The sequence below is a fragment of the Cavia porcellus genome, unplaced genomic scaffold, assembly GCF_034190915.1.
Source record: "Cavia porcellus strain 051 isolate PalLab524CR breed Dunkin Hartley unplaced genomic scaffold, mCavPor4.1 scaffold_2, whole genome shotgun sequence".
NCBI lineage: Eukaryota > Metazoa > Chordata > Mammalia > Rodentia > Caviidae > Cavia > Cavia porcellus.
In genome coordinates, this window is record NW_026947485.1 from 145,907,790 (window position 1) to 146,196,147 (window position 288,358).

The following is a 288,358-nucleotide window of genomic DNA, read 5'->3' on the forward strand; positions in this document are numbered from 1 at the left end:
CCGGTTTGTGTACTGTGGACATCATGATTTGGATTTCAATCTTCACCACCAAGAATTCATTCAGGAAATGGTTAAAAATGAGCAATTAGTATCTCATTTTTTATGTGCCAAGAAAGTAAGCATGAGCAACTTCCAACAATACCTTAGACACATTTGCATTCACAGATACCTTGGGAACTCCTTACTCTGGATTTTAGCCAGGAAACACATGGTATGAAAAATAAAAGATTAATGAACCAAGTGGCAAAATTCCTGGCTCCAGTATATCCCAGTCAAGACTCAGCTTCTGGTTTGTTTCTGTGTAGAGAAAACCACTTAACTTCTCCAATTTCCCGGTGTACAGAGTGGTCAGGTTGTATCAGATGATTTCTCATATCCCGTGCTTTTCCTTAGAGGTTGGGATTAAACAGTTACAATGACCTGGTCTTAATGCGGCACTGACACTTGTCTGCAATGCCTCCACTTTTCTGTCCTGATTTTAAGCATCCTCACTTGGCAAAATGGAAGAATAAAAAGGTGTTTACTACTACAAGCATTCATAGGAGTCAGAGCTAGTGAAAATAATAGAGTCATAAGAAGAAAACTTTGCAGTATTATAGACATACATTTATATTCTCAGTTTTATTGAACCATTAACTAATAAGTATGTTAATTTTACTCTTGTGTAATTGGATGCAATAACTGCAATAGGCCTCTAGAGTTCTCTTGGACCAATCACTTCTTTCACTGCACAAAGCTGAGATTCACAGAAGACCAGCAGACCTCAGCTTATAATGCTGTTATGCAAGAGTGCTTTCCTCACGTTAGCTGAATTTTATCTGTGAGATATAAAATAAAACATAAAGAAACAAGAAAAGATGTTTCTTGAAAATTGCTTTAGAATGATTTTTCTGGCAACTGCTACCATAGTGAAATTCCAGTGAAATTCCATGACAAAAGTGAGAATCCCATATGTAGATAGGAGTAATAAAGGGACTTAGAAAACAAAAACGAACATCTGGCCCTCTCCTCAGTGAACCATCAGCCATCTTGGCGTCAACGCAATTGGCTAGTTTAGAGTAAGTATTGGAAAGATTGACATAACAGGAAATTAGGAGGCGTGATTTGGGAGGACACCTGAAAAATATTCTGCCATCAAAAATGCTATCTGCAAGTCTACCACAGGCTTTAAAATTCCACAATAGAGCTCTGTCTTTGAGTTAAAGAATTTTATTTCCAGTGAAATTTCAGTTTGATAACATTTAAATAGGAATTAAAGGAAGACATCTTAGGTATAAATATGGCAGCATAAATGATTGTAACAAAACAGATTCATTCACTTAGCAAAACTCCCATTTAGGATACTGAACAATGAAGTTTTAAAAGAGAGAAATGGAGAGAAATAGTTCCAGAATTGATTTGCCTACTAACAAGGAATATGAAGGTTTAATTACATGTGCAGGCAAATAAAAAGTAAAATATAATGGATACTGAAGGGGGGGAAAGTCTACTTTATAAGTTTAATGTTTAAACAATTATTCCTGGCTTTAATGTCACATTCAGTGTATTCATTCATTTGTCAAATTATTAAGTATTGGTATCACATACTAGTCACTTAGAAACTAGCCTGAATAAGATATTGTTAATGGAGAGACAACGTAAATAAAATGAGAAATGTGCAGAAGCACATACAAACTAGTTATCCCTAAAGACATTCTAGCAAAATCTTTTATGAGCTTGTGAGAGGCTGCAAAGAAAAGGTTTTGACACATAATCTGGATAATTTTTTAAACAAACCCAGACATGTGACCAGAAAGAACCCTCCAGGACTTGTTGTAAGAGAGCACTGCATTGCAACTCATTTTCACACCTCACATATGCATCAGAAACTTACTGCCTAGGGAGATGAAAAGACCTCTTTAGATGGGCAGGGAAGACCCTAGAATTTCCAAATGATCTGAGATCTCCGATGCCTTTCAGAAGACAAAAATAGAAAAAAAAATGATAGTCACAATTCCCTAATATCTTTCTTCTATTTCAGAACTCCCAATCTATACCAATCCCACCCTGACCATCAGATATTTATGAGCTCACAAGTATGTTCTCTGTGTGTCTGTTATTAATATATTTGGAAAACATAATCAGACAACATGCCTCAATTCTGTGGTTGTCACCAGTGTCAGCCTCATGTAATAAATTTCTGAAGGTTCGGCTTTGTACAACTCAAGAAAGACTCACAATGCAGTGCTCCTGGGGCTTTAACATTTCACAGAGATTTCGGGGAAACTGTGGTTGATGCCTTGTTTCACAGCCCCTCTCCTGGATAATTCTCCATACAATTCAGACACAAGACTAACAGGGATTTAAGCAAATGACATGCAACATGTTGAGCTGCAGGCTGCTTGCACCTTTCTCTAGCTGGTACACTTATTACAACTCACCCATCCTTCTTTTTCTCTCAAGACAAGTTCTTTCAAAAGATTTCCCAGTACACACAAAAAAAGGCATTCGTCCCTCTAGTTTTCCAGATAAATTACATTATGTTTGCATCCCACCTAGGATACTCTCCATTCTTTCAAAATTGCACAGAGATATAGGATAGCATGATATAATAATTTAGCATATTTCTGCTTATAAAATATCAAATTGCGTAAAGAGAGGTGAGTCTGTAGAGGAGGTAAAATCAGTTGACTAAAAAAGACTTCTTCAGGAATATTAAAGCTCTTACACTTATACTGAGAACCATGAGAAGAAATTTAGGTCTTTTATAAATAAAATGAAACTCAGAAGATAGCTTGGAATAGAGGACTGGGGATATTAATCTTTGACTAGAAAACTCTTAGTCTGCCACATGTATTGCTAAGAGACAAAGGTCACCAACAGACTCTGGGTCAATATATCAATAAAGTTCATTGAATTTCTCTTAGAAAAAAAATGTTCTCTATCATAAAACAAGAGGAAGAAGGCATGTTTTCTCACTTAGTATGATTTGTAAGCATAAAATTGAACTTAATCTCTATTCTTATGAAGAACAATGAATCCTATTTTCAATGTATATAATTTATAAATTCCTCATGAATTTTGAAGAAAAACAATTATTCTGTTCAAAGATGAGATATGAGAATTTGATCTACAGAAACAGTAAAATGGAAAGTCATTATTAAACTTAAATAGGTGAATCGTTTTTTGGATGCCACTTAAAAAAAAAAAAAAATATATATATATATATATATATATATATATATATATATATATACACACACCAGGTCAGCATACTTCATAGGATATCTTTAGATGATTAATATCTTACTTTCTAATAGTCATATCACTTTAATTCCTAAGTGATCAATGTCCCTATTGAAATATAGAAAATTCTGTTATCTTGATTATTTATGTCTTATGTATATTCACATCTCTTGTGATTATTTACATCTCATATATATTCCCATTAAAATATTTCTACAACTAAATAATAAAACATAAATACGTTTACTTGATTATTTTAAACACATTGTAAAAATTTTACACAGTGTTTCTATATGTTCAAAATAAGATAACATTAAAGATCATGGCTAGGACAAATAAGTATTCATAATTTGTATGAATGTAATAATATACTTCGAGACTATAAAGACAGAAAATATAGATTTTAGAGGATTGTAAATAGGTTAGGTCTAACCATATGTCTTGGTTACTTGTCTCATTTCTGAGACAAAATACCTGATGCCCAAAATTAAGGAAGGTAAGGCTTATTCAGCTCACAGTTTGTGGAGTTTTCAGTGTATAACTATCTGGCTCTGAGACATGGTGGCATTGTCAATAGGCAGCAGTTCAAGGTGACAGAAGACAGCAAAAGCAACAAGAACAAAAAAGGGTAAAAGGGAGGAACAAGCCTCTTTCCCTTCTTGAGACTGTATGCAGGCTCCCTGCCCTAGTGCAGGTGTAACACTCATACTGCCAGTCCCCGCACTAGACAACGAACCAGTCACAAACTCTAGATTCAGCCACTTGTGAAAATCCCACTCCCTTGAGGCTTTGGGGGGACATCTAGACACAAACCGTAGCACCATATAACCATACACCTATTTGTAGAATTGAAATCTTCAAAAGATTTGTAACTACAGTTTCTTAATTTTTGTGGCTTTAGTCCCATAACTGCCTTAATTGATCTGTTTTCTGATACACCACCAATGGCTCAAAACTGGGTCTATTCTTAAAGCAGTCCTTTCATACCAACAGAAAATATTGAATTGTGATAGTAGAAAGAATGCAATAAGAAAAGATAAAACATTTGCAACTGAATCTTTTGTTTACAATGAAATTTAGGATTTTGTTCTGTCTTTACAGTGTTTTTGTCCATTTCTGTCACTCAGTACCCATTACTACCTCCTCCTTTATGTATTTTTGGACATTTATTTTCACTACAATGTAATATGCATCAATAAGGATGACATTAAAATGATAAAATGGGTCATAAAATTATAGAAGTATTAGTTTTCTGTAGTTGCTGTAACTGATTACTACAAACTGGGTCGCACAATATAGCTTAAAGATTTTCTCACATACTTTTAAAAGTCAAGCCCAAATTTGAGGTACCTCAGGTGTGTACTCCCCCTGGAGGCTCTAGGGAGAGTGCATTCTCTTCCTCTCAGCTCCGTGGAGTTCCCTGCATCCCCTGACTTGTGTATACTTCACTGCAATCTCTAAGAGCTTACTTACATTGCTTCCTTTTTTGTCTGTCCTGTGGGCTTCTTGTTATTTAATTTAGTGTCTATCTGGAAAAGCAAGGATGGCCAATTTATCGCAAAATCTTTAATTAAAGAGCTTTTTTCCAAATAACATCCACATATTCCATGGACAAGAATAAGAACATTTCTTTTGGAGACAATCATTTAACTTATCACAAATGGCAGGATAAGCAGGAAAAATAATAATAATAATAAATTGATAGAAACTACAAATGATAGTAGGCATAATCCTCATTACTTCTCTAGTAATAGGATAGAAGTTTAATGGTTTGGGGAAGAATAAAACAAACAGTTACTAAGTGCCACACAGAGGCAGAATCCAGATTTTGTACAGCCAGCATCCGTTCTTTTAAAATACTATGAAATTATGAATATAAAAGTAGCTATGAAGTGTCTGTTTACTTTTGTCTTTTGATAACGGGTCTCATTCTGCAATTCAGCTTGATCTTGACCTCACTGTTTAGCCCAGGCTGGTCTCCAATTTGTAATGATGCTCCTGCCTCAGCCTCCTGTGTGCTAGGATTACAGGCATGTGCCACCACTCCCCTATGAGTGTCTGTTTAGTATAAGCAAAGTACTCATGTCAAATTACACATTTTTAAAACCAGGAAAAAACCTTCAACACTGACAATATCCAGGAATATAACCTATTACTTTTATCATTATTATTAATGATAGTTCTTCTATCATCTTCTATCATCTTCTCTCCTGTCTTAGTTACTTTCTCTTTGTTGAGACAATATCCAGCACCCGCAAATTAAAGGAAGAGAGATTTATTTTGGCTCACATTTTGTACAGGTTTCATTCCATAGTTCACTAGCTCCAAGGCAGCATCAGGATAGAGGGGCATGGCATGGGAGAAACAGCTATAGACATGATAGCTGGAGCATCCAGAGAAGGTCAAGGGACAGAGGAGACACACACTTCCAGGACACACCCCAGGAATCACCTCCTCTGACTAGGCTTCACCTCCCAATAGTACAGTTAGGTATAAACTCATCGGTAAACTAATCCACTGATGAGTACCATGCACCTATGACCCAATTATCTTCCTAAAGCCCCACTTACGAGTGCATGAGGTTTTAGGGTGACATCTAGATATAAACCATAACACATCTGCAATATTTTTGGCTGTAAAGTTTTGTATTCATTGTCCTGAACTCACTCTATGTAGTTATTTGAATAGCATTTTCACCAAAAGATAACACATTCTTTCCTCAAACATGGTTGATAACAATTCATTTGGTATTACTGATAACTTAGAAGACTATTTTCCAGTTTTAACACAAAAGTTTTATAGTTTTTATACTTTTTAACATTTACTTAGATTTACTGTACTGTTTTATGTTTAGTATAAAACCATATTCCTACAGTATCTAAAACTAATGATTAACAAGCTCTTGAAGAATCTCTGTATTTTGATCTCACAAGATAAGCCCTTTCCCATAGACTCAGTTTGACCAATTCTCTACTCCTACCGAGTTGGTCCTTGTAGGAAGAAAGAACAAACATCCACAAAGCCAGGCCTTTCAAGCTCTGCATGCCAATCAGGGAGATGATAGTATTTCTTCAGGACTTTGCCTCTGGGAGTGAAAGGTATGGTCTGGTTGATCAATGTGATCTGCCAGGGTCAGATTTGCATTGAAAACTTGGGTAGATGTGAAGATACTAGTTACCCCAAACTACATAGCACCATCGCCTACTGCATGGGCCTCTGGTTACCACTCTGCATCCTTTCAGAAGAATACATTAGCTTTAGAAGGGGACTAAGCCAGTGAGGGAATTTGAATCTTGAACATGTGCAATTTACTTTTCAAATCCCCTTCTAGAGTTAGGTAATATACTTTCCACAGATAGATGGATTGATGCATGAATAGACAGATATATACACAGATATATAGATATAAAATTTTAATATTAAGAATTGTTACAGGTTTAAAATCATAATTTGTATCATTGGTATATAAGATTATAAACTTCAATATATTATTAATATGTTTGTATGAAATTTGAATCACACATGTCAAGAGGATACAGCTAGACTTAGTATTAGCCCTTTGACATAATTAAGATCAGTTACTCTACAAATAAATGATCAGTACTAATATTCATTCTTGAATTTATTTATGCATATTTAAATATAGCACTAATTTAACACTGAAAAAAATGCTGTATCAGCTGGGCGTGGTGACATGCTTGTATTCCTAGCACTTGAGAGGTTGAAGCAGGAGGATCATTGTAAGTTTGAGACCAGCCTGGGCTACAAAGTGAGCTCAAGACCAGCCTGAATTGCATAATGAGACTGTCTCAAGCACACACACACACACACACACACACACACACACACACACACCAAAGAAATGCTGTATCACCTAAGAGAAATGCTCACCTTTGTGTAATCTTTTGTCCACTTCTAAAAAACTTACGTAACCTCTGTAGCATAAATTTGATCGCACAGTGAGAAAAAATTATTAGAATAGCAAAATAACCATTTAAAATGCTATTTTTCAATAGCTTACTCTGGCAGTAAGGTACGCAATATAATTCCTAAGAATAAACCAGTAGAATAATCTTCTTTATGATCTTAAAAAAAGGAAACAGCATTCTAAGATACAGCTGCACAGACTATACGATGAATATTCAACATATGAGAAACTGAAAAATTTATCTTTACACCATCATTAAGCATTTTTGTGACAAGCTGGGTATTCATCCCATTAGGGGTCTTTTTGTGTGTGTTCTTTTTGTCTAATGCTTGCTCATGCCCTTTCCTGACATCCTCCAAGACTAGCCTTTTCTTTTCTTCTCCAAATTTCTGATTACCCATATTGTTAGAAACTCCATTTAGAGAACTCTTTACAAAGATAGAAAGACAAGCTTTCAGTCGAAACTTGCATTTCATAATCAAAAGCTTGATCTAATATCATCACCCTTTGCCCACCTGAAAAAATTTTTCATTGACATATATATTTAATCACTTTTGCCTCCTTTATATTTTAACATTATTATATGCTTCTCATTCAAGAAAAGATGAGTCTTTCTTGTACAAGTCTACAACCTCAAAGATTTCATCTTCTGAAATTAAATTATTCTTTGCATATATCTTTCTTTGCTATATACAGAACTAAACACTGATGAGCTTTCATGCAGTTTTTGATAACTATATTCATCTGTCTCTAAAATAGATTCTAGGTGTCAAGGTCTAACAATAACCAGCTTTAGTTTCCAAAATCTCTAAAACACCACTCACCTAGGATGTTTACCAGGAAATGATAATCGTAAATTGTTGAATTTTGGCAAACCAGTGTACCACACTTTTCCAAATACTTGAAAATAAAACATATTTCCCATGTGAAAAAAAATCCATATGAGCCTACTTCATCAGTATTGGCTCCATCATTTATTAAGTATTCAGTGCCTTCTTTATGTATCTCTCTGCCCCAGAGTTCATGACCAAATATCAATACAAGTTAACACATCTTCAATATTTATAAGATACAGAATTAGATCCAAGTGCTATCCATAATTGTCCTGTTATTCCATTTATATGCCCCATTTAATTATTGTCCTGTTATTCCAAAATGTGACTACAATATAATACTTAGCAAGAAGCATGATCAGGAATATTACAATTCAAGCGTTTTTCAAACTCTAGCTTAAATCAACTTTAGGAATGTTTGCCAAATGTTTCATTTACATTTTTACTTCTATCTTTTCAAATAATTTGTCTAGAAAGGGTTTTGTTTATTACACGACAATGTACAAACAACTGAGCTCAAAATTACACTTGCATTGTGGGTATAACAAAGTTAAACAAGAAATGGCATCACCTACTAATATAAATATCTGTAACTCATAAGATAGATAAATATCAAAAAATCATGCTTGTTTAAATAAAGGTGAATGAGAAATAATACATATTTACCATAAATATTTAGCAATAACACTTTGCCTATTTCATTCAATACCAAACAGAATCTACTTACTTTGTTAAAAATCAATGCAGTGTCTAAGCAAAATAGTTTTTCAGATTACACTGATTTTCTTTTACTGCTGAACGCATACAAAAAGGACTTATATGAAAATTTTATTTGTATAAGAAATGCATACCAGATGCATTTTTGTATGTCTAATAATTTGATTTTTAAGACAATTCTATGAGATTCAAACAGACCACTTTCCTGAAATAGGAAAGGTAACTTCTTCAAAGATACTGTTTAAATAAAACTTTAATTTATGATGAGTTTCCTAGAAAACATGTTTATTTTTAATTTTAACATGTTACTGATGAATCTGTTAAAAGTACTAGCCTGCTTTATCATTTTAGAGTAAAAGCCATGTTATTGTTGAGATTTATTTGATGTATATTCCTCATATGATAATCTGTGATTAATTAAAATTTCACTGACTAGAAATTGAAATGGCACCTGAATCCTGATGCATAGTCACACTCAAATTGGGACAGTGATGGCTATCTGAATGTGAGATTTTAATTATTCAATAATAAGATACAGCCATGATGAAGGTTATCATTAATAAGCATCTGCCAAAGGAATACTCCTTTTTCAAGTATTCTAGAAATTTATTTCACTGCTAGAATTTTTAAAATTGCACCTCTAAGTAGACAATTCTATGTTCCACTTCACTTAATAGTCATCTACACACATTCTTAATTCAGTCTACAAACTAACTGTATTCTCTAAATAAAGAAATTTGTAAAACGTGTCCTTAACAAAGATGAAGGTGGGATTGTGGCTTCAAAGACAAGGAAAAAATTGAAAATAAGAAAATTCTGATTCACATGAGTGAGATACACTGAACATAGCTTTTAAATGAGTTGTAGACTACCTGGTTTTAGTCGGTTCTTCACTGAAGCATCTCCGTCTTTCTCCAGCTTCTTCTCCCCCTCCTCTCCTTCTCTTCCCTGTGTTCATCCTCCATCCTTCCCTCTCTCATCTATACCCCTTCCCTTCTGGATAATAATACATATCAAATATTGACATACAGGCTCATGGCACCTTGATACATCGTTCCTTTTTATTAAGGACATTGGTTGGAAATAGTCAAATATTTCAACATCAAACTTGCCCTACCTAGCTTGAATTCCTAAAACAGTTTTAATCAATATTGCATTAAAGATCTCAAAAGAGTGAAAATAAAAGTAAAAAATGCATTTAAGCTCACCTTCTTAAGCTACAAATGTTTGTTTTTAAATATCATTCACTATTTATTCCTACTTAGAATTCTAATACATTTAGGTATTATTTTTTAGTTTCTATTAAACTAAAAACAAAAAAAATAGAACAGGAAGAAAATAAACATTGAAGCTAGAAAAGCAAGCTGTTTTTAAGGATGAAAGGATAGATACACACATATCTGCATACATTCACAGACAGGTGTAGTGTCTCAGTTACTTTTCTCATTGCAGAGATAAAATCTCTGACACCCACAATTTAAAGGAGGAAATGTTCACTTCAGCTCACAGTTCATAGAGATTTCAATTTGTGGTCAGCTAGATCCAACGCAGAGAGGTTCGGCAGAGGGGCCGTACAGAGGAGAAACAGCTCATGGTGTGGCGGGCAGAAGGCAGCAGCAGCAAAACAGTAGCAACAGCCCTCTCTCTACCTTTTATACCACGTAGGCTACAAACTTCTGCATAGTGTCACCCAGAACCTAGGGTGGGGCTTGCCATTACTCACACCCAGTTCCCTGGATTAACCCAGTACTACACACCCTTAATCCCAATATTACACACTCAATCTGCATTCACACACCCTAGGTTCCCCACTGCTGAAAAGCCCCACCTATCACTGCATCTGGCTTCATGGAACATCTATATATAAACAATAACATAGATAGATAACAAAGAATCACAGTGGTTATTATGCTAAGGAAATAATAACTCACTATTTCAAAAATTCATGACCCTAAAAAATGACAAATGTCTGAGGCAATAGATATAGCTAATCTGATTAAAACATAACACTACACATTTCAAAACATTACATTGTTCCCACTAATATGTAAATTTTTGTTTTCAATTTTCAGTTAAAAATAAATTTTTAAAAGTTCTTAAGAGTACTTGTTATATAGTCTTTCCAAATTATGTTTTATGATTTATAAGTGGTTTGATTTGGCTTATACATGACAGAGGCAGAAAAATTGGTGCTTTTAGACAAAAATTTACCTATAAAATGGCTAAAAATCCATTGTCTGACAGCAGCCACTTCATTGTTAAAATTTTTATGAATAATATTCATTGACATGTGACAATTATATATTAGTGTGTGTTTAATGCATTTGTATATCATTTATTTAAATATATGAGCATTTATATTCATAATACATTTTACATCATGGTTATTTTTAAACCCTAAAGTAGAAAAAGAGATAGATTAGTGTCTATCTATTGATGCCTATCTAGGACAACAGAAAAAGAATCCTAACAAGTAAATAGTCTGTTTATAAACCTCAAATTGATGAAGTTAGGTTGTGTCTAGTGTTACAAAATAAAGAAGGAGTAAATGACATAAAAAAGAAAATGGAACAAAGATGGAAGAAAAAAAAAGTGCTGGCTATACTAAAGAACTATAAGATCCTTGTTACATGAAATTCTTGCTACAGAGAAGATGATAACAGAAGACAGTATGACGAGAAGGAGGTACGATTCCAATACAGTATGTTAGGATGGAAGGAAAGAACCAGAAATGAGGCCCTTCTTAACTGCAAGACCGCATGACTCCTAGAAATCTAATCTAAAGAGAATGGATTACTGATCATTCTGACCCAAACATCAGCCTTCAGAAATGGTCTACAAAAGAGAAGATACTATAAATGAATATTATAGCAAATAAAAGTTTTAAAAAACTGCATTTCTCTTGAAAACAACAGAACCACTGGTCTATGTTTCCTTTAAGAATAATAAACACAAAATTCAACTACTGTGCTTTGATGGACTTGTAAACAACTTTGTTCTAAATATTAGAAACTGGATTTTAAAATCGGAAAGTGATTAAATATTTTCCTTAATCTTTCTCTTAACTCTAACAATTTCTTTCCTTTCCTTTTGTCCTTTGTGTGGAGGACAAAGCCTATCAAGATTCATGCTGGCAACACAAATTCAACCATTGGCTTCCTGTGGGTCCCAACCCTACCACAGATCCATCATTTCAAGCGACAATTCCATAGGAAATCAATATTTTGCAAGGAAGATTGCTTCAGCTAGTGCAGTATGGACAATGGGTGCAGCTAGAGAATTCAAGAAAGCAGATCCATTTGTATCTGCTGCCCATTCTAGCAGGATTGATTGCAGGTAACTTCCTCAGAGATGAGGTAGAAAAGCTATTCATTTCTTCTTTGTTGTTCAACTTGTTCCTCTATTCTGGGCAAATAACAATAGTCCTAAATTAGAAATAGAAGCAGGAAAAAAGCAAACATCATCCCCTACTCAAATACTAAATCCTATCGTTTAAAGATTGATATTCTTGCTATTCATAACTTTTGTCATATTTTGTATTACTAGCAGAATCTGTGATTCTGTGTTGTTACTACACAGGATACTCCACCACAGATTTACTAATGCCCCCAACTCATGAAGCTCCTTTGAACGTTGTATGCAAACACAAACTAAAAATCTTAAAATACTTGAAACCTGAGACATTTTCCTGTGTTCAATATTGTAACTCAATATTGCATATTTTAAATGCTTCATTTATTTTACTTTTCTGGTTATATACAATACATGATAACTGAAAAAAATTAAGATTCAGAAGGTAAGAAGATAATGTGTGACCACCATAAATTTATCTTCCAAAGTCAGTCATAACTGTATCTTAATTAATTTCTGCTAATGCTTTTATATGCAATTGCTTTCACCTAGTATACTGAGGATACAATTTTATATATCATTTATAAAACATTTAAAGAATAATATTCTACATTATTCATGGATACTAATTATTAATATCATATTTTGCAAAACTTATTTTTCATAAATGCTACAATATAATTATCTTACTACTGCTGAAAAATGTTGTCTAAGTATTTTATTAAATATAACAGAGATAAACAGTGGTATTTCAAAGTTTCTGACACATGTTGGCAAGTCACTAAGAGTTAAATATTTTTCATGAATATATACATTTTTTCAAACAAATATCTTTTTGCCTGATCCTGATATAGATTATCAGAATGATCCAGATATCTTCATGTCAATCTATGAAATACATTTTTGTTGAGAAGAGTTGAAACAGAGAATGGTCCCATATCACTGAGTAGTTTATCCAAAGAGCAAAGTGGCAATCTGTTTAATTCTCAAATGTTTGTTTTATAGCACATTAAGTATCAGACTTCCTAGAAGCAAGGTCTAACAATGACTTCACTGAGGTATAGCAGGTTTCTTCACAAAAGTAGGCCTAAAAGAAGGTAAGTGGAAAGAGAGAATATGGGAAATTAGGAATTACATCTGTCATAATGAATACTTCAACCTCAGACTTTAAAGAGGAAAACAAAGAGCTGATAATCATTAAGGATATTGTATGAATCAGCCCAATCCCATTTTAGCACATCATATATAATTTGATTGGACCAATTTTCTACTTTTAAGAAGAGGCTACACAATGTTACATGCAATGATTAGTGAGATGACAGCTAAGAGCTAACAGGTTGGGGTTTGGCTCTAACAAACGCCATGGCTTCGGACAAGTCAGATAACCTTTTTGAGTATTAGTATCCTCTGTAAACTGTTCAGCTGGGAAAATTAATTCCTCTAAGTTTCTGTGGCATTTTAAAATTCTGCGCTGCTCAGTTCTGATTTATATGTAGCAGGATAAAAATCTGTAGATTCTTTGTCTCATTTTTCTTACTGTTCTCTGCTCATATACACAGAGATATTCATTACTGAAGGTGAAGAGTGGGGTACAGAATAAAAAATTTAAATTGGTTTTTTAATATATTTTAAGCACATAGCACAGAAATGGTAGTGAAGGTCAAAGTCTTTTCCATCTGTGAGACTCAGCTTCTAAGAAGGAAAATAGCTTCTAAGTTCCTAAAATCCTAGTGCTGCTCATCAGAAGCAGGGGGCAGGAGTGGAGGGCTGAGAATAACTGGGTTCAGTTAGCACTGCTCTCCAAACCCCTGGTCAGGGTTCATAAGCAGACGAGGAAATCAGTTCACTGCAAATAGACCAACATTTGTCAATGAAATTGAACAGTGTTCATTGTAATTAGCAAAAGAGAGTTAAAAATGACATTTCAGAGAAAAAACATGATCATATAGTTCTCACCAAGAGTTTCTGCAAGAGAATTTTGAAAAATAGCAGCTAACATTATAAATCATAGGGAGATAGAGAATAAGAAATAAGCTTACATAGGTCCAGTTGCTCATAAATTTGTATGTATTTGTACGAGGTAAAAGAAACAGCTTGGAAAAGGCAGGAGGAAGGAAGGTGCAGGTAATCATTGTCCCTGGTTCCCGGCTTCTTCCACGGAAGGAGCAATACACAGAGAAGTGTAGTCCATAGACACCCAAAACATTGACAATATGAAGGCAGAAAAGCTCCATTCCTTATCTGCATTTCTGGAAAGAGGCTGCGTAGCAGCGAGCTGCTGGCCCACAGGGAGCACATACAGCAATGTCTTGCCACTCATGCTGATATTGCCATCTTTCTTGGAATCCTATAAGATAGGGGAAGAACTCAAAAAGACTTTCTTGTTCAGTGAGACCCAGAGGTTAGGTGAAAATTAAGATGCAGCATCCCTAAGGGTCAGTGGATGAGCACTCTGGGAGCATTTGACATAGCATGAATTTCCCGGGGAAACCACTTTGCCAATGCTGAGAAGATACGTGGTGTATGATTCTAGTGTGAAATCAGCAGACAGAAGTGACAGACCACCCTCTCTCCACCCATCCCAGGGAAGCAGACAAGAAGCCCCAAGTTGACAGAGTTTACAGAGCTGGAAGATACCTGACCTGGAAGTTTCCTTGATCTGGCAATATTGTTTTTCATCATAGGAGAAATTGGGACTTAGAATATTTGATAAATTTATTTAAACAGAAATTATAAACCTGTTTGATGCTGTTTATTCATTATGTTTCTATTGCATTTACACTTTAAATAATTTTAAAAGCATAAAATGCTGTGTCATTTTAAAGCCACTTTTAGTCTATAGGTCAAGATACGCTACATAATCATTGTCCAGTGCATGTTGCTTTCAGTGTTTCCAAACTTTCATTGAAATGGCATGCACAGAGATAAAAATGCATATTGTGTTATATACGTAAAATAAATAAGGCCAACCTGTCCAAGTCCTAGGCCACCCCACGTCTCACTGATGAATTTGAGGACTGAGGGTATCAATCAATGATGACGCGCTGACAATCCTTTCCATGGCATGTGCACTATTGCATTAGCAAATACGATTTCAAATAGTGAATCAATTTTAATCCACTGATACCTCACATATGTAAGAATAAATTTACTAAAGCACACATGAATGCTCTCACAAAATGGCTTTAGCTTCTCAGTTATGAAGGCAATGCTTGGGATGTGAGAGTGTACTGTAAATTTTTCAACAAGCTGTAATCATTTAAAAAATTCTGGTCACAAGTTTCTAAACAGTATCTTATCTTTGTGGGTCAGGAAAGCAGGCTGATAACGCTACACACAAGTTCTTAAAAGATTAATTCAAAATTTATGACAAGTATGGAGCACTATTTCTTAAATGTTTCATAAATAATCAGACACATTTGTCTACTTAGGAATGGCTTGATGAACAACGCCTTAGCACACAGAAATGTCAGAGGTCCTGCTGCAATCAGTTATAAATAGCCTATATATTATTTTTCTACTGCATCTAAATTCCTTGATTGTTTTTCCTCTTTCAAAATATTCTCATATTGCACTCGAGATTGTTTTATTAGTCTAAAAAAATCATTTGAATCATTTTTAAGTCTAAAAGCATATTTTACTGAGTGGCCACATTGATACTTTGACCTCTGGTGAGTAAATAATGTTCATTTTTAATGACCTACTATTTTTTTCCAAGAGATCATTAAAATTTTAAGACAGCTCTCTTTCTGGAGCTTATGCCAGTCAACTACAAATAAAAATAATATATACAATCATGGCAAAACACAATAAAATATTCCATAATGAATTACATACGAGAATTCTTTTAAAAGTTGCCTTCTATCAAAAGGGCAGGAAGAACAAAGAATGATTTTTTAGTAACAGCCAACGACCCAGGCAGGTGAATTTTTGATTTCTACTGGACATTCAAACTACTATGAAAAAGAAATTATTAACTTTTTCATTGTGAATCTTTTATAGCTACCCAGTCTTAGTATGTTACACACATCACTTAACTTAATAAAGTTATTCCTACTATCGTTAGTGTCATGGTTTATATCTAAAATGCTCTCCCCCCCCAAAAGCTCCTCAGGTGTGTGCAAGGTAAATGGATCATGGAGATGCTATGCTCATCGGTGGATTCACCCACTGATGATGTCATAGTTGAATGTGCTGTTAGGATTTAGGGCTTGGTTGGAGGTGGGTCACTGACAGAATGACCCAGAAAAGCGTATCTTGACCCAGGCTCCTCCCTTCTCTCTCTGTGCCATAGCTGCCGAGGAAAGTAGAGCTGTCCTCTATCCGGGTCCTTCACAATGCTTTTGCTGCCTTGGAGCATCTGATCATGGACTGAAACTTTTGAAACTGTAAGCCAAAATAAACCTCTCCTCCTTTAAGTCCTGGGCATTGGGTACTCTGTCTTAATAAGGAGGACATTGCAGTCGATCATCCAATAGTTTACAAGACCTGTGACCAACATCACCTTCTCCATGAAGCCCCCCAGATCTTTCTGCCCAGCAACTGTCTTGGTTTTTCTGAACCCCAGAAGCACATATCATTTGGACTGCCTGTATTGTACCTATAATACACTTCCTTTTTTCAGACTTAAGAAACATTCATCCTAAAATGGAAGAAATATCAAAAATATCTTAATTATTCAATAAAGATTAGGGCTATATTTGGGGGACTTTAATCTCATTTATGTTTTAAAATTCTGCTTCCAAGAGAACCACAAAGCTCAACACTGCTAGAACTAATGGAAATAGCAAAGTGCTTTAGCCATCATGATGTTAAATCTTTCATTTTAAGGCCTCGGTTCATGAATATTTTATTTGTTAATAAATACACAAAAGAAGTAATCTACATATGTATGTGTGAATTCACAGCAATGTAGCTTGCTCTTTTGTGCGAAGTAGACTTGTACCTTATTTATCAATGTTAAAATGCCTGTATTAAATAATAAAGTCATTTGTAATGAAAAGTGTATTTCTCAAAAACAAGAAATGGACAGGTAGTTCCTGACAGCATGTTTAGTAAACACATCAATCCCATATCAGGTTATTTATTTTTCATTTTTCCTCCTCACTCTTTTTCTTAATAATGAGTTAAATTTTCATTGCCACCAATAGACAAAGCTGGATAAACTTAATTCACCAAACATGTTAAGTGTCCAGAACAGTGGTTAGTTCCTCCCTCTCAAGGCTTCATAAAAGGCTACCATAACACAAGCCTTATTTTGATGGCAGGAGATAAAAATGCATTTACAACTATGAAGAGGAAAAAGAAATTGAAGTCTAATTTTCCACAAAAATAAACTAGTATTTGGTTTCTTGGAGAAAAGCTGGTTCTAGAATGAGATACAAGTAATCCTGGACCATCTTGTCCCACCACATAGAAAATAAGCAATCAGAAATTTCTGGGGTAAGGAAAAACAACCTGAGTCACACCAAATGGGAAAGGTTCTCACTGGTTAAATAAAAAGGGTGGAAAAAAAAAGAAAAAAAGGGTAGGAGGATAATTTGAGCTTCCTATGAATAAAAGCACACCAGTGTGTTCTTAATAAAGAAAAGGCTACCAGGTTTTCAGGAGGATGGCTGAAATCAGTATCTTGGAAACTAGTAACCTAAGAAAATATGGCATTTAAGTACCTGTACTTCTTTCCTTCTGTACTGGGTAACCGTAGATCAAGAGAAGCAGCTCTTCATACATTTTTTCTAACTGACAAATGAAAGTAAAACACTAAAATTAAAATACCATGTTTGTTACCTTTAATCCATTGATTAATCAAGATAATAAGAATCAATGGTTGCTAATACAGAAAACAGACTGTTTTTCCAACCAAAAAAAAATCAGGTTTGCCAAAAAGATGAAACCTTAGCTCCATCATGCCTCTGGTTTCAGCTGCCATCTACAGGAAATCACAATACAAAGGACGATGTTAAATTAACACTGTGAGTATGAAATTACTGGAATACAGAATGGTATATCTATAGGTTAATCTATCTAGATTAACCTAAATAAATAATAGGAATATTATTCCTATTATTCCTAAATAAATAAATTCAAAAGAAAAATAAGATAATCTTTATGTTAAAAGATATACAAGGAACAGGCAATATGAAGACAATGCTTAAAACTAGTTTAGAAATGTATTCTTGGGTGATAACCTGTAAAGAAACTGACTGAACTAATTAACACAAAAATTAAGATATTGATTTCAGGGTATGTGGATGAATTCTATGATAGCAGGAAAAATTATGTTTCTTAACTCAGGTAGTAGCCACAAGGATGTTCACATTATATTTGTTCATTAATCTTTGTATGATGTGTTTGTGGTTGGATGCATGTGTTTTATTTTAAACAAAAGCCATGATTCATCTAGAAGTTGATAAACAGATATAAAAGTTTTCCATACACACACACACACACACACACACACACACACACACACACATTTAGAAAAATGTATCTTTAACAATTATAAACTTAAAACTTTGGTAATCAAAACATTTATGATGCTAGAAAAGAAATTAGCAAACAGATCAATAAACCAAAAATAGAACACATACTTTTGCATTCATTACCACACATATACATTCGTACATACCACTAATATGGAAAAACATAAATACGTAATTAATTATATGGCAGCAAAATGTAAATTTTCAAATTAATTTAAGATCTAAAACAAAAAGGAAACTCTCAATATTTTAAAAATATAGAGTAGGTTGGAAATTAAGCAAAGGAGAACATTGTATCTTGAGAAATTTTTAAGACTCAAGAAATATATGACACAGTATCAACATATTTGAAAAAAATGAGAAAAATGTCTTCTGGAAAGAAAAAACTACAATATCATGTTATAGTTTGGTGCTTAATGCCCTGGAATGGCCAGGAGTTATAGACCTGGTTCCTAGGCAAGTATCATCAGATAGTGACAGAAAATTTAAGAAAAGTTTCTGCCTCCTAGTGGGAGATATTTAGGACTCTGAGTAATCCTGAAAGAGGATTGTGGGATCCAGTCCCTTCCTCTTCCTCTGCCTTTTCTCTGTAATCATGAGGTAAGCAGTTTTGCTCCACCAGATTCTTCTATCACGATATGTTTCTCACCAAAACAACTGATCATGAACTGAACCCTCCAAAACTATAAGGTAAAATAAACCCTTTTTGTTTACAAGTTGATTATCTCTGGTTCTTGTTATAGTGACAGCTAAATCACCACATAACTACTTTTCAATGATAAATTAATACATACATGGAAAGTTTATGTGACTGGAAAAGGTTTATTAGGCCTAACTCACAAAGAATATGCATGATAATATATCAAGGGCAAAAGCAATAATTTAGAGTAAAAAAGTCAAAGATCATAGTAATACAGAGAAAAATACATGTGCATATATGTGTCCATATAGGAAAAATACTCAGCCTTACTAATTTTCATATGAATGAAAGTCAAAAATCATTCATAAGCCAGATTTGGGGAATGCACATGTAATCTCAGCACTTGGAAGAATAAAGCAGAAGGATCACAAGCTAAAGACCAGCCTGGATGACAATTTGAACTTATTGGATTTGTAACAATAATTAATAATAACTAATGTTAATAATTATGTAGGAAAACAGGTACTGTACTATCATGTAATATTTGCTTTTCATGGAAATCTGTAGATGAACATAGCAATTGTTGAAGGTACAAGAATTTTTCTTTTATATCTTCCATCTTTTTTGTCCTTTGTGCTGTTCTAGGTGAATTTCTTTGTTCAGTCTAACAAATAATTAAACGCTAATCTATTGTTATTCTACTTGGCAGTCCATTTCTAAAGATTTTTGATTTGATAATATCAGATAATTTTTTCTAACTACCTTTTATTATTTCACCGATTAATTAATTTACCTCTTTAAGAACATCAGCGATACTTCCTTAAAATACTATTTGTTCTTTCATCTTGTGTATTCTACTGTTATCCATGAACTTGTGTGGATTTACTAAGCTTTAAATATTTGGAAATATTTGATTACCTGCTCATCTTTTGATTTTTGTTTCCACATATTACATTATATCCATGTGTATAATACATTTTAAAAATATATATCACTTCACGTGCTCAGGGAGGGCCATGGAGGGAGATGTTGAGTGTAGTGTCAAGAGCTTACCCTTTGGATATGGGTACATTCACCCTACCCAAGGTGCTATCCGTCATCCAGTCACTGCCCTGCATGTTCAGTAGATGCAAAACCCACTATACAATTTGCAGCTAGCAGTGAATAAATACATTTGCTCCTGGGATAGAGCAGGATCAAGCACTTGGGTTAAGGAAGAGCATGAGCAAAAATTGCAGAGCAGTCTTTAGATAGCTCTATATAAAGAGTAAGTGCCACACCCCCAAAATGAGCTCTTGACCATGCACTCAGCAGCAAGTACCACTGACCTGGGGGCAGTCTCAGAGACCCTTCTCCTCCACAGCTGCAGAACAAGGACAACGAGCCCACCCAGACCAATTTTCCCCCTCTGTACTTATCTCAAGTGCCTTTTTTTGATGTACATTTTCCTATTGATAAAAGAGTATCAGAAATGTCTCAAATTTTCTGTTCCTTTTATGGTCTCATTTCTTGTGTTTCAGAGCAAACAGATTTATTCACTGTTAAACTATATTTTCTACAGTCTAAAGCTAGAAAGAGGCAAAGCTTATGCACCTAGTCACAGCACATCTGACTGTAATTCTTTTAAATTGTCTTAAGTTTTACAAAAGAAATGCATTATTATAATGTCAAGTAAAAAATCCAATTGTGTATAAATTCCTCTTTATTCCTTTCTCCTGCTAGCCACGGAAGTGTGCCACACAGACTTTATCTCTAGAAAATGAGCTGCAGGGAGCATGACTGATGGACAGTTTCCAGCTGCCACCGCTCTGCTCTGCCACAGCAGCCCAAACCATGCTTCACTCTGGCTTAGCCCGAAAAAAGAAAAACTGACCCCAACCAAAGAAGAGACCCAGGTCTTGGTCTTTCTGCATCAGACAGGACTCCTCTGACAGGAAATTTTAGGTCTAAGACTCCTAATTAGCCTGACCAAGACCTCAGAATTTCACTGTGGTCTGAAGCTTTTGCTATTCACCCCTTCTTATTATAGTCTATTTTTTATAGATGTCACAACTGCATAAGGTTCCATAGTTTCTCCCGATTTCCTCGCACACTTTGTTACCTATGTATATATTCTTACTGGACACATTCTTCACTAAACTCTTTGCACTGTCATTGTTATTGTTATTGTTCTTCTTGTTGTTGTTGAAGTTCTAACCTCAAGTCCAGCACATTGAGCTATAGGTCCAGCCTTTTAATTCTCATTTTGAGACATGGTCTCTCTAATTTATTAAATTTCCCAGGCTGGACTTAAACTCAAGATCCTCCATCTCATTCTTCCTTAATGCTCAAATTAAAGGCATGTGCCACCAAGCCCAGCATCTTGATGTCTGCCTTTTGGGGGACCTGAACTAAAATAAACAGTAAGAATAGTGGTCTCAGAAAACTGACAGAAGGAAAGAATTTGGAGACAGATTTTCTCCCTCCCAGCTGGCAAGGAAGTCTTCATCCTGAACAGATCTGGCACAGATAAGTCTCTGGCACAAAACAGAGGCCCAACTTTTGAAGACTTGGATGATGTTGATATAGGAAAATATGCCCATGGAGGGCAATGCTTCCTTCAGTGCAAATATTCAGACATTCATGAGACTGGGGGAGGTGACAAGAGGTGCCAACGCCTACAACCAAAGCAAAATTGGCTGGTACTTACTAAGCTACTGAGTCCATGCAAAAGAAAACTGGAGGGTAGTAGCAATCAGTTAAAGGCTAAGCAAGGAACCCGAAGCTTGCTTTGGTCACCTACAAGGAGATCCTCATCTTCTGCAGTGAGAACACTGGGTGATGTGAGAAGCAGTATCAAGACTCGAAAGGGTCAAGAGCTCCAAAGATATTCCAAAGTTAAACCAAGGGATTGGGCACAGCTGCCAGTTAAGGCAGCTCCCACACGGTCCTTGGCCTGTGAAATAAGTGGTATCATACAAGCCTATCTCTGAAAAGTCAGCCACCCAAGACAAGGTGATAAACAGCAACAGGAAAAGTCTGATCTCCGAGTGCCAGCCTAGTCAAATTTAAAAATGCTGGAGAATGGTCACTAACGTATCAGTTTAATCCACCATTCTGCTCCTTAGAGAAACTGACCCTTGGAAAATGACAAAAGATCACCTCAGATCTAGCAGATGAACCTGATTAGTTTCATCAGTAATGCAGATTAGTAAGGCGTTCAGAGCAGAGTATGCAGTCGCTGTGCTGGCAAGTGAATTCTCTTCTGTTGTAGACATAAAAGAGGATCAGAAGCAGCTTGCTATTCATGGGGAATAAACAATGATATTCGTTTACAGTTTTGCCCTGAGCTATACTAGTTCTATTACCCTGTGTCAGAACAGAAAGACTTTGAGACTTCTTACTCAGATTTCATCAGTTTTTCAAGCCCAAATGCTTCTCATACTGTTGCCTTCTGTTCCTTAATATTCAGAATGCTAAAAGGGTTTTGCTTGTTTTGTTTTGTTTTTTGGTGGCTGCCTTTTTTTCTGTCAAGTTCATCCAGATTTATAGTTACATTTTAAGACTATTTGTCAATATTTTCATTTAGCCACAGTAAGAAGTCTCACATAAAAATTTTAGCATTTTTAATCATTGAAAGCACCCACCGTAGAAGAAGCACTAACTACCTAAATAAACAGAATAGCTCCATCAATTTAAGTTAGGTAAACTTCATCACTGATTATGGTTAAAATAGCACAATATAGACATGAGAGTGTGGCCACACTGGAGAGACACAGGCCACATTCTAGCCCAACAGCTTGGAAACTCACTTACCAGTTACTACCTTGAATGTTACTACCTTGAAATATCCAATGTATCAATGACAAAAACTAGTGCTGATACCCTGATGTGCCATCAGCCTTTGAAGAAAATCACTAGTCACTCTTGGCAAGGTGACAATATTTGTCCTCTTCCAACCTAAAATGACCAACAGTTGTTCCTTAGGCAGAAGTACAGGAGGCGTGAGGGACAGACACAGCGGATGTATACAATTTTAAAAATGCAATACAGTGACAGACATGTTCTCATTAATCCAGCTGGAAGATACCAACTTCTTGCCTTGAAAACACTTGTTACATAGTCCTTGCCACTTTCTGAAGCACTTCTGGAAGTTTTCTTCTGCCTCAATATCCTGAATCAACTCAAAAGGTTTAACAATCATTGTTATTTGATTTAGAGGAGGAGCTAGAAGGCACACCACACCAGATCTAGCATGGAAGGTGGACAGGGACACACTATAATGTTTTATGAGCCTTCCTTCCCATTGAATTGCACTTGGCAGCAGCATTCACCATGTTTTTATCGCATCTCGTAAAAACACCAAAAAGGAATTCGAGAACAGCTTCAAAAAATGTCAAGAATGGAGGGATCAGTGTATTCTGAGGGGGATTAATGGCAAAGTGTTTTTTACTTTATTTTTTTTTCTTACTGAAGCATCCACATTATATTTTGATTGCTCCTTGTATATATTCCAGATAAAGTTTCCCTTTGTTTACAAGGCATCAGCCAGCATTTCTTCCCACAGATCTTCATCCAGTAGGCCTACTGGAGACTGATAAATTGTTGGAGCCACAATCATGGAATTCCACACAAAATGCATCTGATTAGTTTACCAATGGAGAAGCAAAGAGGCATACTGTCAGAAAGGATCATGCCTCAAAGGATAGACATCCTTCTGAAGACAGAGTTGAAGAACCACCCAGAAGAAATATTCTACAGAGACAAGTCACCATCTTTCAAGATGTGCGCGTATATTAAATCAGAGACCTCTACATGATTATCCCTGAAGGAGAAATCCGTGAAGTTGGGAATCAATGGAGGAACCCAGAGTCACCCAAATTGCAGTGATCTGTTTATTAAAGGATGATGTGAAACATTCATATAGTTACGAGTTAGGACTTTCAAAATACTTTCACTTTTTTGCAAAGTATTTATTATGAAGATATTCTGCTCCCTTCAATAAAAATTCCTAATGTATACCTTACAAGCTCTCTTACAGAAATGGTTACCAATAAGAAATCATGATTCCTTCTGGGAAGCAGTTCAGGAAGCTAACAGCAGAAATACATGAAAACTTTTCTCCTTGATGATAGGCTTCTGAGTACCATCCTAGAGGCAGGCTTCAATTTAGTCATAATGAATTTATCATACGTATTAGTCATTCTGAAGTAACAATACCAGAATAACATTAACTTGGGTAAATTAAATATTGTGTACAATTTTAAGGCACCAAGCATCAAATAATATAATTTTAAAGGAAGCTGATTTAATATATACCAATAAGATGACCTCTATTTTCATGATTATCTAAGTACCACATACGATTCCTTTAAGCTTCAAAACAACCCTAGGAGCTAGGTAAGATAAATTTTATTATATTTATTTTAATGATCAGGAAATAGAAACTAAGAAAAGCTGCCTGACTCATAGCAAGGAATAAAGCCATTAGCACTTGAATATACATCTTTGGACCCATTTCTTTCTGAAGAAAAAATGTGTAAAAATGTTGGGACTCAGAAACAATCTTTTATTCCTACTCTGAAGCTATGAGCAATGGAAATATTAGCCACTGTATTGACTACTGTATGCTTCAATTCAACATATTGTTATTTGCCACTATGCAGAAAATGATTTTTAAAATATACATACATTGAATGATGATATTGTCCATTCATCTGTATATTAAAATACACTAAGTAGTATTCTCTGAATTGTTTATCCATGGAGTGTCTCTGAAACAAGACGTGCTCTCCATTTTCTTTCTCTAAGCAAGATGACTCTAAGTCTCCTGAGAATACACTATGTGGTATAATTCATTCTTCCACCAAAATCTACTGCTGAAGTTGGACTGGCTACAAAGCACCATGCTGTAAAATTTTTAAAACAAAAAGCCTCTTTTTCTACCCATTTAATCCTTTTTTTCTTCTAAAGCATCCATGACCAATGGCAGCACTGCCAATCAACCTTATTCCACCCAATCCTATTATCAGCCTCTAAACTCTCATTTTGGGAGTTGCATTGATTATAATAACACATCTGATTTAGTCACAAAATCCTTTTCTTCCTTGGCTTCTTTGCTCTTCCCTTTGTAACTAGTAGACTCAACAATCTGTCATTCCCTATGGAAAATTGATCAACTTAACAAATATTTAGAATGACTGCTATGCTGGCAGTACTACAGCTAAGAATACAAAGACAGATGAAAACACAATACCTATCCTTAAGATGATTACAGTTTATTCAGGGAGAGATAATTAAAGGAGTCATATTCCTACAATTCAATACATACAGTGTTTAAAGATAAGCTCAAGGTGTTATGGAAACAGAAGGGGAACAATTAACAACTCTGACAGTGGGAATTCTGTTAATGAAAAGATATAACAAAAAAATGAAATCTGATCTTGCAGCATGAGTAGGAATTAGCAGGTGAAAGGGTATTACAGGTGCAAAAATAATACAAGTAATTGCATAGAAGCATCAATCCACAGGTGTTGTTCAGGTTTCAAGCAGTAGAGTATTACAGGCACATAAAAAGAACTCAGCTTTGGACATGCACATGCAAGTAACCTGTGGGATGACTAAGTGTAAATGTGTGTCAGGAAGCTTAGAAAAATTGTAAAGGCTAAATATTTAGCAGTCATCAATAGTGTAAAAGGATGAACACAAATCAGATGTGGTAAAGTGGTAACAGAACGTTGTTAATTAAAACAGAGTGGTTTGGAATTTCTGTAATTTTAAGCTGATTTTTGAACATCATAAATGAGAAAATGCGTCAAGAGAATACCTTTAAAACGAACTTTTCCTGGAAGAAAAGAGAAGAAGTAAGTGCTATCAGAGAAATAACCAGGGCTAGTACAAGGAAGGCCTTTGGAGCTATGGTACGAATTTCAGCTTTTACCCTGAATAAAGCTAGAAGCTCTAAAAGTTTAGATTAGAAAACTAATATGACTTATGTTCTAATAGCTCTGCTCTGTCTACTGTCTACAGATCTTATTCATGGGGCAAAGGAAAAAAAAAAAAGATGTGATTTGTACTCCTGCAGCAACAGTGTTATTTAAGAGAAAATTGTGATAGTTTAGAGTGCTAATAAATGGAGCTCATAGGATTTTCTGTTTTTTGAGAATATGAGAACAGATGAAATTGGAGTTCAAAAGATAGTGAAATATCTCAAATAAGAAGCACTAGTCAGGGAGAAAGACAAAAACAAAAGGTAACAATGATACATAACAATGATACAAAAGACAAAAACAAAAGGTAACAATGATATACATAGTGGCAATACATATATATATATATATATATATATATATATATATAGAGAGAGAGAGAGAGAGAGAGAGACAGAGAGAGAGACAGAGAGAGAGACAGAGAGAGAGAGAGACAGACACAGAGACAGACAGAGACAGAGAGACAGAGAGAACACTAATGCAATGACAATATCAAAATGTTGGAAACATCTGTTGGGTTTAACCACTTTTGTAATGTTTATTCCCTGCCAAAGCAGCAGTAGGGAAGGAAGAGATCAGACAGGAGGGGTTGAAGAACGGAAGCAGAGGGCCGGAACTGGGAGAAACAGCACTCAATGTCACCTGTCGCAACTCAACAGAGGTGACATTGAGTATTTAGAGGAATGTGATGTGATGTGATGTGACTCAGAGCCAAGAAGGAGCCACTGTAATCTTTCCTCCCTCAGATTTTTAAGACAACCCAGTGAAATGGGTCAATCCCACTTCCCAGTTACAAAGACTTAAATCTCAGCTTTTATTGGAACCTGTGTAACGGAGAGAATTCTAGAATCATAAGTTAAATAGCCATCAATATATCAAAAGCTTTACGGATTCAAAGTCATTAAATACATTCAAAGACCTAAACTTTCTCTGGGATGATGATACATGATTGAAACTTGTGTAGAAACTTATTCAGTTGTAACAATATGTGGCTTAATAACTTCACTTAATAAGCCGTCTTTTCAACATGAAGCAGATAGAAAAATGTTCCATAAAATGAGTATGGATCTTAGGTTCACTTATTTAAATGACATACGTCCCCATCAAAATACTCTTCAATTTTAGTGGTCTTAATAATACATTAATTTTTTTAGACTATGCAATACAACATATATTAAATATGAGATTTCCTCCTAGAGATTAACAAATGCTTTAAAACCACTTTTCCACTGACAGAAAAAGTAATGGTGCTATAACTGTTAAAGTATGAAAAATTTGAGAGCTATCAAGTCCAAACAACTTCATTTATAAGTGAGGAAACCGGAGTACAGGAAATCTTTCTGGTCAGGCTAAGTTTACATAAATCCAACAGAAAGGAGATGAAAATCTCCAACACTGGATTCCAATGGTGTTCTTTCCATTGGTGCAATCAGTAACTCTTTTAAGTACTTCCTAAAAAAGTACTAGGAAACTACCACCAAAATAAAGTAACCAAAATTTATTAGCCCCTTTCCATATGGCTTTCAGCATTGTTTAAAGTCGGTTATATACCTTGTTTAACACACTCCTTCATTATTCATAGGAATTCTAACAGACAGGTACTGCTATTATCTCACTTTGCAGCTAAAGAAAACATATAGAGATATCAAGTAACTTTTCCAAAAAAATAAAACCTGGGAAATGCTGGAATGGTATCCTAGGCTTAAGGCAATCTAGCTACTTCTTTATGGAGGATTAGCATTTCTCAATATCCAACTGAAAGAAGAAACAAAAAACTGGAAAGCTACTACAAATAAGACATTTTCTTGGGCATTGAATAAGATATATACCATACAAACTCTGAAACTGAGATTTGTTTTGGACCTATCCATTATCAGCACAGCCCAGTAGATACAGAAATAACTCATATTTATATTCTTACATAGCTTTTATCAAGTAAGTTTTTATTTGATATCATAATGAGCGTTCAGTCATTTCTAGATTTAGCTGGCACTCAAGTAATTATTGACGTGCACGGTGCAGAGGGCAAAGAGCAATACAAAGGAGAAGACAGTCTTACACTCCCCAGCGACTTGAGTTCTTAGCCAAAGAGAGTATACTGTAGACATTCTGGTATGTGAAGCTGACCAAGTTTCCCCCACACTCTTTCATAAATAAAAGAAAGTTTGAAACATCTCTTTAGATCAATATTCAATAAACTCCCTTTTTTGCATATTGCTGTCAGGACTTACATCTTACCTCTATGAGATCTAGACACTTTTTACTTAAACAAGTTCTCTTTAAAAACATCTATCACTCCTATAAATAAAAAACCAATGCCACATGTCATTTAAAAAATGTCATAAACATCTATCTAGATTAGCTGCTTGCCAATACCTGCTCGATGGACATATTAACACCTCAAGGTTTTTTTTTTTTCCTTAATTAGGGAAAAAGTCAATTTACAAAGTAGGTAATTCTCTTTCTATGTGTTTTGTTATTTAATGTTATGCCCATATACAGTTTCTTATATCACCTCACATACTCCCAAAACTATACTGAGAAACACTGTTCTGAATGATCTAAAATTTCCTAAATCCTAACTGTGTCCCGTCGAGTTGAGAATAACAGTTCAATGACACTATTATTATCTATCTGAGCTTTTGCAGCCCCCATCCAACTCACATTAAGTTTCTACTGTTCTTTCTCAGAACATTACTATACTAGTCTAGCTGTCTGAAAACGTTTGTTTCCCAGGTCTGACATGGACTTCATAAGCTGGCAGCCACCATAACCTCATACATTTCTGATCTAATTCATATCATAACAGCCAGCAATGTTGGAAGCGTATTCACATCTCCCTTGGATTTTTTGAAAACATAACGCTCTACTTTCAATATTCAGTCACATCTACAAATAATGAGATGACTAAAACAATTTGCTTCTTTGAGTTTTTGCTATCCTGGGCTTTAACAATCATTTTAACATGAAATATTTTCCTTCATTCTCTGTGTTAATAACTCTACAATACTTGGAAACAAGATTCACGAGTTTGGTTCTGGAGTAAATTACTTGTACTCTGCACAAATTCTAACTTCGGATATGATCATTTTCTTATCTACAATATCATTAAATTGTAAGCTTCTCACATGATATATTTTCTACTAGAAAATAAACACTAAATGGTAAACTTCCCATGATATATTTTCTATTAGAAAATGAACAATACCAGCATAATTCATTTGAAACTGTAGAAAAAGCTGTGTGACCTTATAAAGATATTTCTGCAGTCAATTTAAGACATTTTATACAATCTTTGTTATCTACTCCCCAATTATCACGTTTTTAAAAACCAAATTTAACATTTTTGAAAACTAGTGACTCAGCAACAATATAAAATAAGAGTCGATGGCCAGGATTCATCATAGTACACATCATACTTATCATTTTTCACACAACTAAAATTCTACCAGGATATTTCCTAAGCATTATATGTAACTAAGAAGTTTTTCAGCCATTTGATTGGCTTTACAAGGCTCACCAAGCTTTTACTCACAGCTTTTTACTTACTAATGGTCAGGCTCTGATATCCCACCAAATCATCCAGGATATGAAACTAAGACACATACTGGTCATTGAGTACTTGGCAAGTTCCTGATTGATCAAGCCATGAGTAACCAACAAGCATGCAAGGAGTGCACACAAAAACTCACGGGGAAAAAGAACATTTTCAACTAATGCCACAGTGAAATTAGCTGTTCTTAACTCATATCTCAGCCTGATAGGCATAGAACTCAACCCAGGTGCAAGCCATCTTCAGAGAATTTAGTCCTTAATTAACAAATAGTGCTTACATTTAACAGAGTCAGAGACCTGAACTGAAAATAAAATATTCATTGTCTCAAGATGAGCCAAATATCAACAATTCTGTAAAACAGTCTCAAGTTGAGGTTTTTTTATGTAAAGAAAAAGTCGCAAGAGCAATGCAATTAGATTATAAATAAGGTATTCTCGTGGTGAACTATTCCACAGCTCATCATATTTACTCAGGTATCTCTTTAAGGTCTTATTTGTGAAAGGATGTGATAGCACTGAAACGAACTTTAAATTCATTTGGCTTTTGAGATTATCACTCTATTTAACCTTGAAAGCCTTTTGCATTTTCTCATGCCTTTGTTTGCTTTCAGGAATTTATCTTCATTTTAACTTTAATCCGTTTTATATCGCTTGCCTCATCTTTGATCCAGAAGGTTCAATCTTTTATTTATTTTTTTAATCTGTAGTGTATCAGGGTGGGGGTAGGAGAGCCTCTTGTATATGAAAAGGGTTATATAATACGGCCATCTTTAAGAAGTTGTATATCTAGTATGTATGTTGTATGATAACCAATGATCATTTTATGTGTTAGATTGAAAAACTGATACTCATATTAAGCAGTTATTTTACCTGTGATTTTAACACTAATTTTGTCAATTACACTATACTAAAGTTGACAGAATTTTTGTCTCAATAGGCCCAAACACTTCAATATCATACCTTACTAAAAATAGAAGTAAATATTTATACTCTTTGAATAAGAACCATGAAACTAGCACTGTAACGGCAGTATTACAAGTTTGTGTTGACTAGTAATAGTTTGTATCAGCTCTGCACACTCAAGGATATATTTTACATTAGACACTACAAATGCAAAAGCAACAATTTGTGAGATTTTCAAAGGCTGAAAATAATTACATACCATTGGCTCTAAAAATTTTAAAAATGAACAAGAAATATTCAAATAATACCTGTAAAATATTAACTATTTTGTTTTCATATATTAATGTAATAAAATTGAATTTCAAGAGAAAAAGAAATAGTTATTTCCATTAAATAAATTATCTTAAATTGTTACATGAACAGCAAATTCAATATGATGATTTAAATAGTATTATTAGAAACAGAATTTATTTGATACAATAAGAAGTGGAATCTACCAGTAATAAACATGACTTGGGAATATATTGTGATTGCTATAGATCTTTATTCATGTATCAGCAAAACAGTAATTACAGTTTGCAAAACCCTGAAAATTTTGTACGGTAACAAAAATATCTGTAGAAGAACTAGTTATAGGATGAAAATTACTTTCTCATGGACCTTAAATCAGATAAATTGGTATCTTCTAGGAATCTTACCCAAAGAAAAGAAATCCCAGGAGCCTTGAGCCTTATTATAATTAGTCTTATTCCTATCTCATTTCTGAAAACAACATGAACAGCTGTACTCCAAGGTAATTAAAGATGGTTTATATATCTATGATCTTTTTTCACCAATTTAAACTTGCCAAAGATAAACCATAGCAGAGATCCTCAGGAAATATGCCCATGCAATAGTAATTGGTTTATATTTGTTTAACAACTTGTTGTGTGTAATAATGGCATTCACATATTTCTTACCTGAGAAAAATCAGCAGAGAATTCTCAATAGAAAGTCATGGGTTTTTAAGGATCAGATTTATAAACTACCTTATATCAAGCCACCACATCCTATTACAGTTCCACACCTTGTTGAAGACCCAATATAAATGTGGATTTGAAATCAAGCACCTCGGTGTTACAAGCTGGCCTGTTTTTTCACAGTCACAATTCCATGGAGAGAAACTGCTCTCACTTCCTAACAGCTTTGAGACACTGAAATGTGGCTGCTTCTCTTCAATAATTTTCCATCAAATGTGCAAGATACATCTTGACAGTGAAGCATGGCTTCTCATTTACGTCTTCAACAAGACTGAAATATTCTTTCCCTATAACAAGACATTCATTTATTTAAATAAAGCCAGGGTTGCTCTCTGGATTCTTTTCCTTTTCCAAATACTTCCTCGTTTAAAAAAAAAAAAAATACTTACCTAATAGAATCTGAGAAGGAAATTTCTTTTTAATGTGATACCTGTATATGAAAATGGCAGGCTATTTGAATTGCCCTGGGTAAGCCACATTTATAGCTAACTTTCCTGATGATCCCCTGTCTGGCCACAGACAATAATACAACCTGAAATAATAGAATTTAAAACCATGTGCCTAGTATCTGAATTACTGAATCAGTGCTCGTGAGGCCTTCTGAGACTGAAAGTTTTTAATTAAAGTAAACCAATCCTTACAGTAGAAATGGAAATAATCTGAGAAGTTGAAATTACAAGTGATTAATAGACACAAAGTTTCACAACTCCATACTGGAGGAGTTTTCCACTTCAGTGTGAATAAAAAGGAATCAATCAGAAGTGGTGTTAGACATGAAATTCATTCTGACCTGTAAGTCCATGTCTAAAAACTTGTTTTTGTCAAAGAAAGAATGGTTCAGCTCTGGGGATTTGGCTCAGTGGCGTAAGCACCTGCCTGAGGAGTGTGAGGTTGTGAGTTCAATCCCTGGTATCAAAAAAAAAAAAAAAAAAATGAAAGCGTGGTTCCATTTTCCCTAACTGCTAATACAGTACTTTGCTCCAGTAAAATAATAACCAGGTATAAATAATAAGAAAGGTATTTAATCTTTAAGACTTCCACATAATAAGGTTACCTATAAATTATCTCAAGGGCCTTCAATATTTCAAAATTTCCTAAGGATAAAAAGGACCTATAAGGTTTATCAAGGTCACATACATAAAGCAATATAGATTTCATTATACGCAGGATAAATTTCACTTCTCTAAGTAAGATACAACCTCATGTAAAAGAATGAAGATCATAATTATCCTGTTTATTTATAAAGAATGTTAATACTTTCCACTACAATCTGGATCTAAGATGTCTCCAAACTTCTGACGCACATGGAGGATGAATGGACCTCAGGGGTGCTAGACTCATCAGTGACCTTGTCTACTGAAGAGCCCAGCACACGGTTGAATGTGCTGTTCCACGGTGGGGCCTGGTTGTGAATAGACCACGCGGGTCCGAGGGTCGTGGCCTGGAAGGGTCTATCCTATCTCCCCAGCTCCTCCCTTCTCTCCTGCTTCCTTTATAAATTATATTTCTCCAAAAGAACACAAATGTGACATAGTACTCTCTTTGTTCTAACCCATCTCAACTCATAAATGAAAACTGGGATCATCATATCTAAAGGTATAAAAACAAAATGAGCTTTCCATTGGGATTGAAACCACGTGTACCTTCATAAGTCAAAGTCCAAAGCAACGGCAGACAGAAAATCTGTCTTAGCAAAGCTGACAGTCTTTCACTAAAATAAACTGTGTGTTCAGTGGTAAAAGTAGAGACTATCATCATGACAGTAATCTAGTATAATGTGTTACTGTCGAATATCTGCCTCCTCGGTTCATTACCGTTTACATTCAGGAGTTTCTTTCCAGAGTTAGAATAGCTCAGGGGTGCAGCAACTGCTTAGCATGTACAAGGTACTTCGGAGGGCTGGGGGGAGGGGGTGCAATGTCTATATAAAATAAATTTAATAATGTCTAATAACTATTTTGGGCTTTATTAATCTTTTTGAACTGTAGACATTAACAAGATTCGTTGTGTTATTTCAACATGCAGCATATAGTGACCAATTCCCTTCTCCCACCTTTAACTCTGCTCAAAAGGCGACCATGTTTACCTTAGCTTTATAAATCTGTTTTGCTAGCCAGGGGTTTAGCTCAGTGGCTTAAGTGTCTGCCTGGCAAGTGCAAGGTGGTGAGTTTGATCCTTGGTACCAAAAATAAATAAATAAATCTGTTTTGTTTTCCTTAGGATGAAGTCCTTCTGATCCAGCTTTTTGATAAAAATCACAGCATTGTATTCTTCTTAATGGCTAAATTACATGTAATATCAGACTGGACTTACATTTGGTTTTCTGAGGAATATGCACTCTCTTCTCCATAATGATTGTACTAATTAATATTCCCATCAATAGTGTAAAGAAATTCTCTTTTACTCACCAGAGATTATTCATTTATTTTTGGTGTTTTGACAATAGCTATTCTAGTTGGAGGAAAATGATGTCTCAGCATAGTTGTGATTTGCGTTTCTGTGATAGTTAATGATACTAAACATGTTTTAATATATTTTTTGACTACATTTCTCCTTTCAGATAATTTTTCCATTTTGTAATTGGATTACTTTTTTATATTCTGGAAATTAATCCTTTGTCAGATGAATATTTAGCCCATATTTTCTGCCATTCTGTAGACCATTTCTTTGTTGTTTCTTTTGCTGTTCAGAAGTTTTAGTTTTAATGTAAGCCCTATTTTTTAATTTTATTTCTTGTGCTTTGTGGGCTCATAGCCAAAAAATAAAAATAGTTACCTATCTTAACACCCTTAAAGCACCCCCCCATTTCTCCTAGTACTTTTATAGTTTCAGTTCTTATGGATAGATCTTTGATCAACTTTGAGCTGATTTTATAAAGGGTGAGATGTAAGAGTCAGATCTCAACATTTTGAAGGAAGACATCTAGGAAAAAACTAATATTCATCCAACTTATTATATACTTCAATTGTTTGAAGAGTTCTTGTTTGTTTGTTTGTTCACTGATTGGTTGGTTATTTTTGTTGTTACTGTTCTTTGTACTTCTGAGTCATCCATCTTTTACAATTCTTTTATATGCAATGACTACTATATGCAAACATTTCCAAAAAACACATATATACCTGGAAAAGGCTATAAAACTCCAAGATCCAGAATCTGCTCCTAATTTTTTTCCAGTTTTCTACAAATTTAATTTTTCACTCATTTCCCCCAGTTGTCTACTTAACTCGCCTCAGGCCCTACCTTTACTTGTAATCTATACTTTTCTTGAGTTCTATTTTATTTTCTCATTTTTCATATGTCTGGCTCTCTTGTATAAAACATGTAGACTCTTTTATTTTTCCATTGTTTTAGAGGATAGGGCAAGTTCACCCTTCTTTGTTAGGTTCCAAAAGAGTATTATAAATCACAGAGTGGATTTTGAATAATAAGTGGGTTATGCTGTATTCATATTTCTTTGACCTTCTATAATCTCATGATAGTAAGTATAACAATTCTGATTTAACCTGCAAATAACTTTTGAAATGATATTCTGCTTTGTTACATCTCATTTCCCACATCACAAGTTCTTTGAGGGCACAGACCATATTTTATTTAACCTCGGTCTGTAGCACAACGCTATTTACCTAGCACTTTTAAAACAGTTATTAAATTAACTGAATTAAATCAAATTCTGGAGAAATCTGGGTTGTTTATAACATTTTAATATCAAATTTTCATTTTTAACAGGTGTCTCTCTACCTGTGTAGTGAACTAAAGTACACCTATCTTACACATCTGTTTTGTTTGGTTTAAGATTATAATGTATTTAATAGTTGCTACCCAGATGGGAAAACTAAAATTAAATACAAATATATACAAGAAAGCAAATAAAATTTTCATATAAACTGATCCTGATAGTAAGTTTTCAAACTACCTCAAAGGACTAGAAAACGGAAGAAGCCCAACCCCAGATGCACTTGCTGAGCTGAAATCCCAGCTAATTCAGACTCAGACTCCTGCTAAAGCAACACTGATAGAAACACTGGCAACTATAAACAAGAGTTCAAGAAATCAAGCTGCCTTACGCAGACATTGGTTAATCAACTTTATTATGACCAAGTGCATTCTAGGCTGCAAAGTGCTATAAAATGTTAGTGGCCATTCTGTTAGTATCATCCCTTCTAAAAAGAGGACTTTTCAGGTAGCTGCTTAAGGAAAAGACCTTGAGTCCCACCTTCAGGATAGTATACTGTGTAGCCCACAGAAGATGTTTTATAAAGAGTCTATGAATCTATACTTCCTCAAAAGTTCAATTATTCACTCAGTAGTTTTTTCAAATAAATTCAACTTTTACAAATTATTTTGCTTGTTTCATAAAATCCTCCTTTTTAAATCTCATTTAAACTTCAAGTCTATTCAATTGGATCTATTTTAGTAAGTATTTCTTCTCAATTTAAAAAAAAATCATAAAAGGGAAAATATTCTTCTGTTAGCCCTTCCAAACTGTAAAACAGTACATGAGGTTTGACCAAAATATAGTGAATGTTTAAATGTTTAAAAAATTGTATTACAATGAAGACACATTGCCATTATTTCCCTCAAAATACTCCCTTCACTTTAAACACACGTACACTACTGTGCACGCTACTCTCTGAAGCAGTTCCCGAAGTCCTCTTTCCTAAGTGCCTGGCATTGTTGTGACTACCATGTTGTCCCGGACTGATTCCAAATATTTACCTTCCATGGTATTTTGATTTGGGGGAAAATCTAGAAGTGGCATGGAGCCAGATTCAGTGACTAAGGTGGGTAAGGAATCCTGTAATTTCATTATGTGTCTGCTTTCTATTTCATGGCACTTAGCACAATACTCATGGTATTTTAAATTATATTTCATAAGACACTCACGGAAGATTTCCAGAACTGCTACTGAAAGAAGTAAGAACAGTGGGATAAACATATGTGAAGTAGAGGGAGTAGTTGATGGGCGATTAATGGCAATATGTCTTTTATTGAAATAAAATTTAAATATGCACTATAATTTTGATCATGCCTTATATGGTGTTGGTATGATTTAAGATCTAGACATTAAACAATATCACTCACAACTTGCTCTGAGAGTATCTTTTTCTTAAAAAAAAAAAAAACTGGTTGTTTTGTTGCAACATGAAATTTAACCAGATTCTGTTTGGCCTTATGCCATGATTCTTATTATAATAGTCATAGCTTCCGCAACATGGTTCAAAGTTAACAGTAAATCATTACACTCTAGACAGGGATTTCTGAATTAATTACCAGAACTGAACTAAGTACTAGAAGTAATTCTGCTATTACAAGCTGCATTTAGATCATAAATTATTGTGGAGCCCTTGTTGGCTGTGCTCAACAAATGTCAAGTTACTAATACATATAAAGATGGCAATGTGACAAAATATTTACAGCACAAAGGGCAAAATGATTACCTCCTCTTGGTCAGAACTCACTTATAACTAAACACTATGATTTGAAAAAAAAAAAAAAAAAAAAAAACTAGCCAAAACGTCCCTGAAACACATTTACTGAAATCCTGCTTCATCGTCGGCAGACACCTGAGAACAAACTAGTTAACAGCTTGACAGATTCCAGACAGGGACAAGCATCTTTCCTTGGCACCATTTTAAATTGCTACAAGGGAGGGTGAGTCGATGAAACTGGGGTCAGAGAAAAAAAATCAAAAACATAAAAATTGCTTGTTAGAAAAAACAAGAGAGGTTTACCATAGAAAACAGTAAAAGAAAGTGTGACCCTTTCAAACTATTCACTGAAACAAACCACAATTATATTCATAAACCTAAAAAATTGTTTTGAATTTTTACTTCTAAGAAATAAAGGATATAGGCCTAGAAATCATAATTTAACAGTTTTGACATATTTAAACATGATATTAAATAGCATGAGTCTATGATAGAATAAATGTTCAAGAAAAATGCTTGCGTATAAGCATCTGTAATGTTGAAAAAATAAAACGTTTCTTTGAATTTCCTGAAATTGGCAAGTTGATAAAAATCTCCACATATTAGTACACATTATTGCAATAGTTAATGATCTTTAAAGTGTGTGATCTTTACTGAAACTGTGAAGAGTTGTCAACTGTCAACACTGGATATTTCAGCCGTGAGACTGATGAATTCAGTAAAACAGCAAAGATAGAAAAGTGCTCCAAGATCTGAGTTGTCAGCCAAAGCAATATGAAGAAGTAAAGATAAATAAGAACAAATATCAAAGCTCTAACTCTAAGTGAAGAGAGGAGACTCCAAGTATCACACAAAGAAATCCAGAAGAGCATGGAATCCTGGGAGTTAATGGAGAGTTTTCAGGAGATAGGAACTGTGGACTGTGTGAACTGCTGTCCATAGGTCAAGGACTATGAATGGGATTTAGCGCCTGAGGGTCTTTGTTGACCTTGATAAAAGCAACTTTGTTGGGATGTGGAGTGAAGCCTGTGAACAGTGAATATAAGAGACACAGAGAGGAGATTCCAAGGGCAGAAAACTTTTTTGGGAACTTCTGCTGTAAAAAGAAGCAGAGAAACCAAGCTAGTGTTGTTTGGTAAAAGGTACTTTATTTTTAAGATGAGCTAATACCAGCTTGTCTCCAGTATGTATTAACAGAAAGCCAATTGAGACTCTAACATAATCACAGACTTACTCCAGTTCACACATTTCCTTAGATGTTAGTGGTAATGGCACAATTCTCAATTCTATTCTTCATCATTTTGGTCTCCCTTCAGCGATTAACATAGAAAAATGCTTATTTGACCCACAAACAATTTATTGCTTTTAAACCATATCCTATCAGCTTCTGCTTTCCTTAGTTCACCTTCAAATTAGCACAATCACTGGCTTGGAAAAATGTGAAGGAAATGTGAAAGGTGTATTTATTTCTCTTCCTTCCTGTGAAATATGACACACACTTGTGCCTCTCCCTTTTGAATGTGAATCATCAAATTGTTTTTCTCCTCCAGCCTTTTTGCTTAAAATAAGCGTATCTTCCAAAATTAAAAAAAAAAAAAATGAACAGCCAAATCTTCCACAATTTAAAAAAATGCACATCTTCAGGAAATGAATCTGTATCTAAATATCTCGATTCACTCTGCACCCATGACATCACTCCCACCATCAGCATCTCTGCAGTTGTTTTTTAGAATCAGACACTTTAAAAAAAAAAAAAACAAACCTACTTTTTCCTCTGCCTTCCACTCTTTAAAAGAGTTCACATGGCAACATTGCAATAAACTTGACAAGTTTCTGTCCAGCAGCATACAGCTGAGGCTTTTAAGAATATTAATAGGTCCAGGGGGAAAAAAGCCAGAGGTCAATTAATATTCATCTGTTTTCCCACAGTAAACACATAAAGTTTAACTTTTTTATCCATCTTGTTGTTCTAGCAAAGCAAAGAATTCGGTGAATGGCAAAACACAATGTAAAAAGAACATTAAACTCACAAAATAACTTTTCATAAAGATGGCATTTAAATGCTATTCAATGATATTTTGATTACTAAGTTATCAAATAAAAAAATTCAAATATAACAGGAATTAATACAGTTCCTTTAATGTTTTGAATAGGCATTTCATCAGCTTCTACAATATGCCAGGATCTGTGCTACAGATACAAAAACCACGACGGACTCTTTCCCTACCTTAGAATAGTTTTTATTCTACGGGAAAGAAAAAAGTTTAAGTGATAAACATTTAATGTGTCAGATGCTCTCCTAAAATATTAGATATAGGGGCTGGGGATTTAGCTCAGCAGCATAAGCGCCTACCTTGCAAGCAGGCAGTCGTGAGTTCGATCCCTGATACGGATAAAAAGGAAAAAGACAAAAAAAAATATTAGATATAGACATAAAAATGGTTATAGAGGCACAGCCATTAATTCTGTGGTGACAATAGAGAAAACTAAAACAAGGAGTTAATATTTCCAGGATGAAACCATCTTTTGAGAGCTGAGAGAGGCTTTGAGAAGGCAAGAAAAAAATATCAAACCATTTAGGGCAGATGTAACAGCCAGAACATAGGCAGGTAAATGCACTGGGTGCTATCAGGGTACAAAGATACAGTTCCCGGGATTCTCAAAGGCCTGCCTCTCAAACAGAAAGAGGCTGAGCAAGAGATGGACACAGAATGTCGTGCCACAGAGTGTCTCTGAAGACAGTACCTTCAACAGTCATTATTAATATGACCTAAAGGAGACCAAAGAGGATCCCAGCGCGTCCTGAGGAGACCACTTGAAGGAAGGAAGAATTGGAAATGAGCCTCACTATGACCTTCCCTATCCTGATTGTCAATGTTACTCAATCTTGTATCTCCAAAACATATCTTAATTCTACCCCTTCTCATCATCTGTTTTTTGAACAATCTATAAATCCAAACTGACATCACCACTTTCCTTGGTTACAATAGCTAACTTGTCTTTCTATCATTTCTCTTCTATTCTGAAAACCTTTGTATCCCCCAAATCCAAACTGCTCATTTTAAATGAATTGGATTACATTATTTCCTTACTAAAACATTTCCATTAGAGTTGCAAAATGAAAATGAAATGTCTTATTTTTGTCTACGACACCACTGATGATTTAGCTGCTACCCACTCCTCTACCCTCATTTCCTGTGTATTTTTTTCTTGTGCCTCAATTCTCCCTAAGACACTGATAGAGCCAACTCCCTCCCATGTGTCCCATCAAGGCCATTTCTAATCACACTACCTGAAGTGGCTACCCCTTTCCGTTCTCTATCCACCTCCATGGTATATTTTCCACATAGCATTCATTACTGTTCAAAATGATCTCACTGGTGTATTTACTGTCTCTTCTCTCATACAGGTCTCATAAATTCCAAATATTCAAAGAATGTTGTCTTGCTCCAGTTTCTTCTGTACCTATCGTACTATCTGTAGCTGAATATCCACTCAATGCATGATAATTGAGTGTATTAGAAAGTTGGGGTAGAAGGGTAAATAAGCTCAAAAATATATAAAAGTTTACCCTGTGATGCACTATAAAAGATTTCTACGTGTCTACCTAAACCTGTTACCTCCTCTTCTACACATTATTCAGAGACAAATGGGATTGCAGTCAAGTTAATTGAAAACAGATCCACTTTAAGGATAAACCCTATCTGGAGACTTTCCACGCTGCAAATAGTCAGTCTGAGTTCAGTCCAGTGAACACATGCATGCCTTCATCTGTGCATCTCGTGAGACATTGTAACTGTATTTATAATAGTCAAATGCAAGAAAAGCTTTGTGGAAACTACAGCTCATACAAATTTTGATAAGGGTCTTCCAGAAGAGCTAGGAAATAAGGAATATTAAATTTTATTTTGATAAAGTTATGCTGAATAAGGGGTACTGGAAAATTGGAACTTTGGGGATAGACAAGGTGAGTCTAATACATTCTGTGGGAAATAGACCTTACATCTCAGAGGTCAGAAAACATCACTAGGGGAAAATCCCTCCATGGTGCAAGATTCCTAACAATTAGTATTTAAAGAAAAAGCCTCTACCTACCTATTTTTGTTTCATATTTCTTGTGCAAATTTCCAATAATCTCATTTTCTTGGTCCTTTCATACTAGTTAGCTAGATCCAGGCAAAGGCATTCTTACCAAAAAGAAAGAGGTTGTCTGTGGTTCTTGCTGAAGCTGCACCACAGCCCAGCTTCCCTTTCTGCCCAGTTCAGCTCCCGCCGCTCCTCACTCCTCACAACGCATTTCCTGCCTGCTACTCTCCGGCTCACAGTTTGTCTCCCGGAGAACCCAATTTGCAAACTCTATCTTTAAGCACAGCAGGATCCAGGTGTTCAAATGAGGTTGTCAGCAATCTATATCTTTCAATTCTACATTAAATTCATTCTTCGCAAGTCTCTCCTCCTGGTTGAAAGAAGATTATAGGAAATTTCAACAAAATTCTCTTTACTACAACCAATTCCATGAATATAAATTTGTATAATGACAATTTCTTTTTGGAAACTTTGGTAAATGATTACTAGAGATAAAATAGACTGGTGTGCCCCTTGAGGAATTAGCAAGATGAAACTAAAGATATTTAAAAACAAAGAAAACATAACATAAAAAATTCTTTCAGAACAAGTGAAGTGTTATTCCAGCTCCTCAGAATAAATAATTGGATCTTGGAAATTATTTACTCTGAGATCTGACTCTAAAAAGAAAAAGTATTCAAAAGCCTAAAGCAGTGTTTTAAATATCTAGAATGGTCAGGAGTAATTACTATTAATACTATAATGTACTACATGATTATTATGTCAGATAGGACATAAGTGAAATGAGAATATAAGAATTTGAGGATATAAAAGCTGGCTGAAATCCTAAAACGCTATGTCTAAACTATTAATTAACTAGAAAGCAAGAGGAAAAGTCACACTAAATATTAAATATTGCTACTGTGTTTCAGAAATAAATTAAGGTTAAGTGCTATATGAATTTGCAGAGGAATCTTGGCAATGCTAAAATACTTGAGACAAAAAGACTTGAGCTAAATAGTAACTGAAAAAAGTTATCACATGAAATGCTATTGGGTATTGATGATAAAGTTCTATTTTCTCTGTGTGCGCATGTGTGTGTGTGTGTGTGTGTGTGTGTGTGTGTGCACGTCTATAACCCTTACAATTCACCAGTTAGCACATGATTTTAAACATTCATATATAGAAAAATAAAAACCAGGACCCTTCAAATGCTTTTAAAAGCTTCCTATTCAGTATAAACTGTGGTAACCTTCATAAGTTATTAGAAGAAATGAGATTTTAGGAAATTGGTAGCTTTATCAAAGCGACTTTTTACTTGAGAAATTTAATTTTAGAAAATTGCTTTTTAGAGAACTGCTTTGCAATGGGTTGGCCTAGTAAAGTGGCCACCGGCAGGTATAGTTTTATATGCTAGAGTAGATAAACTCCCACTAAAATCCACACTTTGCTCCCAAGAGCACTGACAGAGTTCTTAGCACTTACGCTGATCAGTAGTCTGGGGATCTTAAGTTCATCCTTCATCAGTGTCTGAGGCCAAGGACGTGACATGTGATCATTGCATCTGACTCTCTCAGAAGCTAAGAGAGCAGTTAGACCCTTGTGAGTCCAAGCTAAAATGAAAGATTTGTTATACTTTTTCCGTAGTTTTAAGATTTAAAGAAACAATCTCTCTGATTTTATGCTCAGATTCCAATATTCAAATTATTTTATACTTGTTATTGACAAGAAGAATGTTCTCAGATTGAAGGGGACATGATTTGATATGTTAGGTATTACAAACTTCAATCAAAACTAGTCTCCAGTATGCAGCATGTTATGATTTGTAGTGATTTTAACTTTCAATATAGGATTTGTCTATTATTACTTTTTAGTATGTTTCACCTTCAAGTAAGCTAAGTTTAGCCTTGATAACTGAGACCTGACATGTTTGTAATAAAACGCCGTAAAACCACAAGAGTCTAAATTGAACCTTCAAATGATACAGAAATTTTTCTCACATTCTGTGCTCCAACAATTGTCTCACAAATACTATGAGCCTAGAATTATACCAAGTACCAGAAGTAGAGCTAAAACAGATTGCAGCTTATATTTGCTACAACTTATATTTAGCAAAGAAAACTGGTAGTAACCTGCTAATGTATTAGCTCAAGTGTTGATGGATATTATGAAGAAAAATAAGTCAAAACGAGTGATAGAGAATGAAAGGTGTCTATTTTGGTTAGGATGCTGAAAGTTTTGGGGAAATGGACTCACAAAATAATACACTCGAGTTTTATTTTACTTACGAAAAAAGAAAATGAACATAGAAAACAAAATATTACTTTCATTATTCATAATACCTAGACAACACTTCTGATATCTGTGTGTAGCTTGCATGCTCATTATGCAAGTCCATGCAAGGAGGTACACACTAACTAGTTTATTTTCAATGCTAGAAAACTGCAGACTCCCCACAGAAGTTTAGACTAGTGTCGAAGAAGCAAAGCATAAAAATGGGGAGCTCACACTTCCTGCAGGCAGACAGATCCCAAGGACAAAGAGGAATACACTCTCAAATCCCCCTATAAATATTCAAAGTACACAAAGTCAATTCACCAATTAGAACATTGCTTCTCTGGCTCACTGAAAAAGGATAGAACTAAAACAAGTAGGTTCTAAAGATCACTCTACAGCAAAGGAAGCAGGAAGATGGTGTACAAAGATTACTAATAAACCTGTGGTCTGCTTATTTCTTTGTTCTTTCTCTCAAACACCTTCTAGTGTTGAAGTGCAATGTGTACAGGCAGAGAGTCAACTAGGTTTTACCAGGGTCACAGTCTGTTGAGTCAAAAGGCAGGAGCAGGGAGGGGATTAGGGAGAGAAGTGTTGGAATGTCTGCCAGAGAATCACTGTAGTAAAGGAATATTGAATACAAATTGGATACGGAGAAAAATGAGTCCATCAAGACAACAAATAAATGGTACAGCAAATGGATTCTATCCAAATGTAATCAAATAATCACTGAAAATAAGAAATCAATTACTGACCTCAAGAATAAGGTTATTCAGCCACATGTGGTGCTGTTTGCCTGTAATCTGAGTTCTTGGGAGGCTGAGGAAGAAAGATCACCATGAATTCAAGGCTGGTCTGGACTACATTAGTGAATTCAAGCCCAGCCTGAACTACGTAACTACATATTGAGGCTCTGTTTCAATAAACTAAAAAGAAAAAAAAGTAATAATAATATACATTTTATAAATAATTATATCTATACACACACAAATATATATATATATATATATTAGTTTAACTGATAGAACAAAATAATGGCTTACCCTGACGCTGACGCTGGACACTATAAATATGTTAACTCACAGAACGAAAGGGACATTGTACATATGATAAATCATCTCAAAATAGAGAGATTTTCCTCGGTCAACCACGAGCCAAATAAAATCACAAAAGCCCTTTAAAGATGAAGACAATGGAATTATTAAAAAAAAAAAAAGTGAGACACTAGAAAGAGAGGGTCAAAGTTGGGAACAGTTCGAGATGCTATGCTCCTGATTTTGAAGCGCAATAAGTCAAGGAAAGCAGGTGGCTTCTAGAAATTAGATAAGCTGAAGAAATAGTTCTCCCCTAGAAAAAGATCTACTTATGCCTTGAGAGTGTCATTCTGAATGTCTTTTGCACAGGACTAAAAATGGTTTAAATGGTGCTAATTCACTGTTTGTTACCGCTACAGTACAAAACTAACAGTTGATTAAAGAAAGAAATTTTGAAGCTAGTATTTTGAAAAAAAAAGGTCAAGGCATAAAAACAGATTAAAGTAGAGTCAAGAAAAGTAAGGTTCAGGAGCTCAGTGACCTGGATACTGAAGTTTCTAAGAATGAAAATGGCAGTATAGATGGTCAGATCTTCAATTATTGAGAAAGATGATGATAGACTCCCAAGAAGGATACACTTTAGACATTCTCGGGTGTTTGTTTCTTTATTTCTTTCTTTCTTTCTTTCTTTGTTTTGGAACAAAGATACATTGTTATGGAAGGAATAATAAAACATAAAGAAGATACATAAATAAAGGCAAAAGTCAAGAAAACCAAAAAGTAATTACTATCCTCAAGGATGGCCCAGTTTTAGTTAAAAGATGAAGGCAACAATGAGAAGAGAATTGAAGGTAGCAGCTCATTTGAATTTTGATGACAGATTCAAAGGTGACAGTAAAAGAGCTGGGGGTACAGTATGGGGAAAAAGTAAGTGAGGTAGTTCTTTTGGACCCATATAAGCTTATGGATCATGAGTCTGGGTCGTAATTTATGATTTAAGATTCCTGCATTTCTGAAGGTGATTTAGACAAACATGGGTATAAAGTATGGCGGTATTTGTCCTGATACTTTTTATGAAGAGAAAGCAGTTTCCTGAGGATTTCCTGAGGATTGCTCTCTTAGATAATTGTAGTCATGAGGTAACTGAAGAGTCATTGTCTTACCAGCAAGGACCAAGAACTCTCTGGGCTCCCCTCAAATACAACTTAGACAAACACAGAAAAAACAGAGGTAGAAGATATTGGGAAATCCAAGTCCATGGACACCTGAAGTCTTGTTTGCAGACTTCAGAATGGGTTGTGATGGTAGTGGTGGAACGAACGGGGACAGAAAGGAATTTACTAAGTGCTATCTCATCTGTTGGGGTCATTGTGGTTAGAAGGGCAAACAGAAATTAATGTTATCATGTAAGGGTTTTCTTAGGTCTATTTCTTATTCTCAAAATCTCAGATATCATGGCAGAAAATATTCTTTTTTAAGGTGGGCTCATATTTGGAGGAGGAATAATGTGTAAGAAAATACAGTTGAAGGAAATTGGTATAGTAAACGTGTAAACAGAAACAACGGAAATGAGAAACAGCCCAGAAGGAAACAGCTTTTGCTGACACAAATGTGAACAGTTTTTTAAGACCTGTGAGTGTTTGGGCAATCTTAAAGCCTCAAACCTCTGAGAGAAAGTTCCAACACTCGGGAAAAAAGATATATTCATCAAATTTGTTCTAAAAGTTCATTCTTTTCTTTAAAAAAAAAGTGAAGTTACTTTTCTACTATTTTTGTTTCCTTTACACAGGAGAGCAAAAGCTCTTTGTCTTTCCAGAAAAATTCAGTTCAAATTTAAATAAATTTTAGTTAGTCTTCTGTGCCATACAAAGAACTACAGAGAAACAAGTTTTTTTGCATGAAGCAAAATTACATGTGAAACATGCGATAAGGTAGGCATCGGTCATTACGGGGTCAATACGCTTAGTTTCCTTCAAATGCTCAAAGTGCTTTCATCTTAAAAAATAAGAACACTTTTCCAGAAGTTTAAAAGCAAAACATTCTTGTAATATATATATATATATATAATATGTGAAACACAAACTGAAATATTTTACTCTAAAATCAGGAACAAGACCAGGATGCCCCCTGTGTCTACTCTTACTCAGTACGGTTCTGGAAACTTTAGCTGGAGCACTTAGAAAAAAGAAAGAAAGAAAATAACAAAGGCACTTTACACTTTTACTATACCAATTGCTTGTTGAACTGAACTCAAAAGGACAGGGCTTGGAGCACTTCTGGACAGTGCAGATGTGGGGGTACTGGAGGACAGAGCAGCTGTGGACCTACATCTGTATCCTTATATACATTATATACCCTTTATGAGAAATGAACAAGCATCAGTATACTGTTTCTTGGAGTTCTGTGATCTGTTCTAACAAATCAGTTCAACTCAAGGAGGAGGGTGATGGAAACTGATTTATGGATGATAAGACAGAAAAACAAGTCATAATATGGGACTTAAAATTGATGTCCTAAGTGGGACATAATTCTGGAATTGAGCCCTTAACTGATGAGATCTCATGCCAGGTAGAATTTGTCAGAAATGAGTCTACCCAGCTGGAGTGTCATAGAATTGCTTGTTGGGTGGAGGAAAATCACTGCATATCTGGTATTTAATATGTTTTTCTGAGTATTTAATGAAAGCAAGGGGGGAAAGGTGGAGTGTTTTGTTTCCACTTTGGGGGTTTTTTTTGGTTTGTTTGTTTTGTGTTGTGTTATTTTGTTTTTTACTAGAGGAGTTTTCTAGTAGGAGAAAGCAGGATCTTTGTCAACAGTAAGAAAATCATCAGTCTTAAGTAGAAACGTAGCATGATCTGAATGAAGACACTAAAGGATAATGTTATTAATTAAAAACCACTCAAAATATAAAGTACTAGGCAAAGAGGTTCACTAGTAAATTCTATCAAACATTTAAGAAACAAACTATATTGATTCTTTATAAACTCTTCCAGAAAATAAAAATAGAAGAATACATGCTACCTCATTCTAGGAGACTAGCATTTTTACCCTAATAACAAACTTAGAAAATATATTAAATGGAAGAAAACCAATAAGCCAATAAAATCTATATTTGCAAAAAAAAAAAAAAACAAATACCTTGAATAATCCTTAAAAAAATATGCACAAAAATAATGTGAGGAAAGCATCTAAATACATGAGGTACATTCCATATTCATGAATAGGAAAACTCAATATTGTTAAGATGCAGCTCATAGCAAACCGAATGATAGATTCAATGCAATATCTGTCACAATCTTAGCAATTTGTTTTGCATTTACAAACATTCTAAAATTTACATAGAAGGGAGGATATTCAGAATACAATACTGCAAAAAAAAAAAAATAGAGATGGACACTCCTGATTTCAATACTTGTGATAAAATTACAGTAATTAAGACAACATGGTACTGATGGAAGAACAGACAAACAGAAAAATAGAACAGAATGGGGAGCCCAAAAATAAACAAGCATAAATATTATCAACAGACCTTTAACTAAAGCGCCACAGACCATTCGAAAGAGACAGCATAGTGTTGTCTACAGATGACAGAACTACTAGGCATGCATATGCAAATTTGAAAAAAAAGATTGATTCAACACACAGACTTTATACCTTTTTCAAAACTTAACACCAAATAGATTTAAAGACCTACATAAAATACAAAACAATATGATTCCTAAAAGGTAATGAACAAGAATATTTAGGTGAGCTTCGATTTGATAATGACTTCTTGGATATGACACAAAACCATGATCCGTATAAAAAATTAAGAAACTAGACTTCCTGCCAAAAGAAAACTTAGGCAAGTGATATTACTAAGAGGATAGGAAGTTAAGCCACGCATTAAGAGAAAATCTTTGTAAAATACATATTTGAGAAAAGATTGGTAGCCAAAACACAAAGAACTCTCAAAAACAAAAAAATCCAATGCACAAAAATATAAAATACAAAGAATTTTTAAAACTCTTTAAAAAGATTCCTTTTTCTCCATAGCCCCTCCACCATTCAGTATTGGTTGATTTCTTAATGATAACCATTCTTTCCAGGATTAGATGGAATCTCAGTGTTGTTTTAATTTGCATTTCTTGAAAGACCAGTGATGTTGAACATCTTTTCATATATGTATTTACTGTTTGTATTTTTTTATCTGAGAAATGTGTATTGATCTCAGATGTTAATTTTTAGACTGGGTTTTTTAATTTGAGGAAGCTTGATTCTTTACATATCCCAGACAAAAGTCATTTAAGGGACAATTTTTTCAATTTTGTGGGTTGTCTCTTCACTCTCTCGGTGATTGCTTTTGATGAGCAAAAGCCTTCTCCATTGTTGATGGTTCAGACTGGTACAACCACTATGAAAATCAGTATGGAGATTCCTCAAAAAGCTAGGATTAGAGATTCCATTTAGCTCAGTTATTCCCCTTATGGGTATCTTTCCAGAAGAATTAAAAACATCATACCACAGCAATATATGTGCACGTATGTTTATAGCAACACAGTTTATAATAGCTAAATCTTAGAAACAACCCAAATCTTCCATCAACCAAAGAATGAATAAAAAAGATGTGATCTTTTTATACAATGGAGTGCTACTCAACCACAAAGAAGAATAAATGGGAGACTTTTATAGGTAAATGGATGCAACTTGATATCATATTCATAAGTGAAATAAATCAGACTCACATGTGTAAACTTCATATTGTCTCCCTAATGTGAGAAACTGAGCAAGTATAAACAGAATCCAAAATGAACCACATATATTGTGAAATGGGAAGAAATTGTTGAAAAAGAAGAATAATCTGAGGTGAGGGAAATGGGAAAGGATAGATGAGAAAAAGAAAACATGCAAGGTGGGTACACTGTTATTGCCTTTTAGCTCATTGAAAAGGAAGGTTTGTGTTAATATCAGTCATAGAAATTTTATGCCCATATCTTGTACTCTGAATAACTACTTTAAGATAGTATAATGTATTAACTATTGTTATTCTATTACTTTGTTATGAAATTGCAACTTTTTCCATTAAAAAATCTCAATTTTGAAATTGGCCAAAGGTCTGAATACATATCTCACTCAATGAGACATTCTGTTGATAAAAAACCATGAAATGATGTTTAAAGTCATATGTAATTAGGGACTAATACATTAAATTAATAGGATGCTAATCCCTGCACTCAAGGGCTGAGGCAGTAGGTCTGCCATCAGTTTAAGGCCATCCTGGACTATATAGTGAGACCCTGTCTCAAAAGAAAAAAGAAAAAAAAAAATACCCGACCAGATCAACAATGGGATGCTACTATACTTCTTCTGGAGTAGCTGAAATTCAAAATATGCACAGCAGTAAGTGTTGGCCTCAATGTGAAAGAAGAACCCTCATTCTTATTCATGAGAATGAAAAATTGTACAGCTACATGGGGAGACAGTTTGACTTTTTATATAAAATAAAGACTTTTTCCCAAAGGAAGCAGAAAGCATTCCTTAATATTTACCTTCAGAAGTTGAAAACGTATATTCACACAAAAATGTACACACAAATGTTGATAGTGTTTTTATTCATAACTGCCAAAATTTGGAACCATTCAAGATTTTATATCCAATATATGGAAGGATCAAGAAATTAATGGACTACACATAAAATGGAACATTAATCAACAACATACATAAGTCACACAAAAGACACAGAAGAAACTCATATTCATCGTGGCAAATTAAAAAAAATGAAAAGACTGTCTACTGAATGATTCAAATGCATGACTTTTTGTAAGATGTAAAATTAGCAAAAATATAAACAAAAAATCATTACAAGTATTTAGAAGAAGGTAACAAGGGATGAATAGTAAAATATGGGCAATTTGGGGGCGTTAAAATTATGCTGCAATGGTGGGTATACGTCATTATAAATTTATCAAAAATCATAGGATGTGCAACACAGAGTGAACTCTGATGTCACCATGGATTTCAGGATTAGTAGCAACTTATTAATTATACAAATGTACCATACTAATGCAGGCGATTACTCAGACAGGAAACTGGGCTTGGGGAGGTAAATGAGAACTTTGTATTTTCTCCTCAATTTTTCTATATATCTAAAACTGCTCTAAAAATAAACCTTTTAATTTATAAAAATGGGCAGTGTGAATAAGAAGAATTGGAAGCTAGCAAGAGTAGATACATGGTTCACTGAGGAGACCTGCAGTCACTTGCAGGGCATGAAGACGGGTTGGACTGAGGCAGACATTAGCTGAAAGAGCAGAACACAAATACATTTTGCAGTTGGTCTGAGAATTGCTAATTATTTGGACAAGGCTAAGGAGGGAGGGGAAGTGTCTATAAATGGTTTCTAAACTTTTGGCCACATAATAATAGGAAACAAGCCAAACTCCTGCTATAGATTCTGACAGATTGATATTTTCTGAAGCCACCAACTTGGGTCAGTGTCAGCAGGGGTTTATCAAAATACCCAGAGAATATATTTCCCCAGAAGGATGTAATAGAGTAATATTTTACTTTTACATTTTAGGTTCATTTTTATCCACATTCCATGCCATGTGTCAGAAATACATTACTGTAACATAAGCACATACAACCTAAGAGGTAAAAAGTTATACTTGCAAAACAATATTTGCAATTTAAAGACACACAGAGTTACTTTGACTAACTTAAATATTTCAAATTTTAGAATAAAGTTCTTGCTTTCAAAGGAAATCCAGTATTAAGATACTGCTCACATAGAGGATGTTTCTCCCCTCCCCCACCTTTGAAAAAATGCTCTAAAACAAGTCTCATTCCCCAATTATCTTCAATGTAATCTGAAAGTAGCATGAATGCTTCAAAAGTTTAAATTTAAAATGCATCACATTAGAAGAGAATATAGTAACTAAAATCCAAATAATTTTAGACTTTGTAGTCAACACCTTAAGTTTCATCTGGAGTCAGAGCACATGAGAGAACACTGACGTAATACACAATGGAAACATTATCACAGCTTGATAATGTAGTAATAGGGCGCACTTCTCGTGCTGGTTTCATTAAAATAACATCATAGCCATACAACTCTTGAAAACACCATCTCCAGAGAGATTTCTCCAAACTTATCATCGTATTCAAATAGAATTCCTGTTTTGGTTGGGTTGTACATCTGATTTTCTTCGAGTTTCCAAAAGGTGGTTTTTGAGACCAGAAGACCATAGATCATCCTAGCCTCCTGTTAAAAAAAAAAAAAAATCAAATCCTTTTCCTCAACCAACTGTCCATCTTTACATGTAACAAGCAAATCTCAGGATCTAAATTTCTTTAAAACTGTGGTGGACTTTAAAATGTTCTGGGTGTTTCAACAGTAGCAACCTATAAAGGCTGAGTTACATGGCTGAAATTTGTGTAATCTTGTTTTTCAGTTCTAGCAATCAGAACAGAACCTTGCTATTAAACAGAGAGTCACAGTTTGTAAATCTCCTTCCCCACTTGCCATCCCCACAACTCTGGTGCATCAAGAGCTCCTACTACGGTTGAGGTAAATTTCCAGAACTGAGGTCTGCATAGTCTTGCTTTATGCCAATACTACATCATCACCTCCTCCCCCTCCCCTATTTCTCCTCCTCCTCCTCCTTTAATAGTCTCCTGTCACTGAAGGGAGCACTCAGCATCTGAGCCATGACTTGTCAGGACCAAAGCTTGTGCTCACTGACAGCTATCTGGGAGGAAATGAGCTGGGAGAAATAGATGTGACCAGAGAAAACTTGGAAAGTGAACTGGGAAATTTTAAAGGAAGTGAGGATATTCAAGAGTATTCCTCAATCTCTCATTTTCCCAAAACTATATATGCTGCTTGAAAGCTATCCTTTATCTCTTTTAAATTAACATTAACAAGATCATGACTGTTTCTGCAGGACACAAGGGAACAGTTAAGGCCGTGAGAGGCCATTCATCCTTTTGGTAAAGGGACAGAAGAAATGTACAATTGCCCATCATTCTCTCAGGGTGACTCATCACACGTGACTACTTTTATGTCAAATTGGAGTTTTCTGCATTTCTTCTTGTATAAAAGTACGAGGAATGGTCCACACTAAGATGGGTCACTAAGGTAGCTTACAGATTTTTCTTCCCTTGCGACCTTTAAAGATGATATAAGCATCCATCAGAGTTTGGAGTATTTAGGACATGTGGTAGAATAAATTAAATGAATTAAATAACCCTTGGCTGTCTCTACTGGCTTATGAGTAAGGAAGACAATGGTTGGTACACTCACAATTCAGCTCCTTTTAAACAGAAATAGTATTTCCAGTGTGGCATTTTTTTCTTATTTAAATATAAAAATATTTAAATAACAGTATATAGTGAAAGGTAGAAGTAGTCATTTTAAAAAGGCCAGAAAATATGCTGTGCCACCCTGATACTAGATGTCAAAACAGTACAAACTGCAGTTGAGGTATAAAATTACTTCACTACTACTGTGGAAAAGGTAATGTAGTATAATGAGCCATAGCTCCAAATTAGAAATCATAACTAACGTTAAAATTTCAACTATATGTGATCTATACAGAAATTACTTCAAGTCAAAGTCAACGCCTTGAAATGGAAATATTAGAGTCTTCTGAGTAGACGTGGAAGCAAAGAAAGAGGTAAGTTCACTTCCTTAAAATTTGATGCACTAAGAATTTATTGATCTTAAAATAACAAGTTGATCAAAGCCTGAATATAATAACTGAATGCTGAGTAAAAAGACCACAGCTAAAATGTTTCTTTCTTCTGGCCTTTTAAAAAAGACTACTTACTACATTTCGCCATATACTCAAGCTTTTTGCTCCTTCAAGTGTGAAATCTGAATAGATCTTTATTTTTTATTGCAAAATAGAATTGTCTGTATCTATAATCCCAGTACATTTTATATAGCTGAGATTTATGCTTTTCTTAATTCTAGGGATAGTATCAGTCTTAGAACTTCCCAATCATTGCCAAAATGTATTATTTGAGAGCTCAGCAAGAACCCTCATTTTCTTCGCTAAGTTAACCAACTTTGCCTAACTCAACTGCACCCTGGAAGGTTGGAATGTGGGCACAAACTTTCTGATAACTTCTAACATACACGGATAAATCTATGGTTTATTTTTGTACCCTATGATTCTATATATGAATTTGCCTACAATAAAAATCTGCAGAGGTGTAAACAAATATATACTATCATCAGAATTCTAAGACTGTAATCTAAATATCTACTTAGCTGAACAAGCTCCATGAAATTGATCCCCATGTCCTTGTCAATGTAAAGAATCTGGTTATAGATCTTCCCGTAATTCAGCTCTTTGGGAGACTGGTCAACAGAAAGGCAGGAGGGTGTTAACTTTTAAAGGACTCTCATGGTTCAAGGATCATGATAGTGAAAAATTAAGGAATGCAATGAGCTTTGGGATCTTAGTAGATCCCATCTTAGTAGATGACAACTACTTAGATCTTAACAACAAAAAATTTTGTTTCAACTGACATAACACCTCCTGTGAGATTTCACTTCAAACATTCATTTTATTTTAAAGGCTAACATAAAATTGCCAAAAAAAGAGTATTTCTAAAATGTTCTTTCAGATACGGCCTTAAAATTAAATGTCTAATGATCATTTATTTCCTCTTACATATAATTAATAAGAAACGTAGTTCTCAATTTTCTGTTAACTTTATCACAAAAAACATTGTTTAGAAAAAAATTAATCTCATCTAATTGCCCAACTAAGGCTATAAATGAACTTATAAAGATTGCATGCTCTATTACAGGTAATCAGGTTTCATTCTGTCAATTAACTTATTAATATGTACAGTTAATTTTAGTTATTTTTCTTGGGTTGAGCTTGTTTTTTAAAATTTGCCAAGCAGCAAGTTAAGCCATAGAGTCAGCCTACAGATCTGTTCCACAAAACTACCTCATCCAAAATGGAAAATAATTTCCTGGCCAAAATTTACAAATAAATAAAAATCGTGTGCTTTTTGGTCTGTCCTTCTCAAACTTTCCCCCAAACTCTTTTTCAGTCCTCTTCCAAATTAATGTCCATCTTCACAGATAAAGAACAAGCCAGAAGATTTAAATTTCCTTCAAATGGCATTTCATGACTTTGAAAACCCCACTCGTTTCAACAACAGCAACAGTAGTGGCACAACCCCTCCTCCCGAACGCTGTCGCCGATTTTATCCTTTGCAAGCTTCTCAGAAGCCAGCGCAGTGACACTTGTTCATTCAGAAGAAATCAAGTAAGAAAAGCAGGATTATACTCTGATGAGCATGTACTCATCTCATGTTCAAAGAAATGCTCTGGAAGATTTGAATGTTTTCTGAAATATTAAGCATTTTATGGTCGAAAAAATGTACTTCTCTGTTAGTTCTCATTCTAGGAACAGCTGGATCACTTCTGCAGTGCCTTTGCACCCTCTAATGGCCACTTTAGGACGTTTTTCACTGGGAGCAATTCATTCAAGGGATTCAAAGGTTTCACTTTGTAAATTTGAATTTTTGTTAGAATAATGATATTTACATAATTTACACCTATAACTCTGTGATTTCATAATCCCAAATATTAATTGTGGCTCACACTTCTTCACACTCCTGAGAAACTCTAATTATATAAAGTTAATATGATAATAATTCGGAGACTCCATATTTTCCAATTATGCTGACATTGAAACAAGCTGATAAGAATTTAAGATTCTGCCTCCTAAGTACAAAACAATCCAACAGGAAGGCCATCATCAGGTACTGCGGATCTGATTTCCTGGTGCTGGTATGAGAAAGTGACCATAGAATGCTTGGAACTAGTTTGTGTAAGACACAAAAAGGAATGTTAGCCTAACAACAATGGCAAAAATAAGAAGTCCTGTTAATTATCAATAGCAAGATTAAACACAGATGCACATAGTTTTATTTTAACTGGCTCACATGTTCACAGAACCATTAAACTCATTCGACCCAAAGCATTTTTAAATAAACTAATGATCAATGGTTACTCTTCTATTTAGTTTGACACCCTAATAAAAATATCACTTATTTCCTTTTCTGATAGAAAAATCTCCTTCTATCACTTGGGACTTTACAAGAAGTTTGAATGGCAAGCTTTGTGTCTCAGTTTATGTTGCTGATAATGAAAAGGACACCTGCCTTGTGATGAAGAGAAACAACTGATCAAACTGAAACAGATGTCAGAGAAACTGCTGTGTAAACTATCACATTTCCAAGCTAATTTTTTCATTTCAAGGTGATGCTATATCTCTTAAGATACTTTTAATTTGATGAGAAATGTAACTTGAGCCCTCTCTGGATTTTACATTCCTAAATTTCATTCATATTATATCAAAAACTACTTCAGAACCTGCCCATGTATCTACACATGAATAATTTTGGTTTCAAAGGGCAGCCTATCATTAAGATCACGGAGCCTTAACCAACCGTGTTAGAAATCCCATACAGCCAAATAAAATATGAGAACATAGAAAATACAGTAACACTAAGCTGAAATAAGATATTGCACAGGATGATGCTCCAAGAATTTAAGGTTGCCATCAATTCCCAAAGTAAAAGTGAAATTTAAATGTAAAATTTTAGGTAGCCTGCCTGTAAATGTAGTTAACTCTAAAACAAATAAAATGGCGCTTACAAAGATCACCTTAGGTTCACAGACATAAGGACATTAAGGACATTACCAATTCATCCAATCCAGAACTTCATTGTAAATAAGCATGTTAAACTATATCTCGTCCACATTAAACACATTATCAGATCTAAAAATATTCTTTATCAACAGCTATACTTTTGAAAACTGAAATCCTAAAAGTCATCTCTCTTACAGTACAACATATATATTACATAATATGAAGTTGCTAACTAAACACTATCAGAATCTCATTTTGAATACATGCTTTCATAATAATATTGTTGCCAACCAAAACCTACCATGTAATTATGTGTATGGTTTTTAAGTAATTATGTATATGCTCTGCTAGTGGGCACTGTAAATAACCACTGTTAAACTATATCCTGTTAAATATATCTTACAAAAGACTGGCATTCAAGAACTTGACAGAGTAAAACCCTCACTAATTTTAATTTGGAATTTTAAATCATTCAAATGTATTGTCAAAGATAAAAACTATTACATCCACTCCCATCAACAGAGTCACCCAGGAGTCGTAGTTTGCTTACTGTAAAATGCTAGATCATTTGAGCTGAGCTGTACAACTCTAATTCTAATTTCTTCAGCACTTTACCTTTGCACATGTCTGCGACTATACATTCAGCTCCCCTTATGAAGTAATTCTCTAATTGTAGTGCATGCATTGGGACTTATGAAATGGTATCGAATTATTTGTTTAAATGACTCTCAGTCCTAATAGACAACCATACAAATTCCCTCAAGGCAGAAACTTGATTTGATTCACTTTTTATGTCCCTAGAACTTGACAACTAGTAGGTAGTAGAGAAAAATGATGCTTTTGAAACTTGAAATATCATTATGGAAACCTGCGCTTTAATCCTAGATTCAATAGTTTAACTTTCAACTTCCTTATACGTAATTAATGAATAAAACTGAAATATATTTAAAAAGTAACTAACACAGTGTCTGATATACAGAGGGTACTATATCCACTCAATAAATATCTGTTGTGTTTATTTTTCATGATAACTCTTTCCATTGCTATGTTGTCAAAAGACTTTCGGAATTCTCAAAATTCAGATTAATATCTTATTCTTTTTTTACTCTTTATTGTATGTTGTAATTTAAATATAACCATAGCTATAAAAATAATGAGCATAACTATGTTCAGGAAATCTAGGCATTTGAAAATATTAAACTCAAGTTTTTCCCAGAAATGAAACAGTAAAATATCTTCCAAAAGGGACACTGAAGTTCAGAATTCAGGTTTTTTTCTCTTCTCTTTCCCATCAAAATTTCCTTTTTCCTACTCCTTCAATATTTATAAGACTACGAATAAATGATGTCCACAATGTTGCTTTCATGTGTGTTTCTGCATTTTAAACCCAGTTTAAACTTAGAGAAAGGCCAAGAAGGTAGACTTAATTATGCAGAAAAAAGATGCTTTACCTGCAGTGCACATTCAGTAGACAAAATCCAAAGAAGGTAGGCTGCCTGAAACATTTACAAATCAATTCATTATATTGATTTGGAATGCGCTGCACTGTAATTTAAAACACTGATTACTACAGGACAAACCTGATGAAATTCTATCTCCAAGGCACTTTCACTGGCCTGTATACTTGAGCTGAGAATTTTTCAGAAACAGTGATTTGCCTAACTTTAATACACAGCACCATATGTAAATATTGGGTTGTAACAGAATAATGATAAAAATGTATGAAATTCATTTTGACCTAACCAACAGCTTCCATAAACCATTAATATCTTATTAACAACAGGCAACGTGCCTCTATTTCAAAAAGGATTCATCCCCCATACAATGTATGACCTGTTCCCACATCATTCCCTGCATCTAATGTAACCCTTGAAGAAAATACAAGATTTTATTCTGTACTGTTTGTTTTTCATGGATAAAGCTGCCCCTTGGGGAATCTTTAATTATGCTTAAGAGTCCTTTTAACCTACTCTAATCTCCTGATGATTTGCTATTTTATCTTAATGTAATTTAGAAATGTTTAGCATTTTTCTGCTTATAATTTTAAACTGTAGAGACAATAATATCTGCATACAGTATTTTCTGCAAAATTACATCTGATCACACTCACTAAAATTTAATCACTCATCAAAACAAATCTAGGCATCATGTCAACCAGTTAGAGAAATGGCCAAAATATACTATTTATGGAAAAGACAAATTATTTATCCATCATTTTCTTCATAAAAAAACACAGAACCTAGACAATCCAGGAATCCTGAGAGTGCAGACACATAAAATAATAATTTGCAGCTGACTCATTCCTCAGTCAGTGTGAGAATTAAACCTGAATCCATTAAGTCTCTCTTTTAGTGAAATCTCTCTTGGACTTCAATTTGTTCATTTTCAATGATTCCATTAAATTGCACAATCTCTCAATTTTCTTCTAATTTTAATTACTCTGTGTTCTTAATAAGTAAAACAATTACATTGATAACAGAAATCAACTAATCTGCTGTTACCTGCTATCTAGATGAACTCATAAATCATACATGTTACTCAAAAACACACATGGAACCGTTCTAATCCAAGCAATATTAAACAGTTTTTGATGCATAATACTTCTCATCATTCTTTCTAGTACAATGACACAAAAATTGTGACTATCAAATAGAACACCTCCATGAAGAGAAAAACTCGTTTTCCTCCAGGTTGCTTTTCCTTAAAATGAAAGAAGGATCACAGCAAAAGTATGGCCTACAGCACAAATTATAACTAAAGCACATTTTAAAAATTAGTTTAATAAATGTCAACAATTTAAACTTTCTAAACTTTATTACCCCACTGAATAAGAGTAGTTTTGTTTTAAAGAGCATTCTTAGAGTTTGCTACAAAATTTCAAAATAAGTGCTTTTCATCAATAGAAACAAATATAATCATAATATTTCCCTGAAATTTTAATGGGATCTAAACTATTTAATCTTTCCAGTTGAAACTATTTCGACTTTTTAGTTTATCAAATGTACAAGAAAAAAAGGCAAAACAAATAGACTATTCTCAGTTACTGTACTTGATTCCACAGTTACAAAAAATTCAGAGACTAAATCAATATTTTAAAATATGTCTGTTTTATAACTTTCAACTGTTTACTAAAATAATTCTTGAAGTATAATGAATTAGAGACATTTAAGTCTTTATTTAAAGACTCTACTGATAGCTCTACTCACTCAGCTTGGTAAGATGTTCCTTTCCAGTCTAATCAGATCCCAAAAGCACAACCTTTGCTAACACTGCCACCTGCTGTTGACTCTAAATCATTTTGCAGTTGCAGAACTAGAAATAAAAATAAATGGAATTGTATGAGCAAACTGGCCTGAGAAACATCAGCACAGATGTTAATGACAGTTTGTGCAGAGGCCACAAATTGTTGTTTCTGACAACAGATAAAATTTTATCTCTTCTGTCCTAAGTGATTGAAATGGCGAGAGTCTTTTTGGTCAGATACATGTGATTTAGGTTTTTACACAAACATTTTTTAATGTGATAACAAAGAGGAAAGTTCAGGGCCAAAAAGTGTAAGCAATAAAGGAATGAAGTGATTTTCTTTTAACTGAGTGAACAATGTTGATGTACAACGACAAAAGCATTTATGGAAAGACAAATAAATGTAGAAAAAGGGAGGGGGGCAGATCCAGTTGATGGGTAGATGTGTACATGAGAAATCATTGTTTTCACCTTTCTTTTTGTTGGCACCAAAGATTGAACTCATGACCTCCCGGTTGCTGGAAAGGCATTTATACCACTGAGCTAGACTTCTGGCCCTATTTTCACCTTTCTTTAGTTCTTAGGCTTCCAAAAATCTTTCTGAATAAGAAACTGCAACAACAACAACAACAAAAAAAAAAATAACACACTAATATTTTCAGTTTGCTTCAGCAGAGCATCTAAATTTCATAGAGTCTGAAAGAACACTAACATTGTATTAGATTTAATGGGCACTTTAAAGCCTGAGGATTGAAACACTTTTTCATAGAACATCAAGAATCTCACTCTTCTCCAACCCTCCAGTTTCGAGAACCACTGTTTCCAGCAGGCTTGGGTGTCCTTGAATGCCCAGCTATGCAACTGGAGAGCTGAGCCACACTGCTTAAGGAGAGAATAGAGTGCATGGCAGAACGGTGAGCGCACCCAGCACTTTCTTCGTGTCTCATCCTGTTGCCTGCAAAGCTGAATCCATTGTTCTAATTTCCACATCAAACAGCAAAACAGTTAACTGAGAACTTTTAAAAAACATATTCAAGAGGACAAAATCATAAAAAATAAGGAAAATTCACTTTTAATTTCCTTATTTTTAATAAGAAATCTAACCTGTGTACAGTAGACAGCTTTGGATTGTCTGTCCAAGCCTCATTCTGTGAATTTCTCCTGTGCCTTCCTGATCCATAGAAATCTACATTCTGTATTCCTAGCTGGCACAGCCTAGTTCTCTCTTTGGAGAATTGAGATCTGATAACAGAAAGACTGGTTCAGTTTGATGCAATTTTATGTGATGACATGGAAACTTGGAAGCAATTGGGGCTTTCACTAGCACAAAATACATGAAAATACAGTGAGAATTGCTCCTATGTAAAAAATAAAGAAGGAAACGCACAGGTTATTTGAAAAGGAGAAAAGAAACTGGGTATGGTGGTGCACAAAAACCTGTAATCCCAGCACTTACGAGGCTGTGGCAGGAGGAGGGCTGTGACTTCGAGGCCAGTGTAAGCAACAAAAGCAAGGTCAAGGCCAGCCTGCTCTTCATAGTTAGACCCTGTCTCAAAAAACAAAACAAAGACAGACAATTCATGGCAGCGTTCTAATCCTACATGAGCACAGAAGGCTTTCCGCCCACAGGCTCCATGACACTCCCCTGCAGTCCACATAACTCTCCCTTGCATTACAGCAACACTAGTTTAATGTAGGATTCTATGTTATTAAAGACAAAGCCTTGACTTTAGCAATTAGACGATTCAAAAAAAAATAGTGCACGGAAAATTTTGATACATCACCAAACTACAACTCCAGGCAACAAGTGAAAGACTAAAAATGTAGAAAATTGATCATGAGATAAAATTTTAGAGATAATCCTGTCACAGACAGCTGCCATGTTTTCCTCGAGCTGAATCCAACCCTAGGAATTGCAATGATGCCCATAGCAGACTGCATTATTAGTCCAAATTATTCACCTCTCTTCCTTCTAAACGTCTTTGGGATTCCTGCTTAGGGGAGAAACTTAATTCCCACCCCATAATCTCAGGCTTGACTATGTGTCTTACTTTGCCTAATCCAAAGTAAACTGTAGTGACTTTTGGTGTTACCAAGCAGAACTTAAACTTTGTCTTGCAGTTCCATCATGGTTTTCTTTTGTCTTTGATCACCCAAGAAAGAACAATGTGAGATATCACAGCAACCTTCAATAGACAAGGACAGAAACAAGAAATGTCTGTATTATTATCACTGAAATGTAAAGTTGATTAGTCTACAGTATAACCCGACAAAAATGTCAGTGCATATCTCAAACAGATTTTTGTTATAAAAATGCTAATGCATAAAATGTAAATATTTCAGAATGAAGTTCATTTGCTTATTGCTAATAAGCTTATATTTTAAATAAATGCTTTTAGTTTTTAAGCAATCATGCTGTTAATGACTTTAAGGATGTTTACACATAATAATTACCAAAGCATAGATTTATACTTTCATTCACTCATCTAAGAATTGCCAACATGTTTATCAAAAAGCATATTTCTTGCTAAAAGATATTTCTAAGATATTCTAGTGTTAGTGTGCATATTTTACTAAAATCTGTGGATACAAAACAACAATAGATAGAAAAGTTCTTACAAATTCCATATTTGCCTTGTATTTTATGCAAACAACTTAATATCAAGGATCCTAAGTCTTTCAAATAGTACAAACTCAAAGGCAAATGTTGACATTGGTCTCACTTTCTTTGTTGCTTTATACTCAGTGGCCTTAAATTTTATACAAATTTCATACTAATTCTGCTATTGTCTAAGTATTTTTTCTTAAAACAATATATCATATTTAATAAGGCAATTTTAGTAACTAGAAATAGTTATCAGAAAGATAAATCAAAGATGAAGACAATTCCATACATTCTGTCACTGTAATTAGCTACGCAGTCTCAGATGAATCATTCTACCTTTCTAAGCCATTGAGTTTGCATCAGAAAATTGAGGATGATTATCTATCCCCATTGCATAAAATAGGAACCAAATAACACAGTTTTAAACTCTTTAAAGTATTACAGTTATAGTTATTTACATTTGTATTAACTCTAGATTCCTTGGGTTGATCACAGTACACATACAAAAGGCCCAAATCCAGGTCTATAACATATTGCTTTGACTCCTGACCTAAAAAGAGCACAGAGGGTCACACAGAAGCAGCAGACTGAAGGGAGCAGGTAGTTGCTCTAAAACTTAGACTACAGGCTAAACTATTGATGAACTCCGTCATTTTGAAAACTACCACTACTACTTCGACCCTAGTTATAACCAATCCTATTACTTCTCCACCATTTTAACCACAATAAAATCCATTCATGCAAGAATTTACTCATGCAGTTCACTTAAGGATTCTAAGTAATCATTGGATAAAAACCTCATTTTATTAACAAAACCACTTTAATTTCCACAATAATAAAGAGATTAAAAATAACTCAAAAATTTAAAGTACTTATGCTAGCATTGCTGTAAACATCACACATGCATTTACTCATGGACTCCTTATAACAATTGCATGAAGTGATTATTATTAATTATTATTCAGATAAGAAACAGGGTGTGGATTAAGTTATTGGCCCTAAATCACAGCTCATATGTAGCACAATCAAGTTGCAAACCCCAGAAAGTAGCACTGAAACTATTTTAACCAAATATTATCAGACCTATATGATCAAAGCAAAAGCAACTGTGGAAAGAAATGAAATTCATTTGTATGAAAAAAATGAAAAACATTATTTCATTAACACCTACCAAGTAATCTTTTAAATAATCCCATTTACTTGAATTATTATTAAGTCCCTTATTGGTAAAAACCACATAAATTCATCAAATAACATAAATGTTCGTCTAAATTCATTACAGCCTTTGCTACCTTTTTTCTTTCATTGACATTTCAATATTAAAAATTCATATTCTCCAAATTTGAATTGCATTTGAAACCCTCAAGAATCACAAGGTACAGTTCAATTTAAATAATTTACATTTGATATATTCAAGTAACCTCAACCTTTTAAATAAAAGAAAATATCTTATCCCCAATATCAGAGAAAGGTGACAGAGGTCCATTACTTGCAGGAGAAAAGAGTCAACCATTTCTAAGGAGACTGACTCCTAAGAAGAACAAATTTGACAAAAGTGAGCCAGAATTTTGTGATCTGTCCATTATATTAAAAAGTACGTTTTTCATTCTAATTTGCCAACTGAAAAAACTCTGATAAATTCCAAAAGAAAAGCCTGTATATTTTTATACTTACATTTGTTCAAAAAAAGTTATCAACAGAAAAAATGGGAATTATATTACACGTGTCAATATGTCACAAAATAACAATTACTAAGGGAATAAAAGCTTCTGTAAATTTTCAAAATGACCTTCCTTGCTACTGTAAAATGTAAAAAATGAAGACAACAATTGGAAAATGTCTGCATTTTAACTTTTAAGAGGCTTGGGAAGGATCCGCTCTCCCTCTAGACTGTATCTGTTGCTTTTCTTATATCAATAAGCCCACGGGGGCATCTATGCACATTTCCAAATTTCAATAATAACTAAAGTATTAAATAACTAATCCAGCATAATGCACTACTGCAAAGCGGAGTGTCTGGCCAATATACCTCTTCAGAGAGATACTGTAATTGCCTCACTCCACTTTCAATGACGATCTATAATGAAAGTTGCTTTTTAGGCTTAACCTAGAGCTATCCCCTGTGGGAAAAGATTGAGTCTTTGTAAAATGTGTTACCGTTTACTAATAAGAATGCAGAAGCTGCACAACTGATGAACCAGCAAATCTGCTCTGACTTATTTAGTCTTTGCTGAATGAATTTGAATATCATCAAAATACATTATCCTTATCCATAACCTGCTTCCTCTGATTTCCTCTATCCTCACATTCACTTCAAAAGGAACTTTTTAAGCACTTCAATATTTTATGTACTTGTGCTAGTCCTACGACAGTGTATAAAACAGCAAAAAAATTTTCTAAAGGACAAAAATGAATCTTTCAGTAAGAAAAGGTTACAGGTGAGATTTCAAAACCTGGAGGAAAACAGAGAACATTTACACAGAAGTATTTATTTACATTTGATATGGATACATCATAAACACAATTTCTTACCTAAAGTAATTGCAAAATTATATTCCTTGAATATTTATCATGGACCATCAGAGAAGCACGGTGAGCAGATGCAAACCCCCACCATGACTAGCTATCTTAACTCGAACGCACCGCACATACTAATAATTCTCTCTCCTTCCTTCTCTCCCTCCTTGCTTCCCTTCTTTCTTGACATATTCACGGATTCATTTAACTTCTGTTGAAGGCAGAACACATACTGTGCATGCCTCTTGCATGCAAAGGGGAGCAAGATAACTGTTCTGCCAAAGAAACTCCTAATGTTTCAGGTGACAGAAAAAAATAACTATATATACTCTAAAACTGTAGGGGCAAGGTTAAATTACAGTGCCTTGGGGGCAGACAAAGAGTGAAGTTCAGTTTCCCTAAGACCGAACATTAAATAGTAAATGCACAAGGAAAGGTTGTATGGGTGAGCAAGCAGGGTGAAGTAGGGAGACTCAACAGAAGAACAACAGGAGCTCACGTGGCTTAGCCACTTTAATTATGCAGCTGTGCTTGCTGGGTAGGAAACAGAAAAGTGACAGAGTTCTCCCATACCCAAGGGTCCACAAGAGTTACCAGGATAGAGGGAAAAAAATATTAGAACTTCGTTTCAAAATTATTCCTACCATTTTCTTGTAAAATTCTATTTTTGTACAATGTATAAAATATATTTAATGTTTTAGCATTTAAACATTTTATATGTGTGTAACTTATAAGTAAATAAACAAATATAAATAGCACATGTCCTCAGAAAAACTTAAAAGCACAAATGAAGAACTATCAGATTTTTAAAGATCACCCTGGCTATAACCTGGGAGGAAAATTAAAAGAAAACCCGAGACGAAAAAAGCAGTTATGAAGCCACTACAGTAACCCTGCTGAAAAGACCTTACAGGATGACTGTGGCTCTGTGAGAATGCCAAGGACAAAGCAGAGACTTCGTATGAGAAAAAAAGATTATCAACTATAAATCAGTTTGCTTACATTATTCATTACATTTTGGTCCTATACAGTTCCACAAAGATAATTTATACATCATTCAAAAGCAGGCTTACAAACCAAGTTATAATGTACTATTATCTTATTTAAGATCATTAATATTCATTGATTAAATTACATTCTGATTTCATGACACTGATTTTAAAAAAGAAATGTAATCACTATCCTGGCCACATCACTCTCATTTTAGTCATGTAAGTGAAATTAAAGTCTTGATCGTAGAAGATGGGGAGGAAAGAGAAAGAACATAGGAATAGGGGTGGGGACTGCTACTGGCTACCATAATACTAAAACCGGCATCCAGAAGGTACATATAAAAAGGCCAAAACCAGTTCTATACCATGTGGCTTTGCCTCCTAACCTAAAAAGGGTACAAGAGGGTTACAACAGCCCATTCTGTCACTCTGGGGATGGCATAAAGATAGAATGTCTTCTCTTCTTTTTATCCGATTTTATAGGCCAAGGATTTTAAAATAAACCTGTACCCAAATATATCAATTTCCCTTGTTAAGAAAAGAGAATGGCAATCTTTAATTCAGTTTGAGTTACGCTTTATTGTCTGGAGTTTAGCTGGATTTAACAAACTAGAGAAATTTTGAATAACTGATCACCATTACACTTTAGTTCTGGAAAAAATAAATTTTCAGTAATAGGATTTGATTAGGTTGTATCTTCAACTACTATTACCCAAGCGTTTTAAGAGCGTCTCATACATTTTTGAAAGAATTAATAAGTGAATTGCTGTTCAAATTTTATTTTAGGTCAAAAACCTGGGTCTATATAAGAAGTTTCATATTGGTAGTGCTGTTACCAGAAAAGTTTCATGTGATTTAAACTGGAAATATTTTCTTTAACTAGGACAAAATGAAATATTATAAGAGATACCCCTATTGGCATTTTCTAGCAGATAGTAGCTCCTTATCCTGACTTTCCATGTATTTCCAATAGACTTTGCTAACTGAGCTCTTCTTTTAAGCCATCTTAATTTTCCCACAATTCTGTCCACTGTTTTTATTGGAAGTGACAAAACAGTATAAATGGGAAGGAAGTGTGTTCTCAAGGATTTCACTCATCAGAGTTTATAATACATATACATTTAGCATTTTAATGTCAATGTTAAAATTCATTGTCCAATGTTGAAAACCAGTATTTTAGCTTTAAAAAGCTAGAACAGCTTTGGAATGACAACAGTCCTCATAAAAGGTACAATATTCATATAATTTTTCAAAACTCTAGAAATTTACTGAATTCAGTCTGACAGTTGTGTTCAGAAAATAAAACCAGAATATCATCTTACAGATTCAAGAAGTGTTAATCATTCTAAATTTCATCCCACTTCTTAATGTATTCCGAAAATATCATAGCAATCAGCAATGTATCATTGTTTCAGTGATAGCTGAGGAGGCAATAGAAATCCTCTCTGGGACACTGAAATCAGACAAGTTAGGACAGGTAAAAGAATACTGACTGGCTCTTTATTTAGAAACAACAGAGAAGGTGCCCTCTAATCACAGTAAACTCATTTCAGTTTTTTAGCCCAAATTTTCAGATTTCCTTCAGAACTAACCTTACATCAGGCTCAAAAACAGAATATATTCACCTCCAACAGTAAATTAACTGACATGTGAGCACATAACATGTGGCTTTAAATACAGCACTAAATTACCCGTCCTCCACATAGCAAGAATGGGCTCTGATTCATAGAGCAGGTAACAAACCTAAGGCTCTCAATCATGGCTGAAGGAATTTACGTGCTCTGCAGACATTCACTCTCCACAGAAGGTCATCGCTTCACAGCCTGGGAAATAATCCCTGCCAGCCGACTTGGAAAGTGCCTGAGGCATCGCTCCTAAGAGGCATAACTCGTCTTCTTTCAAGGCTAGAGGTCAGAGCCATGATCACAGCTCCGTCAAATTTAAAGCAAAAAGTATCTAGGGTCAAAAATATCCTAAGGAAAAAAATTGAAGACTAAAACTCAAAAATATATTGCGCTCCTCTGGGCTTTGGCACTGTGATGGAAAAACTTGTTGCAGAATATTAAATTTAGATTTTTTTTTCATCTGAAAGCTTCAAAATAACTAAACTAAAACTGCATACAAAATCTGATGGATGTCACACTGCAATCAGTCTTGAGGACATTTTTAAATGCTACAAATCCATTTAAATGCTCATCAACTGAGACATTCTAAAAAAGAAAAAAAAAATCAAGGTTTAAGTGACTTAAACCTGAAATGTGAACAGGGGCTCCGTGATTAAATTACTGCATCAGTTAACTTGAGTATACAGAAAGAATGCTGCTCTCCCAAGCAATGTTAATTCTGCTCTGATCAGGCAGGTACCTCCTCCCATCAGCACAACTCACAGGGTAAAGGGAAGAGATGATTTGTAAAAAAGAATAAACTGCTGTTTGGGAACGAAATTGATGTTTGCGTGAAAAACACAGTCATTTTCATATACTTCCAAGAGTAAAAACTCTGAAAATTGTTTTTGAAAATTGGAAGACAGGTGGAATTACCATTAAAGTCAACAAAAGTGGCTCGGTACTCATAAAAATCACAAATGAGTGCATTTAAAGATGAATGGCATTTCTGGATGGAAATCACAAAGGCTATAATGTTTTATTTCGGTCATCTCTACCAACTGCTGCTACACGCTGTCATTTTCAGAAAGGGAAAATGTTTTGGGAACAGCGGAATGAGCACGACATGCCTAAATCAGGAAGTCGGTGGCTACCGACAGCAGTGTCAGGATTGAGTCTACCAGGGTTCCTGGCTATCAGGGTTTTATGGTGTGCTTTTCTGACATACCTAACACTTCCTAAACTCTGCTGCTACTTTAGTATCTGCATATTAACCTGTTTTTACCTCTAAATTTGTTCTTACTGTCTTAAAAGGTGAAAAAGAAAAATTCTCCATCAAATCTATTTTGTTCCATCACTGTTCCTCAACCTTCAAAACTCAGTCCCGAGGGCACCTCCTTATTGTATCCTGTATCCCTCAGCTTACAGCACAAGGTTCATTTTCAAATATAAGATCTACTGAATAACTCATAGCTCTCTACCAAAGGTAAATGTCAGTTCTGCTGTGTACCTTGAAGTGCTTCTAAATTGCCAAAAAAGGGAATAAAAATCTGGAGAAGGCTATATCCTGCCTTTTACATGCCTTAAACAGAAGACCACCACTTTCGTCAACAGTACAGTAGTGAGAAATAGTCACAAGGCCAAGTCTAGCTGCAAGGAACCAGGGCGAATTCTTCTCAGAATATCTGGGAAAGAAGAAAAAAGACATTGGTAAGTATTTTAAGTCTCCATTATACCTTTTCTGATCCTTCCCTATAAATCTATACTGAGTGCCTCTTAGTATTTATGTTTAACATGTTACAGTTGACCCTCAAATAACAAGAAAGTGATTATAATTAGAAGAAATACAGAAAAGACATTTCAAAAGGGGAAAACAGCTAGACCAAAGGTCCAAAGACCAGGGCAATCTTGGTATATTCAAGAATGCAAAATATGCATGTAATGTATATAAGTTAGAAACTCCTCTGAGAACTGCATGCAGTGTTCAAGATATCCTTGTATTGAATTTACCTCTAAATTTTACAGATTTAAAGCACATTTCCTGCCACATTGTATTGGTGTCAGATACTATTTTTAGCTACCTTACATGTGAATGGAAATTAACCATTACTGTAAAAGATTTTTTTAAAAAATTAAGCTGTCAAAAACAAAACATAGCTTAGAGAAAAAGGTGAGGCTATCTGAAGTGTTAATGCAAAAAAATAAAAAGAAATGTCTCCAGACAGTATATCTCCAGGTTGGATATGTTTCATTCCAATTAAAACTATCTAAATATACTTCGCATGTTATTCATAAAATCAGTTTTCTATCTGATTGAGAGAAAACTGATATATTTTCACTAAATGTGCAGGACACAGTTGGCATATTTCTGCCGTAAAAAAACATTCTGTGCATGGTAGACAACATTCTGTTTTCAGGGCACCCTTAAAGAGACAGGAAGTGACTTTCTAGATCAGTTAACACTAAAGTACAATAAGTTCAAGCAGCCTTAGAGAGCTGATAATAGCAAATGACAAGTCATTTTGTAGACCTATTCTATGGCCAGAGAAAAAGAAACACAGCAATTTAAGGTTTGAACTCCCAATTATTTGTCTCAAGGGCAATCAATCCAAATTTCATGCATTGATTGGCAATTACACTGCCCTCATAAAGGCAAGTGACTATAATGTGTTGCAATATGACTGATAATAGGGACTTATTTATTTAATGGTATTAATGATTCTCTCAAACTATGTAGAGAAAGAAAACTATTACATAATAAATGTTATGAATTGCAAGAAGAGGAAAAAATCTTTGTCTCACTTTAGGTTTCCCCAGAAATGTTAGGTTATGGCTTAACTCTAACCAGTGCACCTCCATCTTGTTCTGTACGTGCCATCTCGATAGGGTTAAGTTTCTAATCCTTGTAAAAGCTTAAGTTTCAGTTTCTTGTAACTTCCCTACCCTCTTTCCGAACATTATTGGAGGTATACTATTCAGAGATAATGTTTAACCGCAGGGTCGGAGTAGTAGATTGCACCAAGAGCTCCAGATGTTATCAGAACTAAGTCTACAGTTTTATAGCTCTGTGGTTTTTAGCTTTAAATATCCCTCCCTTAGTCTGTTAGGCGCACAGTCTCTGGGTTGATCCAAAGGGGATCCATCGCCAGGGCTGGAATAAAGCCTTTGCTCTGAATTTTCTTTATTTCTTGCATCCTTGGATTTTATTTCCGGGTCCGAGCTATCTCAGAAGCACATCCTGAGACAAGGATTCCTAGTAATTAGTAATCTATAGGGGAAATAAAAATAATGGTAGAGGAGTAAAGAAGGAAAGAAATGGTAGAGAAACTGGAAAGCAAAGACAGCCAACAAAGAGATAGTTATTAAATATATCATTAATCTTCAACAAAAAATTTCTGGGAAAATGGGAGTAAAAACATTTAAACAGAACATGAAGACCTGGGTTAGTCTTGAGTTCAGTGATTCAACTGGAAACAAAACAAATTTACTTGGTGCCTGAATGATTTTATACTGGATACGTCACTACTATAGCATTTGTTAAAAAGTTCATTATATTAGTGTTTTAGTTACATTCTTTTTAAATGTGCTTGTATGTTAGCTATTTATTCATAATTTTAAAAATGTTAGCCTTAAATATGTGTTAGCTATATGTCGGGAACATGGCAGAGGAGAATTGTGCCTCACATGGCAGCAGGAAGGAGGGAAGGAAATAAAGCCTTCCAGGCCATGCTTCCAGGGATCCACCTCCTCCTTCCAGGCTCTGCCATGTTGCTGTGCTTTGGGGCCAGCCACTATGGACAGAAACCTCTACAAACTGTGACCCAAAATAAACCTTTCTTCCTTTCACTTGTGGGAGTTGTGTATTGTGTCTCAGCAACAGGAAAGTAACTAGGACAGTCAATGTGTAGGCCATACTGGCTAAATCAGGGAGACTGTTCATATAAGAAATTTTTTGGTTTTTTGGTAGAGGGAATTGAACTCATGACCTTGCGCTCACCAGGTAGACACTTACATCACTGAGCTAAATCCCCAGTCCCTATATAAGAAATTCTTTAAAAAAAAAAATGGCCTTAAATGGATGGCTAAAAATGTATGTCATCCATTTGAGGACAGTATCTAATAATACTAGAGAATTTTAATGTTTATGTTAAAAACTTTGTGTCTCAATGGGAAAATCATGAAAAGAATACAGTACTTCACTCTATCCATACAAATGTTGGCACCTATATTGCCCTTGGAATGTAAACTTCTTTTTTTTTTTTTTTTCTTTTTGCCTTTTTCCTTTTTATCAGTACCAGGGATTGAGCTCACGACTGCCTGCTTGCAAGACAGGCACTTATGCCGCTGAGCTAAATCCCCAGCCTCTCAAAATCCCATATTTATCCTACTTTTCTTTACCAGTACACCATAAACTGTATAGAGCAAATGACCATTAATCTTCAACCAAAAAATTTCTGGGAAAATGGGAGTAAAAACATTAAAATGTAACATGGAGACCTGGGTTGGTCTTGAGTTCAGTAATTCAACTGGAAACAAAACTTACTTAGCAACTAATAATTTTATATTGGATATGTCATTATTATAGAAATTTGTTAAAATTTCGTTATATTAGTGTAGTTACATTCTTTTTAAAAGTGCTTGTATGTTAGATATTTGTTCATAATTTTAAAAATTTTAGCCTTAAATATGTATTAGTTATATGTCTGCCATTTATTTCAAAAATCTTAAGGGTTAGGAGATCTATACTTGCTGATGCTGGAGGTTTAATGCATGGAATTCATTATACTAATTTATGTACTCAAATATACGTTTGAATATAAAGATGGGCTATTTGAGTGAGGTAACTTAAATAGTATTCTGATCTCCTGTCTGATTCCTGAAAGTTTTAATGTCTTAAAACAACTACTCATAGAAATAAGTATAGGATATCTTTGGAAAAGGTAGTTACAAAAGTACAGTGCTAACCAACGTATGCAATATTACCGTGAGAGGCTTCCAAGGCATTATATCCCGTAGGAAGCAAGAAATCAATCTTAAAAGACTCTTATATCTGTTGTTGATTGGCAAGGAAAGATCTCTGGTCTGGGAATTACAAAACTGCCAGACATCTAGCTTTGTGATCTCATACATAATTTTTATAGGTCCTGATCACGAGAGCACAGGAAAGCACGAAATGAGTAAGAGCAACAATAACTGTTTTGCAGGTGTCAGCCTTGGCACACTTTGCATTATTTTATTTAAAACTCACAACCCAACGTGTTATATGAGATTTGAAGAGCCTCCTACTTCAGCCTCCCAGAGTGCTAAATTTACAAGTGTGCACCACCATGCCCAGATGATACATACTTATTAAAAGATTACTAAATGCAGTAGACATCAATACATTGTACCATTTTGGACTTGAGGCGAAACGGTTTTGCAGAAACCTTAACTTACTTAAAGCCACGCACAGAACTGATTGGGCCCACTGCTTATTCCTGGTTTACGTAACACAATAGCATACTTGGAAAATTCAATCGCAGGGGATTGTATTGGCTGAGGGAAGGTTGTGGGGCCAGATCACAATTACTGGAAAACTGAAAATGGTCCCCACAGGCCTACATTCTTTCCCTACTTCGCACTTGCCTCTACACAGCTCTGCCTGGCGCACCATAACCAGCGGACCTACAGCGCCAAAGCCGCCCCCGCTCGGACTATCACAGACTGTGATCTTTAAACTACACCTCCCAAGAAGCCTTGCGAGGACACCCGACATATGCCGGAAGTCACGACGGCTGCATCCGGTGCTGGGGAAAGTGCGGGTGACTTTCCCGCCTGTATCCTGATCGCGGTACTCTAGTCACTTTGGGTTAGTAGCACCCGTGGAGAGTTAGTGGGCCCCACGATCCCCTCAGAGGGCGCTGACCTGCGTCGCGGCCTCGGCCGCTGGGTCCCACGTGGCGCATCCTTGTGCGGGGTTGGCGGGCGCCTTGGCCGGGTCTGTGGGGCTCTCGGGACCTGGCTGGGCCTCCAGCGGAACTGCGGCCGCTTGTGGAGTTTCAGCCCAAGTTTCGAAATGGAGTATTTAAAAAAAAAAAAAAAAAAAAATGCGCTACTCATTATAGTGAGGAAATGAGCCCTAATGCGTTTGACCCTTCGGAGAGCCCGTAGAGGGTGTGCAGTGACGGTGGCATTGGCCGCCCTCTGCTCAGTGGAGTTTGTTTATTGAATAGTGATTTAAGGGACGGAGCATTCTGTGCGGTCCCGTTCTCTCGCATTCCGACCATCTGAGCTTGGGCAAGTTACGGGCCCCAGCTTACTGCGTGTCAGTAAAAGTGGATGTTGGTTTAGTTAAATGTAAGTCCTTTTAAACCTAAGATTGTTTTAATGACCTGTCAGTAGTTCATCCTCTTCTGGGAAAGCAAGTGTAGCGCTTCACTTTGCTTTCAATTCCTTTTTATGGGACCTGTCAGTGATTAGGTAACAGGCAAGGGAGCTAAATGGCAGATCTCCTGTACTTCTCTGAAATGAATAATGCGTTATTTCTAGATGACTTTTCTGTTGGGAAAGTAAAGGGGAAACGTAGTTCTTTTTGTTTTTCTTCTGTTTTTTAAATTTTTCTTCAGAGAATGCTGTGTACATAAGCGTTGCATGGGAGATAGTGAATGACACTGTTTTTTTAGAACACTTTGCAATCACCTGGAGTGACCATGACCAAGAGAGAACTCTGGATAGTGAAATATTGTTAAAAGAAAACCTGTGTGAAGAAATTGTAATACAAGTTTGTGAAAAATAAATTTAAAGACCGCATAGCAGTGCTTCAAAGTAAAGTCATAAAAAGTTACAGCTTTTGTTATTCACACATTTTTAAAGAAACGTAATGAAAGGAATGATAACGCACATCTAGAGTAAATTGAAAGAAACAAAGTTGTTTTTCAATGTAGAGATCACCCTAATTTAATTTGTAAACAGATTTTAAGGATTAAGTTTTTTCCATTTCTGTGTATAGGTTTTAATCTCTTAAGTAACAAACCCAAACAAGAAATATGTACAGATACAAAATAAAGTTATTCATTAGTCCATTTTTGCCCAAATTTTGTTCATACTGCACTACAAAATTGATCAACTAGATTGCTATTTCAAAACCTGAGACCACAAATGTCAAAAATTACGAGTTAATAGCTTTTCATGTTAGTCTAAGTACCTAATTTCTTAGAAATGGTAGAATAGTTAAAATCCCAAATCTTTTCTTAATTTCATAGAATGAAGTACTGCCTTAAAAGGACCACTTTGAAAGGGTCATAAGACAATTGAAACATGAACAATTTTCATACACACAGCTCCCTGTGTGTCCTAGGACATGTAATCTGTGATTACATAACATTTATTAAATGTGGTACAAAAGCTTCTTTTTCTTTTTCCTTTTTCTAAAACACCAGAGTGACAAAGCAGATAGGGTTAATGATTTACAAAGCTCTCAAAACAACACTGACCAACAGAACTATAGGTCAAAAATAGCTGGTCATGCAATTTGTGACAAGGCTAATACTGCTGTGCTGTGAGACAAAGAGTAATTTCAAGAATAGTGCTGAGTCATAGGAAGTATCCATGGGAATAAAACATATCTTGACCTAGCCTGCGTCACACCATGAACAAAAATCAGTACCATATGGATTGCAGAATTAACTGCAAGGTAGAGCAATAAATTATTTTTATGTGAAATTTAGAAAGCAATTAAATATAGGGTCATAATTTCTTTGAGTGCAGGGACCTAAACCTGGAAGCATAGAATCACAGAATACTACAAAAACCCTCTGCTGTTATTTTAATCTGCCCTGCCCTTTCCCTTTCATGTCCCTGCTCCATCATGAAGTCCCCTCTGTTCCAATCTCTGCCTTTGTAGTGTTATTGCTTCTCCCCCCATCTCAAGCCTCTTTTTGTAAAAGCCTTGATGCATTATTTTAATACCCTCCCATGGGCATATAAATTGAATTATAATTCTCAACTGATAACAGTTTTGAAATGAATATTGTGATGACAAGTGACTGTGTGTTTAAGACTATAGTTTTGGAAACTTACTCTAACATCAGTGTTCAAATAACATTTATCCATTGCAAAAAGCAGCTGCAAATGTGGATTTTTTTCCCCCTATTTCCTTTTTTTAAGGAAGACATGTCTTCTGGTAAAGGAAGTCCAAAACAAGAAATGATTTCTGAGTTTCACAGTGCAGCTGCTGAGGGAGATATTGCCAAGATAATAGGAATACTCAGTCATTCTCCAGCGCTTCTCAACGAAACATCTGAAAATGGCTGGACTGCTTTAATGTATGCTGCAAGGAACGGACACCCCGAAGTCGTCCAGTTTCTGCTTGAGAAAGGGTAAACATTTCAGGTTCTGCTGCTTGAAAGGGTTTGTGGTTTAATTTCTATGTTACAGATGACCTTTCAGATTTTACTTCTGTTATTGTTGGGCCAGTAATTAACTCATTGATTGATTTATTGTATAAAATGGAGCATTATTTCTAAGTAAAAACTGTAACTTTTTTTACTGGTCCTGAGAATGAAACCCAGAGTCTCGTGCATGGCAGGCAAGCACTGTACCTCTGAGCTACATCCGTAGCATTACTATTATCGTTGTTACTAAGAAAACCTGTCATACTTAATAGTATGTATGCTGCCAAAGCGAGCACAACCTGTCCTACTTAATAGGAAAGCAAAATTATGGGTAGTCTAATCTTTTTCTACCAGATTAAAAAATACAGACTTTGTTATTGATTACCAAGGACTCTTTGTAAAATTTTGCTGCATGAAACTACTAATTTTTATGAGTAATTACCCAGAAATTGTATCCCCTATCTGACCTTTCCTCACTGTGATTATTGATTCTTTTAATCTTCCCAGTAGTAAACTGTACCAAAATAGGAATGTAATGTATAAAACCAGTAAATGGAGGAAGTATAAAGTGTACCTAGAAATATTATATTGAAATAAATATAGAAGAAAATGTTTAGTTCCAATTTTATTTTTCCTGCCCAATTTTTTCTTCCATCTGTAGGTGTGATAGATCAGTTGTCAATAAATCAAAGCAAACTGCACTGGATATTGCTGTATTTTGGGGTTATAAGCATATAGCTAACTTACTAGCTAATGCTCAAGGTGGGAAGAAGCCTTGGTTCCTAACCAGTGACGTGGAAGAATGTGACAATTATTTTAGCAAAACACTACTGGATCGAAAAAGTGAAAAAAGAAATAATTCTGACTGGCTGCTAGCTAAAGAAAGCCATCCATCCACAGTTTATATCCTTTTCTCAGATTTAAATCCCTTGGTCACTTTAGGTGGCAATAAAGAAAGTTTCCAACAGCCAGAAGTCAGGCTTTGTCGGCTGAGCTACACAGATATAAAGGATTACTTGGCTCATCCTGAGAAGATCACCTTGGTTTTCCTTGGAGTAGAGCTTGAAACGAAAAAACAGTTAAATAATCATGCTGCAGAAGTCCCAAGAGAAGAGGAAGATGGGTTGGTTGCCTGGTTTGCTCTCGGTATAGATCCTGTGGCTGCTGAAGAGTTTAAGCAAAGACATGAAAATTGTTACTTTCTTCATCCTCCCATGCCAGCTCTTCTACAGTTGAAAGAAAGAGAAGCTGGTAAGATAGGAACACTGCTTACTTACTTTGGTAGTAATCTGACTTTTGAGCCGAATTGAACTTACACATATTTATAATTTTCAGAAAGCACATTTTTTCCAGTAAGCAGTAAAATTATGTTGTCTTCATTAGAAACTCTAACATGTTCAGTCAGTTACACTGCTGTCTTGGAGGGTTACAATGTTTTAATCACCCAAGTTAGCTTCCTAAAATTAACTTTAACATATGATGATTTCATTTAATTCTTTAGCCACTGCTAGCACTCAAAACCCTCAACGGTTCTATCTCCTGTTGCTGAGTCTTTTTTATCCCATAGCAAAAACGAGAGTTTTAATCTAAGTGCCATGTAAATGTGGCCACCTGGCCTATGTTTATTGTCTTCATGCACTTTTTAAAGAAAAACCTCACATTAGATACTTTTATAGTATGAATTATAGGAGGGATGACAGTAAGATATGGAAGTCAATTATGAGGGAGTTGGATGTTTTAATAACCCAGGTAAGAAGTTCCAATGGCTTGGATTAGAATGGTGGTGAGGACGGTGCTGAGCTGGAGGCTCTGGATGTAGAACTGGTAGATTCTGATCTATAATTGAGACTTTAGAAGTGAGAGGTAGATGGTGGTAACCTTGACTCAGCACATGTTGAAGTGCCAGTAGTAGACATGGCAAAAATGGGGTACATTTGTGAAATACAAGTGGAGGTAAAAGCCAATGATGCTGATTAAGCAAAGGATATAGTAAAGAAAACAAGAGTGACTGCTAGGCGTTTTTAGTAATTCAGTAATGATACTAATTCTTGATAATAAAAGGCAGTGGATACAGCATGACAGCAGGACAGACCGAGTAAATCAAGAATTTTCTCTCAGATAAATTCAATGTTTGAGAGGCATCTTAGAATCTAGAACTCAGGGAAGAGGGCTGAATAAGGAAACTCACAGCAGCCATCAACCCAGTGGTGTTTAAATCCCAAGAAATTATCGAAATGACTTAGAGCATTGAAAACAAGAAACGACATAATGGAAACTTACAGGCCAGCTATAAGCAGAAGGGCGGGAGAAGGTGACAGTGTAATGTGTCAGCCTAATGTCAGAGGAAACCAAGGCAGCAGAGTATTTCAAGAAGAGGCGGTTAGATGTGCCGATGCGCTTAGGTGTGTGAGTACATTTGGTCTTGTTGAAGAACTGTGTGGTGTGATGAAGCGGCTGGTGAGGGACGTTTGGAACGGCAGTGGCCTGGAAGGAACAGGAGTGAGGAGGTGCGGCGGGGAGGAAGGGTTCTGTCCTTCATCGGCCTCTACTGTCCCATCCTGAGTGGGGCTTCAGAGCCCGCGCACAGCGCCTGCCGTGACGCACTGTGTCCTTACACCTGCGAAAAACCGCTGGCCTTTTTTTGAGGTTTTAAAAATTCTTTTCTGTGAATAGACACAGAGCTTTTCATTTTGGAATTACAAAATTTTACATATATTTTTATGTTTTGAATGTGCATATGGTCACAGTATTTTAAGATGAAAATGATCTTATAAATGAGCTAATTGCTTTATTTTTATTTTTATTTTTTTCTTTTATTAGTAGGAAAACTGAGGGACCTAAACTCACTTGCTGCCTAATCTTACATGGTTAAGATTTTCTGTACCTGTTTCCTCTTGTACAAGATAAGGATAATTACAGTACCTTCTTCTCTCAGGGAATTTCTCTAAACATTAGTAATTTCATATAAGTTCTTTCATGGTAGTTGCACATAGTAAATACTTGAGCATTATTGTTTCCTATTGTAATGCTCCTGAAATAATGTAGATACTCTATGTAAATTACATGTTATTAAAGACAATTGTTTTATCTGTTTTACTTAACATTTTCTCAGTTTAAATGTTGTTTATTATTGTTTTGTTTCAAAATTTATTTTAGTGTCATCATGGACCAACCTGAAGTGACTACCATTCCCTGAGTCTCCTTTCCAGCTTAAGACTATTAGGAACCAATTTTGTAGTATATATTGGTGTTTTGTTTTAGTTATGTTTTTGCAGTACTGGGAGTCTAACCTAGAGCTTCACACATGCTAGCCAAGCACTGTATCACCGACTTACATCCCCAGCACAACTGTAGTATCGTCATTGTAGTCATATTTGTAAATTCACTACATACTACAGTCATGTACAGCCAAGATTTGAAAATCTGTGTTAAAAACCTGAGGCAATAGTGTGCAGGATGGATTATTAGTGTATCTGTCTTATAGGAAAATTATGTTTTATTCAAATTCATGTTAAATCTGATTTTCATTTGCCATCTAAAAGATTAAATCTTTTACTTTAAGCGGAGAATACATCCCCTAAAAACAAGTACTAAAGCCACTGATCACAGGTATTCAGAAAACAGTGTATGTGTTTATCATTTACTTGAGCACATTATACCTACATACTAACTTTTTGTTTTACAAATTATCAGCATGAAACATTTCTGTGCTTTTTTAAAAAGGGGTCGTAGCTCAAGCAAGATCTGTTCTTGCCTGGCACAGTCGATACAAGTTCTGTCCAACCTGTGGAAGCACGACTAAAATTGAAGAAGGTGGCTATAAAAGAGTGTGTTTGAAGCAAGACTGCCCCAGTCTCCATGGTGTTCATAACACATCATATCCCAGAGTCGGTAAGCCTTTTCCCTTCAGCTACCTGGACTCCTGGGGAACGAAATATTTCTAGAGAGAAAAATTTTAAAGGAGCTGAAAGGTTTAACTTTTTATTAAGAACACATTTATTAAAGCTGTATGTATGAAAGTATTATGTACTCTCATGGTTTTTAATCAAAGATATTGGGCATAATTAGTGATCTCTTAACTGTAGGAAATTCAGTATGAGTTTATTGTAGGTGATTTTAACAACCAGCCAGTCTGACTCCTCTTTTGGGGAGATAAGGCCCCCAGCAATGCAGTGCCTGCTTAAAGCATTCCCGGAGCCGTACAGTAGGGAGCTAGACTCAGTAGTACTGCTAGTGTCTGCTTCTTCCCTTCTAATTGCTGCTTTGTGTCTGCTGTGGGTTTGGAAATCTGATAACCTAGGCCTTAAACTGTAAAACACGACAGACTCAGCAGCACCTGAGGAGCTCTCTATGGAGTAAAAGCATAACAGCTTAGTGACATCTGATTTTGTTGTTCAAGAGCTTTTTGCATTTAATTCCTAGTTCTTAATCATGATCTATAAGGAGGACTGACTACATTAATGACTTCTAGAGAGAGGAGCTCTTCTTTTAAATTTTTTAATGACTGTAGCAAAACTAAACATAGAGCCACATGGCCTTTTAAAATTATTTTGCTGGAATGGAAAAGAGAAAATTCTACTGTATTTACTATAAAAATTCAATTTTTTTTCCATGACTCTATCTTGCAGGGCCAGACTTTTTTCTCATTAAAAAATAATACACATACTATACCCTAACTACAGAATAAATGTTGCTAAGATTGTGGGAAGGAAGGGCTGGGGATTTAGCTCAGCGGCATAAGCACCTGTCTTGCGAGCAGGCGGTCATGAGTTCGATCCCTGGTACTGGTAAAAATGAAAAAGACAAAAAAAAAAAAAAAAAAAAAAACTAAGATTGTGGGAAGGAAAGTAAAACCGGTCTTCCTTTAGCTTACTGATAGTGTTCTATGGGATTTCTCTGAAATTTTCCATCACCAGCCACATTACAGCAGAAAGAAACAATTTCTTATAAACAGAAAAGAATCTTGTTCCTAGAGGAAATATACCTTTAATCTCATCCTACTAGACAATGACTTTGCACAATAAGTCTAAATTATTTTTCTTGCCATTCAGGTATCTGATTTCTTTTAACAGATCCAGTAGTAATCATGCAAGTTATTCATCCAGATGGGACCAAATGTCTTTTAGGCAGGCAGAAAAGATTTCCCCCGGGCATGTTTACTTGTCTTGCTGGATTTGTGGAACCTGGTAAGCCTTGTCTGAATACATTTTATAATTTCATTTAACATAATTTTGAAATAAAATTTTCAGGTATAAGTTATAATTATATCTTGAGTTATAATTGCTAATAAATTATCATGTTATAAAACTGAATCATTGTTTAGAATGTTTTTTAAATGTGGTATCATTTTAAAACATGACTTAGCATGATACAATTTTCATATTTTACCAATAACTTCATTTATTAAAAATTCAGTACTTGCTCTTTCGTGCATTGTTTTGGCCAGGGTCCCTAGATGTTTCACACCTTTCTTCTGTGCGTGCTGTAACTGTCACCTTCCGACAGGGCCTTAGTGATGGCTCAGTACGTCCGTTAGCCCCATGCCCTGCGTTCACATTTGGTCTTTTCCCAGTGGCCTGCAGCGTAACCTAATATATACATGTGTCCACTGTCTGTGCTTACTGCTTGCCAGTCCCATAAAGGCAGGATCTTTGGATTCCTCATTTCTGTCTCCCAAACCATAAAACCAGGCATCTCACATGTGTTAGGAACTCAGTGAATATCTGTGGAATAGATGAATGCATACAATGAATTAGTATTTAATTTCAACTTCCAACCTTAATCTATATCACCAGATAGCAAGTGTAAGCCTGTGTGGTATGCGGCTCATTTCTGGAGGTTTTATGTATTTAACTCACTCTTCACACAGCATCAAACAGTAGGCACCATCACAGCAGTTTACACACGAGGCGCTAAGGCCCAGAGAATGCTCAAGACCATTCAAGGCCGGCCACTTTGGCTCCTGAGGCCTTCTTCTCAATTCCTGTGCAGCCTCTCAGAGTTCGTGGTTAGCTTTTAACTGCCGGGCATATGTGAATATTCTGTAATGTAGTCCTCCTTCCTGCTGTGGGCATTTAGTTTGTTTTGAGGTTTTTTCTTACTGCAGATAGTGAGTATTTTATTCTTCTTGCTTGTACTTCCGCACACGCACAAGTGCTGTCTAGGGTATATTCCCAGAGTGGAAAGGCTAGCTCGCTGATGTGAGCATCTCAACCTTTTCTCGATGTCGCTAAATAGCACAAGCAAGTGTTCTTGCCTGTTTACACTCCCACCAGCCTTTCATGAAATGTTCTATTATTCCATTCCCACCCCACGTTAGGATTTTCAGATTCTTTATCATTCTGAGGCATATGAAATACTAAGTTATTGTTTTCATTTTCATTTTTCTGCTGATAGCATATTTTTCAGATTTTCATTATGCATCCAATTTTCTTTATTTTTGAATTCTGCTTATATATTTTGTCTATTTTTGTTTTGATTATTTATCCTTTTTTGTTTTGGACTAAGGGTTTTTGAATATATATGTTAATCTCTTGTTTTTATGCCATTGCACTAGCTTGTGACCTATTTTTGCTATGTAGTAAGACCCAGACTTACAAGCTCCATTCCTGGAGAATGTTCCTAAATCATAGTTGGTCAGCAGTCCCCACAGAGTGAGTCTTCCACACCTTTGACACGTGTTTGCAGCATGTATTCCTTTGCACTTCCCAGCATCCCCTGCACATCCCCACTGCTGTTCCTCTTGCCTCCAGACCTCCTGAGGTCTGAATGGGCACAGCGTCCCGGGCACTATGGCACCGCACGGTAAGCACAGCTGTGACAGTGTCCAGCAGACATGTGAGCTCCTCCGCATTTGTTCGCATCTCCCAGTGTTCCTAAAGCAAGGTCCATTCTATTGGTGTAAGTTTTCAACTTCATTGTTCATAAGTTAGGGACTTACTGAATATTTTGTTTTGGTGAAGGTAAGTTCTTAAGTTTTGTATAGGAAATTTATCAGAATTTGAAATTGGAATCTGCATTTAAAAATATATTTTGCTAGGTAAGGCTATATGTTGCTAAATATTTATAAACTTTCAGATAAATTTGCTTAAATTTTTTTTCCTGTATTCAGATTCTTAATTCTGTGAAAATCAGAAATATAGAGGATATTTATAGGGATTACATTATTTTCTCATGGCTGAATCAACAGTCATTTAGCAGAAAACAACTGCTTAAAAAGAAAAAAATACTTGGGGGCTGGCGATTTAGCTCAGTGGCATAAGCACCTGCCTTGCAAGCAGGCAGTCGTTAGTTCGATCCCCGGACCCGATAAAAAGGAAAAAAGACCAAAAAAAAAAAAAAAAAAAACTGAATTTCATTATATGATTTTTATAAGCTTTTTTAGTCTCCTGTAAAGCTATCTACAGTAACTATTTGACAGTGTAAAAAGAGTTGTAGCTTTTAATAGGGAAAGAGCCAGCCATTTATAAAAGTCATGTAATGATAACTTACAACTGTTTGGTGGTAATGTATAAGTGAGACAGTATATAGAATATTTGTATAATGTTTAGCCGGTAGTACATTGCAAATCATTGTAGATTTTATAATTATTATTTGTAAAATGTACCTGAAAAGTTTGGAACTTTAAGAAACAAAAGTTTTCTTGTTGGCATTTTGATGCCCTATATATAGCTATATCCTTTTAAAAATAATGGTTTTTCGCTTTGTCTTACATTTGTAGTCTTTGAATTGTGTGTTCTTTCCAAAGTGATTCTCAAACGTTTGTACCATTTGAAGCACAAAATGTCCAGGGTATGTTCATCAACAGCTTGTTCTTTTGCCCCATTTGATTAGGGGAGACAATAGAGGATGCTGTTCGGAGAGAAGTAGAAGAGGAGAGTGGAGTCAGAGTGGGCCATGTTCAGTATGTCTCTTGTCAACCATGGCCAATGCCCTCCTCCTTAATGATTGGTTGTTTAGCTGTGGCAGTGTCTACAGAAATTAAAGTTGACAAGAATGAAATAGAGGATGCCCGCTGGTTCACCAGAGAACAGGTAAAGTTCAATTTAATTTCCTTCTTCTATTGATTGTTCCCTGACAGTATTGGTTTGGGCACACAGCAAGGAAGCATATTTTCCGCAGGTTGAATGAAAACCCATAGCCCTCTTGTTATGCATGGATTACGGTGTAACTGATAACTCCATGTGAGGAGAGTATATATATGTTCACTGTTCACTGACGTGTCCCATTTTAACTCATTCTAGTAATGATCGATCCTGTGTCATTTCAAATTTCAGATACCATTCCTTCAAATTAGTGATAGTAGTTTTCAGTGGACTTAAACTACGTAAACATTAGTTCAGAGATAAAAAATAAGAGTATGTTCTTACACTTGTTTTATATTTTAGTTCATAGCATTTAAACAAGAAGCTCTCAAAAAAATCATTTAAAAATACTGAAATCTTTGACGTTTTTATTGAGAAATGTGCCAAAGTCCAAGAGTGTCATAACTGTATACCAAACATCCACTCAAAAGAACTTCTTAAAAGAGCGTTGTGAAGTAATAGAATGGGAGATAAATTACTTTTCTGTATTTTCCATGACCTGAAACATTTATACAGATAACAAATTACATTACATTACAGTAGTGAAGACCTCAAATCCTAACTACCTGCATAAGGTTAATTTTATTTTATATTCAGTCCCAAGAGATAGAAATTAGATTATTGTTTTGGAATTTTAGAAAAGAGAACCCTGTCCCCAAGTAGGCTTTTCTTTGAAATTAAGCATGAAACATGTATTTTGTTTTTTCATGACCTCATTTTCATGAGGAAATATATTTCTGGAGCATCTTAAAACTTAAAACACTAATTCAGGGAAGCAGTTAAAAATGCTATACTAATCTTCTGCACTTTGATTGTGGGTATTGTCACTTTCTATTATTGTTATTCACTGTAAAAGCCATCATGTGTTAGCTGAATTGTATAATCGTGGAAGTAGTGTTCAAACAGCAATGTTGAAACCTTGATGTGTCTTCTTACGTATTTTCAGGTTGTGGATGTTCTAACCAGAGGGAAGCAGCAAGCATTCTTTGTGCCACCAAGCCGAGCTATTGCACATCAGTTAATCAAATACTGGATTGGAATGAACCCCAATCTCTAACTCAAAATACTAGGCTTTGAGTATTATTTCTAAAGCCACTTTTCAGTTGAGATTAGAAATATGTAGTGCTCTTTAGAGTCTCATAACACAAAATATCATGTTGGGCTGTCAAAATATTTCTAAAGTGTTCTCTCCATTAACCATAGAATTCACATTTTTATAAATTTCAACACTGTGTCAGATTTCATTAAATTTGAATGAGACTTTGAGATTTTTTGATTGCACATCACAGTTTTATCTCACAAACCATATTTCTAATAAGAAACATCATGTTGTAGAGAAATATATTCTAGAAATGTGAATAAGCCTAAATTCCGGGTCTCAAATAGGTATTGGTCTGCTCATTAAAATTGTTTATGTAAGAAATGAAACGAAATTTTAAATTGAGTTTATATTGATTTTTAGTCACTTCATTACCATGAAGATCCTTTAAGTTACCAGGATCTGATTTTTCTCATTTTGCTGTTGCAATGTTGCTCCTAGGCTACCTAGCATTGACCAGTGCTGAGAATTTCTTATTCTACTGGTTCTATCAGTGATCTCAAAATGCCCCATTCCGAGGAGGAGAGCTAACATGAGAGCATAGTATACACTGTGTCTGGAACTTGTTTCTTACACCTGAAATTAATGTTTGTTTATATGTTACTTAGGCCCCAAGTTGTTCTTCAGATAAATCAAGATCTGAAACCTGAAATTATGCATTTTGAAAGGAATTATCCTCAAAGGTTAGATATTAAATAAATCCTGGATACATTCACATGTTCAATTAAAAGCAGATTTGTTTCGTTTTGTGATGAAGAATCTATCTGTGTTAACAAAACAAATTAAATAATCATTACCATCAGTACTTAAAATATTTAACATCTGATTTTGACTTTAACACCTTCTAAAAAGACAATAAAATGAGTGCATTTCACAGCTGAATCAGTGAGATTCTAGAGAAAGTAAATTCTGGTACAATAGTTCACAGTTTTGCAGCATAAAAACATTTTATAAGGCTGTTTTGAAATTGTTTTAAAAGATAGTTATATAAAGATACAAATTTATGCAATTAGCTTTTTACTATTGTATGTTAGAATTGAAAGAGACTTTGAGATAATATATGAAATTTGTTGCCTTTATTTATAGTTAGGTAAAAGGAAACCCTGGAAGATACATTTCGTTCATTGGGGAAAATCACACTAATAATTATATCAGCCCGTACCATGTAACCCAGGGCAAGAATCTCTCCCTATCAGTAATAAAAAGCTTTTACCAAAAATGTATGTGGGCTAGATTAAGAAAAAGGTTGAAAAGAAGAATAAATTTAGCTTGCCAAATGTTGCTAAACTTTTAGGTATAATAATTACTTTAGAAAGAAAACTGTTGGATAAAGTCTTTAGTAATGAACAGTTTTTAGTAGTTAATGAATGCTTATTGATAGCAGTTTTAAACTAAATTAAGACTTACACAGAACATTTATAGATATAGTAACTATGTAATTACATGGAAAATAAGATGCCTTGGTTATTATGAAATATAATGATTTAAGGTTCTGTTTTATTCCAAATGGACTTTTAAGGCTTGCAAATTCTAATATTACACTGTAAAATTCCAGGTTTTACTAATGTTAGGGTTGGAAGGTAAAATATAAAGTGTCAACAAATAAAGCTATAAATTTAGTTTCAGATATTTAATCCTGTACTTGAAGAAAATCAGTATCTAAGTAAATTATTCATTTAATAATTGTTACTAAATTGCTAACCTCTAAGAGTTAATAGGTACAAGTAAATAGGAATAACCAATTCAAAAAGTGATAAGTGATAAAGGTGTGTCAGGAATGTATTCTAATGGAAATGAATGTTAAATTAAAATACTTGTTTTCTATTTTGTGTGTTTTGCATTTTTTAATATTTTGATACATTTCTTTTGACTAGTGGAAAAAAACAAATTTTAGTCATTATCCCTTGTTGAGAAGTATGCTGAGTGTTAAAAAAAATGTACAAGCCTTCTTTAAAATTTCCATTGTATGGAATAAAATTTTGACTTGCAGGCTGGGGATTCAGCTTGTTCATAAACTACTTCCCTACAATGCACAAGATCTTAAGTCTGATTTCCAAGATTAGAGAAAAATTGGAATCTTAAATTTCATTCTTTGTGTTAAATGCACACATGCACACATGGACTTTCAGACCCACATAGATAGTAAATAATTTTTAATCTCCAGGTTTACAACTAGTATTACTTACATACCTAGTATTACATGTATTTTTATTAGTCTAATACTGCCTGTCTTGGCATTTTGAAATTGTTGCTCTTTTACCATTCATGGAGAATTAAAAGCAACATGTATTTTATTTTTAAAAAATGAATAATCTCAAAGATTCAGGTAGGGGTTTGAACGAAGATAGAAAAAGACTATCACAGAAGGGAAACCAGGTGATAGAAGAAGGAAGTATAAATTTTTGATCCTAATAAACCAGATTAAACCACATGAGACAGTAGCCGTGGCAACTGATCATGGAAGTGTGCTGCTAATAAGAATTTGTAAAATACTGGGTGAAAGTATTCAGTGAAAAAGATTAGTAATTACTTAGAAATTTCTTCATTGCAAATTTTGTTAGAACTTACAACCAGATATTAGGTTCTGAATAAATATGTAAGAGGTAGGTAGGTAGGTGGTGGGTGTTGAGTCAAATTTTTGTGTTTGGTAAAGGGAGGTTTTCTCTAGTGGGAAAAAAAAAAAAGAAGGTGTAGGACAAAATTCTTTGTGCAAAATTAGTATTTCTGTCTTCAAAAACAAAATCTAGGTCTAGAGGCAAACCAGAAGTTAGGAAGGAAGGCAAAGGAATTTGGTGTTCCAGGTTGCTGAGAGTGATTGGTGAGGGCCAAATGCTTGGGATCTTTGAGGCCACAGGGCTGGGCTGTGCCCTGAGGAGGCAGGGCTGGGCACACGCTGCCAGACACCCACATCTTCAGAAGGTGGGAAGAGCTAACGAGAGCAAAACATACTGAAAATGAGTTTTAATTTTCTTCACTGAACCTTCTTTTCTCCCTAACCAGATACTCAGGTAGACTTCAGAACAGCTTCGAAAAAATTATATTGTTTCAAGCTGTACAATAGATCATTATGTACAATAGATGCTCAAATAACTCAAGCTTCTTAAAGCAGAAATGGTCAAAAGAAGAACCATTTGAATCATAAAAGTGGTATGGGGAAAATAGAAAATCAGTAGCCTGAAATGATTTGGGAAACATTTTTTTCAACTGATAAAGTATTTGGGCTAATGAGCGTATTCCTCACGTTCTTGAAGGATGTCCACATACAACTGTATGTTTGGCAAAAGTAGCACTTTAGTCTTTATACCTTCCAGCATACTATCCTGTCTTTCCTGCAAAGCAGGAAAATTTCTAACACCAGACAATGCATATATTCTTTAGCGACTCCCATTGTAATATGCTTTCCAGAGTAGAAAGGGAGGGAGAGAAGTTAGAAAAAATAAAGCCTTCTGCCAATGGAAGCATTTTTCTTTGTAACTGGAAATCCGATAAACGACAAACCGCAGCACAAAGAATGAGGAAATGTTCTAGGGTTTCCATTCCTGGGCCCAAGGGAACTATACTAAACCAAATCCTTGTCTCATTTCAAGAGATTAAGAACATTCTTGTACCCATTTAACATGTGAGGTGACTTTATGTTTAATAATGAGGAAGTTGCACCCAGGAGTAGAAATTGGAAATGATACCCTTAACCTGCTGTAGAATAAATGGACAAGTGGTAAAGTCTGAAGCTAATTTTTGTTTACTTTTTAACCTGCCCATTGTACACTAGCAAAATTACAGTGTACTGGAGCTGTGATCTGAACATGACAGTAGAGTGCCTTATTAATATTCATTACTGCTCTCAGGTGGCCGTGAGCTGAAATCATCTCTATCAGTAAGAGTAATTTTAAATGCCATTTGTCTAACAGCTTTAGTGCAGGGTTATTTTGCATACTTTTTTGCCAGGCTTACTTGTGTTTATGGAACAAGTTTGAATACTTTAGCACCAAACCGTTTAGGAAATTTGGAGCTCCATAGAAAAAATGCCCTCATGATGTGATGTGTGTAAATTGAAACCTCAGGGGTCTCCTTGGTCATGACCACCATAGTGGGGTTTCAGTAGTAGTAAATAAATGAGCAGCCAGTAGGGATTCCATGTGTTGTGGGATGATAGACATAAGCATATATCTACATGGACCTCAAAACCATTTCCAAAATACATCCTTAATTTACTTCGTAGAGATTGTCACACGTGCCATACCAATCTTTTTCGTAAATTCCCAGTTATTTAATCTGTCTCATGAAGAATAAGTACACTTTTATTTCATTTGGATGATACATCTATAACAAATAGCACTGAAAACAGTATGTATGTTCTCCTTGTTCTGTGTATCTAACATCAGTACTAACAAATTGTACACCTTCAGATGACTACTAGACTTCATTAAGCCTATTCTTTTCAAAGTATTTCTAAAAATTACTTATTAATACCTTTTTACAACAGTCTAAGAAGCAACTCTGGTTAGTTCATTCTGTGAATAAAAGTATTTACACAAACTTTATAGAGATATTGGTAATTATTTCATTTTATCACTTATAAAATATGATTGTTTTTTTTTTTCTTTTTGATACAGGGTCTTACTATGCCATTCAGGCTGGCCTTAAGCTCACTTTGTAGCCCAGGCTGGTCTAGAACTCCCAATAATCCTCCTGCTTTAGCCTCCAGAGTGCTGGGATTATGGGCGTGCACCACCATGCCTAGCTTAAAATATGATTTTTAACCGGCTAGGAGGGAATACTTTTTCAAAGGCACATTGTTTATTAAGAGTTGGTGAGCCAAATATGAAGTATTTCACTCTAAATGGTTTTGCATACAAGAGCTAGCAAAGAAAAATAATCACACTGCATAAACTGAAGCACTCTCAGTCTTGTCAAATTCTTTAGATTTTTCAAGTTTGGTGTTTCATTTGTTACTCTACATATTTTTAGGCAATCAACTCTACTCACTTGATTCCCAAATTTCTATTTCCAGTAATCAACTAAACATCCTGTCTTAGTTACTTTTTACTCCTCGCTGAGACAAAATACCTAAGGACCAAAGTAGGGAAAGGAAAGCTTTATTTCTTACAGTTTTTGGAGGTTTCAGTCCATACTCAGTTGGCTCCAAGGCAGGGTGGCATGGCTGGCCGCAGTACATGGCAGCTGCAAACATTAAGGCAGAAACCTGCAAGAGAGTGAGACACACCTTCTTCCTGCTATTAAGTTACATCCTGAGGCCAGTGTAGCACTCACACCCCCAATCCTAGCGCTAGACAATGGACCAATCACAAATGCACAATGCAAATGCATGAGGCCTGAGGGCCACCACATAAACCATGACACATTCCTATTTAGATGTTCCTGGATCTCCAAATAGTATGCACTTTATCCTCTCTCCTGTGCCCAACATGTAAGTTTGGGTATTCTTCTTGTTGGTTCATCTCTTTATTTCTTACTCATTTGCATCCCATAGCCATAGCCAGTCTCTGGATCTTGTGCCCTATATTTCCAAATACTTCTTGAATTACACTATTTCTTGCCTGATCTCCAATCATTCATAATTCATATTTATTGTCTCTCTCTGTCTCTGTCTCTCTCTCTGTGCCCTTTGTCTCTGTCTCTCCTCTCTGTCTCTTTCTTTGTCTCCATTTCCATTTTTTCTCCCTTTCCATGTCTCTGTCTGTCTCTGTCTCTTTCTCTCTCTCTCTCTCTCTTTTTTTTTTATTTTTTTTTTATCAGTACTGGGGATCAAACTCATGACCATGCGCTTGAGAGGCAGGGGATTATGCCACTGAGCTAAATCCTCAGCCCACTCTCTCCCTTCTTCATACCGTTCACTATTACTAACCTACTTCAAATCACTCACCTGGTTTCTAATTCTGAAATTTGTCTCCTCCCATCCAGATTTATTCCAATCTACTTTTCACACCCTAGTCAAGTATATCTCACTAATAAATGATTTTAGCTTATCTTTACCTTACTTAAAACTTTAAAAGACCCACTCTTTGGATAGAGGGAAAGTTTGATTTCCTTAGTATGCCATTTATCTCTCCAATTTCAGCTCTTAACATTTCCTTTTGTTCCAAATTCTTGTATATGCACCATAATTTATGTTCTTACAGAGAACAGCAGAAGAAACTAAATTGTTATTATGCACTAGTAACATTCACTAAATACAATCTGAATAATTGTGACAAATACTATTAGTATAAATAGAAATAATATTTCATTCATCCTAAGATTCTAACCTGTGTTTTTATTCTATTGCTATGCTTGCAGTACATAATGAGCATATTCATCATGGGCAGTCGGTACATCTCCATGACACATCTTACTCTTTTTTGGTCCACTTCCCCTCCTTTCTCTCTCCTTCCCTCCATCTCTTAGTCCCCTTTCCTTTGCAAAAGATCTGTCTCACTACACTTCTGTATTTCCTTCTATACTTTTTGAGTTAAGAAAATTTTAAATCAGGGCCCGTGCCGCTTATCCCAGTTAATAAATGAACACATAGAATCTAATGAAAACAAAATGACTTTCCCAAGATCAGCATAGGATATGGAAATGGGACTGAAATTTAAGTCTTCTGAGTCAGAACCTATAAACTGTACCATATCCTATGCTTCTGTCCATTTCCACATATGGTCAATGAACTACCTAACAAGTAACCTGATTCATGTAAATAGCCAATTACATCCTTTGTTTTCATTTTTGGCTTGCTTTTTTTCCTACTTGGTCTCTACCACTAGAACATCATGTCTGCATTTCGTATATACCCCTTAAAAAAGCTCCTAAGCCACAAAATCACACAGTGTATCATTGTGCACTTCAAGTATATTTAAAAATAAGTGATTAAGGACGATTAATATGGATAATAATAGACTGATTACAGGATAATGGACTATTCCTGACACTGCATAAGATTAACAATGCTAATCAGATTTTGGATTTAGAGCACTGGTCATTCCAAAGTAGAACAATACAAGACACTCAAATGTTTGCTTCATTCTCTTGCCTTTCAAAATGTATCCTTTATTTTATTCATGTTTCCTTCAGAGTTCAGTGACTTATGAAGGCTCTACTCAGGTGAGCTGACTATATATTTATATCTATAGCTATAAAGTATTCTGTATTTTAATCTTTGATGTCCTAAATTAGTTGCTTGGCAAAGGACAATAGTAAAGAGAAATTATTTGAAGGTTATATACTTGAAGACAATTTAGCACCATATTTCCTTCCAATCACAAAATACACAGCAGCTGTTTGTAACTAACTCTGTTAACAAATAGAGGATAGAGACATTCAAAAAAATTCTAAATAATCAATGGGTTTAAGCCTCTTTTATTTATGCTAAGAAAGACATCATACACACATTTGAATAGCCATTATCCATATCCTAATTTGGTTATTTCAAGTAAATTGTGAATTTGGAAAGCAAAGAAAATGCAATTGACAAGCTAGGCTTCCAAGCATAATTGAAATTCATTTTGAATGCAAGAAAGGTCAGTTTCATTTCTAAGCAGAAGACCTTGTTTTGAATTCCTGTGTTCTGCTTTGTTTCCTTCACAGCATTAAAGCCACTCATCACCAAAATGATTTCTTCATCTGCTTGTGTTAGTAAAGTTTTTCTTCATTAATTTTATACTTAATTTTGCTTAAACAAACTTTATAATTAACTCTTAACTATGTTCATTATCCAAAACGTGATCTAAGGTCAAAAAGGAAGGTAATGGGGGTTTTAGTATTTTTCTATAACAATAGTAATTACTCTGCGCTCTGGGTCAATTTTTCAAGAAAATTATTCTGGCCAATATCTTTTATATCCGTAGTCCCCCATCAAACTTTGTAAAATAACCTATCTACAGTCTTGCTGTCAGTTTATCTTTAAATCATTGTGCCAACATTTTTCGGGCATCGTATGTTTGCTGCGGGAAATTCTCTCCACCATTAAGGGTTCAGCCAGGTCTTCTTATCTTCCTTACTCAGGATTTAATCTCCTTTTCTCAGAATTTAATTTTTATAAGTGTTTATAAGTATCCTAAAATCCTTTCCTTGGAAAGAAAACTAAAAAACCCCAGCATCTACTTTTGTTTTAAAACAGTCTCTCAGGTGATAGCAAATGATCTTTTTAAAATTTTTATGTGAGTCATTTAACTCGTCAAATAAATTTGTAGTGACCATGTGATGAAATTATTAGAATGTTCATTAAATGGTCTTGGTGTCTTCTCTCCAGAGAAAAATATTATCCAATTTCCATGTTTTCAAATAAGTCTTTAATTCACACATCAAGAATTTAACTGTGATGGATCAGATTCTGAACTCCTTCAACAAATACGATGCTTCTTTCATAGAGAGGTGCCTGGTTAGTTTTGCAAATGTAGAACACAAACTTTGAATGTGATCTGATTTGTGAGGCTCAACATACACCACACAAAATGCACTAACACATCATTCTTCTGAGACTTTCCAGACCTCAGTAAATTTGAGATAGAATGAAATGCTACCCTTCATTATCTGTCCAATATCAGCCCAATCAGAAAGTGATTAAATTAGCCTAGCATATTAATCCTAAGCATAGTTTTTGGACAGACTGCAGTTTGCAAACGTTTTTATGACAGTGTACAAAAATACTACACTGAGTCAGTAGCTCCAGCTATACAAAATGGAAGGTCATAACAAGATATCAAGCATACATTTTAAAATAAATGCTTTTTTATTGCCTTCATAAATAACTATTAGTTTGGATGAAGATACAGAAATCCATTTAGTGAATAAAGTAAACACAAAATGTTTTAAATAGTGATTCTAAACTTAATGAAAATTTCTTTTTTAAATCTTTTGATTGGAACTTCTTTGAGACCCTGAAATGTTATTTATATTAATATTCTCATCAAATTACTTTTCCAGAGGTAACTTAAGGTCATGGTTATTCAAGTTACCTTGACTTATGAATTTTAAACAAGTAATGAGATGTGACATTGCCCAAAATACCCTACATATGGCTAAAAATAGTTGGCTCGCTAGCTGGTGATACCATTGCCACTAAAATGTTTTAAAGAGCATGTTTATTGTATCCTCCTATATAAATTGAAGATGTAGCCTACAGCCATTTCCTAGGCTATACTGATGAAACCACAGCTTTGTTTAGGTAATAGTATTTGAATGTTTATTAACACTAATTTCAAGTTTTTCTTACTCTAGACTTTAGCAGTGTGGTTATATATGGTTCTCCTTAATTCTAGGCTGAAGATATTAAGGGGGTTTCATTTTTAACAGCCCCAAACTCTCTAATGTCTGCAGAATTCATGAGATCTACCCCTAGGAAATGACACAACCCCACTGAGCCACAGCAATTTCATGTTTTGGAGGAATTACACACAGAGATTTCTAAGGAAGACAGAGACTCTGTATATTTAAATTCTATTTCAAACTGAGGTTAAGATTGAATATTTCAAAAATTAAGAGGAAATTATATAAATTTGGCAGGTGTTAATTCCACAGTTATTAATCCAGGAGAGGAGAAGTAGTGTAACTCCATGAAGAAAGAGACAGCATCCCTCTTTAGAAAACTTAAATGACAAACCCAAAGTCTCAGTCAGAAAAGCAGTCATGAAATGTGTTTGGTTAGACTTTTGTTTCAGTTCTTTTGGAACTTTTACAAGGTATCGAAGATACATTAAGTGCACATATGTGCTTCATTTTTTTAATCTTTCTTAGTGGAAACGTGCCTTTCCAGCAAACTTTTTATTATTTGAAATACATGTGTTGAAATGAAATTATCTTATTTTACATGGTATAGTCAAAGAGAGTAATATAAAACGTAACATGGAACTGAGTGAATTTTGGTTACGTGTTTCTTAAGATAGATTCTGAAGTCCTTGTTCTGGTCTGGGTCAAGAAGGGAAAGGCACACTTACAGACTGTGTATATTTAGCAGTTAAAAAAAAATCTTACAGTTCCAGGATTCCAGTTGGAATTGAATAGAGTGATTCCTCCTTCATCCTGTAATATTTAGTTCATGCACCATTCTCCAAATTTGATTAGCTAAACTTGCACTGTAACAGTCATTCTAAAGCCAATAAGGAAACGCATAGCAAAATTTAGTTCTTAAGGGATTCCTAGTCTAATGATACCATGATCACAGTACATGGAGTATGACTGTATCTTCCAAACCTGGGGACATTGCTCACTGCTAGTATGTAAAATGTTTTGATATAAAATGAAGATATTTCCTTTGTATTACTTGTTATTAAATGTTTTAGATATACACTAAGATCTCATTTATATTGTAGCCTACCATGAAACAAACAAAAAAATTAATGAATCAAAAATCTATTGAGGAAATGAAAGCACCAGTGTATCACGGATATATCATGAAGTACACAACTACAGTGGGAAAATAATGGAGCAGGTCATGTTCATTCATTAATACAGCAAATATGTGTTAACTGCTGTGTTCCTTGCACACATTAAGAATGGAAACATTTCTCAATATAAGGCAGAGAAGGTCTTCACTTTTATGGGTCTTACATTTTGGCCCATACTTCTATTGATTCCTCTGAAGGCTGAAATAAAGTAAGGCTGTATTCACTGGGGGTAATTTGTCTATTTTTGCTGGATCCCCAAAGTAAATTTCCTCTGCAGCAAAGTGGGTTCGGTTCAGCTGTGGACCCCTGAAGGAGCTAGGTGTGCTCTAGGAAGATATTCCCCAGAAAGGTGCTTCTTCAAGTACATGCTGCGCAAATGTTGGAACATTGTAGATGGAAACTTCATTGTAAATAAGCCTCTGGATGCCTCCTTCACCTCAACAACCACTTCCTGCCAAACTCTTCCACTGTTCCCCGAGTGCTTACTAAACATTTCAGTTCTTACAGGCAAAATCAAACCCAAAGCATAAAAACCTTTTAAAGATACAATGTCAGTGTAGGAGACACAAGCAATGAAAAAGACAGCATTACCTGTCCTAAACTTCTTGCCTGCAAATTTGTTTTGTGAAATTCTTATCACAAAGCGCGGCTGGCATGACTTGAAAAGATACTAGGAAGCTAACACCTAAAAGCAATTTAGAGCAGTTTTGGTAAAGCTTCTTTTATTGGTTGGGCTGTGAAAAAATAAAAAGTGATCTCTTACTGAGATTTTTTCCTAGAAGCATATAATATAGAAAAAAAATATGTTCTTAAACCAAAATGATATTTTTTTTACAACTGAAGTCTAAATTTGCAACAATTAGGAGAGAAAGAAAACAAGGTGACTGAAACAAAACAAATCACTGCAGGATTCCTCTCCTCTGCCCAGACAAAATCTTAAATTTTTCAAAAATGTTCTGAATAAATTCCATTCTATTTATATTTTCATTTATGTCACTTTTTGTGTTGCTGGAACAACTATTAGACACTTGCAACTCAAAGGAGGAGAGATTTATGTTGGCTTGTGGTTGTAGTTTACTGTCCCCTAGCTCCACGGCAGGAAAGCATGTCAGAAGGGCATCGCATAGGACAGTGCTTGAGCTATGACAGCCAGGAAGCAGCAAAGGGAGGAGCCAGGAGAGAGGTGCACTCTTCCAGGTCACACCCCAGTGACCCGTGTGTTCTGATCAGACTCCATTTCCTAGCAGTGAGTCGGCTGTAGCAACTCCTTAGCCTAACTACTTTCCAAACACTAGGCCCTGAGGCTTTGGGGGACATTCTCAATCCAAACCATGATGCCAACTATATCCACTTCGCTTGAGTTTTTGAATTCAAATCATTTGGTGTAAGGAGGAAAGAAGATTAGGGAGAAAGATTAGACAGTTTGTACATAGAAGAGATTTTCACTTTTAGTTCACATTTCTCCTGCCTTGTATTTATGTAACATATCATACTTAATTCAATACTGAACTCACAGCCAGGTCCAGCGGCATGCCTGTATTCTCAGCTATTTGGGAGTCTGAGGCAGGCAGTTCTCAATTTAAATTTAGTCCAGGAAATTTAGGGAGACATTGTCTAAAAATAAAAAGAGCTGAGTTAGTGGTAAGGAACCCTTAAATTCAATCCCCAGTACCATAAAAAAAAATTTTAGTTCACTTCTCTTTGGTTTACCAATATACTTTTCTAGTTGCTTAAAACATTAATAATAAATAATACTAATAAATTCCAGTTGCAAAATCCTCTAATCTATGTAAATTTATTTCCTCAGAGATGTGGATCAAATTTGTGAAGGTAGATGGGCTTCTTTTCTTCTCCAAAAATTAGCTTCACCCATTAAGTTATATTTGATCAATTATGCATCAGATAGGATGATGGCATGGCATTCAAATTAATATTTTAGCGTAGAGAATTTTTTATACCTATTCCTTTGAATTCAAGACCCTAACAGAATCATGTTCCAATAAAGACCCTGAATAATTTTTGAGAGTGAACATAAATATTCCTTGTGTACTTCAGGATCTTACTCCAGGGTGTACAGTTTAGATCTGGGGTGTCCCCCCAAAGCCACATGTGTTTGGAAGGTGACTGAATCATGGGATATATTATAGTCATCAGTGAATTTGTCCGCTGATGACTCTATAGCTGACTTGATGTTAGGAAGGAGTGGATCTGGATAGAGGCAGGTCAGATAGGGGCATGGCCTATAAATGTGTGCATCTCCCTTCCCAGGTCCTGTCTCTCACTGCTTCCTGACCCCACGATATTAGCAGGTTTCTCCAGAGTGGTCCCTCCCACCATGCCATTTCTGCATTTAAACCTGACATAGCCTGAACCTTCTAAATTACTGACCCAAAATAAGCTTCTTCTCCTTTAAATTGTGCTGGTGGGTATTTTGTGCCAGGACCAAGAAAGTAAGGCAGGATGCCCCAGAAAAGGAAAAATTGGTTCTGCTGGATATGAGATTTGTTGTTTGTTCGTAGCATTAAAGGTGAACTTGGCCTGGGCCTTAATCATGCTAGTCAAATGCCTTCCCACTAAGCTGTATCACTCCCCGTAGATGAGATCCTTGGGTGTTCTATTTAAAAAATTTAACCTAATGAAATAAAGTTTTTTTCCATATATATGGATGCAAGTACTGATATAAATGTATTTGCTCTTTCATGTTTTTCAACAGTAGGAAGTAAAGATATATAGACTTTCAGTAAGCATAGAAACACCCCTAAGTGATCATAACTAAGGCTGCTTAGTTTATGACATTAACAATCTATTCCCTAAGAATTTACTTCCTAAGTCCCAGATTTGAAGTTTTATCCTTTTGTCCCCATGTAATCTGAGTACAGGGCTAAATTGGTATGTGGAAATTACTGACACAGCTAGCATAACTCTTTTTCATGCACACTTTTTTAAGTTTTAGAAAAAAAATATACCTTAAATTCCATGCTATTCAAATTTAGGAATAATAATAAAAGATAAGTTTTTATACTTTAAACACGCTTCCAAAGGAATTTTTTTAGATTTTATCCACAAATGCTTTTAAATTTGAACTTTTCAGAACTTGCCTTACATGTATGAATTTTCATTCAAAATTTAGTAGAGACAGAGGCTTTGTGTTAAAAATCAAGAAAATTAAGTCATAAGAAAAACTAAGATTTTTTTTTAAACTTTAGAAAAATGAAGCCAATGGATATTGCAAAGAAAACTAGATGATGTGCTTACCTTGGAAATTGAGCATTTAGGAATCTGAATTTATTTCATATTTAATCTACTCCTAGCATTTTAATAGTGATCATTATCCACTCTTTTGTGAATCGTTCTCCTTTTAATAGTAATAGAGCATTATCTTTGTGTTTCAAGGAATACGTTTCAGCTTAACAATACAATAGATAAATTTTAAGTAATTTGTCAAAAAAATGACACCAGTAAAATTTTCTAACAATACCTTTCAAAATACCTTTAACTTCCAACAATTTTCTCAGAAAAATGGTACTACTATGTAATTCCACAGTAGAAAGATATTGTATTTCCTGTTTACATTTTTCCTTGTTCTTTCGTGAATTATAGTAATGAGTCAAAGCCTAGTTGGAAACAAGATCTATAAAATTCAATATAAAGGCATCACAATTCAGTTGATATATAATAGCAATCATAGTAACTTTCCTAGCCTTTATTGCAATTTTGCACAGAACAACTAAACATTTATGAAAAATATAAATCCAGGAAATCTGTAGTAGAATGGATTCTTTAATGTATTTCCAGGGTGTAGTGGTGATATACTTTACTTGTGGATAGAGTTAAATCGTATGCATTTGTGTTAAAAGAAAAAAAAATGCTTACAATTTTTTTCAAAGTGAAATGAGAAGTCTTCAAGAGAATATACAGGAAAATCACAGGACTTCATTTATATGTATTTTAAAGAATCAATCTGGCTACTTTGTAAACAATCGAAGTATATAATATAGAAGTAACAAAACAAATCAAAAGTTATTTTAATAATACATATTATAGATATAGATAGATAGATAGATAGATAGATAGATAGATAGATAGACAGATAATACCTTGGATTGGGGAAGTAACAGTATAGAAACAAGATTTCCTAGGAAGACAGTAAGAGAAGAAGTAAAAGGAATCATTAAGATGTCCAATATTAAAGACTGAATGGAGAAGATCCAGCAAAACTGGCAAAAAGACAAAGGCTACAAGAGCAGGACAGAACCAGGAGAAGGTGGCTCCATGGAGGTAAAAGGAAGGAAGGGTACAAGAGCACTGCATGGGAAATGCTGCTGAGATTTTGAATAAAATGAAAACAGAGAACCGGCTCTTGAGTTTATCAGTCAGAAAGGTAGCAGTGACACAGACAAGCGTGCTGGACTAGCAGCTTATTTGGAGAGCTCTTGGGGAAAACTGGGAGGAGAGAATGGAGTAAGAAAATGTGGACAGAGCCTGTAAGGTGTGTTGCTGTCACCATGAACAGAGACATGTAATAGTAAATGGAGTGATACAATAGAGCACAAATTGATATTGCAGTAAAAGAGACATTAATTGTAGGAAAATGGTCCAGGGATACTTACATCATGCACAAAGTAAGATTTGATAGATCACAATACAAATCCAAAGAAATTGATAAATTTTTATATTAGAAAACTTTCGTTTCCTAGGACATGTCTCAAACTCCTCCTCCAGAATGTGGGAAGAGGAGAGGGGAGACTGGGAACAGAGAGTAGCCCACACTTGTCTTAGAGATAGGAAATATACAAATTTTATGTAATTGTTATAGAGAAGCTTTGGAATGATTATGTTGGCTCTGTATGAAATTAAAAATTGAAGACTCTAAGCCAACTGTAAGGAAATCCAAAAACGTTCTGATTTTTCCAAAAGATTCCTACTTTACAGTATTTTGGAAAATCAAATTCCTTCATGTTTCAAAAACTATCTTTAGTGTTTGTGTTTTGCTCATGCTGGAAGGACACTATGAAAAGAAGGAAGAGACCGGGGGGAGCATAAATGATTTATGTTGGAGAAAGAGGATGCCAAGGGACAAAAGAGGGTAGAGAAACACTGCATACCTACTGCCACCCCGCATTTTGCTGAAGATCAGCTCAGAGAATGTGGTTGAAGCTGTACTATATTTAAAAGTGAAATAAGAAGACATGTTTGTTAACACTGAGTTGAAGTAGAATTGATATTACCCCCCCAGGCTACTCATGGAACTTATGGTATTGATTCCAAGTACAGCCAGCAGCCGATTTCGGCAGTCCTTATGAAAGTACAGAGGAGGAGAAATAGCTAGTGGGGAAAAGTGTGTATGACTGAGTTGCTAAAAGCAAAATCTTCTGGATTAAAAATAAATATGTAGTGTGCATGTATATGTAATATTAGCAAAAGTAAAGAATACATTTAGAAACATTTTATGAAAAACATAATTAGCAACATATTGGTATTACCAATCTAAGGCATTTAGCCATGCATAATTATTAGGTCCTTGCTATGTATCAGGCCTTGTGCTAGATGTGATGTACATATGCAACAGTACATTTGAATTTATGGAACAAAATTTGCTCTGTAAGAGTTAAAATGCAAACTGCCTATAAAGTTTTCTCATTATAGTTGAAAGAGTCCCAGGGCATTTATATATAAGAGGTGTGTCTGCTCACAAAGGGCCAAACTTTTAATAGGCTGGGTTCCAGCCCTGATTTGCAAATATTCATGAGATACAGGAAACAAGGGCAGTCTAGGTCTAAGTTTCTCCCCTGTAAAAGGAGATCTTTGGATGAGGTGACCTTGAAAACTTCTTTTAGCTCAAAAGAGAATTTATGGTTTTGTTAGCCTTACCTTAGTACTCACTGGCAGATGTGATGTGATAATCAGTCTCCCCAAAGTGGGTGGTTCTGAGTGCTATTTATGTGTGTATTTTAGTAGACGTGTGTATAGAGTCTATGAGAGGTTAAGATTTATGGGAACCAAAACCCCAGCACTATTAAAAAACAAAGAAAAAAAGGAAAAAAAAAAAAAAAAGAATACTGGGAACCACGTATATCTCAAGAATTCTGTCAGCTAGATCTTACCATTCTGTCTTAGAGTTGAAAGACACTCAGCCTCTGTTTATCACTTTTCCCATGGCTGAGGCATAACATCTGACACCCGCTACTGGAGAAGAAGTTCATTTGGCTCACAGTTCCAGGCAATTGTGTCCATGGTTGGTTTGCTCCATGCTGCAACCATCAAGGCAGAAGGCTGTGGAAGAGGAAAGCTGCTCACCTCATGGCAAACAGGAAGCAAATCAGGGCAACAGTGGCTGGAGGCAAAGGTGAAAGGGACCAAATATATTTACACCTCTATGACCCATGCAAATAAACCCGGAAGTGGCGCTCCACCAAGTCCCCGGATAGCTCCCAAGCCAATCAAGGTTTAACGGGATCAAATTTAACCATCAAATAAAGTGTGACATCTCAGAGACTACTGGACCTGCTAACTAAGCACTGATCCAGGTCTTCCAAGAGGAAGTGCAAAGTGCTCCCCACTGAACACAGTGAAGCAGGAAATGTTTTCTGTTCAGTGTCTGAAATCACACAGAAGTAATTTATAACCTAGTCAAGTGCCTCTGAAGCATTTTTTAAATTCAAAAACCTATTACATGGAAGACATGGATAAAAGTGATATTAAATTACGTGTTTGTAATCCTCCAACTAACCCAATCCCCACACTGACCTAAGAAGAAAGAATTATTGCTTTCCACTTCAGCCATAAGGACTTAGTTGTGCAATAAGAGAGTAAAAAGGATGGAAAGTGCCAAGACAGCATCAATTGTCCTATGTCAGAAACATGGCCAAAGTTTCAAAAAAGACTGAGAGTTTATGAAATACAAAGGATTTGAAATCAATAGATACTGTGATGGGAGGGGCTTAACAAGAGAAATGAACTAGTTAAGAAGGATTCAAGAATTTTTTTTTACCCAAACTGACTACAAATATGCCCCTTTTTAAATTTCTCATAAAACAAGTATAAGTTAAGCTTTTCACCTCCAAGATATCCAAAAGTACCATTTGCCCAAATATCGTCCAAAGAAAATGCTTCTGTGGAAAGCTGTTTCCCTTGCATATTTAGAGATAGAGCAATCTTTTTAATATAGCAAAGCAAGTAGAATAAGAATATGACATAGCTCTAAGCATGGGCAGGTGCCTATTCAGGGTGATACCTAGCAAGTAAGAGGACTGCCTTCTGCCAATTGTCTTTCCTTTCGCTTCCCATTACCTGAGACAGCGATAGGGAATACAGCCCCTCGCATTACAATTTGTAAAAAGATTCATCTTTTAGAGAGAGTTGCCAACTCTGCCACTGAGTGAAGTCAATCTTATAATGTTTAAGTGAATTATGATAGTGTAATGAAGAAAACCCATCTCCTTACCACACTTAATTTAGCAAGACTACTTAGGTCAACTTCACAGAAAATTACAGGTTTATATTGGGATAAGAAAAATACAACATACAATATCAACACAAGTTTACAGTTTGCATCCTAAGAGGCTACAGATTTGTGTGTTAATACATATATATGAATACCTATGTATAACATTTGAATGTTCATAAGGTATGTAGCAATGCACCAAATAGAATGGAAATCAAGAGAAAAAGAAAATATAATTATGACAATAAAATGTGTGAATACCGTGGAGAAACCAGGTCAGTATGTTATGCTAAAATGTTACCAAATGAGTTGAAGAGGTAATTTGTTTGAATATAAACAATGAGTAGAAAATAACTTCAAATTTGATGCTTTGAAAGGGCAGTAAATTCTGAAGACCCACAGCTTCCCAAAATGAGGAAAAAAAGAAGAAAAGCTTATAAAAGATGGAAAATCTTGAATACTACAGAATGTAAGTCCAATTTAATACTTTTTAAAGTATCTATAAAATAAAATACCACCAAGTCTACTTCATTCTTTATCATAGGGATGGTTCTAAAAGTAGAAAGATAAATATATACAAATACATACCATGATTTTGAAATTTGACCTATTTTGTTATTATATTTAGGCTTTGTATTGTAAAAGATATGTAGCATAAATAGTGAAATTTAAATTAAAAAAATTATTGAGTCCCATTCTCAAAATCTGTAATCAGTGCATTACAATTGTCTTGTCCCTTGCAGATATTACAATACAGTCAATTGAAAGGGACTATAAAATATAAAATTGTGAAATTAGAAGAGGCTATGAACTGAACTGCTCTTGGCACGAAAGTGTTATTTTAGGAATAAATTGTAATCTGTTCCAGAAGGCAGTCCATCAGTCCAACAGTCTATAGACTGTTATCAAGTCCACACTCTATTATAAATGGACTTTAGAGAGATAGGCCTCCATATCTTTTCTCCATGACTCCTGCATTACAGCCCTCAGATTGTAACCAAGCCTACTGGAAATTATTTCCACTCCTGTTAAGAAAGATGCTCTTCCTTCAAGCTAGAAAAGAGATAAATCTGAATAGTCAGATTCTGTGAGACACCTCAATATACTTGTTTTTCTTTTTTCTGTTAAGTAAAATTTATTTACTCTTTATATTTATACAATTATAAATACTTATATAAAGTATGTAAGTACATATAAAGTCATGTCAAATCAATAGCATGTTTATGTAGCATTTATAATCATTTTCATTTTAACATTATCGTATTTAAAATACTTTTGGACTTCTGGTTCATCAGTTTCCATGACATTATTAGTTACTTTTTGTTCATTCTTCTTTTTCCTTATTAAACAATTTCTTTCAGATGTTGTTTAAAACAGAATATGAGTTTTGCCTGTTTGCCACAGGATCTGATGTCTCATGGTCAGGCTCAACTTTGTCACAACAAAATATTTAAAATTTATAAAGCAAAGGACAGGTTACAAAGTGACAGTCCTTGGGCCAAAACTGACCCTGACATATACAGCCACTTCACCACAACAGGGCTTTATAAACTTTGGCAAACCCTTAGAAAGTAGCAGACTTCAGACTCTAATTCCAGACTTTAGTTCTAGAGCCAAATACTGGCTCTGTCTTGCAAAATGAAAGGATTTGGCGATACTGTATTTCCTTCTTGTGGGACAATTTGGTTGGAGTTGAGTGGCAGAGCCGCTGTAAACCGGCTGCATCCCTGACTGATGTCACTTGTCTGGATGCCCCAGGCATTTACATTCCTGAAGCTGTCCTGTGAGAAGCCTGAGCCAAAGGATACTATCAGACCTGCTTAAAAGGCTGTCCAGAAGCCATCTTAGTTCTCTCCCATCCTGCTTATTCTCTTCTTTCTGGGGGCTACCATCTCAAATGATATGGGGTTCCACATAGCGTGTAGTATGACACCATGTTCAAATACCTGATCAGGATAATAACTTGATCTTTATTATGAGGTCACACTTAAAATTTACTTGCATATATGTCTTTTGAAATTCTCATTTCACTTACTTTTCAAAGTTGTTGCTTTAACTAAAGCTGAATTAAATCCTTGTTTCCTAAAATATGTTAGTCTTCATTTAAGAGAATTAATAATTTTAAATAAGACACTTATTAGAAGTGAATATTGGGGAGAAATACCTCAACATGCTAGAAATGAATGAAAAATTATTGCCTAAAATACTTACAGAGACTAGTACATTTTGTTTTAGAATTTGGAACATCTGCTCTCTAAGAGTTACAGATTTTTTTTTTTGGTTTTGTTTTGTTTTGTTTTGGTTTTTTGCTTCCTCTCTACCTCTTCCTCTAGGTACATCTCAGGCTTCTGGTCATGCAATCCAACAAAATATAAAAGATGTTGAAAAGGAAGTCAAAGGAGACACCTCAGAGGCTGTGTTTTACCAGACTGTTTTACCATTAGGGAAATCTAAGGAAAATGGAAGTGAACAGATGTCCGATTCTGTGAACGGAAAGCAGAATTCCTCTTTTCTTCCAAAAGCTGAGAAACAGTCTCCATCTGACAGCAAAACACATAGACACAAAGAAAATGATGATCCTCCTTTGGCCATCTCTCATCAACTAAAGAAAGTCTTACCCGTGGTCATATTTAATGACTGTGGAGAATCATTATCAGGAAAAACTACACTACCAGATTTCCCAAGCACAGCAGAAGGTTTTAAACCAGAAAAAGGTAGATTTATTACAGAAGTAAAATGTGGAGCTTTCAAAGTACAAGTAGAAATTAAGAAAAACATTTTCTGTAAAACAGGTACACGGTTCTCAACAAAGAGATGTCCAGCGTGTCACCAGTTGTTTCCTATCAGACACATCTGGAAATGCTGCCCAGCTAAAAGATGTTTTCCTAAACATAGTAATAAATTGGCAGAAGAATTAAAATCTGGAGTTTCATCTAAATACAGAGAAGTTGCCAGAACTGAGAGCCCCTCCCTGAAAGTAAGCATTGTAGGAAAAGAAATTAAAATTAAATTCATGAGTAAGAAACAGAATATCTTAGTTAACATAACTCATCCTAAGAGAAGAGGAAGGATAAACAAATACAGAAACATTTCCTCCAACCACGCCACTGAAGAGCCTTCCAGGTCTCCTTCTCATTCTAGTGCTAAGCACTCTGGAAAGCAGATCTGGGAAAATAAGCACCAAAACGCAGATTGTCTGCATGACTCCCCTCCTAATGTGTTCACTGCCCAGAAGGAGAACTCTGACATAGCTGTGGTTTCTCTCACCTCAACTCTTAAGAAAGACAAACGCAAGCCCGACTCATTGTCTTCAGGCTCAGGTGGTTCTGAAGGAGAATCTACCATCTTGAAGCAAAAGGTCTCTAAAATTAGTCAGCACTCTTCCCAAAAGTTACACTTCTCTGCAGCTGACACTCTTCACATAAATGTTTGTCCTACTTCATGTGACACCCAACAGACGACAAGTTTAAGTAGGACAGATGTAAGCAAAATGTCTTCTGAAGAACCTAAGGATGGGGATACAGGGAGAAAGTCCAAGTTTGATGTCTCTGGAACTATCACAGCAGACTCAAATACACAGCAAAGCACAGAAGGAAATCATTTGCTAAGTTCCACTACTGACATCGTTCCCATTCAAGAAGGCTCAGAGTCTGACTTCGGTCCTTTGTCTTCTCTAAGCACACAGCTCTTAGGAGAAAAGTCAGCCAATGTCAACTGCAAATTCAGCAAAAGTCCACCTACAGAAGACTGTGAGAACTCAGATGTTTCATTCCCTCCCAGCCAAAATGATCTGAAGCCTTCTACCTTGTTTAGTCCATCTCACTGGGCCACCAAAGAGATACTAGAAAACACATTTTCTTTTACCCACTGTGCTGAGCTAGTGACAGGCCATGAGAAAGACCATGGTGATATGACTGACAGAGTCGTTTTATATGGTGACACTTATGAAAACACAGAGCAATTAGTGGAAAGGAAGAGTACACAAAGTCCAACACTCAGAACTGTATCTTGCAGCATCCTAGATGCTGGGAATCTGCTCCATAGCATTAGCCACAGAACTGTAAAAATGGACCAACAGGAGATACAGGCAAATCAACCAGAGATGGCAACCCCCAGCCAAACAAAAGGGCCAGTCATGGCTTCCGTAACAGATGAACTAGAAAGAAAATTAATTACTCAAAATGATAAAGAAGGTACAGTTGATTCTAACTGTCCTCTGGGAACGAGAAACCCTAATGAGTCACCCAATTCTGTGGGAAATGATGAAAAAGGTAAGTGTCAGATAACATCAGTGGTAATAAATGCATTCCACAGAGATTCTGAAGACCTCTCCAGCGAGACTCATGATGAAGTCTGTTTTCAAATAGACCTTCCATTAACTACTGCTGAGTCCAACTCTACCATGTCTGCTACGGATGAGCTGTTTCTTATTGAGAAAATGCTACCCGGGGATGAAGATCAATATGGTAACCACAATGAAAGGAACCTTGGACCAAACAGTTCTTCACAGGAGCCAGCAGAATACCAAAAGATCACAGCAAGAAGACCAAATTCTGAAGAAGGTGAGGACAAATATGACTCAAAGGATAATAACTGTCACCAAATAGATATTTTGCTGTCGCCTGAGAAGTAGAAGCGCTTTGAAAGGGATGGTAGGCTATCCAGAATGTTTGACTTTCAGTATTATCACATGTTTGAGCCTTGGAAAATCTTACGGTAAGGACTTTTTTATTGCCTGGGATTTTTTTTTTATTGTTGAAGATATAGTGAGTATTTTAGAATTAGATGAATATGAGCAAGAATATTTCAGTCTGCTTCTTTACATTATCAACCACTCCACTCATAAATAGTGCATAGCAAAATCACTAAGACTGCAGTTTAATATAAAGTAAAAAAATCAATTTCTCTTTAAAAGGTTGATGTATTGCCAAATCAATTTTATAGGAAATGTTAGACTTTTACCACTCTTAAATAATCCACCATTTTTTCCTTCTTGCAAGCAAAGTGTGTTTCAAAGAATGGGAAGAGTATGTTTGTAATAAAATGTGTTTTTAAACCTTGCTGTGGTGTTGCAGAAACATGCTTTTGCATGTCCCAGGAGGCTGTGTGGAATAGTAATTGTAGCAAAGGACAAAAAACAGAAACAACCATGGCTTATCCTGACTGAGCCGTCTATAGGGCCTTCAACCTCTAGCAGACCTCTAATCCCCCTTGTGCATTGGTTGGCCCTGCTCAAACCATTGATAGAACCCAGAAGCTCTCCAGAGTGAAGAACATTAGGATAGAAACTCTTTTCTAAGTGCAAAATAATACTGTCTGTTTTTCAGTCTTGGATTACCACAGTATCATTCCATTCACTTCATACAAGGCCAACATTTTTCTCAATGAGTCCCAATTACTTTAGATTTAAGGTTAGCATTGTCTCATGCTGTAAATTAAAATACATCTTGAATGAGTAAGAATGCCTGCTCTCGTGCCTGTAACTTTCCCAACATGCTCAGAAATGAAATTTGGAATGATGAAACTTAACAGAAAACTATCTCTTCTTTGGTGTTTCAGCTCTATATCTTTAATGAAAAAATGTATAAGTAAGAGCAAAAATCAATTGCTTAACATTTATTTAAAATTTAAAAGAAATGAAATACAAGCAACCAAATCTATTATATAAATATTGAAATAAAATGGAAAGCGCTGTCTAAAAAGAAATGCCCTAAAATAGTACAAAAACCATAGTCACCTGCTCCGTATGAACACACTAATGTGAAGACCATTCACCAGCGTGAACTCTTCCCAGTGCCTACGTACCATAAACATCAGCATAAGTGACTTTCATCCTAACTTTTGCTACAGTCTATGGTTACTTACCTGGTTCAATGTCTTTCTTAGGATGGCTCTACTACCAGCATTCTATAAGGAAATGTATCTCCTTTCCTAACAGGATGCATTTCCTTATAAAATTGGTAATTCAAACCAGAATCCAACAACAGCTGAGATTACACTTCAGTGAACTTTGAAATTGTCCTGTTTGTTAAACAGTTCCACTCACTTGTTCCCTATGTTTCTCTGGTTCATTAAAAGACTATTCCTACAGCTGTCCCCCGTGCCCCTATAGTCCTCTTCCCCTCCATCTGTATGTTCCGGCCACATTGCTCCATGGATTTCTTATAAACTTTCAGCCAACATCCTGTCTCAGACCTTTTTCATGGGCTCCACTGTCTGGGTCAGTTATTCCCTAAATGTCCACACGTTCATGCCTTTTTAAATTTTGATCGTGTAGCACACTCAGTAGTGCCTTCTCAAGCTAAAAAGAAAAACTGAATCTGAGCTTTCTGTGTTGCAGCCCAGATAAACTATCCATTTTCCATTTTTTCCCTTTTATATATGCTATGATTATTGTTTTTCTTTTCTCGTGTTGTCTCCTGTCATTATGATGTAGGCTTCCTGAGGGCATGAAGTGTTTCTGTTTTTATCATTTTTACATCCACACACTGGCAATCCTGTCCTGTAATGGAGATGCTTAATAAATATTTGTGAATAGCAATGTAGGGAAGGCATGTGAGGTTTGTGTTTTGCCCTATTCATATACCAACACACATGAAAACAGTTCAGGAATTATAATAGTTGTAGAACAGACATTTAAATGCATAGATCTATAAATCCACACAAATCTGACTCTTTAGGAGCTGTGAGTATTTACATGCGTTATTCAGCACTATCGCCATTACGGTACCAATACTTCACGTCTAGATGATGCAAACTTTTAAGAACATAGATTACTCTGAAGAACTCCAACATCTTTGGGCCATTTGACCAGCAATTATAAATCTGATATAGGTGCAAAGTTATGCTTACCTTTTTCAAAGGGTCCTGCTAGTCTTCATAATCTATCCAAGTGTTTTAGATTAAGAATCTCAGACATGACTGCTGAATCTCATAAATACATAGAGCCTTCCATCATGTGCATACATTTTTATTTAACTAGATTAGAAGTCACAATATGGACTGTCTACTGTCCATGAAGTCCAGCAGGCTGCATGTGGGAACATACGTAGTGCTCGTGAGCCAGAGAAAGCCAATAGAAAGGCAGGGGCAGACCGTCTGGCTCAGTCAGGCCTTCTGATTCTTCATGGTAGCTGGATACCTGGATTTTTAAAAATGTATGAATTTCCAGATTATAAAATTTAAAAGACATAGTGTATTCTAAACTAGATGGTAAGAAGAGGTGGGTGTGACGTGTGGCAGGTGGCAAGAGCCAGTGTGGTGTAGTGGATGCCAGTCTGACTCCTGAAAATCTCAATATTGAGTTCTTCCTCTCCCAGTAAAGCCTGTGTGTGGGGTGGGGGTTGCTCAGGGATTGATGCCTTCAGCTACAAATAGACTGAAATATATCTGTAAGATCTATGCCAAAGAGTTAGAAATTGTATATCATAAAAAAAATTTAATGAGGAAACCAAAAGCAGGCCACCCTGAGAAAATGACAGATAATGAGAAGGATTAGGTGATATTTTATATGGCACAGATTTACATATAATAAACTTTCATAGGTAATATGACACAAAATTTCCATGCAGTGTATAAGGTATTTTATTTCCCTAAATCCCTTAAAAAAAAAAAAAAAGCAAGACTAAGAAATATTCCATGGCAGAAAGGGATAGAAATATGGAGAAGTTTGCGCTCACAAGTATTGCACCCAGCACTAGTAATAAAAACATGAGTATAACATTGTCCTTTTTCTTGTAGGGGAATATGACTTTTAGATTATTTCTAATGAGCTGATGTATGGTAAAAGAGAACTTTCTGTTCACTTGTACTTCTTGGTACATGCACAAGATCAGAGCGCAGGGCCCAACTGTGACCGCTTTTTCTCCCGCGAGGTCCTTCCAGATCTGTGTTTTTTTCTAGGTCTTCCCACTCCCTTTTCTACATCCTGTGGCTTTGAATGTGGCAGCCTTCCACTCTCACACTCATGTCCGGTGTCTTGGTCACTCATGCAGCTGTGTAACAAAATATCAATGACCAGCTAATTTTCTGAAGAGAACAAACTTGTTTTTTTTTTTTTACATTTCTGGAGACTGAGAAATTTAAAATTAAGGTTCCTGGTGTGTCTCCTTGCTGCTACCAAGACGGCAGTTTGTGGCTGTGTTCTCCCATGACAGAAGGCAGAGAAATAGAATGAACTTTTCTGGTCCTCTCCAGTACTTTCAAAAGTTGTTAGCCTCCTGCATGAGGTCAAGGCACTCAAGACTAATTTACTTTCTAAAAGCATCTTAAAAGCATTACATTTCACCTTAGGTCACAACTTACGAATTTTGGAAGGACACATATATTAAAAGCATCGCTCTTGTTATTTATTTATATTTTAATTAATTAACACATTGTCTCAATGAAATGACAATGTACATTTTAAGAGTCCTTCAAGAGACTGGAATGCTTGCATTCAGCCCCAGAAAATTCCCTAATTCCACAAACAGCTCAATAAACATCTCCTGAAAGGCTGATATGTATATGAACATTGTTGTGATATAGATTCAGTGAATCACACAAAAACTTTTGTCAAACTGAGGTTTAAGAATAAAGCTAACTCATCAGTAGTAAGTTTGAGTTTAGGAAATTTTCAAGCTTAGATTGAATCACTACTTGGTAGAAATTTTATAGAAGTATTTAAAGCTTACAGAGAGTAGTTAGACCAAAGCATGTCTATATGCTTTGCAAGTTCAAGACATCACAAATTCCAAGCAAAACAATAATGGTGAAGATTTGTACCTGGGTGGGAAGTTCAGCAATTCTCAAATTACAATTAAAGGCATATCATAAGCCTTATATTTAGTTTTAACTTGAGTATATAAGAAAATTCCAGAGTAAATATTTCCCCACTATACCTCATGACCAGGTTTTATGTGACACAATTCCCTGGGCTGATAGGACAGCTTCACTCCATTAGTTTCTAAAGATAATTGTCATTTAATGTGAAATGAGACTGCAAAAGTCCACTCTTACATGTGTGTATACCTTCATGGTCAACCTAGACTCTCTCTCAAAAGATGAGGAAAGTAAAACAGACTTTGGAAAAAATAGCCAGTGGTCAGTGCCATGGCATTTTTGAAGTTTCACTACTCGGTAAAATTTCATAGAGCAAAAGTTACCTTATTCATCACCATAGCACTGATCACTAGCACCGTGGAAATCTGAATGAAGAAAGTGAGCGCTAAATATTATAGGATGGGTGCTGTTTTGCTGCTATCCTTTTATTTCTTAGGAAATAGGAATGAATGAAAGACAGTTACAGAAAACTGGGAAGAGCTGAGTAACAATTCTCCCCTTCACTGCTCCTTTAACACTGACAAGTGACTTCAATTGTTATACAAGTGGTTTATTAATAATTACATATAAAAATGAAGAATGTAATTTATCAAAGATACATCCATTTAAATAGTTCTCGGAATAAATCTTGATATAAATGAATTAGATTTTTACAAAAATCAAATTGTAAAAGTTCATTTGATATTAGAAATAGAATAAAACTAAAGGTCAAGAGTTGATCTCTTTTTAAATCTATTTACTTATAAAATCAAGTAAAGTCTTACCAATTCTGGTCCATCAAACTACATGTTAAGTATTGCACGTTCTCCTATTGAGATTTTCTTTCTATTTTACTTGTTTCAGCCAGTTTTAAGGTTTGTTCACATTGCAGTCATTTATTTCTAATTTTCTTTCTTATAGAAATACACTATACTAGCCCTTATGATGACAGAACAAGCAGTTCAGAACTATGTAGTGTTTCAAGTCATTATTTATTCAAATATTAGCAAAGCTTTCGTGTATTTTTGCAGTTTTCTTTTCATTGTTTTGAATCAACACATGCAACAGAAAATGTGTCATACAGTTTATATACCTACAGTAGATACAGTCATTAGAATTGAAACTATAAGTACTAGAGTTCAATAGAAAACTCACTATCCTGGGTAGTAATTGAATTCATTTAAGTAATAATCTCTTCTTATTTGGAATTCAGCATATATATTTAACAATTTAAGGGTACTCTGTACCTTTCCAGTAACTAATGTAGTAACAGACCTACTACTGATACCCAAGGAATACTATTTTACGAGCCCACTTTGGTAATCCCCACTTTTCTTATATAAATCTATTTTAACTGCACCTTATTCATTTACTCTCTCTCCCTCTTAACAATGTAAATTTAATCTTTCTCTAGATAAATGCAAGTTTCACAAGTAAATCATGAATACATAGAACACAATCTTCTTCTGATCTGTGATTTCTATGTTTGAGTGAATATGCCCTACTCTATCTTCATATACTTAATGTGATTTAATCTAGATCAGAATCTAGAAATCATTAGCCTTCGAAAGCTGTCCCAGGAATTGGCTCTGAGAGGAGGAAGAACCAGCGACAGTTCCCAGGAAGATGCAGTTGACCAATGGGCCAGGAGGAGGCAGCAACTTAAGGACCAGAAGAGGTGCAGCTCGGCCGGAGGGAGCTCCTTCGCCAGCAGCATCACCGAAGGGTCCAGTGAGTAGACCAGCAGCTTTCCCCTAAACTACAACACAGGCAGTAACTTACTGAATCCTCCCCCAACACCGGCTCTGTTGACTGAGAATGGCAATGTGGTAATTGACACTTTTATGTGAAAGATATTTTTGGAATAAGAAACCCATACTTGGTCAGTTACCTTCAAGAAAAGGCAACTGTCTGCCAAGCCTCTTTCTCGGCACTTCATAGCTAACTACAGCATTTTGTATTGGATTAAATTTGTGCTCTACTTCGAATAATTTTAGTTGCATATTATGTATAATCTAAAAAGAATAAGGTAAATATGTTTAATTGTAAATAACAATCCTTTCTCTCATTTTAACATTTTTGAAATGAAGAAGTAACTCCAAGTGTGTATTTTAGTGAAATAGCATTTCTCTTAGTACTGAGTTTTTATCAAACCCACATTATATCTAGTTGATGGCAACTGACAATGAAAGATAGGTTATCACTGAAAACATAAATAATAATAATTTAAAGAAACAGAGAACACTAGTACATTCCATATCCATCTAGATCTAAGATTCCAACAACTAAAGTTGTTAAAAGATACCAACTAATAGGCATTGGCAGCTTGTGTATTATTCACAAAATAAATCAGTTTAGGAAAAACACTTGTTCCAAAATCTGAGTGAGCTTCACCTAAAAAAGAAAAGGAAAGGAAAGAACAGATGATAATGCAAAGAATGTCTTTATGAGAAGACAATATTGAGAGTCGCAGGTTGAATCTTACAAACTGATGGACGGACGGCAGGGGAACATTTAAAAAAATTTTTTTTTTATTTAAAGAAAAAAACAAAACAGAAAAAGGATAGAAATAATACATAATTTCAAAAAAGTAAGAAATCACTAATTAATAATTACATATCATCCTTTTAGAAATAGTTAAGTTACAAATGTGAAGCATACAAAGTGAACATTCAAAACAGCAGACTGCAAACAGTTCTGCTCAACTATCCAACAAAACTTTAGTGATATGATTATCAATCCTATACACTTAAACGTCATGCAATTATACCCTTTAGAGCACTTTCTTTTCCTCTCTTTTTTACAATAGCAATTACACATTTTGGGTTTTATTATTCCTATGTTACTTACTACTTTTTACACTAGAAACACAATGTGATATTTATAAATATGATTCTTGTTTATTTCACTAATGAGGATAGCCTCAAGTTGTCTCTATTTGCCTATGAAAGCATCAATCTCATGTTTTTTATAGCTGAGTAATAATCCATTGTATAAAATACCACATCTTTTTCATCCACTCTGTGGTTGATGGGCATCTTGGTTTTTTCCAAGATTTAACTATTACAAATAGTGCTGCTATGAACATGGGTGCACTGTGATATGATCTCTTCAGTTTTTCTGGGAAAATACCCAGGAGGGGAATAGCTGGGTTGAACGGAACGTCCAATCCTAATCTCCTGAGAAATCCCCACAGTGATTTCCATAGTGGCTGCACCAGCCTACACCTCCACCAACAGTGGAGCAGTGTTCCTTTTTTCCCGCAGCCTCACCAACATTTGTTACCTGTTGATTTCTTCATAACAGCCATTCTTTTAATTTTCATTTCTCGAATGAAAAGTGATGGTGAACATTTCTTCATGTATCTATTTGCCATTTGTATATCTTCATCTGAGAACTGTGTATTCATCTCAGATCCCCATTTTTGGAGAGGGTATTTGAATTTGGGGGCCTTGATGCTTTTCAATTCTTTATATGTTCTGGATACATGCCCTTTCTCTGGGGGTTGCTCGCTATACTTCTGTGGGTTTTCTTTTCACTCGGTTGGTGATTTCTTTTGAAGTGCAGAAACTTTTCAATAATATGAGATCCCAGTTGTTCATTCTTTGAAGTGTTTTCCGTGCAGTTTGCGTTTTGTTCATGAATTCTCTGCCTACCCCTATGTCTCCAAAACTTCTACTTACCTCATCTTCCAGTAGATTTAGTATTACTGGTTTAATATTTAGATCTTTTATCCATTTAGACTTTAGTTTGGTGCATGGTGATAGGCATGGATCTAGTTTCATTCCTCAGCATGTGGAGAGCCAATTTTTCTAACACCATTTATTAAAGAGGCTATCTTTCTTCCAGTGAACATGTTTAGCCCCTTTGTCAAATATCAGAAGGCTGAGGGTTTTGTAATTGTGCTTGCATCTTCTAATCTGTTCCATTGATCCTCAGGTCTCTTTCTTTGCCAGTAGCATGCTGATTTTATCACTGTGGCTTTGTAGTATAGTTTCAAGTCAGGAATTGAGATGCCTCCTGCCTTGCCTTTGTTGCCCAGAATTGCCTTTGCTATTCTAGGTTTCTTCTGTTTCCAAATGAATTTTAGGAGTGTTTTCTCTAGATCTGTGACGTATGTTAATAGTATTTTGATTAGGATTGCATTAAATCTGTATAATAGTTTGGGGAATATGGCCATTCCCACAGTGTTGGTTCTTCCTACCCAAAAGCAAAGAATATCCTTCCATTTTCTAATATTCTCTTCAATCTCCTTTTCAACATAGCATAATTTTCAGCATATAGGTCTTTTACATTCTGAGTTAGCTTGATTCCTAAGTATTTCATTTTTTTTTTTGGATGCTATTGTGAAGGGCGATATTTCCATAATTTCTCTCTTGGTGAGTTTTTGTTTGTGTACAGGAATGCTATTCATTTTGGCACATTGACTTTGTATCCAGCTATACTGCTGAATTTGTTTATTACCTCTAGTAGTCCTTTAATGCAGTTTTTTGGATCTTCTATATAAAGTATCATGTCATCTGCAAATAGTGATAATTTAACTTCTTACTTTCCTGTCTTTATTCCTTTTATTTCTCTTTCTTGTCTGATTGCCCTGGCTAGTGTTTCCAGAACTATATCAAATAGGAGTGGTGATAGTGGACACCCTTGTCTCGTTCCTGATTTTAAAGTGAAAGCTTTCAGTTTTTGTCCATTTAGTATAATGTTGGCTGTTGGTTTGTTATAGATGGCCTTTATGAGATTGAGGTAGACACCGTGTATTCTGAAACAATATGGAAATTTGTGAGCCATCCTTGCACAGGAGCCATGTTAATATTGTCTGTATCATTCCAACTTTAGTATACGTGCTGCGAAGTGAGGACAAGGGAGCAATTCTTGAAGATAGTGTTGTAATTTATCCAGAATGAGAGAGTGGCATAGGTTAGAGTTTGAAAGTAGTTGCAAATGCGTGGGCAAGGATTATAGGTAATTTAAACAATTAAACCCTGCAGTGTATTGTCACCAGTATAACAATACAGTCACATGTTCAACATTCAAGCAGTGAAGAATGCAACTTAAATGCTTTGCTTTGTGCTGATAATTTTCATTCTTGCCCATTGGTCCATGTCTAATCCTTCTAGTTCCTCCTCCCTATTTGGCAGCAAGAACCCAGCATCTGGAATTTTAAATTTTCACATGCACATATATTACCGTAGAGTATCGTTTTATTATCCGCTTATTGTTCATACACCCTTAAAATACCACATTGGAGAATATTCTTCTTATATTAGACTTCCAATAAAATAATCCCACTATTACACATTTTGTTTTATTTTCATTTCTTTCCATTCCTAGTTCGCCTTCCCTTTATCAGTTATGGTATTCATATATTTTAGAATTTAGTATATTTAACAAAATAATTTAATGACATATATTTCATTATTTTTCTTCATCACTGATTTTATACTAATTTCTTTTAATATTGTTTATTTTTCTACTTGCTATACAAATCTTTTGATGAGTTTTGGGAGAGAACTTCTATGGAAAATAAATTCTAGTTTTAAATTACAGGGGATACTGATTCTTTTTGTCCAGTAACCAGAGCTGTAATGAAAAGTTAAGCTCAATCTGCTTTTCACAATTGATGTCATTACTCCAATGTTGTTTCTGGTTACTTGTGCAGTTTGCTTTTTATCTTTGTTTTTCTAACTTTTTTTCTGTGTATCTCAGTGTGTATATTTTAAATATTTCCCTGTGACAATTACATACTTATGAATTATACATTGCTTCAACTCTCATAAATCCTCAGATGTTATGTTTTCAAATATTTTATTTCCTTTTTGTATCCTGTTGACATTCCTTTCAGATAAGCATTTAAGCTTTTGGGGTGTGTGCTCCACGTGCCTCCACTTTTCATTTGTATTTTCCACCTTCTTAGTTCTTTTTGCTGTGTACTGAGAGTCCCTTCGTTTTATTACTCAGCTCACAATTTATTTACCTTTCATCTAAATCCTTCTTGTTCTTTAGTCTCTTTTAACCTTTTCTTTAGTTTCAACAACTTCATTTTTAAACTTAAAACAGCTAAGTGATTCTTTTAAAATAAAATCATTCTCATTTTGATTATATATTATATATTACATATAATGTTATATAAAGTTTTTACCTAATTGCTCTATCAAATACTTTTTAAAAACATATTTCATATTTTCTGAGTTAGTCTTCTTTGTTTTATGATGTAGGTTTCTCCAAATACTTTGTGAATTTTTGGTAGGGTACTGTGTTAGCTTTCTGCCACTGTGACACGGAACCTGAGAATAATCAAATTTGAAGGAAAAAAGATCTATTTTGACTCATGGTTTCAGGATTTTTACCTCATGGGTGCTTGGTCTCCATCACTTTGGACCTGTGGCAAGGCAAAACACCATGGTGGAGAGCATGTGGTAAACAAAGCCACACATCTCACCATGGGGGCAGGCAAGCAAGGACAGACAGGAAGGAGACGGAATTCCAACGGACATTTCAAGGGCATGCCCCTAAGTGACCCAACTTCCTCCAACTAGCCCCCACCTCCTAAAAGTTCTGTTGCATCCAATAATGCCACCAACTGAGGACCAAGCATTCCACACAAGCCTATGGAGGATACGCAAGATCCAAACCATAACAGCTACTCACTCTCTGACTTAGTCTGCATTCACCTGATGGTTGCCTACAACCGAACTATCCACATGGTCAGGAAGCACGCTCTAACTTCTGCTTTACTTAATATAAGAATTTTTTGAGTTGCTTTCTGTGCAACTTAGTTCTGGCAAAGAATATTCCATATCCCATCTGATTGTCTTCCATCCTAAATCTTTAACATTTTCACTACACATTTTTTCTGGGCTGAAGGTGGATACTGTCATTGCTGTTACTGGACCTATGCTAGAATTGAAAGTGTAGAATGTGTAGGCATCAAATTACCTAGTTATTTCTGTTACGATACTCTAATTTATCACCCCCTTGTTTGCACCTAAGGTTTTTGTATCCCCTGTGTTTTCACTGTATGGGGTGGCACATTCATGCTGATGTTTGCACATCGTTTTGCATCAAAACATTCACAAATATATCTGTTTTAGTTTCACATCATACTTTAAAGGCTGGTTTTCATTTTTAGATGTTATCCAAGAATGGCCTTCTTGTTTTTACACCCATTCACAGATCATACAACACCTTCTTTCCTGTATAACACATGTGTTCTCACACCTCCCCTACCTCTTTTCTGGTATTGATTGCTCTTTCTTTTGAAATTATTCTTTATTGTGCATAAAAATTTAGCTGCCACTCCTCATAAAACAGAAGACTCTGCAAGAATCAACACACATTAATGTAGAAATTTCTAGAATTTCTATTCCAAGAAACTATTCCCAGTTTCTCTGCTTTTTCGGATTATTACTAAAAACAGTTTCAGTTCTTTATTATTGTTGTTAAGTGTTTTCATTAAATGCTCCTCAAATTACTCTTGAGATTTCCATCCTTTCCATGTTGTAATCCTATCATATACTGGTTCTCTATTTTTTATATTGTTGAATGTAAGTCACTTCATCAAATATCATAAAGGCAATCTATTGATCATATCAACTGTTTATTGCCTGCAGAAATAAATTCCCTAAACTTTTTTTGTAGTTCCTCCTTTCCAGAGAGAACAGCTAAAATTGGATTTTATTAAGAATTAGTTATTTGGTAAAAGGCACGTCTTTCAATATGATAGCTTGGTGAGAATTCGGTGAGGGTAATGATTTGACAGTTTAGAAGTGAGGGAAATTGCAAAGTAAGAATTTTGATGGTTTTAAAAAATCAAAAGAAATAAACCCATGATAGTTTCTCTGTAAAATCTGATGAGTTTTTGGGAACTCCTAAAATGAATGATAAGTTATTTGCCAGGTCAAGAGTCTTCTGGGAAAGTAAAATTGTGCTACAAGGTCATATTAATTACAAAAAGAAGTAGCAAATTGTTTTGGTACTTGGTGTCTACACTTTTAAAAAGAATAGGAGTTTTGTTTTCAGTGTAGTATACTCTAATGGTCACTACTTTAAGTTAGATGCCCAGACTAGATTCGATTTTGACTGCCATTGATATTTTTCTTAGTTTTTCAAGGCTGCCTCGTAGACTGCCAGTCTTTGAACATTGTTTCTTTTCTGTAAGAATACAAATCTTGTATTATACATGTAAATTATATATCAATTACCACGGATCCTATGCTTCTAGGTCCCTCAAAAATACATTCAGGCAAAAGCAAAAGTGAGAAATGTAAGATTTACTGAACACATCAAAGGAGAACCAGAAGAGAGAGTTTATACCCCTAACAAACAACCTGAAATTTCCTTTGAATATCACTTTGCTTCAAAGGTGTTTGTGTGGTCTTGTGATCATATAAGGCTTATGTAATATCATTTTCCTCATTACGTACATACTCACTGGTTTCTGTTTTCTTTTAAGTTTTTCTTTCAACCTTAAAATTCCTCCTTTTTATACCACAGAGAAATTCAACTGCAGTTCATACCACTGTGTCTGTGTAATTAAAATTATCAAGGAACTCATCAGTCAACCAACATTATAGCAATCAATATCTCAAGAACAAAGAGCAACATAAAAACTGTACATACTTATGGAGCACCATATAATATTTTGATATATGTTTATAATATATAACATTTAAATTGGCTTAAACATATCTGTGCTCTCCAACATCTATCATTTCTTTTGTAGAAAATATTCAGTCTTTTTCTAGTTTTTAAAAACATAAGGTTCTTATGATTATCAATAATCACCTATGCAACACCACACCAAAACTTCTTTCTTCTAGCAAAACTAAGAAATTAGACTGAATGGACACTATTTAGTTGGATTAACTTTGGATGATCTTCCTGTATCACAATGAATGGGACTGATTCTTTCTAGCTCACTGTGCCCATCAGCTACCTGGATTCTCTGTACAAGTCGATTTCATACTTTGTTTTATGGACAAATCCTTCACAAGTAGTGTTCTTAAACATTTATGCCTGCTCTGTATTTACTGAGAAAAAGAAGCAATCATAGGTGTGTGGGAGCCAGGTCGCAGTGACTCACAAAGCTAAGTGTGTACATTTTTTTAATGCTGCAGTTCAACGGGTTCAGCAGCAGGTAAATAGCTTAAAATTTGCCATGGCAAGAGTATTTATACATTAGAAGCTGGCAAGCATTGCAAATAAGGATTTTTCCCCCTATATAAAGTTACTTGGAACATTTACTAGTAGGACTCACTTGAAATAACACAGGAATCATTTGTGTAACTTGTACAAACTAACATTTTATTCCAAAATAACATAATCATTTTAATTAGAACAATGACTGTGTTTTCTTTTGGACGAATTCTGTTTCGAATAAAAACTTACTCTAGTATTTTTTTTTCAGATTAGATGCAAGTGAATTGAAATGCCTGCCGTTTCTATTTTTCAGTTTATCCCAGCCACTTGCACACTAAAGACCTGTTGTATTTCTTCAGAAACTTTTCAGTAGAGACTGCAGTCCACTAAGAACTTCTGGGACTAGCATTGTTTAATGTGTGGTTTAAATTTTATCTCACTTATAGAGTCAGGATATGCTACTAATCCGTGACTTAAAACCTGACAGCTTTATCGAGCATCATTACAGCTGGCGTTTTTCACTCTGTTAATCTCCCTCATCTCTGACTTCCTACATAATAACTGGAAAAGACATTATGGGTGACATATTTATGTGTGTGGACACAGTTGATCAATCCATCGAGGCTGTGGGGAATGCTGACTAAGGCACACTAGGTAAACAACTTGGAGGCTGTAAATGGAATTGGGAAGGACCTGCAAAATAGAGCACTGCATTTTATAATCTAGAATGGCTCCTGTATCACAAACAGATGTGGGAGAATTTGGGTAATCATATGAGGATACTTGGTAGAATTCTCTTATTTCATTCAGCTGTTAAAATTTTATTGAAAATGTATTTTCCAAATATTAGTTGCTACTGAGAAGGAGAGATGATGATAGGAAGACAGAAAGATAGGAAGGAAGAGGGAAGTAAGGAAGGTAGGAAGGGAAGGAAGGAGAAAGAGAGAAAGAGGAAGAGAAGAAGCAGGAAGGGAAGGGGAAGGGGAGAGAAAGAAGAGAGAAAAAAGACAGAAAAAAAGAAAGAAACTTCAATTTTTAATAATAAGAACAATTACGATGTGCTTGCTTTGTGCCAGGCATTATTCTAAACTAGTTATGATGTATTAGTTTATTAATTATCCCACTAACATTATGAGTTTAGCACTACTATTTTTATCTTTGTGTTAGTTAATGAGCTTCCTGAGGCGGGGAGAGGATGGCCACCTTGTCCAGTATCACTTAGCAGTAATTAGTGGGGGGCTGGGTTTCAAATTAGGACACCTGCTTGGGGTCCATGTTTTCAAGCACGACAGCTCACTGCAGCTGGTTGGTCTGTTATAACCCCAGAGACATCTAAATGGGGTCTTGCTTCCTTACATACCATCTTTTTATTAACTTCTATAATGATACAGTAGAATTAAAGAGGTATAAGAGATAGAAGGTGAGAGGAGGAAGGGGTGAAATAAATTGATATGTGTTACATACAGGTACCAACTCCTCATAAAAATGTAATCATTCCTCATGGGAAAGGTATATTAATAAAAAATAAAAACTGAAAAGAAAAAGCCCTAGAGACACTGGGTGCTGGGCTGTTCAGTTTGTATTTTTAACCAAAAGTAAAAACCTAAAATCAAGAAGAAATATTTTAATTCTTCTGGGACGAATGTATTTCAGTAATACCAAGTGTATTTAAGAGTTCATTCTGTTTTAAAGTTCATTTATTAAGGAATTGATCTAGCAAAACTAATTTTGGCAGCAAAGTTTTTGTCACAAAGACATATTTGGGATTATATAATAAGGTTTCATGGCGACAGATGTTGAGAAATCAAGCAGCTATAAGTTTGCTGCAGGTGTGGGACTGGCTGCTTCACTGGATTTTCACACAGGTTTTATGTCTCAGTTAATGTAAGAGTGTGTTGATTAGTTCTGTCTTGGTAACTGAATGGATAAAGAACTACTCATCCACATAATCAAATCTATTTGCAAATAAATAAGTGAGCTGTTTTAACAGTCTCATGCATACAGAAAAAACAAATATCAGTATAATTTAAAGTTTCACCCTCAGACCTTTACATGATAGGGAGATGATTGCATAGCCAACATGTGCAGCTATGGCTGGAAGCAAACATAATAGTGATAAATCAGTGGGCCTAGAAATCTGTGTAAGTTACATTCATAAATATTAAAATGTTACTCAATTTTTAAGGCCGAGCACATATAAAATAAATCAAAAAGAAAGATGTTTTAATACTATAAAATTCTTCACAGTTTTCTGTAACTTTAGCAAGTGCTACAGTTATACAAAAAGCTTTGATTCATCCTTATAGCTTGGAAAGATAGGTCAATAAATTTTCATAATTTCTGGTTTTCCTTTCCTATATTTTAAAATTAAGTGTCATATTCAAACTTATCTAGCAAATGAAAGCAAAATATTCTCAAAGGGTTTTGAAATATGGAATGCAGAACAAAGCATCCTAAAGTCTAATTTATATTATTATATTCTAAATCTTTCATATTTTTTATTCCAATGAACAATATGTCTTAGATATTTTTCTGTCATTGCTGAGACAAAATGCCCAACATGCAAGGTTTAAAGAGGAACAGTTTATTTATCTCACAGTTTGTAGAGGTTTCAGTACATAATCGGCTCCAAGTAGAGTGGCACATGCAGTTCATGGAAGTAGAAGACAACAAACATCACAAGACAGGAGAGAGACAAACCTGTTTCTCTCTTTTTTATTGTATGCCGGATACCTGCTCCATGCTTTAATTGCATCAACAGACTACAAATCAGTCTCAAACTGTAGATTCAGTCACCTCCAAAAAAGCCCACTCCCTTGACCATATGAGGCTTTAATGGGACATCCAGACACAAACCATGACACAATGTATCCCATAAAATTCTCACATAATTTACATTCTAACTTTATCACTATATAATATTCCAATATCATCCCCCTTTATGTTTATACACAATATAATTTGTTTACTTAAACAACATGACCTATCTTGAAAGCAATGTCTTAATATTTCTTAACTAAAATGTTTGGGACTAGAAATATTTCCAAGCTGCGTTTTTTTGGACTTAGAATATTTGCATAAATAGAATGTAATATCTTGGAAACATGATCCAAGTTGAAACACAAAATTTGTTTATGTTTCATGTACATATAGCCTAACGGTAATGTAATGGAGTATTTTTATTGTAGCTGTCTTGACTGTGTCCTCTCTTGTGATTTGAGATATGGAAACTTCCATTTGTGGCATTGTGTTCATAGTCAAAAGCTTCCTATTTTACACTTCCAATTTCACGTCTTTAGAATAAGGGTATTTAACCTACATCTGCTCCCCCGCTGGAGGCCAGCTGTCCACCTCATGTTTATCAGCCCTCTCCTACCTCATCCCCCCATAGGCTCCACAAGGCTAAGCCTAATATATTCTCCTTTAATCTACACTCCCTACAGCCAGAATCACTGCCTTCTTCCTCTGAATTCTCTTATTTTCTCATGAGTTCCTGTCTTCATCTTTATCTTTATCTTTCCCACCCCCATTGTACACAAGTTTACACCTTGTTCATGAGAGAACATTTATTTCAATTTAACTCAGTGAATGAATTAATTCATGAACTAACATTCCTGAAACCACATCAACTATCAACGACCAGTGCAATCACATTCAGAGCACAAAATAATTATTTTAAAAAATGACATCATCACTTAAGGTATTTGGATTTGGAAAAAAAGTATTTAGGATTTGCTCTTGACTGTCTGCAAGAGGCTATGCTTTTACATCTTTTGTCAAAACAACACCCAAGTACATCCTACACAAGCCACATAAATCTTTGAGCTGAAATCTCATAGGTTCAGCAATAAATAAGTGGACAGAACAATATGTAATATTTACCCTTTTCTGCCTGCTACTGAGAAACCAAGGATGTAAATGAAAGAGCAAGGCAAGAATGATTAAAAATGATTCACCAGGGAAAAATCAGCACAAGCAGAGAGCACATCCTTCTTAGGAGCTCATGTTACTGGCAGGCTACAGCCCAAGAGTCCATGGCCGCTCTCTGGTGGTGGGAGGGGGAGAGGGAGAAGATTTTACCTGGAATTTTTCAGACAAAGACATCGGCGTAACTACAGTATGTGAAAAGACGATAAGAGAAGAGAATAAGATGTTCTTTATTCTTTAATAAGCATTACTGTGATGTCCAAACTCTAATGTTTTTGTGGCATTTGAGAAATGAAAACTAATGAAATTATAATCTGGCTATGAAGGATGCTTCTTGATTCTGCCCCTTTGAAAGACTGAAAGGTTTAGGGTGTGACTTTTTTGGATTTTAACCTCTTAAATAGGTCTCAAAAATACACAGGTAATCTCGTTTCTTTTACTGGTACAACCTCCTACACTATCCACACGCCTATGCACAGAAAACCCTTGATTGGTATGAAAGAACTGCAAGGTACAATTTTGTGTACCTCTTATATGCTTTTCTCATCACATAAGATAATAGTAAGTTTTCTATGTGAGTTTTCAGTACCTTCTTCAAACACAAAGATAGCTTGGTTGTTTATTTCTTTGTTTTTTTTTTTTTTAATTTGGTAGTCCTTTTTCTTGTCCCTGATACTTTGAAAGGGATTCTGAAGGTAATTCCTAGTCTTGTGTTGTTTTATCTTGATGCCTGAGTACTAATATAAAACTTCTTCCAATATTTTTCCTTGTCAGAAGGATTTACAGTGCTATTTCTAGTGCATTGTCACCCACGCGATGGGCTCTAAAACAGTACTTATTTTGATTGATGATATTTTGGGACTGTAAAAGTTCTTTCCAAGAAAACTGTCCAGCATACTTAGCTACTTGTTTTGAAAGATATCACTCTTCATCAGTGTAGACGGTCTGCATTTCATCTGTTTTCTCACCTGGAACACCAGTCTCTTGGATCTTCTCTCCTGCCAGTACATTTGTGTTGTCTCTCTCTCTCTCTCTCTCTCTCTCTCTCTCTCTCTCTCTCTCTCTCTCTCTCTCTCTGCTCCGCAGTTACCTCAGATGATGGTCGTCCCATGGATTTTGGCTTTCGAATTGATATTGAAGAAAAAGGATTCTACACAGAGAACTTTCATTCAGCAGCCTGGATTTTCAGAGGAGATGATGGGAATCCTGAAGACAGTTCTCGATGTCTTAGTAAAAAACCACGACCAGTAGCTGGTAAGGACTCTACAAGTACAGAGAGATAGGTATGCTCATTGCATGGCAGCCAGGAAGCAGAACAGGGGAACCATGTCACAGAGGAAGGGGAAGGCCCCAATGGAGCACCCAAGGCCACACCCCTGTAACCCACCCCTGCTCATGCAGGAGCGCACTTTACTAATCTGCTAGGCTCTTCTTACTCCAATGAAATTGTAATATCAGGATTCATGGTCATAATACTTACATAAATACCATAAGATAAACAAGTCAGACAGTCATCATTGAAAAGCAAGTACAGGACTCTGAATTCAAAACTTAATAAAAAATACTTTAAGTGCCTAAGGTTTGTGAAAATCAAGGCATTAATTTCTAGTTAATCAAAATGAATAAGCTATGCATATCTGAGGTACAACATTATACCTATTACCAGAAATAATCAATAGTACACTTAAAAATTTAAGAGGGGAAACCTCATGTTGTATTCTAACCAAAATAAAATAAATCAGAACAGCAAAAGATAGATGATTAAGCTCTATGAATAGATTTTAAAATGACCAAAAAAATCTAAATTTAACTTTTGCTTGAGTAAATAGAGAAAGAACATCAGAATATTTTTAGGGTCGGGATCTTCATATCTTTAAAGTTGAAGAAATAGACAAAGTTTTGTATCACTTGTATTCTGCTGCATGAAAATGTCAGAGTATATTTAGTGTATAAATTGTGTTATATTTATAGAAATATATGCCCTTACTTTGAATTTTTACATCCAACAACGTGATTCTCAGGAAGTATTATTGGAGGATAAATTATTTGATGATGAAACTGCATAGTCTCCGAAGCAACAATGACATTCAATTGTGACTTCACAGCAGCTGGGTGGCACTTATAGATTATCCACTAGACAGTGGCAAGGGAACTAGGACTATAAATCTTAAAATATAAGAAAATTGTCTGCAGAATGTGTTACAAACCATTTTGATTGTCTCCTCTCCCGCAAGAGAGCTCTGCTGTTGAGCTCACCATTTAAAGCCTTTATCGAATTGTTTATTCTTTCATGCACACTGTTGACAATCAATTTGCCTGATTTAAAAACCAAAAGCAAAGAAACACAACCTCAAAGGAAGTAGCCACCTTAAGTCCCATGAAATATGAAAACAAAGCACAAAACATGATTTGATTTGAACCAACGCAATAAAAATATTCCATTAAACAAATATCTGCTGGGTAATCAGTCTTTGAATGAGCTCCTATCAAGAGAATAGCCTAGTGGGAACACAAAGTTTTGACAAGTGCAGATGTTAGAAATGATTTCACAGGGGTCAAAAACAGAAATTTTGATTTTCTTTTTGCTGTAATTAATTAATGATCTTTTGCATAATGATGAAATAGTAATTCCTAAGTCTTTGAGTTTCCCAATTCTGTCCCTTAAACTATACTAGGATCCAATAAATGACTGCCAAACAATCCCACCAAAACAGAGTTGTATTAAAAATATAACAGTTTTTCCCAGAAGCCTAGAATAGTGCAAAGGATGGAATGTCAAAGCTGGGATACACTAACACATCTTGACAAGCTTCTCCTAATAACAAAATGAAAACAATGTAGTTTTTCAGATATTTTGTAAAGACTAACTTTTCTTCAGGAGTCCACATGAAGGGACTTTATCCTTCCTCTGTTTGATAGTGTGCCGATTTTGGCAAACAATATGTGGCACATAGACTTCAGGAGAAAAGTCATCTCTAGCCTGTCTTTTTCCACTACATTCCTGGTTCATAATAAAACCCCTGAAAACATAGCATTTATCCAGGGAAGGGCTGAGAGTCAACAACGTCTGCCGTCAGAACACGAAGAACATGTAAAAGACAGATGCGTGTTTCCTGTTTTTCTGAGATTGTTTCTGTTCCCTATTTGACCAAGGAGGTGGGCATATCTGAGTATGCTTGGGAAACTGCTTAAGTTATTACTGGTGTTGTTATTTTTCATAGGAATCATAGCTTTAAAATACTGGTTTACCAAAGAATACCTAAAAGAATAATAAAATAAGTATTAAATCATCTTACAAATCTGCCAAGGAATATCAATTTATAATAACAATATTCCCAAAACATCAGAGATATACTCACCCAAGTCTGCTTGTTAGTAATGAAGGGATTCTGCATGAAGTAGATGACCAGGATAAGGTCTTTCTCCACTCTAATAAAACTGTTGTCCCTCGCTTAAAATTCTCAAGAGTTACTCAAACCTCTTATATGATTTTAGTTCTATCCACATTTTTCCTACATTTAGGCATTCTGTAACAGCAAGAAATATAACCCTACAAAGAAGAAATGGTCTCGTTCTCCAGCCTGGAGGGAGATCTAAATCTCTCTGAGAAATGAAAATTGACTTACAAAAATATTTTTCAAAAATTAGAAAAAATGATCAAAATATATTAACCATAAAATTCTAATGTATTTCTATTTTTAAAGAAAGGGGACTCTATTAAATTTTAATTTTAAGGTGCTAAATTGTCCTTATTAATAGATCAGCATTCTTATTTTATAATTAATTACCTGGCTTTTTCCCAGGGATCTAATAATAGGCTACTATTAACAATTCACTTCTGGAGCTCAGAGACCTTACCATTATACTTTATGATCATTTATTCTTTCTTATTTTTAGATATTCATTAACACACCGAGGAAAAATCGACCAGTAAATTATGTCAATCTAATCGTTGGGGAAGAGTAATTCTCTCAATATAATGTTAGTACATTTTTCTGGTGAACATTATCCTAAATATAACAAAAAGGCACATTACTTTGAAGCCCTTTGTTATAATTTTTCACTGGACACCTTTGTTAGCATTTAAAAATGAATCTTCTGAGATCACTCATCCTCTTAAAGTGTTTTATTTCGGTTATGTACCCTGGCATGATTCAGCTTATGTATTTTTCCCAATAAGAAGCTAAATGCTATCATTTCATAAAAGACAAAATACTCACCATATAAACATCTCTCTCTGTGGAAAATGCTCTTCCATAAAAAGGAGGGAATAGCCTTTCAGGACGTCTGTTCTGCCCCGGAATCATGAAAAGTAACAAGACAGAAGAGTTTTTACCTATGAAGTTTCCACCTTCTGTAATTTAAATTAGAAAACGTAGTTAGTACGAGAAACAGAAGTTAATGTAAAAATGAGGGACTGGAGGCACCTTCCTGGCTAGTATGGGTTCAATAAATAAATAAATATAAAGGTGAACTCAGGAGGCCTATGAATGAGCTGTAGTTACAAGGAAACCAAACACCCATGAGGAAGGAACACCTACACACATCTATGTATGTATGTCCAGGAAAGAAGCTATCAAGGTGGCAAGAAGACAAAGAAACAGATGGAAAAGCAGACAGAGAGATGGCTGAGGCATGTTAAATAAAGATATTTAGACGAGTTAAAAATTATGAATTTTTACAGTGAAGTTCTTGACTCTCCATCCCTTCCATCCAGCATAAGCTAAGTCTGTGGTGTCGCCACCGGCCAGTGGCACACAGGCTGCAGCAGGCACGCTGAACCCACTCTGCGAGCACGTGAGCCCAGTCACCCAGCCACGCTTTACAAGCCATCAGCATGTCTACCACAGCAATGATCACATTAACTGTGCAAAACACACCAAACGCAAACTTTTACTTTTTAGTAAAAAGCTGATTTTATCATTGAAAGCTCCGTTATTATATTAGTCCTTTAAGACAAAAGGCATTAATGTATGAGATGTTTTTCACACTACAACTTCAATACTCTGGTACTTTGTGATAAGGAAGTGAGTTTCAAGTTGCAGTTTGGGCACTTGGCCTCTAGAAGATTCGTGATCAGTGACCTAAGAGCAAATTTCTCCAAGACTCAATTGTTCTGTTTTTGGAGAAGCTCAGTGATGCAGGTTTTCTTGGGTTCTTGTAAGATCTACATGTATGGGTGAGGATTCAAGTTTTTGATTTCTACATATAACCTTATCATAAATATCACTTATTTGTGGATCTAAGTGACTCAGGTTGGTAAAGTTCAGTGCTTTTGCAAGGTAGCTGTGATACCATGGGAAGGAAAAAAGCCTTGAGTGTCCTGCTGCCTAACAATAGCAAGCAATATCTCTCACTCATCATGTGACTCAAGCAAGCTGTTTGACTTTTGTGCTTCAGTTTACTCTTTCTTAAAACAACAGACTAGCATAAACATTAAATTAGATCCTACTTAGTATTATTCACAATGATTTTTATTACATCTAGCATATAATAATAAATAATATTTATTTTAAAACATGATTACTTTATTGCATCTAAAAACTAAGCAAAAGCAATGTCCTCTTTGCCTTCTTTGTAGTTCGTGAGAGAACTGTGAGATTATTCAAAGGAACTGGAGACTGTCCCTGGGGATTCCGAATTCAGTTCTCGAAACCCATCGTGGTTACTGAAGTGGATGCTAGTAAGTAGTCTCACTGTAAAAGCTTTAATTCATACAAGAACAACAATCTCAATTTTCACAAAATATGCAAAATATCCTCTATATCATAGTCCTGTGAAACATACATATGGAATAGAAGCAACTTGTAAATCTCAGTTTACCAAAAAATCATGATTGAGAACTGCTCCAATCACAATCGTATAGTTTTGAAAGACACAGCTTTCCTGATGGAAAGAAGTTTCTCTCATCAACATAGGGCACTGAGTATCCTTCTTATCAGAGAGCTTTACCTGTAACTGCAGAAACGGGGAAAGACAAAGGTTCCTATGACTAGTCCACTGTCTACTTGTTAGTGCCTGTACTGTTTTCTGGCAAGAGTACTATTGCTCCTAAATTACTTTCCTCATGTCATCTTGTGTACTCTTATTTCAGGATTCAGTAGATATCTTGTGAAAGTTAGATTTTAAAAAAATTCTTGATTTCTAACATAAGAATACTCTGAAATAGTTCTGTGGAGGAAAAGAAAAAAGAGCCAGAAGAGTGAGGTGGGCAGGATTAGATCAAGATGTCTACCCTTAGCCTGGGGCACAGCGGGAAGAGTAACACAGAGCGGGGCTCAGAGCCACTGGGGTGTTTGTGAATTACACTGCTGTCGTAGCTGTGTCCTTCTCCCCAGGCGAGAGTGAGTTTAAAGTCAGGAACTGTATCTTACCCGTCATTTTATCCCTAATAGCCCATGCAGTATCCCAGAGGCCACAGAGTGGGTATCGCAGAAATGCTCTTTGAGTGGCTGTGATAGCCCCGGGGACCTGAGGCTTACCTGGCACGGTGCAGAAAGGAGAGGAGGAGCCACCTTGGGAGGACACCACCCTTCTGCCCTAATTCTTCCTCTGGTCTGATTGTCACTCAGAGTCATAGCTGAATGTTCTTTCTTTGTCAGTGTTTGGTGCTCTTTTGTTGACGCCCTGTGATCCCACTGGGAATCTGCCCTCTCACCTGTAAGGAAATGGATGGTTTCTCAGCTCTGGCAATGGTGACCAGCATGACTAAGGCAGCGGACAAGACAGTTGGCTCCTGCCTGCCATTAAATAGTTGTAGATGACGACAGTGCGCAGGAAATGGTGATCAGACTGAAACTCATTTTTTTATATTAATGTAATTTTAAAATCAATTGTCAGAACGTGAGAATAGAGAACATAGTGATTTATTTCAGTTAAGACTGTTGCAACCAATAGAAAAGCTGGCAGAAAGCGATTGAAGCAATGAAGAGAATTGATTCACAAAAGCTGAACGGTGTGCTATACTACAGGTGTTTGATTTCATGGCTCAATCATTTCATCAATGACCTGATTTTTTTTATTCCCATCCACTTGCAAGATTCCCTCTTGGAACCAAAACCAGTTTCACCAGTTGTGGATTTCCTGTCACAAATCATAGATTTACAAAGAGAGGCTTCCAACCTAAGCATCTTCATGTTGCCGTGACCCCTGGGGACCCTATGAGCTGATTCATTTAGACCAAACTTAATTACTAGAAAACCAGAGCTCATCCTGGGCTGGAAGTTGGGATATTGCTCCTTGACCATCCACAGGCTTCCACAATGGACAGTAGGAGGCGATGTTTTAAGATCTGGGGGAATTCTGTAACCTTCCCACCTGCTGGGCAGACACAGTGGTACTCTATGCTCAGTGAGTCAGGAACAAAAACACAAACAAATACAACTCCACGCAGTAAACACAAAGGATGGACTTTGCCTCTTCTTGGTATAATAGTACTTGACATCTACTCACTGTCTTTAAAAATCCTATTATACTTACCAAAGAATTGCTTTTGAACTTTCATGATTTGATTCTAACCTAATTAATCCTCAGCTATTTAGTAAATACATTAAATATCATATCAACTCTGCAAAGTTGAACACCCAGCATCTCTAACATTTAACTCTGTGGGATGAGAAGGATTTGGTCAAGCATTATATGAAATGACTTTTTCTCAAAGGTCTCTGTTGAATTTACCTTACAGATTCATTCCTCCCACTCTGGGTGGGTTCTGAGATGAGTCTTTAAGTTCTGTCTTCTTTTGATGACAATGAATGCCTTTTCTGTCACTAATGTCCAGTCCAGCCTAATAGTCAGAGAACTACGAGTCAGTCTAGTGTAATCATCAAAATCGCAGAAGTCTTACCGTCTCATATTCTCTCTCTTCCCTCAGCCTGAGCCCGCTGCAGACTTGCAAGTGTGGATTACCTTTGTGACTGTTTCCTACCTCTCTTCTAATTTTATCAGAAATCCCACCTCTATGCCTTCAAATGTACTTGAATATGTACCTTTTGCCTTTTCTCTTTCTCCTCTGAAAGCAAATCCTTCCTCTTATGTGGTTTGATCCCTTTTGCTCTCACCTTCTCATGACTTACAGAATATTAATAAATTGGTAACAGATAGAAACTTCTTTAAAGTAACAAAGGGAGCTCCTTTTTCTCAGTTCCTATCACCTGAGAATAAACCAAAAATAAAAGCACGAGGGGTTGGAGGAAAGCTTTGTGCCCAACAAAGGGAAAAGAGGGTGAGTAGGCAGAAAAGACTTCAGACCTAACACAGGTCTGTCTGGCACCCAAGAGAGGAAAGGAAGTGAGATTGGGTAGGAAGAGTCAAACTTCACTGTGCTGCTGGGAAATTCTGAGACAAAGTAATACAGGGCCCTGGGCAGAAGCTCCACTAAAAGGGATCCTGCCCTGGACAGCAGATGCACTCCTCCATGTCCGGTCACTGGCGAGGGCAGCCTCAGTGCGCAGGGCATCAGAATGGGATGGGCTGTCAGCAGGGCAGTAATTGAAGGCTTCCTGCCAGTTCCTACTCACGGGGTCGAAGGTGTGGGCAGTGTCTGTGTGTATAAGACAGACACAGAATGCGTGGGTAGAAAGCCTGGGAGGAAGGAGATTGATAGGAATGATTGTAATAAAATTCTGAAGATCACCACTTTAAAAACTAAAACAATGTAGAAGTTTTACATTAACAGCAGGAAAACCATGGTTATTGTTTTTAAATCAGTATTTAAAGATGTGAATTCTTTCTTAAATTCATCTACAGATGTAACCAAAAACAAAATTCTAGTAGTTGCTTGTGTTTTCACTTAAAAGAAAAAAAGCGAAATTAAATTCTAAAATACAGTAAAGCAACAGATCAAGTTACTAAATTTAAAATTATTTCTTACAAGTAAAAAGCTTTTTATTTTATAATTAGATATTAAGGTGCAAATGTATGGTTATATTGTTACGTTGAGGGTAATGAATTTCAAGTAAAATGTGTAAATCCCCATTTAGCAAGTAATTTTTTAGTGATTTGGGCTGGGAGAGAATCTTAGTGGGATCTAGGGTGGGAGAGTGACCACAAATGCGTGAGGAAAGAAAGCTAAAGAGGAATGTGCCCTTAGGACTCAGCTGACAAAAGACAACAATGGCAAATTTTGTCTGGGGTCAACCGGACTTGATCTCTTAGTACCTCAAATTAATAAGAACAGAAAACAGTTGTGTGTTGCGCCCATTTTTGTCTTATACATACACACAAGGTAATTCTAGCATACGCTGGTTTCAGCCTTTACTATAATTTTACAAGTATTCCAACTTTAAGGGTACCAAGGATTATTCCTGTGGGCTGCTCTCAGGGATGTTTCACACCTTCCGTCCCACTGCCTTCCCATTCCTCCGCCTGCTCAGACCATCTTTTCTCTTCTTTCTCATCTTACTGATTTCCCTACACTTCTTCCTCCTCTCCTTTTCTTTCCCTTTCTGACTTCAAGAGATTAGCGTTCAACAGAGAAATAAGGAAATTTATAAGGAGTATAAAATTATTACCCTTTAAAAATCAAACAGTTCAGAGTTTTGCAAAATGCCTAAAACCTTTCTTTCTAGATAAGTAAATGCAGCTTAATAAAATGTTATGCCTTATTTAATTTCTATCTCTGTTCTACCGAAATAGTTAACTGTATTTCATCCATTCAAATGTGAGGCAAGTAAAATGTTTGCATTGCAAATGACTTTTTATTTAAGAGACCCTGAGGTTTTTGCAAAAGAAGCTGAAGTGTCTTCATTGTAGTAAAATTGGTGCAATATATAGTTAACCTAGGATTTTATTCCACATAAGAAAATGCTGTCCTGGCAGGGATTCATGTAGCTGCTGAGTCTTTTTTTTTTTTTTTTTTTTTTTTTTTTTTAATGTCTTCCTAGTGCTGAAAAGCACCCTCTGAAATCCATTGTCTAGTCAAATCTACTAAATGAGAGGTTGAGGGTCTTTGAAATTATACGTATTTTCAGCCCTTCTGAGAATCTTATTCATGCCACAAAACATTGTTCAGGATGCAGTAGAGAGGCTTAATTACACACTGAAGATAAAAAGATAAAGCAAGGAGACCTGTAGGTGGGATGGAAATGTTTTCTGAAGTGCACAGAGGCTGAGCTTGCTCGGAGCTTACATAACTAATTGCCCACAACTGGCTGGCATCTGCACGAACATTTTCTATGAAAGCCTAAATGCTCGTGAGATCTGTTGGCATAAACAAAAGAAACAGATGTTTCAACTTTGATACCAAGCAAACTTGAAAACTATACATTTAAGAATGGGCAAGGCATAGAGGAAATTATGAACCAGGCTCATCTTTCTGGAAAGTCTAGAATTTTAAATGCTGCTGTTATGATACAGTTTTAAAATGATACACAGCAGCCCCTTTAAATGTTTTTTCAGATCTCGCAATATATGTAAATACACATAAAATAATGGAGTAACTCAGCATTTAGCTCTTTATAATAAACAGAACTGTGCAGTGAAGTATCCCTTTAGAGAAAAATTCTGAAAAATTCTGAAAAATCATTATCTTGTTTTCTTACTACCTTATAACTCCCTAATGAATATAGGTTGAATGTTTCTTTCCACTCCCAAGACTAACCCCAAATAGGGCAAACAGCTCTGCGTTATATATTATTGGGTCACCTTGAAATATCTTGTTCCTGTTCCACAAAGAAGTTGTAATGCCTCAAACTCCCACCATAATTATTAGATAAAGGGAATCTTAGTAAGTTGCATTGCAAGATAAAGGAACAGAGACCCTCTGCAATTAAAGTTAAAAGCAATTATATGAGCTACCCAGAAGAGTTATACTCCAGAAATAATTCCTCTACAAACATGAATCATTTTCACTTTCATAACTCAATAACACAAAGATAAATAACAATTGAAAAATGAGCAGAGGATTTGAATAGACATTTCTTTGAAGAAGATATACAAATAACCAAGAAGCAAATGAACAGTGTTCAACATCAGTAACCATCAGGGAAATGCAAATTAAAATCAGAGATAGGACTTCATAGTCACTAGGATGGCTATGATATTTTTTTTAAAAGTCAGACAATAATAAATATTGGCAAGATTGTAGAGAAATTCAGGACACTCGTGGAATGCTGGTGAAAATATAAAATAGTACAGCTGCTTTGGGAAACAGCCTGGCTGCTCCTCAAAAACTTATATAATATAAAGTTACCACTTGGCCCAGAAATTCCATATCTAGATATATACCCATGAGAAGTGAAAACATATGTCCACAAATTTCAGTTTCATCTCTAAACTTTTAGACCAGTGTTATTTATTAAAAATCAGAAAGTGCAAATAACCCAAATATGCACTGACTGATAACATGACAGGAAATGCACTCTGTATACTTACAGTGAAATATTGTTTATTAATTAAGGGAGTATTGTAGAGGATAAGACACAGGTGAGTACTGAAAACACTATGCTAATTGATAAAGCCAGACATAAAAGCCTCATTTTTTTGTGATTTCATTTATATAAAATATACAGTGGGCAAACACAGAGTAGCAGAAGGTTAATGATGCTCTAGGACTGAGCCGTTTGAGGGACAGAAAATGTCCCCTGTTTTTGACTATCGAATTTCTGAAGTGGGAACAATGTTCTTATACATATTAGATTGTGGTGAAGGTTACACAACTCCATAAATACATGAAAAATAATTGGATTGTACAATTTAATGTGTGAAGAATATGATTTGTGAATAGTACCTCAGTAAAAACGTTTTCATTTTGATACATTACAGGAAACAGAAACACAAAAAGAAAAGAACAAAGTCATAATCATAAATGGCTTAGTTAGATGTGCCCTAGGTCTTACAGGTACATACACACTTGCTATTTTGTGTGACTAGATTGTATATATGTATCACACTTCTTTCTATACAACATGAATAGTCACAAATTCAAAATTTGAAAACTTCAAAAAGTACATTTTGATAACCAAGAATACAGTACACCAATTGAATCTCTTGTAACAAATTTGTAATTTTGCCATTTTGGAGACAAAAATTTTCTTGAAGACAAAAACACTAAGAGACATTTAGATAAAAGTGTTGGCAGTGTTACAATTTAAATACTGCATCCCTTAATGCTCAACTTAAACTGAGACATAAAGCAACAAGCTACACCCAGCATGTATCCAAGTTATCAGAACTCTAATGTTAAAACATTAGCAAGAAGGTATGTTCCCACTAAATTACTGGAATATTCCTATAGAACAACCAGAAGACACACACACACACACACACACACACACACACACACACACACACACACACCAGTGGCTCCCACCAAAATGTAAACCTGAATTTTTTGTGCACATCAATCTTTATATGCTTCTTTCTTCCCTTATGCTGCTGGCATAATGACAAGTCCTGATACACACCGCCAAAGGTGATGCTACAGTGCTAAGTTCAAGACGCATCATTTCTACCAATTCTAACAAAAAGCTTTTACAAGTTGGCTGACTCACTAGCTCCACTTTTTGTCATACATTGCCAATTTGGACTGTCTGTACAGCTTGGACATTGTGCAGTACACTGTGAACTTTGTACACAATAAACCCAAGTACTTTACTAAAAACATTCACATATATACAACCTATGGTTATAATCTAAAACCATCTCCCCGATATGGAGATACTAGTGAAGAGCCTTTCCTTCACCTTGCCTTTTCTCTCTTCACTTTCTCAGTGATAAAATTTATGACCATGACTAGCTCCAAGAGGAGGTTTTAACAAAGGTCACTTCTGAAGGGCAATTCTTCCTAAAATCTATCAAAGGAATATTTGTACAGGAATTACTTTGTTACTTCTAATATAGGCTAGGCATTAGGACTTATCCTTTAATACCCAGCAATACTAACTAAAATGTACATATATAACGATGACTAGACATTGTGTACTGACTTACTAGACAAAGACCAATTTTCTCTCTGCATACTCCAAACTCATACACAGTAAGCATACTCTCCAAGATATCAAGTTTAAACAATCCCACTCCCAAAATGCAACTATTCCTGAGACATAAAGCAACAAGCTACACCCAGCATGTATCCAAGTTAACAGAACTCTAATGTTAAAACATTAGAAATGTTTTAACAAAAAATACCTGAAGGACATCACTTTAGCCTTTGACTTTTACATGTTTGTAAAGAACTAGATCTTTTCAGTAGAGAAATGATTATTTAAAATCAAATTATTGAGTTCAAACCCTGGTACCAAAATAATAATAATAATAATAATAATAAACAAATTTTACTCAAGAGAGATAAGTCATTATTACAAACATAGGTTTGATTGTAGTAGTTTATAACCTTGGTCAGTATTTAACATAATGATAAACACAAATGTTAAAATATTTTCTTCTATTTTCATAATCATTAAAGTTGTTTATTATTTACTTTCCCATCTCCACATATAATCACTTTCCCTCAATCCTCATTTTTCACCACTTATTGAGCAGACTAGAATTAAAAATTCTACTGTTGCTGTGGCCTTCGTGGATTTGTTATAGACTGTTATTCTCTTCATCTGTAAATTTCTCTTTGGCTCCATTGATTTTATAGTCCTGAAACCATGCAGTGTAGGATATATCTGCTCCTTCTTTATGGTTCCTCCTTGTCTTTGTATTTTCTCTCTTCCTAAAGGTAATCAGCAAGATGCTTTTTTCCACTGCTTTGCATTTTTCTCCTCATGTCTGTCCTTTTTGTAATGAACTCTGAATCCATTTCTCAGGCTCATCTCTTCTCCTGGTTTTAAAAATATTTTTCATCATTCCAAAATAGATTTAAAATATTGCTCTCCCACAGTTATCTCAGTATCTAAAAACAAACACATATATTCAACCAATCTTTAAAGATCCCATACCAAGTATCAGAGATCATAAACTTGGAAAATGTATCTCAAGTGGTTTTGATCCATTACCAGTAGACAGACAAGTGTGCAAATGCTTGCCATAAAGTGTTTCAAGTTTTACAACAGATTTTTATACTTTCCCCCCAATTTTACTTTCCATTTCCAGAGTTTTATTACAGTTCTGAGTGAATTCCAGTAATAATACACATGCTTATCAGCTTTACTTAATCTCTCTCCATTCTAAATTAATCTTGTAGCCTTTTTGTGCTCACAGTCTTCAGTGCCTTTCTATTGTTGATGGATGGAGTGTAATCTTCATCTTCACTTTGAAGACCCGTTTCCTACTTTGGCTTTCTTTCCTACCTTACCTTCACTGCCAATGCTCTTCAGTCACAGCCTCTCCTCCAGTTGACCTGAATCGCTTCTCTGGCATATCTTAAAACATTTTATTTCCATACCTTTTCTCAGAATTCGTCCTTGGCTGGCTGATTGTTTGTCATTGTACTAGCTTTGGTAACAAAAGGATAATAATGACAAGATCAAACAAACAAACGAAGCTCAATAGTCACATTAATAGTCGCTTGTGGGTGTTCATGTTTGGAAGTTGAGTCTACTCAGCATCATGTTTATGAGATTTCTTTTTTTTTTTTATTTAATGAATCTGTATTTCCCGAGGCCTTGAAATCATCTCTATCTCACAAGCAGATGGAAAAAGCATGAAGGAGTGGCCCTGGAAATGTTCCTATGGGTCAGGACTTGAAGTGACACACTTAACTTGCATTCGCATCCCAATGGCTAGGACTCATTCCTGTTGCATGCCCAGCTGCAAAGAAGCCTGAGAAAACTGTGGAAAAAGAAGTGGCGTTTGTGAACACCTCGCAGACTGCCACTCTGCCTTATTATATCCCACTGTGGAGAACTTATGTATTCATCAGAGTTAAACCAGATTATTTCACTGAAAAATATTTTTAACCACTTCAAAAGTTTTACAGTATCTTTTTCCTTTTTTTTTTTTTTTTTTTTTTTTTAGTTCACTCTGTACTACAAATGCATTTTTCTTTTTGGTTATCCATGTCTTTTCTTTCCCAGTGAAGTTTGAACGTACTTGAAGATAAGAACTATGACATATAATTTTGAGAGTATTGATTACACATTGGAAAAACTTTAAATATAAGAATGACTTCTTGGTAGCATAGGAAATACAAAAACTAATTTAAAAGATGTCTCTGGACCCAAGTTATCATTTTAGAGTTTTAGCAAGAGACACAGCCATGAATAAGTGGTTTGATTCCTTTAAGACTACAGAGGAATACATTCCAAACATCAACCACACCCTGAAATTTTATTCATTACAAGCATGATGTTATGTAACTATGTGGAAATACCAACTCCTTACCTACCTTCTTATTTTGGTGAGCCATTGCATGTTAATCAGAGGTCTTTCCTGCTATTATGAACAGGTTTAGACAGACTGTAGTCATTATTTAAAATAATCCATGTCATGTTACTTTACCAACTGTGTCATAACTTTAAGATTAAAATTCTTTGAGGAAGTTGTGACATGCTAGGAAACAAAAACCCCATATTACTGCATAACGTTATGTAAGTCTATGAGCAGTACATATGCAACCAACCCTGAGATCCATTAAAGAAGAAATGGGTTTAAACTGAAACAAAAAAAAAAAAAAATAGATTTAAACTTCTGCAAGAAAAATTTTGGTCAAATACATAAGAGACCTTATTAAAAATGCATTAACCTTGAAATATCTTCTTACATTTTTTTTAGCCCTGGAGAATATTAGATACGTTGCAGTAAGAGCAAATGCTAAAAATTCAAAGCATAAAATAAATAACTTCTAGGAAGGTTCTCTCCATCTTCCACAGCCCTTTTCCTAAAGCTTGAGCTACTTTTGATTTCCTTTCTAAAAGGGCTCAGAAAGAAGCCCGCACAATGAAAGTAAAAACGGCTCTTTATTTCTTTTTCTCTGACTACTCCGAGATGTTTTTGTCACAACTTCATAAGTATTTCAATTACTTGCTCCCGCAACAATCCTGCAGAGACACGCTGCCCCCACCCCTCTTTTTACAGATGAAGATATTGAGGTTAAGTGATTTTCTCAGGGTTACAAAGAGACCTAGCAGCAAAGAGCGAATGAGAACTAGCAGTTCAACCTTCTGGTGGATGAATAGATTGAGTTTCTGAGCAGCTTTGCTATTATCCTGCAGAAGGGCCTCGGAGATGCCTGGCTGAATGTGAGGCCTGGAAATGAAAGGCAGGCTGCAAGGAGAGCATTTTCCATCTTATTAATGACATGGGCGATTGTCTAAAGTTGGAAGGAAAGGCCCTTTAGAGAAAGAGCCCTTTTAAAAGAGTACAAACAGCAGGACAGAGTTTGGGACCCTCCCTCAATGCAACGTTGTTGTCTGTCTACCCACAGACAGCGCCGCCGAGGAGGCCGGGCTCCGGATTGGAGACGTGGTGCTGTCGGTCAGTGGCACCGAGGTCACCAGCACCGAGCACGCGGAGGCTGTGCACCTGGCCAGGAAAGGTGGGTGGACCAGCTGCAGAGCCCAGTTAGAGAGCTGCAACAGAGAATTCAAATACCAGGAGGGGCCGACTGCAGAGGAGTTCAAATGTCCTTCCTCCCCTGGGCACCCCTTTAATACAAGGTCATTGGTGTAGCTTATGTACCGCAGTTAAATCAGATTTTTGTCCATGTATATTTTGTATTGATGGTGAGCCACAAAAGTGAAACCGGAAAATGACAGTAACAAGGCATACTCTCTGTATTACCAAAGTATTTTCTTAGATTTCACAAAAATGGCAATTCTTATTGCAAGAATTCTTTTGCTATTCTTTGCTTTTTAAGATGTTTCCTCCTTTCCTTTTTCTCTCTCTTTCCAGCATTTTTAGTTAAGAGGCAGGTTTAAGGTGACAGAGAGAAAGAAGAATGAGTGAAAGAAAAAAGAGAAAGAAAGGAAGGAAGAGAGAGAGGTAAAAGAAAGGAAGGAAGGAAGGAAGGAAGGAAAGAAGTCTGAGCTCGGGACCTACAGATTCCCCCATAGCCACCTGAGGCCTGCAGCTGTAGCCGTTCTGACCCAGATGGAGCCCCTGCAACAAGAGTAACAATGCATACCCTCATGCCCTGCACCCCTCACATTAAACTTTGTGGAAAGGTTAATACCATCTTCCCCTCTGCAGAACTATTTACTTTCTCTGGCGCTACATACAAATCTCACAAATCCTTATCTCCCCGCAGACCTACAGCCATGCAGGTGGTAAATTCTGTTTTCCATCATGGGATTATTTGGTGCGTATTTTCTTGCTGGCTTCCTGAAGGCTGCATGCATACTGCAGTGCCTCGGATGCATATTAGCAGGCGGGAAGATAATAAAGATGCATATATCTGAGATAGGCCACATAGCAAGCGGTAGGAGTGAGCCTGCTGAGCAGTAAGTTCACTTGCACTTTCTCACGCTTAGAGGTTAGCAGTAGCCAGCAGATTTTTCTAGTGCAGACTAGCGCAAAAAAAATCACTGACAATTGTCTATAAAATGTTCTGAATCTTTCTGTGATAGAGTTTAGCTGCTCCATAGGGTTTGATTTAGATGCACCAGGAATTCAAAGACATTGTCAGTTAGTTTGTCCAACAACTACCTAAAAGTCTTATACACATATTTATCCTTTGTGCAATACAGCTGAGAAATAGAGATGAAATGATAAAAGTTATACTCCTGGATCAATAGTACCCCATATAATAATATTAGTCCATGCATCTGAACTTAGTTGTTCCATTCTTTGTCACAATAAAAGGCCATAATTCCTTTTATAGTTTTTGAGATAAATTAACTTTCAGTTGTTTTTTTATTCTTCATTCTTTTTCCCCAAGAATCTTAATGTTATGTGTAATACAGAACCATTTCACCTCACCATATCGGTTAATGGAAGGCAGAAAACATCTCCAAAATTTAAATGGATGAGTTTCTGGCTCCTGACAAAATTATGAATTACCATCAATTGTACGAGAAAAGCTAAGTTCAACAGCATAGCTTGCGCTGCTCCAGAGAATGGCTTAGTATAATGTGTTTATCTGTTGGTATAATCTGGGTTCACCAATCTTTGTTTGCTACCTTTGTTCTTTCTCTGCAAACCCTCATGACACTTTAGTAATGCCTGCGCCTTTGCTAAACCTCAAATTTAACGTCAGACATACCCCAGAAGCAGAATAGGAATCTAGCTCTGACATAGTAAAGTAAGAACAGGAGGAGACTTTGGGAGAAACAAGGCTATTTCATGCCTGAGTTTGTTGGGAGAGGTGGGTATTACATTCAATGAGCATCTCGCCTAAGGAATAGGATACAGAACAGCTATAATTGTCTTTCTTCTTCCTGTGGCTCTGGATGACCAATTCTGTAACCCAGTACCACTGCAAGCCTAAAACCCAGTAGCTCCCCCTATGGACTATCTGTGAGATAAGCTCATGTAGATTAGGAAATTGGCCATCTCTTGCTTAGGTATAATTTGCATATTCCTAGGACTAACTGATTTCTACTGTACAACTAGAACCTAGAAAGCATCCTTGAAAGTTTATGCCCATCTTGTAAGGAAGTAAAAGAGGCAAATATACGTATCTGGGTCAAGATAGCAAGCCAACAGGCACACTGCCCTGAGGAATGCCCATCTCTACCACTGCCATACTCAGCAGCAGGGCCACCAGCTATGGTCTTGGCCTTCAACTTTCTCCCAATATGTGTTTTCTGTAAGATTCTAATAACCCTAGAGCAACAGCAGTTATCTAGAAAAAATATTAAGGCACTTGGGAAACACAGTTTCAATAATAGGACAATATAGTGAATGATCTATAACAAATAAAATAGACAAACATTTGAAAGAGCAAGCATCTAAAGTACAATCAATAAAAGTGGTTATGGAGGGCATTTATATGATATTAGATATGAAGTAGAAAAGCAGATGTAAAGAAGAACCAATTGTTAGTACTACGCACAAAGAAGATAATTGTTCAAGTAAAATATGTGGCTGGTGAGCCGAACAGAAAAGAAACACACTGGAACAACTTTTAAAAGGTCCAAGTTATTTAGTATAAATCTCACAGAAAATATCAGGGAAAATTCCAAACTATTTAGTATAAAACTCACAGAAAATATCAGGAAAAATCTTTCTTAAAAAAAAGAAAGAAAAAAATTTAAGAGCTACTGAGAAATACAAAGATAGAGGACGGAATTAGAACTAACATGATACTGTTTCAATCAAAAATGCCTGAAAGAAAGAAAACAACAAAAACAAAGAGACATAGGAGGGAAAATACTTTTAAGAAAAACTGACTTTTCCAGAATTAGCAAAAGAACAGAAGTCTTAAATGCTTACAGATTGCCAACCAGATAGAGGTAGAATATTCATTGTGGCATATTTGTTGTAAATTTTTAAAATGACCTAGCTAGGCTATGTGTGGGGGTGCACACCTCTAATCCCTGCACTCACAGGCTGAGACAGGAGGATCGCTGCAGGCTTGAAGCCACAGCTGAACTGCATAGTGAAACTCTGTCTCTAAAGAAAAGAAAAGAAAAATCAAGAGAAATAGTTTAAATTTACAGGCAGAAAAAATCATACCACTTCCAGAGAAACTGAAATCCAGTTGACATGAGACTTCAAAAGCAACAATTACTGCTAGGATATGACACAGTAATATTTTTTAAAATATTAAAAATGACTTAGTGTCATACTTAGTAGTCAGCTAAACTATTGCTTAAAGCTTAAGTGCACAACAGACCATTGGTATTCATAGCTTCAGAAGAGACTGGCTAAAATATTCCAAGAAAAAAATACCACACCTAGAAGAAATATAAATGTAAAATTAATTTATGTTAGTCATGGGAAAGAAGGTGAAGAAATAATTTCAGGTTTCCTGTTATCTATCAACTCCACTCCAACATAGCAAAAACAAGAGGTGGAAAATGAGTGTCGATGAAGGGTTATGTCTGCAAGATGAAACAGTAGGAAGACCCACATTTTCTTCCCCCTACATTATATCAATTTAGAAACAAGACACAAACGAATCGAAAGGACCCTCAGCCCAGGCAAACAGCAAGCTAGACTCCCTGCATCCGGGAGTGAGATTTGGGATGCTCTCTTGCTGGAAATCTCTACACTAGCACAGCATCGTATCATCAGGAAGCGAACTGTTAAGGGGAGGTAAAAGTGGTGTGTACTTCTAGCACCCTAGAGCTTTCAGTGGAGGTCCTCAGTGGACTGGCTTGTCTCGTTAGTCTTGAGCTCTGATGGAGAACAGAGACAGAAACTTGAAGGGTATAAAATTTCAGTTTTACAAGTGAATAAGCTCTAGAAGGCAGCACATTCCTAGACTTACAGGCAATAAAAGTACATCACACACACACACACACACACACACACACAAATTTGTTAATAGGGTAGATTTGTCAGATGCTAGAGAATAGTGAATGCTTCTCGGCTCATTTTATTTTATTTATTAACTTTTTTTGCATGTAAAATACGTTTTATTATTCTTTAAAAGGGTTTGGGGTTTGGTTTTAAATCAGGCTACACATATTTTATAAGGCTACTATAACTGATTCCACAGCTAGGTTTGTATAAAATTAAAATAATATGTCCATTCCACTGATGAGTGTATACACATATCCTAATAAAAATAGTGAATGTCTACATCAAAATATTAATGAAAAATACATAGCAAATTATAATGAAGCAGAGCTTATCCCCTTATGTATGGTTTATCATAGGAAAATGTTTTAATTCAATACATCACATCAATAATCTAAAAACCATGACTCAATAGATAGAACAGTAATACAACAATAATATAACAAAATCCAAACCATGCTACTAAAACAATTCTAATCATCAAAAAATAAAAGTACAAACAAAAAACAAAGATGTTTAATGGAGAAACTTTAGATATATTTTTTGACATTGACAAGAATGTTGCAAATTGTAACAGTCTCTTTTTTTGTAACAGTCTTCTTTATCACTGTATGAAATTCAATAACGCAAACAAGAAAACAACAATATAGTGTATTGTCTGAAAGAGATGAAGCCATCATTTGCATGTTATATGGCTATAACTAAATCAGTAGACCAGCACCTAGAGCTAAATAAAGACTGATCAAACCAAGATATCCTTATAAAACTCAGTAGTATTTGCTTTCTCCTTATAAAACTCAGAAGTATTTGCTTATACCAGTAACAAACAAAAGGAAAGTGGAAAGAAGATACTGTATGATTAAAAATAGCAACAAAAATCAGTTAAGAATCTAAGAAAGAATGCACAGGAACTCTGTAGAAAAATGTTTGCAATTTCATTAAGATCAATTAAAGAAGAACATTATCTGGAAACAGAGTATCTTTATGAATGGAGAAATATGTAATGATCTTAAATGTCTCAAAATTAATTTAAAATTTCGGCAATGATACAATAAAATTTTACATGATATTTTGAGTAACATGTCATGCTTATATTCAAATATGCAGAATAATAAATAATTGCATCCTTTGTGAATAGAAGCAGTAGCAAAGAATCATTTCATACCAAATATTCAAATGTATTAAAAACCTAAATAATAGATTAAAAGTGAGGTTATTCCATAGAAACAGATAATAGAACAGTGAAATGGAATGGACTAGAAAGCTCAAAACCATGCTCAAAGATTGATAAGCAAGTTTTATATGGTAAAGTTAGCACAACGAAACAAAGGGACAAAAGACAAAACATTTAGTACCTTTATTTCTGTACAAAAACTAGCTGGGTTCATACATTATGCTTTAAACTTTAGACCAAACACAAAAGTGGACTTCCGCTGTACTAAAGACCTCGACTGTAAATTTAAAAGAAGTGTCAATAAAAGAAACTAGGAGAATAATTTTATTAGTAATCAAAGAAGTGACAATTATCAGCAAGATAATATTTTTGCTTCACTACATTAAGAGGAAAAACAGATTAGATGCTAGCCTGCTTTCACTAGGATGTAAGGAGAAGGAAATATGAGTCTTCCTCTACTGCCTTGGGATGTAGGCATTTCAGAGAGCAAGTTGGCAGTTCCTAGTGAAGTCCCTATAAATGTTATGTATGACATTTGAACTTTGGGGCAGATAAGCCCGAAAAACTACTGAAGAGACATATACAGGACATTTGTTGCAGTAAAAAGCAGTTACAGATGGTCTGGGTGACCAGCACTAAAGGAAAGGAGAAGAAAACCGTAACACATGCTGTGCATCTCAGTGCCTCACTTCAGAACCATACGTAGGATTTGCATTACCCAGTGCCAAGGATACACTTTAAAACACTGCTGGTGGCTCAAAAAGAAAGAAAGAGGGGAAGAAAACAAGAGGGTGGAAAAGAAAGAATCAAAGGGAAAAATGATGAGGGAAATAAAAAGAGATCTTGGCATAATACCATGAATAAAAAACACATACTCAGCGTAATATAGTCACATTTCTGTATCAGATTTTATGTGCACCTAATGTGTGCAGAGGAATATGTGAGAAAATATAAAGTAAAACAAAACAAAAAGGAACTTTGAAATCAACATTTATGTGTCAAGATCGGCTCTCTGCACCTGAGTCCAACAGCAATAAATGAATACATCCTGAACGGAGACCCTTCGTACAAAACTTTACCTCCATACACATTCCAAAATTTATAATCAGTGATGGTGCAAGAAGGCAGAGCAAAACAAACAAGACAGCATTACTGAGAAGCAGTGGGTCTCGGAGAAGAGTACACCTGACCACGAAACTGACTTAGATTTATGAACATAACATTGAATCCTGAATCTCTCTGCATGTCAGGCTCACAAGAAGAGTCTTTTAAATATGGAATTCATTGTGGTGGCTGTTAACCAGCCATGGTGTCATGTTAACCAGCTGTATGTGGTGTTTTGTCCACAACCAGCCCAGCATCTTAAAGACAGGACCAATCACAGTTCTTGGATTAGAAGTCTGCTTTGGTAGCCTCCAACACAAGTGTCACCTTATCTCCCAGGTTGGCATGAGAAGGGGAGTCCCTGACTATTACAAAGTCTAATTTTCTGATTAAGATCACTATTCAATAATACTAACCACACACAGCTATACAAATGACCTTTAAATCTAGAGATACTTCTTTTTTTAAATACTCATTGTCACTCTGTGTGAATCTTTGTTTTAATTAAGTCTTCCTTACATTCTGGTTTTGGCTTTTATAAAGTTGGTTATTTTTACACTCCATAGAAAAATTTTTAAAACCAATGAAGACAGTGAAGAACACCATAGAGCTTCATCACCCTGGAAGTCTTCTGTCTCTATTAGGCATCTTTGTCTCAAAGTGTAGCTTTTACTAAAAGCAAACACAAAAATGCCTCTGGCGTCCAGCTCCTCGGCTGTTGAACACAGTGCAAGCCCTCCGGGACAGTGCCTGTCTTACACATTTCTCATCCACGCTTGCAAGCGTAGAAGAGTTTGTCTGACAGCAGAGGTGCGACTCTGACACAGTTTAAGATTGGTGGCATAATAAGGAGACAGTGAGCTCAGGAGAAAGTGTGAATTGGAAAAAGAAATTATTTTTCTTTTTCTTCTAGCTGTAAATAACCTCACCGCAATGCCTCTCTTCCAAAACTCTAAGCCATAGTTCTAGGGAAGAAGAGTTTGCTAGGTAGCTTTTGTTTCCAAGAACGTCATCACCAAAGAAGTGAATGTGCTAAAGATGTCGATTTTCAGACTCTTTCATCCTATAAAAATCACAATTTGCTTGGCTCTTCTCCCTCAGTTTTTCCGTGTCTTCCTTTCTATATCCCCCTATCTAACCCACCAACAAAAGCAAGCAAGGTGTCCAGTAGAGAAAGACAGTGGTTATGCGTTTCCTTTCTCCAGAACAAGAAGATGTATAGAAAAAGGAAGTGATACAGGGAGAGCTGATAGTGTTGCCGAGAAATACTGAGGCTTAAAATGAAACCAGATGGGGCAGTGGCATTGCTGTCAAGGAAAGAAATAAATACGATGATTGGTAGCAAAGACAGTGCTAAGTAGAACTTTTGGAAGTCAAGAAACACTTGGGGATTTATGACTCAAAATGTGAATGAATGTAGCCTGAGAATTTGTTGCAGATAGGAATCTTAGGCTCGTGCCAAACTTGCTGAATGAGGGTACAGAGTTTAACAAACCACTGACTGATTTGCTTTCATGTTTAGTTTGAGAAGCTTTGAACTAAGACACTTCCTAATTTTAGGTTCCCAGTAAGATAATAAATATACTGAAACAATGAGGTTTTAAGTGTGTGTCTTTGGCTATTTAGTTCTTTTAATACATCCCATAAAAATTACAATGACTATACACATAATCCCATTTGAAGTTAACATCGAAAGTCTGAAGTCACAAATCAAGCTTCTCTGTGAGCACCAGGTCCAAGTCCTCTGAGCCCCAGATAGGAACTGGATAAAGACTATAACACCACTGCTTGACAGCTGTTTGGAACACTGCAAGTCCCCATGCGTCAAGCTCATGTCCTAATTCTGAATGTGAAAAACTTTCCTCTAATACGATGACACCATACTGCAGCAAGGCCATCTGTACGCCTGTAGCGGAGAGAATTTTTGTGGTGTACCAAGTTATGTTTATGGCCAGGCAGAAACACAAGCTTCTCCTGATCAGTATCAGAGAAACCCATATGCAGTCTGTGTAAGCAAGAGGAAAATGACCTCCAGAGGCAGCCCACTGCAACAGTACATAAATAAATTGGCAGATGTGTCAACTATGCATATTAGTCCAAGAGTTCAGTTCTTTGGGGACTGAAGTCCAAAGACAAAGACATTTGTGGGTTGCCGGTCAATCTGGAGCATTTCTTCTAATTTTTCTGGATGTGTTTTTGACAGGAGCTTAAGGATAGTTCAATAAATTAAAATGTATTTACATGGCAATGAAGAATTATCTTGACACACAGAGAGTTATTTAATTACCAAGGTGCTTTGCGTGCTGCTAAAGTTGAGTCTGTGTCAGCCTTTCTGGGACAAATCTTTATTTTCAGGGCCATGTGGCTCAGCCAGGAATGATCCCCTGGGTTGGAGCTTGTCATTTATAGAAGAGGAGTCTCCGCACTGACCCCCATTTCCATAGACAGCTCTAAACAGATCGGTAATCTCAATGTCAGACATCATGATGAAGTCAGCGCAGCCAAGGCCAAAAGTCTCCCTTCAGGGATGTGGCCTCCCTCTCAGAGGAATTGTAAATGAAGTCATACCCCATTTGCAGTCTTCAAAGCATGTCAGGGTTGCTCTCTGTCTGAGTGACATTCAGAGAGTCGACTTGAGGCATCACAAGGTAGGTGTATGATAAAAGTCTCTGTCTGTGCTAGCAGCCTCAAAACAAGTGGGCAAACAATAACCTCATATAAATGGGTGCAGTGAGTTTCCTCAAGCTATACAATATACCGTTCCTGTGGGAAAGCAAGCGCCCTTGAGGTCCAGGCACTGAAGGAGACATAATAAGAGAAAGCAGAACCCGGGAACTCAAGGTCAAACTCAACATAAGTTGAGAGTTGTCTATGAGGTTATAATTTCATGAGCTGTGAGTCCTCAGGGAAGTTACTGTGGTTCTCCAGCTTTCATTTTCCTCATAGATATGAGGGTTTAAATCATAAGAAAATGTAGTTTATTCTAATGCTAGGATTATATTTCATTCCATTTCTAAAAACTGTAACTTTTTTTCCTGCATTCTTTCTGAATATCATCCTTATGGGTGATTCTAAGAATTTCACCCACTGAACTCACACCAAATTCATGCTTCTAGGTCCGGACATCTTGACTCTAGTGGTGGGATCTGACATCAGCCTCTGTCCCAACACCCCGTGGCCCACCTGCCGTGGCTATCTACACAAGAGGACTCACTCGGGCTTCATGAAGGGCTGGAGGAAGAGGTGGTTTGTGCTGAAGCATGATGGCTGTCTCCACTATTATAAACATAAAAAGGTAAAGTGAGAGAAGGCAGACCTAGGGGTTGGCTTGGGAAAGAGCAAGAAACCTTGGGAAGTGTGGTCTGGTGCAAGCGTTGTTTGTGAAGGCATTATGTTGCAGAAGTCTGGAAACAATGTTCTCCCCTGTGATTTCTCAGGAAATTTTCCATCTTCTAAAACTCTCAAAATTGTAATTTATTTCCTCTGCTCCTGCATAAATCAAGATTGGCATAACTTTCTATCTCATTTTTCCTATTGTTCAGCTCCTCTGTGAAAATATTTTTATGAATGCCAACAAAACAAGAACCAAAGTAAATACCCAAAACCTTAGAGAAATCAAGGTGGGCGTTAGGCACAGTGGCTCTGGGGGACTGAAAGTCTGGGTTCTGTTTCCAAGTGGCAGGGCTTGGATGTTATCAAGGCTTCTAAGGCAGAGCACCAGGGAGGGGCCTGGAATACCTCCATTCATTTTTCCTATTTTTTGACAGCAGTGATTTCTAACCACAGACAAGGGATGGACTCACCTAGGGAATGCTCCCAAAATACGTAGACTCAGTCCTACCCCCAGATGTTTCTAATTCAGCAGTCTGGGATAGGGCCTAGGACTGCATAGCTGGAAAAATCTTTTCAGATGATTCTAACTCACCCTCCACATATTTTTAACACAAAGTATTTTCTCAGCCCTATGCCGTGGGACTAGTAGTCCAGGGTGTCAATTTTTAAATCAGATGGATGTGAACATGGTAAACACAGAAGTTTCCAAATCTCCTAGAAATCGTGATTTCCAATTTCTTCTTGGAAAATTCCCTAGCGACTGTTGGCAGGAGCTGAAGAGACTCCTTTCCCTAGGGAGCACACGCGGGCTCCCGCCTGACAAAAGGACCTGCCTTTCACTCTGCTGGCTTCATTTGGATCACATTTGTGACCTACTTCTAGTCAAGGTTCAAAGCAGGAGTTTGATTATTTTTGTGATGACATCTTCCTGCTGCCTTTTTTTACACTGCCCTAATTTCTTAACGTGAAACTATTTACACACATAAGTACATACCAAGATATATGTATGTAAACAGCCTTGTTCCTCTCTGGGACAAGTCAGTATAGAAATCAATTCATTAAAAAGCAATAATGATTTTGCATACTGAATTACTATGAAAACTTTCCATTCTCAGATTATGTGTTGCTTATTTGTGACACAGGCCATGAGATGCTCTGCCTTCCAGGGCAACATAAGCCATACAGCTACTTTGAAAAACTTTGTCTCCCTCCAGTGCAGGAAAATAGAATTCTCTCTAATCAGGATGAAAAACAATGTTTTGTCCTTGGTTTCTGCTTTGTGAGTATTAGAGTTGAACAGATCAGAAGTTTGCGGCTTGGTTGTGTTTCAGAAGCACTGGAGTTTCCCAAGTACACACGCAAATTATCCCCTTCCCTCTTATTTCTAAATGCCCAAGAGTTGAGTCTTCAAAGTTGTGCCCATTTTTTAAGCCTTCAAGGTATTTCTGATTTGTACCCTGGGTGAGTATCATAACAAAGTCTATTCCCACTTATAATTAAAGACGAAAAAAAAGGTTAATAATGTAACTTCGGCAATTGGTCTTTCCTAAGATAAGTTTCCTGAGACTGTATCTGTCCTAGTTTTTGTTAATAACTTGTGTTTCCCTTGTAAAATAGTGGTAATAGTAAATTCTGTAAGTATTTTCCTTCTTCAGGAAAACAAATGAGTAAAAAAAGAAAAAAGAAAGAAAAACTTGTAGTTGAGCACTCCTCATTTTAAAATTCCTAGTCCTTGAATTTCAGAATAATTCCTTCAGCCAGATTTTTAGGCTGAGTCTGCCAGGTGGCAGTCATGAGACCAGTGCTGCCTGTCCTTATTTTGTTTGGCTTGTGTGGTGTTTTTATAAAATTTTTAATTAAATGCATTCAGGTGAAATGTGCTGTAAGTTTGCCCATAATCCCCAGTTTTCCTGATTTCCTTACACTGAGCTCAGTCATTTGAATTACCCACCAGGCTCTGTTGGGATTTAAATTCTGAACTGAAATGTGTGTGAAAAATTAGTAACTATCATGGTAATAGTAATTGGGGTTAAAATAGTTTTTAACGCTCCTAAGTCCTCTTTGCAAAAAAGTCTTATAATGTGGATGCAGCTAGAAAAAAGTATGAAGAGCAACTGAAATTGTGAACCTCATTGCCACAATAGGTTATAATGTAGAGACGGTAGAATAGAAAATCACAGCTTATTTTTTATAGAGAACAAAACTCAGATCCCTTGTAGTGCTGCAGACTCCAGAATATATTATGTCTGATCTTTGGCATAGATAGCAATGACTGAGAAGAGTTAATGGGGCATAAGAAGAACATAACAGAATAAATTAGCAGAAAATGAACTCAGCCATAGAGTATTCATTCATGCAACAAGTATTTATTGAGTCCTTTTCATAAGGCAAGTATTATGTAAGAACTGGGAAGACAATGAAACAGATCTGATGCCTGCCCTATTTGAGCTTACAGTTCCGTGGAAGAGACTCATACTAAAAAATGGATTCACAAATAAATATGCAATTGTGATTAGTACCATAAATGAAATTACAAGGACATAGAAGAGAATTGTAGGCGATCTAGGTACAATCAAGATATTCGCAAGGATATTTTAAATAGGGGAGGCTTAATAAAATAGTTATCAGATAATGCTAAAAGGATAACTGTATGGCAATAAAAGAGCACATGCAAGGAAAGACGAGGAAGGGGAATGACTCTCCAAGGATGCAGGTCTCACTGGAGAAATAGTGTAATCCACTGGGTAGCAGAGGAACTCACTGCTTTGGAGGCTGGAGTCAGGCTGCAGGACATCCTAGAAGCAGTCCTTGGTGGTGGGAAGGACAGGGCTGCCCAATCTCAGCTGTTGGCGAGGTGTGCAATGGGAAGACGGTGCTCCCGTGGCAGAAGGCCTGGCCTGTCAGGTGTCCTCGTGGGAAAGGTTCTGGTAGGAAGTGTTGGAATGGAAAGGATTGTAAGAAACAAATCTAGGGGAGGATCAAACAGTACAGTGAAAATCAGAACATCGTAGTGTGCAGGATGGGCACTGGAAGCATAGGAGGTCCACATGGACAGTGTCACAGGAAGGTGACCAGCAAGGCATTCTGGGCAGTAAGGTCTGGAAGGGCAAGTGTGCTCCAGTGTGTGACTAGGACAAAGCACTTCCTGAGGTCCGCACACCTGAACTGGGAGCTGCTGGTCCACCTTGCTGCAGCTGGAAAGAGCAGGAGCATCCCTTTCCCCTGCAGTGTTCCTCTAGTGCCCTCTACTGAGAAAAGCCAACATCATGCTTCTAGCAAAAGAGAATTACATAAAGGAATTCAGTACACTACTGCAGAGCATAGATGAAGGGGTGAGTTTGGGGCTGAGAGGGACGGAGAGACAACAGACTGACTGTGGGCATCCAAGTACACTGAGGGGTCCAGCATAGCAGACGGAGGGGGAGCGTGTAATGAATTCCTTTTCAAGGATGTAACACTGTGGCTGAGAACTGAGTTGAATAGAGGTTAACCAGATAGAAAGTTTGGATGAGCATTCTTCAGGCAGAAGAAACAAGCTGGCAAAATGCATGTTGTTTGAGGAGCTCATACAAAGCCCAACATGCCTAGAGCCAGAGGGCACGAAGAAGGGCAGAAAAAGAGGGAGTTTAAGCTTAGACAGTCAGCAGGAAAAACTACGCAGGGCCCTGAGGCAGTAATAGGGACTTTTGAATGCTTTTCCAACCTCGGTGAAAGCTACCACATGTTTTTGGTAAGGAAATTTTCAAAAACTCGTTCTAATTCTTATGTTGAGAATGAACTGGAGATGAGGAGAGTGGAATGAAACCCCTTGGAAAGCTAGCCGCCAGAGTCTGGGGAGAGGTGACCGCAGTCATTCCCAGGCCACGGTAGTAAACTAGGTACATCTCCAGATCTGTTTAAAAGCCAGAAGAAATAGGGTTTGCTGATAGGTTACATGGGTAGGTAGGGTACTTTTTATGGTTTAATTATGACACCCTCTCAGGGACTCCAGGACACTGAGGGCTTGATCCCCAAGGCAGTAAAGTCAAGAGGTGGGGCGTAGAGAGGTGACTGGATTATGAGAGCGCTGACCACATCAGTGGACTGGTGTATGAATGAGTTCATAGCTGAGTGGGCTGCTGGAAATGGGGCCTCAGTCAGGAGGAAGGCGACTAGCAGGAAGCCTCTGAGGGGCGCTCTAGCTCTGTCTCTGTCTCTCTCAGTCTCTGTGTCTCTGTCTCTGTCTCTCTCTCTTAGTCTCTGTGTCTCTGTCTCTCTGCGTCTCTCTCTCTGTCTGTCTCTGTCTGTCTCTCTCCCTGTCTCTCTCTCTCTGTCTCTCTCTCTCTCTGTCTCTCTCTGTCTCTCTCTCTGTCTCTCTCTCTCTGTCTCTCTGTCTCTGTCTCTCTCTGTCTCTGTCTCTCTCTCTCTCTCTCTCTCTCTCTCTCTCTCTCTCTCTCTCCCTCTGCTTCCTGGCTGCCATGATATAAGCAGCTTTCCTCTGCCTCTAGGCCCTGCCATCATGTTTCTGGCCTCACCACTGGCCTCGGAAGCTGCTGACGATGGACTGAAGCTTCTGAACCAAAATAAATCCTTTTATCTTCAAGTTGTTTTTCCCAGGTATATTTTCACTTGCTTGAAAGCTGACTTTGGGAACTACTATAACAAATACTACAAACTAGGTGGTTTATATAAGAATAAAAATTGATTTTTCACAGTTCTGAAGTCTTGGAAGAGCATGATGAAAGCATCAGCTGATTCTGTATCTTGAGAAAATTCTTTGTTCATAAAGGGCCATCATTTCACTACGTTTTCTCATAGTTAGAGACAGACACTCTTGAAAGGCTGTTTTATAATTATCTCAGTCCCATTCATGAGGATTCCACTCTCCTGACTTAATCTCCAAAAGTATTCATGCTGAGGATTAGATTTCAGTATATGGATAGTACAGGAACACTGTGTGTAGCGTGGGGAGAGGGTAGATAAGATGAATCAGACATTTCTTGTATCAGTGTCTAATGGATAAGTTATCAGTTACTATAATAGGTTACAAGACTATAGCTGAAGAAATACCAGTAGTTCAATTTGAACTAATATGGCATTGTAGTTGAAAATATGAATGGAATTCTTATGTAGGTAGGTATCTAGATTTTTCAAAGTTGGAACTAGGAAGATAAATTGAGAAATATATATTTGCATATAAATATGTTATAATGTGACATATAATGAGTATAGATAGTTATTAAAACTACAAAAATTGATGAGATTGCTAAGAAAGATACTGTAAAGGGGAGTAAAAAGAGAGCCCTTAATTTAAACCCTGAGGGTGGGCCGAAAAAGGAGAAGAAAGACAGTCCAGAGGGATGGCCCAAGAGAAAGAAACAAAACCCAGAAACTCAGACAAAAATGAAAAGTTTCAGTAGGGAAGGTGATTAGTGTTTTCTAGTGCTGCCAAGAGGCCATGCTATGATGAGTACTTACCAAAACCATTAGCTTTTACACCATGGAAGTCATTGACAATTTTGGCAAAAGCAGTCTAGGCTACGTAAAATGAGTTTAGAATGAGTCAACTCATTAATATGGCCTGAAAAGGAAAGTGGCATTTAGGGACCAGTCTTTTGAAAAGCTTGAATGTGCAAAAGACTAGAGAAATAGGATAACTAAAGTGTATTTAGTCTGCTTACAATTAATGTAATTGCTAATATAATTGAGTTTAAATCTGCTATCATTACTTCTACTTTCAATTTGCCCCTTATGATCTATATATTTCTTTTCCTCACTTTTCTCCTTTTCACTAAATTGAATAGTTCTGTATTTCCGTGTATGTCGGTAGCTAATTCTTTTGCAATTATTTCAATGGTTATCTTAACAATTACCAGATGAGCTGAGACTCAGAGAGTTTAATATAAATTAATACTGGTTCTATTTTATAAGTATCACAACATCTAATTTAGTAATGTCATAAGTAATGTTTATAGTGTCATGTGTTTTCATTCTACACGAATTTTAAATCCCACAAAGTGCTATTAGAATTCTCTCATATACTTAACGGTCTTTTATAATGACCCACATATTTACCTGTTTTATTAATATTCTGAATCTTCAAACATTTAACCTGGGTCACTCTTCTTCGTCTAGTGAAACCTTTTTAGAGAGTTATCTGCTGGCTGGCGATGAATCTTTCACTGATTACTTCTCACTACTTTTATCACTATTAAGAATATTTCATTGGCTAAAGAATTTTAGATGTGGCAGTTATTTTCTTTCTGAGCTTTGGCTGCCTTCCCATTTTCTTTACTCTTGGTTTATAACAGCAGGATCTTCGACTAACTTATCACTGGGAACAATGAAAGCCAAAAGATCCCTTTTGTTGGTCTCTCTGTGCTGTATTCTGCATATATTTTTCTGACCTACTTATAGCTATATATTCTAGTAACAAATTAACTTCACAAAGTGATAAATTTCAGTACTTGCATTTTCACTTCTAGTTTCCATCTGATTTGATTCTCTTGCAGATTTATCAAGAAATTCTCAAGCCTGTCTTTTATTTCTTCTAAGTTATTAACATAGTCTTACCAAAGTCCATGTGTAATTATTCCTTTATCTGGATCTCGGTCTGATCTACCATGTGCATTTCTGCAATTTTCTTTTGGTTGATGATTCCAAGGCATTTCAATCTTATCAGTGCTAGACTAGTTGTAAGGTCAAGCTTCAGTCCCTGTGAGGGTTGGTCCTGCCCCTTTACCCTAACTTCCGTGGTCATTCTTCAGGGTTCTAACTCAGAGCCTGAATTACCAGAAAACTCCTTCTGCATGAGACCTCAACTCCACGAATCAGCCAAATGATCTGTTCACCTCTCAACCTCTTCAGATGAACGTGATCTCCAGTTCTATTAAATGTTAGCTCAGCAGTCTTCATTGTCTTGCTAGCTCTGCGATATATTCCAAGAGATATTTGTATATTTCAGCTTTTTCATTTTTCTCAGCAATGGAGTTGACACTGTTAGCTAGCCTGCCGTTATCAAACGGAGAACTCCAGTAACAGCTGAGAAGGAAGCCGATCCGAGGAAGGAGCCTTCGTGCCACAATTTTTTAAATGGCACAAAACCAGCTTAAGTGTGAATGCTGACGGGGCTAGAATCAAGCAGAGCAGGAAAAAGAGTTGAAGATAGGAACAAAGAGTAATAAGCAATGGGTCCTTTTACCATCTATCCTAAAAGTTGGGATAGTATGTCTAGCTCGTTGGTGCAGCATCAGTTTGGACTTTATGAAAGATCACACTGAATATACAATAAGGTTAAGGAACGCAAGGCAGAGTTCTGCGCCTACTGTAGCCGAACAAGCCAGTTTTTGTGGTGTTGTATGAAACTATGTCTGCAAGAACCCAAATGTAGGGGTGTGTGTAGGACTGAGAGGCACTTCGTACACTGGGCTTCACAGTTCCTCAAAGAAAAAAGCAGTGTTCGGCCCAAAATGCCTGCCTCTGTTTCAGAACAGACTGACTGTCATAGCGTGTTTATTCCGCAATGTTGAAGGAGAAGTTTAACATCTCACAGCAGTGTGAGGAGATTTGGTTTTGAACAAAGAATGAAACTTAGAGCAGAGAATGGGATTAATCACTTAAGTCACGCATTTTTGAATCAAAGGAAAGTGACTGATACTCCTTCCTAAAATTGCCCAAGTCTAACAATTCACCTTTAAAGGCTGTAAAGTTCTAAAATTAATGAAGGCAGAGTAAAGGAATGGAATGGACTGTGTGTTCTGAAGGTCATCTCATTCTGCAGCCTGCAATCTTGGAATAAAGGTTTTATGTTACAACTTTGAGTTAACAAAGATTTATCTGAAAGCTTTGTTAGTCTTAGAATTCAGCCCACAGTTGACCCAGAGACAGAAGAAAACCAGACCTAAAGAATGGATTTGCATGAACTGTGGAAGGAAATAAAGTTGATTTCTGAGGTCCCTGTAAGTTATGCTTGTTACTCAGATGGTTTTAGGGTGATTGTTGTGGTAGAAATCAATCTGGAACTCTGAGGCGAGATGGCTGACACTGCTTTTGTTCTCTGAGCATGTGTGTTGAGAGATCTGAGGACCAGGTCCTGGGTAAGACACAGATCTCACAAATTTGGCAGAGGAGGATCCAGCAATACAGACTGAGCAGGAATAGGAATAAGGCCAAGGAAACTAAGGAAATCTGACGCTCTCAGGGATCAGAGGAAAAAGTGTTTTAAGATGAGAGCCATCAGTAGAAAGAATGTTGCTGACAAGGAGTGGTCCATTAATCAAAAATCTTCTGGGGAAGAGCAGACCTGTTTATAACTGATCTTGGCTGGATTGGCTTATCTGCACTTTTTATTTCACTTTTTCTCAATCTAAAGAAAAAAAATGTTTTTCTCTGCCACCCTGACCTTACAGGGAAACTCCTTTAAATATGCATTTCTTACTGCTGATTTTCCACCTCTCTTTTCTGTCTTTTAATGCAAAATTTTGAAAGTCATCTAATGCCATCTCTTTCATTCTTATCCAGCTGCAACAAAGTGTCTACTTCAGTCATGCAGGTGGTTGTTGAAAGTACAAGCATGACCAGATTATCTAGGCAGAGTCTGTAGGATAAGAAAAAACACTAGGATACCACTATTTAATAGAAAATATTATCTACTTGTTAAGACTTCTAGTGAAATTATGATTGCAGGGTCTGGTACATAATTTCAAATACTGTACTATATTAGATTCCATGTCTTTCTCCGTCTTACTCTACTGTCAGTAAAACCTCTGTGGTCCTGTAGCTGATACGTGAGTACAGATGCAATGTCAGGTATGCATGACTGAAACAATTTTCTTTCTTTCCACTCTACCGAGCTTTGGTCCTAAGATTTCATCCCCAATTGGTGCTACCTGCAGATTACAGACCCTAGCCTTGCCCTCAGTCCCACGGGGCTCCAGAACACCTGCCCACACTGCTTCTGCTCCCTGTATCACCTTTCTCTAGTTATCAATCCGGCCAGTTCTCGCATCCTGTGGTGCCTTGAGAAAGGTTCATAATTACAAAAAGGCACATGGAAGAACTATGACATAAGGTGTGTGGTCCTAATTTTCTAAATTCATAGGAATAAATCAAAACAATAGATAATCAATGGAATAATACTTTCAGCATTAAGGAAGAAGGGAGCGAGTTAATATATGTTATGTGCTCAGTATAATAAGGATGTTGGGGTCATCTCCAATTTTGGATATACTTCTTGGAATTGTGTTTGTAATTTAAGAGGCATCCAGTAGGTGGGGTAGCTTCCTCACTAGTAGTTTTCAGAGCCCACGTTAGCAATTTGAATGAAAATTCTTGTTAATACTGGAAGATACATGAAAAATAATGAAGACCATTTTTCAAGTAAGAAAATGAAAGCTAAAATATTATACAGTCTACCACGGAAGATCCAGCCCTCAAGCCAGGTGACTGACACTCACGTGAATCTGTCCCCACCACACTGATCCTGGCCACCAGCCTCCAACGCTGTACAAAACCCACGGAGGGGCACGAGTTGCTCTTTCTGGGTTAAGAGGCTGTCAGGGTACTTGCTGGGGTTGTCTGTTTTGGGTGGCCACCTTTCTTAGGGTAATACACTGATGGAGCCACTTAAATAGTATTAAGAAGGTATCCCTCCAAAAGACATTTTTTAAATACGAAAGGCCCCTTGGCCTTTCCAACTTTTTCCGCCATCTCCTGCTCTTCTCTCTAGAGCAAAATCCCATTTATTTTGTGTATGTCATAAGAATTAGAAGAAAAGTGGCTTTCTAAAATAACTTTCCAGGTTGTTCATGGCCTGGAATTCCCAGGAATAAAACAAGAAAGACCGTGGCTCCATTCCTCCTTTAAGATATTTATTATTCCAGAGAGAAATCTACATGCATTTAGCTATTTACCAAATGTATATCGAGAACTTCTGACATGATAGGGATAGAGCTATAAAAATGGGGGTGGGGGAATTTATGATTTACCAGAGGAATAAAATTTAAAAACAAACAAGGTAATGTTAGATGCTGTTAAGTATTTAAAATAGAGGGTTACTGGGGGCTAGGAGCAGGTTAGGGGGGATTCCAAGGCATTTCAAAGAAGCTTTTCTGAGATGGGAAAATGAATTAATCAAAGGAATCATTTGAAGCAAAGGAATTGAAGCAGTTGTTTTATAAAAATTCTTAATGAGCATAGGGTAGTACATGAAGTTGCCTCTAAAACATTGCTACCTGCTGTTAAGAATGATATTGATGGAAAACAATTTTAGAAAAAGAAAGCAGGATCTTTCTGGAGCAGTTCAGCAGACCTTTCCCTAGGGAGGAGAGGGTGGGCCAGGGATCCAGCCTTGTGGCCCCAGTGCATGGGGGGTGCTGAAAAGAGAGAACAGTGTCACAAAGAATCAGAAAACGTCACTAAGAGACAAACGGAGGACTCCACGTATAAATGTAAGTGCACCCCATAAAGGAGCTTCTAAAGTAACTTGCCTAACTAGCTCTGACTCAGGGTTTCTCAGAATGTGATTTGAGTACCAGAGATTAGAAACACCCAGGCTGATGTTCTGTGCAACCATTATTTCACCAGTGCTTCAGCTTTTCAAGTAGTATCTCCTCTTTTATTCTCCATGCATGCATTCTGTTCTTCAAAATACCAAGAGGCTAAGAACATCTGAGAGAAAAATAGAAGATTAATATATGAAAGAAAACCTGGAAAACTAGCTGTTAAGAGATGGTTAATATTTATCTTTATAAAAAATCTGTGCAATATGGATTTTTTTTATCCACAATGTATAAAGAGGTATTTTGTGGCTTTGAATAAAGAAAGGACTTTAGGCATTCTTCAAGGCCACATTTTTTTCCCTAGGTATGGTGTAACTACGTGGTCTGTAAATCTTAAGAGCTTGGAGCCCTCAGCTCATCTCTTTCTTGGGACATTGTGAGGAGGAAGTCCTGCTGCTGAAGTTGTGGGTTGGGAGGATGAAATTTCAACTCCCGCAGACAGTGATGGCACAGAACTGCCTTTGGAGTGATTAAGAAAATCCACATGCTCCTCTTGTATACTGATGTTTTTGCATTCTATTTTGAAAACTGCACCCAAGAAGATAAAATAAATTTAGACACCTACCATTCTTCACATCAAAATCCTAATAGGAGTTTCTTTACTAACCCTTACTCTGGTCCGACTCCGGTACTCAACCAAGAGATCAGGGCATTTTGCTTGCCTGACACGAGATAGCCAATACAGTTAATGCTTAATTTCTTTCTTATTTTTTCAACCTCAAAAATTTGAAGACAAAGTATTTGATGTCTTTCTTGAAGATTTTCTTAGCAGGCCATAATGCTGAACATTAGCAGCAGGATTTTTGCAATAAATGTCTCAGAAGTCTAGCAACATTTGCCCAAAGACTGTTGAATTTTCAACGTTTCTACTGGTGTGTCAAGGTAGAAATTACTTTATGATTCTATGGCACGGTTCTGTTAATTTTTTTCTTGGAATAGACATTTCATTTGAATAGAGTATCATCTAGGTCATCTAAAGGACAATCAGTCAATTAAGTTTTGTCTGTATTCTTTGTAAGAAATTCTTGGAGAATAAACTCAACAATGGACAATTGAGATAAATTATTCATGAGGTACAGATGTCCTTTGATATTTTTCCCCTTTGGGATAAGTTTATCATCCTTGTTTACAAGGGGTATTTGCCTGCAGATTTGCCCTTTTACTTCAGAACTAAAATTCCCATTTAAACTGAGTCACGCTCATCCTAAATATTGCATAATGGCGTGATCTGCCATCTTCTAAACATTAGCAGCTGGATCGTGCCAAACACAGTGACAAGGCAAACTTGGCTGTGGATCCTGAATCAATTTGTACTTGCTGTGATTTTGTGTGGTGGTCGGATGCATTTGTTACATTACAAGGAATTATAATAGTGGATGAACTGCAGCAAATTCGACTCAAGAAATCTTAAAAAAGAAATCAAATGGAATTCCTGCCATAGCTATGAGAAATGTGTTCTAAAGCACCGAAGGGAAATTTGCAACTTGAAACTTTTCATCAGAAATTGAAAGAGCTCAAGGTCAGTTTAATATTAATTCTCTCTCCCCTAGTTCTTTCATCTAACAGATATCAAGTTGCATTTGAATCTGGCAAAGAGATATGAATTCAGGTCAGTTTAGCCTTCAGAGGACATTTTTTTTTTTTTTTTTTTTTTGCAAAATATTCTGCATCCATCTATTTAGTCTTGAGTATCATTAGGTTATTCTAAGGTGAAAATGTCCAAAAGTTGCCTTTTCATAGAAAGAGAAATTCATTTCTGGTAAATTGAAATTGCTTTTGAATAATTTATAGGGAAGAGAGGATTCATCAGATCTGATACCATCAGCCGGCATGAGATTGCATTGTTTTATAATGGGTGCCATGGGAACTGAGAAACCACAGTTGGTGAGCATAAAAATTTCAATCCAGAATTTCATGTATGTTAATGGCAGCAAATATTTAAGAAAGGGAAAGCTTGAGTTAAAAAATAACTATACAAAAGTAAGCTTTAAAAATACCATCCATGTAAGAGAAGAGTAGTCCTCCTACCCAAACACTGATATTCACTGCACCACGATGGAATTGGCTATCGCCAATATGCACGGCCTCTTTCTTGTAATATCATTACCGTCTCCTCCTGTTCATTAGGTGAGGACAAGATGGGGACAGCACAAGGTAAAGTCACATAAAATAACAGCATGCTAATCCAAATCAAGTGAGAAAAGACTGCCAATTCAAAGCTCAAGGAATTAGGATTTCTTCTCTAACACTTCTAGATCTGCAGTTGAAACATACTGTCTTTAATCCTATCTTCAGTTTAACAATTTATGATCTTAGAACTTCCCCATTGTATCATGTTTAATCTTTCTCATTAATTTTAAATGTTGAAATTGACCATCTTTTATGTGCAAAAACATGGCTAACAAACATTACTTTAGAAACAAGATGTATAAGGCAAACTCTTTTCTTCCCCATGCCAAATTCTCTCTCACTTCCTGCTCCGACTGAAACTTTTAACGTGGGAATGACTTGCACATGTAACACAGAAAGAGAATTCCAGTGGGGAGCAACAGCCTGAAGAAAGGCTAGGCAGGACTGTGTTGAGACTCAAAACCACAGACCTAAGTGAGACAGTTTGACTGAACTGTACTGTACAGGAAAAGGACAAATGAAACTTGTACTAAAGCCGAACACTTTTGAGTTCAGAAGGGAATCTCAAATTCAGACTAAAGAGACACACCCAGTTTGGGTGGCAATGAAGAACCACTGTGTATTTTTGAACCCCACAAGTATATGAGGTATGATTGAAGAATAAAGCCAATGCATAACTTTTTAAAATGTATTACAATAAAAGATTAATCTGTCTTTGAATACACTTATGCTATTTTTCTTCACGAGTGTCTTCAGTTGCACTGTCATGACCACCTCCATATCCTGAATTAATTCAAACATTTATATTTCCTGGTCATTTTTATTTTGAGGAAGATCCAGAAATCACAAGGTGCGGGCTCTGGAGAATAAGGTGGATAGGGGTACATCCTCATTTTTTCATGAGTCTGTCTTCCTGTTGGATAGCACTCAGCAGCAACATGCAGTGAATTTTTTAATCACATCTCATAAAGACATAAAAGGAGACTTCTATAACTACTTCAGAAAATGGCAACAATGGTGGGATAAGCATGTTTGAGGTGAGGAGAAATACCGAGAGGGAGATTAATAGCTGGGTATATTTTACTGTAGAATATTTTTATTTAAACACTATATTTTTTGATCTGCTCTTTTAATGGAAGCATAAATGAAGCTTTAAGATTCTTGAGGATTAGAATTCTTTAGGATTTTTGTGTGGGGCTAGGAGCTTCAGTTGTAAGATGAGTTAGGATGTAACTACTTTAAACTAGAGGTAAGAGGCTGCATTGACACTAAGAAACATGAAAGAAAATTTATGTTATGTGTATTATAGTTACACATTTGCTAATCTGAGTATCTTCTGCCATCTAGCATGGTTTCTTTTCCAGTCTTGAAACTTTTTGCCACTCTAGACATTCTCTGTTACAGATACTTTACCAACTAGCTCAGAAAATATTCTATTAATGAAACATGCTACCATATCACAAGTTGTTCTTTCATAGTTGGATAATGGTATTTCAATATACTTGGTTTTGTTTGTTTTGTAATCCTGTGAGTCTAAATCTCCACGCTGCCATGCTGCCAAAACTCAGGACTTCATAGAGACCTTGTAAAGGTCTTAGCCCCCTGCTGAGTCATCATTTGGGTTTGTAGCTAGTCTCAGAATTTCCTTATCATCTCCAAGGTGTAGCTCTGTGCTCATTAGAGATGCATCTCCATTACTGACTTTCAAAAGTGGTTTGTCTTTGCCCATCACCTACAGACCAGAGAAGAGCTCTCTCCTCACTACCACCTCGTTGCTGGTTTCTCTACTTTCTTTCTCTTATTCTTTTCTTACTATTGAAGCATACTTTAAAACACCTGTAGAGTATCATGGCTTCTGTAGTTAAGTACATTCTCAATCTCCATTTAGTCCCCCTGCCCCCCAGTTCTTTCTGTGATAAACAGTAAGCTTCCTGGACCTAAGTCCTCTTGTTGTTGCTGCCTGCCAAAATCCAACTCCTTTCAAAGGTGAATGCCAAGTCTCCATTGATTCACTTCCTTATTGGCAGAGCAGGAGGTGAGAGAGAATTTTGCATGGGGAATTAATGCAGCACAGCATGGCCCATTGACCACTCTGAATGGAGAGAGATGGCAGGAAGGAAACTGTTGACTAAAGTCTGTTAAAGAAGGTATTTTGGGAAACAGGAAATGCACCAGATTTGGTCTGGGATGGACCTTGACCACTGCTACTAAATGATCTTGGGTGCTGAGAAGCAAATCTTGGCACATGGGCAAAATGGATAACCTCTGTTGCATACCCTTACAAAGGCCTAAGCTTACCCCAGAAACTCTGAAAATGAAAGCACAATAATGGTCCCCTTTGTTGACGTTGTGATGAAAACTAAAACAGTTTTGCCAGATTTTGTTTTCATTAAAGTTTCCTTCAATTGAATTTATTTCCTATGTATAAGAGATGGCACTGGTGATAGAAAATACTATACATACTGTAAAGTATGCTGGTAAATGAATTTTTTTTTTTTTTTTTTTGTCTTTTTCCTTTTTATCGGTACCAGGGATCGAACTCACAACTGCATGCTTGCAAGGCAGGCGCTTATGCTGCTGAGCTAAATCCCCAGTCCCTGGTAAATGAATTTTTAAAAAATATTCTGTGACATAATTTGAACTAAATAAACCAATGTGATTTGAGGTCCATACATAAATATTTTTATTAATCACCAAGAAAAGAACAAGTTTGAGTATCTAGCCACAGATGCAAGGATGTCTAATATAACAAAAGATAAGATTAAAATTCAAATAACTTATAATTGAAGAGTAGTTGTGGGTTGGAATACATACTGAATTAAATTGTTCATAAGTAAATTATATTGGCTTTAATACAGTAGTCCTTCATTTGAAATTATCTTCTAATCTCTTCTAATTTTCTGGTGTCAAATTGTCTCTTATTTTCAGACACAAATAACAGATATGTTTACCGCTAAACATTCCTCTTTAGGAATATTTTCTAAAAGAATTGAAATGTTAGTCCTATCTTCACAGTTTATTTTAATTTTAATTTTCTACTCTTAGAGTCCACTCCAGTGAGCTTTCCATTATTTCTTGTATAAATCTTCTAAAATTTTTGGTACAATCTCCAATGATTGAGGGTTTATCTATATTGTATTTATATATCCTGAAAATATACATAGATCCCTAAACTTACACACAATAAATTATAAAAGATAAAAATAAGAACAAGAAATATTAAAACTTATTTTATTTATTACAAGTTCTTAAAACCACTTGTCTTAGTTACTTTTCTCTCATTGCTGAGATAAAATACCAGATGCCCAATATTAATGAAGGAAAGGTTTATTCAGTTCACAGTTTGTCAAAGTTTGAGTCCATAATCACCTGACTCTGAGGCAAAATGGCACGGCACAGGGGCAGCACATCAAGACAGCAGAATATAGTAAAAGCAACAAGAGCAAAAGCGGGAAAGCAAGCCTCTTTTCCCTCCTTGTGTTGTAAGCAGGTTACCCTCATCCCCTCAGGTAGATGTAGTACTCATAACGTCATGGTACTCTCCTCTTGCATAGGCTCAGGACATTTACAAAGTGAGGACCTTAGCCCCCTGCTGAGTCACTTAGTTAAATCTTTAAATTTCTAAAGTTGGCACAGTGTATCAACCATTACAATCCACCCCTTGGCATCTTGGCAACCAAACACATTTTTTTTAATAGGTTTCCAGATACAAACACGTGCTTATTCTTGTCACTTTACAACTTGAACATTATAACACAGGTTTAACACTCCATAAGAACCAGTATTAAGACTATTAACATTGTATTACATTGGAAACATAATGTTCTTTCCCTGGCCCCCAAGGACTCATGTACATCCCTTTATGTAAGAGACATTTAGTCCATCTGCAAGAGTTGCCAAAGTCCTAAAAGTTTCAGCATTGCTGAAAAGTCCAGTCTCCTCTGAGATGTAAGACAAACTCTTAACTGCAAGCCCCTGTACAAATGAAAAGTTAAACACTTCTAAAATTCAATGGCACAAGATAAACAGAATCACTACACAAGTTACAAACAGTGGAATATAAAATTTGGATCCAAGCAAATCTAAAATCCAGCAGGGTAAATATTAAGTCCTATAGTTCTAGAACCAGCATCTGAAGTAATTTGTTGCCATTTGTGAACTCCAAAGGTCTTGAATTATTGCACAGCTGTGGCACTTCTGGTGGTTATAGCTTCCACAGCTTCTCTCTTGGCTTCTCTTCTTACTTTGCTCCCTCCTTGCAACTTTCCTCAGACAATCCATGTTCCTGGCTTTTCCAAACTTCTGAGTTCTCCACTGTATCTTTGTCTTCACACTCACAGCTTCACACATTCCCTCTCAGGGGCATACTACCTGATCTCTCAGACCTTCTGAAATTAGGGTAGAAGCCTTACTAACCCCACAACTCTTGCATTTTGCATTCACCTAAAACCAGCACCATGTGGATGATACCAAAGTCAGCTGCTAGCTAGAACAGTAGCCAGGCTTCCCTCTCTCTTGGCTACATGGGTTAAGTGCTTTGTTCACTGGGCACTCTAAATCCAATACCGAGGAACAAACTTTCTATCCCACTGCCACTCTGGAACATGGTGTTCTGCAGCTTTTGCCTCAAAGCAAAGTCTTTCACTTTTGCAGCTTTGAGGCTGCAAATGGTAGAGACTTGCTGCTTCTTTTGATGCCCTCAGGCCATCCTTTCTATTCTCCTATTTCTTCTCAGCAAAGAGATTTCCTAGCTCTATCTTTGTAGTACACAACTTTACTGGAACTTCCTCTCTGACTAAACTCAAAACATTTTAAATCATCTTTCTGGGCTCTTTGCTCTTGATTCACAATGTAAATTTGACTAAAAGCCTCCAACATTAGCCATACCACCACTTCAACATTAGACTGTCTTGAAATTTCTTCTGCCAGATTAATTGGTTCACCACCCTTAATCTTAGTTTTAGGTAAAATCTCTGAATGTGTGCAAAATGCTGACAAACTTCTTGCCAAGCCATAACACATTGTCCAACAGCCAATGCAGTCTTTCTGTCCACCAGAAACCTCCCAAGTCTTCTCTTTCCAGTTTTCTGATCTTCTGAGCTCTGACCAGAATCTCCCATACAGAACAGCCTAAGTTGTTGCAGTTTTGCTCTTTCAGGTGACCTCTCCAAACTATCCCCACATGCCTCTTAAACCTCATGGTGAGGTATAGTCACAGCAATGGCTCCACTCCTCTGGTACCAAATTCTTAGTTACTTACCTCTCATTGCTGAGGCAAAATACCTGATACCCAAAATTAAGTGAGGCAAGGTTTATTTAGCTCACAGTTTGTGGAGGTTTCAGTCCATAATCAGCTAGATCCAAGGCAGGGTAGCATGGCACAGGGGCAACACTTTAAGGGAGAAGAAGAAAGCACAAACACAAGAGCAAAAGCAAGCCTCTTTTCCTTTCTTATATTATAAGCAGGCTACCCCCACATCGTGTGTGTAGCACTTATACTATCTCAATGTCCTCCTCTTACATAGAATAAGAATGTTTACAAAGTGAGGACTTGGTCCCCTGATGAGTCACTTTGACTTTTAAACTTCTGAAGTTGACACAATGTATCAACCATTATGCCCTTTATGTGTCTCAACGTAATTGTAATTGAGATCACTTGATTAAATATGTATCATTATTTTTTAAAATTATATTTTAACTGTTAGACAGAAATTCAAATGGTTATTTCAGAATTTAGTCTGTTTTTCTACATGATTTAATGGTTGTTATAATTAAAACAAACAAATATAGCAGAGCTCTTAATGGAAGCAGTGCTTCTTTGGTTGTACCCCATAAACTATGTTACTCATTTTGCAGTTCCACTTACCAATATACAACTTCTAAAAATTTGCTTAGTTGATTTCAATTTTTCCCGCTGTCCACCAGTCGCTCATGGAAACTAACTGGGTAGTGGTGCATTTTGCCATTTTTAACAAATGAATGCAGAGAATCTTATCTGAGATATGAGAACTCTAAAGTCTGTACAAATATGATTTTTTTAGAGGTGAAATTCACTATTTATGCCAACAAAGTCATTAGTGACAGGAATATTCCCAAAATGCTTTATTCATGACATAAATTTCTTACAAAAGCAGTTTTTTTCTTATCCATTATTAAAATGTGACCTTTACTTTGAAGGGCAAATCAAGTTTCCTTATTCCTTCAAATAACTGCTCTGCAGCACACTACTTGCCGTCACACGCACAAAAGGTCAGCAAACTTGGCAGCAAACTATCATTAAATTTTTGTATTTTCAATAGAAAAAGTGATATATGATCCATCTTTAAATTTGACTGCCTTCCAGTAATAAAACCAACAAACCTCTGGGTTTTGCAAAAGATTTTATGATCACTGCCCTACATTACAGAAAGTATGTTTTAAAATAGATGGTAACCTAGTTTCTCAACCCCCTTAACCACACGTTAATATTGCAAAATGTTGGAAGAATATATGGCCATGAATGTCCTGTTAGCTACTCTACCCTCAGGGAACGCACACCACGTCCCTCAGCGAACGGCCGCCTAATGCTGGTACCTAACTTATCACCGAAACACAAACTACATGAAAGTGCCAGGGAAATCCTTATACTAAGTATTCGTAAAGCTGGATTTGTTTTGTTTTAGGCAAAAATTGAAATAGAAAGGCTGTTATTCTGTTCTCACATGCCAATCTGTCAGGTGTGCACAGCTTTGATATCAAGGATTTAATCAATTCAGATAATGTGCCTTGTTAAAAAGTTTGTCAAGGTCCAATACCTTAAAGCAGAGATTAATCACTAACATTTTCAACTGTTTTTATACACATGATGGATTGTTATACAAACTGCATGTTCACAAATTCTTTAACTTTGCCAAGAAGGAATTTAAAGAATACAAATATTAGAAAATAATTGCGGATACACTGAAATTTTAAAGAAGCTTTAACATATATTGTTAAAACAGAAAAAAATTCTAAAGAAACTATTCCTCTAGAGATTGTCTAAAATATTAAACTGCCTGAGATGAAAGCAAATTCATATTACAAAATAGCATTTGAGCCAGAGTTTCCTGCTGATTCATAGAACACACAGCCCAAAGGCTTGTATGTCCTGATTTGTCACAAGAAGACTAGACACATATTTTCCTGTATCCCTGAGGGAATCCTAAGTGGAATTTTCCCTGCAATTAAATAAGATGCATTTGATTTCTAAAACTCCCATTATCAGGATTTTATGATCACTACTCAGAAGTTCAAGTCAGGTTATATACAAATGAAAAATTTTTATCACTTCTGCATCCAAAAAGTCTCAACAATTCCTTTCGATAAAACAGAGTCAAGCCCTTCCACCCAGTATTTATAGACTTCAAGTCTGAGTCCAACTTCCAGACTAACCCCACAATATTTCTCAGTTCTCATTTTGCCTCACTCAGCCTATTCCACACACAAGGACATCCTGAGCCATTCCTCACCCCATGCCTTCTGACGCTGTGTCTCATCCGCCACCACTTACAGATTCTAAAGCATGACCTCCTGGGTAAGCCCTCTTTAAATATCTTCAGGTTGTATTTATCCCTCCTTCACACTTCTCCTCATACTTAAGAATTTGCCACATGTAGCAGGTTCCTAAAAAGTGTAGGATGAGTTGAATTAAAAGGAATTAATCGTGAATATCCAGGAGGTAATCAAACTTCATAGGGGATTCCCACACAGAAAAACTGAGATATCATTTCTGATTCTTATTTTAAAGTGAACCTTCTGGGCCTGGGTATAGCTCAGTGACTTAAGTGCCTGCCTGGCAAGTGCAAGATCCTGAATTTGATTTCCATGTATCAATAAATAAATAAAATGAACAATCCACAAGAATAGACTAGCTTTGGATATTTTATAATCAATAAATGGATACCTTAAAGATACTTTTGGAAGGTCCTTGTTCTTCCTGGCCTTCCCTAACCATCTTAATGGTTTGAAAAATTATTTATTTCACATCCAAGTGCCAGATATCAAGCACCCTCCTCTGATCTATCATGGAAATGAATGTTTTTTATCCACAGTGCTCTTGCGAACACAAGGCATTCGTGTGTTTGCAGCTAATCCCCAGTGTAAGGACGAAGGAATGGCTACCTTCTCAGTGAAGTTACACCAATGTGTGTGTGGAGACAACAGCAAAGGGGTGGGGAACAGTGCCCAAGGAATGACTCTCCGGTTGTGTGTCAGAAGGGAATGGTAGAAAGACATAAAAGAGCGAAAGGCGCTCAAACTTCATCCTGAAAGTTAGACGGACTCTCTGGAAGTTTTAAATGTGGCACGTTCGTATTTGCATTTTTAAAAATAAGTATTTTTGAAATATAACAGTATGAATAATGACTGGAAGTGAGATTATTAACAAGGGGGCTTAAGATATAACCTTTATTCACCTATGGGGGGATAGGAAAAGGGTAGAGCTCGGAAAATGTCCTCTGGGTGACCACTTTACAAGGTGGAAAGCCATTTTCTCACACTCGTTTGAAAGACACCTCAGCTTCTTTTCACTTTCCGATGTTCCAGAATGCCTATTTCCAAAAAAGGACAGCATTTCAACACTGATAAGTGCTGTCTCTCCCCTTCAAGCTTTGAGTGAGTTACAAGATATTCATTACTGTTGGGGAAACCTATTACAGTAAGTTTGAACACGAGAACATTTATGACAAGAAGGCACGATGATGAAAACACGACAGACTATTGACCAAGGGCACTTTCTCATTCAAACTTCTTTTAAATCAGAGAAAATAAAGTAGAAAAACACCTCTATTCTTGAATATCAAGTTTCTCGTAATGTTTTAAACTTGTCGGTTATTAAGCATTTATTTTTCAAGTAAGGATTGTTCTAGACACCAGCAAATGTTATTTTATTGATTCTTTGCAACAGTGATATAAGATGTGAATATTCAGGTTCATAGAAACTTAGGTATTTGCTTAAGATTGCAAAAGTTCTAAGTGGTATAATTAGTTCTTAAGCCTATACCCAGTGCCATAGATATTTCCTCTTGGCTACATTATCTCTAATATACAAGTACATACAATAGTAAAAGTACTGATTTTGGTGTCAGACAACTTGTATTCTGATTTCACTTCACTGCTTAGTAATCTTGTGAAACTGGGCACATTATTTAGCAACAGCCTCAGTTTTCTCTGGTAAAAAAGAAATAGAATGAATCATCTTGTCATTTCAAGTTTAAGTTGTAACTAGCAACAGCCTTGCAATTGTTGGAGAATTCCTTCCGGACAATACAAGAATCCATAACTGGAATTAATTTCTTCTGTTCTATTTCTTCCAATTTGACATAGCTTTATTCTGACTTGATCTCTATGATTCCCCAAAGTCTTTTTCAATATGTAGACCTTTTCCAAGTGGTAAATAATGCCAGGCAAATATTACATATTATCCATGATAAGCATTGGAGAAACTACCAATAAACAAAATAAAATGATGTCTGCCTTCATGTTAGTGAGAAATGTAGCCAACACATGAATAATCCTATTAGAGAATAGGACATCAGTTGTTAATTCCTGGGATATAAGTGACCAGAGTAAGAGCTGCTTCAGACAATATTTCCCAGGAAAACTCCCAGATAATGTAACAATTGGCCAAAGGCCCAAAGCAAGGGAACAAGGGAACACAAAGGCATGCTAGCCTGCACACACAATGACCTCTAACACTACCAACGGAAAAGATCTCCAGTCTTAAGAGAAGCCATCATAGAATAGTATGACAGGAGCATCAGGGCAGAAGAGTTGTTTCAGAAATGCCTGGAAAAGCAAAGGAAATGCACTGATCCTAATTTTACTTAAAATTTTCCGTATTTGCTTCATCCTTTTTGCATTAATATTGATATTTCATAAACTGTTGCCTTAAAATATTATTTGCCTTGAAAAAAAATAAAAGAAAGAAAGAAAGAAAAGAAATGCCTGGAAAAGTGGGCAGCATTTTACAGGCCCTGGGATGGGTATGGATTTTGTTCTAGAATCAATGGAAAGTCACTGATGGATCATAACAGGAAGACAATGTTTCCTATGGTCAGCAAACAGCATCCCACCCTCTGTCAAAGATGTCCACAACCCAGTTCTCAGAACCTATGAATGAGTTATCTTATGTGACAAAACAGATTTTATGTGTGTGACGCAGATAGAGATGTTGAAATGAATCTATTATCCTGGATTGTCTCAATGGGCTGAAGGTTACCTGGGGGTCCTGATAAGAGGGAGGACAGGAACATCAGACCGGGAGAAAAATGTGACAGAGGGGCAAAGCCTGAGTGATGGGGAAATTCAGGCAGCCTGTAGAGCTGGAAAAGACAAGGGAATAAACCCCTCCCCTAAGCCTGTAGCAGGAGTGTGTCCATGTTAACACTTTGATGTTAGCCCACTGAAACTAACTTTAGACTTTGGACTACCAGAATGATAGGAGAATTCATTTTTGTTGCCCCTACCTCATCCTGTACACAGTGTTACTGGAGATTGTGCCCAGAGGCCCTTTACCATTAGTTTTGTCTCTAACTTGCTTTTTTTTTTTTTTTGAGATAGAATCTAAATAAGTAGCTAACTTGCCCAGGTGGGGGTCAGACATCCTATCCTCCTGACTCTGCTTCCCAGAGTACCAGGATTGCAGGCATGCATTACTACAACCAGCTCTTTTCTGTCGCTTGAAGCCACTACATTTGCAGCTAATGTGTTACAGCAGCAACTGGAAATTGGTGCAGAGCCTGTGGCTGTCGAAGGAGAAAGGCTGGGAGAGGATCAAGGATGAGATGGGGGTGGCAGTAGAGATGCAGCTACCAAACGTGGATGCAGTGGCGTGTCCAAACGTAAGCATGACTGTGCACAGACAAACGTACTCAGACGTAGAGCTCATAGAACTTGCCAGCTTCCCTGAGCTCCTAAATCGCTCTTTGTTTTGGCAGCAGCTATAACCCCTGGGCACTGTTTGGCACACTAGAGACATCAGTCTTATAAAGCAAGTGCTGCTTTACTAGGTAACTGATTTGACAAATAAATAATTTACTTTCCAGCCAGAAACAGTCAGTGGATGAATAACCTAGCTCCCAGGCCAGACTAAACTAGTGTAAAGGCAAACTTTGTTCCACCTCCCTAAGGAGTACAAAGCAAGGCCAAAGATGGCAGTACGTTAAAAAAGGGTGCATTTGAAGGGAACATGTAGGCATTTTTTTCCACAGAGAGAAAACTACATACAAGCTTTGCAGAATCTTGCCTTCAGAATTTCCTACATGGGCTTCCTTGGGTGGTGACTGACCATAGCAAATAAGTCTTTAGACCTGCAGCATGATTTCTGTCAATTTACAGAGTTGTGTTTTTCTACATGTGTCAGCCCCAGCCATCCCCAAACAGACAACCACACAAAAAACAGCATTGGTAGACCTGCACCTACTACGCGGGCATCAGTAGCTCTGTTCTTAGAACCCTGAAATTCAACCTTTCTGCAACAACAGCTGACAAAGAAAACTCAACCTGCCCCTACTTTGCCATCTACCTTGGCAGCACCTCTGTCATGTGTCCATCCTAACTTCAAGAAAGGCCAGGGACATGGTGACATCTCCACTCTGTAAGGTGAGCGAATATGGCCCTGCAAGTGCTTCCAAGGAAAAGGTAACACCCTGCTAAGGGACAGAGTTCAGATGCTAACTAGTCAAGAATGTTAGGCTAAGAGATAAGAGAAAGCTTACAGAATCCGAAGTTAGCCAACACTGAACCTGACCGCTCCCTTAGCCTTCTATTTACTTCTCTTAGATTCAGTTTCCAGATAGATAAACAGGGAAGAAAATGACCACAAGAATAAAACCATTCCAGGCACCACACTTTTCACACAGTCAACAGAGGAGAGAAGCCATGGGACTCCGAGCCAGCCAGTGAGCAGCTCCTCTCTGGTGCAAGGGAAGAGGAAATCATGTGATGAGTTTCAGAGCATTTCAATTCTCTGCTTTCTATCTGGCCTCCACATCTCTGCCCACCATGTACAATCGCTCTCTCTTCTGGTGGCTGGGTGGTCCTTTGCTCCTCTGCACTCCCTTAGGGCTCAGGAAGCCTCATTTCAAGCTAGCTAGACTGATGCCCAGGTCTCCCATCCTCTTGCTTGGAACAATCAGAACAGATCACTCATATTTTTTAACATACACAAATCCCATTTAATGGTCAAATTTCTGCCCCAAATGTGTCATCCATCACCCACTCTCTAAATTAATAGTTTGTTGTATCTTTTTAAGACTCTCTAGCTCTCCAAAATGATTTGTAGTGTGAGTACTTCCATTTCTACCCATAACAGACACCAAAGTGCTTGTGCTTAAAGAACAGCACAGCCACCCGAGTTGGTAAGAAGATGCCCTCTTGTTCCTACTCTTATCTGTCTCATAAGAAGTTAACCTTCTCCCTGGTCTCTATTTTGGGAAAGTTTTTATTACACAGGCCACAAAGCCAGCCATGGCCTAACGAGAATGGCAAGGTCGCTTGGCACGCTGCGTGCCTTTGGCTGATTGCACATTGCTCTAAGGCTGTCCTTGATATTGACGCAGTGAATGCTAATGGCATGTGCTTCTTGTTCCAGCAATTAGCTTTGATCTTTGGCTTAATGCTGTGTCCAGTTGTTCTGTAAGAGCAGGGAAAAAAGCTCTCCCTGGGCCCCATTTATTTGTATATATTTATTTAAGGAAGTCTGTGTCGCTCCTAGGCACTGTGGCAGATGTAAGAAAATCGTTCCTGAGCCTTCAGAAGCTTAATAGCATAGAAAAGGAGAAAAAGCAAGTAGGCAAATATGACATGCATCGTGCTCTGAGGTTTGGAGAATGGTGCTCTGCCTTTATACCAGGCACAGTTTAAGTCATAGGAATGCAGAAGTGGAGATGACAAAAATAGTTCCTATTCTCACTGAAAGGGGTCATAATTATGTCAGTAGAAACCTAAATATACAAGGTTAATTTTGAAAATGATAAATACAATTAATAGAGCAGGAATGGAATGGAATGGGGTAGAGTGGAGTGGAATGGAATGGAATGGAATGGAATGGAATGGGTTAGCTGAGAGCAGATATTCAAGCAGACCTGCTTCAGATAAGACAGTGTTAGCCGGTCAAATCCTAATGGAAAGGCTGGGGATTTAGCTCAGCAGCATAAGCACCTGCCTTGCAAGCAGGTGGTTGTGAGTTCAATCCCCAGTACTGATTAAAAAAAAAATCCTAATGGAAGACCAATTTAGCCAGACGACACAGTGTGAAGGCCAGGGAGGGGCACAGTCTGAGGACTTCAGGAGAGAAGTACTTAGTTCAATCTCAAAGAATGGATAAGGGTGCCATAAGAAATAGTGGTTTGCATTTGTTTTCTCATCTTGTGCCTCCTAGGACAGGTGGGAGACTACCTCGCATTGAAGATGCTCATAGATATCTAATGCCTCTCCCTACCTTAGCCTTCTCGCACCCATAACCAGAACCCTGCCACAGAAAGGAGCACAGCAATGGTCAGTGGGCAGCAGGACACCAAGATTGGTCCCAAGAGGTAGGGAGGTGAAACCACAGTGCAAACTCCAAGTTCACAGTGCATACTCTCTACTGTAATCTACTCACAAAACGGAGATTTGAAGACATGATCATTAAACAATTTCTAGATGGAGAGTACACCATTATGCTGTGAGGCCTTGTACTATGGCAGCAGGAATGCATCTATTACATCTGCCCTTAACCCTGGTGAGCTGCTACTGCTCCTCAAAAGCACCCATACTGCCCATGCTGCTAAGTGATATCAGCTGTCACCACTGAAACTGGGTGATCAGTGCATGGGAATTCTCTGAGTTGCAAATTGTCCTCTGTGTCTTCAGATTCAAGCACAGATAAATACATTTGGGGAAAATTGTGTCTGTACTGAATATTGCACAACCTGTTTTTCTAATCAGTATTACCTAAACTGCACAGGATAACTACATATATAGCATTTATATTGCATTAGGTATTATAAGTTATAGAGATTAAAGTATATGAGAGGCTGTATATAGTTATATATAAATATTATACATCTGTAGATATGATTTAATAATCTACAAAATTTATGATTCTCAGGGGATCTTGGAACCAATCCCCATAGATATGGAGGAGCAAATATTCCCAATGTCCTGTTAACTTATGATTATTTGAAAAGAAAAAGTTATATACAAAAGCTCTCATGAATATGCTATTGTTTGGAATGAGGACAGAAAAAAGGAAGGAGGGAGGGAGGGAAGAACAGAGGAAAGAATAGAAGAAACTTCTTAGTGGTACACAGACATTATAAGCTATGAGTTATCAAACAACACGAGCTAAAAATACAAACTCCATGTATGAGTCAAAAAGAAATTAGGTTCACATTCCAAAGGCAAAAGACTAACTTTCTTTCCAGCCACACTTGCCTTTTATCCTGTCCAAATCCAACAAATGATCATTTACTGCATACTCACTACGTAGAGGAATATATTGTCCTAGAGTCTTTGGGATGGTAATACAAGACCATTGCATTTCAAGGAATGCATTCCTAAATGCTGATGAAATCTAAGCCTAATCTGGACCAAAAATGATGAGTACTTAAGTTACCAGCCAAGGAAGTAATATTAATGGAAATTGGGTGAACAAAAATCTATTGGCCTATATGTTTCAAAATTCTTATTGTGTTTTTAAATTTAATTGGGATAGTCACCTTATTTTTGGATTTTGTAACTAATGCTTAGATGATACTGTTCAAATTTACATAACTCAAATAAGCATAAAAAGTGACACAGATTCTAAAAGGATTTCTGGGACCATATAAAACAATAGACAGACAGACAGACAGATAGATAGCAGCCAGTGAAATCCTTGGAACAAAGCACGCAAAAACAAAGCAAGTAGAAAAAAATTGAAGGAGCCATTCTTACATAATCATATTTTTAATAAATTAAGGTCTACCATCCCAAAGAATATTGTTTCTCAACTACAAGGCTAGAGTTGGATCTATTTCTTTAAATTTTATATCAACAGAATAAAAGTAGAGCTTATTGAGTTAAACTGTTTTATAAGAAAATGCCACTTAGCTTTGAGAGTCAAAATGTTTTTCCAATGAAGGGAAAATTAGTACCCATTCAATTCTTCTGCTTCTATGTAACTGTAGAGCAGAGCAAATTAAATTTACCTATACCCTCCAAGTCTTGGTGGAGTCAGCAATTAGAGGACCTTTTTCCATCTCTTCATGCAACCTAATAAAATTAGGCCTCCTCTTGGCTGGGTCCATCATCAGTGTCTGCCCTGCACAGTCTGACCTTGAAGGCCAGTCTTCTGTATTAGTACAGCCGTGATGATAAGAAGGCCAGAAGTACTAGAGAAGTACACTTCACCAAACTCCAGGAAGATGGAGAAAATATTGAAAATAGAATTAACAAAACTGACTTCCATAGCAGGTAACATGTACTATTGCTAAGAAGCCCAGCGAGACACCAACCAGAGACTTAATCCAGAAGAAATTTTCATGATAAATATCAGGATTACACCCATTGGCCATTGTCTATTTGATTGATGAGAGTTTAGTAATGCATTTTCTCAGAACCCAGCTCCGTCCTTGCTACTCTATGAGGAAAACACAGAAATCTGCTCAGATGGAGCTGATACTTACACAAGTCAGTAAGCTGCAGATAAAATAGTCTGCCTAAGAAAAGATGAAGAACACCAGCTCCAGGTGGTAAGGAGCCAGGTCCCAATCCTGCTTCTGGCTGAGCAGACCTGGGGTGGGGGGTCCAAAGAGTTCTCCAAGCTTTTTTCTCCCACCGTAAAATCGAGGTAATGGCATCCTTGAACCACAAGATTAATGCGAGTGTGGCATTCAGTACATTTGGCCTTCATGAAATAAATCTCATTTAGTGGAGACAGTTTAATGTTGTGGTTAGATAAACTTTGGTTCACATCCTGACTTTACCACCTATTAGGTGCATTTTCCTGGTCAAATTATTTAACTTTGCTTGCCTCATTTCCTCGTTTGTAGACTGCAGATAATGTGACCTTCATAATAGACTGTTTTATTTCCTTGCCAAAATCAACAAAGGAGTATCAAGACAAATCTTTCAAGACATGAAAAAGTATCAGGGCTAAACAGTAATTCTGCTGCCATTTGAATCGTTCTTTGAGGAAGAGCTAAACAACATTCAGAATCCAAGCTATTTTTATCACTATGCTGGTAAAAGTATTTTTTTCAAACGTTCTGAGGTGTTCAGATTTCTTGAGCTTAGACAAAGAAGAGTTTGCCGGAGAGTGTATTGTCTGCGTCCGGTCAGGCTCCAAGCACACCAAGGGTAGAGGAGGGCTGAGCCTGATGCCTGAGCATGCAGAGGAAGTCAGGTGCACTAGGGGGTATTGGGAGACTATGGTGGGTGCTACTGGAACTAGGAGAAACCTCCCTCATCAATAACTTTGTATATGTTGAGCATCTCTTAAGTTAGGAAGGCCAGCTTCCGGTATATCCAATCTCCCAGAGTAGAGGAAAGGGTACACACAGCAGAAATTGGGGCTACAGGACAGGTCTACACTTTTTGGCTCCCTACTCACTATGCCACCAATGCCCAAACTGAGAGAGAGAAAATGCTGGGGTGACTGCAAGTGCTTAGCACTGCGGGAGACACCACGGGGCTGAAGAATGTGGACGTGGACGGTGCAGTGTGCTCCAGGCTCCCTTTGAGCATCCACAGGAGTCAGGAAAAGCCCTTTCTGCCTGCAGCACCCTCTTGTGCTCTGTACTTCATGCCAGCTGGAAAAGCAAAAATATTTAAAAGATCTAAATGTGTTTTCAATGATCAGGCAATAGAGTGTGAATCTAAAGTTTAGAGGCAATAGATTAGCAACTGGCACGGCAAGCAGTGCGAGAGGAGCAGTTCTCGGGTGGGTGTTCACAGATCTGCCAGAATAAACAGTTAAAGGTCTCATTTGGAGAAGCTCAGTCCCTGGATCTGACAGGTTGGCTCCCATCCCCAGATTCCTCTCATGTAGGTGGCAGTGCTTATTAGATGCTTAGCTCTGCCCCAGGCTCAGATCTGCAGGATTCAGCACTTGCCTCTGGTTAAACTGGGACACAGGCATGAGATGCCAAGGAAAAAGCAGATTTCTCTTCCAAGTTATATTCTGACTCACAACAGGGAAAAGGTAGGGAGAGAAACCTGAAAAAGAATAGAAGGAGCGTGGAAGGAAGTGCTGAGTAAACCATCAGGTGCGTAGATAAACATCTGAGTCTCCAGCGCCAGAGCACAGACCGGGTCACCTTTTCCACAATAAGGGACAGAATAGGCTGGACTAGGCCCGCATGTAATAATGGACATGCTCAACTTGGGAAAAATCCAGGGCTCTAAGAACATGACAGAGAAAGTGGGCTGAGGAATTGCTGCCCAAAGTGAGACACCTGGGCTAGGGCTAGGGCATTTCCTGAGCACACACAAAGAAGGAAGTGAATGGGGGGAGGGACCAGAAAATCAGTGTAAGTTTAAAGTCTAGGTGGAACTGAAGGCTTGGCACGAGCAATGTCTGGCAGATGGAACACTCATTCTGCAAGACTGACGGAAGCAAAGGAGAGAGAGGGAAGTGAGGAGAGAGAAATTCACCAACACTCAGGTTGTTAAATCAGGCATGGGAAGGGCAAAGACTGAAGGGGAGACCCTCAGATGTGATCCCGGAGGAAGCAAAACTCAGTAGGCCAAGCCTGGCTTTCTGCAGAGCACTGGGCCTCTGTCTGTGGGTGATGAGAGCTTCTCAGTACCAGTTCAGCCAGAGATCATTACTGAATCCTTCAAACCTCTGCGTATGGGGTGGGGCTAAGCATTCAACAGCCCTGCCTTGGGAAATGCAGAAATCCACCAACAGGAGACAAACTCGGCTCATTAGGACTCCCTTCAAAACAGGAGGTCAGCTTTCCTCCACTCTGCTGTCTTCCACAATCCCACTTTCACCCTAGGCTGACCCCAGGGATTTCAGATGTAGGAAAGAAATAGCAGCTACAGAACAACCGTATGTGCCACACACTTTACATAGATGGTTTCCTCTCATCCTCACAAAGGAAGATGCTGTGATCCTCACTTTACAAATGAATAAATTGAAATCCAGAGAGATTAAGCTCTGCTGGCTTGTAATTTTTAGACCAAAAAAAAAAAAAATCATTTCAATAAAAGCACTCTACTACTCATTATTAAAGCTTCTTGTGAACTACTTTTCTGGAGTCTCACTTTCATCAAACGTCTGTATAATAACAGAAACTAACATTTCTACAACAGTTATGAATTAAATCAATCCTACTAGCATTTTATAGGTAAAAAACCTGAGACCTAGAGAAATAAGTCACATGCCCAAGGTCATATTGACTTAGTAAGTACTGCAGTGATGACTCAAACCCTAGCTTATCTGGTACTACAACCCATCTAAAATAAGTAATACAATGCTCCTCTCTTAATAGTGGTTTCCCTTTCTCAGGATTTGTTTGCCCATGATCAAAGGTGTTACAGAAACAAACAGTTCTTAAATTTTAAGTTGTATGCCAGTCTGAGCAATGAGATGAGATCTCACACCGCTTAGGATGTGAATTCTTTTGTTTGAACATCAAAGCAGTACATGCTTTCCATCTGCTGGTCACTTACTGAACAGTGAAAGGGTGACTGCAAACTGCTGCCTATTGTTGAGGGGCTCTCAGCATCTCTAATCAGGCTCTGAGGGACACTCATTTCTCAATTTTGCTTCAAACTCTCCGCTTTCAGCTCAGTTTCCTACCTGTGTATTTCATGCACCCTTTGATGCAGTATTTTGCTTTAGGACAAGCTCTATTTCCCTACAAATTTATCTTGACTCTGTTTTCTCCCACTGAGAATTCACTTGTTCTCATGCCTAAAAATATCTTCCTCTACCTCCTTAGTTTGTGGATTTTCATTGCCGTTCTCAGATAAAATGAAATAGAGTAGAATGGTGCCCCAGGATTTCCCTTGTTTTAGACTAGAAAGCCTAGCAGCAACAGAAACTTTTTAGCATGTTCCAACAAAATTTTGACTGAAGCACATGATTCAAAACTCAAACCCGGTTGCTGAAAGGCACGACTGTCCTTGTCTGTGTTGTTCTCTACAGAAATAATTAACTTAGAAGTGGATTCACAATGGGTTGAGTTTTTGTCGTTGTTATTGCTCACTGTTGCCACTTCTGAGCATCCTGACCTTTGCTATTATTTCTGTTGAAATGTTTCCGGGATTGACAGTGTCAACATTATCCAGTGCCATCTGGCATACACAGCTCCTGAATATCACTGAGAGGCTCCTTCACAAATCCCTTCGGCATCCTTGCCATTTTAATCTGCCCTGCACACACGAAGCAGCTGGATCTAGGAATTGGCTTGGGAAGACTGAAAGGGAGCTAGAAAATTTCCGTACCATGGACAGGAGAATGCAAATCTGCAGGAAATCCAGTCTTGAAGAAATTGTCATTTTTCTCAGCACTGACATGAGAGAATTTGGCAGAGCTGTGGAGAGAGAATCAAAGGAAACCACTTTAAGAATCACTGTCAAACCAAGGGATTGAGTTTTGCTAAAGAGAGGAATTAAGGCTCCGAGGCCATGGCAGGAAAATAACAAGAAGGATTCTTGTTGTTCCTTATCTCTGGGAAACACTGGATTGGGAAATGGGACTACTCCAGACATCATTAGGATCGCACTAAGTGAAGAATCCTTTCCACCCTCTGCCTCTCCACATGAGTGCAGTGTGAAGGCGCCTGGACTGGTGGCACTGAGAGGAAAAGGCTGGATGCATAAGCACCATTGCCAGAGCACCCCGCCAGCTGCACAGGCTCCGTGGCCACGGTTTACTGCAGCTGCTCCCTGGGCCACCACAGGCAACGGGGCAGCAGCTGAGATCAGTAAAAATGGAATCTGGGCCACGCTGGAGACTGTTAAAAAGATAATAACCCTCATTTTTTTTTAGCTCCAGTCCACTCAGCAACCATTCAGTCTTCTCAAACAGATGCAACTTGAACAGATTTGAGCAGTATTTGTGTGACAAACACTATTCCTGTTTGTGTGTTATGTGCTGTATGTGTGAACTCCTTAGAGTTCCCTTACAGAAAAGGATGTAGAATACTGTACTGTCATCCCCAGAGTGGCCTTCCAGCACTGCTACTGGACCAGCATGTGTCTTATCCACATAGTGAGTCCTCAGAATGCAGACCTAGCAGGTATTTGCTCTTAGCAAATGATCACACATCTCACTTACCAACAGAATAAAATCTCTTGATCTTATAGTTCTCTGTTTCTTTTTGTCTTTAAGATGTTTCTGGGAAAATGAGATAATTAGCCACCATGTGTAAGTCTATAAAATCATTTTGCTTATTAAAATCAAATGAAAATATATTCTTTTTGCTTTTAATGTCATATTTTGGTTACAATTATTCTACAATGTTCTACCTTCCCAATATTTACTAAAAGACAGATAAGAATTCTAAATTTTACATCTCTACTCTAGGAATGTTGATAATATCAAGCTACTCTGAATCTTGAATGTTGAATACCATAGCCATCAACTGCCAACTTCAAGAACCAACAGTTCCTCAAATCCCAAATTTATTTTGTAGTGTGGAACAACAAAATCAGAAAACCAGAATAGAAGTTCTCTCTCTCTCTCTCTCTCTCTCTCTCTCTCTCTCTCTCTCTCTCTCTCCTTCTCCATGAAATCCTTGGACGTCTCACTGAGCCTCAGTATCCCCTCCAGTATTATTGGCTTCCTACTTGATAAGCTAATTGTAAATATTAGAAAAGATAGAGGCCATTAAATTGATATGTAACTATGAGATGTTACTTTTGGTTGAAAAATATCTGTTCCACCCCGCTGAGTTTTAAGGTATTTTTTGTATATGTGTCTATATACATGCATAAATAATCACATGTATGCTTGGAAGGAAAAAGAGTCCATAGCTTTCTTCACTGTTTCAAATAAATTGACTACCTAGTTAGTAACCTCTAACTAGAGACATATATTAGTGATACACACATGTGTAGGCATACATAACAGATGATGTAAGATATACCATCTAAAATACTGAGATTAAAAGTGCACACTTGTTTCTCAACAAGAATCTATTAGGTAACTAACTATGTGCACAATACAGCTTACTTTTGCTAACCGGTAACCCTTTTCACTTACCATTTGACTGCTCAGATTTTTTTCTCATAGAAAAACCATCTCAAGAAGAGAGTTTTTCTCATAGAACAAAAACTCTCTAAAGAAGAGACATTTTGCCAAAAAAATTTTTTGATAATTAATAAACACATTACATGATAAACTACATCACCTGTTGTTAAATAAACGCAGCCCCAATGACAAATGAAAACCTGATGAAACACAACTGTGTACCCGCTGCTACCAAAAACACAGCCATCCTTAAAAGTGGAGAGGTGTGGAGAACCTGGAACATTAATATGCTGCTGGTGGGGAAGGTCAGTGGGTGTAGCCACCTTAGAAAATAGCTGAAAATAAATTTAATATGACCCTAATTTTCCAGTCTTAGCAATCTACTAAGAGATATGAAAATCCATGCCAAAAACATGCTATACAAATGTTTGTAGCAGTTTTGGTCAAAATGGCCCAAAACTGACCTAGATGTGGTGGCCTACACCTGTAATCTCAGAGTTGGAAAACTGAGGCAGGAAAACGGTGAGGACTTCAAGGGGACAGCCTGAACCACAGAGTGACGTCACTGTACCTCAGAAACCAGAAGGAAATAAACACCCAAAGTGGAGGGAGTCACCAACTTGTGCAGGTGTAAACCAAATGTGGCATCTGAATCCATTAGAATATAATAGGATAAAAAAGCGCCAAGTACTTACTGATAAGTGCTGCAAAATAGAAGAAACTTGAAAGCAGTACACTAAGAAGCCAGTCACAAAAAAAACATTTTGTGAAATCACTTACATTAAATGTCCATAAACGCTAAACATGTAAAGCAGAAAGCATATCTTTGGTTGCTTGTGCTGGAGAGGAAACAACAGTGATTGACTCAAATGGCCTCAAAGGAAACTTGAAGGTTAATGGGAAAGTTCTAAAACTGGATCATGGCAATGGTTTCCCAACTCTGTAAACTTACTAAAGCTCCCTGAACTGCACATGTGCAGTGAGTAACTGCTTGTTATATAAATTATATTTCAGTGAAGGTCTTAAGAACAGACATGAATCATGGACAGAATGTTTTGAGAAACAATTATAAAATTAGTATAAATATTTACATCGAAGTTGATTCTAATTTTACAAGCATATTGCAGTTAGTTACAGTACTGTCCCCTAGACTGTCCATTCATAGTTACCTGGTGTGTAAAATGAACATAATAAGAACACTCACCTCATGAGTATCCCTTAATAGATGCAAAGGATTTAGAAGAGGTCCTGGCATACAAAAAACATGAAACACAGGATGAATACAAGTACTAACTAAAGATCTTGTTCCACTTTCAAACATGTAAGTTTTGTGGTATCAGTTTCTTTCAATGTTCTTTTTTTCTGATGGGAAAAGTGAGTATTAATAATCAATGACACTTAAAACTATAACCAATGATACCTTTCTAAGTTGGCATAAATGAAATATATAACAATTAGGTTATCGTGGTGACGTGGAAAAATACTACAGATGGAAAAAACACTTGTAGTTCATGGAAAATGTAAGGAGAATGTAATCCACCAAACCTTTTTGACTTAATGTTATATTGTACCAAAAAATAATCACTTAAATTCTTTTTTCTTCTCTTATTTTCTCATTTAGCTGCTTAGTTACTGAAAATCTTCCTTATCAATTACAGGATGAAGGAAAATTACCACCACTAGAAGCAATAAAATTAGAAGGTGCTGAAGTTTCTGTTGATAGCAGCTTTGGAAAACCATTTGTATTCAACTGTGTCCCTCAGTCTGGAAATAGAAATTTTTGCCTATGTGCAACCTCAAACCAAGAAATGAAAAGGTAATTCATTAATCTTTTACCTTACCAGTTTCACTATGATAATTCATTAATCTTTTACCTCGCCAGTTTCATTCTGAGTGGGTGAATGCTTCTTTAGCAACAGTCTTGCAGATTCTTGGGGTTAGAGGCAGGAAAGGAAATGGCAGATTTGTTATACGAGCCAATAAATTGGTTTTTTCCTTAGGTAGAATTTGGTTCTTCATTATTCCTTTAAGGTTTTTTTTTCGAACTGAATTTTTAAAAATACAAGTTTATTCTTCTAACTCAATAGCTTTATTTCCATGTTTTCTAAAAATGCTCAACACTGCTATAGTACACATGTAATGTCCCCTTGCCAGATTTACATATTTTAGGATAATTTGACAGATAGTCTTTGGTATAAAAATATTGTAGCAAGATTGCAACTTAGTTCACCAGAGTGAGGGGTGAGTGGCAGGGAGAGAAGCTTTGAAGGGAAATGAATTCAGTTGACACTTTGTGAGCACATAGCCCAAGTGAAGAGGAAAAAATATGCATGCATCCTAAGACAGTGGGCTATGAACTTTGACCATAGCAACCTCTGCCATTACTCAATGTGTCTACCAAACAGAATGGGAATCACTGGTCAATCCAACAAGTCAGTTGGAAACTAGAGAAAGTACTGCAAATTTGGAATGAGAGTGTGATTGAGTGGGGGGAAAGTCAATGACATAAAAGTAATTGGTCACCAGTGTTTAGTAGATGTAGCATATTGCTTTCAAAAAACTTGAACCCAGCTCCAATGTTCAAAGATGTAACAGGCCTGAAAGTTCTGAGGTAAACAATATACCGTCTGTATGTATAGAAAACAATGTATTCAAATGCATATTGCTTTAAAGGTAAGCAAGGAAATACGATGACACCAAAAAGTATTTCAGTGCATGCACAAAACATTTTTGTATAATTGAAATATACTTAAAGTTTTCATGAATTATCAGTATGATGAAGAGCTACCCTTACCTTAAAGATAAAACTTTGCTCTAAGAAGATAAAGCCTTTGTTCTGATGTTTTGAGTGCAAAATAAGAGTTGAGATGTGTTTAAGAGAGTAGACAAAGTGACACAGGAATTGAGAATAAGGAGACAGGGGTTTTGGATGTAGGGCAAGGTAGTTATTCTGAGAGTCATAGCATGAGATTGGATAAGCATACAAAAGAAGAAATGGATCATAAGGGGGCAGAGGAAATAAATCAAGCTTTGGGGCAAACAGCAAATGGTGTGATTTGATTGGAAGTTAGAGAATTTAAAAGAAAACTGAAAAGGACAGGCAAGATAGAATGGGGTGGCAGGTGCCTGGCTGAGGTAAGATAAAGAAAATTCAGTCTTTAAGAAGGGACCAAAGGCATTCGAAAAGTAGCCGGTGTGACTTAGGGCAAGAACTCATGGCAGTGACCATTAATCTGTACTTCCATATTTTAAGGTCAGTGCTTTACAGTTCTTATAGCAATTGTTTTCGGCCCTGCTGATGTTAGTAAATTCTATACCTTGGTAAAATAAAGTAATTAAATTATAGTAAAGGAGAAGTATAACATTTATAAGCATTTTTTTACTTTATTAGTACATAATATTTACTTTATTAATACATAATATTTACATTATTTGTGGGTATATGTATGTAATGCATCCAAATTCCATATCTCTTCCATCCCTCATCCCTCCATCGCTTCATCTCCTCCCCTTTGAGAAAGATTTATTCCCTTACTTTCTATTGCCTTTCATTTTGCTCTTCATTTTTACTCTGGGTTCCTCATGTAAGAGAATCTCTGTGATCTTTAGGCCTGTGTGCCTGATTTACTCCATTTAACATTATGGCCTCAAGGCACATCCATTGTCCTGCAAATGATCCCAGTGTTTCTTTATGAGAGAACAGTACTTCATGGTGAGTACTACATCTTCTTTATCTGTTTATCTGCTGCCCAAGTGTCCATCAGTAATTTTTTAAAAAATATACCAGGTGTAGGTGAAGCTTTGCCACATAGTAACTCTAATTTTGCAAGAATGCATCATTCTTCACTCAAGAATTTGGAGCAGAGACGTCCACCTGAGTCTCAGGACTGTCTAACCCATAGCTTCAGCAAGAGTAAGCCCCTCCGGATCACACTCACCCGGTCTCCTTTCATCTTCCTGTCTTTCAGGTGGCTGGAAGCCATGGACAGAGCAGCCCACCCCATCCACCAGGTAAGGTTACCTTGACGATTATCTCTGCTTTCATTCCACCTTTTCTTTTTCAGATGGGGGAAGAAACAAGTGTGATGCATGGAGCTCACCCTGGGCTTCTCAGATCTGTTCTGAAAGCCAGGGAAGGAGATTTTAAGTCAACAAGATTTTCTATGTATATCCTGCAGGGAAGCCTACACTAGTATATGGTTTTTATTTGGGCGTTGTGGGGTTGTATGACATCTCTTCCAGTGAGACTCAGCGAAAAGTTTAAAACTGGGATAAAATTTCTGCTTCACACGGAGCAGTCTAACCATTTTCATGATGATAAAACAATGTTGCTGTTTTCTTTTCGCTTGCAAAACATAAGATCTCAAGGATATCTGTGGATGGTGCAGTTGGCTGAGCAGTTCATTAGAGAATGAGCACATTACATTCAGATTTACAGTGCTTTATGCTCATATCTTTATACTGTAGACGTATCAGGACAACTTTCACAATCCCTTTCCATTCTTATTACCAACTTTGGGTCAACGTAGTTCTTCATTTAACATTTACCTACAAACTGATAGATAATTGCATAATATCAAGTCATCATTTCTGGGCCTATGCCATTTGATAGCTCTCTTTCTGAGTTTGTGCTATACAATATGTTAGGAAGAATATTGTTTTCATACCCAATTGTTTCATTTTTATACTATGGATATGATTTTTAATGAGGTTGTAGGCTTTCCTTACATATGCTTGTTTCCTCACAAAATGGCATAGAAGCAAAAGTTTTTCACTTTTAATTATCTTCTCTACATAATTTGGCCCTTATACGTTTGAAAAAAAATCCAGATTATTTGAGTATGAATGTACCTTGCCTCGTAACTGTCCTTTCAAAACGATCACATGCATCAGCCTATGACAAGCACCAAGACTTTTGTATTTGATGTGCAGCACAACACTCAGTGCACTCTCCCACCTCCCCGGTGCATCATGTTAATAATGAGCCTGGGTGTTTTTAAAAAGTATTGCTCTGCTAATGCACTCAGTCTGTAGCAAAGTGAAAAAATGCACACCCAACTCCCAGCAGGCTTCCACTTCACAGCCAAGAATATAGCAAGCTCTGCAGTCTGAAATCTTTCCTACTCCTTCTTAAGTCAAAGGTCAAAAATAAAACCAAACAAAGCAGAAAAAAAATGGCAAGCGGGAATAGGGTGCTCTGATAAAGAGATAAAGCTCCGTGCTTCAGTCTCAGAAAGAGCCTGTCTCCCAGGCCCGGAGCTGAGGGCTGCCTTCCAGGGTACGGGAGCTCCATTTATCATCAGCCTTCCACATCACTGACCATGAGAGCCTCAAGTCAGGGCTGGCCTGGGGCATTTAACTCGTTCATTGGACAAATGGGAGCCCCACATAAAGAAAGGCAGGAGCTGGGAGCTGCTGTTACTCACGGTGACTTACCAGGAACAGGCCTAGGAGGACAGTTCCGCCACGGAGGCAGTCAGGCCTGGCACTGACAGACACGGATGGTAAAAACAGTCTTTGCTGAGGTGTCTATGTCCATTTCTTTTCTCTATACAGGACACTCTGTTCTTTGGCTGATAGTCATTTGATTTCCTCCTTATAGAAGTCAAAGAGAAGAGATGCCCATGAGTTTGAAAAAGGAGAAAAGTTCTCTATGGACAATGGAGACATTATGTTTTCTGAACTCATTGCTCAAGTCTTCAAACTGTCTTAGGTACAGGGCCATTCAGGGCAGCGACCCCCTGAAAGCTAAACAGACTCTGAGCTGCTGGCCCTGGAAGTCAATGGTCTTTGGTGCTAGACGACCACTCAGAGAACCCTTTGTGCTTCACCTGCAGAACCATGTGTGGGAAGATGTTACTCTGCACAACAGCAGTCTCCCACCCCTGGCTATCAAGGAGCCTGAGTGCCTGGGTCTTCTGCACCAGCTGGATAGAAGCATGGATGCATGGGTCCAGCACTACTGCATCCTGAAGGATGGTTGCTTATATTTCTATGCTAGCATCCGCTCCACCCAGGCCTCTGGTAAGAAATTACTATTGGAAATAGCAGTAGTTTCTACAATATCTTTACTGAGCTTTTACTGGTCCCTGTGCTCCGTGTGTTATCTAAATTAGCCATCAGTCCTCCAAAGAAGAGGTATTCACTGTTCCTATTTCACAGATTAGAAGGCTGGCTATAAAGTCTGCATAATTTGACGAACAGTAAGTAATGAGGTTAAGCAACGAAGCTGAGATCTGAACACAGCTAAGCAAATTCCAAAGCTTGTAGCCCTAACTCCTCATTTCTGATGCCTAGGAAAGTAAAATTTAAATCCCTCTACTCTTTTACTCACTGGTGACATTCAGAGTTGCTGACAATCTTTTTCCTAGATAGGAACTCCATCTGTAGTATGTCCAATTTGGATTAAAAAAAGAAAAAAAAAACACTCTTTCCTGTGTGAGCAAGTGGCTTCATTTCCTAAAAATTAGTTTCCCCATTTATGAAATGAGAATAACTACTATTTCACAAGACTGTTGGGAAATTCAGTGAATTATTGTCATTACAAATACACATAAAGCTTTCTGTATGAACAGCTCTCAACACATAGTATGGTCATGTATCATATATTTCATTATGCGTACTTATTAAATTATATATACTATTTAAAAGCTATATCGAAAATGAATATCCCAATAATTTAACTAACAATAATTATAAATGATTTCCACAAAACGGATTTTAACTTTCTTGTAATTTTGACAAAGTATTTTGATGTCTTGTTTGCGGCTGGGTTTTGCCATATGAATAATACTTTAACAATTAGCAGTAGTAAGCATCCTGAAACCTGGGTCATTTGATTTCTGCTTTGGGCATTAAGTGTGTGATCTAAGCTAATTAGACAAACCAAAGGAAAAGGAGAGATCCAGTGACTATTCTGACTTTTTTGAAAGTTTCCCAGACATACACAGCATCACTTCATGGGTCATTTTTCCTCACTCTTTCCTATTTGGTCACACTCACAGTGTATATAACCCAGGCCACAAGATCAGCCAGCTGGGAAGAGGCAGACAGCAACTCTAAGCTTCCACAGAACAGGCTGTTTCTACGTTCCCCATATCCATGGCTTTAACAGCTAAAAGCAAGATAAGAATTAAGGTAAATAAAACAATTAAACCTCCAAATACAGTCACTGACTGAGACTTTTATTATAAAATGTCATTACAAAAGGCTGGATGCTTTTAATTGGCACATCAATTAAGGTAATTTTCAAGAGAATGTTTCCATAAATACAAAACAAGTGCTTCAAACAGAAGGCACCTAGTACTCCCAACTCTAAAATGTAAGGAAAGGAGTTCCAAACCTCTGGAAGCCAAAGACCTTTTAAAATTTCAAGAGTTTAAAAATAGTAATGACAACCACCAGGTGGCTTCCCTGATCCAAAAAGTCAGAGGAGGCTCTGCTTGGGTACGAAAGTCCTAGTTAGACAGCTGCAAGCAGCTTTATTAAATAGCCTGAAAATACTAACAGTAAAAGCAGCAATTATTACACAGTGAGAGCAGCTTTGGTACCGGTCTCTCTGGTAAGTGTTTCTACCTATCATTTTATTTCATTTATAAAAGAACCTTAGAAAAGTGGCTATTGTTTCATCGACAGGTTCGGAAACTGGTGCATGGTGAGGTCAAAGAATTGACTTAACTTCCTCTGGATAGTAAATGGTGAGGACAGAATAGAAACCCAGGTAGCCTAAGTTATACTAACAAAAAGAAGACACTGAGGTATGGGAAAAACTGCAAAGACTGTTTGTTTTGGGCTCTTACCATTGCACACCTCTTTGCAAATGTCTCATGATTGCCTGGAGAGCACTGTAGACTTTACTTGTCCTCCAACTCCTTATCTGGCTTTATCTTTCCCTCCTTGCCTGAAAGCACCCTAACTCCACCCAGAGAACATCGTGTTCTATTTCCTTAGCACGTCTTGTCTCCAGTCCTGCTTCTGATTCTGTACCTGTGCTTGTGCCACCTGCATTCCCTGAATTCTTCTCTACCCGCTGATCATCCAGCACATGCTGTCTTCAAAATGCCTTTTAAAATCTATTTCTGCTCCAAAGCAATTCTAGATGGTTCTAGATAAACAAACCTCACTTTTCTGAAGTTCCTTAGCTCCTGATAGTTATCACGGTCTCCCCTGTATTTTATCTCTTGATGGCTATTTTATCTTTTCAAGGGAATCATGTGTTCCAAAATTTGCTATGTTCATCAATGAATAAAAAAAATTAAGATGACCTCAATTGGTCATTATTTCCAAGAATTATGAGTCTTTCACTGATTTAACAGTGGAGAAAGATTTGAACATTGTACTGCTAATTCAAAAGCAAAACTGGCACTCAGCCGGCCACATGAATTTTGCCTCTCTGCTACATCATATTCTGCTTAGACATAAGGAATTATCTAATCATTACCTCTTTTTAAATTTTCCCTTCAAAATAAGCCCTATTTTCTTTCCCAGCTTTGCTTCCTGCATATTCCCATCTTAAAAGATCCTGAATTTACAGACCCAGTTATCTCAAATATGGATTAAAACAGTATTTTTTTTCAAAATAAACCCTGTCATTCTTTTCCCCGCCTTACTTCCTACATATTCCCCTCTCTACAAGTTGTCAATTTGTAAGCCCAATTGCCTCAAATATGAAGTAAAACAATATTTTCCTTACTGAAATTCCAATAGAAAATTTATATCTAGGCCATGTTTTAAAATAGAACTCTGTTATTTTGTTAGTGTACTCACTGCATTTACATGATTCGATTCGTCTGTTTCCTGAATAAGAAGTACAATGTGCCAACCCCTCCTACTCTGGCTGCCACTTGGTTCACAGGGAAGGTCTCCTGGGACTCATCAGCTGCTAAAATTCCTTCAGGGTTGAGGCAGTAGTGCAGGAGCTCTCCTGAAGTACTTTGAATTTTAACTCAAGATTCACATTCCCTTCCTAAGAGTCCCCTGAAGCTTCTTGCATACATTAACTTGAATCATAACCAGAGGCTCACAGCCTGAGAGCCAGTATAAGACTCAAGACAGAAAGGGGAGAGGCCTAGGGGTTTAGCTCAGCGCTCAGCGGCATAAGCGCCTGCCTTGCAAGCAGGCAGTCATGAGTTTGATCCCTGGTACCGATAAAAAAGGAAAAAGACCCAAAAAAAAAAAAAAAAAAAAAAAAAGACAGAAAGGGGTCTTGGCCAACTCTCCTGCAGCACATTCTCTAATCACATATGCCCTCTCCACCCTCCACTATCAGTCACTGTCCCCACAATCAGCCTTTTTTCAGAGGATGGGAATAGACTTCCTAGTATTATTAAAGAGGAGAGATTACCATTGAGAACATTCTCCATTTCAAGGACTATTACAAACACTAGTACTAGCCCTTATCTCAATCTTATGTTTCCATAACATCCAGTGTTATTTTCCTATCACAGGTGAGAAATTTACAGAACAGTTAACTCACCTGTTAATTGTCACTCAGCAATTAAAAGATCAGAAGCAAAATGGGGACAAATTCTGTTTGAATGCCCTACCCAAAATCTTAGCTGCAATGCTATATGCAGTATGTACCTCTAGCAGAAATGTCTCTTCTTGAAATAGCATTAACTCAGAAATAATATATGTCTACTCTTGGTACTCTGGATATCAGCACAGTGATTAAATTAGCTAACGTCCACCAGGTAATTATTTATCACAAGGTCTATAGGAATTGTGGGAGCAGCAGTGGAATTTGTTGAGAAGGCTAAACTGGTGCTGTGCTAAAAAAAAAAAAAAAAAAAAAGCACTATAAGGCTCATTTTCACCTACTCAGTTTATATGTGTGGAACATGAATCAGTGTTACATTCATTAAAAACTATGCAAAGTTCTAATACTCTTTTTCTATTTTTCTAAGTGATGCTGAGCAAATGACCTTAAACTGGTCTATACAATTCCTCTTTCACTTGTAGTTACCAGGTCTACTTAGCTTCCACATCCCACCTTGACCCAGTTCCGTGATCTGTCGTAACGCTGCTCACACCAGTGCTTCTCAGGTTGCAAGTCTGGTTCTGTGAGTCACACAATCTCTGTAATTGCTTGTGGTGAATATTTTTAAAACAACTGAATAGAATTTAATGTAATAGAAAGTATCATGCATACATCGTCACATTTCACAAAACTTTTAGTCAATAATGTGAAGCCATGTAGATTTGAATTTATTACATTTTCAGATCACAAGTAAAAAAGTCATGAAAATACTGACACACAATAAATAATAAGTAGTCTTTACATTTGTCCTTATACCAGTCTGGTCAGCTCTGGGCCAGACTCAGGGATGCACACCTGTAATTTCAGCACTTGCAAGCCTAAGATAGGAAAATCTTTTGAGCCTAAGAGTTTGAGACATCTAGGCAACACAGTAAGACCCTGGCCCCAAGGATAGGAAGAGGGAGTCAATTTTATGTTCAGTATTTTAGAAACAAAGTACGAAAGAAGAGTTGCTTCCTTTCAACTATATTTGTAATATGTCTGCTATGCCTTGCTGTGCTCTTGAGACTCTAGCTTCTGTGACCTGATTGCTTGGTCATAGCGTCTCAGTTGTTTTGCTGTTTTATACATTGCTAATTTTTTATTTTACTCATTGCTTTATGTTTTATGCTAATGATCTGGGAGACCTCATGTGATATTTTCTATTTCTGAAGGTATTTGTGGTTTTGTTGGCATGACTTATTTCTTGTAATAACATTAATCTAAAAGCTAAAAGTATACTGAAGACAACAAGAAATGTCAGGGAAAAGATAAAAAGAATAGAGAATACAGAAAGATGTGGGAAGCAAGACGACAGAGCTAGTTTCCTAGAAAAACCCTATGAGACATCCCTAATCCCACACTTCACTTTCAGCTAGATAAATATCCTTTAACATGTAACGTGGGAGTGGGAGAGAGAGTCTCATCAGTTCCCAAAGGCTTTCCTCACTGTCAAGACAGTGTTATCCTTGAAGAATATGCATTGTTGGCTTGCATGTGCTTGCTAATATTTAAAAGTCACTATGTAAGTATTCCAGAAACCCATTAGTCAAATGCCTTTATATGCACCTGAAGGCCCTTGTCATTCACCACATGCTTGATGACTTTTTTCCCTTTTATTGCTCTCCAGCAAAGCCTGGTAGTAACAAATCATGACCGCTGACTATTGTTCATGAATAAATCACATCAAGGTCTCTGTGCACTGCTTAGAAACACATATTTTACATTATTGCAGCCAATGGGACACGTAATGCTTAACAGACTAACATGGTGCTGGCGGGATCACTATCCCTACTCACCTCGTAACAGAGAGAGACTGACCCAGTGGCGTCACCTCCAGTGAAATAGTGAGGTTACAATAGGATGCCTTGCTGCCAAACATGTATAACACACAAGTGATTGGGAAAAGAGTCGGAAAACTTTCCTGTTTTGTGGGAGGTTTTTTGGACAAAATCTTCCAAACCATCATCAGAAAGGTAGAGACAAGAAAGGGTGTTCATATCTTAGCCAAAGGGGAAAAAAGTCTCACAAACAGAAAAGCCAATGCAGTAACCAAGACAGTAACATATAATGCTGGGTGGCATTGTTTGAAGCAGAGAATTTAGCTGGACAGTACTCTATGATATTCCCTTAGGTATTCTGGTTATCCTGAAACATCTAGCACTTAGTGCACTCCATTTCCACTCTTTGCCCAAAGAACTGAAAATATATACCTGGGGGTGGAGGGGGGCTTGTACGTGAATGTTCATAGCAACTTTACTCATAATAACCAAAACATTGGAGAAAATTGAAATGCCCATCAACTAATGAATGGATAAATAAAAGGTGATATATCCACACAGTGGAAAATAATTTCATAGTAAAAAGTGCAGAGTCTCTGCGGGAGATTCAGGCTACCTCACAGCCTCAAGACATGAAACAGACTAGGCTCCAGAGTTTTCAGAAATTTCTTCTGCTCTAAGACACTTCCCCAGAGGTCCCACCACCACCACATTCCTAAACAGTGGAAACAAAATTCAGGCCAAGCACCATATTTTATAACCACTAACATGAGTTGAAAGGACCACTAGAAAGATATGACCCCTTCAAATCAATCCTGTATTCTCATTACTAATTCCAGATGGTTCTTTCATATCACCCTATGGGTTCATATTTTTAAGTATACTTTGCATAGTCACAAAGAAAAATAAATAAATATTGGTGGTAGAAACTGCCTCATTATGTTTTAGAAAGGATGTTATAATGGTTCTGTCCCAGAAAATGCTATTTAATTTCCCTCTAATGTGATAATACAAGTGTTGTTCTTTGACACTGAAAATTTTATTTCAAAATAGGTCCCCTGGTAAGCAAGCTAGTTCTGGCACACAGTTACCCAGAACAAAATGCTGCGCATGTGGTAACAAGATTGCACAAATGGAAGCCAGAGAATTCAAATTGTATTACCAGTCTTGCTACGAATCATTAATTGTTGTGTGACATTATGCTTACAACTTACTCTTTTGAAGTCTCAGTTTCCTCACTTGTAAAATAAGATACTTGGACCGAGGACTTTCTTCTCCCAACAAATCTTCCTGACATCTTCTCCAAAATTTTTTCACCTTCTACTCTTTCCCTATTCTCACTGGACTTTTTTTGGTCTTTCGTTATCGTTTGTAGGTGGCCTCTATCTACAAGGATATAGGGTGAGTGAACAGATCCATAGCTTCAAAGAATCAGTAATTGAACTCAAACCTCCATCAGAAGAATTCAAGACTTTCTATTTCTGTGCAGAAAACAAGACAGAAAACCAACGGTAAGCCAAGGGCTTTGTATTTCATCTTTTTAAAGCTCCTGACAAAGTCTCTTTAGAAAACCCTTGTCCTTAATTTCAAATGCCACATCTTCAGTTAAATCCCTCCCTTTCCTTGAGCTCTCCATATTTAATATTCCTTTGGACATTTTTTTTTTCTTGTAATGCCTTCACAGATGACTTTTCTAGAAGAATAATTTTTAATGGAAAAGCAGTCCTCAATTCTTCTCAAGGCAATATGAAAAATTCATTGGCACCATAACCTATAAATTATTATAATTCATTAATTCATCAATTTTCATTTTACCTCTTTTCACATATATGTTGGTTGTTGTCTTTTATTATAAGCCACCAAAGGACATAAAACTTATCTAATTTGTGATATATTCAGTGTCCAAATTGGTATGCACAAATGAAAACTTAGTTAATAATAACTCTGAAAGAGAGTGCTGAAGGACATTACAGAGAAAGAGAGGAAGAGAAATCAGGATTACAGCTACAGTGGCAGAGAGGCCTCAGTGAACGGGGCAGACAATGGAATGAGGGAATAAGGTAGACAAAATATAGCAGAAAAGTGGAGTAGCAGACATGAGGCAGAGACGGTAAGCTAGTCTTTGGTAGAGACAGCTCTGAAACTATATTTAAAAAAAAAAAAGCAGAGGTCATTGCTAACGGTGTATAACGATTTAAAAGACACAGTAGTCCTAGTGCCATATTTAGATTGAATTAAATTTGTTCTGGTCTGTCCACTCATGTCAGATTTGAGGACACAGACCTCTAGAACCAAAAATAGCAGGTTATACCATGGTAACTATCCTTACTTTCCTATTGACTTAGGCTGAAATCCTGTATTACTTACATTGTCTTACTATGACTGATCTTAATTGTATCTGAATCATAAGACTATTGGTTGGCCTTGACTGATCCTATTTGAAATCGGTATGCGTGTTAGAATCAACCCTAAAAGTAGAGGAAACTACTCTGAGCATGACAAGATGTAAAGGATATCCATACTGGTATGAATCAGTAACAGCTCTCAAATACTACAATGCAGTCAAAGATAAGTTTTTATAAAAATAGGTGTAAGTATGTTTAACTATAATAAGCCAGTGTTGTGGACAAATCTATTGAAAATAACAAGAGAAAACATAGTAGCTACGGAAGATCATTTATATTATAGTTTTATAAGTCTTATCCATTGCATGTTTTTCTAGGAAATTGTTTCGCTGTCTTGTTATGACTTGGTTTTCCCTATAATACAGAGAGGATAGGAACAAATACTCTGAGGAAGAGACCTGAAAAACCCGAGGCTTATTTTGTAGCATTATAATATAAATTCTAGCAATCTATTGCTTGCTGATTAGAATGACATTGGACTGGTTTCTTCAGCTCAACTTCAGCATATGCAGAGATGGGGACGGCTATCACAAAGAGAATGAGAGATGCGATGGTAGTTGCTATTGTCTTCCCTAATTTGGAACTTGAGGACCTAAAAAGACTCCATCATCCTGTAATGATTTGATTAGTTCTATAATATGCAATAAGTATATAAAGTGGGTGAAGTTAGGGACAACTATTTGTAAGAAGCTAGAGACAGTTAGATAAGGTAGATCTCCAGTGGACTTGCTTTGAAATCTGTATTTCTTTAAATTGTTTTTTATTTTTTATTTTTTTTAAATGTTCTGTTCTGTTTTGATATGGTTAACCTTACCCTCTTAGAGATGTAAAACAAATAGGTGGGACTGATAGTCATATTACGGAGCTTTTGTTCGACCATAGAGCAGAATGGTTTGTAGGGTCACTTTTTTGAATGTCATTCTAAATACTTTAATTCTATAACCTGAACAGCCATTTCGAAGATGACAATTTGTAACTTATCAACCAGCAATTTCTTACCTTTTGTTTGTCTGTAATTTAGTATTATTTCTACCCTTTTTTTTTATCTCCATGTATTTTTTTTCTTTTTTCGTTTCCTTTTCTTTAAATAAAAAAAAAATAATAATAATAACTCTGAAAAATAAGAGGAATAAAGTTAACAGTGACAAAACCGTGAGGCAGAGCAATGTTCCTTGGTCCCAAAAGCGTCCCTCTCTGAACCTGCAGTCTCCCTAACCTGGCTCTAATACCTCAAACATCCTTTGCCTTCCGTCTCCCCTCTCCTCTCACCTGCTCCATGACCATTGCCCACTTATCCAAACCTGTTTATCCAAACATCTGGAAGATGAGACATGATCTAATGAAAAAATTTCTAACACCTCAGTAAAGCATGACATGGTAAAAATGTCCAGAGACATTTAAAAGAACTATATACACAGTTTTAAGCCAAAGAAATAGAATTACAAAAACGGAATTACAAGGATCTCCATCAAATGATCATTTGGGGGAGATCATGAATCTCTTCAAATTTATCCAATGGTGTAAATTTTGCCTGTGTCTCTCACTTCAAAGACTGTGCCAGAGCCTAGGACAGTGACTACTGAACAGCTAGATTCTTTGCCAGAATCTTCTTTCCGGGACTACAATCTGGATGGCAGTTGCAGATAGTCCTCTTGAAGGTGAGCTCAGCTAGCTATCAGAGAAAAGGCCAGTAAGATAGACTTTGCTGTCATATGATAAAATCCACTGGCTTCTCCAAGAAAGGAAGTGAAGAGCTGGATCTCACTGCTAAAACCATAGGGGATTTTGACAGTCAAAACCAATATTGAATCATTAGGGAAATAGCTCAAAGCAAAGTGCTGACTGTTAGGAAAAGAATGGAACTCTGGATCCATAAGCTATCCCATTTACCCCTAAAGTTAAGCTTACAAAGTAACACATCACCCTCTCATAGAATCATGAAACACATTAGCCAATCAGTATTTCTCAGATCCACTGCTGGAAACATCCCTGGCTAACTCATTTTGGTCATAGTTGGCACTGTTTCATTAAATGACATTTACCCTGGAAATAACAGCAATATGAACATATGTTATTAAAAACATTGATCAAGAAAATGAAAAGAAGGAAAAGGAGACGTAACTGGAGAGTTTGTTCTGGTTTCATTGAATTCAACAAATAAATGTTTTATTTGTATAGCAATATTTGATTACTGTAGGTGTGATCAACCAAACTTTAAAGCTAAATAGAAACAATAAAATGCAGGGGCTGGGGGTTTAGCTCAGCGGCATAAGTGCCTGCCTTGCAAGCACACAGTCGTGAATTCAATCCCCAGTATCAATAAAATTTTAAAAAAAGAAAAAAGAAACAAATAAAATGCTAATAATAACTTTTAAAATATTGCAGGAGTAGCTCCATTAATCTCTATTAGCAAACACTATACTCCCTTCTGCTTATATTTTTTCAAATTTATTTTTTATTGCTATTATTGCATATACCACATTTGGTATTTTACCTTCTTAATCAATCCCCAATGTAAGGAACATGGTTAATCTTACTAATTTTAAGCTCAATAAACAAGAAAAACAACTAGAAAGTATATTAAAGAATTTTGTAAATTTTACCTCCCCAGAGTCCAACAATTTGTTTATTGGCCTATTTCACACTATTTTTTTTTTCCTGCAGATGGATTACAGCTCTAAAAACATCTATCAAAAAGTGGCTTCCTTTGCATCAGGCTATTCAAGACTTCATGAGTTGACCTGTTGAAAAAACCAAAATGTGAAAGAAAGTATAATTATTAAGGAAAAGCATCCATAAGATCAGTACCAGCTTATTGCAAGAAGAAACAAAACCTCACACAGCATTCCAAATTATTATTCCTCTAATGTATTAAAACTTTGTAATAAGATTATGATTTTGCTTTTGATCCAATAAACCAATACGTAATGCGATGTTCAGATATACCAATAATACCAATATGTAATGTGATGTTCAGATATATCAATAATATCATAAGCTGCATATTAGCATCCCCTAGCATCCCCTAGTCCCATCTTTTGAAGAATAAATATATTAAAAATTTTAAATTGTATTTTATCTTATATCCTTTGCTAAATATTCTATTCTGTGCTTTGACTGTATACTTTCTAGAATGCTTTCAGGCCATGTTGCAGATACTGATGCTTGGGAAAATTAAGAACATAGAAATGAAATGGCTTAAATAATGAGTAAAGATTTCAGTAAAGTCTTCTGTCTTAGGTCATCTTACAATAAATACGCTCAAGTGTCTCCGAGGACTTTCCAGATAAAAGAAAATAATAAAAATTATTGTTAAGAAAGATAAAAAATTAGATTGACTTTAGAGGAATACATTTACCTCAGACATGGGTCTCAAAGACACGAGTGTCCATCACTATGTGTATTTCTGTCACACCAAAAACATAAAATAAGCAAGAATATTTCAAACTTGGTCCTGAAAGCAAAATTTATAGAACTTTGAAAGAAATTCCATACCTTGGCTTCATGTCTCAGTGGACCAATCCCTGTATTGTTTCCAAGATGTTGTGATGCATATAGTTCTGTGGAACATGAATCAGAGATTTCAAGGAGTTCAGCCGTAAATTCCAGTGCACTGGAACAACTGACAGACAGAATGAAGGGATGGGACATGGCTCAGAGAAGGAAAGGCGAGTGGTGGGAAAAAACCTTATTTTTTTCACAAAATAATAGTACTTCGGAGCTCATAAGGATCTTACATCTCAACTTCTCGTCTTCACAGATGAGACTCAGGGAGGTAACTAATTGCCTGCTGAAGACTATACAGAATGTTAATGGCAGAACTGGAATTCAGAGCAAGTCTCCACCTCTAACATTTTCTTGTGCATCTTACACTCCTCATGACCCCCAGGATATGTGGTATTATTTCAGAAACAAAGAAACCACTCACTACCCAGGTTACCAAGTGCTTTTTGTCTTCAGCTGAGAATGTAAACACATCAATTCCAGCATTAGTTTTACAACAATCTCAAGGAAGAATTTCAGGTTAATTGAAATTCTATCCTTTTTCCAGAGACTCTTAAATGTGGGGGAAAAAATCTATGCCATTTTTGAAAGAATTTATTGTTTTTTGTTTTGTTTTTGTCTTTTTGAGATAGGGTCTCACTATGCAGTTTGGGCTGGCCTTGAACTCATTATGTAGCTCAGGCTGGCCTCACAGAGATCCTGCTGCCTCAGCCTCTCCAGTGCTGGGATCACAGGCATGAACTTCCATACCCAACCTGCAATTTCAATTACATTCTTTTCTGGAGATTCTTAAATATGAAAATAATACCGAAATTCGTGCCATTTTTCCTAGATTCTTTACCTCCTTTTTGCCAAAAAGAATGTGAAGTCCTCAAGAAGTTACCATAGCTTCATTTGTTGTTTATCATAATTTAGATAAAGGAGGCTTGTGAGGATTGTGGGATGCACGTGTACTAAGAGAAGCTTCCTGCACAAACTCATGCCAAAACAGGCGTCCTGTAATAACTCTGACCAACTTAATACCATAATTGAAAAATTTTCAGTTAACAACAGGCAGTCCTCCATTCTGAAAATGGTCCCTTTGTTCTCCCAGTATCTGCCACAGTAATAATGAGGCCTTTCAGCAGCAGCATCAGTAACGTTCATGTCAGAAACCTGGGGCTCCTACATCTGCTCCCCAGCAGTTCTCTCTGCCTTCCTGGAGTTAGGCCATGGAATGTGCAGACCGTGCTGTTACCAGGCAGCCAGCAAGGGACCACAGCCGCTCAAACACTGGAGCTGAGCTTTCCTCTAGAGGAGGAAACAGAAGCAAATAATCCAGTAAAAAGTGAATACCATTTTCTCTGACTCAAGGATTCATATGAGTTACTTGAAAATGAATGCTATCAACATTCAGAGCTCAGAAACATACCCAAAACCTACTGTTCTTATTCTTAGAAATTTCTATAGACTTAAACACTCTAAGATATTAGGAAGATATGTTGTGGAGGAGAATTTTTATGCAGAGAGTGTTTTTACCTACGTTTCGTGATTCCCAGAGATTTGTGACCTCTGCAATTAAAGGGGAAAAGTTAGTTCTAAGATTAAGAACATTTCCCCAGATCCACCAGACTTCCATCTCCAATAGATCTCATAAGGAGGGAAAAAGTGCTAGACTAGCCTTTCACACTTCTGGCTGCTGACTGCGCATTTTAGGGTTAGCCTCTCGGCCAATCAGGGCAGGTTCCCCACCAGCTCACTGCTCAGCTGGCCCCCACAGCACCTGCTGTGAGCCACATTCCCAAGCTGCTATGGATCCACTACTATTAAGAAACAGCAGGGGGAAAAATTCATAGCAGTCACAGCAGGCAGTGAGTGAGTTCTAAGTCAAATTCTAGCTCTGCTGCTTCCTGCCTGTGACCTGAGACAGGTTCCTGGAACCCCCCTTTGCTTCAGTTTCCTCATCCATAAAGAGGTAATTATATACTTCGGCTGAGAATGTAAACACGTCAATTCCAGCATTAGTTTTACAACAATCTCAAGGAAGAATTTCAGGTTAATTGAAACTCCCTATGTTTATGAAAACACAACGTGCAGCATATGAAAAGTGCTGGCTGGATGTGCAGCATCAGTTTACTCAATATGATCACCATTAGCAAGGACTTGTCCTCCTCACGTCTCTGTGGATGGCTTCCGAAAAAAATGTGTCTTGGCTCCTTCCTCTTCTTACCAGCAGCTGCTGAGGATGTGTGAGACATTCCCTAGAGACTCTGTCTGCAGAGGATCTAACACAACAGGTGAAGGCAAATTCTGGATTTCGGGGTCAGATGCCTCAAAATATGGCTGATGTCAAAACCAAAGGACTGGCTTCCAGTCCATTGATGCATCTCTTTGGTAAATCTGGCAGAGTTTTCATCAGTATTTCTGAAAACCCTAATCTAAATATGAAATGTTCTTGTAAGGCCGCTGCAGGCCTATTGGGTGCTGATCTAAGCCGGGTCATCATTCTGCTTCACCTGGTGGTGCACAGACTCCAAGGAAAATCATTGCCCTCTTCTGTTCTTGGGTTCCTGGGAGAATTGTATTCAGCGAAGATAAATTAACAAGTCTCTGAAACACAACAATCTGTTCCCCCAGGAAGGGAATACTAAAGCAATCAGTCTAGCTCCTTCTTTGTCTCATCCTCAGAGTTCCAGAAAATTTTCTCCGTGATCTCTTGCCTTCAAATCTGTCAAGCTTCTGCCTGGACTTGGAACAATATTTTTGTTCCCTTCTTTTAAGAAAAAACATACCTTCTTCACAGAGATTTGGCTAGTAGTGGAATTTTATTTTTCAACCAAATCTGCCCGACAACCATGAATGTAAAAGGTAATGAAACTATACAACAGTTTTTAAAACAGCAAATGCTCTACTATAAGGATAAATTCACATTATGTATATGCTTACCACATTTACATATGTATATTAATAAATACCTTTTCATATGTTTCCAAGTCTTCCTTTTTAGCATAGAATCCATTCTTTGTCAGAGAATTTTCATTTCAGTAACTCTTCATAGGCCATTAGCCTAACACAGATGAATACCAAAGATATATATAGAAAGAATGTATTGAATATTTTAGTTAGCTATTGATAAGTCTTTTGAAGCAGAATGGAAGGAGATCACATCTAAAATCATGCCTGTAGGGAAACCGGAATATGCCTGTCTTGCTGACTCCATGAACTAAAGCCTGTTTAATACTCAACATATACTAATGCTCAATATTCATCTAGTAACAGTATATAAATGAGTTCCATTCATTGAGCTGAGCACAGATGAAATCTGAATCTGCTAATTTTAAGTTTATCCTCTAAATTCCACTGATATTTTAGGTCCTGAAAATTACAGAAAGTTGTGAGGATAACATTAGCATCAATTGATTATAATTATATGACATGGTAGCACCCTCCTCCGGGACGGCCTGATTGGAGCATGAGTTCAGTATATCTTTCTCTCTGCTCTGCTGGGTTTTGCTCATCTGCTTCATTCTTTCTCTTTGAAAGTTGACTTTAGTTGACATGCAGCATGAATGCATGAAATGGGAGTCTCAAAATTCAGTGAGGGTCACAATCCCTTAGCGCTTGCACACACTGAAATATTCTTATGAAATATGGCCAGAATCTGTATGTCAGTCATATCAATACATTAGGGTCAGAAATGCTTCATATCAGCAATAGCAGTAAAGGCCTCCACAGCAATATATATAGAAGACCCAATTTTAGAATGGCAGCTCCCCCTTTAATGGCAGTTCCCCACTTATCAAAGAGAAGAGATAGGAGCCTTCATAGTTCTGGAGCACTTTTTCCCTCGTGGATGTAATCTGGATCTCTATTCTTTCCAGATATCCAAAATTAAGCCTCATGACTTGCATGGTGGAACCTGGAATGACACCCAGGCAGCTGCTGTTTGAATTGAGCTGCTGCTATTTGCCACTAAAGAGCCTTGAATGATTTAGCTTCTAAGTGAAGCCACTTTAAGAGAAGGCACTATTAGTAATCATACTGAGACAACAGATGTAATGTCCCTGGCAAAGAAAGACTCATCTTGACTTATGAATAATCCACAAAGTGGTGTCCTCTGCTTCCTTATGCACATGGAAGAACCTGACTTCTGCTGACAGTGTCAATTTTATTGATCTCAGGTCCAGTCTTCTGTGGGATAATAATTTCTCTCTTTCAACCCCAATTCCAACAAATAAAGAAATTACTCGTGACCCAGGAGGTAAGATCACATTGTATCACATTTTGAGAGCTCTGCAGCCCTGGCTGTACATTTGCTTGGTATGAAGTAGGGGGAGGAAGGATTGCATCTATCCAAAGTGGAGTCTTCAGAAAGTCATTTGTTGGGATTTTATCCTACTTACATGAGCTTAACAATATGGAGGAGACCCTGAAGCCAAAGAACCCTCATCAAAATGACTGCAGTTTAATGAGCTTGCCTGTCGTCTACCAGTGGGCACTCACAGAAGAAACTCCTGTCAGACAAAAGCAAAAGCAGCCACAGCCAGGTATCAAGTTATGGCCCATGATTCTGTTTCCAACTCAGATACCAACTGATTGTATTGCCCACATCAGGTCATTCAATATTCAGATACTTAATTTCTTCACCTTTATTTCTGTAGACTCAGTTGAAAAAATAGATTTCAAAACTAGTTTACTTAAGCAAAAGTTCTTGAGAAGTTATCCTTTTTCCTGAACTGCTAATAAATAGTAAGATCGATTACCTCATACTTTTAAAAGTTGCCATGTTTTACAATAAATTATAATGTAGTCCAAGATGATGAGGAAAGTACAGTTACCTGTAGTTAAAGTGATAAATGCAACACAAGAGCACATAGCCATTGTTCATATAGTAATGAGTCGAAAATCTGACCTTTTATAACAATTGCACTACTGTGTTGATTCTGCGGCAGGGCAATGAAGTGCTACATTGTGAACGCGAGTGTGAATTGGGAATCTTCTTGAGTAAATGTCATTGTACCAACCAAATCTTTTATTTTACTAAAATTTCCCTCTTAGTCTTTCCAGTTGATTGTGCTCACGTGTCCTTCATACTTCAACTTCTATAATTATAAGAATATATAATGTCTAATTATATACATATATAATGTTTTGTGTGAGGCCATTTAATTGTAGTCACTGTAAAAATGACTTCATTTTGAAAAGAACCACGCTATGAAATAAATCAGAACTTTGTGCTCAGGAATTTTAGTCTATTCTTTACCTCAATTTAAGATTATGATCCAGGGGCTGGGGATTTGGCTCAGCGGCATAAGTGCCTGCCTTGCAAGCAGGCAGTCATGAGTTCCATCCCTGGTACCGATTAAAAAAAAAAAAAAGATTATGATCCAATAGTTTCGTTCTACATTCATATGGACTTCTCAATAGAATTTCTCTTCATCTGAAGTATCAATTGCATAAAAAATCTGATTCTAATTGGACCATGATAGTCATATGTGTCTTCAGTTTTTTCAACATTATTATATTTTCTATGAATTAATTGCAGGTTTCCCTCAAACTATACTTATTATATTGTTTTCAGGATTTTTTTGTAACTGTTATGAAAGTATCTTCCTGTCCTTTTGAAAAAATATGTTTATCAATGTTTTAAAAAGGCTTTCTTTTAATGTCTAAGCCTTGAAGTCATATAGTTAGTTTTAAAAGTTAATAAAGTTAGTTTTAATAGTTAATTTTAAAAGTTTTAGGTCAGTGTTTTGATTGAACAGAAAGTTCCTTGAAACGTAAGAGCAAGGACAGCAGTTCCCAGTCAGGCGTGGTGATACAACCCTGTGGGCCCAGGTGCTCAGAACACTGAGGCAGAAAGATCACTTGTGCACACGTACCTGAGACTAATCCTTGCAACAAAACAAAACTGAGTCTCAAAAATAAACAACACAAGCAAATAAATGAGCAATCCCTTCCCATGTGTCCTATAAAGAGACTATCATTAAAAATCGGAAGTTCTCTTTTTCCCAAAACTGTCCCTATTTTACTCCCTTGTCACAGTTGTGTTTTTACTTTGGGACCTCTACCTGGTTCCAAATGCAGTCGCAGCTTAGAACCCTGGGCATATCATCAGCTAAAGAAAACAGAGGTGCTGATCCGTGCATTGCTAGAGAGTTAAAATGTTGATGCTTTACTGAAAATAAACCAACATGTCCTATCAAATAAGATCGTATTTCCACTACACCTTGCGACAAAGTCTATATGGTTCAGAAATCAAGTAAAATAAATGCAGTCTATGGACAAAACTGTGTGGAATTTATTTCTTCTTATGTATATTGATAAAAGTGCAATAGGTCACCATCCAATTAGCAAATAATAAATTTAGCATGTAGGAAAATAAGACTGTAGTGTCAACATATTTAGTCAAAATAACATTAGATTTTAAAATGTATGCAATTTTTTAGCCTTTGTGTCCATTCATTCATTCATTCATTCATTCATTCATTTTCAGTACATGCCTGGCACTGAAGAACAGCAGCTCGGTAAGCAAAGTCTCCATTCTCACTAAGGAGCTGACCTCTAAACAGGAAGTCTAGCAGTTAGCCAGCCAGGCAGTAAATAATGAATCAGAAAAACACAAAAAGTGATGAGCACAAGAAAAAAAATAACCAACTCATTCAACAAAAGAAATAACATTAGTTAGACAGAGTGGACAGGAAAAGTCTTTTAATTAAAATGAGACCTAGATATTAGCTAGGTTTCTGTTTGAAGAAAGAAACTGAACCATTAGAAAAAAGGTTTCAGATGCAAAGAAGCTTGCTTAGCATGGAGCTAGCACTTCTTCCACACGGGCCAGGGCAGATGAGTCAGAGTCACACTGACAAATCAACTGAGGCCAGAATGGAGGTGGGGTAATCATGGACACCTGGGGAACCCAGGCATGCTGTCATCTCTGAGGTGACCTGGGAGGAGACGCATGAATGAAGTCCCTGTGACCGAGTCCTATAAAGGTAGGCATTGCTCTATCACTGAAGTCTTAAATATTTTTGCTAAGAGCCTGCAACTCCTAAATGAACTACCTAGTAATTAAAGCAACACTGCTTTTTGCAATGTTTCATATTTTCCTCATAATTTTTGACTAATTTAGGTAACATATTCTTGACACTACTAAATCCCTGTAACTATTGGTGTTACTAACAGTGAGAGTAGAATCAATGGATACGCATGTATTCTGATTTCCTATGTACACAGTCATGGATAAGTTTTAGATAATAAAGTCTTGTAAGCTAAATAACTTCTTTATTTTGCTAATGTTAGGCTCGGCTGAGTATTGCTATGGCTAGTGGGTCTTTTATAAGTTAAATATTTTCATAATTTTATTTTGTTCCCTTTCAAAGACTTAGTTTGTATCCCTCAAAATCTGCCAGTTTTCTCAAAAATCATGTTGTCTAAAAATTTCTCTACGAATATAAGAATAACTCAAAGCACAAGCCCTAAAAGCATAGGTCAACTGTGTCATACACAAAGAACACTCAGTGTATTCTTTTGTTACATAATAAAATCCTTGCTTTGTGCTATAAAGCAGAGACACAAAACTGGTAAACGACTTGCTGAGATCACAGGAAAAGTTATGATGGAAAAGAGAAGTAACACCCAGCCCAAACACTAAAGAACAAGGAGACTCTAATTATCTTAAAAAGCTCTACCAAAAGATGACTAATGTGAACCAGAAAGAAACTGTTTGGCTGTAGATATGTGTGAATGTGACTGAACAGGAGGAATAATGCTAAGTGAAATATTCTAGGAACACAAGTTTCAATATCGCATAGCTTTTTCTAATATGAGAAAGCCAGAATATACAGAGAAAAAATTGCAGATCATAGGAAACAGGGTGATCTTTTACAAGAGGGGAGAGATGGAGGTGGAGGGAAAGACCTTTCCACAGAGAACTGAAGGAAAAAATGAAAACAACCTTTCAAATGAGAAAGGAATCAAAAGTCAGAGAGAGCAGGGAGAGACGGGAAGAAAAGGAAAGAAAAACGAATTAAGATGTGTGGTGTACACGTACCAACTTCCACGATAACTGTAATCACTATATACTGCAAACACGTGCTTGTAAATACATGATACAATAAATGCATAACAAAAGTAAAGACCACCACTAAAAAGAAAAACAGGTGGGGAAAAGTTTACCCGATGAGTTCATTTGAAGTTTCTGTCTTCTTTAGTTAAAAGAATGAGGATGAGAAGTGATTTTTTTTAAACTCTTGGCTTCAAGATAAATTAACTGAGATATACTGAAACCTGAAAATCTAGCTCACTTAAAGTTTACCTGAAAATAATGAAATTAGAGATATAAGCTGCTTTGTAACATAGAAATAGTGATCCATGTGGCAAGATATACCCAATGACACAACATGGAATTCCAGTAAAAGGAGCAAATAGAGGAAAGAGATGGCTGAGATCCTCACAAGGCCATTAGGTTGTCCTGTACTTGCTCCCAAATAACTATAAAGTCAGTTCACTGACACAGACCATAGGTCAAATCTTCATAGAGGCTTAGTCATAAAATGATGGGATCTTGATGTGTCTAAGAGGTGTGTATTCTCCAAATAATACGTGGTCACCAGAGACAAAAGTTATGCCACGAGAATGGCTGTATTACTTCACAGGATGACATACTAAGTGTTAATTTCCCTACGAATCCAAAGGCACTGAAAGAGTTTTACATAATGATGCCAAGAAATAAGAGGCAAAAAAGATCCTCAAATTGAATACAATAGATTCTCCTGACCCAAATAACAAGTGTGTTAAGCTTGCCTAAGACAAGAGATATTACAAGTCCAGCAGCACAGCTGAAGAATGTGGTAAATAATGAAAGCCTAGTTCTAGTGTGCATTCTGCTCATGAAAGAGGACCAAAATATCACAGCCGACAATGTAGGCTAGAAAGAGAAAAACCCCGTCTCACTGCACCAAATGCCTAAAAGTTTCAACATTTCACCCCTGTATGAATGGTGGGAAGCCCATGTGATGGTGTGCAGCTGTAATCCCAGCGCTCTTGGAGGCTGATGTGAGAGGAACTAAATTCAGCCTAAATTCACACTGAGCAACTTAGTGACCCAGACCCTGTTTCAAAATAAAAAATAAAAAGAGCCCTGTGACATAGCTCAGTGTGAATCCCCTGTTTCATTTCCCAGCACTATAAATAAATAAATAAGTATATACATACATGTACTTCTTTTTAACAAAGAACTTGAGATGTGGTTCGGTGTGCAGGTCCTAGATTCAATCCTCAGTACCAAAGAGAAACGTGGGGGGACGTAGAGTTGGAGGAGAAGGGAATGGGGGAAGCAGGAGAGAGAGGAAGGGGGAGAATAGTAATGGAAGAGGAGTACTTCCAATTTTGAAATCCATCCAACTAAAAATGTTTTTGAAAAAAAATGAGATTCCCAAGTTAGCTGGTGCTAAGTACAGGCTAAATTACTGTCAGTCATGAAGTTATCCTTAGCTAGGTCATTTCAGCGTCATATCATTAAAACATCTTGAAAACACTTAAGGCAGAGTGAAAGGCTTCCTGCTGCATACCCACAAAAACGAAAGAAGCGATGTCATTAGATTCATTCCCTTTCTGGGGGCCTCTGCCTTATAGTGACACCAGGCAATGAGTTCCTAAACACACATGACCACAGTCCGAACCAAGCTAAGCCGTGGCTTCTCCAGTTCCGGCAGCACTGTGCAAAATCAGCCTCCAGACTCGTAAGGCTACTGAGCCCCTAAAAGGCCGTTGATGATGTGTTCCTAGTGCAGACTACGCTACATTTAGACTGAGTTCCACAAAATGTAAAGTATTTCAATAGCAATTTTTATGCTGGCTACATCTTAAAGTTATAAAATATTGCATTTGGTTTAGCAAAATACATTATTAAAAGTAATTTTAACTTTTTTTAGTATTTAATGTAGCCGGTAGAACATTTTAAATTTCATATGTGGTCCATAACAATTTTTACTGGTCAGTGCTAGGTTACAGCTTCTATATGATACTGAAAAAGAACAAGCAGCAGTGGAGACATAAGGTTCCTCCTCCAGGAAGTCTTGGCTGGACTGAGCATTGCTACACAGCCTGTCTCACTGAAATGCTGAGCGACTGAAGGTCACAATTTTCTGTAAGACTGAGAAAGTAGGAAACCTGTGATCCTACAAAAATTCTACCAGACAACTATGAGATACACTATCCATGAAAGAAACCAGTAGGGCTCTTTAGAAAAGAGAAAGCAGTCTAAAAGAATTGCAGAAATAGGTCTGATTCAGATAGGTGTATTCAAATAGGTCTGTATTCAGATATTTCACAATAATCATTGTGAAAATATATGAACTTGGTTGTTGGAAATAAAGTTTACTCCGGGATCCACTGCAAACTTACCGTGGGCACACATCCATTTAAATCAACCTCAAGAAGTGACACTCTGAGACTAACAGTTTTGTGCTCCTTCCTATATTGGATACAGAGCTAAATTGCTGAGGAGGACATCTCCCAAATTCCACAGCAGCTTGGGTTCCAGATGTGATATTTGGTACCATCAATCAAATGCACAAATAGAGAACTGAATAAGCAAGAAAATAAGTGGGCAGGAGCATTGGTGTTGCAAAATTGGTTTTCAGACTGATAACTGAAGGGTATTTTCATCTAGACCGGCAGCTCTCTGGTGTGGCGTGGAAGCCCATTTTGGAGAATCATCATCAAACGCCCAGTTTATTGTCTGTCTCTTGACTATAAAATGCCCATTAAGTTGACACTTATCTCCTAACCTGCAGTAAGAAGTAATAAACTAGTTCTTAGAATAGCTTAGCACAAGGATGACACCTAGAAACCACCGTCAGCTATAATTAGAGTTTTAACGTTCGCTATAACACTGAACTCAGTGTTAATAATAAAGAGGAGTTGCATAGCACGTCAGATTCTGGACCAAAGTCAAAAAAGAATAAGAAAGAAACAAGAAAGTTTCCTTAATGGAGTTAAACCTTTGAGGAAGCACCAGTTCCCGTAAATCCCTGAATGACGGTAGCTGGTAAGATAATCTTGACTACAACAGCTTGCCACAATGAGTCTGAAAGCTAACTGCCCACGACTGTTGAGGGAAATGTATGCAGGTGGAAGGGATATAAACCGAAAAATCTCATAACACAGAAAACCAAGTAACATGGAAGGAAAAAGAAACAAAAAATTATTATTTTTTGCTTATTTTTCACAATAGTGGAGAGTGTTAAATGAAGATTGATCTGAGTTGCTTTGTAAGATTCCGTTGCCCATTCATTTCCAAAGAACACCATTAATTAGTGGTTTAATGACCATGGTCTCCACGCAACTTGGCCATTGGCTGGGCCCTGGTCAGAAGGCAAATTAGTGACCCATCATTTTCATGGTGAGGATGAGTGGAAATTGGAATGAGAAGAGTGAAGTCAGAGTGGAAAATAATGGATCATGGGAGACAGTCCCCGGGGTGAGTAGGAGTCAACACAGTAATATTTGCATTTTTGTTCCCTTCTTTCTGACCCTTGCTCAGAATTCTGCCCTGTTCCCCATGGCTCAAGACAGGGCCAATCGTCTATAAGCAACATTATGACAAAAGCGAGGGTAGCAACTGTAGTCTGCTTTTTTAAAAAAAAAAAAAAAAACAATCTCAAAAGTGGGCAAAAGTTGTAAGTATCGCACAAAGATACTTATTCTCATTTGAGAATAAATTGTCAACATGAGGCATCATCACATTCATATACATGAACATGTATTTTTGACAAACAAGGACATTTTCCTACACAACCACAATGCAACCATGAATATCCAGTAGTTAACACGGCTCTATCACCACTAATTAACTTGCAGATCCCACTAACCAACCGCCAGAGCCACACCCTGAGTCCCTTGTCACCTCTTTAGTCTTCTTCCCACAGCTGCTTGACTTTCACAAACTAGGCAATTTTTTGAGGATTGTGGGCCAGTTACTTACTCACATTACCCTGATAATTTTGGTTACAATGATGTGTCCTTGTGACGGTTAGATTAAAATGATCATAGATGTGGATTGCATCCCATTAGACAGCCTACGATCCCGGGCCCACCGTTAGTCCTGCTGTTTGTTTTAATCTCTTGATTAAAGCCCTGGCTGTCAGGCTTCTTCACAAGTGTTTCTTTTACCCTCCCATAACTTATGAGCAGTTTTCACAAAAGTACTTTTAAATTACCCAATCCCTTCTCTCAAGACATTTTCAATTTGTTATTCATTTATAAGTATGAAAAAAATAAATGTGGATTGGTTGTTTCTGATTTTACTCAATGGATTACAATCTGTTATTATCACTGCTCACTTTGATACTCAGTCTCAGACTTGGTCAGTGGAACTGACTTTTGTGTCCATTTCATATGCCCATATCAGCTACTTTACTTTCTGACACAGAAACACGCTCCAGACACATGCTTGAATGAGACATCTATTTCATCAAGCACTCATTCCTTCTGGTTAAAACTAGGGCAGTCTAGGGGCTGGGGATTTAGCTCAGCGGCATAAGCACCTACCTTGCAAGCAGGCAGTCGTGAGTTTGATCTCCGGTACTGGAAAAAAAAAAAAAAAAATTGGGCAGTCTGCTATCAGCCACTTATCAGCCACCATGCACAAGGTCATACCTTACCCTGGGCAACCCATGTGAAGCCATCCAATAAAAGTCTGTCTCAGAATATGACTCTTGGAAAACCCAAAACACAATTAAAGTTAAGACCTAGTTATATTCATTGCTATTGGAGTATTTCTGCTCCCAGCCCTCTTAGTAGACAGAGCTATTAAATGTATGTACACATAAACATATTTATACGAAGATTTACATTTTTTATCCATGATAGGCTTTAAAATGCCCCAAAAGTTACCCACATTGTAATCCCTGGATTCTATGAATGTCACCTTTTATAATTAAAAAAATAATAAAATAAAAAAAGGAGGGCAAGGAGGAAGTGAAAGCCTTTATATAGGTTGCTAAGGATTTGGAGATGGTGAGATTATCCTGGACTGTTTAGGTTGACTGAATGCAGTCACAAGGGTCCTTTTAAAAGAGAGGCTGGCAAATACAAATCAGAATGTGACGAGGAAAACAGGTCTGTGTGGTTCAGGGTCACAAGCCAAGGAATCCTAGTATCTTTCCTCCAGGAGATGGAAAACTCAGGGAAATCCATTATTCTATAGAGCATCCTGAGGGACGTAGTCACTCACACACACACACACACACACACACACACACACACACACACACACCTTGACTCCAACCACGTGAAACTGCTTTTGGACTTCTGAGCTCTAGACCTTTTATTTTTTCTGTTTTTATTTTTCATTAATACGTGTTTGGGGTCATGATTACATTCCTGGTGGAGAGTTTGGTATGTACACATAACACATTTTAGCTATATTTTCAACTTCTCCCCTTTTCCTCCCTCCATCTCTTGTGGACCTCAGTGAAAAAATTAATTTCCACTATTTTCAGCAACCAAGTTTCTAATTTGTTAAAGTAGTAGCCCTAGCAAACTAAGTCTATCCACCACCACAGAGAAGCCTTCCTCGCCCAGCTAAGATCCTAAGGCCCTAAGAAGACCACTCTACACTCTACTACACACACACGCACACACACACACACACACACACACACACACACACACACACACACACGGCTGTGAATCCCCTTCTCACCCTCTGGGCTCCCATTCCCTGCGGCACAAAACTCTCCTACAGGACAACCTCTTCACTGAAGACCACCCACTCACCTGAATGCTGTGTGCATTTGATTTCTCTGAGAAATCAAATCAGAGCGACTGAGAGAAAGCCTTGACACTCAGAGGACATGGTTCCTTCTACCACTTTTCTTTACAAGGCTTGCAATCAGGCTTGCTCTCACCTGGGAAGGTGATTCAAGGACTCTCCTCTGAGGAGGAAAGTGAATAGCTTTCAACTAAAGATCTGTAGGTACTGATGTTGGAGGTACCCTTCTATCGAAAAGGCCAGCCCACTGCTGTCCAGTACACAAGCACTGCCCGGGCACACTGGTTCTGGTTATAGTCTTGGTGCATAACACTTGAATGAGCAGATTACAGATTATTTAGAGAAATTTCCAAAATGAAAGCTTTTTTGAAAGAGCCAGAAGATCAAATAACTTCAACAAATAGGGACAATATAAGGAACAACAAAATAAATGTTAAAATATGATTTAAGAACATAGATTATATTCTTAGAGAGGCAAAAAGAAATTTGGCTCCTATAGAAGATAAGCATAAGAAAGAACTCATAAATTAAAACTATAGATTTAATTTTTTTCAGTTGAAGAGATAAAATTAAAAATAGCTTCCACAAAGTAAGACTAAAACACAGAAGAAACATAAAATAGAGGAAAAGCATGAGAAAAAGAGGAAAATTGTAGGTTGTATAATATTTCATTTATGAATTACACAAAAATAAGGAAAATTATCAAAGATATGTGATAAATTTTTCCAGAAGTGATAGGTGACACAAATCTCCAAATTGACCCTCATAGGACCCAACACAATAATAAATAAAAAGGTGAAAGAAATTTTAAAAAGACCAACACAAAAACATATCGTGGTGGAATTGTCAAAAAGCAGTGGTAACAAAAGAACTGAGCATCCTTAAAGCTTCAAAAATAAAAACTGGAATATAAACAAAGCAATAGGATTTAGAAAAGCCTTGGGTTGTTCTGTAATCTGGGATTCTGTATCTGGCCACATTATTAATCAAAAGTGATGGTAAAATACCAAAGTTTTCAGACTGGGAGCCTTCAAAACCATATTTCCTAGGAGCCCTTTTCCCTGGCCTCAACCACAAGGAGAGAACCAGTTATAAAAAATGCCAGAATCTCAGTTGTTACAAAGTTTGTCTCTTAAACACTCAGAGTTTGTGTGAATTCAAGAGACCTTTCAGGGCAAATGTCTTCCATGGCCATTCAGCAATCCATGATTAGCTTCAATACCAGACTTCCTCTAATGGGAAAGAAAATGTTTTAGTCTGGACAAAAATGTGTCACTTCTACCATCAATCTAGTGACCAAATTAGTCAGTGACCCTTCACAGCTGCAGGGAGACAGTGAACTGTTTGGGCAGAGAGGAAAGCTGATAACAAAAGCAGTTACTCAAAACAAGTGAGTTATCCGAGAAAAATCTAGAAAATACAACCACTAGAAAACAAGGATTCCACCTCATCAAGCTAGAAACCAATCAGTGAAGATTAAAGTAGGAGAACTCAGGGCTCCAGAAAAAAAAAAAATCTGGAGAGAAAATAATAAAATCCACAGGGGGCCTGATACATGTAAGGATTTAGATAAAAGATCGCTGCCAAATGTAATTAAAAATATTAGAGCAAATATTAGACAATGCAAAGAAAAACAAGGCAATTGAGAAAAATGAAAGTTATACAAGAAAAAATGTAATTATACTCTGCACTTTGCTTAAAAATAGTTTATTTAGTAATAATGTAAACTCTATTATTGAAACAAAAAGTGTTATAAAAGTATTGTTAGACTAGCCATGAAGACAAAGGAGTTGTAAGCAGATTATACATTATCATCCTATCATATCCAGAGGTTTGGTGATCATAGACTTAACCAACCATAGATGAAAAACATTCAAAAAAAATCATATGTGTATATTGACACGTACAGACTTTTCTTATGGTTACAACTTTTCATACTATTTACATTTTATTCACTATTATAAGCAATACAGAGATGATTTAAAGTATGTAATAGGATGTCCATAGGTTATATGCAAATGCTGTACCATTTTATATAAAGGTCTTCAACGTCTACAGAACTTAGTATCCTGGATAAGGCAGGACCTAGAACCATGTCCCTACCAATACTGAGAGATAACTGCACTCACTGGCCAAGAAGGCAGTACTTGATGTCACAAAGTAGTAGTTACAAGAATAAAACACAGAATGTGCATTGCAGAAGCCTTCACTAGTTACCCCATATTCTCCTTTCTGAAGGTGTTGACGGCACCCCAGCTCTTCCACCCCCACTTTTGCAAGCTCCCCAGCTGGCTGGAATTAAGGTAAAATCCAAAAGCTCTATGAATCCCACTGGCCACACACTGAGCCCATTCACACCAGGCCATTCCCTCCACACCTGGACTTCAGGGGCATGCAGTAACACAGGACGCAGAGTAAATATCCCTGTGGGACTGCTGGGGCTGGCTGATGCGATTCTGAAGAACAGAAGAGTTCCTTCCTTACGGTGTGAACTGTGACCCATTATTTCCATCCATGCAGTGTCTGGGGAGGGACTGCTCACTGCTGGCCTTCTAGAGATCCAAGTGCTGAGGTCAGGTGATTGCTAAGACCTCCCACAGTGACACATCACACAACGGTGCTCTGCAGCTTGCTTGGATCTTTTTCCTCACCCTTACTTACCTGTGCTTATACCTCTCAAAGTCTCAAAACCTTAATAACTGCAAGTTTATTTAAATGTGTAGGATAGGGAACCATATTGCTGGGTTTTTCTTGGATCATTGAACAGAACTGACTGCAATCTCACTGTATTAATCTCCACTTTGTATGCTTTAATTTTGTAATCTGGACAGCTGTTTGTAAGATGACAATGTGTGATTTATTAACTGGTGAACTCTTACTGTATATTTTTTCTCTTGAAATTCTGTATTACTTCTAGCCTTTTACTGTCTTGCTTCGTTTAGTTTTGTTTTTCTCTTTAAATAAAAAAATAAAAATAAATAAATTAAGTGCTTTTAGGAGATCTAGGCTAATGATAAACTTAAAGATGTAGTTACCTCTGGGGAACAGGGGGATAGGGCACTGGTCAGATGTGACATAGATTATTCATTTCCTTAATAAGCCTCTGGATTTTTAAAACAATCATCATGTGATACTTTCATAAAAATTAATTTAAATGGTTGAATCATGATAGGTCCCATTTTAGATTGCTTATACCTTTTATAAGTTTTCCCCCACAGAGTAGAGAAACAAGGTAATAATTATTTTACTGGTATTACAAGAATGTTAAGACATAACCTTCTGCATTTGTACGCATTTCTCAGATTTTTTGGGAAAAAAAAAAAAACCTTTTTGTGAAGTGGAGGAATTTGTTACGTACAAATCAATACCTCCTTGTATCCTGCTTAAAGTGCTATCTACACTCCTGAAATGGCAGCAAGGGTTTGATTGCAGAATAGCAATAAGTCAATCTATAGACTCATCATAATAAATTATAGAGGAAAGAGAGCCAGCTAAAAAAAGAAACCATTTTATTTTTACATTGAGCGTCTGTTGAAAAATGGGGCTGATGGTGGAATTAATGATTTAATTAAACCACTTAATGTTTTATTAAAGTCAGCATGGCCTAAAGTTCCTGTGCAACCATCAGCTTATCAATAAAACCTCAGATTTGTTTTTGCCAAAGATCATATTTATCATTAGATATGCCCACGTTACAGAGCCTCTAATTGGTTTCGGGAAATCATATACATTCTTGTATTCCAAAACCTGTGCATTAGAAGAACACAAAACCTACTGAGAAAACAAAACCAGGTCAGGGTTTGAAACCATGATTGACTCAGCTGGTCACTGCTCCGTACCAGGAGCCCTGTTTATATGCTATGCAGCACAGTATTTGCTCAGTTTTGACAGCAAAAGAGGACCTCAAGGTCACCAGCCCAAAACCCTCTTGAGGACAGTGCATTCTGTAGGACGCACTGAAGCACCAAGGACAGTTGTCTCACTAGAACCTGCTAGGTTTCCCTTTCTTTAAAGTGTCTCTTTTCTCATTGGAACTCCTCTAATTCTGTTTCCCACATGAGTTTATTTACATGGCCAGCCATGGAAAGAGGAAAGTGGACAAGGAGAGGCCTTTAAGATAATTTATAAATGCTACCTTTTCCATTTCACATGAAACTCTGAGATTAGATGGAAACAGTCCTGGCAAGCGTAGAAAGAACACAGAAATCCAAAGCCAAAGAATAAATTGTAGTTCAATGCCTCTATGGCCTTGCCCTATGGCTTCATTTTTAAGACCTAGGAGAGTGCAAGGCTGTAGACTAATAATCAGTTACAGAAGCTAGGACTTTATGCCCTCACGTGTTCTATTAATATTTTTGCTGTGATCCATGTACTGCTAGAGGGAAGCTTGCCAGATAAAAGTTGTCTTTTAAGCAGAAAGGATCTGCTCCCGTATGGCTGATGTCTGTGCTCCCAGATCAAAGCCACTGGCCAGTGATCTCCCACACTGTCTTACCGCTGTTGTCTTCTTCAGCCGCTCGTTTAACAGGAGACACAGACATAAGAAAGAACGTGTTAATCAAATTTACGACACACTTATCTCAGGTCAACCTAACCTCACGGGTTTTTGTGACTTTGATTTGGTTCAAATTAAAAAATGTTTTACAGTCACACATAACTTATGTGTTTTATTTATAAGATACTGACCAGCTGGCTTGAAGATGTGTCCCTTATGTATTTTTTCCTCATCTTTAATGCTTTGCCCCAAGTGTTTTCATATTCTTATTTGTATGCTGATCTCGGGGATTTCCGTTGGATTTCTCCCCTCATTCTTTTCTTCACCCATTTTATTCGATGAAATACCTGGTTTTTAAAAAAGATCAGTGGTTATCATAATATTAGGAGTTTAGTGCAGTGAACGTTAAGATATGCATACATATATAAATGCATATGTGCATAGAGTTTTAGCTAGTGATCTTTCCCCCTGGAATGTAGATGTTCATAAAAATGGCACCAGCAACTTATAAATTTACACATTCTTTATGAAAGGAAGAAAGTAAAGGAGGGGGGAATGGGAAAAGAAGAGAAGGAAAAAAGCTGAAGTCTTCTCTAACAACCACCAACCTCATTTTTCAATTTTTCTCTTTATTCTCTTCCTCACAGGCAACTCCTCCACACCAGGCAACCAACAGCACCATATACATAATTTTTGCAGGCTTTTCTTACTTATATATGTATCCAGAAATAACACACTGTACTTATCCTTCTGCCACTTGCTTTTTTATGCAACGTTCAATTTTTGAGCTATGTTCATAATGATTTATATAGATCTAGGGCACTGTAATTCATATTATTGTGGAGCAAATCTCCCCATTACTTGCTGAAGAAGTGCTGTATTCGCTAAGTAGATCAGGACATGCTCATTACCCTCTACATAATAAGTACACTCCTAATCATATTTGCTATCACTAACAGATGGAAGATAACTTGGAAAATTAATAGAAAGACAACATTGCAGTGAATTCCAGATTTAAAACCAGAAGGAAAAGATTTTCTTTAGAAGGCTTAAATACTTTTACACTTGCAAAAAGCATTTTTCCAGCTGACTAAATTAAGTTGCTATGAAAGTTCAATCCAAGAATACTACTTGGCTTTGAATCCATTGCCTTTTCTTGTGGTTGGAGTTAGACACATTTTCCCCAAAAGCTCTTGCCAATGTGTATTTTCTTCTAACAGTTAAATAAATGTCAATAGGCAGCCAGTTCCTTTAATATTTCTTTTACTCAGATGACCTATTTTGGGTGAAGTTTTGCATATGGAAATACCCTTGCTCTTCTTAATACATTTCCAGAAAACATGCAAATGAGACTCAGATTCTTCTAAAGCTTTGACTCACTGATGTTCAGTAGGTAACACTCCTTCTCCCTGCTGCTCTGCAGTCTCACTGCCTCTTCATTTTTATGCACTCAGAGGGGGGGAAAATGCTTTGAAGAAGTTTTTCCCTTTCATCCCTCGCTGGCATCTTACCACGGATTGCCTCGGGAATCATTCACAGATAGTATCTTACCTAGCTCTCTGTTTTGCTTTAGTAATTGTGTCTTCTGGACCTCACCGCTCCACCTTGCATTTTAGTGAAGGCGTCCATGAAGAGAACATGCATGCTCAGTGAAAATGTAGCCATGGCGGAAAGTCTCCCTGTGTCCACGGGGCCCTGGTTCGGCTGCCTGCACTGCACACCACCTTTGCCAACTAGGTCTTCCCTCTCTGTTGTCCATCAGAGTTTCCACTCCTGCACCCCCAGGACCCTTCCTTCTTTTCTGAATCATTACAGTCTCAGCCACGGAAGGCTATTTTGTCCATAAACATAAGCAAGATTGCTGCATGGTATAATTTTAGGAACCTTATAGTAGAAAATACCACTGCCTTTAACAACAGATAAGATAAAAATTGGCAATTGCTGATGAAGAACAACAACAAAAAGAAGCGCATTAACTAGGAAAGCAAATCCAAGGAATACTGACAAGCACATGATGTATGTGTCCTAGACACGCCGGGCCATCCCTTTTCCAACAAATGTTTCCTGCTCCTTTACCATCAGTTCTCTACTTCAAAAGATTTGCTCTGTCCCTTGTATTGCATGAACTTGAACACCTGGAAGGTTAAGCCCACAGGTGTGGAGAGAAGAAATTCTAGTCACGCAAACAGAAAAACACTAGCTTACTTCAGACTCTCTGGAGAACTCAGCACTGGAAACAAAGAAACACGATCTTTCTGTCTGGGGACATCACTTGTTCTGTGTATTTTCTCCAGTTCTGCCAGGAATTCACTGGTGACAGCAGGTGACAACTGAGGTAGTGCCCGGTGGGAAGCACGTTACCCCCCTGCTGACTTATCTTGGTAAGAGTACGCTGTGGATGCACTGCTTCCTTAACTTCTGCATGTGTGGTATTCTTCTGTAAAACTGTTTTAATCTGACTTTCCTCTCACTCAGAAAACACAGACTTATCTCAATACCAACATGAGTAACACACACCGACTAGAAATATGTGGCCAAGAATTGTGGGCTGCATTTAGGACTCTGAAACTTACTACCTTTAGTTTTATTACTTTCTATCTAGGTTACTAATCAGATCTTATTGCTTATTCCTCAGAGCTTGTAGACAAGGGTTTAGTATGAAGGGTGAAAACAGGTGTACATATATAAGGTCTTGCTCCATGCAATCCTGTCTCTGCATCCAAGTGAGGTAAATTTTGATGTCTGGATAATTCAGTCTCATATGATGGCTAGAATGCTGAACAGGGCCAATATCAAATCTGTTACCTTTTCAACACTTTTTCAGGTGACCCTCTCTCCTCACCCACCAGCGCGGGCAAATCTGGCAGCTGCTGGTCAGTGTTTTCATGGGAGCCATGTCCGTCTCACTTCTCACTTATACTGTTGTTGTTCTTATCTAGACTCCCATGGTTTTGGTTTCTGGTAGATAATCAGTCTCTTTCATCAGCATCCTAGCCCAGCGCATTCTCTATTCAACTGCTGAGAAGTCTTCCAAGTAACACGCCACTTGACCTAGAAAGGCTGAGGAAGTAAGGCATGCTGGGTCCTGGGTTCAATCTCTGGGACCACAAAAAAATTTTAAAAGAAAGTGAAAGACAGAGACAGGAGAGGAAGAAAGAAAGAGAGAAAGAAAGAAACAAACAAACAAAGAAACAAAGAGAGGGAAAAACCACTTTAGTCTCACTGGGGTCTTCTCTTGAGACCTCTGCTCCCCAGAACTAGTAGGCAACACAACAGTCCTCAAAGATATCTGTCCCACACGTTTGAAATATGTTAGGTCATATGACAAAAAAATATTTTACATACATAATTAAGGCTACAGAACTCTTCAAAATAGGGAGGCCACCCTTGTCCTGGTGGCCCTAATCTAATAACATAAGCCCTTGAAACCTAAGAACTGTGTCTGACTGGAGGCAGAAGAAACAGAGCCAATAGGAAGAGAGATTCAAAATGCGAGGAAGCATTGACTCCCCATTGCTGGTTCACAGTTTGTGGGAGTAGAAAATTACTGCACTAATCAATCCAAGCTCTCCTATTCAAAGTCCATCTGAGTCTCTGCTGACTCAACTAACCCCACCTTATTTCCTTCGCCCTGCAAACAGGCGGTTGATATCTGCCAGAACAGGCTTAGCTTTGTATGCAGAGCTTATGTTCTTTGGAGAAGAAAAAGTGAGTAAAGAATAACTAAGTAGTGTGCTGTAGATGCAGAAAGGTGCATTCCAGATGCCCCTTTGAGGAAGAACTTCCTGTCCAGCTGCAGGGAGACATGGTCAGCAGGAAGCTCCAGCTGTCCACTCTTTCAGGATTCCCGGTAGCTGCAGAGTCACCTTTCTCAAAGTCATACTCCTCCCAGCCATGTCTTCCTGCGGCGCTGAGTGAGGAAGAGACGCAGGCTCGGTCAGTTGAGCTAAGCACCAGACAACAGCAGGCACACTAGCTCCTGAGCTCTCCAAAGGGCTAGCAAAGCTTCCTGGCCCCCACTTTCTGGTTTCTCTTCTGCTCAATCCTGCTTCCCTCTTTCTTCCACACATTAACCCCAGACAACTTAGACTCCAAGCTTCACCTCACTGTCTGCTTCTGAAGAACCCACCTTGTGACTGAGCAATAAAAACTGATAAGAAAACAGGCCAGTTGAAGAGATGGTGCAACCTGGAGGAATCAGGCAGCACTGAAAAACCTTGTGCTACAAAGATGCAGAAAAACCATATTAAAAATGAAACCTAGGAATTATGGAAAAATTTGGGTAAAAGTGAGACAAACCCCCGTAAGCAAGAAAAAAGGTAAAGTTTTAAAACCAACATAGTAAGCTGATATGAGACTAAATCGGGAGGAAGCTGGATCTAAATATAGGAACTGAATGCATACACAAAAATAGGAGGAAGAAATAGGTCCATATGGAGCAAGAACTGGGCCTAAGACCTTACATAAAATACGATTTTAAAAGGGCTACATCCTCAGTAGAAGAAAGATTGGAAAAATTCACTTGCCAATAAAAATTACAAGGAAACTTGTATGTCATGAGTAAAGAAAAATAAATGCTCCGTGTGTCCAAGACTACCACACATGAGTTTTGAATACCACTTGCGTGGCATAAGATTTTCCAAGCTGTTGATGAAGTGCGTCCTGAACCCTGTGTGTTGCTTCAGCAGCATCAGTCTGCCCTGGATTGCTAAAAAAATAAAAGTGTCAGCAGAAGAAAAGTACATAAAGTGACACTTGACACACAGTAGGGAACTGTGGAGGCTGAGTAAGAGGCAGGCGGATCACTGAACAGTGTAAGAAATAAGCGACTATAGAAACTGTGAGAAAAGAGTAAGATGTTAAAAGAATACAGATTTGAAAACAAATATAACACGACAAATGAAAACTTCAATCATTGAAAGCAAATATTCATCGTTAGGCCAAACAGCAGGCAAAATCAAATTGCAGCGAGAATCAGCAAAGCAGAATCAGACCGCAGAGTATTTGTCCAAGGTTGGGCGAACACAGAGGCGTGCCACCCGCCCCATTTCCCTTCAGGAATCTAGTGACGGTGAGCCCCAGCCCCTGAATCTCTGGACCCAGAAGATGGCTGGTCTCAGGAGCACAGAGCCAGAATGCACACACCCCATGAACTTTTGCTCAGGAAAAGTCATCCAGTCCAAAACCTTAGGTTCTTCCTGCCAGGCTTTCTTTCCCTGTCTTCAGGCTCCGTTGTTGATCTTGCATGCTGATTTGAAGCTTGTTTCTAGCTTCTCCTACCCCATCCTCTTTATCTTTTGCTGCCTTCAATAAATCTCTTGCATTTCTAATTCCACTTTCATTGCTTCTTATATATTCTAAATATATATAGAAAAAAATCAACATAACCAAGCAACAATAGCATTGAATGTGCGAAGAAATAAACAACATCTCCACAGTCATATGCATCTGAAAATATTAAAAATTAAATCATAATGGAAACTTGAAAAACTAGATTTGAATAGCTCTTAAAAAATAGAATTGAATAAAAATACTATGTATCAGAATTAGTATCATTCCAGTGATGTCATACTTGAGAGTAAGTCACAGCCTTAAATGTAGGAAATTTTAAAAATAATTTAAGTATCCAAACCAAGTAACTCTTGTAAAGTTTAAAAAGTAAGCCCAATAAAGTAAAAATAACAGAAATACAGAGTAAATGGGTGGGAGGAAGTCGATGTTTCAGACAAGATGGTGACATACAGCTTTGCTAAAGACATCACATTTGAACAAAAGTGCACAAAGTGAAACATTGGAGATGTTGATAGCATTTAAAAAAAAAAGAACAATGTGCACATTCTTCTCTGCCATGGGAGGAGACAGGAAATTACCAGTCTGCAGTGCATAGCAGGTACACGCTCACGGTGAAGAAATCATGAGTCTCTTGGCTCACATCTCCTCCCAAAGGGGTAAAGTCAGAGATGCTGCCAGTGTTTGGAGAACAGGGCCCTTGGGGAGAGAATGATGACACAGTGTGTGAGGGAGCTCATTCTCCTGGACACTGGAGGAGCTCCAGGCTCTGTCATCTCTCTGTCCCAGTATGAATTAGCACGGGCACTTTGTGTCCCAGCCCATAACACTACACCATAACTGCTGCTCATCCTGTCTCCTCCCAGTGAGTGGAACTCCCCCACTCCACTGCAAACACAGGTTTCAGGGTTGTGCTGGAGCCCACACTCCCACTGACTACTAATGTGGACTTTCCTTAACCCTTTGCCCTGCATGGCTTGTTGATCACCATGCAGGTTGAGTCAATTACTTGCCATCTTCCAAGAGCTGTTTCTCCCCTCATGGTCACCACACCATAGTCACCAATGCCATCAGTTGTCATCACCTAGACTTTCACACCTCACTACTCTGTAACTCTACTAACTTGGTCCAACTTCCCACAATCCCAGGCTGCAGAAAATCCACTAAAACCCACCATAGCACAGCATGTCTACTTCCCTAGAGAGCACTTATCATTTGATCACTTTCTTACTAATTTGATTTTATGTTATTTGGCTGTATGTCTCCAACCCTCCCCAACTCATGAAATATAATCTCCATTAGAACAGGGGCCTTCTATGCCACATCCCAGCAATGCCAAGCATGATGTGAAGGCTTAGTCAACACTTTTTGAACAATGAATTAAGCAGTGAATGAATCTCTCCATAATGCCCAGGGAATCTTCTCTCCATGTGAAGATAAGACGGAAGATCATTAGCATTAATGGGCGTTCTTTAGCACAGTTTTGCCGTTTTAGAGTTTGTAAGTGACCATAGAGATAATGTTCTATAGCTCCCTCATGTCTGGATTTCTCTGCCACATGAGAATTATGCTCCTGCCATGCTGGCCCTGTGCCCAGATTCAATGGACTATGCTACATCGATTTTAGCCAGGGCGGGATGCCAGCCGAGGACCATTTGGGAAGAATTTCCCACTGTAGGCAGAAAGTGACACCTCTTATGCAAGTTTAAGCTGCTCTCAGCAGCAAGCAATGCTAAACGGTCTCCGTCCGAGACTGCACTGTGGGAATGTACACCTGGGCATTCTGGAGCATGACATCAGCACCAAGACCATTTCCCGTCAAGGCTCTACCCAGGCACCCTGGAAAATCCACTCACACAGCAAGAAACTTCTTGGATCTTGTTAACAACAGTTTTCTCCCCTTAATTAGTCCCTGCCTCCTTGAAAGGTTTTCTCTGCGGCATTTGCTCATTTCAGAGTTACTTATACCTTCAACAATCAGCACCAGTCGGGTCATTCTGTTTATTTTTGCTTTTTCAGCCTATGTGTGTATAAAGCCAAAAAGTAAAATGGCACTTGTGAAAAGGTGGCCATACAATGGAAATGTACTTCCTAGCCAAGTGTTCAAAATGTGGCAAAAAACTAATTCTAACACATAATGAGAATGTGGTAGAAATGGCTAAAGTCTGACTTACAATAGGTAAACCCAGCAGAATTTCAACAAACTTATTTTTCCTATAAATTCTAATGGGCTACTTTACATTTTATTTCTTCTAGAAAAAAACATTCTTGTCTGGCTGTATCAAGACTAAATATCCTTGCTTGTTTTTTGTTTTGTTTTGTTTTGGTTTGGTTTGGTTTGGTTTTTTTGGACACTCTTTTATTAGCCCCTAATAATTTTTATGAACTCATTTGTTCCCACAATAAAATACAAGTGCCTTAAAGATGAGGATCATGACACACTTTCGCATGAGTCCTTAGATTTTAGCACATCGCCTGGAATAGACGGAGTGGTAAATTAATGCCTATGGTTGAATAGATGGGTAAATACAATTGAGTGCTACAAAGAATGAAGAATGAGCCAGAAGTACTACAATAGTGCAAGAGAGAAAAACACACTCATCACAACACTTCTGGTGCTAGAGCTGAGGGAGTATTTCCCCACACATCGGCAAGTCAGTTCTTCAGTAGACCCTAGCTAGGTGTCCTATAACTCAATCTAATTCTGACACCACCTGCATGGTGACACTGTCAGATCTTTGTTGAAGATCTCTGGCCCATAAGACTAAATCTCAAGCTGACCAATATTTCTGTTCAACTGGGTGCATTTTGGAAATTTCCAGGATCTCTTCTGGGTTGAGATAATTTGGTAGAGTAGTTCAGAGAACCTGGAGAAACACTTGACTTACGTTTACCAATTTTAACAAAGGATATAGTAAAGGACACTGAGGGAGACGTCAGTGAAGAAACACACAGGGAGAGGTATGAGAGCACTCTGAGTGCAAGACCTCCTTCCCTGTGCAGTTGGGGGGATTCCACACTCAATCCATAGATATGTTTGCCAACCCATGAACTCTTCAAATCCTGTAATCCAGGGACCTCTATGGAGGCTTCACTATGCAAACATTACTCATTCTCCCTTCTGGAGTTGGGGGGTAAGGCTCAAAGCTCCAGTCATGGATTTGTCTTTCTGGAAATGAACCCTAACTTGAAGCCCACCAGGTGTTACCTGATTAAAACAAAACATGTTATTATAACTCAAGACATTACAAAGGTTTTAGGAGCCCTTTCAGGAAACAGGGAAGAGATAAAACAGTAAAACAAAAGACTTCTCTAGTACCACTACTGCTCAGGAAATTACAAGGGTTTTAGTCCAGGGCCAGTAATTACAGGCGCTTCTGAAACTCCGCACCCCTGTCCACTTCTGCTTGTACGACAGCTGCAGTGGGTAATACGGAAAGGTCAGACTAAACCCGTTCACCTTATCCTACCTCTACTGTAACCTCCATGTCTCTCTGCTTTCTAATCAGGATCTTTTCTGATACTTCAAGGCTCATTCATCCCAGGCCTGGGCATGGCCCTGAAGTAGAGGAGAGTTTAGATCCAGAGAAATTCTCATCCAACAAGGAGCATAAGGCAGTAGACAGATGCTCCAGATTTCTGCTCTTGAGACAGACAGTTCTCAAAAGGCTTCTGGACATGTCTACCATGTCTAAGCAGAATCAATGCCCCGTGGCTTGGAACAATGCCCTTGACACCAGTGCCTTACGCTATTTCACTCTCCTCGATGCTTCCTGGGACCACTTCCCAAACAAACTGCCTGCACCCAGGTCCTTGCCCCAGAATTTATTCTCAGAGAACCCAAAGTATAATTAATTTAATGTGAGACTCTCAACTTGAGAAAAATGTCCAAAGACCTAAATTATCTAACACATGACAGCCTTGGAAAACATATGAGAGAAGAAATCATGACACATACGGTCCACCATTGAGCAAATTAGTGAAAAAAAAAAGCAGTAAGCACAGTGCTTGATTATGCAAATGTTCGCTAAATTGTTCCTTCTTTACTGGTTATTTTGAGTCTTTTCTGAGCTGTTTCTTGAATTGCTTTCTTTACAGCCAGTGTAAAAACCCAAGGCATCAGCCTTCAAGCTACTCCTACCATCTCTCTGCTCAAAACTCCCACACTACCCATCCTTTCCAGGCCCAAAGGCTTCCTGATAACTAGTCAACGGCATTACCTACGAAAGACCCATCATTGTCTTCCACCCCAAAAGGAAACTGAAGATGGAGAGGGTAGACTAGAGTTTAGGAAATGTATATAACTGTATTGTTCCAAGAAACAATAGATGACGGATAGAGATAGATAGATAGATAGATAGATAGAGATAATAAACAGATAGAGATAATACACAGACAAACAGAGAACTAGAGATACAAAGATAGAGACCTAGAGATACAGGGACATAGGCATAGATATACAAGGAGTGATCAAAAAATATGATGAATGTTTACCTTTTTAAAAAAAACATTATTACGGTAAAAGACACACTGCCGAGAATGATAGGATAAGTGTCCTGGAAGTAAAAGGGAGTATTTTCAGTATTCTGAAGAGGAATTAATAGCAAAGTGTGTTTTACCATAACGCATTTTTAAGGGAATTGCATCATGAGATTGTATAGGCTGAAAGTCCCACGAGAGGCTCTCTGCGAACTGGAGATCCAGCCAGACTGGTAATTAACAGGGCTCTGTCCAAACCTGAAACTAGCAGGGAAGCAGATGGTATCATGCTTGGTCAAAGACTGAAGACCTGAAAACCTCGAAGACTGAGGATACAAGTCCCCAAGTCGGAAGGCTGGAGAGCCTGGAGTTCTGAAGTGCATGATAAGGCTGAAAAGGGCATCCCAGTTTCATGGGCAGACAGGGGCAAAGGGAGAGGGAGAGTAAGCAGGTAGCACTTTGCCTTTCCTTTGGCCTTTTGTGTTAACTGTGCTCCCCATCAGCTAGATGGTGTTCTGCTTTCTCACTCCTGTGCAGAGAGAAGATCTGTTCCATTTAGTCCACTCACTCATGTCAGTCACTTCTGGAAAGATCTCACAGACACACCCAAACGTAACAACCCCCTAAGTCTTTTAGGTATACCTTATCCAATCTAGCTGACACCTAAAATTAATCATCACAATAGCGTAGAATGCCTCTCAAGGCAGATGTGGGAACACTGGGGGCCTCATGGACCCTTAAAAATGGGAAGTAGATAAGCAAATGAGAGAAAAACTTCATCGGATCACATAGGGACATACTATTCAACACACTGTGTTCTGGGGTGAGGATACTCTTATGACCTCAGGTTTGTCGGAAAAGTTTCTCTTTGTGTCAGACCTCAACTACTCCCCTCTTCCTCAACACACTGTCTTCCTTAAACTGGAGAAGAAAATAAAAGTCAGTCAATCATAGGATTCTGGAATAATGTCCAAAAATGATTTAAAGTACCCCTGTAGACAACAGAGATATATGAATATTAATCCATATTTAATATCCTGTATCTTTTCCAGTGTTATTAACACCTCAGTCGTAGAGCTAGTCAAATAATTATATTTACATTTTTTCCTCCTATACCCAAAAGAAACTTGAAATGCTTCCAATATAGGAGACCTAAGCACTGTTTAATCAAAGATAAAAGCACAAGAACCATGTGATAGAAACCCCAAGCTATATGAAGCTACAAATTGAACAAATTCTTGAGCTGAGAGTTTCCTGGAAACCAAGGCAAAAAAGAAATATGGTGGTTGTATGGGCTTCTTCATCAAGCTTTGAAACGCTTAACAATCTGGAATGAAAAACTGTTTCTTGTTTGGGATCACACAATACATTTTGTCTTCAAATATTTATAAAGCAAAATGATGTTTTTATCGGTGTTGAGCCACATATACGATATGGGTACCATGAGATCCTGAGGGTGCTACCACAGTTCGTGCTTCGTAGTGATGTATCAGTGATTGTGATGCTGTGAAATAGGTTACTCACATTTGTGGTAACGCTGCTGCTCTATCAGTGATATAAAATTGTAGCAATGCAAGTTTGCACCATGTGTAAAACTTGGTGTTCTGGTTTAGATCTAAAATGTCACCCTGAAGTCTCATGTATCTAAAAGGTAGGCTTCTCTTCATCAGTGGATTCTCCTATTGATGAGCTCAGTCCTAACTGCTGTGGGAACCCCGGCCTGGGTGGAGGTGGTCACTGGGGGTGTCACCTGCAAGAGTGCGACCTGCTCTCCAGCTGCACATCCCCATCCCAACCCTCTTCCGGGCTGCCATGAGCTGCCATGAGCTGCCATGAGCTGAACAGCTTTTCCTCCATTAGCCCCTTGCCCATCCTGGTTCTGCCTTGGAGCCAAGTGACCACAGACTGAAACTCTGAGTCAAAATAAATCTCTCCTTTAAATGTAGGTATTGGATATTTCATTCCAGTGATGGGAAAGTAATGATAACAAATACATGATAATGATAAGAAATTAATACAGTGTTTGTTTATACATTGCTTTCCTGTACTTTATACTATTATTTTAAATTTTTGAAAATATTTTTGGCAGTGCAGGAGTCAAACCCAAGAACCAGAGCATGCTAAGCAAGCCTCTACTACTGAGCCATATCCCTAATCCCTATTAATATTTTAGAGTGTACTTCTATTTTTTTAAAATTATTATAAAAGAGCAGGCAGTATTGATCTCATAGCATATGTTTCTTAACACCAAGAGCTCATATCAGATAATGACCTGTACCACCTACATTTGTGTAAGTAAGCTCTGTGATATTCTCACCATGATGAAATCACCTGTTTCTCAGAATGGATCCTGACGCTTAGGCAACACATGGCTGTATTTCCTAGAAAAATGGCCCACACAAAGACATTTTAAACAACCTCTTCCAAAACAAGGCTTTAATCATAAGTTTGTCATTCCACAGAGACATTCCAACATGATACTGATGATAATGCAAAGAAAAGTTCCATTTTTTATTTTTAAAATAAAAATATGGGCTATCATAACTTTCCACAATAGCCCACATTGCGTTTGCCAGACACAGTAAATACTTCTGTTTTGCTTTATCCTGCTTTTTCTCTGAATTCAGCCCAACCTCACTCTGAAGAGCCAATTTCTTCTCACTTTTTAATTTTACTTTCCTGAGTAAACTTTGTCACTGTATTAAAAATAAACAAATAAATAAAATGAAAATATGCATAATCTCATTTTAATAACATTTGGGGTTAACCTTCTTACAAGGTAAGAGAACTCATCAGGATGCACTTGTGCTTGTATTTTATTATTTCCAGCATAAATTATTTTTGTGAATTACTACTGTCACTCTCTGTGAGAGTGATGAAACTGTACATAATTTGATTCTATACTCAGAGAAAATAGTGGTGGGAACTAAAGCCAAACTAAGATAACGGCCTCATATGCCCATTAATCTGAATTTTGAAAACAATCCCACAGAGCTAGAAGAAGTCACAGCCGAATCAACTAGATGGCTACGCCTGTTATGGTTTGTGTCTAGATATCCCCCAAAAGTCTCATGCAGTCTGTCTTAGTTATTTTTCTCTGTTGCTGAGATAAAATACCTGACACCAAAAATTAAAGAGGAAAAGGTTTATTTAGTTCACAGTTTATGGAGGTTTCAGTGCATTATCAGTCGACTCCAGGTCAAGATGGCATGGTAGACAGGCAACAGTTCATGGAAGGGAAAGACAGCAAAAGCAACAAGAGCAAAAAAGGGAGAGATCAAGCCTCTTTTCCTCCCTTATATTGTATGCAGGCTACCTGGCATGTATAGCACTCATATCATCACCATCACTGTACCCTCCTCTTGCACAGGTTCATACTATTTACAGAATGAGGACCCTGACCCCCTGAGGAGTCACTTGGTTAAACTAAACTTCTGAAGCTGACACAATGAATCTCAACATTCTAGGCCATAAACCTCAGGCACGCCTCTATACTCCAGGATGTAGAACTGCTTAGTCACTTATGTAAGCTTCTAAACTTCTCAAGCTGATAAAAATATATCAGCCATTATACATTCATAATTTTTGGAGGTGGCTGCATCTAGAGTGTATGATCAATTGATGGTGCAATGCTGGGATTAAGGGTAGGTGTTTGCTGGATCAGTCCACTGATTGCACTGGCACTGCCTTAGTTGAGCAGGCTAGGTAGAGAATAAAAGGGGCAGAGAGATACTGTTACAGTTCAGTTGTTGATTTTTCTGTCTTCTGTCACCATGAACAGTTGCCCTTTGCCGTGTGCCACCTTACCTTGGATCCAGCCAATTATGGACCGAAACCTCTACAAACAGTGAACTAAATTAACTTTCCCCCTATTAGCTTTGACTGTTGGGTTTTTGTCTCAGCAATGAGAGAAAAGTAACTAACACAAGGCTGGAGCTGGGAAGACCACTCATCAGCCAAGGTTCTCCACAAACTGCCCTGGTTCCACACAACCCAGTGCCTGAGTATTCTCCCTCTCCTGTTCCTCAAGTCTCCTATCCAGAATCTAGTTTTTAAATGACCTCTTTTACTGTCTTGAACTATAGAGTCACATTTCTTGTAAAAAATATCAACTGATAAAAATTCCATTATTAGAAAGCATGTTTTTTCCCCCAGTAAAGGAAGGGAAGCTTCCTGAGTACTCGTCCATCCCTCACTCACCCACCCTCATGGAGCAGGTGGCCTGATGGGTAAGTGTGGGAGAAGGAACTAACTGAGCATGCCCAGACCAAACACTGTAGCATCCTTTTCATCAGAGCCAGACAACCTGCAGTTAGCTCTGCTAAAAAGAGATCTAGGCCTGGCCTGTTTCTTAATCCCTCCAGCTGAAGGTCAGGAAGTACACATGGTTGTTGTACAAGTCTAGTGTCCCTGTGTTGTATCTATTTGCATAGTTAATCTAATTCTTGGATTTTCATCTGTATGAAATCTGAATCGATCTCTCTCTGTCTCTCTTTTCTCCTCTCTCTCTTCCTGTCTTTCTCTGCAAGTGATGTTTCTATGGTAGCTTGGAAAATACACTAAATATGATCACACAATCATCCTGAGACAGATGAGAAGTTTCCGCCTCTCTCATTCCCCCCCCCCCCCCGATGGTGGGGTTGAATGGAATGACTTGGCCAGCAGCCAGCATGCCCCTCCCCCTTGCTCCCTTTCGCTCTGTCTTGCAGTCTGATGGACTGCAGCAGTTTGCTCCCGTGTCTTTCCTGGCTATCGAAACACCACTCTCCACTCCAACGTGAGTAAAGTCAGTCTGCATGGGGCCCTCACTGACCTCTACCACTGCAATCAATACTGTTGCAGTTTTAATAACAGAGATGGCAAATAGGAGAAACTAAGACCAGGAGGGAGGGATCCAGGTCCCTTATTTGCATACTCAGCATTCATAACAAGCTTTCCAGAGTTTCAGCCCTCAAACTCACTGAAACAGGTCTGCAGGCTGCTACATAAGGAGCATTACATAAGGAGCACACCCTAGCCTTCAGTCTAGGAGAGTTTCCCGCTGTGTGCTAGCTCTTTTTCTTATCGCCCACTACAGTATAACCCCTGAAAAAATAAAGACACACTTTAGCAATCCTATATACTTGCTCGGGATTTATTTCTTGGGTAATGTGAGTCACTGTGGGGATTTATCCTGAGCAGTGCAGACCGAGTGAGTAAACAGAGGTGTTAACATGGAAAGCCTCCACAAACAGACCCCAGCCTCTCCCCGTGAATCAGCTCCATTTGCAGAATTGGGGTAGGGAAAACAAAGTCACACCAGCAAGCAAGCCCAGCCTGGGAACCAGTGCCATGTGTGGGCTGCTGCTGGATTGAGGACAACAGGATCCCAGCTCCTTCCAGCATGAGGGCTGGCAAACAAGAAATATCAATCCCCTCTACACACCATAAATGGGCAGCTTATCTGGAGAAACACGGGTTGTAATGATACTTATCAAGGTGAAATGCAAGTGGATGCCTGTGGTACTTTGGTGTTTCACTAACATTGCAGGTCTAGGGCCAGTTGTCTGATAATAGGTTCAGAGGATAGCGGTACGCAGTGTGACATCTAGGGGGATCTCCTTCTGAGGATTGCAGCCACTATTGATTCTCTATGTTCTTGTTTTGGGAGTCCTATATCATTTCTATTGTTTTGTTGGGTTGGGTTTTATTCTCTTTTGTTTTGTTTGATTGTGTCAAATCCAATGGCAAGAGCAGATATTTCAATAGCAATATATATTATGGTAGGAACTTTGGATTTACTATAGGCTTATTTTGGAGTCCTTTATTCATTGTCTTGTTTTTATTGTTTCTATTCTATTTTGTTCTGTTTAATTTTTACTATGTCCAAAATTATGGGCAACTATTTTTAAGACATCAAAAGACATTGTGGTAACTATTGTTGATATTGTAATGTTTTAAAGTCCTTTATCTTTTACACTGGTTAATTTTGATTGGTTTTATTCTGTTTCATCCTCTTTAAAATAAAAAAATAAAAAAGAAAGAAAAGCTTCAGAAATCAGTAACCAAGGAAGAAAAGCAGCTAACAGACGCTGCAGTGATCTAGCACTGGTTAGAGCTGACCCATGGTGTCCAGCACAAGCTAGTATCAGGTTGTAATGGCCAACAACAGCAGTGACCAGCAGCTGGCTGTGTTCACTACAGTGATCTGGTGACATCAGCACTGTTAGCAGAACTGTACTTGATTGATTCGATTCACGATTTCCATCTGAATGGAGTAAAAGAACTCTAGGCTGGCTGAAACAATCCTAAATTCAATGATCAGAAATTTGGGCAGAAAATAATAGGACAAGAAGAAGACAAGCTTCAATTATAGTTTAACATATTCATTTGGTACCTAGAAGAATTTTATCAACACATTTCATTTTTCCCCTCTGCTTTCTGTTTTTCATAGGGAAGCATGTCACAGAAAGAACTCCAAGTTGGCAGAATGTGTTCTCAGGATCCTATATACAAGTGCTAAAGGGACAAACGTTGAATTATTATGTTGCTTGTGAGATTTGTTAACAGATTTTTTTTAAATTCTGAAATGTGATAACCTTCTGGGTATTCTAAAGACTAAGACTCCTACTGAGCAGCTATTGGTTTTGAGGTTGCTTCAGGGGGATACTGCATGCATCAGTGGATTGAGCCTCTAATGAGCTCAGTAGCCACATGTGCTGTGAGGAGACGGGGCTTGGTTCCAAGTGTGTCACTGGAGCTGTGCTCTAGAGGGGTACAGTCTTGTCTTGCGCTCCTTTCCTCTCTCTGCTCCTTGACTGGCATAGATTGAGCACATTTTCCTCTACTATGCTCCTGGGCAATACTGTTTGTGTTTGGAGCCAGCCAACTTTGGACTGAATCTGTGAGCTAAAATAAACCTCTCTCCCTTTAAATTATGGATGTCCAGGAGTTTATCCCATTGACAGCAAACTGACTAATATTTAGTGAAAAACTCATTATACTCTAGCATTAGTAGCTTAGATCTCCCATGCTTGCAGAGAGTACTAGCTGATTAATTAATTGTATTGGCCAACTAAATGAATAAACTCAAGAATCATATGAGAAGTCCTCTATCAAAAATTCTTGTCCACAAAAATTTACCAAAATAGTCACACAGACAGCCTTATGCATTTGAGTCTGAAAATTTAAACAATGCAACTTCTCCAAGACTGCATTTTCCCTTTAGTTATTTCACCCAAAGATGTGGAATATTTTAGGCTTTTAGGCATGATTGTTAACAAGAGAAGATCTTTTGGGGCACACAGTGACCTAAAGTCTAATCGGGTAGATATTCCACCTAAAAGTAGAATCTTTTATTCTCTGATGAACATCACTATTCTGGAAATGCCAATAATGCCTTTCATAAAATAGTTATTTTTAAAAAATCCTGTGTTGTACTATCTCTTCAGCATAGTGTTAAACAACTCTTGATTTATTCAAGTACCAAACTTAAAGTGAGCAAACATCACAGATCTTGCAAACATACTGTATCTTAGGAAAGAAATCACAGCACGTGCATAGCTCTGATATCACTTTTGCATTTCTCAACTACTTCTTCAAACACCTTGTTTCTGCAAAGAACAGAATTATTCCAAGTCTAGGAATTAGTGGTAAGTGAAATTGGCAACATTGTAATTCTTTACACTTCTAATGTTAACACTATATTTTAAACAAACTCAAAACAAAAACTCTAAATATATCTTGGAAAGCTTTATCTCCAGCAGCAGGGGAAAAAGTGCAGCCCAGAACACCCAAAGCCCCCAGTTCAGGAGAAGTAGCAATGTTAGGTTCATGTGGTGGGTTGACAACTGGTACCCAACTTGTAACACCCAGCTGAACTGAATCAGTGTAGTGCTGGGGGTTGATGGTTCACCTGAGGATCGTTGCCAGCATAAAAAGGAGAACTGGAAAGGAAGAAGTAGTGTTCTTCTATTGCCGTTGGATCTCTAAGAAGAGCTTGTTGAGCTTCTTTTCTGACATGAGATTGGCTGTTCTCATCATCAGAGAAGCTCAGGACCTTGTTGTCACTGAGACTGGCTGAGGTTCACTTTGGGCGAGCTCTGGTCCTTACTTTACCACTTCCTGTCTCCAGAGCGGGAAGATAGTGCACTGTTTCATCTCCAGGAGAAGCTTGTCATGCTGGCTCTCTGATACGAACTCGGCTGCTCTCATTGTCGGAGGAGCTTGGGACCTCACGGTCACTGAGGATGGCTGTGGTAGTTTTCAGGAGAGCCCTGCTCCTTACTTTGAGCTCCAGTGTAGAACCCTCAGCCTGCTGGCACAGATCCTTCATCCCGCTTGCACGGGCTTTCTGGCTTCCACTGCTGATCTTTGAGTCTTCCCAGCACAGATCTGTGAAACATTCTCGCATGAGATAGTGCTGTGGGCTCTAGGCCTCCTGCTGGACTGGTGGGGTGCATCGTCACGGGCTCTAGGTTATTCAGCTTGAATCATGCAGGACACTGTCAGGGAATTCAGGCCCTCGGCTGGATTTTTTAAGTCCTCAGAGTATGGACAGATTTCCTGCACTTTTGTTTTCTTTGACTCTGGGTGACTATTATAAAATAATTCTATAAATAATGTGTCTTGTGTTAAACTATTTTCCTTGCAAACTGTGACTATCCAACAGCTAGAAATATATAGATATTTCTAGCTTTAAGGCAGGCCCTGTGTTCTCAGCAGCAGCAAAGTTACCCTTGATAAGCATGTAATCTGGGGTAAAAATACCAGATGTGTGAGTGAACATCAAAACCAACTCTAGCTCTTTTTTTCCAAACAGATTGCTATCCTAAACCTGCTTAGATAAACACTGTGACTATTAATTCTCTCAATTACCAGCTCATGTATTATTTCTCTCAATTTTCTAAAAACTATGTCTAATAAGTGTATATATATATATATATATATATATAAATTTAATGACCATAAACATAAATGCAACACAATAACCATAAAGAAATACAATGACCATCTAAATAATTATACTTAGTTTATATACTTTGTAACTTTATTTTTAAGAATTTATTTCTCCTTACAATTATATGACATTCTTCAACAAGCTCTTTGGACCTTTCCAGTACAGTTATTTTAATTAAAATATGGAAAGAATTACATTGTCAAAATTAGGAATTCAATACTAAGAGATCTGATGGAAGCTTTAAAACAGCTTGGACAAGTAGACTTTACAGTCAACAAAATGCATAGTGTGATCTATTTCAGGATGCATATTTTTGGAGCATCAGCATTGCTGTTTCTACTCCAATGAAACCATAAAGAGAAAAATATACTGAAGGTTTTCATCTGTGTTGGATGTTTGCCAACTCCAATACCTAATGGAGATTAGATTTTGTTTCTGCATTTCCATTTACGCAAAAGGGGCCTGAGCTTCAGAGCTATTTGATAGCTTTCCCAAGATCTCAGTCATAAAGGTGAAAACACAGGACACAGGTTAAAAAATCTTTTACTAACACCTGCTGCTACTGATACGGAAAGAGTTCACTGGGTCAAACTAAGTGAGCACTCACTTTCCCTCGTCCTCCCCACCCGCCCCCTTCTCACATCGTCCTCTCTTCTCCTTCCCTGTCCCCTCCTGCCTCCTCTTTCACCATGATAGAATTCAAAGAGAATCCTAAGATGCTGTGACTACCATGTAGTTTATCATTCTCATGCAGCTTGTTAGAGGAACTGGAGGATATTAAAACTTACAGGATCACTGTGTAAATGCAGAAGAGCTAGACGAAGGAGTGAAGCTGTGTATCTATAACCTTCCATGGAGAATGGTAAAGCATTCAGCTGAAGAATGACCTAGAGATGGACGTGTAAACCACAGTAACGCTGGCGCTAAGGACCGTGGCTCACCACGTGTTGCTCAGTGTTTGTCAATGAGTTCAAACCATCACATAGGGAAGGAGGAAGTGAAAACAATCTTTTCTCTACATTCTTCAAGAAAGTTCAGGTAGCCAGTCTCAAATGCAGAGGCTGAAGTGATGTCTGGGTGTGAAAATAAACATAAGCATAGTTACCCTGGTAATTGTTTCACTGACACTTCCCCAAGAGTAATTCTTCCATTCTCAGTCAAGGACAATAGAGGTGCACAGTGGCCACCTCTGTTCAAGTTCACTGGCCATGCAAAGGGCGCTTATGCTGGAAGTACTCCTAAATCACGTATGTTCCGTCCAAAGTTATCACCAACAGAGAAGAAAGAAACTGAACCACGAAATAACTGTTACCACGAAATAACTGTTGATATCCTGTTTCTCCCTGCTTGTTGAGTTATCCCACTTGAGAAAAAAATAATTCTCTAGAAAAACTAAAGACATCAAAGAAGAATGAAACAAAGGGTTTTTTTTTTTTTTTCCAGGGATTTAGGGACTATGAGGCTGGTAAACTGCAAAGATTCTCATTCTTCAAGGCCAAAATGTGAACAATAAAAAAGAACACACACACACACACACCCATAAAACCAAGAGCAGCGCAGTCAGAGTTGCTGTAAGCAAGAACCATCTCAGAGGTTAACACTGCCCAGCCTCCTCAGCCTGCCGTCTCTTTTCCCCGAGAGTTTAATTTTAGCTCTGTATTAATTATACATTACAATTACACTTAGACAAGGACACATGCACGCTAATGATCCTGCTACTGTTGAAGACTCACTTTGGAACTAATTCGGGTCACCTCAGACCCTGTGGGATGTGATGTTGTTTACTCTCTAGTACCTCGGACTGGATTTTCTCTAGAGAGGGCTGCTCAGAACCTAGCTCCTTCCAAGACAGAACTCTGCCAGGGCCGTGAGAGGGAAGAGATTGCAGGTTTGTGCTGAATGATACAGAATGACAAAACTTAGTTTTCTGACAAAAGCAATTGGTTCTGCCTCACAAAAGCAATTCAGTACAGAAACGAGGTTTAGGGGTTTCACAGGAAATAGATATTGTGGGCTTTCCTGTGGTTGCTGTAGTTCAGTGATTACAAGATGAGCTGGGGAACTATCTCAGTGCTTCCCTCAAGCCCCGCTGCTTACTCTCTTGAAACCGGCACTTGGATGCGGATGCTGCCTCTGAGAGTCATGCATGAAACGTAAGACCAGAAGTGTCTATTTATTAAGCTGGGCCACTGAATTAATATTTCCCTCTGGCCTGCTATGAAGCAAGCGGAGGCTGAGCTGGGGCACAGTCAGTCACAGGCAGCTCCCCAAGCTCTCCTTTCCTGGCAGTGGAATCAGGACAGCTCCCTCTTGCCATCAACAGCACAGGAAGGAGACCCAGGGCAGAGAGTTCAGCAAGTCTTCCTCCCTCTTCCCAGGGCCGTGTCTATGACACACTGACAGCCTGGCAGGGCAATCCCTGCAGCGGCTCCAGGTTGTCACCCACGATTGTAGCTCTGGCAGGGCCCTTCTTCATTTGTAAATCATTCCTATCCTATGGAGCCTCTCCCTCCCCTGCCCTGTGCAAAATGATTCAGGAGGAAAAAAAGCAAACTCCCTTTGCTCAGAGACCTCACAGTGCAAAGAGTTAAATAAGCAAAGATTCAAACAAATGCTGTTTCCAGATTTCTAGATTTTGGTTATGCCTTGATGGCTGTGGTAGCATGGTTTATAACACCAGTATTCAGAGAAAGAGCTCTGAAAAAGTGTCACTTCAGCTGAGCCCTGGGAGCAGCCCAGAGTGCAGTGTAGAGGGCCAAGGGTACCTTTTGAAGGACGGAAGGATAGAAGATATCCAGAGTTAAATGAATCCCTCCTTTGACAGATGCTCTCATGTTTTTCCTCTTTTTGTTGTGGTGGTGTTTTATTTTGTTTTAAGTGTTTTTGAGACAGAGTCTTGCTATGTGCCTCAGGCTGGCCTTGAAGCCATTATACAGCCTGGGTTGGCCTGGAAATCATGGTAATCCTCCTGCCTCAGCCTCCTCAGGACTGGAATTAGAGGCATGTGCCACCACATCCACATCCTTGATATTTTACAGTGAGACCATTGTTATGGATTAAAAACTGGTGGTCAACTTAACAACATCTGAATTAAATTCGCAAGGTGCTGAGCATAGATATTCCACCTGAGGAAAACTGCCAGCACAAATTGAGATGTGAAGAAGGAGAAGTAAGGTGTAAGTAAGAAGTAAGGTGTTGTGGGTTTCTCTAAGTGTTGCTGTTTTGAGAAGCTCTGATCCTTTATCAAGCACCACTTACTAGCTCCAGAGGGAAGACATATACCATTTAATCTCCAGGAAGAACTGATCACACTGGCTTCCTGGCATGTACACGACTGTGCTTATCATCGGAGGAGTTCGGGGTCTCCATGTCACTGAGAATGGCTGTGGTACTTTTCAGGTCAGCCCTGGTCCTTATTTTGAGTGTGACTTCTTGACTTCAGTGTAGAACCCTCAACCTACCAGCACAGCTCCTTCACCCCACTGGCATAGACTTTCTAGCTTCCACCGCTGACCTTTGGGCCTTTCCAGCATGGATCTGTAAAAGAGACTGGCGTGAGTCCTTCTCATGGGCTCTAGACCTCCAGTTGGACTCATAGGAGGCATCATCATGGGCTCTGGGTCTTCAGCTGGACTCATGCAGGACATTGCTGTGGGATCCAGGCCCTTGGCTGAATATTCTATCTTTGGTGTTGTGGATAGATTTTCTGCATTCTCTTGTGTTAAGCTCTGGGTGACCATCATAAAATAATACTATAAATTCTGTGTCCTGATTCTAGTTCTCCTCACAACCCCTGACTACAACAACCACTGTGCAATGGATTCAACCTATTTGAACACGGGAACCCCAGGGAGGCTGCAGGATACAATGCAAATAGAAAGATATTATCTTAGTCACTCTGTCATTGCTTGGACACAATACCTGACACCTGCAATTTAAAGGAGGGGCTTTTTATTTGAGTTCAAGGTTTTTAGAGGTTTCACTCCATGGCTGGCTAGCTGGCTCCCAAGCAGAAAGGGCATGGTGAAAGGGTCTGCTTTGGAGGAAAGCTGCTCATGTCATGGTGCTGACAAATCAGAGAGAAGGAAAGAGAGGGGATGGGAAGGAACCCAGACCATGCCCCCAAGTGATCCTCCTCTTCTGACTAGATCCCAGCTCCTGACATCAAGCCAGCTATGGTGCCCCCACAATCCAATCACCTTCCAAAGCCCTGCCTATAAGTACACAAGGCTCTAAGGGGGGCATTCTTGATTTAAATCATGACCCATATGGATCCAAAATCTGAGTACCTAGCTGCAGCTGTCTTCAAATGGCCAAATCATTTAACTTCCGTGAGCCTCAGTTTTCACAGGTGGAAAAAAAGTGGGTCAATGTAAAGATTACAGAGCACATGAAAGTTTCCAGTCATGATTCTTGGCTCACACTTAGTTTTCAAGGAATATTAATCAGAGTCAATACAACTTGTGTGCCACAAAGTTAACCCCTCTGAAAAGCTCTGGAGTTCCACTTTTCCAGTGGAAAGTAGTACTGTTATCACCATTTTCACAGGAGCCAAGGGAACCTGTGTAAATTGCTGCATTTACGAAGCTTGTGAGAGAGCTGGTACTCAACCCAAGTTTAGCTCCAAAGTCAAGCAAATTACTTGCTTCCTTCACACAGGGAACACAGGCAGAAAGAGTGTCTAACTCCACGGTAGGCAGGAGTAGTTTCTAACTCCATATCAAGCCCTGCCCCTTTGTCTGAATCTAAAACTGTCCACCCATCAGTGCTATCTTACCTTCCCTGGGAAGGTCACAAAAGAAACGAGGTACCGTTCCATTCTGACTTTTTCTTTCTGGCTTCTTCTTAACTAACATAGTACAATCAGGAGATTTCTACAGAAAACACAATGGCCTGAATGAGTAGAGCCAGAAGGAGATTCCTATTACTCTGTTCACTAAGTGGCTTATCAAGTGTAAATGGTGACAGATTAGGTCCCTGATAGACAAGGCCTCTGAGCAGCTCACCACTTTGTCACTTATCTCCAAAGAAAAGCTGTCTCCATAAGATGATGAAAACTTTGACAAATCAACAAAGTGAAAATAGCATAAGTTCCATGAGATTGTTTGTGAAAACAAACAAAACAAAAATGTCTACTATCACCCAACCAATGGGGAATTTATAAGGAACATTATACGCAAGGTTTATATATAAATTAGTCTTACACATAAACAAAGAGGAAATACACCAAGAGTATTGTTTTAATAGTAGTATAACCTAGAATACCCATATTTTAAGAGAATCATTTAAATTCATATTCTATTTCAGGAATACAAAAAAGTATGTAAAAAAATTTAATTACATTTTAACACATTTTGTCTAGAAATATTTATTAAATGCACATCATTTGCACAGCACTGTCTCTTTGGGGGGGGTATCAGCGATCAAACTTGTGACCTCATGCTTGCTAGGCTGGCACTTACGCCACTGAGTTAAATCCCTGGCCCCTAGTACCATCTTATGTACCTGACAGTACAGCAATAAACAAAACAAAACAAATGAAAATAAAAGTACACATCATCAAACAGTAATAGCATCAATAAACAAATATCACAAAATTTAATACCCTTTGAATGCAAATATAAATAATAGTAATTTTTGCATCGTAAACTTTGGGGTTTTGATTCCTATTTAAATGTAAGTATGTGACAGTGTTATCTTTTAATTATTTACCTGTTACATAAGTTTTATCCATTTACCATTTTCCTAAGAGTTTGTTTCCATACGAGAAGAGAGAAATAAGGAACAGGTAAGGGGGAGATCACAGGAGTTTATGCAAGGGGAAGTTTGGGGGTGAGACTGTGGATAACAGTGTTACTTCAGAATTTTGCCTTCCTACCAGTAAACACAGGCAACACAAAAGTAATTTCGCTATTATCATTCTAAGTAAACCAACTGCTACTTCATTTTTAAAAATCATGTAATACATTTCAAAGTCAGAGAGAAACACTGTTATAGTCTGAGTTACTACTTCTCCCATTAACTTGGATAATCAGGAGTTTACTGTGTGTGTTCAGTCAAAGCCACCCCAAGTGGGTCCTAAAATATAGCAGCTACATGATTTCCTCCCACTCCTGCCCCACATAATAGATCCTGAAGGAGAAAGAATGCTTGGAAAAGCTGCAGCATAATTCTTAGCGTGTTGGTAAATGTGAAAAAGAGCGGCACTTTAAAATAGGCAGGAGAAAGCAAGAGCGATTCTTTCCCTGACACACCAAGAATAATCCCTTTTAGGGGGAAGAAGATGAAGCTAGAATGACAAAATAAGACTTGGTTGGTTGCTCACTATTTATAAAAGAAGATTCCAGGGGACTGAGACCACAGGCCATTCCAAAACAGCACTTATCCAAATCAGGCTTCTGAGCTACCTCGTCATAAAAGATGAGAAACAAGAGGGAGAAACAGAGAGAGAGAGACACAGACGCAGGCTCTGGGGTTGTTAGACTCTAGGAGAGGGAACGGCTCCATTGTGCGGGCGTTTTCAGAAGTGGCCTTCCTCTTATCCTCGCTTCTAAAGAAGCTCTCTCTGTTCACCTTCTCATTAAAACAGCCTCTCTAGAAACAGTGCTGAGACCGCACAAAGCAGGACATTCATCACTAGGGCAACCCGGGTACTCACTGAAAGCTGCCTGGCACAAAGGGCCGCTGGAGGCTTTGCAGCCAAGCTGGTTCTCGCGGCTTGCCTGACCCTACTTCAGACTCCACATTCCCTCGGGTGGGCAGCAAGCTTTGTATTTTGTTTGCTGGGAGCGGGTGTATTTGTGAAGAATGAAATCATTCTTCTACTTTCATGTTACTCTTGAAAGTAGGCAACTTCTTGGGTTGCATGAAATCCAAATGTTTATTTACTGAGGTACTACCATCAGCTACATTCCATCCTACATTACACCATCCCATTTATCATAACCAAATTCAGTCTGGCTAACAGTCTTGAAAATGGCATAGGTACCAGGTGTACAAGGAATATTCAGATGTGCTGCTTCCCGACTTAGCCCTCACCTGTCTCCCGACCCCCACCAATGCCTCCCATCCATTCTCTTTGTTCAACCCCTGCACAACCCACACCCTCACAGGGACACCAAATCAGGCCGCAGCACCATCACACGTGTGATGGGATTTGCTCCAAGTCATCCTCTGTACTGGGGTGGGAGCTTTGAGATATTCAGTTTCCAAGCACAGATCTCCATTCAGTGGAGAAAGTGGGCAGGTGGTCCCAAGCCATGGCTAACTGGTACTCAGTCAATGCGGCTACCGTGGCAGTCCTGCTTCACTCCTGGATACCCTTAGGGATACTTTACTTTCTCCTCAGATGGAGAAAAATCACTACCTTTGGCTATAAGGATAACAGTGTATCTCAACTTTGTTTGAATTTGCTGTTGACAAAGCTTTTTTAAAAGTCGCTCTTCATAGAAATATCATCTCCTGAGAAATCATCTTTAGCATATTAGAATCTCAAGCAGAAGTTCCACCGTAGACACCTGAGGCAAGTTTCTCAGCTCCAGACAGACTCCAGCAGGAGCATGAAATTGGATCTTTCTATTTCATCTTTTTCATGCATTTTGAGGAGTGGGGTGAATTGGTTTCACATCACAGCATTGTGATAAGCTGTATTTTTTTACTTTGTTTCAGTGTACCCACAACACCTAAAAAAAGAAACTTAAAAAGAAACCAATGAAATATTAACTAACTCTTTCACATTTACCAAAAGAATTAGAGATCAGGGGGAAAAAAACAGAACATTAATGATGACAGTGATAATTTAGATAGAGAATGTTCCCTGAAGACTGGACTCCCAGGGGACACAATGGGGAGATGCTGTGGACGGTTCAGAACAGGAGATTGTAGATCCTGAGGTCAACAGGGTGCGTCCTTCACGGACTCTTCCTCTTCCTTTCCCTGGCTTCTGCTACGAGGTGAGTGGTTGGCTCTGCTGTGCTTTGGTCCAAAGCCATGGGGTCACCAATCTCGGACTGGAACCTCCAAAACTGTGAGCAAAGTAAAGCTTTTGACTGCATAATGTTTTTGTTTTCTTTTCTTTTTGTCTCCATAAATTATTTCAGATACTTTGCTATAGTAATGGGGAGCTGACTAACACAGTGACCAAAAGAGTATCACATTCTGGGCCAAGTGTCCGAAAGTTCAATTCTGCTATTGTGATACTCACTTTAGGTGAAATCAATAGTGTTTATCCATCTAAAAAGCTGACTATCTCATAATAGAAAATACTTTATTGATGTGCACTTTCACAAGAATATTTGAGATTATCAATACTTTCAAAAGTCTGAAAGGAGACAGAGTCAAAATGAAATAAAATTGATGTTAGATGGAAACGAGTGGCGTGTTGTGTGTGTGTAGACAATATACACGCTCAAGTTTAAATACCATTAAGGATAAAGGTACGTGAAAAAGAGAGAAGTTACACATGTAGGAAGATAGAAGAAAATAGCAATAATATAATACTTTAGAAGAAATGAATTGGTCAGTCTTAGGTTGGAGATGGTAACACTCCATTACTATAAAAATAGCATATCAAGGAAAGACTTACTTGAAAGTTGAAATAATCTTACTTCTGTGAGAGGAAGCTGAGAGCTCTTCATCTTATGGTTGTTGTATGCCCTTGAACTAGAAGGCAAGGTTATACCCTGAAGATGTGAGGGACGATCGGAAGCAGAGGGCTAAAAGATTGTAGAGAATATTTGAATAAATTCCTAGGGGAGCAGCATGCAAAGTAACACGATAATGAAAATGAGGAAGAATTTCCAGGAAGCACTGAAAGTCCTTGTTGACACAAGTCAAAGTGCAAAAATTTACACTCAACCAAACCACGCACTAACTGTGGTCAGTGTTCATTTATATTAACTCGCATGTTATCACTTTCTTTGCCCTCCATTCCTCCTTCCACTTCAGGCCTTCTGTCTGAGGTCTCCTTTCCTTAATGAAGGCATCCTGTGGTCATTGTCGTAATAACATCCATGGAGCTGAGACACAATTCCCAACAGCCACAGTTTAAAGAGGAGAAGTTTATTTTGGCTTAGGCTTTCAATCCGTGGGCCTCAAGCTTCTGGGCAGAAAAGGGAGGGCAGAGGAGCAGAACAGGAAATAAAAGTGCTCAGCTCGTGGCAACCGGGAAGCAGGGAACAAAGAGCAGCTATAAGGGATGTAAACCCCTCCAGTCACCCCACTGGTGACCGACCTCCTCCAGCAGGCCCCATCCCCTACCAGCACATCCGGCTACTGAACTAATTAGTGGATGAATCCACTTAGGAAGACAGCAGTCCTATGAACAAATGGCTTTCACGCATATGAAAATTGTGTGGGACATTCTAGGCTTAACCTGTAACAGTGAACATGCCCTGTTTCATGGGTCGAAAGTTTTGTTTTATCTTTAATTTTAAAATATTTTAGCTGAGTAGAACAATAAGAAGGCAGTGTTTCTCTTTGTAAAATTTCAAAATACAGTTTCAGTGATGTCAAGTTTTCGTTGCTGGTGTTGCAAAATCAGCAGTCTTACTGTTGCTCTTTTAAAAAATACTTTGGCAACTTCCTCTGGGTACTTTAAATATTCTTTTTCTTTGGTTTTCTACAGTTTTATTGTAAAGTGTCCAGGAATAAAGTTCATATTTATTCTCCTTAGGGTTTGATTCACTCTTGAACCTTTGAATTAATATATCTTATTAGTTCTACAAAATTCTCAATCAGCCAGGGACATAGCTCAGTGGCACAAGTGCCTGCCTGGCAAGCAGAAGGTCCTGAGTTCAAGTCCTAGTACCAAATAAAATAAAATAAATTTTCAATTATTTCTTAAAATATTGCTTTCATTCTTATTCTGTGTCTTCTTTCACATTTTTCCCACAATTTTTAGTCTCTCCTCGCCTTTTGCATCTTCTTACTGTTTTTGTTTTTCTATAACACATTCTGTATATTTTTTCTCATATTACCATTCACCTTTCTACTTTCTGTGAGTAAAATCCTATTTAATCCAGATAATGAGTTTAATTTGGATTAATTTTTTTCATGTATAGCAGTTTTACTTGGCTCTTCTTCAAGTTTGTTGAGTCAAATTTCAGCATATCTTGTGGTCCTCAAAGTATAGATGTTTATAATTTGTGTCCAGTGATTTCATGTGTGATTTCTTTACAGATCTATTTCTTCTGCCTATTATTTCTACTGTTTCTCCTCCTTATTCTCTGTGATTTGTGTCCTTGATTTTTATTTTTTACTATATACTTTTCACTTCCTTTGAAATACATCTGTGGAGATTCCTTGAAGCTTTGAATAAAGTTATATTCCTCCAAAGAGTGTCTGAATCTACTCACTGGCCTAGAAACCAAAGACAGTCTTAATTTAGAATCATTTTAAGACAAATGTATTTCCTGAGTTTTCTCTATACTCCAAAAAATAGGTGAACTGAGTCTTGAAGTCTGTAGAGTTTACCTGAAACCACCACTTTTCAAAGAGTAAATTTCCTTCCCTCATTTCCCCATCTCTGGATAGAAAGTTCCAAGCCAACCTTTCTTGCAGTTCTTTCTGACTCACCCTTTTCTTTGACAGCCCAGCAATTTGGGATTATGGCTTACTATAAGGCCAGTCACATGAGATTTTCTACTTGAATTAGCTCTGGTCCTCAAATTATGATCTCTGACCCAAAGAGGCCCTTAAAACAGAAGTGTGTGATTTCTCCCACATTAAGAAATGACTCTGAAGCAAGTGGTTTTGGTGTTTAGCTTACTTCTTTAAATTTCCGCTCTTCCTTAAATTTTACCCCTATAATTTCTTAATAGATTTAGGTTATTCAGTGTACGAAGGTACACTTTTAGTATTTTACCTGGCATTATGTGTGGCACTTTTAGTATGCTCCAGTGGGATTTATTGGTCAGATATGAAATTAGAGGAAATGAACATTTTGTTTTGTCTAGGACTGGGGTTTTTTCCAAGTAAGATTAATAAGAAGAGGCTTATTCAAGTCAATTGAAGGTATTAGTAAAGCAGTGTTTGAAGTCTTGGATTATGAAACATGAGATAAATGAGAAAATAGTAATGCAAAAAAGTTGTTTGAAATATTGAAAGTAGTGGGTAAGTAAAATGGAAGCCTCAGTGAGGCCAAGGAGCTGATATAGCAAGAGCGGCTTGGTGAGCTATTTAAATAGACAGGAAATTGTGGTCAAAAAGAAGAATATCTAGCTGCATGACTTCCAAGATGAAACATTTCTTATGACTATGTAATGGGGCATCCATAGCACTCTGGTTAAGAAACTTGTTTTGAAGACAAGATGTCAAAGCTCCGAGAAGATTTTGAAGTCAGTCAAGGTCTGACTGAACAAAAACACCATGAGACAAACCCAGAATCTTTAGTGAATAAGTTAATAACAAGGGTAGATTTAAGGAATGAGATGCAATACAAGAGTTTTATCATCATTTTCTTCAGGAGACTTTGCAGGACATGGAAAGGGTAATCATCTGGAATAGCTTTAAAGAGTAAGATGAAGTGGATTTTATATGTAATTCTGAGGAATGGTGTAAGTAGGAAAATCACAACGAACTAGACTTGAAAAACAGGGCAAGACTTCCTGATATAAAATTGTTCTCAACTTTTATCATATCTGTGGATCCCAAAGAGAGTATAAGTTTCACCTTTTGCTCTTCCAGGTTTAAATTTTTAGCAAAAGACATTCTAGTAAAATAATATTCAATTTAACATCAAGGCATTGCTGTACTAATGACTCAGGCAAGAGTTCAACATTCTCCTATATTTAAGGATCTCTGATTAATCTGGTATGGAGAACATGGCTTAGAACAATTTTCTCGTGATATGCTGTGCTATAAACCTTAAACAACAAATAAATGTTCAAGGATTTGCCACAAAAAGACCCAATAATGCAGAAGTCACATTAGAAACAATACACAGTTCATAAGTAAGAAAATATATTGCAATTCAATATATTTTGAAAATAAAACAACAGAATAAGGCCTAGAACAGCGTCATATACTAGAATTAGTAATATAGAACTTAAAATAAATATATTTGATATGTTTAACAAATAAAAGACAAGATGTGAAAACATGAATAAATTGACCAAACAGATTTTGAAATAAGCCAAATAGGACTTTTTGATCTGTAAAAAAATTACAGTAATTAAAATTAAAAATGCAATGACAAGGTCAACAGTTGATTGGGCACAACTGATGAATGAGTGAAAAAGAAAATAGATCTGGAGTGCAAATCCCTCCCTTATTATTACATCCTGTCCATTTCTCCTTCATCTCTGTTGCTATGGTTGTATATATTTAGATACTTCTAAGTGGAGTCATAAGTAAACTTACAATTTTATGTACCCCAGTTGAATTGATCTCTTTATTATTATACAATAATCTTTTTAATTCTTGTTACATTTTTGGACTTGAAGTCTATTATGGTTTAAATATGAACTGCCCACCAAAGACTCACGTATTGAGGCACTTATCCATGGTAGTGTAGCAGTACTCAGAGGTGTTGCAGCGAGGTGACTGGATCATGAAGGCACTAACATCATCAATGGATTAATCCAAGGATGAGTCCAGAGCTCAATGAGCAGTTAGTTAGCAGAGCCCAGATGGAGGAAATCGGTCACTAGGGACATGCTGTTGTAGTCATGGGTTGCACAGAGAACAATTAGAATCAGGACATAGAGTTTAAAATATTATTTTTATGATGGTCACCCAGAGTTAACACAAAGAAATGCAGGAAATCTATCTACAACACTAAAGACATAGAATATTAAGCCAAGGGCATGAATCCCACAGCAATGTCCCACATGAATCCAGATGAAGATCCAGAGCTCATGACAGTGCCTCCCACGAGTCCAACTGGAGGTCCAGAGCCCACAAGAACTCATACCAGTCTTTTAGGGATCCGTGCTGGGAAGGCTCAAAGATCAGTGGTGGAAGCTAGACAGTCTATACCAGCAGAGTGAAGGAGCTGTGCTGATAGCCTGAGGGTTCTACACTGGAGCCAAGAAATCATACTCACAACAAAGACCAGGGCTGTCCTGAAAAGCACCACAGCCATCCTCAGCAACATGGAGGCCCTGAGCTCCTCCGACGATAAGAATAGTCAAGTACATGCCAGGAAGCCAGCGTGAGGAGTTCATCTTGGAGACCAACTGGCACATGTCTTCCTCTCCAGAATCAGGAAGCAATGCTTGATGTGAGAACCACAGCTTCTCCAGGAGATTCTACTTCCATATCTTAAGATTTGAAAAAATGCTTGATATTTCAGACACTTTAAACATTATAAGATTTGTTTTGCAACTTAATATGTAATCTGTCCTTCAGAACTTTCCATGTGTACTAGAAAAGAAAGTGTATTCTGTTGCTATTGGATAGAATGTTCTATTTGTGCCTTTTAGGTCCAACAGCAACATGTAGAGGAACCCACAATGCCTCAACACTTCAATACAATAGCTTCTCCTTCTCCATGACTCTATCTATGCTGGCAACTTTCCTCAGGTGAAACACCTACGCTCAGTGCCATGTTGATGTAGTCCAGCTGGCATTAAGTTGACCACTAGTTCTTAATCCATAACACATGCCTTAGAAATGTATGTCTTCTTTCTGTCCTTTTCCTCTAATGTGGGTTCTTTCCCTGCTCTCTGCTTCCTGGATGTCATGAACTGAGCACCTTACGTTTACCGTGCTATTTCTCCCTGGAGCCTGGCAATCAGAATAAAATCTCTGAAACTGTGAGCTGAAAGGAACTTTTTTCCTTTAGACTCTGTATGTTAGGTTATTGCATCCCAGCATGAGAAAGTTAACTAAACATCAATTTGTCTGAAATTACCATAGATACTTCTGTAGATGTTTAGTTTCACATCACATGGAACATCTTTTTTTCATCCTTTCTCTTCTAGCTGATATATGTTCTTAGAGTTGATGTGGATCCTTTTTAAGCAACAGATATCTGGATCTTGTTTTTGACCATTCAGCCACTTTATGTCCCTAGATTAAAGAACTTACTCCATTTACATTTAAGGTAATTATGAATGGGCAACCCCTTACTATTGTAGTTTTGTTAATTATTTTATGGCTGTTTTATAAATTCTTTGTTTCTTTTCAACAATGCATAGATCATTCAGGTATAAATGCAACAAGAAAATTGAATTTGATGTACAGTTTAGTCCAAATGGACCTAAAAGGCACAAATAGAACATTCTATCCAATAGCAACAGAATACACTTTCTTTTCTAGTACACATGGAAAGTTCTGAAGGACAGATTACATATTAAGTTGCAAAACAAATCTTATAATGTTTAAAGTGTCTGAAATATCAAGCATTTTTTCAAATCTTAAGATATGGAAGTAGAATTAAATATCAAGCAAAACAAACAAAAATCTAGTATTAAAAGAGAAATTTTTAAAAGACTAAAAAAAAGAAAAGATCTACAAAATTAAGTTTTTTAAAATACAAACAAGACTGACAAACCATTAGTTGGACTAAGGAGAAAACAGAGAAAACTCAAGTAAACAAAATCAGAAGTGAAATAAAAGATATTACAAAAGAGATCCCCCTGCAACCACTGGAAGGCTTGCTTTCTGTAGGCAGCCACCATGGGCAGAGAGACGCATCCAGATACACCTAGTGTGCCCACAGACTGCCACTAGAGACCCTTCCTTTAGGCAGCCAGCACCCACCAGGAGAATCAAATACATCCCTGTGTGCCTGCCACCACTGGGAGAGTCCTGGTACAGACATACAGGCTGAGAGAAGAATCAGGCCTGCCACCACATACCCCTGGCCATTGGGGAAGCCTCACTGGAGCAGAAGGGGTCTTCAAAAGCCCTCCCTGAACCCTGCTGCCTCCCTGGGAACCTGAGTTCAGAGAAAACCAGACACCTGTCACATTCCCCTACACCACAGAGGGGCAGCCAACATGGGAAGTGGCTGGGACCCCAACAACCAGCTTGTTGGGAGGAAGCCAGGAGAATGTCAAGATGAAGGAGTCAAAGGCAATCTCAGACCTCCAGCCCATAAAGAACAAGTCTGAGAGATACAGTCATGGAAGAAAATGGAAGTCACAAACCTGAAGAGGATAGCACCTAAAGTAAAGAAACAATGGCATGAGGCTTTAAAAGTAGTCATATCAGAAATAATGTCTCACGTAAAAGAAGACATCATAAACATATTGAAAGAATGGCTGAGCATATCAAAAGGCATAGATTTAAAAATAGCATAGAAAAATGATAGAAACAGTTAGGAAAGAATTACAATGAACAATTAGGAAAGAATTACAATGCATGAAATAGATTCAAAGAGATATCCAGGAAATTAAAAGGTCAAGTGAAAGCTGGCAAAACTGCTTGAAAAAAATGGAAGATAGACTTTCAGACCTTGAAGACAGGATTGCACCTGGCGAGCACAGATCTCTGAAAAATAACAGGGAACCAGGTAATAACAATGCAACAGCTGCTAGACAACACAAAGAAAAATAATTTAAGAGTTACAGGTACCTGCAAAGAAGCAGAGGTCAACATAAATGAAATAAAAAGACTGTTTACAGAAGTAATGGCAGAAAACTTTCCAAATATGGGAAAAGGACCTGGCATGCAGATAAGTGAGGCATATAGAACTCCAACTAGCCATAACCAAAATAAATGTACACCCAGACATATAATAATCAAGATCCCAGAAATTCAGCACAAGAAAAGAATATTAAAAGCTGCTAGAGGAAAAAAAAAAAAAAACAGATCATCTATAAAGGAAAACCAGTAAGAATCATGTCAGACTTGACAACACTAAATCAGCAAGTCAAGAAGAGTTCAAAGTGAAATGTTTCAAATTCTTAAAGAAAACAACTTCCAACTCAGGTTGATGTAACCTGCAAAAACTATCTTTCCAAATTGATGGTAAAATAAAATACTTCCATGATAAAGAACAGCTGAAGGAATTCATGACCAAACCCATCCTACATAGGATGCTGACTCACGGTTAGTACATTGCATCAACTTGAGAAGTTTAGGAGTTTGTCTGAGAAGAGTTTGAGAGACTTAGCAGGAAGCCAGGATCCTTACTTTGTAAATACCCTCATCCTGTGCAAGAGGAGGTCACAAAAATTTTGTGAGCGCTACATCTGTCCTGGGGTGGGAGTGGCCTAGGTACAATTTAAGGGAGGAGAAGAGGCTTGTTTTCCCTTTTGCTCTGGCTGCTGCTGCCTTGAAGTGTTGCCCCGGTGCCAGGCCACCCTGCCTGGGAGCCAGCTGATAATGGACTGAAATCTCCAAAAACTCTAAGGTAAATAAACCTTTTATTCCCTAATTTTTGGTGTCAGGTATTTTGTCTCAGCAAGAAGAGAAAAGTAAACAGGGCAATGAACATGGTTCCAGTAACAGGAGCATAGCAGGACTGCCAAACAGGACAGGCAATTAAATGAAGCGGAAAAATAGAGGGCCAGCAGCAGGAGAACAGCATCGCAGAGATGAATCGGTGCATGTTGTTTGTAGCCATTCATGTAGATGGCCTCAATGCACCTTAATAAACTGAATGGCCTCAATAAATAAATGGCTTCAATAAACAAATTCAGGGACACTGGATCAAGAAACAAGATCCATCAATATGCTGTATACAAGAAACACATTTAACTCAAAAGTAAATTCATAGACTGAAAATCAGAATACAAAACAATTGTTCCATATGACAGAGACCAGAAAAAAGCAAGGGTGACTTGACCATCAACCAAAGAATGGATAAAAAAGATAAGGTATTTTCATACAGTGGAAAGCTATCCAGCTATAAAGTAGGATAATCTCGAAGTTCTTGTAGATAAATGGGTGCAGCTGAAGATCAAGCTCATATGTGAAATGGTTTGGACTCATACAGGTGAATACTGAGTTTTCTCCCTAGCATAAAAAATTGATGGAGTTTGTGGGATCCAAACAGGCACAACTGATATTATGAAAGTGATGGGGAGGAAATGCTTAAACAGCGTAAGTGGTAACTACTGTTAATTTCCTATTATCTTGTTTTGAATTCTTGTTTTGAATTGTATTGTTTTTATAATTTTCTTAGGTTTGGTTTCATTCTGCCTCATTTTGTTAGAAACTGTGCCTAATGGCATGGGCAGCTATTTTGAAGATAACAGGATGTATTATGGTAACCTCTATTGATTTCCTATTATCTTGTTTTAGAGTCCCATAATGCTTTCATTCTCTTGTTTTGATTGATTTTATTATGTGTGATAGTACAGAAAGCTATTTTGAAGAAAACAAAACATTATGGTAGCCACTGTTGATTTCTTATTGTTTTATTTTGAAGTTCTACAATGCTTTCATTCTTTTTTCTTGATTGGTTTTACTGTTTTGTTTTATTTGATGTTATTATGTGTCATAGTATGGACAGCTATTTCAAAGAAAATGAGACATTATAGTAGCCATTGTTCATTTCCTATTACTTTGTTTTGAAGTCCTGTAATGCTGTTATTCTTTTGTTTTGATTGGTGTTAGTCTATTTGTATCATTTGATTTTATTATGTGTGAAGGATGGACAGCTATTTTGAAGAAAACAAGAGACATTATGGTAGCTATTGTTGATATTCTCTTATCTGTTTTGAAGTCATAATATTTTCATATTTGTTTTGATTGGTTTTATTGTATTTTGCTTTGTTAGATTTTATTATGTGTGAAGATATGGACAGCTATTTTGAAGAAAACAAGAGACATTATGTTAGCCTTTTAAAATTTCCTGTTGTCATGTTTTGAAGTCCTATATCACTTGCATTGTTCTGTTCTGTTTGCCTTATTCTGTTTTGTTTGTTTTGTTTTGCTTTATTTTGTTCTCTTTAAATGAAAAAAGGAAGCAAGTATTTAAATATGACTTATCTTATATTGAACAAGACATTAAAATATTTGTAAGAATACAAATCAAAAATAGAAAAGATAATAAAAGATCACTATCAATAATTATACACACATTGGATAATTTAAGAGAAATTTACCAAGACTGAATCATAAAGACAATCTTAAAACAATAGTAAGAGGAGAAACTAAGCCAGAAAACATCTCTATAGAAATGTCCAGACTAAAGCACAGAGATCCTGACAGAAAATATAAAATAGTTAAGAGAAATGGAGAGATATACTGAGAGTCCAGTATAAATTTAATTAAAGTTTTAAGAGCAGAAAGGAGAGATAATATTCAGTGAATTACTACCTATTAGTGGTTTATAGGTAGTAACTCATGAAAGAACAAGGACAAATATCCTTAGTAGGAAACTGAAGTTATCTAGCAACATTATAGAGCACTAAAGATGAACAAAAAATTTTAAGAACAAAAAAAAATACAGTTGGGTTCAGCAAAATTTTTCATACATAACTAAGTAGTATATGTTCATGCTTTATAGGTCTTAAAGTCACTTAATGTAACTATTGAATCCAGCTATTTAAGTGTAAATGCATGGGTATACCTGTAAATAAATTACCATGACTGCATTCCAATAAAACTTTATCAAAGATAAGCAGCAAGACAAGAGTTTGTTCATGTGTCACAGTTTGATCATCCATGACCTACAAAATAAACTGATTTTTTAACAGCAACAACAGCAATAACAAAGAAGTTTAGACTACAGTCTTTTCCTGAGGCCCTCATTGCCCAATAAACAAATCTAACCCATTTTAGACTGAGAAGTTGAGACTAAGAAAGGGCCTGGTTGGTGTAGCTGACTCACAAAATCTGAAACTGCAAGACAACCTACTTACCACTTACCAAGGCTTCCCTATTTCTCCAGCATCCTCCACTGAAATCACCTAATATGATCAGTGTAAACAAAATCTTTAATCAAGTGCATGGAAGGGATCTAGAATCTACTTTTTATTATCCCAGCCCTCACATTCCCCCATCCCCAAGTGAAGAAAACAAGGTCAACAAACACATAGCCAAGGACCCCTCATTTTCACGGTGCTTACCAGTGTGACATCCTAAGAAGTCAAAGACTGATTGAGAAAAGAAGGATTATAACTGCAAGACTTCTATCAATACCCAGCCACAAAAGTGCAAAGGAAAATACACTTTTAATAGTGCAACTGTGTCAGATGACTAAGAGAGAAAGAAAGTGTTTTTGAAAATATCTGTTCCCATTAGTGGTCACAAACAAGACAGAAAACAACAAAGATCTCAAGCAGAACTGCATCGGGCTGGAGAAGCCAATAGAGGCAATGTTGAGACTGCAGTATACTCCAAGAAGCATGATGGGTCAGGGTCACAGAAGCTTAGATTAGCATTAAGTAGTGCTCCTAGTTACTGGCAGTTAACCATCCCAAGCCCCCTCCAGGACAAGCCACAACGCACGAAGCCTGTCGTCTCCTCTTATAATGCATTTGCTGTTTTGCCAGTGGCAGAATCTGTGGCTTGGGTGTTCCTTTACAGAAACACTGATTGAGTTACACTAAGACCTTTCTGTGTTCTGGGTTATGGGCAGGATTCCAGAATCAAACACTTACATTGTCCATAAATAGAGCATCTCACTTCCCCAGATTGCCCTGAAGTAGAGGTTACTCAGTCATTTCAAGGTTGATCATTAATAAAGGCACAGTACACTTCACATTCTACCCCCGAGGTTACAGAACACATGAGGTTTTAGGACTTCTGAAATAATTCTAATTCTGTAAAGCCTCTTTATCCCTACAGCATCCAGCGCTGTCTACCAGAAATGCAAATAGGCCCTGAACACAGGTGTCTTTTAACCTAGTTTGCACAATGCAGGCTTTTTTCTTAATCTTATAGATCTTGTGATTTCTACTCCATTCAATTCATTCACTTAAGAAACTACTGCCTATTCAATTGTTTAAGTGCTCAAGATGAGAAAAAAAAAACCTCACATCCTTTTGTCCCTAGGATATCTCAGTATTTTGCACTATTTTAGGTGTTCTTTCCAATGACATCTACAAAAGCTATCACTTAGCATATGAATATGTCACAGCCTAAACACATCATCCATGCTAGTGGTTTTTCCACTACCTCACTCATATCTTAAAATTCAGTATTTTTAATTTTCCTATTCATTCAAGATTTCATAACTTTTCCTTTTCCTACAAACATTGCTGACATACTTTGCTTGTATCTTTACAGAAAAAAATACATTACTTTTGTTAATGTATAAGACTAACAATAGCTGACAATTGCACGTTTATCATATCAATTTTGACTTTCATTTGCCCTTGAAGTGTCAGTATTACTCAGTGTGAAGATGTCAAGATGACAGCACAGCAGATGCTGCCAAATGAAAAATTTGCTGCAATGAGCTTTTCATGAAATATTGAGGCTAAGCAGAGAACCAGTTCCTCTGACAAAAATACTCTCAGTCATTCCCGGCACTACATCACAGTGGAGACTGCCAGAGCTTCGGGCATTGCCAGCAATGACACCCTGAATGTGCTTATTTGGGAAACATCCAAGATCAAGAGATGACCTTTCTGATCACAGATTATGAGATCATCTTCATTCCTGTAGATTTATAGTCAAAGTGTGTGTGTGTGTGTGTGTGTGTGTGTGTGTGTGTGCATTTTAATCATATGGTATTAAACAATCTCATTTGTAGAAAGGTAAAAAATCAAAAATCTCACTTCACACTTCAAAGGAAATGCCATACTTTCTCACTAACAACTTGGAAGTACATTTCATTCTCTCTCCTCCATTACAGTCTTACGCAGCCCCCATCCTTCCCTGGAGGGAAAATCTAACATCACACTTGTACAAGAAAGCAGTTTCTTATTCATTCTTCTTTCACTCTGTGAATGCTAAGTGAGCTCCACTTAGTTCAAGTTTAGAGAAAGAAAGAGGAGCTGTAGGTAGTGATGCTGGACACCAGAATATGCTGTGCAATGGTAAAGACCACCTGAGGTGTTTTAGGATTTTGTTATGTCACCGGCTGGTCATTGTTTATCAAGTGACATTCACTGAGCATCTGCGATCATAGTCACTGTACCGCGGAGGGACTCCACAGTAAGCAGCTGTCCACAGGGTCAGGTTTAGGAGATAAGCATATGCTTCATTTCTCCATGGATTCATAAAGCCAAAGGCTTCTCCATCAGGGGCTTGGAACAGTGTGTGGGGTGGAATAGGCATATGGTCCAGGCACAGTTCAGGAACACTCCTTGTGGACACCATGGTAACCTTTTGTTCCACTGATTGCAATGGCCCCACTGTTCTATTCCTGGCATGATGCTCAGTGCTGGCCAGGATTCATTTCTCTCTATTCAGTTCAAGTTGTAGCCACATAATATAATGCACAGTGACAAGATTTCTCGAGGCTTTCAGGTGCACTCAGCCTGGCAGGCTATTGCAACAGTTCTGGGTTTAGTGGTTAAAGGAAGGCAACTATTGCCTCCAGACTTTCAGTGGAAACCACACAGATGTTGTCTAGCACTAGTTATTCAGGAGACAGTTAAGAATCATTTGATTCAGGTATACAATGAAATTCTTATGCAGCACCAACTATGTTCCAGGAAACATGTTCAGTACGAGTTAATATAAACGTAGACAAGACATAGCCTGGAGGAGCTCACAGGAAAAGTATACACGCATACAGGACGGTGAGTGCAATTAGAGAGGAGGATGAAATTTTTAAAGGAAGAAAATTTAACTGTCTGAAATGTCTGAGATGACTTCCCAAGGAAGTGATGGCTTGGAGGAAAGGAGGAAATAAGGCAAGAGTATTCCAAGATAAAGGAAAATTATAAGTAAAGGTAAAGGACGTGACAGCAGGGTATCACTGCATGTGGTTCACTGTTGCTGGAATTGGCGTTGAGTGCTGCCCCAGCCCTAGGGCAGGTAGCTGCGTATAATGTAAGGCATGGAAAGGGACTTGCTCCTCCCTTTGCCCTTTTACCCTTTTGCCCCTCTTTGCTCTTGTTGATTTTGCTGTTTTCTGCTGCCATGAACAGTTGCTCCTGTGTCATGCTACCCTGATTTGGAGCCAGCTGATTATGGACTAAAACCTCCACAAACTGTGAGCTAAATAAACATTCCCTGCTTAATTTTGGGTGTCAGGTATTTTGTCTCAGCAATGAAAGAAAAGTAACCAACACATGTGCTGAAGAGATTTATCCTGCGGACACTTGCGGGCTCTAAATAAGGAGAAGATATTGTCCATTTATTGTGCTGTTGCTTACAGCTACCACCCTGGACTCTGACAATGAGAAGTTCTTTTGTGGACTGGAGATTTTCTCTTGCTAGGTGAAAACCACTGTCACATTGCCATCATGCCTGCTTTCTCCTGGTGATAACAGAAGCCTCTCTTCTTTTCTACTATTTTTAGAAAAACAGAAAGAGAACAGTTGCCTGGGTACATCTCTGTACATTTTTTCAGTTCTTTTATGACTTCTCAGCTTTAAAAGGTGCCAAGAGGGCTGAGAATTTAGTTCAGCGGCACAATCACCTGCCTAGCAAGCATGAGGTCATGAGTTCAGTCCTGGGTACAAAAAAAAAAAAAAAAAAAGTCAAGAAAGTAAAGATCTACACATCGCCGCCTTCCCAATCCCTGCTAAGGAATCTCAGCATTGTTTTCTGGACAGCGGCATGAAGGAGTTGTACCTGAAACAGGCTGTCTGTGGATTCCCATTTCTGCCATACTAGCTTGTGACATTATAACTGCTGGTTTAACTCTCCTGCTTTCCCTGTTAGACTATAAACTCCTCAAAGAGCTGCAACCGTTTTCCAGTATCATCAGTCCTAGCAAAGTATCTGGCAGTCTGCAGTTGTTCGATTTCTGTTTGCTGAATAAATACACAGCCAATGTTTCTGATTGCATAAGCAAATGACCATCAGACAGCTCACAACAAGGTCCAGATGTTTTGAAAACCACAACTTTAACATATCCATGACTTTCAGGCTGCACCTGTACTGCATATGAAAACACCAAGGCTTTCAGGCAATACTTTTTTTCAGAAAAGTGTGATTGTAAGCAAGTGTCCCTCAATAGCAAGTGTTTACGAAGAAGACAACTTGATCAAAAGAACAGAGTATTCTGCACAGGTACTTGAAGGTAAGACCAAGTGAGCATGTGAGCCCTGTAACAAGAAATCAGTGCACCCTTATGAGACGGCAGACATTCTGATTTCAAGTCATAAAGGCTGAGCTGATGCTGGATGAAACTTGAAAGGCACTTTTCTCTCATGCTTCCCTTTGCCCTGCTGACACCGCTTCCCAGCATAGTATCTGGCAAGGTGCTCATGGCACTGGAAAGCACTCACAGCAATCTGGACCATTTAAGGACGTTAGAACTGTCAGGTCACACTAAGGCTGGCAGGAGGCCGAGCACTTGCCCTGGGACTAGAAGAGCTGTCTCAGCTGTGGTATCAGCCCCAGGGTGTCCAAAGTCCACACTTCACTTTAAGCAAGAATTAATCTCCATTTGGCTTTGACTCAACTCTAGGGTAAGCAAGACTGACTGCTGAATGGCACAGTGGATATTCAGCTGGCCTCATTCCCAAGGAAACTGCAGGAGAAAAAATTCTAAATAATCACTTAAGGTTGATGGAAATTTTTCTAAGGCAAACAGCAAATGACGGAACTATGCTGTTCGAGAACATTATGAAAATTTGGTAAGGAAGGTCATTTTGTGGAATATGAATCAAGACCACTCTCTCCCTGCTCAGCAAGGAAAACTGACCACTGCTCTCAACTCAGCAGAGCAGACACAATGCCAGGCTGCTGTCACCACAACTGGGCTTTTCTGTCCCCCAGCTTCCAGTCAAAGGGTTTTCTTCCCAGGAGGAACAGGACTTCAGCATTCTCAGGCTGCCCGGCTACCTGTTTCTGAAGCTAACTCCCAAGAGGCAGTAGGTAGTTGGGAGATGAGAATTTCCTTCTTCTTCGGGAAATGAATACAACAGGCCAACAGCTGTCTACTGTCTCCGCTGGATGACAGGTCATGGTTACTACACTCCAGAAGAGGCAAGAAGGCAGTACATTAGACTGTTTTCTCCAACCACTACTCAGTACTAAACTACTAAGGCAGTATGGTCACACAGAGAGAATACCATTGTCCCACCCTAGCTCTAGGACAAGAGACTTTTGCCTGGAGTGGTGGGGAAGAAATGGAATTTAAAATGACGCCTAATCTTTTCCAGAGCCATTGATTTGCTTCATAGCAAACCATAGAGACCTTTAAGCCTAGGAGGCTCTCTCAAGTTACAGCGGGAGTTACAGTAAATAGACTCATGCAGCGGCCTTAGGAAATGAGAGATGGTGGCCTGGGGCCAATATGGAACAGGTAGGAAAGAAACAGGAAAACTTTGCACACACTTGTCTAGAGGATGAGTGCAGTGCTAGTCAAGATGGCCCTGTCACCTTTTTCAGAATAGTCTTAAAATAGAGTATAACAAAGAACCCAGAGACACAGAGGGAACTGCATGCTCAAGCTTTGGTATGAATAAGGATCACCAAGAAGGCTTGTTCACACACTGCTAGACCTAGTCCCCAAATTTTTCATTCATTAGTGAGGTCCACAAATTTGCATTTCTAGTATGTTTCTAGGCAATGTTGATAATGTGTGAATATAGACTACAATTTGTGAATTATTGTCTGCCCTAGTATGTGAAGCTCATAATGGATAAATGAAATCCAAGCTAGTGGAAAATCTGAATTACAGCCTAAAATTCAACTCCTAGCTCCGGCTGACTGGGTGCAGTGAGCACACTTGGAGAATAGGCAGCAGGTGTAGCAAACATCTCATTGTTTTGCTGCCTTAATCAGTTCACCCTCCTTGTGGTCACTATACCCCACTTTGTCTCCAGGAAACACCTTCTTGCCCATCTTCAGTCTCTATGCTTCAGAAGGATTTAATGACCCACCTCTGCCTCCCACTAAGTTAGGACCCTTCCACCTTGCTACCGAGTGGAGCAAAAACCAATGCCAAACTTGAGATAATGTTACAGGTAGCTGAGTTAGTCGCAAATATTAGAGGCAGTCAGACAGGACCAGGCCCTCAAGAACAAGATGTCTTGTGACCTTGCAGGAGATAAGACACCTCCCATTGTGGGCTAGACCTCAAAACCTCAAAACAAAAGGCAAACACATGCAATCACACCCTAAGTATAAACATCAAGGATTGATATTCTAAATAGGTATGGATCACCTTGACAAAGCCAGGAGTCACCATCCTAACCCCCTACAGAAAGAAGAGTCACTGCTCCATAAGAACGCCCGTTATTATGTGACTCACTTCCCCTTTTGTCCCTGATTTGGTCAATCTTACCTGAACAGTTAATCTTATTGGTTGAGCATAATTCTGTCCCACCTCATGCCCATCTACCTTGTGAGTTCCCAGGTTTACACATGTTGGACCCATCTCACTTCATGGTTTTACTCTGTCAAAATCCCTAGAAAAACTTTGGCAACCCACTCGAGAACCCTTCTGTCTCTCTCAGATAGAAGCTTTCTTTCTTTCAATAAATATATTCTGCTCTTAACCTCTGTTGCTCCTAAAATTCGTTCTTTGATTTTAGAGAACATGAACTCACACCAGACATAGAGCAGGTCAGGAGTTTCACACCCCTGTATCAGTAGGACCAGTTGAGGAACTAGCAGATGTATTTTCATTAGAGCCCTGCATCAAACACACCTGAAGCTTGTCCCTGTGAACCTTACACCTTTTCATCAGTCATTTGCAATTTTTAAAAGAGAGGAAGGAGGCTCCATGGCACATTATGAGTAAGAATGGTCATTTCTGGAACCTAAGTCTATAGCACTGGGCCAAGGTTGCTAGGGCCTCAAAAGCAAAGGCAGCTGTGCAGGTGTGAGGATTGGGTCAAATCTGGTACACAGAGCAGTGGGAGAGGAAAATAAGAGGACAGAAACTTGGAACCAACTAGAATCCCCAGGCATAGCCCAGGAGGGTTCTGGGCCCCAGACTGGATTGAGAACAGAGTGATTCTCAGGTCAGCTTACACACCTTGCCTTTCTGCCCTCCTTCCTCCATTGCTAACTCTCTGAGCTTGTGCCCCACACTTTTCCGTGTTAACCCACCTCCAGAGTTAGCGGCCCTGACCTCCGTGTACAGCAGCACACTGTGCTCCCATCTTCAGACCTCTGCACTTACTTCCTGTGCCCGGAGGCTCTTGCTCCAGATGTCCATAGGGCTGTCTCCCTTGTTTCCTTAGACCTCTGTTTAAATGACACCTTTTAGGAAGGTTGTCCTGAACTACTGCATATAAATAGCAAGCCCTGACTGCGACCCAGCTGACAATAAACTCTTTTCCTGCTTTATCTTTTTCCATCATGCTTGTGACTATTTGACATATTTTATATGTGCTTGCCTATTTGTTAATTGTTTGTCTTTAATAGCATGCATGCTCTAAAAGGATAAAGTCTTGAGTTTTGGTTTTGTTTTTCTGTTCCCTCTATGGTGCCTTGAATAGCCTAGACCTCAGTATATGTTCAATAAAGTATTGCTGAATGAATGCATGAATGAATGAACGAACATTCAGCAACCACTACTGGACGACTAAACGTTAAGTCTGCGTGCGTGTTTCCATAGCAGTCAGCCCTAAGTAAGATGGAAGTTGATGCCTTCCCTGCTGAGTATTCCACACCCCGCCCCCTGCCAGCCCTCCGCATCTCTACTCGGTAGGCATTGCTTTCAGCTTACTGACACTGAACTCCTGCTGAAATAATTAAGTAAATGACTAATAGTTTTATTTTTTTTTTTTTTTTTTTATTTAAGAGGAAAAAGAGAAAAACACAAAACAAACCAAAGCGGCGTAAGGGTACACGCAATACAGAACTACAAAACAAAACAAAACAAAAAACCATAACAGTAAGAAATTACCTGCTAGTAGATTACACACTATTTTCTTGAAAATAGTTCCTCAAATCACAGTATCAAAGAACACAAGGTGGACATTCAAACAGGGAGACTGCAAACAGCTGTGTTCAATGTTCCAAAAACATTGATAAAGTCAGCTATTTAACACCCCCAAACACACTTGCTGTTATATCCGTTAGAGCTCCTTTTCTTTTTTTTTTTTTTTCCCTCTCTTTTTTACAACAAAATTTACACATCTTGGATTTTATTACTCCTTAGTGCTTATTACTTTCTTTGGGGGGGGGAAGAATACAGTCAAATATGGCAAAACAAAGCTGTCAGTCAATACCAAGGATAGACGTAGCACATGGTGTAGAACAGAGTACAAGTTTATCAACAATGGTTATCAACGTTGTCCCTTGTTTCCTTAAAAAGAATTGTCTATCTTATTAGATATTATAAAGTTGGACAAAACAGTAGAGAACAAGACCAATAAAACTTAGGCGTTGTAAACATTACAGGACTTCCAAAGAAGACAATAGTCAAACCAGAATGGGTATCTTAGTGAATCTTATTGTCTTCAAAGTAGTTGCCTATGTCTTCAAACTTGATACTATCATATAGAATGGAACAGAGTCTAATCAGTCAAAACAAGATCGTGGGAGTACTACAGGACTTCAAAACAAGTTAATAGGAAATCGAAAAGAGTTACTATTTATATATCCTAATTTTTTTGAATTTTTTCTTTAATTAAGACAAACATAAGAAATGACTGAATAATTTTTTTTGAAACAATAAGGGGGAGATTGAGATAAAACAGGACATAACAATATAACAATAGAGGTCACAGCATGACTGTTTCAATAACCTAGTACTTCACCACCTTATAACCTGACTTAATAGTAGTTACCATAGTGTCTTTTTCCTTGAAATATTTGGGTAAAACTTCATATACTCTAGCTTCAAATATTTTCATATCAAGAAGCCCAGAATAAAGCCTTTCTAATTAATGAGTGAAAACTTTATAAGGCTTCAAGGCCACCTAATGGGGAATCATGATTACCACATATTTTTATATATTTGAATCATTACTTACATTAGGGAAACTATTCGGTATTCACACATGCGAGATTGATTTATTTCACTTATGAGTATGGTCTCAAGCTGTGCCCATTTATTGATAAATATCTCAATGTGATCCTTCTTTATAGCTGAATAATACTCCATTGTATAGAAATACCACAACTTTTTTATCCATTCCTCAGTTGATGGGCACTTGGGTTGTTTCCAAGATCTGGCGATTACAAATTGTGCTGCTATAAACATAGGTGCACATATATCACTGTGGTATGATGCTTTCAGTTCTTCTGGGAATATGCCTAGAAGTGGAATAGCTGGAATAAATGGGATTTCCAGTCCCAACTTTTTGAGAAATCTCCAGACAGATCTCCATAAAGGCTGTACCAGTCTACACTCCCACCAGCAGTGCAGGAGAGTTCCTTTTTCCCCACAGCCTCTCCAGCATTTGTTGTCGGTTTTCTTGATCCTGGCCATTCTTTCAGGAGTGAGATGGTATCTCAGTGTGGTTTTAATTTGCATTTCTCTAATGACCAATGATGATGAGCATTTTTTCATGTATTTATTTGCCATTTGCATTTCTTCATCTGAGAATTGCATATTCATCTCAGATGCCCATTTTTGGATTGGATCTTTGAATTTCGGAGGTCTGAGTTTCTTTAATTCTTTATATGTTTTAGACAAGAGGCCCTTGTCTGAGAGAGAGTTCACTAAAATCTTTTCCCAGTTTGTGGGTTTTCTTTTCACTATGCTGGAGATTTCTTTTGACATGCAGAAACTTTTTAATAAGAAGTGGTCCCAGTTATTGATTCTGGGAAGTATTTCCCGTGCGGTTTGAGTCCTGTTCATGAATTCTTTACCTACTCCTATGTCTCCAAGGTTTCTACCTATTTTGTCTTCCAATAGATTTAGTGTTTCTGTTTTAATATTCAGATCTTTGACCCATTTACATTTTAATTTAGTACATGGTGATAGACATGGGTCTAGCTTTAGTTTTCGGCAAATGGAGAGCCAGTTTTTCCAGCACCATTTATTAAAGAGACTGTCGTTCTTCCAGTGAACCTGCTTGGCTCCTTTATCAAAAATAAGGTGGTTGAGTGTGTTCGTAGTTGTGGTTGTATCTTCTAATCTATTCCATTGATCTTCAGCTCTGTTTTGATTCCAATACCATGTTGATTTTACTACTGTTGCTTTGTAGTATAACTTCAAGTCAGGGATTGTGATGCCTCCTGCTTTGTCTTTGCTGCTTAGAATTGCCTTTGCGATTCTAGGTCTCTTCTGATTCCAGATGAAATTTAGGAGTGATTTCTCTAGATCTATAAGGTATGTTGATGGTATTTCTATTGGGATTGCATTGAATCTGTATAACAGTTTTGGGAGAATGGCCATTTTCACAATGTTTGTTCTTCCTATCCATGAGCAAGGGATGTCTTTCCATTTTCTGAGATCATCTTCAATTTCCTTTTTCAGTGTATTATAATTTTCACTGTATAAGTCTTTCACTTCTTTCGTAAGAGTAATTCCTAAATATTTCATTTTTTTGCTTGCTAATGTGAATAGTCCAGTTTCTCTTATTTCCCTCTCTGTAATTTTGTTGTTCGTGTATAGGAATGCTATTGATTTCTGAGTATTGATTTTGTATCCAGCCACATTACTGAATTTATTTATTGTATCTAAGAGTATTTCAATGGAGTTTAGGGGGTCTTCTATGTAGAGTATCATGTCATCTGCAAACAATGATAATTTAACTTCTTCTTTTCCTATCTTTACCCCTTTTATTTCTCTTTCTTGCCTAATTGCTCTGGCTAGTACTTCCAGTACTATATTAAATAGGAGTGGTGATAAAGGACATCCTTGTCTTGTACCCGATTTTAAAGTAAAGGCTTTCAATTTTTGGCCATTTAGTATGATGCTGGCTGTTGGTTTGTCATAAATGGCCTTTATTATATTGAGGTAAAGACCATTTATTCCAATTTTCTGTAAAGTTCTTATCATGAATAAGTGTTGGACCTTATCGAAGGCTTTTTCTGCATCTATAGAGATGATCATGTGATTCTTATTTTTGGCTTTATTGATATGGTGGATTACATTTATTGATTTGCGTATGTTGAACCATCCTTGCATTCCTGGGATGAATCCCACCTGGTCATGGTGTATAATCTTCTTGATGATTTGCTGGATCCTATTTGCCAATATTTTATTGAGGATTTTTGCATCTGTGTTCATTAGGGAGATCGGTCTATAGTTCTCTTTTATAGTTGGGTCTTTCTCAGGTTTTGGTACTAGAGTAATATTTGCTTCCAGGAATGACTTAGGAAGGATTGCTTCCCTTTCAATTTCATTGAATAGTTTGAGGAGTGTCGGCATTAGGTCTTCTTTATATTTCTTGTAGAATTCTGCAGTGAATCCATCTGGGCCTGGGCTCTTCTTGGTGGGCAAGGACCCAATTACATTCTCAATTTCATTAGCAGAGATTGGGTTATTCAACAGTTTTATATCCTCTTGATCTAGCTTTGGTACTTCATATGCTTCTAAGAATCTGTCTATTTCTTCTGTGTTATCAAACTTTTGAGAGTAGAGGTTTTCGAAATAGGTGTTGATGATCCTCTGTATTTCTATTGGGTCTGTAGTGATTTCTCCTTTTTCATTTCTTATTGCATGAATTTGAGCTTTTTCTTTCCTTTTTTTAATAAGGTTGGCTAGGGGCTTATCGATTTTATTTATTCTTTCAAAGAACCAACTCTTTGATTCGTTGATTCTTTGGATTGTTTTCTTAGTCTCTATTGCATTGATTTCTGCTCTGATTCTTATAATTTCCTCTCTTCTTTTGGCTTTGGGCTTGACTTGCTCTTCTTTTTCTAGCTGTTTGAGGTGTAGCATCAAGTTATTTACTTGTATTCGTTCTGTTTTCCTGATGTGGGAACTCAGTGCAATAAATTTTCCTCTCAGAACGGCTTTCATTGCATCCCACAGATTCCGGTAAGTTGTATCTGCATTTTCATTTTCTTTTAGGTATTGTTTAATTTCTTCTTTAATTTCTTCTGTGACCCACTGATTACTCAAGAGTGTGTTATTTAGTTTCCATGTGTTTGCGGAATTTTTGCAGTATCCTTTGTCATTAATTTCTAATTTCAGAGCGCTATGATCCGATAATATGCAAGGGATGATTTCAACTCTTTTGCATTTGCTTAAATATGTTCTGTGAGCTAATATATGGTCTATTTTAGAAAATGATCCATGTACTGCTGAGAAGAATGTGTATTCTGATGTTGTTGGGTGGAACATTCTGTATATGTCTATCAAACCCATTTGTTCACAGGTGTGATTCAGTTCTGTTATTGCTTTGCTCATTTTCTGTCTGGTTGATCTGTCCCTTGGTGTCAGTGGTGTATTAAGGTCTCCTGTTACAATTGTGTTACTGATAATTTGAGTTTTCATTTCTGTTAATAATTGTTTTATATAACTGGGTGCTCTGGAGTTTGGTGCGTATATATTTAAGATAGTTATCTCTTCCTCTTGGAGTTTTCCCCTTACGAGTATGTAGTGACCTTCTTTGTCCTTTATGGTCATTGTTGGTTTAAAGTTCACGTTGTCTGCAAACAGAATGGCTACTCCTGCCTTTTTTTGGATTCCTGCTGCATGAAGAATTGTTTTCCATCCTTTGACTTTCAGTCTGTGAGTATCTTTCTGGGTTAGATGGGTTTCCTGTAAACAGCATATGGTTGGATTTTGTTTCTTGATCCATTCTGCTAGTCTGTTTCTTTTGATTGGTGCATTGAGACCATTTACATTAATGGTTATTACTGTTAAATGCTGGTTAATTGTAGGAATGTTATCTCTCTGCTGTTGCATCTTTATCTTTCGGTTCTGTTTAATTATTTGCTTTGCTTAGTGGTTTTTTCCTTTGTGTATCTAAACTGTCTTTCAATATTTTTTGCAGGGTTGGTTTGGTGTTCATGAAGTTCTTCAGCTGTTCTTTGTCATGGAAGTATCGTATTGCACCATCTATTTTGAACGATAGTTTTGCAGGATATATCAGTCTTGGTTGGAAATCATTTTGCTTTAGGATCTGGAATACTTCACTCCATGCTCTTCTTGACTTTATCGTTTGTGCTGAGAAGTCTGCTGTGATTCTGATAGGTTTTCCTTTATAAGTGATTTGTCTTTTCTCTCTGACAGCTTTTAATAATCTATTCTTGTGTTGGATTTCTGGGATGGTGACTATTATATGTCTGGGTGTAGTTTTATTTTGGTTATGATTGTTTGGAGTTCTATATGCTTCACTGATCCTGATGTCAGTTTCTGATCTCATGCTTGGGAAATTTTCAGCTATTACTTCTCTAAATATCCTCCTGACATCCTTCATGTTGTCTCCCTCTCTTTCATTAATCCCTATCATTCTTATGTTATTCTTCTTTGCATCGTCTTGCAGTTGTTGAATTGTTGTTTCCTGGTTCCTTGTTATTTTCAAAAGATCTTTCCTTTCCTGTTCACTAGCTGCAATCCTGTCTTCAAGGTCTGAAATTCTATCTTCACTTTCATTAAGGCGGTTTTTACAACTTTCAGTGGAGTTTTTTATTTCCTGTATATCTCTGTGCATCTGCATTATGTATTCTGTTTGTTTCTTATATTGCTCGTCTAGGGATTGTATCTTTTTGTTTAGTTCCTCCAATTTTTTATCTGTGTTTTCTTTAGATATATTTAGAATCTCTTTCATTTCTTTTATCATTTCTTCTTTTATCTGGGAGATTATTTCGAGTTTGAATTTCTTTAAAGCTTCCTGGAGTTGCTTGTCAATTTCAGTGGCTATTGTGTCCGATATATGAGGTGGATGGGATATATTTTCTTCTATATACATCGCTCCTAGGGTTTCTTGAGATGGGCTGGAGGTTTGAGGTTGTAATTTGGTCTTTCGTTTTGTCATTTTCCTATATTTCTGTGTTTCAAGTGTTACTTGAAAGCTTCCTCAGGATCTGTTGAAAATCCCCTTCTATGTTTGGAGCTACTGGGACTCTGGCGCCGCGCTACTCCAAGCCATTAGGCCTACAGAACCAGTGGCCCTCCTCTGCCTGCTCAGAACTCCGCAGTTCCAGACAAGCTGGGCCTCAGGGTCACTGTGCGCCCACCTGCCCCTTGGAAGCTCCACAGTTCTTCAATCGCAGCCGGGTTAGGGTACTCACCACAGGCCGTGGTGCTTCAGGAACCTGTGGACCCTCCCTGGTTGCAGAGATATCCACAGTCCTCCAGACACGCAGAGAGGCCAGTGAGGGCACCCCAGATCTGCCCAGCTCCTCCTCTGCAGACCTATGGCCAGGCGCGGCAGCTAAACAGGCTGGGCTAGGCTGGTTGTGTGGGCCAGCCCACCTATCGGGAGCTCAGCAGGTCTCCAAATGAAGCCTGGAATGGGGAGGCTAATGTGGAAGCCTCAAACCCACCTCTCTCCTTCACTGCACCTGGAAGCCTGAGGGAACTCCAGCAGTCTGGGCGCAGAAATCCAGAGTCCTCCAGACACGCAGAGAGGCCAGTGAGGGCACCCCAGATCTGCCCAGCTCCTCCTCTGCAGACCTGTGGCCAGGTGTGGCAGCTAAACAGGCTGGGCTAGCCTGGTAGTGTGGGCCAGCCCACCTATTGGGAGCTCAGCAGGTCTCCAAATGAAGCCGGGAATGGGGAGGCTGATGTGGAAGCCTTAAACCCACCTCTCTCCTTCACTGCACCTGGAAGCCTGAGGGAACTCCAGCAGTCTGGGCGCAGAAATCCAGAGTCCTCCAGACACGCAGAGAGGCCAGTGAGGGCACCCCAGATCTGCCCAGCTCCTCCTCTGCAGACCTGTGGCCAGGCGTGGCAGCTAAACAGGCTGGGCTAGGCTGGTAGTGTGGGCCAGCCCACCTATTGGGAGCTCAGCAGGTCTCCAAATGAAGCCGGGAATGGGGAGGCTGATGTGGAAGCCTTAAACCCACCTCTCTCCTTCACTGCACCTGGAAGCCTGAGGGAACTCCAGCAGTCTGGGCACAGAAATCCAGAGTCCTCCAGACACGCAGAGAGGCCAGTGAGGGCACCCCAGATCTGCCCAGCTCCTCCTCTGCAGACCTGTGGCCAGGCGCGGCAGCTAAACAGGCTGGGCTAGGCTGGTAGTGTGGGCCAGCCCACCTATTGGGAGCTCAGCAGGTCTCCAAATGAAGCCGGGAATGGGGAGGCTGATGTGGAAGCCTTAAACCCACCTCTCTCCTTCACTGCACCTGGAAGCCTGAGGGAACTCCAGCAGTCTGGGCGCAGAAATCCAGAGTCCTCCAGACACGCAGAGAGGCCAGTGAGGGCACCCCAGATCTGCCCAGCTCCTCCTCTGCAGACCTGTGGCCAGGCGCGGCAGCTAAACAGGCTGGGCTAGGCTGGTAGTGTGGGCCAGCCCACCTATCGGGAGCTCAGCAGGTCTCCAAATGAAGCCGGGAATGGGGAGGCTGATGTGGAAGCCTTAAACCCACCTCTCTCCTTCACTGCACCTGGAAGCCTGAGGGAACTCCAGCAGTCTGGGCGCAGAAATCCAGAGTCCTCCAGACATGCAGAGAGGCCAGTGAGGGCACCCCAGATCTGCCCAGCTCCTCCTCTGCAGACCTATGGCCAGGCGCGGCAGCTAAACAGGCTGGGCTAGGCTGGTTGTGTGGGCCAGCCCACCTATCGGGAGCTCAGCAGGTCTCCAAATGAAGCCTGGAATGGGGAGGCTGATGTGGAAGCCTCAAACCCACCTCTCTCCTTCACTGCACCTGGAAGCCTGAGGGAACTCCAGCAGTCTGGGCGCAGAAATCCAGAGTCCTCCAGACATGCAGAGAGGCCAGTGAGGGCACCCCAGATCTGCCCAGCTCCTCCTCTGCAGACCTGTGGCCAGGCGGGGCAGCTAAACAAACTGGGCTAGGCTGGTAGTGTGGGCCAGCCCACCTATTGGGAGCTCAGCAGGTCTCCAAATGAAGCCGGGAATGGGGAGGCTGATGTGGAAGCCTTAAACCCACCTCTCTCCTTCACTGCACCTGGAAGCCTGAGGGAACTCCAGCAGTCTGGGCGCAGAAATCCAGAGTCCTCCAGACACGCAGAGAGGCCAGTGAGGGCACCCCAGATCTGCCCAGCTCCTCCTCTGCAGACCTGTGGCCAGGCGCGGCAGCTAAACAGCGACTAATAGTTTTAAGGCGCAGCTCATTTTAGACATCTCTGCATTTTTATTTTTGGATTCAGTAAGGATTTTGCTGAGTGTCATATACATAAATATATATATTTATATATATAAGCATGTATATATTCATGAGAGCATGTGTCAGCTTAGAATAATGTGGATTTCATCAAATGAAATTTACAATCTCATTTATCATTTCAAAAAAAATGGTTGAAAATTTAAAAGGCTTCAAAAAATCAAGGAAATGCTCAGGAAAGCAAATTGATTTTTCAGGAACTTAGAAAACTAGTTGCTAAGCACAATCATCATTAAAAGTTACGTGATTTAAACTTCAACCAACTAACTTACATTTAAAACAAAGGTAGTAGAAATATAAACTCATCATTTCCTTATGATTTTATTACACATCATTACTATTACTACCTTCAAGGTTATTTATGTCTATGATCTATAATCTATATGTCTATAATTTATGTCTAAATGGTGGCCATGGTACAGTGAAGAACTGCTGACCATCTCCTCCCATGTTCACATTCAGAGATGTCCACTAAGGACCTGATACCTGCTGTGCTGGGTGTATTTACACCACGGAAATCAGCAAACACTACAAATCAGGGTTTGATTTATTACTCCGTTGATGCTGAGACCTAAGAAAAGAAAAAGTATGAATAATGCCAAATAAAATTAATTGTGTCATGTCTCCAGCAACTGCAATTGTAAAAACCCAGAATGTTCTTCCAATAATTGAAAACCATTATTTGCATCAACAGAAGTGCTATTCATATTGAGAAATGAGTGAAGTTCCAAAATACATCTTTGTTGTTTTGATCAGTGAAAATGTCAACCAACATTTATATAATAACTATAAATGCTCATTAGTTGTGTACATAGTTTGACTGGGGATACAAGTGTTTGGCAAAATTAAGGAATGCATTGTAAATGTATGGAATTTATAATAAAAAAGTACTATAAATTTAAAGTTTATTAGTTATAGTGCACCACACACCCTTATATCAGCTAAAATTGATCATAAGCTCATCATTTTTCTACATTTTCTTCTCAGCAAACTTTTAAAATTTTTTCTAGCACACAGTTACTCCCCCCTCTCCTCTTGCATAGCTCATCCCATGCAAATGGAGTCACTTTGTACTCTAGATTTATATGCAATTTCTATGTGGGGGATATTATAATCTATAGTAATAAATCCACAAAGAATTTTATAAAAATTTTTGATGAAAGATTATCTTCATAGCAAGGAATGATTATTGTGGGAATAGCATTTTTCTCCCCTGTTGAATATGACTAATTTGAGTGGTTTATTAATAAGCTTATATATGCTAATAACCCTTTCCATTTAGTCTGCAGAGATTCCTTTCCATGATAAACAATATTAACTACAAAATAAATAATATCTTCATGCAACTCATGTTTTAAATTCTTGCAGTTGAGGTGTGTGATATCTTATATAAAGATATAAATGCATAGTGTGGGTCAGTGTATAAATCAAGAAATGGGTTCTGATTTGTGTCCACACTGGTAATTATTATAAAACACAAAACAAAGTGCTTGCTGACTGTTAAAAGCAAAAGAATACAGCAATGTAACTTTGACAGGATTTCAAACACCTATGTTGCCTAAAACTCATATCAAATATTTCCATTTATGTCACTATTATGTCAAGGCTGTTTTATTTTTGTATGATAGGAAAGCTTTTGCATTTTTAATTCATTCTAGAGCGAAATAACACCAAACATTTTAATTCTGTCTTCCAACATTTTAAAATAGTGTGAAGATTTTTCTGGCTGCACTTATTACTAGATGTTCACGTTGCCCCATATGAGAGCACCTTGAAAACCAGCTTATCCTATGTAATACGAGAGGTGTTCTAAGAACACGAGTCTGCAGAAGTAACCCTCTCTTGGGGTCTACACTCTGATACGGCTGCAGTGACGCACTGGTCACACATGTAAGTACTGGTTAATTTTTTAATTCAGCCAATATGCTGACGAGGTTTAGTGTGCACAGCTGGTCTTGTGAATTCTTTTAACAGAAATTTTCCAGTTGGAGTTTCCAAAAGTGAGGCATTTTCCTGGAAAGCATTGTGTGTTTGGAATTTATTTTCTCCACCATTTTTACAAAACCTATGTCTGTTAAACTTCTGGGCACCAAGAATATAGTCTCTTTCCAGGCTTTTTGTATCTGTCCAATGTGTTTCAGGGATGCGGTTGGCCCTGGAATAGCATTTCATCTGTGTCTCCATGATGACGACCAGCTGAAAGTGAGAAAATAGCTCAATCAGCTGATTGTTTTATTTAAACAACCCAAACAGATTGGGCAGATTTTCTTCCTCCTCTCGTTGGCTGACTATTTGGAGACTGTGTTGATAAAGACTTCACTAAATGTAAGACTGTGCATTACTGAGCAGTATAGAAGTGATTAACTTTATTATGATTGCAAAGTCTGGCTGAAATTGAGCTACATGCTACAAATGATCCATTAATAATAATACAAAAGTGGTTTATTCCTGCTCCAGACATTAAAATAATGAAGAGAAAAGCCAGAAGATTGGGATAACTTCATTTCTCGTCACCCATCTATCTCCTTAAAGTACCTGGCTTGCTCACTTTTTATGGCAGCTGTGTGATGATTCAAACAATGGTCTGGTAAGAGGGCTACAAGCTTTCTGTGCTCACTATTGCCACCAAAATCTTACCTTCACAAATAGACATTCAACTGCAATAACCATGTATTAATAATCTGGAAAGAAATTTTGTGTGGGTCTTTAGGGAAAAAAGTTATTCAGTGAGGAAAAAATAAAATTCACTGAGGAATAAGAAAACCCTTACTATATAAAATACAATAACAACAGCAAAACTGTACTATGAAGACTAAGTTTGTGTATTGATTTGATTGGGCCATCGTGCTCAGATATTTACTCCAACAATACTTTGTTCCTGGAATGGTGTTCTTTGAAAATCAGTAGCATTAAGTAGACTACGTAAAGCAGACTGTCCTTTATAAAGTGGGTGAGCCTCGTTCAATCAGTTGAAAGTCGGAATAGAATAAAAGGCTGAGCTTGATGCAGGTAGAGTTGTCCCCTGAAGGAGAACCACTGTTTTTCCTGCATCTACAGCAGCCTCCAGACTTTGGAATCAAATGGGAGATTTTGGACTTTTCAACCCTTATAATCATGTGGGCTAATTCATTTATAATAACAAACATATTATTATAAATACAGCCATATTTCCTATCAATTCTGTTTCTCTGGACAACTCTGAGTAACGCAATAACCCTATTATATTGACCAATTCCTGCCATGCCCATTTGCTATCATCATGATTTCTACCACTTCTGACTTAATAATAATAATTAGGAATTTTACTCATTTGTTATGCCCATTTTATGTATGACAAAACTGATTCAAAGCAGATAAATTATATTATCAGTATCACTAAACTAATTAACAATACAGCCAGGGCTGAAAACATTACATGTTCTATGTTTGTATACTTATTACTGCACTTTTTATTGTGGCTCACAAAGATTCGTGTGTTCCTCTACATTTCCCTGCTTTCCTTGCAGTTAAGTGAGCCATGTGAGTAATGCTGCCCAATGCATATGAATGGATGTGACTCGTGACCCATGACCAAGGCAACCACCGGTGCCTACTTCACTTCTTTCCTCCTGGAGGGCATCGTTCCAGTTGGCATAGTTACAAGATGCGAGAAGCCCAGGTTGTTGAGTCATCTTTTGGAAAAGAGCCACAGAACAAAGTGATCTAAGCCATGGGAAACTCCAAAGTATGAAATAAAACTCCATTTGGGCCAAGCCACTGATTTGAAAGATTGTTTCTTAGCATAGCATGTGGCTTACCTACCAAATTCTAGTTTATTCCAGTAAGAAATAGTACAGAGTGATAAGCAATTACAGTATAATGTTAAATTTATGTATATAACTTAGCATAGACAGGCTTTAGAATCAGGTTACTCAATTCAAATCCCAATTGCACTAGGATTAGAGCTTAAACATGACTGAGATTGGGTGAACTGCTTAACCTTTCTGCTTTTCATGTATAAAATAGAGATTATCAACAATTGAGTGAGGGGTCATGATGGTCAAATGAGTAGATATACCTAAAGTTAAATACTAGTATATATTAAATATATAAAATATAAACTATATATAAACATAATTTACATTAGCCTATACAAAATAAATGTTTTTACTATCTTTCATTTAAGTTCATAAAATAAACAACAAACATGTTTAGTGAAACTCTACGGCCAATACTAAATTAGACTCTTGAGAATACAAAGATGAATAAAACATGGTTCCATTTTCATAGAACTTACAAAATCCTATTACAGATATTTACCATACTAACATGACTAATGTTAAAATTCAAAAAGCACCATAAAGAACTATATTCTGATGTTTACAACTACATCTTATTGGTGAAAATATTTCCAATGCCTTCTGGAGTGCTATTGGAGAACTTTTGGTATGATTAGCCTTGTCTACATTTCTGATAGAATAGAAAGAGCAGTGGTCTCTCACTTCACTTCCTGGCTTGCTTTGTTTCTCTCCAACCTTTCTTAGGCTGCTACCTAGAAGTATACCTGATGGAATTGTTCTATCACTTAAATCTTTGGTGCATGTCCATTACTTATAGAATCTCTGTGCTGTATTTGACTTACATGCATGCCTAATACGGCTGGAGTGTCAGACAACATCGTAAGTGTGAAGAAATTTATCATTTATTAACTATAGACCACTCTGTATTGGTAAGGGAATGTTTCTCAAGCTGTATTATTATTTTCTTTCTGGTATTGGGGGCAAACCCAAAGCACATGATCTACCACTGAGCTACACTTCCAGCCTGCCTGTTAAACTTTACTGAAGGGAAACAAAATTTTTCCAGGTGATTTCGTTTAAATACATATTCACGCAAAGATCTTGAGTCAGTAAATCCAGCCTACAGACAATTGATGTGATTTTTTTCCAAGTATCCTAAGTACTTCTGATGCAGAGTGTTCATAGACTACACTTTGAAAAAGGCTGATGAGGGGTTGGGGATTTAGCTCAGCAGCATAAGCACCTGCCTTGTAAGCAGGCAGTCGTGAGTTCCATCCCTGGTACCGATAAAAATGAAAAAGACAAAAAAAAAAAAAAAAAAAAAAAAAAGGCTGATGTAAGCACTATAAACTTCAGAAAAAAGGATCCAACAAATATAAGTACTTCGTGGCCAAGTACAACTGTACCTTGATCATCAGGGAATGATGGTACATGACTGTAGTTTCAGCACCCTGGATGGCTGAGGCAAGATTGCAAGTTCAAGGCTACCCCAGGCAATTCTGTATATCATGGGGATATATATCTTGATCCATATATAATAATATATTGTATATAATATTGGTTAGTACCAATTTTTCTAGTTTATCATGATTCTAAAAATGAAAATTGTTATCAGACTGTTAGTAAATTGGACATAGATGTACTTATCAGACGGAGAAACATTTATTAAGAGACCCAGCACATTTCACAGGCTTTCATCTCATTTTAGTCCTTGGGAAAAAAAGATAAACAACTTTACTCTTACTATAAGGGACAAGGAAACTGCGTGTTAAACTTTAGCGAAGGGAAACAAAACCTCAGGTGATTTTGTTAAAGCAATTTATAGGGAAAAATTTCAGATGTTGTAGAAAAATATTTCAAACCTCTGATATACCTGGAATGCAATTTGAGAACTTTTAAGTCTAAGAATAAATCTGTATTTTCAGTCTCTCAGAATTGTCTTCCAGAGCCAGCCCTGGCAAGAAGCCAAAGACTTAAAGAAGCTCCTGGGTGTAAAGGGGCTTTTATCAGTCTTGATGAATTACAACTCAGAGATCAATATTTTCCCATTACAGTTTTTCCTACAGGCACTCTTGTACCTGAAACACTGAAAGTAGTACCCTCGTTGTAGTTACTCCTCTGCCCTGTATTGACCGCATGTGAGCCAAAGCAGCAAGAGCTTGGCCGAGTGACAGCTGTCGGCAGCTTTCCCTAGGAGAGCAGTCCCACTCCCCAGCCAAGATTAAGGGGATTCTGATGGTAATAATATTCAAAGTCTCCTCCTAGTAGAGATTTCAGAAAGAGCTCCACTCTACCTCAAGACTGGGGGATGTGATTAGGATTTAACTACAAATGTACTCACAATATTTATTAAAAGCCCTTTGCCAAAAAACCCTGAACAATCTAAACAATCTTTTGCTACCGGTTAATATTCTTAACGGGTTTTTTTGTGTTTGTTATTTTGCTTTAAACTAGTAATAAAATAAATGAGGCAGGATCATATAAGTTTTTGACCAAAAATGCAGAAATCTCATTAAAAGAGAAAGAGAACATATTTTAACCATTGTAACTATTTAAGATTGTAACTAGTAGTTACAATATTACAAATAAACTGTACTAAAAGAAATCCAAGACTCAGAAATACATGATATTGAAAAAAACATACACATTTTTCAAGATTTGTAAAAATTTATTTAAAGAGAATAAAACTAAACAAAATAAAATGGAACAAAGCCAATCAAAACAACATAGTGAAGCTGATACAGGATTTCAAAATAGGATAATAAGAAATCAATAACAGTTACCATAATGCCTCTTGTTATCTTCAAAATTGTTGCCCATACCATCAGATGTAATAAAATCAAACAAAATAGAACAGAACAAGACCAATCAAAACAGAATAATGAAAAAACAAAATAATAAAATAGACCAAAACAAAACAGAACAATATTGGATTTCAAAAACAAGACAGAAAGAAATCTCTCATAGTTGCTGAATTGCGTATTGTTACCCTGGCTACAAGCTTTAGGCCTGAAAGGCAGTCAAATAATGCAAGAATTAAGCTGTTTTTGTACCTCAGGTGCTGTCAGTTTAGTCTGTGATCTTCCAAATCAGCCAATTGCTTGGAGGGGTGGAGTCAGGGAGAGTGGAGATGGGGTGGGGTGTCCCCCAGCCTGCCGGCCAGCTGGCTCCCAGGAAAGGTGAACTGGCTTCTCCTTTCCCCTCCCAGTCCCACATGGCCCAAGATATTTTTTAGTACCAATAAGTGTTTTATTTGAGGCAAGCATTCATTTTTAAATTTATTCCTTAGTGCCTACTTGAGGCTATATACAGTTATGATGCATTTAATAAAAAGATCTTTCAGGAAATGAGGCTATGTAATGAAAAAGAAAATATATAGAGATACTTTTTAAATATAGGGGAAAGTTCTCTACATCATGCTATAGACCCCTACCACAGAGTTAATAAATAAATAAATAAATAAAGCCCCAACAGATGTACGGCAGAAATTGGAAGAAGGTATTCCTTGTGCTAATCCGAGCCGGCAGCTGTTATTAGGGCTGACTCTGGGATACTTCTGTCATCACTTCTAAAAACCAGCTTTTCAAACGTGGAAAGAGGGATTGAGAAATATGAGAAACTTGAGGATTACAAGTTTGGCTGCTAATGATTCCGAAGTTCATCACCTTTTAAACTGATAATATTTTTCCATTATCAAGTCTCCAGATTTTATAGAAGCCTTGAAAATATCACTTCGATTATGGTTTTTCCTCTTCACAATCAACCACATTTTTTGAAGTAATTCATACAGAATTTTGAAATTCCTGTGCTACAGATACACTTTGAATAAATATATTTTAACTATAAGTGTTCTCATGATTCACCCAAGTGACAGTACAATATAATAATAAGTAATAGCATGTGTTCACAGTCTGATGGCCCAGATTTAAATGCCTCTCAATGCTTATGACTTTGGGCAAACTGATCTCTCGGCATATGCCTGTTTGCTTCTCTCTAGACTGAGGATAGCGTTAGCACCACCAGCATGAGGGACGCTTGCAGGATGAAGATGACACATATATGGGTGTATGTGTGTGCATATTCATCTGTGTGGGTTAGAATCAGGCCAAGTGACTCCAACACATGTTCTAAGAGTTAGAGCCTATTATTGCTGTTATTTATTAATGTCATCACAAAGTCAGCACACAGCTCACAGATCGCACTGGCTTATTAATTCAAAATCTGTGTCTCTGTACAGCTTAATTTGAGAACCAAGTGCAATGAAACATATGTCATTTTCTCACTGAAGGTTGTTTAGAGGAAGTTTAATTTGTCAAATGAACTGTTTAGTGTTGAGTACACACATAGAAAATGACCACAACTTCTCAAACCTGTTTAATCAAATTCAGTTCTCAGTCATGAATCAAAGAAAACCAAAGATTTCCACCATTTCATAATCTGTGGGAGAGGGACATGATTCGGCTAATTAATGGCACCTTTCAATTTGTGCTTACCAAATATTTAATAATAAATTAGAAGATTCTTTGCTGCATCCTTTGGTGAGACCAGATTTTTCTGTCTCGGAACTAACTTGGTTAGAATGAAAGAATGGGCTGTCCTCTTTTTTTGAGGTGGAAGAAAAAGATTGCATTTTAAACATCTTTATCATTCTTTAAAAACCACATTACATTGGTATTTTAATTTCATTTTTGTTTTCACTAACAAAAATGATTTGCATAGGAAATAAAAATAACTACACGAGCATGATTTTTCTTTTGCATAAAAACTCCTCTTTCTGACACATCCTCTTCAAACTAGTTCTAACTGCCCTTTCCCACTTGTCAAATGCTGAGTTTTCCTTCAACATTTCATAGAATGAAAATTAAGAGGAACTCATTATGTTTTTCAAAATATCTCCACTTTTGGCTCCTTATTTTGATAACCCATATTTTCAGTCACTAACACTTTCAGTTTCGTCAGCTCTCGCCTGGGGTTTTGTTGTTGTTGCTGTTGTTTTGGTTTTGTTTTATTCCAAGACCTTAGGGAGAGAATTAAGTGTGAGCTTTATAGAGACTATCAAATGTTAAAGTTCTTGTATTATTTTTACATTTCTCAGAAAATCAGTGGTAAAATTTCCAACTAAATATTTTGAAGCAAAAAGGGTATACGCTTAAATTGAATGTGGTGCTGCTTTTAAAATCCTAGCAGTGGCTCTTTATTTCTCTTGTCATTTTAGATATCTCAGAAAGGTGTTCGTTTTAGTTGATTAACAAAAAAGCAGCTGAAATGCACAGGATAATAGAATATTAAGGGAAATGATCGCATTTTTCCTGCCAGATAATCATGCTTCACAGAAGGCTTAACTGTCACATACCTACAGTTTCAGCTGTTTTGGGAAAGTTTTGATAATAGCATGAATGTCAAAATTCAGCTGCCAACAGTAAGCTGTCAGCTTTCAAAATGTTCTGTAGACTGCTTGGCCCTTCTGGCATAAATTCCAAGGAGAACCTAGCTGCCCTACAACTCGGCAGCTTATCCTGGTTCCAGGAGAGCCTTACATCTGAGCAAATCTAGGAGATGTAACTGCAGCTCAAAGCTGTGGAGACTCGATGATGACGTCAGAAAATAGCACAGAGGCCATCTGAAAGCCAGATATTCAAATGGCTCTGGGGGCCTCTGGAAGATGAAGCTAACTTCTGCTGGGCCAGTTGGATTGCAAGTGGATTGCCCGCACCTGGTGCTGCAGCCAGGCTTCTCAAGACGGAAAATGATAGTCGGGGAGCAGCTCCTTCCTCCACGGGTGACCCCGCTAAGGAGAAGCAATTTCCCCAACTACAACTGCAATTTCTCACTAAGCATTACATAACCAGTATCATTTCATCTCTAAAATAAATTATTCATATCATTCGGGAATCTGTCTGGGGGCACAGGTCAAATACTCTATTTCCTGCTAAATTACTAAGGTTTTGAATTTTATTTTTTATTTATTAACTGTTTACACAGAATATCGCTTGGCTATAACACCTTTTTCTCAGTGAAATTTTTCTGTGGAAAGCACACTTTTTTTTTTACTCTTGGAATCCCCAAGATCAAGTTAAGAATTATCTTTGGCTCTTAAAAGCACCATTATCTCCAAGATTAAATATTTTAAAAATTCTCAACCAAAGTACTGTGTGCAGTGTGGAGGTGCAGTGGAGACAGGGTCGTAGCAGGACGGGCAGGAGTCTGACTATGTGGCGTGCATTCCAGCTCCTGCGCTTCCTAGCTCAACCGCAAGAGGCAAATTATTTCTTCCCCTTAGTCTAACTGCTTTCGTCTCTAATATGAACATATTGCTAGGACAGTTTATTAGACTTATAAAAATTAAATGAGCAAATAAAGAGACGATGCTTAGATCAGTGCTACACATTTATTAAATGTTTGCTAAATATTAGCCATTTTTATATATTGAAATAACTGTTACATTGTCTTCACTTGATCTTTTGGGAAACACTTTTTAAATAAAACAAATTAATAAAGATAATGAGTGCTGTCAGTTAGGCTACTTCTGGGATGAGTGTCACTAACCTTTGGAATGCAGGCAATCAAGCCTTTGGTAAACTGGACACCCCTGCAAGGGCCCAGGAAAATGTGAAATTTCTGCTTGGTAGGAGCGGCGGTTAGGGTGGGTTTGATTGACTTTGGGGTCCGCCCCAGGGAGTGGTGGAGAACACTTGTAGGTGTGTCTGTGTGGACTGTGGAGACAGCCATAGGACCCACTTGCAAAGTCCCTGGCACTTCCTGCTATGGCACTATTGCTCTGCTCTGCTTTACAACATTTTGAACTAAACAGTTTTGCTCAGTCACACCCCTCTGTGCCTGTGTCTTTGCCTTGGGTTGAACCCATAGGCAAATTAAATTGTGAGTACTGAGTGTGTATTGTGCCTCCGAAATGAGAAGTCTAAGTAATACGCTGGAGGAAGATGAATGTTTTAAAAGCATCTATGTAAAATGCTGAGTTGCAGCTCTTGCCTACCTAGAAGCATAGCGACTGAGGACCTCCCCAGCCATCCTGTGCCGGGAAGGTCCTGTCATTTTTTTCCTTGTCTCTTTCAAAGCATGCATATGTATACAAAATTACTCATGCACTTTTTAAATTCTGTTTATTGTCTTCTCAACATAGTTTTACTTATTTTCACCTATTTCTATAATTTTTCTCTTTCCCACTCAAAACGTTACACCAGTTCTTTTCTCACTACCTGGCATTTTACAGGAAACAATGCATGCAACACATATTCACAATGTTCTGCTGCTTTACAATGTGAAGCATCAGTGCATATGTGCATGTGTGTATCAGAAGGTACCAGCTCTAGCAATGGGTACCAGACTGTAAGACTTGCCAATAATTATTGACAAATTTCTGTCAAACTCCACATTTATAAACCAACATTATAAAAAAAAAAAAAAAAAACCAGAAAGATAGCTGTAAAATAGTAATTTAAACTCATGTCCTTTATTCTCAAACTGTTAGTTCAGGAATAAAAATGTACACACTAACATGAAATTGTATTATTCTGATAGTCACTGGGGATCTTTATCTTTAATTAGTTAATTCAAGTTAAGCAAGAGAGTACATATCAGCCTGTTAAATTTGAGGATGTTCAAGCCTACTGGTCTCAATTTGAAGTATTTGGTAATCACCTGAGCATTTTGCATTTTATATCTGCTATAAGATGAGTTCCTTTTTTCTGGTATTAAAGAACAGAGTGGCAATAAACATAAAGATCATCCTTGAATATTCCATGACAACGAAAACAACTAACATGAGATCTAGTTTGTCAGTCTTTATAGAGCATTTTCAGGTTGAGTGCAGATATATTGCCAGGCAGTTTTATGTGTGAAATTACGGATGCATCAATAGCTTTCATTTGCAAGAGAACGAATCTACACAATAGGACCACAGTATCATTTTCTATGTGGTGTCAACCAGAATCCTTTGGTGGTATTCAGTTGGTAAACAAAAGATCCCAAATCGGTCCCCTCCTATGTCCAGTGCCTTCACAAAGATGACTGAAAGTGGAAAATTAATGACCCTGAATGTCCTTCTCAGCATGACAGTCTCAGGACAGTGGACTTCTTACATGATACTTCAGGCCTTCTAGAGGGAGTATTCCAAGAGACATGAATTGGGGACTGTCATCATTTCAAGGCTGGAAGCCAGGACAGCATCACTTTAGAGAGAGCCTTTCCAGATTCCAACGAAGGGACAGTGTCAGTAGACTCCCAACTGCCCAACAAAAACAAGGTCTAAGAACTGTGGCTATCCTTACTCTTCCACAAAATTGTCTCATGGTTTAAAAATACACAACTATGTGCATTCACAAGTGAATCAGTAAAAGGTGCTACTTTTACTGTACAGTTACATTTTATTCATAACCAAAAATCTACCTTTGATAAAACTGTATAAGTTTATTTAAAATTGAATGGACTGGCAAGCATGAGGTGAGAGTTCAATCCCCATTACCGAAAACCAAACAAAAGGCTGAATGGAAAACATCATGATGTAATAGAAGTTATTCTATGTCAGTAAATAAAGTTTAGCATTTTTAAGAGTGGGTTTTGTGATTTCAATAGACTGAATTAAGTCTCTTCAAAATTCAAATGCTTAAACCCTACTGCATAGTACCTCAGAATGTGGCTGCACTTGGAGATGTTTCAGAGATAATTACATTCCAATGATATCATTAGGGTGGGCATGAATCCAGCTATGACCTGTGTCCTATTGAAAGACACTATGACATAGACTCTCATGGTAAAAAGAACACCTGCAGACACTGGGTCAAAAGATGAGACAACACAGAAGAAGCCAAACCTACTGTATAAGTTACTTTCCTCGCGTCTAGGACACAAAGGGAGACACCCAGAACGTAAAGGAGGGAGATTTGTGTGGGTTCACATTTTCAGTACTGCGGAGATTCGCTGGCTCCAAGGCACAGGGAGACAAAGGAACACTGCAGAGGAAAACTGCTCACTACAAGGTTGATAAGAAGCTGGAAGCAAAGGAAGAAACCAGGAAAACAGAAAAACTTTCCAGACCGTGCTCACATTGACCTATGCCTTCCAACCTGATCCACCTCCTAACAGCAAGTGAGTTATACCACCCCATAATCCAGGAGCCTTCAGAAAGCTGTACCCTTTGAGGCTTTGAAGTATATCTAGATATAACCATACACCTACTGACTTCTTGATCTCAGGCTTCTACCTTCCAGAATTGTGAGAAGATAAATTCTTGTGGTTGAAAATGCCCAGTCTATGATACTTTCTTATGGGAGCCATAAAAAGCAAATATAGATATTTGGCTTTAGTAAATACATTGATAAGTTTCCTAACAGTCTTTTTCCAGGAACTGAAACAGGTGTTCTGGGTAGTTCCAACAGCCAAATCGTGTTATTTCATGGAGTATTTTAAATAATTTTCATTCATTTTAATTTTAGATGGACTGTAAAAATAGTCAAAAACAGGATTAATAAGCAATTTACTTCAAAAATATTTCAACTCCTGACTTAATATTTACCAAAAGAAAAAAACTATTTAAATAAATTTGCAAATGGCTTACCTTTTTGTTTCAGTTTTTAAGCCATTAAATACATCTATGATAATTTGCCAATTATTTTATTAGCTCACTCTGTCTAATTGACATTTATGGTGCTTTTTCTTAATGGAATTTTCATTTATTTTAAATAATGAAATACAATAAATTCTGACCATCGCAATGGTTAGAACAACAAATCCAAGGAGCTCAGCACCTCCGTTAGCCTCTGAAATCTTAGGGCTATCTGGAATAAGTCTAGTCTCCAGCAGAAAGTATTCTCTGTCTTTCGAGTCCCACCTAGACTTCCCACTCTCATTCTCTTGTATAATTAATTATACATGCATTCATCTTTTATCCAGGAGAGGGTGAGTTCCCAGAGACCACATCATTTCCATTCCACAAACATTTTCTAAATGCATGAATAAATGCTGTTTATGATACTCAAAGTTTCAATCTGAACTCTCAAGGAAGTTTTCAAAGATGACAGTGTGCTTCAGTGATCCGAAATAACAACTGGACCCAACGCAGGGTTTCCCACACAAAGCAGAAGCTCTCCTAGAATGGAAAGCTTGAAGGTCCTCCCCATTTGCTGACTCTAGAAGAAAACCTGCCTGGAATACAAGCGAATGACAGTAATTTAAAAAGCCATTACCTGTGTACAGTACTGGAAACATTTCTGGCTTGTGCGAAGGACAAACATAAGGATGCTCTTAAAAGAAAGATGTTGACTTGGCAGTAAATGACCAAACACATTTAAGGACAATTAACTCCCGGTATTACGATGCTAATATTCAGTGAAATGATCAAGCATAAATCACAGGGTGTATTTTATAAACTTAATAATGTTTGGGGACAAAAATAAAACAACTTTTTGCACATATCGACTTCCTTTATTAGAATATATATTTAACCTCCCTGAAAAAAGTGTATTCTTAGATAGTATAATGGGCAGTGTATAGCAACGTATCTTTCATTTGTAGTAATTTCTGATTCAAAGCACCAATTCACAGGGGAAACAATACCAGCTCTCTTTGAGCTCTTTACCTCCTTTTAACCAGATTGTGTCAGAGGGAAGCTGACCATGGAGTACCTGGTCCTTAAATATCATTCATTCAAGGTGACTTCGAAACAGAGAACATCGTTTTCAACTGGATCTTCTACGTTTGTAGATCTTGTTGTTTCTTTGGGGGAATTGTTTACAGTTCTCTCTGCCTAGACTAAACCTGCAGATGTTTTTCCTCAGGGGATACCAAAAGTAAAATGTAGGTGCTCTTTTATTTTTGGAAACTGTACATCCTTCTGTCTTCCTCCTCATAATAGAGACATAGCTTATTGCTGGGTCAGAGAACCAGCCTAACTATACCGAGCACTAAGTAGAAAAGATTTCCTTTAATCTGTGAGCTTGTGAAAATCTACTGCCTCTCTTTTTCCATTTTTTAATCAAATGCAAATTTCTGCTGCTAAAAACTCTAAACTCAGGCTGTGAGGTTTCCTATCATTAGAAGGAAGCTTGGTACTTCTGGGTCATTTAATATCATAAACACTGCCAAGACTCCCAAGATAAAGGAACTATTTTCTTTGGCTTCTCCTCTTCCATGTCAATGGATGTTTTCTGCATGTCTCCAAAACAGCACCAGTATAATTCAGTCAACAAAGCTCCCTGTCTTCTTCTTCTTTCAATCAGTGTT

General features: G+C 37.3%; 2 protein-coding genes, 3 long non-coding RNA genes and 1 pseudogene across 9 annotated transcripts; 2 read left to right on the forward strand and 4 right to left on the reverse strand.

Annotated features, from left to right (window-relative positions):
* Positions 1-49,997: 49,997 nt before the first annotated feature.
* Positions 49,998-58,640, reverse strand: LOC134475304 (uncharacterized). The gene is made up of 2 exons (XR_010046452.1): positions 57,538-58,640; positions 49,998-51,666 (listed from the first exon to the last, which is right to left on the reverse strand). It is a non-coding gene; the product is annotated as an uncharacterized LOC134475304 (long non-coding RNA).
* Positions 58,641-72,772: 14,132 nt separating this feature from the next.
* Nudt12 (nudix hydrolase 12) lies at positions 72,773-86,426 on the forward strand. Of its 4 annotated transcripts, none has more exons than XM_013145527.3 (7): positions 72,773-72,895; positions 75,193-75,404; positions 76,081-76,670; positions 79,143-79,310; positions 80,492-80,605; positions 83,253-83,452; positions 84,450-86,426. In XM_013145527.3, exons 2-7 carry the CDS (start codon positions 75,199-75,201, stop codon positions 84,558-84,560), a joined length of 1,389 nt encoding a protein of 462 aa, XP_013000981.1. In that variant the 5' UTR covers positions 72,773-72,895; positions 75,193-75,198; the 3' UTR covers positions 84,561-86,426. The 4 variants fall into 4 exon arrangements, with proteins under 4 accessions (XP_013000981.1, XP_003463588.1, XP_013000980.1 ...); XM_003463540.5 differs by having other exon boundaries at positions 72,781-72,895; positions 75,197-75,404; XM_013145526.3 differs by lacking the exon at positions 72,773-72,895 and adding an exon at positions 73,175-73,383.
* A 5,145-nt stretch (positions 86,427-91,571) lies between these two features.
* On the forward strand, positions 91,572-200,827 carry LOC100715200 (uncharacterized). 2 transcript variants are annotated; one of them, XM_063245489.1, is made up of 13 exons: positions 91,572-91,703; positions 102,806-102,897; positions 104,762-106,990; positions 112,767-112,958; positions 125,382-125,549; positions 129,877-129,978; positions 140,608-140,718; positions 149,982-150,160; positions 185,715-185,872; positions 188,025-188,067; positions 189,894-190,080; positions 191,061-191,193; positions 196,730-196,844. In XM_063245489.1, the coding sequence occupies exons 1-12, from the start codon at positions 91,687-91,689 to the stop codon at positions 191,165-191,167; spliced, it is 3,585 nt and encodes a 1,194-aa protein (XP_063101559.1). In that variant the 5' UTR covers positions 91,572-91,686; the 3' UTR covers positions 191,168-191,193; positions 196,730-196,844. The 2 variants fall into 2 exon arrangements, with proteins under 2 accessions (XP_063101559.1, XP_063101558.1); XM_063245488.1 differs by lacking the exon at positions 191,061-191,193 and adding an exon at positions 200,424-200,827 and having other exon boundaries at positions 91,573-91,703; positions 196,730-196,865.
* LOC111755144 (U6 spliceosomal RNA) lies at positions 115,994-116,089 on the reverse strand (annotated as a pseudogene).
* LOC134475306 (uncharacterized) lies at positions 123,545-128,752 on the reverse strand. Its single transcript, XR_010046454.1, has 2 exons — positions 128,516-128,752; positions 123,545-125,558 (listed from the first exon to the last, which is right to left on the reverse strand). It is a non-coding gene; the product is annotated as an uncharacterized LOC134475306 (long non-coding RNA).
* LOC134475305 (uncharacterized) lies at positions 177,797-222,543 on the reverse strand. The gene is made up of 11 exons (XR_010046453.1): positions 222,323-222,543; positions 219,709-219,864; positions 213,798-213,833; positions 201,255-201,381; positions 200,363-200,500; positions 198,759-198,872; positions 196,569-196,835; positions 189,493-189,651; positions 185,261-188,177; positions 182,307-182,395; positions 177,797-179,659 (listed from the first exon to the last, which is right to left on the reverse strand). It is a non-coding gene; the product is annotated as an uncharacterized LOC134475305 (long non-coding RNA).
* Between the last annotated feature and the right edge of the window lie 65,815 nt (positions 222,544-288,358).

What these genes read in the sequence shown, in the direction of transcription:
- Nudt12 (XM_013145527.3), top strand. Translation starts at nt 75,199, where the DNA reads ATGTCTTCTGGTAAAGGAAGTCCAAAACAAGAAATGATTTCTGAGTTT. An exon ending in CAGTTTCTGCTTGAGAAAGG is followed by an intron (nt 75,405 to 76,080) that starts GTAAACATTTCA and finishes TTCCATCTGTAG; the next exon opens with GTGTGATAGATCAGTTGTCA. An exon ending in CACATCATATCCCAGAGTCG is followed by an intron (nt 79,311 to 80,491) that starts GTAAGCCTTTTC and finishes TTCTTTTAACAG; the next exon opens with ATCCAGTAGTAATCATGCAA.
- LOC100715200 (XM_063245488.1), top strand. An exon ending in AAGACCAAATTCTGAAGAAG is followed by an intron (nt 106,991 to 112,766) that starts GTGAGGACAAAT and finishes GATTTAATCTAG; the next exon opens with ATCAGAATCTAGAAATCATT. An exon ending in CCGCTCCACCCAGGCCTCTG is followed by an intron (nt 190,081 to 196,729) that starts GTAAGAAATTAC and finishes TATCGTTTGTAG; the next exon opens with GTGGCCTCTATCTACAAGGA.